Genomic DNA, 288,358 nt, shown 5'->3' on the forward strand with positions numbered 1-288,358 from the left:
TTGGAAAATCCTTCTGTGCAAAGTCACCTTTCGCTAGGAAGGCAAAATGTAATACGAAAACCTGAAGCAGGGCCCCCCACCTCTCCTCACTTTGCTGCAAAGGCGGACCCAAAGTAGGAGAGCTCAAGCCACCCAAAATGCTCTGCTAAACTTTGAATGCGAAAGGTTAGCAGGAATATTACGGCCATAATAATAAATAAGAATAACGTTTTTTAAATAAGTACTTGATTACAGAGTTTTTGCCATTTCACAATGAGGTAAATTATTTGTGACTGAATGAGGCCTGGTGTGATGTGAAACACAAAGATATGCTTACGCTTCTGCGCTGTAACCCTCCAGCAGTTGTGAACAGTGTTCAAAAACATATTTTAATCTTTAAAAATATCTTTAAAATCAAAATAAATCACAGACCCGTATTTATTTTCTCTGAATTATGCTGCCAGTAAAGTATTTTGTGGCTGAATGCTGTCTTTTTAAATCAATAGAGATTAATATTTTCTTTACACATTTTTCTTCAGTTTAAAAACACGCCATCAATACTGTGCCTAGATTTGTGTGTCTCACAGATCCATCGAGAGCGGAATCCAAAACCCTATGTTCTGCGCTGTAGGACTAAGAAAAAGGCATTAACAAAAGTAACCTTTATATGTCTCAGCATACCAAATAACGCACCTGTCTACTTTGCTAAAGATATCTTGGGACTTTCAAACAGTTGACCTAGGAATGCATTCCGTTTGTTAATTACCATTGGCTTCGTGGTTTGTAACTCACACCTTTTGGCTTTCCATTTCCTGGCTTTATTTGCTTTCGGCTCTCCAGGTTCAGTTTGTCTCAGCTGTTGCCGAAAGTGTTTTCTGTATTGTTCACAAACTCGCTTTCTGTTAATGGGCCTACATTTTGTTCTTATTGCGTTACATTTTCTGTGCATTCAAAGACTGTGGCCAAATTTCAGGTGGTATCTTCCAAGGTCCATTTGTTTACTTTTCTTTCTCTGACTTCAGAGTGAGATGATTAATGTGACAGTTTTGATGGCTACTGGGGGTAGAATAGAGTTTGTTTTCTAGAACACAATAAAAATTTAAATGAACTGTGTAAGTATTTTAGAATATATCAGAATTATAAGCGCACAAATGAAGCACATTTGTTGTTATTTCTGAAGTGTGGGGTGCAGAGTCGCGTGTCTCATGTATTACATGTGATAACCTCCAAAGATTCATATGGGTTCCCCTCCCTGGAATGAATCCACATTGATCATCCTGCACTAGATGGGTTAGAACTCGCTGTATGCGAGTTGCCAGTACTTTTGCAAGTATTTTTGCATCGACTTTGAGCAAAGACAATGGCCTATAGGAGCCAGGGTCCACTGGATCCTTCCTCGGTTTCGGTATCATAACTATAAATGCTTCCCTCATGTGTGTTGGCAGCGAGCCTTCTTTCCGGCCCTCGCAGAATGTTTCCAATAATTGGGGAGAACCTTTGCAGAATATGTATGGTAAAACTCAACTGGTATACCATCGGGTCTGGGTGTTTTACCATGCGTCATGGCCCCCAAGGCATCCTGTAACTCCTCTAGCATTACATCTCCCTCTAGCTCCTCAGTCTGTGCCTCAACAAGCCAGGGAATTTTGAGCCCATCTAGATACCGGCGCATTTGACAGCCATCCTCTCGCTTCGGCAAAGTGTATATGTGTTTCAGGTGATCCCGCAAGAGTAGATTCACATGTGCTTGCCCTAAATACCTTTCCCCAGATGGTCCATGGAGGGCCATGATTATTGGTAGAGGCCATTTGCTCTTAAGTAGCCAAGCTAGCATGCACCCGGAGTGGTCTCCCTCATGGTACAGCCGATGTTTGAAGTCCCTATGGACATAACTATCCAGCCTATTTCAAATGGCCGCTATTCTTTTGTGCACCTCGCAGCAGTCTGCCTCACATACATCTCCGCTGGCTACTCTGCTCTGGAGAGCAGCCTTAATGCCATCCTGCTGCACAAGCTCCCGCTCCAGTTTTTTTCCTAATACCATAGGATTTACCAAGGCTTACTCCTCGTATGATGACCTTTAGGGCCTCCCATTCTATGACACGTGTCCCTTGTCGTAGACCAGTTCACGCAAAAATATCCATTTAGCGCTGCCTGCATGTCTCCCTTATATTCGGGGTCCCCAAGTAGGCCGCATTTGCCACAGGGGGATCGCTGGCTTGGATGCGTGTATATCGCATTCTAATAACAGAGGGGCATGATCAGATATGAATCTCACCTGATAGGCAGCATGACGAACCTCCAGCGTGCCATCGTTTGGTAACAGAAATCTATCCAATCTGCTATATGTATCTGCATGTAATAGGAATATACTTTGGAGGTAGGGTGTAGTTCCCTCCATATATCCATGAAGTGCAGGCTATTCATGACTTCGCGAAGTTCGGCTGTCATGTAAGGCTTAGTGCCCAGTTTCGGTGAGCTCCTAGCTAAAGCACCATCCAGGACACAATTAAAGTCCCCCGCCCAGATGATGGGCATTCCCATGTAGGGTACTCATTCTTGTTGCAGTGTTTTAAAGAACTCCGCATCAACTGAGTTTGGGGCGTATATATTCAGGATGTAGAGTTCGTGCCCATCAAATTCTCCATGTAAGAATATATAGCGGCCTTGTACGTGTGCTGTTAAAAATTTTAATTGGAAAGGTACCCCAGGGGCAACCCAGACAGAAACCCCCCTAGCATAGGAGGAATATGTCACTGAATACAACTGTCCCCACCACTTTTTCTGTAGTTTTTGCGCTTCACTATCCATCAAGTGTGTCTCCTGCAGGAGGGCAATGTGGGCATCTATTCATCTAAGGTAGGTGTGCACCCCTTAGCGCATTACAAAATAATTCAGTCCCTTACTTTCCACGTAACAATCCGCATTACAGAACTCATCCTGAGCTGTGCCATTCAACAGTCACAGCTTCACCCCTGACCACTCCACCCCACCCCGTCCGTGTCCGCCCCAACCGTGTACTCCGGTCCAGCCCGCACTCAGTAGTGTAACTCCATGTCCTCTCTTCCTCACAATGCATACAGTACACCAAGTGTATAAAACAGACCTCCAACTCTGAACCACATTCAACACCCTCATCCCTCCCCGGGTAGACACATCCCACAACTAGTGTCTGCCCAATCCATGTGTACGCCCGCTATCCACTCTAGAATCCAGAGGAGAGGGTGAGCGAATCACTGCCCCCACTTGATAGCAAGGAACTTTTCAAGATGGTGCAGTCAATGCGCAAGTAGTTCTCCAAGGCCCTCACACAACCATCCAAACAACGCACACACTATACCCAAATATAGTAACTTATCACTGCAAAAGATCATAAACAACAACAAGATACGCATCACTTAGAAAAAGACAAGATAGAATGGCGAGGTTAGCCGTGGCCAAAACAAGAGAGCGTGTTTGTTAGGTCGCCCCCACCCCTGCATTGTAGCCATCCTAAGGCTCCCCCTCCCCCAGCACCAGTAGGAAGCACAGTAGGAAAGAGGGGGGGAGAGTAAGAGGGAGGAGAGCAGGAAGAAGGGGTCAATTATTTCCAAGCCTGGTATGAGTCCAGTTCCAGTATTCCATCTCGGCGACTCTGTGACGGCTCTCAGGTATCTGCATTGTCTGAGTCTGGGGTCAGGCCATCCTTGCCGCGCAGCAATCCGGCGCATAATGATGCCTCTGAAGTGACGGATTTCACTAATAGTCTGGCCTCCTCATGCTCCTGTCTCTTCTGTTCCAGATTCAGGGTGCCATCCTGGCGCACCGTTACCCTGTCTCCTCGGCTGGTGTGGGGGCGCCTGTTATTCGCTAGTGGTCTGCAAATCGCCTGCCCTCCGGTCCACCCTGCGACTCCCTCTGTGTGGGGGTTTCCGGGGGCCTCTCTCCGCCTCTCAGTTCCAACCTGTCCCAGATTGCTTCAGGCGCCTGGAAAACAATGCGAGTGGCCCGCATGGAGGACCTTCAACTTGGCTGGGTATAGCAGCATACAGGTGTAGCCCAATTCTTCAATTTTTGTTTGACACCAATGTATGATTGTATTTGAAGCTGTACCGCTCTAGTGTAGTCAGGAAAGACGCGTATAGTGTGATTCTCGTAGGTAGAGTCGCCATGTTTGCGCACTTCCTGTAAAATAATTTCTCTGTCCCTACAGTTGAGAATCTTGGCAATAATTGTTCTAGAGGGAGCTCCTATGGCGGAAGGGGGGCTAGGTCTCTGTGTTCCCGCTCAATCACGAACACTGCTGATAGGGGAACAGCTGGGTGTTCCACTCTGCTCCCTCTGGGAAGCCCACTACTCGTAAGTTGCATTGCCTCGCGCTCTCCTCCGCTTCTTCAGCCCTCAACTCCAGTTTGCGTGTTTTAGCTTCAAGGGTGGCCACTGTGGCCTTCAGAGTATCTATGTCCATCTGCATTCAAGTCACTTGCTGCTCAGTGGCCACCGAACGTTCTGCCACCACTCTCAAATCCGCTCTCAATAAGTTAACGTCTACCATCATAGCAGCAATTTGCATTGCACCGCCTGACCGGATGCCTCGATGGCTGCCAGGATCTGTGCTCAGGTGGGCTCCCCCCCCCCCTTATCCATGGGTCCATATGAGTCTTTCTGCAAGCTCCCTCCTGCACTTTGAGCTGTATATTGGTCAATCCTGGTTTGCTGTGTGCCTTTGTTCAATCTGGCTTTGCCCATATTGCTGAAGGTCCCCAGCACCGGCCTCTGCCAATCCCACAGAGCACTGGTAGTCGTGCTTCACCGTGCCACAGCCTGCGAGGATGCAATTCCGCCGTAGCAGTGACATAACGCGTATCCTGCGCAGCCCACTCCGGGGGTCCTGTCTCTGTCACCTCTCCAGGTGCTTTCCTGTTCAGTCGGCCAGCTTGACGCTCAGCTGGCCATCCACCGGTGCTTAGGCAGTCGGAGGAAATGGAGGGTGACCGCGTCCAATGCAACTGGCCCAATTACAGGGCCTCAGTCACCTCCCAGAGTCCCCCGGTTCACCCTCCTAGCTCAGTGCGATGCCTCACCAGACCATGGTATGCCCCTCGGGGCCAAACTCCAGATCAGGTGCCCTTCACTTCCACAGCCGTGCTGCTCTCCGCACCTCTGTCTCTCCGCTGGGCCTCCACAGCCCCCGCTACACCGCTCACTGTTGTCCACTAGGCCTCACCAGGTGGTCTTCCAGGCCCAGGTGTCCACAGCCTGAGTAGTTACCACAGCGCACAGTGGGGCAAAAAACAAAGCGGGTCGCTCCCCTTGCATCAGGTTTCCCCCGCCGGACTCCTCCAAACTAGGGCACTCAGGTCGGGTCCGGGACCTTAAACGATGTTGGCCCAGCCCGCAGCCACAGTCGCGGCCACCATGTTGGAGTCAGGCACTCACCACGAGGGCGGCTCTGAGGCCACATCACCGCAGTCCCATAATCCCTGTCCATCGGACCGCTGGGTCTGCGGGGCCTTGGGACGGTAGGATGGTGCAAGATTTAGAAGCCGGGGCAGGGAGCACTCGCCTAGTGCATCTGGTCGGCCATCTTGTTGGCCCCCTGCACCAGACTTTAAACAGCATTGACAGGTTCCTGCCAGTGCTTGAAAAATGACTGCCCCGCCAGCTTGGTGGTTATTTTTAGGCCTAGGCTCGACAGGAGCATGAACTGTCTCTTTGAGACTATTGTAATCTTACAGTGGGCTTAGAGCCCACCCGTGCTTTCCATTTGTTAGTTTGTGTGGCATTTTTCTTTACAGTCTCTTAATTGTTCACTACAGGCCTAGTATAATTTTCATTCCTGTCTGTGGAGCAGGGACCAACCACTGATTGATTCAACTTAATCAGTGCCCATCCGCTGCTGCTGTCGTGATTGAGGTACTTGTGTTTAACTTCTAGGGCCCTGCAAACAGAACGTGTGTTACTGGCAAGAACATGCCCAGCAGGACAAACAAAATTGCAAAGTTTTTATTTTCTGTAGTTAACTTATTTCTTTTATTTTGCCAAGTCTTTTTTTCTCACTTTGCACTTTTTCTTTCTTATGTTTAATTTCCAAAACTATGCTTTAAAACATAGGCCCTCATTACAACCCTGGCGGTCAAAGACCGCCAGGGCTGTTTTGTCGATTGCACCGCCAACAGGCTGGCAGTGCAATCTTGGGTATTAGGGCCGCGGTCGCACCGCCGGGACTGGCGGTTTTCCGCCACCGTGGTCCCGGCGGATTTAATCCTCCAGGGCAGCGCTGCTTGAGGCGCTGCCCAGGGAATTACGAGTCCCCCGAAAGGGGAGTCGCGGGGCCCCCTGGCACAACCCCATGGAGCTTTTCAGTGTCTGCATAGCAGACAGTGAAAAGTGTGACGGGTGCAACTGCACCCGTCGCACCGCTGCAACACTGCCGGCTCAATTTGGAGCCGGCTCCAGTGTTGCGGCCGACATCCCCACTGGGCCGGCGGGCGGAAAGTCGGTTTCCCCCCGCCGGCCCAGCGGGGATGTCGTAATGGCCACCGCGGAAGTGTGGCCACATTGGCGGCCATGTAGCGGTTACAACTTGGCGGGCGGCGATTGCCACCCGCCAATGTTGTAATGAGGGCCATAGCGTGCAGTACATCCCCAATCCAACCCACTCCAATCCAGTCTGCCTCACTCCACTCCACGCCAATCTACCCCACTCAGTCCAATCCAGCCCACTCAATCCAATCACCCCAGACCAATATAATCCACCCCACTAAATCCACCACACTCCAATTCTCCCAAACTATCCCACTCATCTGGCCTATTTGCCCTACTCCAGCCTGCCCCATTCCAATCCAAACAATCTGCCCCACTCCTGTCCAGTACAATTTGCCCTATTCCAATCCCAAACAATCTGCTTCACTGCAGTCTACCCCAATTCAAAATAATCTGGCCCACTCCAGTCTGCCCCACTACAATCCCAAACAATCTGCCCCTCTCCAGTCTGCCCCTTCCAATCAAAAACTTTCTACCCCACTACAATCAAAATCAATCTGCCCCAGTTGAATTCACAACTGTCTGTCCCACTTGAATTCAAAACAGTCTGCCCCACTGCAGTCCAAAATATATGCCACACTCCAGTCTGCCCCACTACAATCTTCCCCACTCCAATGCAAAGCAATCTGCCCCACTCCATTCCGCCCCACTCAGTCCAAATCAATCTGACCCACTAGAGTGTGCCCCCTTCCAATCTGTTCCACTCCAACCCAAAACAGTGTGCCCCATGCCAGTCTGCCATACTCCAACCCCAAACAGTCTGCCCCACTCCAATCCAAAACAATCCGCCCCACTTCAATCTAAAACAGTTTGCCTTACTCCAATCTGCCCCACCCCATTCTAAAACAGGCTTCCGCACTCTAATCTGCCCCACTCCAATCCAAAACAATCTGCCCTACTCCAATCTGTCCCACTCCAACTCAAAACAATCTGTCCCACTCCAATCTGCCCCACTCCAGTTCAAAGCAATTTGCCCTACTCCAAACGCAAACTCTCTGCTCCACTCCAGTCTGTCCTATGCCAATCCAAAACAATCTGCCCCACTCCTGTCCAGTACAATTTGCCCTATTCCAATCCCAAACAATCTGCTTCACTGCAGTCTACCCCAATTCAAAATAATCTGGCCCACTCCAGTCTGCCCCACTACAATCCCAAACAATCTGCCCCTCTCCAGTCTGCCCCTTCCAATCAAAAACTTTCTACACCACTACAATCAAAATCAATCTGCCCCAGTTGAATTCACAACTGTCTGTCCCACTTGAATTCAAAACAGTCTGCCCCACTGCAGTCCAAAATATATGCCACACTCCAGTCTGCCCCACTACAATCTTCCCCACTCCAATGCAAAGCAATCTGCCCCACTCCATTCCGCCCCACTCAGTCCAAATCAATCTGACCCACTAGAGTGTGCCCCCTTCCAATCTGTTCCACTCCAACCCAAAACAGTGTGCCCCATGCCAGTCTGCCATACTCCAACCCCAAACAGTCTGCCCCACTCCAATCCAAAACAATCCGCCCCACTTCAATCTAAAACAGTTTGCCTTACTCCAATCTGCCCCACCCCATTCTAAAACAGGCTTCCGCACTCTAATCTGCCCCACTCCAATCCAAAACAATCTGCCCTACTCCAATCTGTCCCACTCCAACTCAAAACAATCTGTCCCACTCCAATCTGCCCCACTCCAGTTCAAAGCAATTTGCCCTACTCCAAACGCAAACTCTCTGCTCCACTCCAGTCTGTCCTATGCCAATCCAAAACAATCTGCCCCACTCCAGTCTGCCCCACTGAAATGTAAAACAATCTGCCCCACTCAATCCCCCCTATCCAACCCCAAATAATCTGCCCCACCTCAATCCAAAACAATCTGACCCACTCCAGTCTGAAAAATCTGCCCTACTCCAATCCAAACAATCTGCATCACTCCAATCCAAAAACAACCTGGCCCTCTCCAATACTCAACATTCTGCCCCACTCCAATGTGTCCCACACAATTGAAAACAATCTGCCATACACCAATCTAAAGCAATCAGCCCCACTTCAATCCAAATCAGTGTGCCCCACTCCAGTCTGCCATACTCCAATCTCCAACAATCTGTCACACTCCAATCCACCTCACTCTAATCCAAAACAATCTGCCCTACTCCAATCCAAAACAATCAGCCACACTTCAATCCGTAACAATCCGTCCGATTCCAAACTGCCCCACTGCAATCTAAAATACTGTGCCCCCTCCAATCTGAAACAATCAGCCCCACTGCAATCTGCGACATTCCAGCCTGTCCCACTCCAATCCAAAACAGTGTTCCCCAATCCAGTCTGCCCCACTCCATCCCCAAACAATCTGCCTCACTTCAACCCAAAGCAATCTGCCCCACTCAATCCAAAACAATCCGCCCACTCCAATCCAATACAATCTGCCCGCTCCTATCTGCCACACTCCAATTGGTTTTATTCCAATCTGCCCCACTCTAATCAGCCCCATGCCAGTCTAAAACAATCTGCCCAATTCAAGTCCTCTCCACTCCAGTCTGCCACACTTGAATCCAAATCAATCTGCCCCACTTCAGTCTTCCTCACTCCAATCCAAAACCATCTGCCCCACCGCAATCCACCTCACTCTCATCCACTCCAGTCCAATTTAATCCACACTACCCCACTCCAATTCAATCAACCGCAATCCCCTTCACTCCAATCCAAACAATCTGCCACACTCCAGTATACCCCACTCAAATCCAAAACAATCTGCTCCACTCCATTCCAAAACATTCTGTCCCACTGGAATTCAAAAACAATCTGCCACACTCCAATCCAAAACAATCTTCCTCACTCCAATCTGCCCCACTCCAGTCCAAAACAATCTACTCCACTCCAGTCTGCCCCACTGCAATCCAAAACCATCTGCCCCACTCCAATCCAAAGCAATCTACTCCACTTCAATCTACCCCACTCCGATCTGCCCCACTGTGATCTGCCCCACTCCAATCTGCCCTACTCCAATCTGCTCCCTTCCAATGTGCCTCACTCCAAACCAATCCACCTCACCCCAGTCGAGTCCACCCCAATCATCCAATTCCACCCCACTCCAATCCACCACAATCCACCCCACTCCAGTCTAGCCACACCAATCCAGTACAGCCCAATCCAATTTACTCCATTCCAATCCAATTCACCTCACACCAATCCAATCTATCCCTCCCCAATCCAACCCACCCCATTCCGTTCCAATCCACCCAACTCCAGTCCATTTCACCCCACTCCAGTCCAATCTACCCCCCACCAATCCAACCCAATCCAGTGCAGCCCAACCCAATCAAATCTATTCCACCTCATTCCAATCCAATCCACTCTACTCCAATACAGTCCACCAAAACCCAATACACCCCACTCTGTCCAGTTCACCTTAACCCACCCAACTTCAGTCCAACCCAGTCCACATTAATCCACCCCACCCCAATCAAATTCACATCACTCAAAACCACCTTAATCCACCCCACTCTAGTCCAATACACCCCACTTCAATCCAGTCTACCCCACACCAGTCTAATTCACCCTACTCCAATCCACCCCACTCCACAAATCTAGCCCACTCCAAGAAGGCCACCCCCCACCAATCCAGCCCACCTTACTCCAGTCGAATCCACCACACTCCAATCAACCCCACTCTAATTCAATCCAATCCACCCCACACCAATCCAAACCACCACACACCAATCCAGTCCACCTCATTCCAATTTACCCGATTCCACTCCAGTCCAATCCACCATATTCCACCCCACTGAGATCCTGTCCTCTCAAATCCAGTCCACTCCTGCAGTCCAATCCACCCCACTCCAGTCCACCCACTCCAAACCACACCGCTCCAAAAATCTATGCCACTCTAATCCACCCCACTGCAATCCAACCCCCTCCGATCCACCTCACTCCACTCTACACCACTCCAATCCAGTCTAATTCAGTCCACCCCACTCTACACAAATCCAGTCTCCCCAACTCCAGTTCAGTCTGCCCCACTCCAATCCAGTTCATCCAGCCCACCTCACTCCACTCTAATCCAGTCCATCCCACTCTGATCCAATAAATCCAATCCACCCCACTCTAGTACACCCCACTCCAGTCCAATCTACACCACTCCAGTCCATTGTAATGCACCCCACTCCAATTCATCCCACTCCAAACCACCCTATTCCGGTCCAGTCCACTTCGCCCTAATCCTGCCCACCCCACCCCAGTCACTCCAGTTCAATCCACCCACTCCAATCCATCTCAGTCCAATAAACCTCTCCCCATTTCAATCCACCCCATACAGTCCACCCACTCCAACCAATCCACCCCACTCTACCCCAGTCCACCTAACCCCTCTCTACTCCAATCCAGTCGACTAGACTACCTCTATCCACTCCAACCCACTCCACCCGATTCAACACCACTCCACACCACTCCATTCTACAACACTGCACTCTACAACACTCTCTGCTACTGAGCAACTGAACTCTACTCCCTCTCTGCCACTGAACTACTGAACTCTACTCAACTCTGACATTCCTCTCCTCCTTCTCCACTCTACGGCACTCTACTCCAACAAATCCACTCTACTACACTACTCCCCTCCACTCTATGACACTTCGTGGCACTAGCTCGGCCATGCTGACAGTGGGCGGCCACACTGGTGTACAACATGAAAAAAACACATTGGCAAGCCAATAAGGCGAGAGCTTTTGGCTTTGTCAATGCTTGTTGTTATTCTATTTTATTTCTTATCTGTACTTGTTACAAAGTAAGGCATGTTTTAACCTATTTGTAAACCCTTTTATTGGTATTTCAATAAATACAATTAAATAACAAAACGTGATATTTTCCAAATCTTCACATTCTGATTCAGTGAGCATGCACATGGCCGAGTTAAGCATCTCGTATTTAAGCAAATTAATTCTCCCAAACATAACATCGGAGAGGCCAAAATAAACCATCCACAGGTCCCAGAGTTCTGATGGTTCTAGAAGTAACTGTGGACAGAACATACAGGTTCTTCTAGTACTGGATGGCAGTCCCTGCCTACCCCCCATTTGCTGAGGAATGAGATCGCGCATGCTCTCCAGCTATGTCTCTCACCTATAGGCATGCCTGCATTTGGGGAAGAGGTTTTGTGTCTGGTAGTCCCTAATTTCTCGATTATACTTAAAAGAGATGGGTTTACTCCAATGATCGTGAATTCGCACCTGTGACTGGTATGTATGCACATCTTTCATAATGGAAGTTTGTTCTTTACTTAGGCTGTGAACATGGTTTGTTCATCCACCCTCACAACCTCGAGTCACATTTTGCTCATAATACATCTTCGACAGCCATCAGCATAATCATTTTTCATTCATCAATGTTAAATACGTAGACACTATATTAAAATATTAGTCTGGACATTAGTAGGTTGCCTCTGCTAGTTCCTGTAAATCTACACCGACTAACCTATGTCCGAACTCCGAAGGATTTTTGCGAGACCTTAAGTAAACTATGATGTAGCTGAAAATACACACTAATTTAGAAGGTGATATTGGTTAGCGAGTTACAAAGTGAGGAAAGTGCTAGTTCCTCCCAAATGGCCATTTCATATCTGGGACTGAAGCTTCATTAAAGCTTATCTGTTTCTCTAGATGATGTATGACTGTTGTCCAATAAACATTACACAAGGACTTGGCCTGGCCAGCTACGCCAAAAATTACTCATAGATCTGAATGTAACCGATGTTCACAACTACGGTCACTTTAATGGCTCCTTCAGAGAGCTACTAAATTGTATCTGTATATAATTTGATTGTCGAATCAAACCAACTATTTAAATACTGACAAATAAGAAAAGACAGCTCTACAGATTAGGTATAATGCGAACATTTGAACGTTAATTATCTAATTTCAACCGAACTTTCTCTATCACACCAAACGCACATTATTCTATGCAAAGTATGCTACTATTGCATACGTTAGACACACAGAGAATCCTGCTTGATCTCTAGAGTAGGGCTGTCTGTAAAGTGAGCAGAGAAGATGCAGCGCAAATGTTGCTTCACCTAGCAGGCACTTCTCATACATATCTGTGCAACTAAGTTACACCATACGGATCTGGCGAATGTAGTAATCCTTATGTTGATGCCATTTCTAAAGTTTTCAGTTTGCTATCAGTTTGGATTTACGGGCTATAGGCTGTCTGTGGGTGCCACAGAATGCGATTCTGCGGTTTGCTTGTGGTTTGGTTATAGTGCATGATTTTGTGTTGCAGACATTTGCTGCGAGGCTTATATCATCTCTTACAAGAGTAATGTGTCTTTTGTCCACCCCTCTCAGGTAGTCAAGGCCTCTCTTGCTGCTGTGGCACCCATAAGAGCTGTGCGCGAGATTCTTTGTTTGATATGCTTCAGTGGAAGGTGGGTCATTATGCCCAAGTGCTCTTGAGAGCCATCAAAAAAGCGAACTCAGCCGTGGTGTTCTGGCCCAGGTGCCGTATTGCCTGTATTTGGAGAATAGGAAAAGTGCTCCCGACACTGCATTCTGTGTAGAGATGTGTAGGAAATGTCATTTATGGGAAATATTGTAAGGATAAACCATTCTTTGTGATTGGATATGACTACCACGTATGGTAAGGGAAATGATGCATAATCCGTTCCCCCCAGGATATATATGTTAAAAGCTAGATTTATCTGATATTCTTATATACATTATATACATTACCTGGACCATGAGATAATAGGCCTGTTCACAAAGAGCTTGGAATAGCATACACTCAAAAGTGTATGGAGCAGTTTAACCAGCATATAATTACAGCTATTAAAGAGCACAAAAAAGAAGAGCCAAAATCAACTCAGTCAACCTAAACACGCCCTGTTGAAAACAGTGTGTATCAGGATGGATAACTATAGATTTTTAAACAAAATGGGCTTTGAAGAACTTTCTGAAGGAGAGAAGGCACAGTTATTTTCTTAAATTAGGAGCTTGGGAGTTCCAGGCAATACTCATCCATCGGAGAAGAAATGTTTTAGGGCAGAAGTTGTCCTGAATTTGGGGATCTTGTAGTAATGAATTCTAACTTGAGTGATGTCTCTTGTCATCAGAAACGGAAAGTTATGTTCGGCAGTTTGGAATAATTTCAGTGATTTATGGCTTTGCATTCCAAGCAGCACAATGGGGGTGATGTATCTAAGTTTTCCAGAGTGGTGTCAAGTCTTGCAGCTTAATGAAGCACCAGTCTGAGGAATGCATTGGAGGCCTGCCCCCCCCCCCCCACATCCCCGTCCCCCCCAGTGTGGCATTATCAACTTCCTCTAGGGGATAACTAGACATACACTGTAGTGTTTATCTTATTGGATAAGAATAGGCCACGGATATTTTTTAGCGCATGAAAGTGTAACCACGTTGGTAATGTTTAGGAGTAAGGGTCAGATATGAAACCAAGTGATTTACTTGGGATGATAGGTGAGACTATCCAGTTGTAATGAGATCATGATTGTGGGGTCAATTCTGTTCTTGTGAGGGGAGAATAAGAGGAATTTAGTGTAATGGGGGTGGTTTAGGATGAGAATATTCTCAATTGTGGATTTCTTTTAATAACGATCTTTTTTATTCATTTTCAAAAGTAACATACACAGTTGATTAATTTTTCACCAAAATACAATAGGCAGTTAATCAGTGTTTGCGTAATGCTGTGATTTTTCACCTAGCCTGTGATATTCCCACCACTTGCCCCAGATCTTTTTGTGGACATCCCCGTGCCTCATAGATAGGTTGCTCCACACCAGTCTGCACCTCTTCTCCATTTCACCAATAAAGGAGGATCCTGTGGTTTCCACTTACAGGCAAAGTCCCTCTTGGCCACTAACGTGGTTACCCCTACAAATGTCCTTTCCATTCTCTGTCTCACAACATCCCCCAATAAGCTCAACAGCACAACTCTGGGAGTGAGTTCCACCAAGCACCCTAAGATGATCCTGGATAACTGCCTTCCTACGCCCTCCCAAAAGGGGGGTCAGTGCAGGGCAAGCCCAGACCTTGTGGAAACAACTGGTTTCAACCAGTGAGCATTTAGTGCAACGAGCTTGGGGTGCCCTACCAATTCGATGCAAGTGCTGGGGGAGTTAAGCAGGTGTCATGTAAGTAGTTAAGCTGAACCATATGTAGTCATGTGGGGATAGCCAACACTTGTGGCCATCCAAGCTTCACACCAGTCGTCATCATCCAGGTCTCTCACTCAGGGGGTTGAAAGTCTGAGAGTTGTGTATCTACGGAAATATGTTCCAATAGTGCGTGAAGTAGTTGAAGTCAGCAATACAATTCTATAGGGGAGACTCGGTAATGGTTTTACATGTCCTGAAACGACATCAAGGCATTGCCTCGCCAGACATCTTCTGAGCGGCTGATCCCTATTCTGTCTCATCGGTTAAAACCTTGTAAACTAGCTACGTGATGCAACTAGGTTCCTTGCAATTGTGCTTGTTTTAAAAACAATTAAGTGTCACCGGCATTGATCCAGTCCACCTCGTAAAATAATTGCTACGTCAAAGATGCCTCACATATTTCTTGCAGTGGTTTAAAAATTAGGTTTCTCATTATTTACATGTTTATTTCACCAGATAAAGCTTTATGTTAATAGACCAAGTTTTTTCCCTAGAAATATTTGTATTTTTTTCTGGTTTTCCTATTACATTTCATTACCAGTAACTCTGTTAGCTTGAAAAAACATGGACTGACTTTATAAACATCTTCTTTTAACAGCAATATGGAATTGTAAATATAGGTTCTGCCCTTTTTAGGGGAGAGGGAGAAAAATTTCTTTGCACTCTGTTTTGATGGGTTAAAGATTCATGAGTTTGTGTTTTTTTTTTCTTATTTCACTTTATCGTTTTGACATTTATTTATAACAAAAACTGTATAACATTCCAACCATAGACATACCTGAAGGTTTAAATGAAATCTAAAACCAATGTTTCCTTATACACTGTCTCTAACAATCCTCCCCGCCTGGACTGTTGCAGGCTTTGGTATGGGTACTAAAAATACAGCTGAATCTAAATGAAATCTATATAAGGTATTACATAGTAGGAAGACCACTTTGCACCTTCAAGGCCAGGGCCACTAGAATTATGCGATTTTGCGGTCGTGGTGTTTTTTGCATAATTATGGATCTACTGCATTTGCCACATAATCTATCATCTGCTGCATAATCTGCAGAGGTTAAATAAACTTTTCTAACTCAAACGGTTCCAAAGTTACTAAAACGCAGCAACACGTGTTTCCAGGCAGTGGAAGGCCCTTTGGAAAGGTTGACAGGTCACGTTTCTCTTGCTTATTGCTTTGCTTCGGTGTTAAACTGGTAATAATGAGGTGCAACCAATGTCCAGACGGTACTGTCAGGTGTATGAATGACAAAATAATAAAGCAATAATATCAGAAAATGTGTTGAATTATGCTGCATAATTTGCCTCTTTTTGCTGCATAATTTGGTCCTCTGCATAATTCCAGTGGCCGTGACTAAGGCCCTTATTCTGAGTTGCAGGTGTAGTAATTCCACATTTTTTGTGAAAGTACAACTCTGAACCATTACAAGTTTTGCACTGTATAGAAATGTCCCAGTAAGATTGTGTCCCGATTTCAGCTGTTTATTTGAAATGTATTGGTATTTAATCACCTACTGTGCAATTCTGGATTGACATTTTGTTTTGTTTAGGCTACAGTCCCATTGAGCATGTGTGTACGTTTACCTCCGATTGCCTGCTAAGTGGCCTCACTATCTTTGAGAGGTGAAAGCACTGGTTATTTGCTTAGCAGAATCAATCAACTCCTTATTCAGTACTAAGGAGCTAAAGGTTACCAAAAGATTTTGTGGCAAATAGTTGAGTGGTTTATGGGGATCCCTGATAACAAGAAATGATCAAGTGAGTGTGAGGATTTGTGTATTTCTTCAAGGACAAGAGGCTTGGCAGTGGCCTGAACCTTTGTTTGTAAACTAATCTAGTGAGATAGGAAAACCATATGATCTCAGGTGGACAAAAAGACTTCATAAAATCAACATGGCACCGACTATCCATATATTATAATAAATAGCCTTTTATCACTTACAAATGTAGAACAATTGCAGTTAAACATTAATCTGTGAATTTCCAGACCGATGTAGGCAGAATGGAAGGATTGAAATCACTACAGGAACGACATTACCTGGAATCAGTTCTTAAAGCATTTTCCCAAATAACAAAGGTCTGAGACCTAGATTTTTGAACGTTATTGGCTTGATGTCACTGATGCACTCTTTGACAAATAAATAGCGAGAGGATTTAAAGAAAAGTCAGAAAAGAGATCACTGTAATTCTTTGAATTAAACCACCAAGGAAAATCAAGACTCAAGTAAGACAAATTAAAATTCAAACTGTTACCAACCTGAATTCTGGAGCGTATTGCCTAAATACTCTATACAGAGGGCAAGAGAGGAACGGTACTGCTTATCTCAACCCTAATGTTGCTACTTGGATGGTGAGGGACATATGTGTTATGATATTAAGAGCACCTCTTCATTAGACATCAAACATAGCAGTCACTCATGACAAAACGTCTCAAAAAGTCCGGTTGCCCATTTATAGTGTTGAAACTAACATGTTTTATTTTCAGTTTCATTGTCCTCCATTCTTTGATAATTCCCTTGGATGGGAATTCCAGGGACCTTTTGCTTGAAGTGTGAAATGCTTCCCCTGCAAATATCTTTCATACCTCAGGGTCACCAGAAAGCTGGCAATAAGGAGCCAGACTCTCACTGATGAAAGAAGGATTCATGTCATGATTGGCTTGTCACCTAATAGACATGTTTGTAAAATTGATTCTCTGAGCAATGGGAACCCAATGGAGGGAAGCAATTGTGAATGATAAAAGGTCATTGGTGCTGAGTCTCAGAAATAGTTTTATATCCACTGCAGTGAGCAATTTGTTTTTTGGGAAGCCTGAATAAATGTTACTTGCATAATCCATGTGTTAGCTGTACCCTTCACCAATATGGGTTGTAATATTACGGAAGTTATGACTTTGGCGTAGCTCTATAAGGTGTGCTTTCCCGCCCACGGGTGGCACAGGTGAACTGTGTTAAATGCACCAGTGTAAACGTGAAAGACAAGTTACTGTAGCCCCACAAAACATTATTCAATATGTAATTGACAGAGCTCTTGCTTTTGGGTTACTAATAATCTCATAAAAGGATAAGGGGCACCAGGTAAACAACATCAACCATTACTTTGTTATTCACAGTATCACACAAACTACTAAGAAGAATGAACACTTTTATGTTAAAAGTATTATTACAGGTACAATCTGTCTCTCAGTACATCTAAAACAACTACACAGAATATTATAAAAAACAGCAGGAAGACGTGTTATAATTAACAAGAAAAAAATGAACATTTTCAGCATTGCTAAAATGTAATTTAAAATATTATCTTGAACCTAACATCATAATGCCTACTTCTATGCAATTTACTATGAAAGCATGAAAGGCAGAACAACTTGCAGCCTACAGCTTCTTATGGAGAAGAGACCCACTGCATACCTTGTTGACAGCAAAGGCTGTCTTTATCAGCGGAGGTGTGAAAACAGTGTCCCATGCAAAGGGGAAACGCCCAATTTGGTAGCAATCAGGCAGCTTCCTCCGGGACTTGGTTTTATCAGCCTTAGGCTTCAGGCATGATGTATCATCTACAAAGTATGAAGTGCACTGGCAGTAGGTGAGACCGTCTCTTTCAGAATCTTGGGTGATAATCTGGGAGAAGCGCTCTCTTGACAAATGGTCATGTGACAGTCCTTATACACTAAATCTTATTAGAGATTGGAATTTCTGATGATAGTTTAGGAATGTCTCACACGGATTACGTGCATCAAGGTTGGGGTTTCAGACGTCTCTTTATGGGCATATAAGGCAGAAGGACATCTATTCAGTCTAAATTATTTTGGTTATATGTCTGTATGTATTCTTACTTAACCTTGACATGGTGAGAAATAGACACCTGACCCAGACTAATGTCTCCTGAGATCTTGCATCTATGTGGTTAATTGAAGAACTTGACAATATCACAGTTCCTTGAAAGATAAGGTCTGGTGACAGCTACGTTGAAAGGCAGACATGACAATGATTCTGCATATGTCAGGGAATATGGCAGAGTCCTTTGTCTAAGCCGAGAAAGATGGTGGCCTTCATGAGCTAAGGTGGAGTTGGACGTTAGGGACTTAGCATCAATAATTTGGGGAAAAGTGAGATCGTGCCCGCTATACCTTAACAGTTTAATGTGCTAGGAATGTTGTGTTGCACCGAATTCAATATTGTCTATAAAATTACTTATGTTTTAACATATTTACAGTTCAGGATATCACTTGTTTCATTCACAAGTATCCCATATTATTTCATCTGGCATGAAACAAACAGTTCTGTGTGGCACATCCACCAACTCACAAGTTTCAAGCAGTAAAAAAAAATCCTTTCTCAAGGGGTTACTGTTGGGGTATTGTTTTATATGTTCCTAACATTAGACCAGATCGAATAAGACTTGTGTAGGAAGTTTAATTCCTGCACTGTAATGTCTCCCTTGACTGTATTCAGTTTTTAGTTTTTGTGGGCCTTCATTGTGAAAAATCATCCACATTAGTTGCACTAGCCGAGCTCGCTCCTTTTAATGAGAAGAGAAAACAGCGTGATTGCTTGCAAGATTTCATGCAGACTGGAGAGACCCCCGACCCGACTCAATAGTATTGATATCCATTGGCAAATCAATTAAAGGACAAATTAAGACAGCACCTAAAATTGGGGGTCACTGAAAGGTGACAAGTATTACTTGCTACCTGCTAGTTACTCAGAATCCTGACCTGACCTGCTTCTCTCTATCCCTTCCACATGTGCACAGTTGCTTGGCTATTCATACAGAAAATGTGATGGAGCACCAGACCTCCTGGCAATCACAGATCTTTGTCATGAAAATCAAAGAAAATAATTGATCTAAACAGCCTCTAGCTTGCTGGGAGACCAATTTATCACAAGGTAATAGTCATACATATTACCACAAGTCTGGGAAACTTGTGTTATAGTACTTACATGAACCATTGAATGCATCTCTAAACTTCAAGGCATCACAGGGTTTGTTTTTATTTGTGAGTTAAAGTCCTTGTCTGCACTCCAAGTTAATTATTTATTCATGTTAGTTCCATTAGGCAACTCTGACTCATGCCACTGAAATCTGCACACACTTTCACTAATTGCTCATAGCCTGTAAGGAATTAATTCTTGCACCTCTAATTTTTACATATTCAAGTCATTGCTTTATTCAATTAGTTAAATCACTAATCCATTTTAAATACCAATTTAAAATATGTTTTAATCAAACATTTCGTTGGTATGGCCAGCATTTGTGCAATATAGCTACAATATATGCTTTTCAGAATCACACTAATATGCTGCATGGCAGTTCCTTAGAGAGGGGAATTCTGCTGATGGGATCTCTTTGAATTAATGCCAGATATTTGCCTATTTAAACCACCTCAAAAAAGAATGACCAGCGTCTATTTATTTAGGCAATATATGAAATTTATCACAAAGGGAACATTACAACATTCTATGTTCATACCTTGACCTATTTGCTTACAGTCAAACCACAATTAAGAACTCTGATAAAAAAGCAAGTTGATATTTTGATGCTAATGTCAAGAAAATCCATAATAAACTCAGTCAGCTGGAAAGAATTTGGACAAAGGTAAAATCAAATTATCTCAATTTGAAAACCTGTGCCTTGGGTATCATCAACAGTAGGTAAGGATGAATTATTTAATGATTTGAAAAAGGGTGGTGACAAACAAAATGAAAAAGCAATTTAGATCTTTAAAAAAATTGTAGATTTGATAAACCCCCCATCTCAAACACCAGAATCAGAAGAGTGGTGTTGGGAGTCTTTGGAGTTCTCCATGGATCCTCTCCCTCGCACCACCTTTTAAAATGGATGTACAGCTGATGTTTTAACTTGCTAAGTAACATAGATTTCTTGTTCCACAATTACGCTGATGGCACTCAAGTGTTTATCCTATCACTAAGAAAATAAACTCAATGTTGATCTTAAATTGGGGTGAGGCATCAAAGGTGTGGATTTCTTATAGCCCGACACTCGGGCATATTCTTTGGGGTCAAGGACAACAAGTTTTCATGTTTACTTTGTCCATGGGTCAAGTGGGCCCAATCAACTGGATCCCAAACCCTTTGTCTGCTAGTTTACAAGGAAGGAAACTCTCTGCAGTTAAGGTAATATTTGTTTCTGTAGATTAAAGCTATTCAAAATTATATTTATGGTTCATTAATGCAAAGCCCTTATTATTAAGGTGAGCACACTTATTAAACGTTGTAAGGTCACACACTGCACTACTGACAGTGGTTCCAGTAAAAAAATGTGTGCACACACCTTTGAAAGTTTAACAAAATGAGGCTATGTGTAATGCTCCCAGAAAGAGCTCTGATTTGATGCAGATGATTGCAGAAGCATGTAAGCAAGATTTTTGATTCTTTGCTTTCAACATAAAATGTTCAGAAAAAAATGCAAGTGGGAAAAAACGTTTAGCTAAATAACTGTGAAATATTAGGTACTACTTCTTTGAAGCATCATTTAGTAAAATGTGTTCATGCTAGTATTTTCAAAAAAATATTTATAATGGAAAATCAGTGTAACCATTTTCAACGAGATTATGGGAAACATGAAAATAAACAAGCACTGGCAAAGCCAACCATTCATACACAGTGGTCAGTCTTTTGTTTTTTTCAATACATGTCTTGTTTTGATATGGCTTTTGTACTACTTTATTGTTGTGGGAGCTTCCAGGCCCTGGCCATTGTAATGAACATTGGCCAAAAGCAAAAATAAAATTTTGGTCTCAAAAGGACACATTGCCACAGTGCTTCCTGGCACTGAACAAAACTACTTTGTGTGCCAACATGCTCCTTGTAGAAGAGCAGAAAGCTATCACTCAAGAAAAGCCAGCAGATAGATGGATAGAAATCGAATTTTAATAAAGACAGAATATCCTGGTTAACACCAGACCTTATTAGGGGTCCAATCCTTAAAGAAAGTCTTAAAGAAAGTCACAAAAGTGCACCCATAGTGTATGTTTTTTGCATTAGTGGCTTTCATGATGCACAAGAATTTACAGACGTAGACCAGGAAATTGTACTCCTAGAAAATATTTTGAACTGTATTTTAGCAAAAGCAAATAGGCATGTGTAAGTTTGCTCATGCGAAAATCTTTTGAGCGTTTACAAGTTCACTTTCCCTCCAATCACTTTTTTCCCAACAACTTCTACTTCTGCCCTTGTCAGGAGTACATTTTGGACCTTTCTCAGTAGGGGGAAAGATTAGAGAAGAGCTGGTGAAAATCTTTAAAACATGCACCTTAGTAGGTTTGCACATACTAAAGGGCATTCCAGCCCTGGAACTATTGCTTTCTGCTTCCTCCAGCCTCAGTATGTAGATCTACGGAAAGGTGGCAAAATAAAGAAATTGCTATAGTAGTGCTTGAAATTGCTAGTATTCAAGCCCTACTACAGTATTAATTAGGTCTGGCATAATCAGAGAGGCTATTGTCAGAGTGCTTACATAATGAGATTGCTGCCATAATTTGTCGCTGCACTGTATGGTACCAAAGTTTTTTTCATAGGACAAGTAGATTTATGAAGCAACCTGTCCCATAGACAAGTAGATATTTTGTTAAATTCCACACCCCTCGACATGTGTGCATAAATAACAGGATAAATAGACAAAAGTGGGCTAAGACTTAATGAAGACACAATGGAATTCTGGATCATGAGCACTCTAAAAATTCCCCTTTACCAGTTTTATGAGGACTTGGGCAAATGCCGTAGTTGCAGCCTCCGATTTCCATTTAAAGCTAATAAGGAGGGATAGACCCTTACTGAAAGACACTGATTGTGTGGTCATTGCCAGTGCATTGCTGGACTTCAATCTACTCTGTTGCAGCTCGTTGTTGGCAGGGCAAAGACCCTATTAACAAACTACAGGTTATTCAGAATAAGGTCACAAAAGCCGAGACTAACGTTCCTAAAAGGAAGCATGGCTCTCCTACACTCAAAAGACTTGATTGGCTTTCAATTGAGGTATGAGTGAAATTGTAGACTTTTTCAGTTGCCAACAAAAGATATAGCTTCATCAATCACGGAGATCTCTGGCCTAGGTGTAAAACCCGATAGCAGTGCCAAAACCAAGGAGCATGTGACAAAAAAGGGTGGTTTTTCCCATTTCCATGATTGTGTACAGTTTTGAATGAAGTTCCCTTTCCAACAGTGGAGTTTCCGCTCTCTGTTTTGATGGTTAATTGGTTAACCATTTTACCACTAGTGCGTTTGATAGTTTGGCTATAACGTTCATTGCATCCAGCAGGGCACTGAGGGCTTTCGGGCTTGTAGCGCTCTACAAAAGACCTTAATTGATTGACCGGCATGTAAGCAATTTCTCTGGCCAGTTAAGGTGATGCGGTTTAGTGAACAATATCTGCCCTTGGAACTGTGAGCTGTAGGAAGTGGATTCCATTACTGGTTTCTGCTCTTGGCCAATATTATACAATAATGGACAAATCACTCTTTCTTCATGAGACTCTGTTCCCTGCTCTGTCAACATAGGAACAGCTAAGAAGCCGGTGGATTACCAGAATAAAGTTCTACCTCACATATAGCAGATTGCATTCAGTCTAACTTGATTCATTTCATGTTATCGTTATCTACCAGTATACTTTTCTCTCTGGCAAATGCCGAAGTGGTTGACTACTTTTTCCTTTTTAAGTTGCTTATCAAGGCAAAATGAATCACTGTGAAAACAGCTCATGTTACATGAATTCTTCACCAGCGCATAGAGCCTCACACTGCTTTAGCAAATCGTAGCAATCCCAAACTTCAAGAGAATTTGAATAAAGTTGTCCGAAAAAAACAGCTAGTGCCAACAACAGGGACAGCAGAATAAACAAGAGTGCATTTACTTTGAAACCGAAGCAGAGTAGTTCAAATATGTCTTTTTGCGCTGCAAAGGTTAAAATGCTGGAATTCTGCATTGTGTGTGCAATGCATGCTTGAAAATACACAAGTATTAACTGGTAGGAGGTCTATTGGTCAAAGTAAAACAATATCTACATTATGGGGGTTATTCCAACTTTGGAGGAGGTGGTAATCCGTCCCAAATGTGACGGATTTACCACCAGCCGTATTACGAGTTCCATAGGATATAATGGACTCGTAATACGGCTGGTGGTATATCCGTCACTTTACAGTCACTTTTGGGACGGATTACCACTTCCTCCAAAGTTGGAATAACCCCCTAGGTCTTAAAAACGTTGAGGTTTAAATTGCAAAGTGCCTACTATTTTCTGCACTAGAACCACGCTTTAGTACTACAGAAGGGTATTAAGGCCTTTTGTTTGAAACTGAATGGGCCAGCTAAGTTTCGCCGGTGGTACATTGAAGTAATTTCTCTACAGTACCAAATACCTAAACTGCGAGAGGAGGAATTGAGGTTAGAGTCCCCACAAGTGGTGGTGCAGCCCACCTCGAGGTAACCATCAGTTACTTCCATACGCCCTGCAAGGCTTAGCACACCAGTATGTGGTTATTCTTTTTTCATTATTATTTATTTATATATTTTAATAAATTCAAATTGAAAATAGTACGCTGCCATGCAGCATGGGTATTGTAGTGTCCTCTCCAGCCTCAGTACATGTAAATGAGTACCCCACACACTGAGCTTGGTAATACACTTTTTTATTCCTCAGCATGTAGCAACTAACTCCACATGCTAAATCACGAACACTATTAACCACAGCTGAACACTAACGTCACAGATCTACGGAGTCTGTCAGGAACCAAAAGGGCCCGTCTTCTCTAACTCACAAGACACTACAGGTACTAGTACATTACAATGGCATGACATTTTACATTCATTGGCATGTAGCAAAAGGCCACTCAGGTAATGATGATTAGCATGTAGAGTCCATCATTTGAACTGGGGCGTTAGGGAGTTCCCTAGTATGATGTTGTTGGGCACCAGCATCGTGAGCACACGTCCACAAAGAGCTACTACCAGAATGCATTGCGAGTAGTGGACTGGCTTAGTTGGTAATGAGTGTGTTCCACATCTACGAAATGATATAGAGTTTTTTTTCTGAGAAAGATAGTGAATTCGACAGCCAATTAAATTGCACCTCTGTTTTGATTGATACTTTACTGCAGCTGTCAAGACCCACCTTCTAAGCAGCTCCAAATGAGGTAATACTCTTTTTGAAAAATAGCAAGAACCAAAAAATATGGGTCATGTGATTTCCAACACTGGCTGTGGTTTTACTTGATTGCTGAAACAATTTTAGTTGAACAAAGCGAACTGTTTCACTGCATCCACCAGAATAGATTGCAAGTTTTGGGAGGACTGGTGCAACAGGATTGCAATGTGCTCCAGACTGGTGAAACACTGAGAAGATGTGTGTGCCTGCGCTCCTGCACGAGTTACCTTAATCCTAGTCGATCAGAAGGTTATGGTTTGTGACAGGTGCATGAGTATTAAACATACACAGGAAAGCTCTAGAGAGGGCACACCATCGGTAATGTACCCATAAGTTTAACAAAAATATCACAGATCTGCTGCAAAATAGGCAAGTTTTACATTTGAGTCTTCCACCTCCTTCATCGGTCTCTAGTCAGTAGAACCTTAGAGCAGTTCAGAGCTGCTCTGTGACTATTTGTTCTCCTAATTTGAAAATTCAAGCAAAATGCTTTCCCGTGGAGCCACTTCTCTTTCCTCCCCGGCCACTTCCTCCGTTCTGTTCTGCATTTACATTATCTACAGTGCAGGTTACCGGAAGAGCAAATCAATTGGCTTTGTGGTTGGAAACGGATTTCCCTTTTGAAGATTCTGCTCATTAACATTCTCCCGCAGATCTGCTTGCAGTAACTTCTTAGTCCTATGGTTATCTTTGCAAGTCCTATCTTCTTTGCTAAATTTAATTAATATTGATACCTCATGAACAGGTGTTTCTTTATTTTAACAAGAGTTTGTTGAAGTTTTTCCTTGATAAGCTCATTGAATGCATGAGCCTGTTCTCTCTAAATCTGAACCCCTCAAAAAATGATCTCCTCATTCTGCACTGTAAGGACCTCACAATCCCCTCGAAAAATTCCTTTAAATTCTCTCTGCCCTTGTCTTCTCACCTGCACTGGCCCCCTCCCCCAAACCTCTAATCTTCATTATATTCCCCAAAATAACTGTGATACCACATAATACAAATGTGGAAAAACTGCCACATTCCAAATACACCTCAGAAAAAATGAATCATCCTTTAGCTCTCTAACTTTAGATCTGCAGTGCAAGCACGTGGTCTAGCACATATGGCAGAAGTGCACCTCTAGCTGGACTCCCAAAATCCACTTAAGTCCTCTTTCAAAGCTATTTTCTGTTTTGCATCATGACATGTAAAATGTGCCAAGAAATCTGACCACATCCCCCTAGCTTAGCCAGTGAGTCATGGACCCTAGTAGAAGGAAAGGAGCCCACTCACTGCCGTTTCAATGATAAAATACGGCAATAATCAGAGTTCAGTGGACCCCTCAGGCCCCTGGGTCACGGTGCCACTGTACCCGCTGAACCAATAGAAGTTACACCCTGCACATCATATTTATTTTCAAAGATCTCCAATGTCTTCTTCTTAAAGGCAGAATAAACTTGGGAACCGTTGTGCTGTACACAAAGCTGCTCATCTTGGTTTGCCCTGCTATCTCTGAAGGACAAATGTCAAATCACAGAAAGAGAAATAAACATCAGCAATAAATCAGGCCTCCTACTATAAATTCCAAAATGCTGACTCAGGCCTTCTTGTTAAGTGCCAAAACTATGGAACAATCTACCTGAGGATCTCAGACCCAACCCTAGGTTGCTCACTTTTCTGATGGACTAAGAATTAATATATTTAGATTCCTCAAAGAATATTTCCCTCTGACCTTACTAATCTTTGCTTTAGTTAACTTGTGTTTCCTGTTCCATGTGAAACACTCCACTGACGGTGTGGCTAGGTCTTCTTTATATAAAACATTTTAATAAATAATACATGTCATGGTATTAAGATCGCAATGAATGATTTATTCACCAGCTGTTTCCTCAACTAGTTTGCAACTGAACTTTGGTTTCTCTGAAAACTTCAGTGTTTTCCCCTTTTGGGAAATAAATATTTCTGTGGTATTCTGCCGTGTCTTCTAACCGGTTGTGTCTTCTAATCTTGCCTGGTGTAGAATGTTGAGTCATATGAATTATGTTTTGTCATTAGGTTGGATTGTTCGAACCCTGTCAATTGAAGTTGATGGCTGCTGCTGGAGGCTGAGCATGTTACATCGTAGCTCCTGCTGGGGCTCCCGTAATTATGGCTTGTTCTTGGCGTGTTCTTAGCTTGTTCTCTAATGGAGCACCAAACCTGTTCTTGCCTCCTTTCTGAGTCTCCTTACCAACCTTCAACATCAAATGTAACAATTTCCTGTAGCTGATCTGGCCTTAGCACTGGAAATTAGAGTTTTATTTTTCACTAAAGGAAGATGTCTCCGTGACATCACTGGAGATACCAAAAGTGGGGGGCGAGTACAAAGGAAGAAAAAATAATTAAAAAAAGGATAAATATAAAACTCACAATGCTTCTCACCTTCCAATATGTATTCTGTCCTAGAAAAAAGCGTGTTGCTACTCTGTGCACACATTTCTTTTTGTTATATAGGTTCCGGAAACGATTTTGTTTTTTAATGTAGATGAGTTTGCCCAAAAAATTTAAATATATTATTCTAAGAATGAAATTAAAAGTGATCTCTGGACAGACATTCAGAGAAACCATATTTATCAAAGCAGTAAGGAGTTTGCACAGCTTAAAATGTGATCTGTATATTAAAAACACATGTTCACACTTTGTAAACCAGGACGTTACAGCTTCGTCTGTGGTCTACCTTTAGTAAGTAGTGGTTACTTCTTGTTAGTACACTTACTCCTATCCATAGATCCGATTCACAAAGCATAGCTTCGAAAAATTGGAATTCTGATTTACTGAGATGTCACAAAAGTTTCATGAGTGCTCCTTGAAATCCATGGCAGGTGGCAGTAGCGGCCCTTCATTAACGGCAAAAGTGCACATCCTCCCTCCTTTTGCAAAGCATGATGGGTGTCTGTCCGGCTCAGCAAAGGTCAGTCTGACAGTCAGTCACAATGTTAGGGTCAGACAACCAGGTGCTTTACATGTGCAAAATGTACAAGCACCTGCAGTCTCAACTGAGTTTAGCCAGTCTGAAGATTTCCCACCCCTGTATTTTGAGAGCCTCCCTTTGATGATTTGGGGGGAGGGGTCGTCAATGAGAATTTCAGGTTTAAGCACTGAAGTGCCCAGGGCTGACTTCTATCATGACAGATTGTCACAGAGTGGGGCAGTTCAGCAACTCTCACTGACCTCAACCCACTCTGTGAGGAGGCAGTGGAATGTTCCTGCAGTGTCTTCCTTTCCAGAAGCCTCGCTGAACTATCAAGGCCTTTCGTCCTTTCTGTTTCTGCCCCTTCCCACCCAGTTCTGCCACCACCGCTGGTAAACCCTTGTTGAAGGTTGGATGCATGTGTGTAGTTATGAGTGTGTGTACCTGTTGTGAATGGCTGAGTGCGTGTGGATGTGTGTGTGAATCGTGGGTGCATGTGTGCACTTGTGAATGAGTGGGTGTGAGTGAGTGAGTGTGCATGTGGCTGAGAAGTGTGCTTTTGTGGAAAAGAATGTGTGTATGCCCACTCTACCGCTGCTGCACATTATGGGCCACCACTGGCAGCAGGAGATTTCCAGTAGTACTCCAACTTGGCAAAATGTACTCTGCATTAGTAATCATGTGGAAATGGGTGTTTGCTAGCATAACCTGTTTACTTTATGACAGTGGTTCCCAACCTTTTGACTTCAGTGAACCCCCACTTTATCATTACTGGGACCGGGGACCCCCATTGAAACATTATTGGAATCCGGGGACCCCCGCATCCCCCCCCCCACTGAGTAATTACTCAAAGCTGGGGACCTAATCTGTTAATATTATTTAATATTCCGGTATGTTATAGTTCTCCATGTTGAGAAACCATTTCTATTACACAACTGTGAAATGACAGGTGTTGAACTTTCCTTTTGACACTGACATGGCACCCGTTGCTACCTTTCACAGTCATATTTGGAGGGTGCTAGCCTATACAAAACGATTGTAAATACCCAGAAACATATAACTTTTTGTTTTGGCTGTTTACTTTATTTGTCAGAGGGAACCAACATGTATCACCCAAAACCATATATGTACGAAGTTATAATGGGCAGTTTTTCACTTTTTTAGTGTAATTGAAAAATGTAATCCAATTGCTTTGAATTTCGATGTGGAATTCAGTAGTTTAGTTGCATAATTTTTGCACATGTAAGTCCTATATAGATGTGAAAACACTTTGTGAATAGAAGCAATTCGTGTCTGTAGAGGTGACACGTGAAAATAATTATTCTACTGTTTATGGATGCGGATCTAACTGGTTAGGTGCACCTTCCTATGCGCTAGACATCAAAACTCGTGTTGTAGCAAATGGGAGGAGGATATCAATTCTCTCACCAATGTGAAGATCAGCGGCCTGATCTCGTTGAAACAAATTAAAGCAAATAAGTCTGGCGTTGACAGACAACAATTTGGCTTTGTTATTGCTTCTTTTGTCATAGTTGTGCACAACTTTATTTTTGGAACACTGCTAGGCCCTCCTCAACAGCAGTGTCTAAAAGCAAAATATATGTTTTGGGCTCAAAATGCAGATATTGCTATAGCAGTGTCTGGCACTGAAGTGAACTGCTTGATGTGTAGACGTGCTCACTATGGAAGAACATGCTACCACCACTCATACTGAAGTTAGCAATGGCTGAAGTGTACTGACCCATTGCCCCATCCTATTTGCTGCTGTAGTTGTGAAATTTGTAAATGATACAATAACAGCCCAGTGGATGAAGAGGGCTTGCTGAAACCCCCTATAGCTAAGTTTATTATATGTATACTTTTAGTAAACTCAAAAGGACTAGGCTAAGAAACGACCTAACAACTCTTAACACCAGTGTAGCCGAACAGGAAGGATATTACTAATTCTGATGTGTCTTTGATCATGGGTTTGGACCACCATAGTGACCCGCTTTTACATACCCACAGTTTATATTGCTTAGTGCCTCCACTCATAGTTTATATCGGAATGATTAATGTCATTTCCATTTTCTTTCACAACCCACTTACATCCAGTCACAGAAAAAAATTCTGAATTTAGATTATGTATGGCTGGTCGACTGCATTGTACCTAGTTAACAACGTTTACAGCAAAAACACTTTTCATTTATAAAGATCCTTTCGAGGACCTGTTCGCTCTATTGGGAACCTGAAAGGAAATGAATCACATAATTTACTTCATACAATGTAGCATTATCTTATTGCAGCATGAGACTCTTCTTGTCTTAATTTTACATTTTGTACCTTTACTTAAATCTGCTTCTGCACAGACCCTGGCACAGACAGCGCTCTGCAGCAGTGTCTCTAATAGTAAGATATCCTTCCTTTAAAGCCTTGAGCCATGAAAGAGGTCTTATACCTCCGCGCTGCTTGCTCAGTAAATAAGGTTTTGGCATACTCTTTCTGGGCACTGCTGCAAAGAATCTTCCCCCAGCATAACCCATATCATTTCTTCAGTCAGACATTCTTCTTCTTGAACCAATTCTAAGCATGGTAGGCCGTGACTCTTGACAGATTCTTTGCCCAACATTAGCCTCTGACTCTAGACCAGTAAGAGTCACACCTGCTCTGAAACCACCCCATGTGTTATGTGAATCAGTGGTTTCCCTTTATATTTGCCTCATAATATATATTTAGACCCATTGGGGTCTCCATATATTCGCCGAATCACAAAATAACGTATTTACGTGTAAGGGGGTTGCTTTGCTTTACTCTCCCTCCATATTTTCACGAGGAGTTTGTGCTGTAAGCATGACATCGGATTTGCCATTGTGTCCGCTGGCAAATAGGATGTGATACTATCTTGCTGGTGGTTTACATTTCAGAGTTGCAGGCACCGTTTCTGTGAGAGACACCATCCTGTAGTGCAGGATTTATGCATGTCAATCTGTAGGTGGCACCTGATGTTCTATGTGGCACTGTGGTTCCCTGATACTTTCTGAGAGCATTCTAAAAGCATCCATTTACTGAACAATATGTCCTACCCACACCTAGTAGACATTCAGCAACAGGTTCTCATTGAACAGCAACAGCTGTGCTTACATGGGTCCTGTTAATTCAACTAAAATCCGAAGATTATAGGGGCTGCCTCTTATCTCACTTGTTCAATGTTCTAAGCCAGTTCAGATATGGTACCCTCTTCTATGCTGATCATGAGAGAGGTCCTTGGTGCACTTTAAAACAAAAATCTCCCTTGGATGATAACTGAAGGAAAGCCTCTACAGGTAATCTAACAAGACAGGAATCAAATCCTCTGCTCCCGACGTCTTTCCTTCCTAGGCTAAAACTCCAACCAGACCTTGCTTTCACTTAAAACAGTTTTAAGATTCTTTTATAATATAACATGCCCTGGCGTGTGTGGCTGGGTAACACCATCAACTGAGACTGTATCCCATGATTCTAACATTCATACAGCCATACCCCCCATAAAAAAGAAAATGTTTTAGGTATACACTGAGTGGCACCCTAAGTAACACACTCCTTGGCCAAATATAACCTGTTAGTCAGGTCCTCACTTTTGTAGGTGAGACTATTAGTATGACATACTGTGTTTGCACTATAGCAGCGATGAAGGATGACAAATATACATGTTCTACTTCCAATGATCTTATGCTGAACGAACATTTTAACTCGATTTGAATCAAATCCCCCCTTATGTCTGCCAGTACAGAGGGGGCTAGGTGAGCTAATTTATACAACCAGAGCGACTAGTATTTTCGGTTTATGTAAACGTGTAGCAAAAAATGTAGGTGGCTAACATTCTATTCAAACCATCCCTGATGAGGGACTGTATTTGCGAACATAAACATCTCTTAAAAAATGGTGCAAATGTTCTTTTTAGTTGCTGCTATTAGTTGTTCGTCTGGCATGCTTGCCTAATTTTATGTGATCAACCAAAAAAAGAGATGCTATGGCTTCACCTACATGTTGATATCCCTGAGTCCAGCATTTGATTTGGCAGAAGTTGCCTGCCTCCACAGAAGTAGAGTGGTGATGGAAAAGGTTTTGATCATTACAGCAGGACTGATTTGTTCATGGTGCCAATTCAGTTATTAAGGATATGGGCCTAAACCTTTTATTTATTGTAAATTATGACAGAACCCCCATGCCTGACATATTTACTGCAAGAAGCATGTGTTAAAGCTAGTAGGTCTTTATGGCTGTATGATTATCATTGTTTGGGTCATAGCTTGTAGTGAGATTTTGTTGCATGGAATTCTACAGATTACTGTAGTAGGAAAGTTTTTTGGTTTTGGATAACTTGTTTGTACGGGGTTGAAGATTTTTACCGTGCAAATCCTTGTTAAATCTTCTTAGGAGGTGTTGTGTTTTATTGTGCCATCTAAAATTTTCTATATTTGTGATTTTATGACTGTATGTCTGATAGTTGGCTAGAGGGAAAGCATATTCTCAATACAATGGGCGTGAGCTGGTTAATGGGGCAAACCAGTGATACAGACTGTAGACCTCGTTGGTTCAGTGGAAAACATTGTGTACAGTGCTGTAGATTTAATATGTTTATTTTAAAAAGTTATGATGAAAAGAGCAGGTGTGGCCTTTTTACAGCGCAAAGTATATGTTTAAACCTGTGGGTCTTCAAGGTGGCATTGTTATTACCCTGCGTTAAAGGTTATGATAATATTTGTTAGGCCCTTTTGAGAGAGGTTGCATGTTGCATATTGTTTAACCAACAGTACATTTTGTACATATTTATATTTTTACGTCTGTATGCTTGATGGTTGCCGTGTTGTGCACAATACATTAGGCCTAACCAGCTTGTGGTGACAAGCTAATGATGAAGGGTGAATGATTAATTGGTTTACTGGGAAATGATACATCTGATGCTTGGTGTTTGTTATGAAAAGTTATGTCAACCGACTTATTTAGGTGAGAAGCATTTATTAAAGTCAGTTGGTCTTTGGGTGGGTTGATATGACACTGTGTGAAAGATTGTAGATATTTTGTTACATGGAAAGTCATAGATCACCATGCAAGAGAAGGATGCTGGTTTTGGTTACAGCCCTTAATAACCCCAGGGGCTGGAGGGGAGAGAAGATTTGCACTGTTAGAATGAACTTTAGGCCCCCGAAAGCGCAGTTGTATATTGTTTTGACAGTTGTAATTTGTACATATTTATATTTTAAGACTCTATATCCAATGGTTGCCTTGTGGGAAAGATTATGCTCAATGTAGCAGACTGGATTTGAATATAGTAACAAGTTAAGGTATTACGAAAGAGATTTAGGCCTGATTGGTTCATGGTTAAAGTTATGTCAGATGCCATAGGTTTGATCTGTTATGAAACGTTATGACAAATACTGTAGGTCTGACTTAACCATTGTGAAAAACATATGTTAAAGACAATGGGCCAGATTTACGACCCTTTGGTATTGTGACTCGCAATTTGCAAATCTTTGCGATTCGCAAAATGCGAGTAGCAGTACTGAATGCACAACAGTGTAACTCGCACTGTTTGCAATTCCCAATGGGGTCACAAATGACCTACCTCATTAATATTCATGAGATAGGTCACAATTTGTGACCCCATTGGGAATGGCCACATTCACAGGAATGGTGGCCTTCTTGAGACAGAAGACCACCATGTATGTGACTGCTTTTAAATAAAGTGTATACATTTTTTTTTTTTAATGCAGCACAATTTCCTAAAAGGAAACCGGGATGCATTTCAAAAACAAAAATGAAAAGTTTTCTTTTTCTTTTTTTTTTAGAGCAGGTAGACATCCGTGGGACGACTGACTGCCTGCACTGGAAAAATATTTTTGCATCCAATCATAAAAGGGAAGGGGTCCCATGGGAACCCCTTCCCGTTTGCGGATGGGTTAGCACCAATTTGAAATTGGTGCTAACTGCGATTGGTTTATGACCGTATTCACAGTCACAAAACAATCATACATAGCACTGTGACTCACAGTTAGGAAGGGAACGCCTCTTCCTAATTGCAACTCACAAACTCTTTTTGCGGTTTGGTAAATAGATTACCAAATCACAAAATTGGGTCTGTGCATCGGAAAATGTGTTCTTCTTGTCGCAATGGCCTGATTCTGCGAATCGGACCGTTTGCAACAAGGAAAAGAACTTCGTACATCTGGCCCAATAAGCCTTAAAGGTGAATTATTGTTACATTCTGTAAAGAGGTATTTTCTATCTCACACATTACCTTAGTGTACAAGTTTATGTGTGTCGATTTCCCCCTTCGACAAAACCTAGGAGGAATATTTGTACTGTTATGATCCTTGCTAAACCCTCTTAGGAGGAACCTTAAGTTTTAGTTGTCTGCCAGGCTTTTGCCATCTCCCAACATTGATCTGTTCAAGTGTTATTCTCACTCTGCCTCCGTGTGTGACAGCATACAGCATGGAGCAATTGGTCAACTTGTGTCAGCCATTTTCCCATGGGTTGCGGCATTTTGCCTGATCACGTGTACGTATGCCTGAAAATGAGTGTACCTTAGTGCCATGACCGGTGGATGATTTCTTTACCTTTCTATTTTCCCTTTTTATAAGTTGTTGCTCATTTCTTTGTTTCTGATTTTTTATTTATTTTTTTAGAGTGTAATGCTGCTCCCCAGACAGTGCTAATGGCCCCCTCGCTTGCTGTTCATTTCATCTGCAATGTGCGACTTCCCAGTCAGCCACTGCTTTTAAACTGGGCAGCCATCTTGGAAAGGTATTGTCCATATTGTGCCATTAGTTATCATTCTCAGCTGGCCAACATGTTTCTAAATGTGGCAGCCATGTTGAAACTTTAAAACAATAATAGAGTGTGTACAACATCATTGCAAGATGACCATTCACTGCTATGTTTAGTTCTATTTTTTATTGGAAGCATAAAACATAGACATATTTTGTTTGTTCCACTTTCGTTCTTCTAATTTGTCCTGCATGTGTTTGATGAGCCTTTGTGTATGTTTTATTGTGGATGGGTGAGTAGGCCAGTCCTTCTAAGTGTCACTCATTGAGGGCTAGATTAATGCATTTTCATTCTTGTCCCTGCATCACCGCTCATAAATGTTATGACGCACAATTCAAAGCTCCTCTCTGAGTGTTTCACAACGCTCTCGCGAAGCAGAACCGGATAGTGTATTATCACCAAAGGATGAGATGGGACTGTTTTCAAACCCATATCTGCTTCCTGGTGCACAGGCAGAGCCGAGGGTCACCAAGGTGAAGAAGTGGTACTCATAGGTTTTTGCGTTGCCATGCTACTGATGTGGCTGAGGAATGTGGAGAGCTTTTCAACATTTATATGCTGCATGCCGATGGAGCAAGGTCAAAATACGTTGTTAGCAAGCTACAGCTGAGGCACTGAAGGCAGCTTGTGTGACTGTCTCTAAGCATGAGAAAGGCGAAATGCTCACTGAGTTAACCCTCTAACTAGGACCTCAGATTGCAGGAGGCGAGATGGTCTTGCTAAGATAGACAAGACTAAGCTTTGTCAGTACCTCAGTGAATGAAGTGTGGGACAGCACAGCGAATGACAATGTCTAAATAAAACTCTTTCAGAAAACTTATGTGCCTGCTAGAAACAACATAAATATTTTAATAGGTGCTGCTGGTATGATAGCTAGCACCTGCTGTGAGACGCGTGGATTGTGTTATAGCATTTGCAGGAATCAATGCTCTCCTTGGTGGATGAATCGTTAGACCTAGTAAGTTGTTTGGTAGAACTATCAACAGAATTTCAATACAACCCCACAAAATTTAAACACCAAGACAAATGTGGCCATGGAAAGAAAGCTCCAATTCAGGAAATAAAATTAAAAGTTGATTACAAACACCAGCTCAAAGTCAAGTAGACATTGAGCAAAACCAAGTTATAAAGATACGTAATCCCCAAGGGTTGCCCAAGGCTTTAAAATAAATTTAGGTGGACTAACATCAATAAAACTAAGCATTCAAGAAAAGTAATGCATATCATCAACAAAAATATCGCAGCTACGGAGATAATAAGTTGCTCGGAGTTAACAATCATGAGTCAATTCAAATTAACAGAGTCAAAAATCTTAGGCTGTGTACAGGTCAACCCTACAACTAACCAAATCAGGGAAATACATGTGTGGGGGGATACATGCGGGCAAAATACAAAAACATAAAAAGTTCAAAAATAATTTGGAAAAAGATAATTTCAGACTGTAGGTCACTAAGCAAGACAAAAAAATGAGGGAAAAGTGAAAGCATCAGCATATCAGAAGCTCCGTCAAGAATCTTCTGAAGGGGAAAATCAGTAGGATTTCTAAGTCTAACAGGGGCATGTCAAGTGTAATGGCAGAGAGGAAGATACCTTTTCAAGGGTACAGCATTCAGGGAATCTTGATCAACTAAGCATCAGGACCAGCAAGCATCAGCAGAGCATCTGGAGACTGGAAGAATCTGTCAGGGATTGTTCGGGACTGCTCCAGTGTTTAAAATGTCCATCAGTATTTTAGAATTCACAAAGCTTTCTGATTTATCAAAGATATCAGTTCATGTCACGTTGAAGAAGCATCTTCCAATAGCAGTCAATCACCAGAACAAGTTAAAACATTCCAGATCTTGCCCACATATTTCAGATATTTCACATATTTATCTGTGTGACTCCACGCACATTTGAAACAATGTATACAACAGCGGTTCCCAGTCTGTGGTCTGCAGATCTCCAGAGGTCGATGGCATGTTCCCAGGGGGTCCGCAGGCCTGGGCAGGCAGGAAGGCAGTTCTCCAGCTCAGGCCTTTTGACAGAAACATATGCGTGTTTTCATAATTATTACTTCATTTGTGCAGCAGTTTTGAAAGCACCTCAAAGTTCCTTGTACGTCTGGCAGCTTTTGGGCAAAAACAAAAGTGTCAGGGTAACTCTGGTGATTAATGTATCTGCTGGAGAGAGATGGAATTTTGTATAGTGGGAGTTTTGAGTCATCTGAGGTAGCGCAGATGGTTAATATGCCTGCTGCAAAGAATGTTTATCATACAAAGAACAGTATTTTTTGTGCATAAAACAGTGGGCTATTGAATTTGTCACAGAGATTTTTTCATTACTGTGCAGTTCATAAATTACAATCTTAATTTAGCACAGGGAGCTATGAACCTTCATCAAAGAGCTGCATGAAAACTGCAAGGCACAAATTAGAAAGTTATGTTTATTCCCATTCGTTCATTGTCCTTATGCTGCTAAAAAAGGTTTCATTGTGTAGAAATACATTCTTATTATTAAAGTCAATGCTAACCACTGTGTTATGTTCTGAATCCTGAGTTTGTGGTTCTCCAGGTCAAGCACTCTCAGAAAATGCTTACCGGTGTGGTTGGCATGTGAATCCTACACCTTGGGGGTCTCTGTAAAGTGCTCTGACAACCTACACCGATAAGAGAGGTGCTAAAAAACATATTAAACATGTGACAGTGAGACATGGAGAGATGAGGCACTTATGGTTTTACTTCCTTTCCCCACCATATTTATGTGAAAAAGCTTTCTCAGATCTTATGTACCCAAAAAATAAAAACATAAATCACTTGGGAAATGTAGAATCTGACCTGAGGATTCAGCTTTCCTAAATAAAAGAAAATATTGAAAAGTTAGTCCCTGAGATGCAGCGCCAACCCTCCCATTAAAATCTTTCAATTTTTGCATATTTTTAAAAAATAAAATCATTATATCTTTCGTAATTGAATTATTAGCTGGTGTGTACTTGTTTGTGTATTTTTTCCGAATTACTGTTTTCATGTTTGAAATTTAAATCGTAAAAATTGCTTGGAGGTCCCTGGGTTCCAGTAGTGATTCAGTGGAGGTCCTCAGGAGTCAAAAGGTTGGGAGCCACTGGTATACAATACCAGACCATGTTCACTATGTTCTTCCTTCAAGGACACTACGCAACATTCTCTCTATACTTAAACAATAGAGTCAATCCCCAACCAGCAAAGCTTCTCATGAGAACATATCCAAAAGAAAGTTCACATTAAAAACAACCATTTGCACTGCAATAGGTATTGCATCTGCTTGAGTTAAAGCAGTTGGCATTGTAAATGCATAGCTGGACTTTTCTTGCCACATACATTGGTCAACCCTGCCACACAATTTGGTCCTCTCTGCAACATAATTTCAGTGGTCCTGCATATAACCAAAGCACTTCCACTTACCGTCTTCCTCTACCTCCAGCAAAAATGAAAATATTGCCATTATTTATTATATTTTTTAATATTATTATTTTGGAGTCCTCCAGTATTTTGACTGTAATGCTCAGAACAGCCCCTAGAGGTCACCACTATAAAAATCACATTTATAGGAAACGTGTTCATGTAACCACCTATATAACCCCTAGAGGGCATAGTGCTTTACACATTTTCAGGCCTAGCAGGCCTGCTGCAATACTATTATGAACAAGGCCCTTAAAATACAAACTACTCCCAGCTGTCAAAACAAAAGTTCCAGCTGTGAGAGAGCTTAAAAAGACATTGAATGATGGGAGAGGGTACTGTTTTGGTGTCCTGCCCAACCTAATGTGGGGGCCCATAAATGACCTAGTTGCGCTGAACGGTTTGGTGGTGGACCCACTGTAGTAGGACCACTACAGGCTGAGTTATGGGCAAACATGTTTGAAAAAAGAAATGCCCCACAAAGCATTATGGGGCGAGTTTCCCAAGTGCAGTGAATATTGTAGTATTGGCTCTCCCGCTGTGCCGGGAGAGCCACTTTGAGGATTTCTGTGTTAATTGCTCTAGTTTGTAAATTTTTCAACTGCGGGACGCGCTTTTGGGCTGCGAGGAAGGCGTCATCAGTATCCAAGGGGGCAGGAGCCCTTTAAATTGAACTCGGCGCTCCCGCTTTTGCGGGATGCGCTTTTGGGCTGCGAGGAAGGCGTCATCAGTATCCAAGGGGGCAGGAGCCCTTTAAATTGAACTCGGCGCTCCCGCTTTCACGGGACGCGCTTTTGGGCTGCGAGGAAGGCGTCATCAGTATCCAAGGGGGCAGGAGCCCTTTAAATTGAACTCAGCGCTCCCGCTTTCTGCGCCCGTCATCGCCCGAAAGAGGCTGGGCTGGGCCCCCCCTCTTTCGCTCACAGTAAGGAGTGACTGCTTAAATCTATTCAAAGTCCCAGTGCGTAACTTGGAGTTTCTTTTGCTTTTAGTAGGCTTTTTTAGTATTGTCTTGCTTGTTGCCACGCTGCTGCATTGTTCTCCCTATTGCTAAAATGGGTAGGAAAAGAGGAGCATTATCTGGGCCTCTGGGGGGAGGGGTGTAGGCAGCAGCAGACAGGGTTGTGGCACCACCACATTAGACTCCTTTCTTGCAAGAGCTGTTGGGGTTGTTATAAAAGAAATTGATTTGGCAGAGAGGAGGTTATCTATGGAATTGGAAGATTGGCACCAGGCCCCAAAAGATAATGGTCCTCGTGAGGCCGCAGATGTGGAGGTGGATTATCTGGGGGGGGGGGGGGGTCAAGGCGCTGGTATGGCTGATGCTGAGCCTGTCCAGGCTGAGCCAACAGAGTCAATAGAGGATTCTGGGGGCCACGGCCCCTCTAGAAGAAGCAAAAGACTTTTACTATCTTCTCCCCAGGCCTGTCCCGTGGATAAATGTAGCCCTCCCCCGAGGAAAAAAAAAGCCTTAAAAAAACTGATACCAAAGACAAAAACACCTCTCCTGGAGCTCCCTAAGGATGCGAGCAGTGACCTTGCACCTTGTCAGCACTTGGGGTATGACACAACTAATATACTGACTAAATTTCGGGAGATTATTCAGGAGATTTTGTCTCCCGTGGTGGCGAAACTATCTGCCATAGAAAAAACAGTATCCCTGATTTGTGCGCAAGGAAGTCAAGGAAGGCATGGTGTAGGTACTTGTGTGGCTTCAACTAGGCATCGCTGTGCCAGTGAGGAGTTGTCCCTTCCAGAGGTAGCCACAGGGCCCTTGGGACCCATGGGAAAATCATCTTACCTACTGGTGAATCCTGTAAACCCTGGGGGTCAGGGTGTCTGTGTTGAAACTGCTCCGACTGCACCAACCTCTTCATTGAGGATAGAGAGGACAGCCAATATGTTTAGCTGCAGTAGGCAGCCTGATGCGGATTCTGTGGCAGCCGGGGGGAAAGGGGGCGGCCAACTGCTGTCTGGAAACGATAATTTTAACCCGCCAACGGCCAGGCCCTCCCTGGCCTGTTTAGATCTCCCCCCTGCGTGTGCCCCCTATGTGGTAGTGCTGACGAATGTGCCTGCTCTTGTTCCTGGGGCAACTGAGTCTACAAACCAACTCATAAATAAGGTTGGCCATTGGCTGAGTAACAACTGTGATTTTTCATGTAAGGACTTCAAGGATATCTTGTTTGCCAGAAGAATTGGTTGGGTCGGTCCTAAAAATAAGGTGGGGAAGGACGACTGTATTATTATAAATGTCAGATATCCCGCCCTGACTAAAAGGCTTCTTTTTAGCCATTGTTCCCCTGTCCCTAGTGCAGGTTCTATGGGTATGTTTCCTTTGGGCTATTTTTATGATCACATGCGATTGAGTACTGGGGTGTCTCTTGGCTCTGGTAGGAATCTCCCCTTGGGTCAGATCAGCCTGCAGGTAAATAGTAGAAGAACCAACAGCAACCGATCCTTGGAAGGGGTGGACTGACAATGCGCCAAGGCGCCGGCTATACAAGAAGAGGTGCCCCCACAGTGTAATTTTATCTCATGGAACATTGCGGGCTATGATGCTAAGTTATCTGATCAAGCATGGGTTGGGTGTGTGGCTAACTATGATGTTATCATGCTTCAGGAAACTTGGTCGGAGGGGCTGTCTGTGTGGGATGGGTATGACAGATATGCAATTCCAGCTGTGCAGTCTCTTGGTGGTCGCTCGAAAGGTGGCCTGGTTACTCTAATTCGCCTCTCTAAGATAGTGGGTGCTTTTCAAATTAACTGTAACCATCAAGGTATATTGCTGGTATGGGTACTCTTCTCCAATCATTTTAATATATTATTGGTCAACTTTTATAATGCTGTGTGGGATGTGGGGTGCCAAATTGGGGCCCTGTTCGCCGTTCTCAAGATTATGAAATATAGAATGGAGAAGGTGGGACTGGAATTCTGTGCCATCATCTCTGGGGACTTTAATGCCAAGTTGGGCAGGTCCAGCACTGTGGTGAATCCTTTCATCCGTGACTGCGAGGACTACTCAGCGCTTGGTCCGCAGGACTCTAGAGGCAGGGATCTACTAAAGGAACTCAGGGAGATGGGCCTCTTGAATTTTTATGATATTGAAGCAGTAGGCACTCACCAACTTCCAACCTATGTGGGAAGAGGGTCTAGATCCACCATCGACTATATTTTTGTGTCTCCTCCTATGAGAGACTTGGTGATTGGGGGTAAAGTGTTAGGCGAGTGCTTTAGCGATCATAATCCCCTTATACTGTCCCTTAAACTCCCTGGGGCCTTACGCTTATTAGGACGAGGCAAGCCTGTAACGGTGGTGACAAAGGACCAGGGTAGGCGGCTTGGGTGGAAGCAAGTAGACCCCCAAAAAGTTGTAGGAAGGGTTGTGGGGGATAACTTACAGCTATTTATGGAAATACTCCTGACAGAAGCACCAAATCCCACGATTGTTATGAACGCGATAACAGTAGTAAATGCAGCAGTCAGAGACTGCCTCTTTTCAGTAGGCAGCCACCTTAGTAAACGCAAATGTGGCTGGTACGACAAAGCCTGCTATGATGCAAGAGCAAATTTAAAGATGGCCACCAAGATTCACCCTAGAGATTGGGTTCTTGTAAAAGAAGCTAGAACAAGGTATAAAAGGGCTCTGAGGGACAGTAAGCTAAAATATAAGGATAAAGCCTGGGAAGAGCTAGAGCGTGCTACATCTCTGAAGGACCCTGGCCTGTTCTGGAAGGTGGTAAACAGAGGTTCCTTTGAAACAGAAACTTCTGAGGGCCTTGGTTGTAACATCGCCCCGGAGGCCTGGGTAACTCATTTCTGTAGAATCTTTGAAGGTACCCCCCTAAGAAATATTCAGGAGAGCGTGTATGATGTGGCTCCTAACCTAGCAATCAGGTTTTCACTCCAGGAGGTTATCGAGGCGATACAGAGTAGCGCGTGTAATAAAGCTCCGGGCCCGGACTCGATCCCCATGGACTTGTATAAAGCTAACCCTCAGCTATGGGCACCCATTCTCCTAAATGTCCTCAATGCAGTAGTCACTCTGGGCATTCCTGCCTCTTGGAGACTGACATGAATAGTCCCAGTGTTTAAAAAGGGTGATCGCAATGATCCTAAGTCTTATCGCCCTATATCACTCCTGGATTCCTCTGCGAAGATTCTGGGACGGATTATCCTAAGGCGTCTGGAGGCCTGGATGACAGGAAATGCTATTTTAAGCCGGGAACAGTATGGCTTTAGGGAAGGCCTTGGCACACAAGAACAATGTCTCAATTTACTGATGATGATCGGTAAATACACGCAGGCAAGGAAAGGTACCCTTTATCTTGCATTCATGGACCTTAGCTGTGCTTTTGATAAAGTGAACCGGTCTTTATTATGGAAGAGGCTAATTCAGTCAGGGTTGGATCCTAATATTGTAGAGCTTCTCCGATATCTCCATTTTGGGACAGTTGCAAATGTGAGGGTGGGCCCAAATGGGGAATGCTCTGAGGCTTTTAAGCTTTCAAGGGGCGTGCGCCAGGGGTGTGTCTTGGCCCCTACCTTGTTCCTTCTATACACAAATGGACTGTCTGATTTTCTGATGGAACATTGTAGGGATGTCCCGAAGGTGAAGGGTATTGATATCCCTGTGCTGACGTATGCGGATGACGCAGTTCTCATGGCCCGCACGATGAATGGTCTCCGAGAAATAGTTAGAGCCTATGTTATCTTTATGACAGCTTTGGGTTTGGAGGTCAATTTCAAGAAATCACATTTTATGGTTTGCGGAAAACCCATGAGCAGGGTGGAGGAGTTAAGGGTGGAGGATCAAGTTATCAGCAGAGTCCATGAGTTCCCATACTTAGGGGTCATTTTTGATGATAAAGGATCTTGGAAACCCTGTATTTCTAGAAGGGTTGTGCTTTTTCATGCAACAGTCGGTGCAACCTTTGACTTCGCGGCTAGGGTAGGCAGTAAACCTATCAAACCCCTGCTTGAAATTTATAGGCGGAAATGCCTACCTGTCCTTCTGTATGGTTCGGCACTCTGGGGGTTTAGGGATACCCGAGCCCTTATGGTGGAAGAAAACCGTTTTTGCAGAAGACTTCTGGGAGTCGGACAAAATATCTCTGGTTTTTGCCTTCACCTGGAACTTGAGCTTGAGTATATACAGGACATTATTCAATTGGCTTCCCTTCTGTTATGGATCTCAGTTTGGAGAAATGAACACGCCACTCTCAATAGGGATATCTTAAGGGACTGTCTGGCTTGCGATAATGCAAAGCATATTCCCTGGTTGTCGCACATAAGGAAGATGGCACATGACTTGGGGCGGCCTGAATTGTTCGACTGCCCCGAGGACCTGACTAGCTACGATAAGAAATGGGTTAAGGAAAATTTTCTGAGAATCCAGGAGACCAAGAGGGAGGGGGAGGTTCTAGGGAAAAAATCGATCAGGGATTTTATTATGCTAAAGATGTGGGTGGGTCCTGAGCGTTATCTCTTAGAAATTAAGGATGTGAGGGAAAGGACTCTCATAACTCGATTTCGCTTGGGAATCATTAGAAGCAATTTGTGCTTCCCTTTAGGTCAGTATCGGGAAAAATGTATTAGACCCTGCCCCTGTGATGGGGTGTCCCATCAGACCTTGATCCATTTTACATTGTTCTGTGTCTTTTATGCACCATTTAGAACTCGATTTTTATTACCGCTTTTAAGGTCCAAGGGTTTTGTGCAATATCGTCCTGCTTTTATGTGGTTGCAAATGGCCTTAGATGCATTGGTATGGAAGGGCCTGGGATCTTTCCTGAAGGGAGCTACTACTTGGCGTAAAAATGTAGAATTTTTAGAATGATTTCTTCTATTTAACTGTTTTTATGAATGAGGTTTTTATTTCTCTTTTCTTTTCTTTTTATCTCTTATATATATGTATACATTTCTATTTATGATGGGTATTTTTAATTATATATGGTATTTATTGGTATATTAATAATGTATTGGTGATTATTTGTTGTAATGGATGAATTTTTTCATACCAAATAAAGTTTTCAAGTTCAACTGGTACTCATGTGAAGTGCTCCTGAGATCGAGGTTGGAAAAATTTGTAAATAAATTAAAAGGAACCTCCAGCTTGCAGCCTTTGTGCACAGACACCACAAAGAAACAGTGGCATGCCCAAAACAAGGAAAAGGAAGAAACAAAATATGTCCATGCAGAGCAAAGCGGCGAGGCAAAAGAAAAAAGTAGTGTGCCACACTAAGGTATATGGCTGATAGTGCAGTAATCTGTGTAACAGTGTCAGCCTCCAGGGCGGTAACAAAGCAGCCTCAAGGTTGGACAGACGTAAAGCATTTACCTACGAAATCAAGGGAATTTGGAAAGGCAGGCCAAGGAACAATTTAAAGTGATGGACTTGAGATGGGCATGTTGCAAGCCCACAGATGTAGATTACAACATGTCCAGAGACAGCGCCGCCGTGCTGCCTAGGCTTGACCTAAAGAATCAATCAGTATTTCTGAAACTTTCACAAATTACAAGCTTCAACAGGCCTCACTCATGCCAACAGAAGAGAATCATAATACTGCATTTAATTAATACGTCTTAATGAAACACATATTTGCAATCGTACAATTAAGCATTAATAATATTTAAGTAAATGAATAGTACATTTTGTTTCAGATGTGAAAGCTTTGTTACTGCATTTCATTAGGTAAAACAGAAATTTGCATTTCCTTCACTTTCCACATATTTTTAAACTCATTAATCAATTACTAATCATAGGAAATCCAATATTGTTTCTAAATGTGCTATTAGTCTAGAGTCTAAATTACATTATAACATCAATTTTATCCCTCTAACATGTAATTAAATCCAATGCCTCCTAAGTCAAACTCTGAAATGCAAGCAAGTGCATATTTAAAATGCCTGTCAATGCATCTTTCTAGGTTTAACCATTGAAACTATGGTTAACATAAAACATAAACTGTCACATTCTGGTGACTTTTCGTGACACAAGGGGCTCTACTAAAGGTAAGCTTCATCAATTGATATGATTACTCAAGAGAATTACACATTTTCAGTTTACTCCATGGAAACTCACTTTTAAAGCTGGCACCAAGCAACGCAGCTCCGTTTTTTACTGCACCTAATGATCTGTTCACTTAATAGGGAAAATTGTGGTTGACTACATTTTGCTAATTCACCTCCAAGGAGGAGCGAGGGCAGATTACCTTTAAGTACAAAGTAGTTTAAGGTTAGAAATTAGAAAATATACCAATTTTCTCTACAAATGGGGAGAAGGCATACAATGTTTGTTGGACAGAGAAAGGTCACAAGATATGTGTGGAGATACTTATGGCTAGTAAGTAGGTGAGGGGTTTCTGCACCTGAAGAGGTGTGTCATGGGTGTTTAAAGTTGGTAGAGTTAGATGTTGGGACAGGCATCGCTGTATGAAGTGGTCTACGGCATACAGTACAGGTGCTGGCAAGGCAATAATGTGTAGTGCGTCAAGATCTCTGCTAAGAAGGAGAAACTGTGTTAGAGCATCTGTGTAAAGGCAATGTCAAAGGGTGATCAAGGGCAGGTGTGCTTGGAGGTCTTTTGACAAATGACGTCTGTGCTGTCCTTATGACACCATATGTTTCAGGGCTATACAGTTAGAAGCATGATATAGGTGAGGGAGTGGTGCACCAGTTTTAAGACCCTCTCTAGAAAATTATGTTTAACAAAAGGGACGCATTTATGAAACTAAGCCTGTGACATAGATACAACTGCTATATTCCACATGATTGATTGAGGATCAAAGTGTCACACATAAGGTATTGATATTTCACTTATAGCCACTATGCAGAAATGAAAATGTCACACATAAGGGAACTGAAAACTTGCCAGCAAATGGGAGTGAGCGCAACAATGAGTCAGTGAGGGGGTGAATGAATGCATGAGTGCAAGGATAGGTTCAGAGCACATTTATGATGATGTATTGAGTGTCTAAACTCTCCAGTGACTGAAAAGGCACTTTCATTTTTTTTTTTTTTAACATTGCATTCCATGACCAAATAGCTAAAGTATTCTTGTGCATTGGAACCTATCTCTCTTCTCTGTTTTCAGTGTTGTAGAAAAATAACTTACTTTTAGAATTTTAGGTTTTGCAGCTTGAATCTTTTTTGGATTCAGATGCTGTGCATTTTTCCGCCATCTAGTGGTTGGGTCCGGAGTTGCTCCAAAAACTTTTGTCCTTTCTTTGTTTTTGTGTTTTGTTGCTGTTGGGCTTTGACGTACCTCCATTTGGTGTCTCTTGTGACGTCATCGCATTTCCTTTGGAAGTTTTCTCCTTTGGTCGCCATCTTCATATTCTTTTTTCCCACCATTGGGTCTGAACGCTTGTCGAAGGATCTCCAACAATTGGAAGAAAATATCACGAAAATTGCAGAGAGCATCACCGAAAGGTTGAAAGAAGATACAGTGGAACAACAGGTGCTCGCACAGAAGATCAAGGCAGAGATATTTCTTTGAGTTTTTCGGAGAATGCCTGTGCAGGGGGCTCCCTGGACGGCTTAATGGAGAACACGCCTTTCCAGTTCTGTAAGAATTGCCACCACAAGTACTTTCAGAAGGACAATAGTCATGTCTATACTCTGTGCTTGTCGGTGGACTATTGAAGTGTGGACTGCAATGCCTGTGCCACATTCACACAGGAGACACTAAGGCTAAGAGAAAGACAGAGGCTGGCGCATCACACCATGCAAGGTCAACATACAGCCCTTTTTCGTCGAGAGTTGGGACTGGAGAGTGATGAGGAGGAAAACGTTGCTGAAGGAGTAGTGAGAGAAGCAGCGGAAGTCGACTTGGAAACCACCAATGTAGAAGCCCAATGGGTCAAAGACTCACGTAGACAGTAGGTGAGAGAACCACCCACCTCAAAAAACAGGTGCGTAAAACCGACTTGAGAGCTTTAAAGGGAGCCTCAGCCTCAAAGAAAACGAAGGGTGCAGCCGCAACTTGAAATAAGGATTACCTCGGAAGCCATGATCAGAAAACTGCAGGTGGGGAAAATCTCTGAAAAATCGGAGTCGAAAGATGGGCAGGAAGAAAAGGCCTCGACACCCAAACACGAAAGATCACAACTAAAACAGCGAAGCTCAACTACAGCTTTGTCGATAAAACACTCTTCAAGAGAAAGCTTGAGGCCGAAATGGTGGTTCTTTTACAGAATTGCAAAGAATTCCATGAAAGTCCAAGGGAATTTAGAATTCCAAAAGTATCCTTGACGAGAGTTAAGCATCGAAGAAATCAAGGCACCTTTAACACCAAACCCACAATCAGAGGAGGAAGAAGAACTCTCTGAAGTGGAAGGATAGCATCTTTCTGGTCTGTATCAAGGTTCTGAGAGTTCTGAATACTCAGAGACTCACTGGCAGGATTTGGAAACAGAATCAACGAGAAAGGAGTGGAGAGTTACCCTCACAAACCATCACCACCAGATGACATAGGCGCGTAAAACCAGGCGACAAAGATAGCAGCTGATAAACATGCGGTCCAATTAGAGGAGGAGAAACCACAGGCATGTTTCTTATTAGAGACACCTTTACCCATTACATTCATTAATCCGTATCTGCTCTTGCTCCTAAGTGTGTTAGACTAGGGAAGGGAGTCCTTCAAAGAACCAGCTTCATTCAGAGCAATCAGTAAGAGGGCAGAAAAGAAATATAAGTCCTCATCCAAAGATCTTACGTATATAAAGGGTTCGGTTCCAGCTAATTCTATTATTATAACCAGGAAAAGGGCCAACATCCCATCAACCTCAGGCCCTCATCCAGACAAGGAGAGCAAGCGGATGGATCTCATGGGCTGGAATTTCGAAAAATGCCCTGTGAATCAATGGTGCATTGCTAATTCAAATCCTGTGTTTAACCGGTATGCATACCAAAACTGGGATAAGGTGGCAGAGTAAAATAAACATCTACCAGAGCAATACCGGAAGAGGGCAGCACACAATGCCAACACCTTCCTAAAGTCTGCACTAGATGCAGCAGACACATCCAGCTCACAGATGATGACAGCTATTGCACTACTTCATCACTTGCGGCTTAGAATATTGGGGTTCAAACCAGAGGTACAGGCGAACAATCTGAATGCTTCATTCAGTGGTGAAGAGCTATTTGGAAATGCAGTTGAAGAGACTCTACATCAACTGAAAAAGTATAATGAGACTGTCAGGTCCATGAGAGCGCTCCAGTCCAGAGGGAGCATGTGAAGAGGTACAGCTCCTTTAAGAAACCCAACAGGAAGGGGTAACTTCCAATCAAGCACTTCGCACAAGTCATTTCAAGAAGGCAGCCAATCGACACAAACGCAACAAAGTTAGCAGTACAATCAGGGTAGGCAGCCTTTTCAAGGGGGGCAACACCCTCAGTTAAGTGACTTGCCAGCACTTCAAACACTCCCTTAAATAAACTCACTGAGAAAGGAAAGCAAAGCCTCTCCTACACAGAATTCTGGTAGGAGGAAGAATAAACAACTTTCTTCAGGAGTGGAAAAAGATCACAAGTGGATTCTAAACTTAAACAGCTTGAGGAATTTTCTGGATTCACAAGCGGCCCACCCACCTCTGCAAAGAAGATGAAAAAGAAAAAAAATTGAAGATGGCGACCAAAGGTGAGAGCTTCCAGAGGAAGTGCGACGATGTCACAGGGTACATCAACTGGAGTTAACATTGATGCCCAACAACAGCAAAACAGAGAAACAAAAAAAGGACAAAAAGGTTTTGGAGACAATTCCAAACCAAGCCACTAGATGGCGGAATAATACACAACATGTGAATCTAGAAAATTCTTCAAGCTGCAAAATTACACCGACTGGTAAGAAACTTTATGTGTCCTCTTATCCCACTAAAAAAGGCATTTATAGTTGCTTGAATTTACAGACGTTTATCAGATGAAAGGTGTCAGATAACCAAATAATTGAGCTATCAAATTAAAAAACTCTCATTAGAGGTGAAAGTAAAGCCAGGTGAGTGGATGACTGGCCACATAACTTGAGAGCTGGCAGTCAAACTTTTTCAAAGGATTCTATTTTTTTTTTTTAAACCTCCTAAAGTGGGAGTTGGTTTTTGAAAAATAAAAAATGAATCATCCCTCACCATGAGAGTTACATCTCATGGCCTGAGGTAATTTCTTTTTTACTGTCCCTCACCACTAGGACATACCTGGGGGTAACGGACAGTTAAATAAAAGCCAGCCCCTCGCCCACTCTAAATACAGTGGACAGCTGGATGGCTTACCTCTGACGGCCCCTACTTAATCTGGCTGTTGGAGTAAGTTTTACATCAACAAAGTAAATGTTTCTCTGGGTAACACTTGTAGACCTCCCTACTCAAAATCAGACAGGAGAACCTTAAGTTTGGCAGAGTTACATATAGTTAACATATGTATAGTTGATAGTTAAGCTTGAGTCAGCGAGTTTGATTACTCAGTACTTAGGATAAGTAAATCTTTGTCATGGCTGCCCCAGGTCCAGAAGAGCAGTTTGAATTTACCTAATTATTCTGCTGCTATTTTAAGTTGTTATAAGTTCCTTCCGAAATAGAAGCATCTCTTGTGCGCTCAAGGCCTATAGGGCCAAGGCTGAGGGTAGTGGTCTATGCGGGGATGAACTGTGGGGCAACTCAAACATGGCCATGCTTGGGGTGGCTGAGAATGCATTCCTGGGATCTTTAAGTAACTTCTCAAAGAATACCCTGCTTGTACCCTTAAGATGGGATGTGGGCATTGACTCAGAGATACACAAGGCCCAACTTAGACCGCTTCTATATTGGCTGAAATATTACCAAGACATAGAGGCGTGGAGGTGTGGAGCTTTGGAGGATGTGGTTTCCTTGGTTAGCTCTGGTAAAATCATGTGGCTGTCCCAGGTGAAAAAGCTTTTAATCCAGCTTGGTTTCTGGGACTATTGGTCCTACGATGTACCTGTCTAGGGCTATCCTCATGTATGCATTTTGGGCTTACATATACATCAGGGAAATGAGTAATGTGTCTGAAGCGCCTCTTACCTCCGCCTTTTTAGATTTTAAACCTGAACCTGCATTTTGAGCCCTTTGTTGATTATATTACCATACCAGCTGCAAAACATCTTTATTTGAAATTCCGCTTTTGCACTTTACTCCCATTATCTTTACTATTAAAGTGGAACCCCCAAATTTTCATTAGCTCCACTTGTCCATCTTGTCAGCAGGCAGAGGAAACCTTGGCTCATTTTATCTCTTTATGTCCTGCCTCTGAGCGCCTCCGGAAAGCTTGGATGATACCATTGTGTGGACACCTTTAGGTTACAATACGAGTCCTTCGCACTGAAATCTGCATAAGGTTGTGTGTGCAGTGTCTACATGTCTTCATTGGAGCTAGGCCAATAGATGTAAAATGATGGAATGATCTTTCGAGGCTGTTTTGTAATGTCTTCTTTTATGGCAATTTTATGAGTCAGGGTTCTTGCCCATATTATATGCATGTCTTTTTAGTATATATTTGTATCTACTTTGGGTCTTATTCTGTTTATACCATGCCAGTATTCACTTTTTTCACACCTTTTTAAGATATTTATGACACAAATATATATCCCTTAGGGGTTTTGGAAGGCCCTTTGTACAAATGTACCTTTTACTTATACAAAGTCTACTTTGTATTTTAACTGTGTGGCTTATTTATGGATACTGAATTCTCTTATCTCGCCTTTTTTGTGATATATGTGAATTGCATTGTTTTTGTAGATTTATGGTTGGGTATACCGAATAAAGTTATTGATGATGGTTAAGTTAAATGAATGCTTTTGATTAGAGAACAGGGGTGAAGTGAGAGAGGAGTGATAGCAAGCTATTGTCCGCTCACTTTCCAGTTCAGCCCTTAGCTATCTAGGTGCTGCAACAACTGAAAGAGAAACATTAGATTTCTAGAATGCCAGCTCACTCCGTGTCGACCGATAGTAACAGAAAGGGGACTAATATCCCCGGAAGAAAAATAACATCTGAACCACGCATGTCTGAAAGGAGCTAGCAAATCAGCACACATCATTCCTCTTTAGCAGAGGTGAAAATTAGGCTAGGCAAAATTCAGTAGTTATGTAATTGATGTAAATGAATTTGGTATGCGGTGTAATCTAATAAGGAAATTGAATTAAACACAAGTAGATAAAACAAAAAACACTGTTTCTGAACTAGGCGTACGAGCTCTGCAGATGTCTGTGCAATTGTAAGTGGTTTCTGTTCTTTAGTACCTGAGCAACACAAAAGACCCACGCAGGGTGCAAATGGGGAGGTGATCACGTTTTGGAGATATAGGGTATATAAATAATGTTATTTCAGCATAATAAGCACTTTGCATAAATATGATCGTATCTGCTTATTCAGCCTCCTGCTGGTGCTGGTACTTCTGCGCCTGTCTCGCGATCCTTCCTTCCGTTGACTCACGCTTCTCTGGCTTCCTGCTCCCGCTGCCCCGCTGTTCCTCTTCTTCGACAAAGACAGTAGGAGTGTAGATAATAACTCAGCTCATTGTGGCAACACACGTAGAGCAAATGCCAATGCTTCTACATTGGTTAACGTGGGATAACAGGAAATGTATGCTGCCTCCAAAGTGCTGTCTTCTCTCCATCTCCTCAAACCTTTGCACCCCTCTTTCATTCTTTATTAAAACGTCTACTCCTGCCTTTATCTCCTGGAACCACCCATGCACTGGAGTAGCTAGCATTAGTGTAGTAGGCACAGTATCAAAGCCCAGCGCGAAGGGCCTATGGCACTTCAAGTATGGCTGTCTTTCTACCCAACTGGGAGGATATGAGACCATGTTCCTAGTTTGCATGCCACTGTGCTTCTATTTTCTCCTTGGACGATAATCGATTAGTCTTAATGTTAACGCCTTCTATTGCACTTTAAACTTGGCTTGGCTCTGTAGAGTGTGGCCCTTTCTCGACTCTTGTTTCTGCCATCCTGCCATTCCCATTGGCTCTATGGTACACTGTTATTCTTCATTATTTGTTGCTCTGAGGGGCTTTCTTTGCTTATTCTCCTCCACACTCCTCTGAAACTTCCTGTATTCTGGCCATACTCTGGCGTGATGATTTCTATTTCAAAACATTTTATTTTTTTATTTTGTACTTTATATAGCTATTCTTCATCCTTGAAATTGGTGTTAGTGTGCTTTATAGAACAACTGCCACAAAAGCACAAATTCTCTTTATAGTGAAATTATTACGCAACATTGAACGGGACCGGGGGGGGCGGGGGGGGCGAGTAGGAGACGAAATAAGATGAAATTTTAGGTGAGAAAACGTGAGAGAAACAGCTAGACTAACTGGCATTTGAAGTGGCTAAATAGATGCAATGCCCAGAGCGGACAGCAGGAAGGGGCGAAGGGAATGTTCCAGCAGAGTAAAGAGATGAGGGAGGGAGGAGTGGTATGGATGGGGCCTATACTTTGTTAGGCAGGTAGTGGTAGAACAGGTTTGCTTTCTTTGCTTCTTAACACCTGCAGTATTGAGGAGCCAAGCCTTAAACCAAAAGCGATGCAGACATTACAAAGGGAATTTCCTTGTTTTAAGACTTAATTTGTCTTTGCATCTGGCGTTTGACAATAGACTCCAGTTCTTACGTACTTACTGTCCTATAATGGAAACTGTTTCCCCATTTCCTGTGATATTTCTGACTATAAATATATATTCACGTTGTTTTCTTCCCATCTGTGTCTTCCTGCACTCTCTTCTTATTCTTTTGGTGGCTCCTGATTCCTTCTGTTCTTTTGCTCTTGTAACTGCAATATATATGCTATTATTGTTGTAAAAAAAAAAAATGGCTTCATTTCTTACACAATATTAAAAATTATAACGAGGTTTCCCTTTGTAGTCGGTGGAAAGTAGGTTACCCTTTCCTTTATTGTTACCATATAATGTACTGCACAGAGAAGTTACATTTAAATTCATTTTTTATACTGCGCAGTTTAAAAACATTCCCATGCTGCTGCTTATGAAACCCTTCTGTCCATCAATTGCATGCCCTTTTTTCATGTTCATCCGTCTATTCTTTCACGGGAAAACTTTCATCTGACTGGTGGGTTTCTCGTTTCAGTTCTTACATATATGCATTTATTAATTTAATCTGAGTTTATAATAAAACAGGTCCGTTAAGTCCATTGCGTCTTCAGGTGTCTGTATTTACTGGATGGCCTGGTGACTAAGCATAGTTTATGAGTTTATCCTGCCACTCCCAAAGCTTTTGCTGAGAGTTGTAAGCCATGAACATTTTGAAGTCATGTTTGTTTCCTCCCTTTAATTTTACTCACATTATGTGGTTGATCATGAATTGTGCAGAGTGGTATTACCAGTTTACTGGGTGGGGAATTACACCCGGTATGTAGACCTTAATTTCTGCTCATAAATTCCAGTTGGTTAAAGCTTGTAGATTTTGTGAGCAGAAACGGGCCTGCAATTGTTTAAAAAACATAAAGAAAAGGGTTCAGTATTCAACGATTTGCAAGGTTTTTCCCTCTACGGGCTGGAATGATGTATTCCATCCGCAACCCGCAATTCCAGACCATTATTTCCTTGCCCCACTATCTAGCAACTCCAGAATCTAATCCTTTTATGCTGACATATGACTTCTTATCTCAAGAATGGCAATAATATTATTTCAGCTTCTCTAAAGCTGTTTCAGAAAGGTGTTACTGTGTAAGTATAATCACCTTTCTGGGACAATACTGATTCCATAAAAAGAAAACATCCACATGCAAGCCATGACCTGCCCTAAGGCTCAGGCCAAAATGAAGTTGGTACAAGTAGCCTTCTGAAAGGCAAGCTTCCCTTTTCTGGGGATCTCCTTTTTTAGGTTGAGCCTAGCAGTGTGCAAGCATAGCTTTTTGACCTGTTGTAATCCATTCTGTGGGCCTCAACCACGCCCATTTCGCGCCCATCACTTTCATTCATTCCTGGGCCTGCCTATCAAAAATCCCTGGATGTTGTTGGAAAATGCTTTACGTTTGTCCTGCCTTGAGGCTGTTTTGTTACCGCCTTGGAGACTGACCCTGTTACATGGATTATTTCATGATTGGGAAGGTACCTTGATGTGGCACACAATTTTTTCTTTTGCCTTCCCACCTCACTCATGGCGGTATGTTGTTTCTTCATCTTCCTTGGTTTCGGTCATCTTGCTGTTTCTTTGCGATGTCTGCGCAAGCTTTTTTATGTATGTATTTTTTTGCAGTTTTATTTTGTGTGAACTTGACACAAAGGTATTGGAGCACTTTATTTTTTTTTTATATAGCGCAAACTCAATACAAAGATATTACAGTGCTTTACATGAGTGCCGGTTACATTACGCAAGAACACATACATTTTTGGTAGCAAGGGGATATTAAGCGATTTGCCCAGAATCACAGGAAGTTGACCCGGTGCCGAAACCTGAACAGTGTTCCCCAGCTCCTAAGTCTGCAGCTCTGGCCCTCACACCACATCCTCTCCCCTAGGGTTCTTTGTCTGGTGCGTGTTGGGGCAGTCTGGGAATAACTCATTTTTTTATATAGCGCTTGGTAATACAAGGTCTACTATTTCATAGCGCTGCAAAGTAGGAGCCATTCTTAACAAAAATCACTGTAATTCATTTGCATTGACCTTGCAGAAATGAAGAGGTGAAAAAGGTATATCAGGATTGTAATCTGTGACATTCTCGTTCTGTGAATACCTCTGCAGTGGGTGCATTAACCAACTGACTTGAGTAGAGCTTAACACTAGGCGATAGCACGTGCTCTTGATAACCTCCGGAGGGTCATCATCCAAGCACATAGGTTAGTTCTAGGCAAGAAGATGTTAAAAGGTGTTGTCTGCAAAATGGCAGAAAAGGATTCCTGACTCCAGACCCAAACACTTCACTGCCTCAAGCTTGATAGCAAAAAACATCTAGCCTTTAGATGTAAATTACACCTCTTCAAATAGAGCTCAGATGGCGCGAACTCAATACAAAGTTATTACACCGCTTTAGATTTGCTGAGAATCACAGGATGTTGAGCTGGCAATGAGACTCGAGCCATGTTCCCCAGCTCCAAGGTCAGCAGCTCTGGCCCTTACGCCACATTCTCTCCCCTAGGGTTCTTTGTCTGGTGCATGTTGGGGCAGTCTGGGAATAACTTTTCTTTTTTTATACAGTGCTTCATAATACAGGTTCTGCCACTTCATAGACCTGCAAAGCAGGTGCCATTCTTAACAAAATCGATATAAATCATTTTCAGTTGAGCTGCCTCTTCTGTTATTCTTTTTGTATACAATCAATGTTTTCAAAAGTTAGGCTGGTATTGCCAATGTAGAGGAATAATTCTTTCAAAAGTTTAACTCACAGAAATATATGGCTGTCCCCATTTCTAGGCTCCTAACTCGTTTGACCCCTCATTCTCCGGGTTAAATGCCACAAGCTGCCTCTTTGTGGCTTGTTTGGTGCTATAAAAGTTTAGGAAACACACTAGAAAGGATTGCATCTCTAGGGTATCATAGCCAGTCTGTAGGAATGAGGCAAGAACACTCCCAAGATGGCGGCCTTGTTGTGTCCTCTCTCCTGCAGCAACAGGCCTGGGAGAGTTGCTGTGGCACCTGGCAAACATCCACTACATTCCAAACCAAAACACAAATGCAAGACCTATTTCATTGCAAATGCTCGTTTAGGTAGAAGACCACCGGACAGCACAGCTGTCTGGCTTGGTAATGACTTCTTGTGGTCATTCTGAAAGCATCTCTCTCAATGCATTATGCCCATTGGTGGACATTGGCTTTCTGTTTTGGAACTCACATTTGCATGCTTTCTACAGGGAGTGCAGAATTATTAGGCAAATGAGTATTTTGACCACATCATCCTCTTTATGCATGTTGTCTTACTCCAAGCTGTATAGGCTCGAAAGCCTACTACCAATTAAGCATATTAGGTGATGTGCATCTCTGTAATGAGAAGGGGTGTGGTCTAATGACATCAACACCCTATATCAGGTGTGCATAATTATTAGGCAACTTCCTTTCCTTTGGCAAAATGGGTCAAAAGAAGGACTTGACAGGCTCAGAACAGTAAAAAATAGTGAGATATCTTGCAGAGGGATGCAGCACTCTTAAAATTGCAAAGCTTCTGAAGCGTGATCATCGAACAATCAAGCGTTTCATTCAAAATAGTCAACAGGGTCGCAAGAAGCGTGTAGAAAAACCAAGGCGCAAAATAACTGCCCATGAACTGAGAAAAGTCAAGCGTGCAGCTGCCACGATGCCACTTGCCACCAGTTTGGCCATATTTCAGAGCTGCAACATCACTGGAGTGCCCAAAAGCACAAGGTGTGTAATACTCAGAGACATGGCCAAGGTAAGAAAGGCTGAAAGACGACCACCACTGAACAAGACACACAAGCTGAAACGTCAAGACTGGGCCAAGAAATATCTCAAGACTGATTTTTCTAAGGTTTTATGGACTGATGAAATGAGAGTGAGTCTTGATGGGCCAGATGGATGGGCCCGTGGCTGGATTGGTAAAGGGCAGAGAGCTCCAGTCCGACTCAGACGCCAGCAAGGTGGAGGTGGAGTACTGGTTTGGGCTGGTATCATCAAAGATGAGCTTGTGGGGACTTTTCGGGTTGAGGATGGAGTCAAGCTCAACTCCCAGTCCTACTGCCAGTTCCTGGAAGACACCTTCTTCAAGCAGTGGTACAGGAAGAAGTCTGCATCCTTCAAGAAAAACATGATTTTCATGCAGGACAATGCTCCATCACACGCGTCCAAGTACTCCACAGCGTGGCTGGCAAGAAAGGGTATAAAAGAAGGAAATCTAATGACATGGCCTCCTTGTTCACCTGATCTGAACCCCATTGAGAACCTGTGGTCCATCATCAAATGTGAGATTTACAAGGAGGGAAAACAGTACACCTCTCTGAACAGTGTCTGGGAGGCTGTGGTTGCTGCTGCACGCAATGTTGATGGTGAACAGATCAAAACACTGACAGAATCCATGGATGGCAGGCTTTTGAGTGTCCTTGCAAAGAAAGGTGGCTATATTGGTCACTGATTTGTTTTTGTTTTGTTTTTGAATGTCAGAAATGTATATTTGTGAATGTTGAGATGTTATATTGGTTTCACTGCTAATAATAAATAATTGAAATGGGTATATATTTTTTTTTTGTTAAGTTGCCTAATAATTATGCACAGTAATAGTCACCTGCACACACAGATATCCCCCTAACATAGCTAAAACTAAAAACAAACTAAAAACTACTTCCAAAAATATTCAGCTTTGATATTAATGAGTTTTTTGGGTTCATTGAGAACATGGTTGTTTTTCAATAATAAAATTAATCCTCAAAAATACAACTTGCCTAATAATTCTGCACTCCCTGTATTTGCTGGCGCTATTTGTTTTCGGCTGTTCAACTTGAGGTTTTCTGTCCCGTGGAGCAGTCCTTGGTTACTGGATCCATCCGAGTGGTTGTTTTCTGTAAACAGGCCTTTAAATCTTGCTCTTACCGTGTCACATTTGCTGTGCATTCAAGACAGAGGTCAGTCTCTGCCGTCTGAGGGAGCCTGTTTTCATTTCTTTCTCTGATTTCAAAGTGAGAGAGTTTATGTGACAATCTTGCTGTGAAACAAGAGGGTTTTTTACTAGTAAAGAAGAAAAATTAACTCTGCTGATATTTCACAATATATTAGAATTAGGGAAGTACAAATTTAATTATTTTTTTTGTAATTCCCTAAGTGAGGTGGAAAGAAATATTTGAATACGATCAAAACACACCAATACAAATGGTGATGACATTTTCACACAAAAACGTTTGTGCACAGTAAAAGTATATGTCTGTGCACCTGTCATGGTCACCTCAATTGAAAATGTGTTGCCTGTTATGGCAGTGCACTACCACACCATGCATACTCAACACTTTGCCACTGCACTCTACAGCACTCCACTCTACAAAACTCTATTCCACTCTATACCCCTCCACTCTACACCACACCATTCCTTTCTACCTATGACACTCCACGTCACTCCACTCCATGACACGCCACTTTACACCTATCCACTCTGAGACGCTCTACTACATGCCACTCCACTCTATGCCACCCCACACCACTCTACCGCACTCTATTCCCCCTCCACACCACTTGCCCCACTCCACTCCAGTCTACCCCACCCAACTCAACTCCAGTGTACACCTCTCCAGTATATATCACTTCACTCAAGTCTCTCCCAAACTACTCCAGGCTGACCCAATCCACTCTACTCCAATTTGCCCCAGTGACCCCACACCACCCCGGTCTGCCCCACTGTGCTCCAATCTACCACACTCCACGGTACCCTAATCTACCCCACTTCACTGCCCTCCACTCCAGTATACTCCACCCCACTCCAGTTTACCCCACTCACTCAGTTTACACCACTACAGTCTAATCTATCCCCCCAATTTACACTACTCCACTCTGCCCTAATCTACTCCAATCTACCCCAGTTCTCTCTTATCTATGCAACTCTGCTTGCCTACAATCTACCCCAGTCCTCTCCAGTCTACCCCACTATGCTTCCCCACAATCTACCGACTCTACTCCAATCTACCTGACTCCAATCCAATCAACCCAACTCAGATCTATCCCAATGTACCCCACAGCACTCCAATCTACTCCACTCCATTCAAATTTACCGCATTCCAGTCTACCCCAATCTACCACACTCCACTCTACCCCAATCTACTGCACTTTAACCCACCCCAATCCAGTCTACCCCACTTCACTACACGCCAATCTACCAATCTACCCCCACTCCAATCCAGTCTACCTCACTCCACTCAAATCTACACCAACCTATACTAATATACCCCAATCTAATCTACCTCACCCTACCCCACTAGAGCCTACCCCACCCCATTCCTGCCTACCCACTCCACTCCAGCCTACCTCAACCTTCCCTACTCCACTCCAATCTCCCCCACTCCACCCCAATCTACCCCACTGCAAACTACCGCACTTCACCGTACTCGCCACTTCAGTGTACCCTACCTCACTCCAATTTACCCTACTCTACCCCACTCCAATTTACCCTACTCTACCCCAATCTGCCCCACTCTACTACATTACAATCTACCCCACTCCATTGTGCCCCAGTCTACTCCATTCCACTCTACCCAAATCTTTCCCACTAAACCCCCAAGCTACCCCATTCCAATCTACCTCACACTACCCCACTAACTTTTAGCCATGCTGAGCAGCAGCCACACTTGTGTTCATCATGATCAAAACACATTGCCAAAGCCAATAGCTCTCGTTCAGGTGAAACCTATTGGCTTTGCCAGTGCTTGTGCAAGAGACCTAGTGGTGATTGGAGCACGCACACATTTATTTTTCTTGAATTTCTGGTGTAGCTTAATCCTGGCGCTGTTATATAATGCCATATTTGAAATAATCACATTGCCAGTATGCAGTTGCAATTTACCAGCTCCTGCAATTAGAAGGTTGGGCCTCAGAATTCAGACTGTCATTTGCCTCATTCTTGTAGTCGAGGCTGCAGCTTATTTATTAAATTCCTCTTTTGTGTTGGTTTATGTGCGGCATCTTTTTCACACCTTTAGAACATTGGGACCCACATGTCTGTCAATTTCTCAGTAAGTGTAAAATCCTAGTACTTGTGGTCTAAATGTACAAAAGGCTTTGCTTTTTAAACTCGCTACAGTTCTGGCACAAGCCATTGTTTGATTCTTGAGGTAAATAACATTGCCTATGTTTATAGAAACAAATCAAGGTTCAGGAATTCTCAAACACGACTCGCTTTCTTTCATAAAGGGCTTCTGCCGATAGGGCTCTTGCCTCCTGCAGGGACAATAAAATAATGTATTTTATATTTCCATATTGGCAGGCTTCCTACAGTGCTGGCTATGTCTCTACCAACATCAGAGCACTTTACAATTCGTTATTATATTTACTCAGTAGTGATTGAATAGTGCTGTACAAAAAATCAGCAGTCAATTACAAAAAAGCAGTGCTCTTCGTCGTGCTGAATAGACAGGCAAGATATATACTGGCAACATTTCTTTCAGGGTTCTTTCAATAAATGCCTTCTCTTAAAACAATGCTCATTGTGTCCTTTAATGTATATAGTATTAGTATTTGTGGAGCGCCAATCTAGCTAAAAACATCAGAGCGTTGAATAAAGGGTAAGGGCCCTGAGCTATAAGTCTGGATCATTTACAGTGAAACAGGATGTTTGTTGGCGGTGATTTCTATCCTGTGGTGATTTAGTGTTATCTGAAGAGGAGGATTTTGTAGGAGGTGGGCTCAATTTATGGTGTACACCTACGGTGTGGCACCCTATACTGAGTCCAGGCAGCCCTTAGTGATAGTGTTTAGGTGTCTAGGTAGCAAAAGCTCTCTAGGGGTAGCAGTGGTGAGCAGCTAAAGCATATCCAGGAGGAGTGTAAAGCACTTACAATACCACAATATTCAGTCAGTGAATGTCAGAAAAGAAAGAGCCATACCAGGTGTTAAAAAGAAAGTGTTCTTTATTATAACACTCAGACTATGCTAAGGTTGGCCCATCTCCACTGGGAGATATCTACATACAAAATACACACTAACAAGCAGGAAAAGCATAGAAATACACTGAGCCAGGTGGGGGAGGGCAATCATATACTACGAAAGTAGTGTAAGAATGGAGGTGTCCAACCAAGGTAAGTGTGTTAGGATGCCAGGGGCTAGAGGAGTAGGAAATTACCAGAGGCAAGTTCTAGAAATTCCACAGACGGCCTGGTGCACAGTTGTTATCGAGCTGGGGGTCTCATAGCCTAACACAGGACCGTTGTGGTTGGATTGTTATGGATTCAGGACCCTTTCCAGTGGACACCAAGGAAACCAGTTGACACAAAGAAGGTTGGATAGTATCCCCGCCCATGGATACCCAAAAGGCCGGAGTACCTACACCAGGGAGCCCAGGTGAATAGGGGTGAAGTGACATTGGAAACCTTCGTTGGAGTCAATGGAAGCCTTGATTGTCCAGCTGCTGTTGAGATCCGTAGACCAGGTCGGTGGAACCCAGGGGTGGATTCCAGATGAGTAGAACCTGAAAAAGTAGGGGACATTGTCCAGACCACTAGTGATGTCCAGGCGATGCAGGTAGGCAATGCCCTGCCTCTTAGAGGTGAAGTTCCAAAGGACGGTGAAGGAAGAAGTCCAGCTGCAGAGTCCAGAGGATACAGGAGATCCTTAAAGTCACCCATGAGCTGTCTCATCTGTTGAGGGATTGCAGGAGGATCAGTGGTCAACAGGACCACCAACAAGCCTTAGCAAATGCAAATAGTTGTTGTAAGGAAGATTGTAGGGGACCAGCAAGGTCCTAGTGACTCGACTCTTGGAGGAGAGTTAGGTCAGGTCTTTACCAGTAAAAAAAACAAGCTGGATTCGGAGAAGCCCCCATGAGAGACCAATTGACAGCAGGCAAAGGGAGTAAAGGGGAGGCCTCAGCAGCACAACAAAACGGAAGTCCCATGTTGCAGGAGCTGCAGAGTAGAAAATAATCTTTGAGTTGCAGAGTGCTGGAGGTTGGGTCTTCTTAGAACTTGAGGGTCTTTTGGTGGAAGAGCCAACAAGCCTTGGCAAGAGCAACAGTTGCGATGCACAGCGTTTTCATTCCAGTGGTTGCAGCAAGGCTCCACCATCTCCCAAGTTTGTCAGAAGACAAGTTGAACCCAGAGAGGACCACAGAACCATCACCTGTGAGCAGAGCCTTTTCATTTTCTACCAATGTCTACCAATTGTCTATCAGAATCTACCAGACGTTCATTGTCTTGAGGTGCCTGCGAATGCATGGAAGTGACTCATTTTCTCCATCCACTGTGCTATCAGATTTTCTGTAGTCCCAAAAGGATTTCAAAATAAGCCACTTTTTATGTATTCACTTGCCATTTTTGAATGTAGATAAAGAAATTACTTCCATTCACGTCAGACTGCATTGTTCTCACCGGTATTATGGGATGGCATTCTACCGTAAAAAGTAGCATAACATCTCACACTGATGATCAGCATCAAGTTGTTACATAGTGATCACCAATGTGTACATCAACCCGCAGTGAGAGTGTTATTCACCTTAAATAAAAATTCTCAGTGCATCAATACTCACTTTCTGGCACCACAACCGACAACTCAAACTGACACTAATATATGGGCTAATACCAGTGCTCAATTTGTGACAGTATTTGCTGGTACTCACCGCTAGTACCTATTTCTATATACCTACAATTATTTAATCAGAGTATACCACATGGTGGTGCTGTCTATCCTATTTTTTTAGCAGCGCACATCAGTTGCACACTAAACATATCAATATACTTTTAAAGCTAAGACAGAATTAGCACATCTGGCCACCCATACTGATAGAGCTGACCTGGACTAATCCAAAATGCCACTCCTTGTAAGAGTGTGGTGGATGAAAACCTTATGCTGCCCGTGGCAATCTGCAGCAGGAGCTATGGGTAGTGCCAATTTCAGTGGTCTCCTGCAAAATACCTTGGGCCCTGGCACCTAAATTTTTACAAATTACGCACAGGTTAATACCCTACTGTGTGGTATGGTACTGGAATATCATTTTTTTAGCAACCAAATTTGATTGTTTTACAAGAACAAATACAAACAAGTGGACCACTCCCCCCATATCATGCTGAATCCCAGAGTTGAACAACACCAAATGAGGATCATTCGCTCACCCCAAGAAAGCAACAACACTGAGTTTAGAATAAGTCCACCACGACCCCATATCTTGGCCTGCTTATTGCGAGCAGCCTCGGGCCTGGCAAATGGGCTCCTCCAGCATGGAGAACCAGTCCATCGCCAAGTGCCAGGTCACAAGTTTGGGAGGGTGTGCTGCCCTCAAGTGGCGTGCTGTGCATCGTTTAGCGAGCAACATTTCCATGCCCACCAGTTTGCACTCTCCCCTGGGATCCCGAAGGTCATCCAATATCCTTAGCATCACCAGTCTGTGAGAAAGTTCCTCTGATCCCTCCAAAACCTCTGTCAAAACCCCACCAAAAGAAGTAGTGTTGTGCAATAACGGAGCATGACCACTCCACATGGTAAAAGTCTGCCTTCAGGGCCTCACAATGGTTATATTGTGAAGTAGACCTTTTACACTCCCTAGAGATGCAGCGGTGTTAGGTGGCATGCAAATAGTGAAATTGGATGAGGCGCAGCCTTTAGAAGATAGTCAGCACCCTAGGGGCCATAAAATCCCTCCCTTCCCTAGGGGGCCCTGGATTAGTCTAGTCTCAAGCGGGTTGTACTCAAGGGGTTATGCAGGCCATCTCAATAATAGTACAGGGAGTGCTGCAATTGCAAATACTTGTGGAACTGTGTGGTGAAAAGTGAGAGCTGCATTTTCAAGACTTGAAATGGGATAATTAACTCTCCCTTCAACACATCACCCAAATGGGTAATACCAATGTCTTCCCATTTCCTAAACCTCTCGAAGCATGATACCTGTGCAAATCATCGCCCCCTCCACATTGTGGCCTGTTGTGTGATTAATTCCACCTCCAGATGCCTTAGCGCTATGCGCCAACTGGAGAACACCGCCTTATTGAGCTAAGGGAAGGAACGGGGGAGCGGCCCTCCGTGTCGTATGTGAAGGATGCTGTCCAAACCCATTAGGGAGAGTTCCATTGCACAGGCCAGGTCTCTCCATCAGTTTGTTAATAACCAACAGTTGCGAGGCCCAGTAATACAGCTGAACATTGGCCATGGCCGTGCGTCCATCGAAAGGCAACTGCCACATTTGTCCCAGGCAATACAGTAGGGGGGCTCTCTGCCCAAATGAAGGACCTAACAGGGACTTTGAGGTCCCAGAACCATGCTACCAGGATAAAGATTGAGAAGTTCTTCAGGACATACAAAAATCTCGGTAGAACAGTCATTTTGAAGAAGGCCACCTTGTCAACGATCTGAAGCAGGAGAGATTCCCAGGACTTAAAAGTTGTGCTTCATTTTGGACAGGAGTGGAGGAAGGGTAAGGTACCAAGTCAGAGCCGGTTTCACAGAGACATGAACGCCGAGTCATTTGACAGGATCTGTGTCTAAAGGAGAATATGATGTTCATACAGCACAATCCTATCCTTCCCTCCCCCACACCATTGCCTGGCCAGGGCTTCAATCACCAGCACAAGGGGGCAAGGGACATCCATGTCTCATCCCCCTGTGGACGGGGAAAGGATCCGAGAGAGTCCTGTTGACTCACACCTGCCCTTACAGCAAGCAAACATAGCACAGAAAGCATAGACCAAAGCCCATGCGCAACATTACCTGGTCTAAGAATACCCACTCTATCAAATCAAAGGCCTTTTCAAAGTCAATAAGAACAAGCATTTGCAATGCACTGGGTCTCGCATTTGCTCGAGTTAGAACTATTAGATTTGTAAACTCCTAACTGGACTTTTCTTTCCACATAAAGTAAAACCAAAAAAACGAGCGCATTTGTGCTATGTAAAACCCAGCACGATGACGCTGCATGGAAAATAAATAAAGTAGTGCAGATACCAGGCTGAAAACATGGAACCTCGTATGTTTTCAGGAGTTGACCAGTGCGCTCGATGAGGGCTAAACACCAGAAAAGGCATGAAGTATGCACGCCTTTCACTAATGAAATCAAGCAGATTTAAAAAGGCAAGCCCTCAAACCAATGAAAGTGACAGGCATGATATGGGTGTGGTTAAAAGCCCAAGGAGAGATTACAACAGGGACTGAGCGCTTGTGAGCTCGACCCTAAAAAGGGCATGAGATTCCTGATTTTTGGTAAGCTGGGCAGGGCGATATGGAACCGTCTAATGCAGTGCTTCCTAGTGCATCGAGGTATAAAACTGCATTGATCAGAATGGACCAGGCTGGGCAGGACACAGAAGTCTACAGGCCAGCACTTTGGCAAAAACCTTAAGCTCATTATTATTAGCGAGTTTGGCCTATAGGAGGCACAGCATTCAGGAGGACCCCAAGGTTTTGTAACAATTACTATAGTGGCAAGATCCAACTCCTGGGGGAAGTGTCCTTTAGATGCAACTTACAAATAGAGATCCAACAACTGGGAAACAAAGGTGTTGCAGTACTTATGATAGTATTCCAGCGGGAAGCAATCTGGGCCAGAGTCTTGCAATATTTCATCTCAGTCAATGCTTTCCCCACCTCCTCCAGCATCAAGGGGCATCTAGGTCTGCCTGCGGCAAGTGCTAGATCCATTGTAGGGGATATTCACCAAGATCGAGGAGGGAGGAGTGGTCTGGGACAATGCAGTTGGTGCATACAAGCCACAGTAGTAGTCTTTGAAAGTGGTGGTGATCGCCATTGATGTGTAGTGGGTTGCATCACGCATATTCACAATCACAGGCAATCTCCTGGGTGGCCTGTCACTAGTTGCCAGATCCACAAACTCATATATGGAGACATTGGCAGACCTCCTCCAGAACAAGCTGATGCAGAGACAACTTGGCAAACTTCAGCTGTCAATAATAAGGGCCTGATTTAGAACTTGCTGGAGGGATACTCTGTCACAAATCTGACTTATATCCCATCTGCCGTATTAAGATCACATTATGTCCTATGGGGATCATAATATAGCAGACCGGATCATCCGGCACGTTCTTAATCAGGCCCTAAGTGCTGTGGTGGATCTGTTATTGTAGGAGGTTGCCCTGGCTTGTAGTGGGTGCCAATGGCACTTACACCTTGTGCCAGGTCCAGTTACCCCTTATTAGTAGAGTAGTAGTGTTCTAGCAGCTTAGGCTGATAGAGGTAGCAATAGCAGGGCAGCTTAGGCTGAACTACGAGACATGCAAAGCTCCTACTATACCACTTATATCATATTGGTACTATATCATAAGAAACTCAATACTCAGGGTTACTAAAAATAAAGGTACTTTATTTTAGTGACAATGTGCCAAAAATATCTTAGGAGGTAAGTAAAATACACAAAATATACACACAAACCAAAATCAGGTGAGTAAAACAGTCAGAAAGTAGTGCAAACACTGTAGAATAAAATAGGATGCAATAGGCTTAGGGGCAACACAAACCATATACTAAGAAAGTGGAATGTGAACCACAAATGTACCCCTAGGCTAGTGTAGTGTGTAGAGGATCGCTGGGAGTGTAAGAAAACACTAAGGGTGTCCAAGATACCGCACCCCAAGACCCTGGAAAGTAGGAGTAAATTATTACTATTTCCCCAGAACCACGCTAGAGTCGTGATAGAGGATTTGGCAAAGACAACAACAGACTGCAAAGCACTGAAGACGGATTCCTGGACCTGAGGCCCTGCAAAGGAAGGGGACCAAGTACAAGAGTTGCGAAAGTGTCCGGGGGGGCAGGAGCCCACTAAACCCCAGATGAAAGTGCAAAATGGCTGCCTCCGGATGGATGAAGTTGAAGATTCTGCAACAACGAATGGTGCTAGGAACTTCGCCTTCGTGCAGAAGATGTCCCACGGAGCGCTGGAGGATACAGAGTTGTTTCCCTGGCAAAATACTGCAAATAAGCCTTGCTAGCTGCAAGAGTTGCGGTTGAAGAAAAAGGGTGCTGTCTGGGCCCAGGAAGGACCAGGATGTCACTGCTTGGGAGAGGAGACAGAGGGGGCCCTCAGCAATGTAGAGAGCCCACACACAAGAAGGTAACACCTGCAGAAGTCCTTGAACATGGGTTCAAGAAGTCTGAACACAGCGGTCTTCTCAACACTGCAAAAGAGGGTCCCACGAAGCCAGAGATCAACTCGGGGAGCTGAGCATCACAAAACAGAGTGCTGGGGACCTAGGCTTGGCTGTGCCTGAAGGATTTTGTGGAAATGTGCACAGAAGCCCTTGTAGCTGCAGTTCACGCAGTGCACAGGTTTACTGTCTGGAGAGGAGAGGCAAGGACTTATCTCCTCCAAATGTGGACAGTTGGACCACTGGACAGACTGGGTCACTTGGGTCCACCACCTGTGTTCCAGGGGCCATGCTCGTCAGGATGAGAGGGGTCCCAGAGTACGGGTGACGCTGAAGTTTGGTGCCTTCTGAAGCAGGGGGAAGATTCTGTCGACCCACAGGAGATTTCTCAGTGGCTTCCAGTGCAGGATGAAAGCAGGCAGCCCCCAAAGCATGCACCACCAGGAAACAGTTGAGAAAGCCATGAGGATGAGGCGCTACAATGTCACTGGTAGTCTTCTTGCTACTTTGTTGCAGTTTTGCAGGCGTCCTGGTGCAGTCAGCGATCGATCCTTGGCAGAAATCAAAGAGAGAGGTGCAGAGGAACTCTGGTGAATTCTTGCACATCGTTATCCAAGGAAAAGCCCACTGGAGAGACCCTAAATAACCATCAGAGAAAGATTGGCCACCTAGTCAGGTAAGCACCTACCAGGAGGGGTGTCTGATGTCACCTGCTGGCACTGGCCACTCAGAGGCCTCCAGAGTGCCCTCACACCTCTGGATCCAAGATGGCAGAGGTCTTGGACACACTGGAGGAGCTCTGGGCACCACCCTTGGGGTGTTGATGGACAGGGGAGTGGTCACTCCCCTTTCCGTTTGTCCAGTTTCGCGCCAGAGCAGGGACTGGGGGTTCCCTAAACCGGTGTAGATTGGCTTATGCAAGGAGGGCACAATCTGTGCCCTTCAAAGCATTTCCAGAGGCTGGGGGAGGCTACCCCTCCCCAGCCTTTAACACATATTTCCAAAGGGAGAGGGTGTAACACCCTCTCTCGGAGGAAATTGTTTGTTCTGCCTTCCTGGGACTGGGCCCAGGCCCCAGGAGGGCAGAACCCTGTCTATGGGGTGGCAGCAGTGGTAGCTGCAGAGAAAACCCCAGAGAACTGGTTTGGCAGTACCCGGGGTCCATAGTGGAGCACCAGGGATGCATGGGATTGACACCCCAATACCAGGTTTGGCATGGGGGACAATTCCATGATCTTAGACATGTTACATGGCCATATTCAGAGTTACCATTGTGAAGCTACATATAGGTATAGTAGTAGTATATGTAGTGCACGCGTGTAATGGTGTCCCCACACTCACAAAGTCTGGGGAAATGTCCCTGAACTATGTGGGGGCACCTTTGCTAGTGCAAGGGTGCCCTCACACTTAGTAACTTTGCACCTAACCTTCAGCAAGTGAAGGTTAGACATATAGGTGACTTATAAGTTACTTAAGTGCAGTGAAAATGGCGGTGAAATAACATGTGTGTTATTTCACTCAGGCTGCAGTGGCAGTCCTGTGTAAAGGTTTGTTTGAGCTCCCTATGGGTGGCAAAAGAAATGATGCAGCCCATAGGGATCTCTTGGAACCCCAATACCCTGGTTACCTAGGTACCATATACTAGGGAATTATAAGGGTGTTCCAGTATGCCAATTGAAATTGGTAAAAGTGGTCACTAGCCCATGGTGACCAAATTAAAGGCAGAGAGAGCATAAGCACTGAGGTTCTGATTAGCAGAGCCTCAGTGACACAGTTAGGCACTACACAGGTACACATTCAGGCCACAAACTATGAGCACTGGGGTCCTGGCTAGTAGGGTCCCAGTGAGACAGATAAAACACACTGACAAATAGTGTTTTCATTATGAGCACTGGGGTCCTGGCTAGCAGGATCCCAGTTAGACAGTAAAAACACACTGACATATACTCACAGACAGGCTAAAAGTGGGGGTAACAATGCTAGAAAGAGGCTACCTTCTCACAGTTATGCAGCATTGTTTAACCTGCAGGATTTGATATTCTAAGTCTGCGAAACGCTGGAGCAGGAATTTAGCCCATCCAGCGATCTGCCAGCCTCCTACAATGTACCAGTGGAGGACACCTACCAGTGCAACATTTGTTTTTATTTAGTATGGATGTTGGTTCCTCTGGTTTTATAGGAATGTCGCCAATGACAGGAAAATGAGCAGATTGGTGAGTAACAGCCAGTTAGCTCAGGGTGGTTGCTTACATGAGGCACTTCATAATCATATATTTTCTTTACATTTTTCAAACATTCTGTCTAGTAACAGGATTGATGTGAATGTCCCTGGTCAGTAGACCTGGTCAAAGCATCACACACAGGCATAGGGGTTGTCTCTAGACAGGCTCTGCGACAGGACCCTCCCTTAACAAGTCTACGCTGATTACGGATGCTCTACAAATGAGAAATAGAGTGTGCTTGATCTATCAAGCGCATTGTTGAAATAGAGTCTGGTTCATCCATACCTTTTTGCTTTTTCTCTTTTTCTTATCTTTCTCTTCCTCCTGATTTCTCTTTTTTCTGCCTTTCTCTGTCTTAACCAAAGTCCAGTGGCGAAAGATAATTTGTGGTCTTCAAAAATGAGTGAGTGCCTGTGCAACAACCGGCACAAATTAAACACTGAGTAAGAGTTAAGAAAAGTTGCCCTGTTACTTCTGTTTAAACATAGCCTGTTTTACAATCTGACAAAAATGTAGAAAAAATGTCAATGGTTCATGGTGCTGGACTATTTTTGTGCAAGAAAAGCACTGCTCTTGCACAAATCAGCGATCTCCTGATGCAGGAGTGAACATCCAGAAAATAAAATAGAACATTGAAAAATTACTGCTAAATTTTGGGAAAAGCTTATTTTAATATTAACAAAAAGTATGTAAAAGAATTACTTTTTAGGTGAAGTCATCATCATCATATAAACATTATTCAGTTTTTGAATAAAAATCATAAAATTATCCATCCGCACACCGTTCAAAGACAGCAATAAAATACTTCATAAATGTGCAATAATACAAAATCCAGTGTGTGAGACAATCAATGAGATAAATAGAAAATGGAACATTGCAGCATGATGAGAGCATACACTACAAAAAGTATTTCAAAAGAGTATAAAAAACATGTACAAGAAGTAATCCGATATTACATATCCATAAAGACATAATGGTGCCACAAGCATACAGGGGTCTTATTATCCTGAACTTTAAAAAACTCATAAAATTAGGTGAAGTCTCTGAGAAAGTGTGACTTCCTTTATGTCAACAACTAACAGGCCACTTCCCAGCTTAAAGTGTTGGTAAACGAGAGATCTCACGGAAATACTGATAGGAGGTTGGGAAGTCTTCAATGGCCTCCTGTCAGTCTCATTACTGTTGTGACCTTGTGTGATAATTAACCAGTCGAAAAGTTTGCATGCTTAAACTACCATCTATCTCTATCTCTCACATAGACAGGTACAGCGATGCTCTGATTTGTTTAGGTTGTAGCTTAGCAGACAGTGCAGCTGGTTTGCTAAAGACATCTTGGGGACATTCAGAAAGTTGACCTAGGAATGCATTCTGACCATTGCTTGCATTTGGCATTGTGGTTTGTAACTCACATATTCTTACTTTCCATTTGCTAGCTATATTTGTTTTAGGCTGTCTAGCTTGAATTCAGTCCTTCCCTTGCCAAAACCTTATTTACATTATCCTTCCAAGATCTCCATTTCTGTAAACAGGCCTGTAAATCTTGTTCTCATTTGCTGTGCATTCAGAGACCGAGGTCAAATGGCGGGTGCTGTCTTCCGAGGGTACTTGTTTACTTTATGGGTCTCGGCTAGACAGCTCATGTACTGTCTCTTAGAGATGTATTGTTAGCTTATAGTGGGCATAGTGCCCACCTATTACTTACCATTGGTTGGCGCCATTCTCACTCTCATTTCTTTATTTATTAGTGGTTTGCTGCCGTAGGCGTCCCTCCTGCTATGTTCATTCTTGGCCCTAGAGCATGGATGCATTAGTTGTATACCTCTGCTACTAATTTTTTTAGGTTTTACTTTTTTCTTTGCATGGAAGTACTCTACCAGAGTGAGTCTTATTCAGCAAACTCCCTTGTGTAGTTCCCCCACCTGCCACCCAGCTAAACTTGTCTGTGGTGTTGCCATTTCACACTCCCCCACCCTCTGTCCCTTCCCATTGACCTTGGTGTTACCCCTTCATAGTCACACATCTTCCCTTAAGGGACAATCGTGCTATTTTGGTCTGCCTCCACCACCCCATCACATGCTTACCATTATTTAATTTTTTTATTTTCGTTTTTGCTGATTTAAACAGCTCGAACTCGACCCAAAGTATTGCAGCGCTTGAACTGAGCACCAGTTGAATCATTATACAAGGACACATTTATTTTGTGGACATGCAGAGATTCTGATTTGCCCAGAATCACAGGCTGTTGTGCTGACACCAAGGCTCAAACCTGGTTCCACAGCTCCAGGGTCGGCAGATCTGCCAGTTGCGCCACCTCCTCTTATCCGTAGCATAACTGGTATGCCCCAGGGACTTGTAGTAATTTGTCATTCTACAGCGTTTTACTTCTTGTGCACAGAGGCAGGCTTAATGCAGCTCTAGAGTGTGGCAGACAACCCCGTGCTACACAGAGAGCTGGATCCTCGCTGTACAGGGATCTCTAGTAGTGGCCTGTGATACTGCACCCTTGAACACCTAGGACTTCTGCCAAACTTCATGGACCTCTTTCTGCCCTTCATTTTTGTGTGGATCTGAGTGTCACTAGTAGCATACTGCAACACTGGCGCAGTATAACAATGAGCACCGGTGTCACACTTCGATATCCACCAGTGGGTCTTACTACTCCACTCTTTCAAATCCAGTAAATTGACAGGTGAAGGGGATCGCTAGTAGCAGCTTCTGGTGTTGCAGTCTTTTACACAGCAGTGAAGCCGGCGATGGGGACTGATCGTAACAGAGTATGGTGACTGGGGCCTCTAGGAGCTGTGTATACTGTGATTCTGGGTAAATCACTTAGGGCCTCATTACGACCCTGGCGGTAATGCCCGCCCACCGCCATGCTGGCGTGTGCCAATTGACCATTGGTGGCGGCGGCGGCGGCAACCATACCGCTGTATTATGACTACAAAAGCACACAAACCACCAGGGCGAATGACTGTTGAAAATCGGCGGTCAGCAAAACAAACCACCACGCCAGAAATACTCTGCCCACCTAAATATGACCCACAAGTCAGCACAGCGGTTTGTCGACGGCGGAAACACCTCAGCGGTGTGGGGTGGCCTATTCACAACATAGGGATCCCTGCAGGGGTGACGTCCGACCCCCGAGGAAGGTAGGGTAAAAATGTAATCAATGGGTGTGTGCAGGTATCCCTGTGTGTGCCCTGTGTGTTTGGGGTGTCTGTGTGTGTGTGTAACTGTGTTGTCTGGGTGCGTGAATGTGGTCCATGACGACAATTAATGTATGTGTGTTTTTCTGTGTAAACGTGTGTGGGGGCATGCTGGTAGGGGCGTGGGGACATGTATGTGTTTTGGTGGTGTTGTGTATGTGTGCATGGGATTCGTATCTGGTGTTCTGCGTGGATTCCCTCTATACCCATAAAGGGGACTGCCAGGCTTTTTGCAACGGTGTTACCGCCGCTGAAAGCGTGGCGGTGCTCCGAGTCGTAATGACTGCGGCAGTATATGGCCCCAAAACTAGCTGAAAATGCCTACCGCCGCCACTGGTGGTCGCTAAACATTGGCGGTACAGGCGGTGGAGTGGATGTTTTACTCGCAGTTCACCGCCGAGGTCATATTGCGGCGGTCCGCACCGCCAGCCTGTCGGTGGTGTTACCGCCAGTTTTGCGCCCACCGCCGGGTTCATAATGAGGGCCATAATCTCCCCACGCTTACAGAGAATTAATATGCCCTTGTGTAATGTAACTGGTGCTCATGTAAGGCACTTAAATACCTTTGGGTCGAGTTCCCTCTATACAAAACTGCTTCAGTAGTACTGACTACTAGAAGTTCCTAAAGCCTGTCCCTGTTAATGAGGGCAAACGTTTTAAACATGTTACTGGTAAATGCTGGATTAACACACCAGTGCTGTGTTTCAAAATCCCTGGAGTCTAGCACCAGCCTTGGCTGTACAAGACTGTAGTAACGCAGGCTGTTACTGGAGGTCCCTAGAGCTAGGTTGTGCCCTTAGTGTTTAGATGTGCAGTGCCACAGGTTGTACATGTCTGGAGTAGTCAAGCAGTTACACGGCAGCGTGTTGTCTGGCTGGCGCCAGAACCAGTGACTTTTAAAACAAGCATTTTCAATGCAACGGGTCTCGCATTTGTTCGAGTTAGAGCTATTAGCGTTGTAAAGCAAAAAAAAACGCAGCTCGGTCGCTCTATGTAAAATGCAGCGCGATCACCCTGTGTGGAAAATAAACAGATAAAGTAGTCCGGACTCCAGGCTGAAAACATCGAGCCTCGTATGTTTTTGGTACTTTACCGGTGCTGTGTAGGTGGACTAGACACTGGAAAAGGCATGACGTATGCATGCCTTTCAAAAATGAAAGCAAGCGGATTTTAAAAGTCAAGCCCACGAACCAATGTAAGTGACTGACGTGGCATGGGCGTGGTTTCAAGCCCAAAGAGAGATTACAGAATGGACGGAGCACTTTGTGCTCGCCCATAAAAATTAGTTATATTTCCAAATTTCTGATTCCTAGTGCGCCATGCAGCAGATCACTCAGCGTCAGGCACTTCACCATTGGTTATATGACCTCTTTAAATACAAAACTGCATCCTAATTCTGTGTGACTCGTGTTCTCTTCCTCTGCTGTCTTTTACCAAGTTGAATCTGATATATGTAGAGGAGACAATTAAAATCATGATACCGTTAAGTCTATTTCTCTCAATGAACCATGCCCGACCCATATTTTCCACCTTCAGATTAGCGAGTCTCTTACTTTTCACCTAGATCTTTCCCAGCGGACTTAAAAAAAACAAACATGTGTGCTGCTTCTTTAAAAGAAGCCATCCCTGGACCCTCCTGTCTTTAGTATCTACCATTCTCCTAGCCTTCTGTGCAAAACGTACAAAGAGAGTGCTTAATTTCAGCAAAACAAAGTTTGTCAGTTCTGTTTCTCTTTTTAATACAGGTACACTCAGGGTTTCACCCCAACTCATGGTACTGGGGTAGTGTTTGTCACTGTTCAAAATGAATTGCACTTGACTTGCTGCCTTCATCCTTTTCGGACCTTTCTGCAGTTTTCAACACAGTGTCACGTCATACTTCTTGACAGGCTGGGAGGGGTAGGAGTGGGTTCAGACTCACATCTGGATTCAGTGATTTCTAACTGACTTCAGCCAGAGAATGTTTTACTCACTTTCAGATTCCCTGTCAACCTAGTGATTTGTGGAGTCAAGCAGGGTTAAGCTCTTAACCCTGTGCCTAGCTGGAGTCATTATTGAGGTTAATCTTTCTTGAATATGTTATACTGATGACATGCAAATAATTCTCAGGCAAGATGCTAATAACAATGCAGTCCGCCATAACTTTTATTCTGGAATGAACATTCCTGCTGGCTGGATGGTGAGGCATTGTCTTGAGCTGTTTTCTGACAGAGCAGTGGTGATGCTGCTATGTGACCATCCGACCACATGGGCCTTAAGCTGATGACCTGATTTCTTGAGTATGGGTCCAGTGCCTGTGAAAAAGTAGGAGAATCTGCTGGTGGAGTATAGCAATCAACTCTCCTTTAAAACTCAGATGGCCAAGGTCTCTTCGTTTTGGTTTTATCAACTAAAGATTTTGCACATGATTCTTCTTTATTTATCAGATACAACTCACTATCCCAGTCTACAGGCTGTGCTGGTCTCAGTTATGTAATGCTGATGCCTTGTACTTAGGACTTCAAGCCTACACTATTCACTTGCAGCAGCTGCTGCAGAATGCAGTAGCACTATTTAAGCTCAAATTTAACAGGATAGAGCCTATTTCTCAACGTATGTGTGACGAAGTAAATCCAAGGATCCGGAAGTCGTATGGTAAGTCTTTATTAATACAGCATCCACATCAGTGCCTGCTGCTTCTTGCTTCTTCCTTCACTCCCAACCGTCTTCCCACAGAATCCCCTGAACATCTCCATTCTATTCTCTGACATCATTGATCCAATGATGTCAGAGACCTCCCAAGATCACAACACATCTCCTCCCCATAGAAACATAAAAATAACTTAACTTCGTTATATATATAATAACACTACAACACAGTGATAAAAGGAATACAAAGAAAGAACAGAAAATCAATGCAATGCAACACATAACAGGGAAAAAAAAATGATGGCTCATTGTCAAAAACGTATCTTTAGCTAAGGCAACTAAAATGAAAATAGAATAACCATAAATGATCAGCACATGAACAATATGCAATTACACACACACAATGTTACTGACATAACTTCCTTAATGTGTAAAATCTTCTAAGTATCTGGGAGTTGTTTTATTCCTTACACTCCTTCTAATCTTCTCTCCAGGATCAGGATCAGATCCACCAACATTTTCCTCCCTGTACCTTCCCTCAGTCATTGGTCTGTCATTCGCACATTTGGCTAAGCACGACATGCTCCACACATCACCCCCTTCCCGAACAACAACATTCTTCCTCACTTGCAAAATTTTCTTCGGTCCCATAAACTTAAACGCCCCTTTCTTTGACCAGAAAGGTTTCTTAACGTACACCATGTCACCTACATGCCACCATCTTTGATGAGCACCATGTTTTACATCAAATGCTTCCTTATATTTTGCTTGATTCGCAACAACTCTGTGTCGTATAGCATCTTTACCATTTGGTGAAACCTTAACCTCCTTATCAGCCAACAACCACAAGGGATTAAGTTTAGAACCCGCCATTCTACCTCTCAATATTCTAAAAGGAGACATACCCAAAACAGCATTAGGAGCATTTCTGTGGGCCCATAATTTCTCCCTGAGGAAATTTTTTAAAGGTATACAATTGTCCATGGCAGTCTGTGCACTAGCTACCACCAACTGGTTCATCTTTTCAACCAATCCATTGGCTTGGGGGGAATATAAGGCAGTGCGAAAGTGAGAGATAGCTAGATTGTTGAGAAAATTCTTCATTTCCAATTAAGTAAATTGTACACCATTATCAGTGACTATCACCTTTGGAATACCCTCACATGCAAAAACATCAGTTAGGAACTCTATAACAACTTTAGTGGTGATGGCACTCACACAACTTGCAGTGACCCATTTGGACATATAATCAACTAACACAATTGCAAATCTCTCATTATGAGGTAAAGCTTCAAACGGTCCCACAATACCTAAACCAAGTTTGCACCATGGTTCATCAGGAACACGGATCGGGGATAAAGGAGCAGTTCTTACACTTTTGGATTTATCACTCCTTGCACAATACATAAGTTTTTTTACAACTGCCTCAAAATGTCTATCAAGGCCTGGCCACCAATAGCATTCTCTAACACTAGCCTTGGTTAAATTCCTGCCTAAATGTCCCTCATGAGCTAAATTGATCAGCCTCTCATACAACCCAACTGGAGGAACCAACCTATCACATCTGTACAGATCATTTCCAACAATACTCAATTCATCTTTGACATTCCAAAATGCTTTAACATCATCTGGACAGTTGCATAAATCAGGCCAACCCCTCACAACATATTCTGAAACCAGCATGCAAACTGTGTCTCGTTCACATTCTAACTCCCAACTTTCCTTATCAATAGCTGGTTCTTTAATCCACAAAACTGGAATTTGATCATCCGTAGTGTGGTCCGCCAAAGGTAATCTAGAAAGGAAATCAGCCGGAATGTTATCTTTCCCTGGTAGGTACTCCACATGGAAATTATATTCCAATAGACCTTCAACCCAACGCTTGATGCGTGGAGTTGTGTTTTCAATATTACGGCATGAAAATATCTGCACTAAAGGTCTGTGATCACTTCTAATTACAAACGGCAACCCCCAAAGGTAGTACTTGAAATGGTTAACAGCCCAATTGCATGCCAAAGCTTCACGCTCTATTACTGAATAGCGGACTTCTGCCTCTCTAAGAGAACGAGAGGCAAAGGCCACTACTTTCTCTTCACCATCAACTAATTGTAAAATAACCGCACCTAAACCCTTCAGGCTAGCATCCGTGGACAAAAAAGTTTTCCTCCTAGTATCAAAATGGCCCAGTGTAGGCATTTCACCAATTCTGGATTTAACAATGTTAAAAGCCTCTTCACACTCTGAGGACCACACAAAAACCACACCTTTCTTTAGCATGGCTCTTAAAGGTTGCACTACACTCGCAAAACTTCTAATAAACTTTGAGTGATATTCTGCTAGACCAAGAAATGAGCGCACTTGATCTCTATCCGAAGGAGTGGGCATTGATATGATAGATTTGGCCAATGACACTTTAGGTTTAATACCATCACCAGAAATAGTGTGTCCTAAATAAGAAACTTGCACTTTTCTTTCTTTAAGGTCAATCCTTTTTCTTTTAATCTCCTCAGAACTGCTCTGAGTGCAATATTATGCTCCTCTTCATTTTCACTATAAATTAACATATCATCTTGAAAGAATAGGACAGAACTCAAACCCTTAAGCACTTCTTTCATTATTCTTTGGAAACACGCAGCTGCTGACGCTAAACCAAATGGCATTCTAATAAATCTAAAAGCTCCCAAAGGCGTAACAAAAGAAGTTAAGTGTCTTGAGTCCTCATGAAGTAAAATTTGATGATAAGCCGCAGATAAATCTAACACACTAAATACCTTGGCTTGTGAGAGCATGGTTAAGGTTTCATTGATATTTGGCAAAGGTTGGCGATCTACCCATATGCACTGGTTTAGACCTCTCAAATCTACACACATTCTAATTTTAGAACCATTGTCCTTGGGAACTAGAACAATGGGAGCCAACCATTCCGAAGCTTCAATCTCTTCTATAACTCCCAAACTCTGTAATCTATTAAGCTCACCCTGCAATGGAGATAACATCAAATGAGGTACTTTCCTTACTTTATGTACTACAGGTTTAGCAGAAGATTTAAAAATGATTTTATGCTTGAAATCTGCCAATAGTCCTAATCTGTCACCGAACACCTCAGGAAATTCATTCACAATTGAAGCATCACCTCCTATAGGAGATATGGAAAGAACTTGTTCGGGCGAATTTGGGTTGAGAATAATGCCCAGATCTTTTTGATGTCTCCACCCCAACAAGTTATCTCCTCGTTTGGCCACATAAATTTTCCCTACAGTTTCACGCCCCTTGAATTTAATTGTCATCAATGAATAGCCAAATAAATCAATTCGCTGTCCACCATAGCCTATGGGGTTAATATCAGGAGGGAAAAGTTCAATGTGATCATTACCAAAAATTGTCTCCCAGTTTTTATCACCTATTAAGGTAAAAGGAGAGCCCGAATCTGCAAGAACAGGAACGATTTTACCATCAATCTCTATATCACATTTTGGCATGACTAACTTGGTATCACTACTTATAGAGAAATTCTGAGTATCAGGACACTTCACATTTAAGATCAACTGTTGACTCGATATTGTTTCATCTATCATATTTATCTTCTGATTTTTGCACACTTTTGCTAAATGTCCTTTCTTCCCACAATTCCTGCAGTTGACATTCCTAGCAAAACATCTTGGATTATTTGCCAAATGTCCAGAACTCCCACATTTGTAACATTTAAACTTGGACTCTTTGAGCATCTCGCTGCCCCCTCTCAGATAACTTGCCGCTGATTTCTTCTCCTGTAACCCTTCTTGAGTGGAAACTCTAGCTACTGCCGGATTAGCAGAGGGGTCAGTAAAACAGTTCGCAGTCGTGTTTTTCATTTCTTTAACCCAGGAAGCGGCATGCTCCAAACTCTCCACAATAGCAACAGCTTCTTCTAGAGAGGGATTTTTTGCTAATAGCTTTTCTTGCACACTTGGATTATTGGTACATCTTACCAGTTGATCTCTGATAAGAGAATCAGTTAAACCAGAAAATGTACAGGTCTGTGCAAGTGTTTTAAGAGAGGCAATATAATTTCCCACTCTTTCATCTCTAGCTTGTGTTCTCATAAAGAATTTATGTCTTTCCATGACTACATTTATTCGAGTATCAAAATGTTTCTTCAACATCATAACTGACATATCATACACATCCCTAGGATCACCATCTGCAGTACCAATCGTAATAGGATCAAGACTGTCATAGATATTCCTCCCTTCAATACCTAAATTATGCAGAAGAATTCCTTGTTTCCTAGCTGGCGAAAATGTTTCTCCGCCAATGCCAATCAGATAAGATTCAAAAAGATTCATCCATTTTTTCCACGGTAGAATAGGTTCCCCACGTTCAGATAAAAATTGTGGTGGTTGAGACAAACTGAGAGTAGCCATATGAGACATAGTGTAGGAAATATGCTCTGAAATGTAAAAAATCCTCAAAATACTTAAATCAAGAACAGTATACAGACAGTATGTTGTCTAACTCTCCATTTCAATAAAATATAACATTTCCAAGAACAACATATGAGTACATGTGTTCTTTGTGCCAAGAAAAAAAATGAGTTAGCAGACTAGACACCATAAAACTGTAACCACGCGAGATCCGCCGTTCGTGTCAATCTCGTAATGTATCAAGGTTGAAGACAACTGTTGGGAAGACTCGCGCCGTGTTCTGTTGGTCCTGAAGATGGTCTCCTCAGAACAAAGTCTTATGGAATGCTGCTACAACCACACGCGCACATCCGCACGAGCGTTTTGAAATGCGCACGTTCGCACGGGGCTTGAAAATGCGCACGTGGCTTGAAAATGCGCGCGTGTAAGGTATCCCCTTAGTTCTTCTTTTCCCTTTTCTTCTCTCCCTTAAAATAGCGCACAAACTTCAAACACGCGCTTAAACTACTGCTGCAAGAACGGCTCGAAACATTCCCAAAAGAAAAGACGTGCCGCCAAATACCTTCTCTCACCGGGAGCTCAGCCACAGTTCAGCAATTTCAATGAACACAGCGTGACTCGACACGCAGCACTCAGCACTTCAGATTACGGAGTAGTATTTGAATATCAGCTCCTACATTACAATGGTGGAGTACTTCCACGTCATCACAGCGCTCCTTCTCGCTACAGCGCTAATAAAAAGTCCAGCCGTCAGTATATCACACGCCAGGTTCGGTGGATGCTGTAGGCTCTCGTCGCCACTGTTACGAAGTAAATCCAAGGATCCGGAAGTCGTATGGTAAGTCTTTATTAATACAGCATCCACAACAGTGCCTGCTGCTTCTTGCTTCTTCCTTCACTCCCAACCGTCTTCCCACAGAATCCCCTGAACATCTCCATTCTATTCTCTGACATCATTGATCCAATGATGTCAGAGACCTCCCAAGATCACAACAGTATGTCTGTGTTTTACTAGCTTCCCCTTCATAAACACATACTGTTTAAGAGTTTATGTATGTGCTTGAAGGTCGTGCACTACTCTGTTCCATCATTCATCACCAATTGTTTTCCTGGTGCATTCCAAAAAATTAGATCCTTCTCCCACGTCCGTCTTCAAATGCCAGGCATTGAAAAATGTGCCAAGGAGGCAGAGTCTTCTTGCTAGCAAATGCCCGGAACTCACTTCTGCTGGAACAGAGATGTATGTTGAACTACCTGACTTTCTGAAACAATTAAAAATCTGACTGCTTAAACAGTAAGGCGCCTCTTTACCTGTATTAAATTACTAGTTTCTCTCGAGCGCCAGGGCACCTTGTGGTAACTTGAGCTCTACGAGAATTAAGAATAATTAAACAAGATGTGCTTTGTAATTTTACAAGGGAGAATCAAGTCAGCTGATGATACAACTGTAGTTCATCAAGGAAACGGGTTGGGTCCCCAAGCTGAACTTCGTGGTTCTTTCCTGGTGTATGTAGGTTGAGTAGATAAGCTATTCCTATCAGTTATCTGGGGAAATAATTAACGACAATTTTAGATGCAGATTTTTTTTTACCACTTGATACTTAACAGTCAGTTACTGACATGTTTCTAGAGACCTGTGTTGAGCCTGGCAGAAGCACTCTGTATTCAACCCAGTTCAATAATGCAATGTTGTCAAAGCAAACCTAATATTTATTAGTGGGTCTTCCGTTTTTATTCAGAGAGAGACGTCAGGAAGTGCTGGTCTATACTATGAATAGAGTTTATCTTTTTGTTTTAGAGTCTCCCATGTATCCACAATTGTTTGCAAGTCTTTCTAACCACTGTAGTTTTGTTTCAGCACAGGTTCCACCATATGTGTTTTTAAGTGTGCATCTCAGATCGGATTACTTTCAATGGACTGAAGCTAGTGTGTCGAAGCCTATTGCTAGACTTCCCCCTACTACCTGCAAAAGGCTTTGGACAAATTACCTGCATCTGAAAATAAACGTAGATTTTAGGGCATAAATGCATGTTGTCCTTTCCTGGAGTTTTTCAGAAAGATAAATATTCATTTTGCTCTGTTTCTTTTTTATGAGCACACACTCCAGTTCTTTTTGTGATACTTACAATTTATCGTGAGCCTTTTGTAGGTGACAAGTAATAAGACATCAACGTAAAATAGGCTGTCCCTCTTTGTATTAGCTAGGAGCATCCCCGGGGTGAATAGCGAGGTTGTTCGGGTATAAGTTAAAAAGATGAGTGCCTAGACTTCTGCTTCAAGCCGTTGTCTCATGTGAAATGATATATTTCGTTGGTGGTCACTTTTACACAGCATTTGTTATTAGTGTACATTTCCTTGGTTACATCATATATCTCATATTATTCACTGTGCTGAATTGAATGAGCTTTAGTAAGAACTCATTCCTAAAGCTTGTCAGACAATTTTCTCGAAAACCAGCACAAGTATCTTACCCTGTAGATTGTTTATGTAGAAAGGTTTATTCTGTATAGGGTGTATATGGTGTTTGGCAAGCAACGTATTTGAGAATATTTTTCTTCTAAAGGGATATTCAGTATTACGTAGCAGCTGCCTTTTGTGCTACCTACAGACAGCACAGTAGTTTCGTAATTGAAACTGTTGCTGGTCTATGAAGACATCTGCTCACGTGGTGCAGATACATCCATTTGTAAGCTTTTAGTTAGTAGTTTGCTAATGTTTCTTGTAGTTTAGCTGTGCCATTATCAATCACCTCTCTTTGTTTTGTATCAGCGTATACACTTTTATTTAAGTGTTATTTTTGGGTGCTTATTTTCTGTGACCTGTTGCAGTGTTTGGCAATGCAATGCAAATGCAGTACGTTTTGTTTACCTATAAAATTGCAAATATTGTTTAAGTTGATTGTTACATATTGATTATATAATTACAAGAGATATGGCATACGTTAAGAAGGGTAATATTTGCGTACGTCCTAGAGCAGTGTTCTAAGGACTGGCCAGAGACAATATATCATGTTTTGGATTTTGTTGCAGTCATATGCAGCCAGATATTCTCTAATTTCACCTTGGAAGATTAACTTGAAATTTTTAATTGCTGAGTGTTAGAATAACTGAGGTATTCATTGCCAACTTTATCAAGTAATGTTCACTGTTTTCTACGTGCAGTGGTTGAGTTAGAGCATGTCATCTTCAGTGAGGTCCATGATGCGCAGCTCTACTCTGAACTCCATGCCACTACACTCTATACCCCTTGACTCTACTCTACAGGCTTTCCATACAGGAATACATGGAAATGGCCACAAGCCCATACTACAGCCAAACATTCCTTTTTTGACTGTGAGTGAGCATGTTCTATTTGAGATAAACTTCTACTAGCATAGACTACAATGTCGTCTTGCATATGGACGTCCACTATGCTGTGCAAGTATAGCGCAGGGCTAGTGTCAATTACAATCTTGGTATTGAGCTTTGGATTGAAGTGTGTCATTTCTGTAGTATTTTTTATGGCATGTTTGATTCTCTTGAAATTCTTTTCACATTCCCCTGACCATTTAAAAGAAACATTGTTCTTGGTTAACTCTCATAATGGAGCACTGACAGTGGCAAGCTCCTTTATGCATTGTACACAGTAACTGGCCATTCCAAGAAAAGAATGTACCACCATTATGGGGGGTTCAGCATTCATTTTTGCACTTGTGCAGGATCAGGCATCATGCACCCATTAAAAAATATGTGACTGAAGAATTTAAATTTTGTTTTATTGAACTCACACTTGTCTGTGTTTACCTGCATCATTGAATAATTGACATACATGTTTGAGTGCTCTATCGTACGCCTTCTGTGTAGCTTCAAAAACCAGTATGTCATTGCTATAGTTAAATGCATTCACATCAGATTGCATGATGTGTCATCTGATGTCTCGGAAAGGTTCTGCAGCCAATGACACATCAAAACTATGGCCCACATTCTAACATTGGCGGTAAAAACCACCTACCGCCGCGGCAACGGACAACAAAAGACCATCACCCCGGCTACCAGCCGTCCGTCATAATATGACCACAGACGGATTTCCGCCACAAGAATGGCAGAAATCCGGCTGTGGCCATACTGGCAGATGGCGGTAAGGTGGCGCTGCTACCACCAGCAGCGCCACGCCAGTAGACCGCCGCCAGCCGTAAGTATGAGAAATAATATGGCCTGGCGGTGTTCTGCTGGCGGGTGCTGCTGGCGGTAGCAGCGCACCGTTCCGCCTCCTGATGAAGGACCCCCTGGATCCAGGTAAGTCAGGTCTCCAACAGGGGAGGGAGGTGCGGGGTGTTGTGTGTGTGGTGGTGTGTGAATGTATGTGTGCGCATGAATGCGGGTGTGTGTTGAGTGTTGAATGCGTGTGTGCATGTACGGACATGTGAGTGCGTGTATGTTGTGAAATGTGTATGTGTGTATGTTTGAAAGTGTGTGCGGATGTGTCTGTGATTGGATGTATGCATGTGTGTGTTTGTGTGAATGAGTGTGTGTATGTGTGTGTGTGTGTGAAGGGGGTGTGGATGTGTGGCATATGGGGGGGTATCTGGAGAGAGGGGGGAGAGGACCCCTCTCAGTGACAGGGAAGGAATTCCCTGTCATTGATATGGCCTACCGCCATAGTTTAACGCCACGAAAACCAAGGCGGTAGGCGGGGTCATAATCCCGCAGGCGGCACAATGGTGGCTGCCGAACTGGAGATGGATATCTCCAGCCCGGTGGCTGTTACCGCCGTGGCGGTCGGAGTGGTACATTGGCGGGTTGGCTCCAGCCAACCCGCCAATGTCATAATGTGGCTGTAAGTACCGCCAGCCTGGTGGCGGTACTACCGCCACATTATCGACAGCAGCCGAGGTCGTAATGACCCCCTATGTCTCTTGTATCTAAACAAACCAAAATGTATAACAAAGGTTGTAATATATCTTCAGTTTTCTTCTAGATCTAACTGATGATAACCTTTATTCAGATCAAGTTGAGAAAAGATCTTGGCACCATTTAATTGCTTAATCATGTCTGTAATGTGCGCCCCTGGATGTCGCTCTCGTTCAATTTCTTTGTTCGCTTGGCACATGTCAAAGCATATGTGCACAGCTTTATCATGGTCCTTTTTTAGGTGCAACCACTATGTAAGAAACCCATGACATTCGATCAGTGGAACGTTCAATAATGGCGTGCTTAAGCAATGATTTAACTTTGTTTTCAACAGCTTCTTGAAAATGAAAATCAACTGATGTGTGTCTCTGCACAATAGGAAGGACATCCTCATTAATATGCAGTTTTGCCTTTTTAGTCGTTAACTTTCCCAAAGCTTGAAACAATGAAGCAAATTGACTTATCATTTTGTGATGAGTGTTCCTGTTGTAATACACTGAAATCAGTCACATGTCAGCAGCCATGTTTAAATTGAGGAAGCAGGCACTTGCTGCTGCACCTTGAAGTACATGGATTGGTGCGTGGACTTTTATTTTATTATGTTTCATTATCGTCATAAATTAACCTTTACTCTTCATGGTTGTCAATGGAGCGTAAGTGTATTCTTTGGTCTTTGATGTCATGAGCTGCGGTACTGGAGACAGTTCATTGTACTTTTCTATAGGCATTATATGTATTCAAGCACCGCTGTCAGTAATGAAAAGCATTGAAAAACCATTTATTTCAGTGTAATCTTTGGACAGTGATTGTGTGATTTTGTTATTTTGACATGTCAACTTTTCTTTGACTGACATTTCTCCTAACAGCAACCAGTCTGACATGCATGTTTTTCTGAGGTAAGCATTGACATGGTACAATCACTTTCTTCACTTTTACTTATTATTGAGGCTGAAGAACTGTTTGACGATGATTTAAATGATGATTGACTTTTTTTAGTATCTGTTTGCCTCAACTGATGTTGTTGCTTGGCCTTGTGAGTGAGTGTCAAATGTTGCTTCTGGAAGGTTTCTGCCAGCCATTTTATCTTTGCGCTGTGACACACTTACTTTTTCTTTCAGTATACATATTGTCACAAAATGGTTCTCTTTATCATAGCCTCCTCATATCTGATCAATGCTGGGATACTTTCCTTCATGTGGAAACATAAATTCACGCTTGAAACACAACTTCATTTGGCCTGTAGACATCACTTTGTCTCCTTCAAACTTTTGTCTTGAATTATTTTTTACACTAATGACTGACTCATTCTGGGCACCTCTGTCTCCATGTTGGCAGGCTGTCTTTTTTTTTTTATAAATACATTTTTATTGGTTTTGCAAGAAAATAAAACAATGATACATACATATAACTAGGTGCCAACGGGCACCAAACAGTGGTCAAACCCAAGGTCCCAGACAACACATTGGAAGAGTAGGTTATATATCTCCCTGTTGGAGTGCCTTGTGAATGTCTCTTCTCATTGGGGGGGGGGGAGTGGTGCACCCCGGCCCTCCCTGGTGCAGTGCCGATCGGTAATGTAGGGAGGATACTTGTTGTGGCCTCCCACTTCCCCCACACCTTATTATATTTGTTCGGGCATCCTCTAGCCTCATATACGAGTTTTTCACGTTGTGCACACCAGTCCACGCCTCGTCTCCATTTAGTCAAAGCCGGTGCGCTTTTGGCTTTCCAGTCCGTCATTATATCTCTTTTGACCACTAGGCAAGCCACCCCTAGGAAGGTTTGTTCCGCTCTCCTCAATCCAGTATCTCCCATGATCCCCAGCAGGAGCGGCAGTGGTGTCATCCCTATGTCTACCTGCAAGGCCCCAGAGATCTCCCGTATGACCGCCCCCCAGTAGGTTGCTATAGCTGGACATGTCCATACCATGTGGAAGAAATCAGTATCCGGATTCATACAACGGGGGCAGTCAGCTGTGGATCGGAGACCCGCTCTGTGCAGTTTGGTGGGTGTAAGGTAGGCTGTGTGGAGATAATAGGTCTGTATTAATCGGAGGCGAGTCGTCATCGTTAAGGTGTGTGGGGCCGTTAGTGCCTCGTTCCAGTCCACCTCTTCCATAGGGCCCACCCATCCCTCCCATCTCTGACGAAGCCCTTCCAGGGAACAGGCGGTGTTGGCGATTAATGTGCGATATATCTGGGAAACGCCTCCCCTACCCATATTCCCCATCAGTGCCTTCGTCTCCATTGGGCTATATTCTGGTATGTTGTCCCCTGCCTGGACATGCGTTAGTAGGGCGTGGCGGACTTGGAGAATTTATGGAATTGTGTCTAGTTTAGTGAGAAGAGGTTCTGGAGGTCTTCAAAGGATCGCATGTGTGAGCCGCCCCATACGTCGCCCAGTGTAGAAATACCTATGTTGTCCCATTTTTTAAATCCCTCCAGACCCACCACTTCTCTTAAGTGCGTCCCATGCCATAGTGGGGTCTGCTGGGTGAGGCGCCCCCACCATCTCGACACCTTCTGGGCCATCCGCCATCCCAGCAGTACCACCCCAGTCACATCTGGGACATCTCGTGAGACCGGGCCGCCAAACAGGGTATCAAAGATCCGTGGGTAGCTCAGTGTCTGGAGTTCCAGTCGGAACGCCGGGTCTGTCCATCCGCCCCCCATCCAGTCATTGATCACGAGTATGTGCATTGCAAGGTGGTAATAATGGATGTTGGACATTCCCAACCCCCCCTCGTAGACATCTCTCTGGCAGGTTTTGAGCGCCAGTCGGGGACGGGTGCCATTCCATAAGAATTGGCGTGATAGCGAGTCCATCTCCCTGAACCATCTCATGGGGATAGGGTGCCGGAAATTCTGTAGGAGGTAGAGAAGTCTGGGGAGAATCATCATCTTGTAAAGTGCGATTCTTCCAAGTAGGTTAAGGGGGAGGGCCCTCCAACGCTGGAGATCATTTTTGATTCTTCTAGCTAATGGTGTGATGTTGAGTTCCCATGTTAATTTAGGGAGCATTGAAACGTGTACTCCCAAGTATTTAAAGCTATTCCTCCGCACTGGGATGTTTTGTTGCCAGTCCACACAATCCCTAGATTGATGGAGGGCGACCAATAAAGATTTACTAGGATTTAGAGTCAGTCCTGAGGCCTCCGAGAAGAGACCTAGAATTTGTAGAATGCGGGGGCCCCTCTTGGCCGGGTTAGAAATGTACAACAGGACATCGTCCGCGTACAGTGCCACACGGTCTTCTGGGCAAACAGGCCAGGACCAACCCTCTATCAGAGCGTCCTCTCGCAGCATCTTCGCCAGGAGCTCTATTGTCAGTGCAAAGAGCAGAGGGGATAGTGGGCACTCCTGTCGGGTGCCACGGCCAATGAGGAATGGGTCGGAGACCACCCCGTTTACTTGGACACGGGCCGTCGGGTTAGAGTAGAGTAGCCTCTCCAGGTCGCGGAATTTGGGTCCAAATCCGTTTCTTTGTAGAACGTGTTCAAGGTAGGACCAGTCTACCGTATCAAAGGCTTTCTCGAAATTGAGCAAAAGCAAAGCCAAGGGGGTGTGAGACAGGGTCTTGTAGTGCGCCAAGGCAAGATGTAACCGCCTAGTGCAGTGCCTAGTGCTACGGTCTGGCATGAAGCCACATTGGTAAGGGTGTACCAATGTGGGCATTACCTCTCTTAGGGGGTGATTCTGACCCCGGCGGTTCACTACCGCCGGTTTTCCGCTGCCCTGGGAATCCCCCATGGCGGCGCAGCTTGCTGCGCCGCCATGGGGGATTCTGACAACCCATGCTGCCATCCTGTTCCTGGCGGTTCTCCCACCAGGAACAGGATGGCGGTATGGGTTGTCGTGGTGCCCCACTGCAGGGGCCCCCGTAAGAGGGCCCCACATTGTATTTCAGTGTCTGCATTGCAGACACTGAAATACGCGACGGGTGCCACTGCACCCGTGGCACCTTCCCACTCCGCCGGCTCAATTCTGAGCCGGCGTCCTCGTGGGAAGGCTCTTTTGCACTGGGTGGCGGGCGGCCTTTTGGTGGCCGCCCGCCAGCCCAGTGCAAAAGCCAGAATCACCGCAGCGGTCTTATGACCGCGGAGCGGTGTTCTGGAGGGGGGTACTCTGGCGGGCGGCCTCCGACGCCCGTCAGGGTCAGAATGACCCCCTTAGTCTGGAGGCGAGGATGGAGGCTAGCACTTTGATCTCAGTATTCAGAAGTGAAATGGGCCGGTATGCCGAGCAATGTTGCGACGGGGGTTGGGTCTTGGGGATCACTACAATTGTAGCTAGGTCGATCCCAGGAGGGAAGTGGCCCTTCTGTTTAGCCTCCTCATACATACTAAGCAGGTGTGGAGCCAGAATATCACTGCACTTCCTGTATAGCTCTGCCGGGAACCCATCTGGCCCTGGGGTCTTGCCCGATGCCAGGCTGGCGACCGCGTTGGCAATTTCCGTGAGGCTGATAGCCTCATCCATCCTATTCCTAGCCGCTTGGGAAACTCTAGAGAGAGTTATGTCATTTAGGAAGGGGGATTCCCTTTCAATAGTGGGCCGGGGGTGCTCTGCGTATAGGCATGTGTAGTAGGAGGCAAAGCTTTGTGCAATTTCGATGGGTGTTTTAGAAAGAGAACCAGAGTCATCCTTCATTTCAGGTACGATTCTATTAGCTAGAGGGCGGGTGGCCAGCCAGTGTAGAAGCTTCCCGTTCTTGTCCCCCCATCCATACACTCGGGCGGCTGATGCCCTCCATAGATGTTTCGCTGATTCTAGCACTAGGTGCTTAATTTCATCTCGGACAATAGTGAGTTGCCTCTGATTAGAGGCCGAGGATGAGGTCGTTTGCTGGCGCTCCAGGTTTAACGCCTTAGCCTCCAACTCAGACACTCGTGAGTCTCGAGCACATTCACGCGAGCGAAGGAGACACTTAGCATGTCCTCTTAGGGTGACTTTGCAAGCGGCCCATATTGTACCTGGAGACCGGACCGATCCCAGATTCAGCTCAAAATACTGAGCAAGGTGGTCCCTAATTTCAAGGGTGTAGTCGTTATCTTGTAAGTACCATGCGTTCAAGCGCCACACTGGGCGCCTGGCGGGGTCTGCCCCACCCAGCCGGACTCGCACTGGTGAGTGATCTGAGACCCCCCGAGGCAGTATCTCCGCCCCGTGACACCAGTGATATCTAGAGCAGGCATAAATACTAGGTCGATTCTGGAGTGTGTCCAGTGGGCGGCCGATGTGTGTGTGTGTGTATTGACGTTTCTTAGGGTGCCAAGTTCTCCACACCTCGCATAGGCCAAGGCTCTCAGCCCAGCCATTAAGACTCGAGGCCAGGCAGGACCTACTAGCAGTAATATCACCGGATACATCCAGTCTGGGGTCCAGAACAGCATTGAAGTCCCCTCCTACTAGAGTGGTTCCCTAGGGGAGTCCTGCTACTACCTGGCGGAGTGAGAGTAAAAAGGCATCAAGTACCGCTGGGGGGGCATTTGCGCATACAAGGTTCAGCAGTGAACCGTGAAGTAACCCCGTAGCAACTACGAATCTGCCCTGCGGGTCGGATAGCGTGGATGTAATCACCATAGGTAGTGAGTGGTGGAGTAGGATGGCCACCCCTCTAGAGCCCCTGGAGAAGCCCGTGTGATAAACCCTATCAAATCCTCCTCGTGCAAGCATAGGGCATTTAGTTCCAAGGAGGTGGGTTTCCTGCAGTAGGACCACCGAGGGGGAATATCTACGGAGAGTATTGAATACTGCGGATCTCTTGATCTTGTCCAACAGCCCATTCACGTTCCAGGAGATTAATTGTGTCAGTGAGGACCAGGCGTGGGCTGCGTGGGTGTCGTATATTGTCGAGTGTCTGTCAGTGGACACAGGGATGACCGTTTGAAACGTAACAGTGGAATACTAAAATCACAAGAAACGATTGTCAACATGTTGCTATCTAACCCCAACTCAAACTTCTCACCCCCCAACCACCCCCCGCCCCATACTCCCACCCAGGAAGCATCTGTCGCCCAAGTACCCAACCAGAACAGAACAGCCAGAGAGACTGTCATAGGAGTGGAGTGATGGACCCCTCCATTCAGTCGGATCGATTGCAATCAGCAGCAAGAAGTCTGGCCGTAGTTGGCAAACATTATAGAGATACCGGGCCACCGGTGGAGCCCCCCCAAGGGCCCTTAGGGGCGACCCGGATGCTCCGGCCACTCCCACGCACCCTGGCGGGAGCCCCGTGCATCATATCAGCCGAGTACCAGGGACTGGCTCAGGCGGCCGCCGTCCCTGGTCCGTGCCGAGTCCTGCGCCCCCGGGGACCCAACGGCGGTCCCTTCTATCTGGGAACCAGGTTCTCCAGCGGTCTCTCCGTCTATGGGAATGTCTGGGTCCCTTCGTCTCCCTTTCCGAGATCTGGTGCGTCTCTGGCCCCTCCGGGGTCCCCCCTATGGGGGGGGCTGTCACGGGAGGGCTCCCCCCCCTTGTTTCAGGGGTCCCTTTCAGGCTCCGATGCCCTCCTCGGTCAGCCATTCCCATGCCTCCTCCGGAGACTCAAAGAAATGTGCCTTTCCAGCCATAATGACCTTGAGTCGTGCAGGAAAGAGGAGCATGTACGAGAGTTGCATTGCTCTAAGTTTTTGTTTGACTTGCTCATATGACCAGCGACGGGTCTGGACCTCACGGGTGTAGTCTGGGAATATTAAGATCCTATGGTTCTCCCATTGAAGATCTTCAGAGCGTCTAGCTTCCTTAAGGATATTGTTTCGATCTTTGAAGTTAAGAAAGCGTGCGATCATCAGGCGCTTTGGGCCGCCCTGTGGGGGGCACGGAGCAATGGCCCTGTGGGCGCGTTCAACTGCGAACCAGGGTGAAAGAGTCTGGTCTGGCATCCAAGTCCTGATCCAACGCTCCAAGAATTCCGAAGCTTTATCTTCCTCTGCGCCTTCCGGGAACCTGACAAAGCGTAAGTTGTTGCGTCTTCCGCACAGAAGTGTAACTCGTTCGTTCGAGTTTGCAGCTGGGCCACTTTGGTTCTAAGATCAGCTAATTCATCCTCAGTCTGGGAGACCCGGCCTTCCACTTCGGTGATTCGGCTCACTGCATTTCTGAGGTCTTGCCTAATAAGGCCCATGTCCTCTCGCACTTCCCCAATTCTGGTTTCCACGGCTGACTGCAATGATTGGATTACTTGGAGGATGGCACTCACTCCGTCGAGCGCCGGGCCTCTGCTAGTCGCCTCCCCGTCCCCCCTGGGGCCCGCCGGCGTCATGAACTGATCGATCTTTTGCTGGCTGGGGATTGTTTGTTCGCTCTGTCATTCTCCATCTCGTCCTAGGGAGTTGGGAGCGGCTTATATTGACTCCTATAGCCACCCCGTCTAGGTTCCAGCATCCGAAGCGCCCTCACATGGGGGGGCGTCTGTGCTGCTTTACTCTTCAGAATATCAAAACTATGCACTTCAGGATATTTTAAGGCACAATGTAAAGCAATCACTCTCAAACACCTTCGTAAGTAGAATAATCAAGTTTATTTAAGGGGCAAGTTCTCAGCTAGCAAAACTAAACCACACTAATATATATATATATACATCAGGAGAATAACATGAGAATAATGATAAAGATATAAGCACTCTGTGAATAATTGCAAGAGTAAGTGCATATAATACGAGCACACACAATATACCTCAATGCTCAATAGCATGAAAATGACTGCAAGAGTAAGTGCATATTACGCGCGCACACACAATATACTTCAATGCTCAATAGCATGAAAATGACTGCAAGAGTAAGTACACATTACGCGCGCACACACAATACACTTAATAAATTGAAAAGCTTCACCGAAAAGAGCGTCTGCATCCCTCCGCCGTACACAAAGCTGGGGAACCCAAATCAGCTGACACAGGGAGCCTCTGTTCGGGACAATCAGTCCTCCTGGCGTTGCGTCCAACCCAGGAGAGAGTTCCTAAACCAGCCCATCCAGGCCCCCAACTTTTATAGTATTTACTAACGCCCAGGAGTCTTTTCTAGAAAAAGACCCCCTCCTTTACAAATTGTGCAATCGGCGGTACCTTGTTCACCCTTCGAGACGTCTCCTCAGAACGGGCCAAGTTCCCAGGAGAGGACTCCAAGGTGAAGCTTGCATTCCTCCTTGTGTACAGGCGCATCCCCCTGTTGTTCTAACTGATAGCTCGTGGAATGTAAATAGCGCCCTTCGTACCAGGCAGATGGAGCGAAGTTGAGCAGAAAAACACCCCACCCTTCAGCTTGCCGAAGCTTGTGGAAAAACACAGAACAGTGCCTTACGCACCGGACCAGACTCGACAAAATGGAGTTGTGAACCAAAATGGAAGCGAAGGCCCATGAAAGCAGAGGCCAATGGTCCACACTCTGCACCACTGTTTACCTTGCACGTAGTGCTGCCGCATGCACGTAGTGCATGTAGCAATACAGCGTCCCAGAGGAGGACCACCAGCGGGGTCCCGACAGTACAGGTGGGTTCACACTGTCTCAACCTCTTACTTGGAGTCTGGCAGCCGCGAGTCCACTCCTGTCCAGCCGGGCTGCGCTGTCAAGCGGAGGGAGGAGGCCCCAGAGACCGCCCGGTACCGGGCAAGGCTCCGTCCGGCGCCACCAGATCGGGATCACCCGGAGATTGCAGTTTCTCTTTGCTCTCCCCCGTCAGGTCCGCACTCACCCCCGTCAGGTCATTGGTCTCCTCGGCCGGGGTTTGATGGTGCGCATTGTCTGCATTGCAGCTTTGAGATGTGGCGGGAGCTCGGAGAGGTCTCTCCCCGCCCGCCAAGATTATAGATACTTCCTTGCTAGGGGCTCAGTCGCGGTGGCACCCAGCGGTTGGCCCCCCCATCCAGGGAGCCCGGGGCGGCCCGGGTTGCCAGGCCTACTATTTCGTTTGAATCTTTTCTTGGGTGTCTTTTGGCTTAACTTCCTCTTTTCCTCTCCCCTTCTCCCTGGGAGGCTTTCCTTCCCCGACACCGTGCCGCTCCGCTCCTCACCTGCCGTGCCGGGACTCGCGCCGTAGCCCCAGCGCCGATCTCGGCAGTCCGGGTCGCCCTCCCAGGAGCTCCCACGACTCTAGGGCCCGGTGTTCCTCCGGTGGGCCGCCCGCCCCGATCCAGGCGTCCGGAGCCAGCGAGTGCGAGCGCTCTGCGCGGCCGTCCCACTGCTCAAATCAACTTGAAGAGTCCTCTCCTCATTGCGGCTTGACTCTCCCTCTTCCCGGACCTCCGCGTACCTGCTCGGTGGGGTCCGGGCCGCCGGGAGTCCTTCTTCGACGGTCAGTTTTGGGCTGTCACACCGGCCCACGGGGGTCCACACCCCAGGGCGCAGCTCCGGCTCCTCCTGAGTCGTCCACGTCGTCCCTATTTCGGGGCGGCCGCACCAATGGGCCAGCGCTCAGCTCCTGGCTCGACGAGGCGCTCCAGTCTCAGCCGCCATATTGGTTTCTTTGCCGATCGGGTTGGGGCAGGCGCCCGAGGCTTAGATCTTGCCACTGCTCATCTCAACAGGATCCCCAACGATCTGGGAGCCTGTGGGAACCATTAGGATAACGCCTTCAAGCTGGATAATGGCAGCTTCTTTGGGTGGATGACGGAGGGGTCCAGAGCACTCTCAGAGTGCGACCGCCATCTTGACGCCCGAAGTCACGCCTCCGGAAGCCTGTCTTTTAGCACACTCCTCAGCTTTGGCAGGCAACACTTGCCCCAGATTAAGAATTTCTCTCAGCATTTGTTGTCTGAATGAATCGGATAAGCATTCATCGAGCACTTTAAGACACATTGCTTCTTCATCATTAAATTAATTTAACTTATAGTGTTTGAGTGTGTCAAGTCTTTCCACAAATTATTCAATTGTTTCACCAAGTCTTTGACTTTCTTGACTTAAAACATATTGTTCAAAGTCGACATTGGGTACTGGATTAAATTTGAGATTAAGCGCATTCTTAATCTGACGGTATGTGACTTCTTCGTCAGTTCATGTCATTTTCTTTATGACTTATTCACACCATCACCAGCAAGATTTTTGATATGTTTGATAATATTCTGTTATCAGTCTCTTCAAGTGCATCAATGAAATCTTCAAATGCCTCTATCCAAGCAGTCCATCTATCGTCAAAATTTTGCTTCTTGGCAGTGTCGAATGTCGGTGCTTGTCTGAGGAAGGCAGCATCTTTGTAAACCATTGTGGAACATACTAATATTGACAGAAGCACTTTCCCTGGCCTCTCTGAAATTCGGGATCTGTTCCATTCATGCCCTGGCCCTATGATGGGCTGGCCTTGGGGACGTCCTTGATGGGCTGTATCAGCAGGACGGCTTCCAGCCAGGTTTCTGACCACAGTAAATATGGACCACTCCTTTAGCACAACTCTTGAGCTTCTTCTTGGGCCCAGTGTTGGCTGTGATTCAGCGATTCTCTTTAGCAAGCTCGGTAAGTCCTTTACCTTATTCTTTTTATACTTTAGTCTGTATTGGTTAACACATGGTTGATCTGCCTTTATCGCTATTTGATATTTGATAGCTGTCTTTAATTGCACTTTGTGAATCTGGTTGAATCCTCCTTTAGCTTTAATGCTCCGTATGTTGTATAACTTTATTTTGTGTGGCAGCTTAGTACCTTTGTGTAGAATCTTGGTCATATTTCTTGACCAACAATGCATAGACTTTTCCGGGAAGCTCTTTTTCTGTTTACACGATTTACACTGACTGGAGTTACACTTTGACTCCAAATATGCCAATCATCAACTCAGCACTTCGACAAAGGCACACGTGGCACTTACACAAGCAGTTTGCTTGGACCACAGCAAACTCTCCAAGAGAGCACTTTCTTCTTAGGTTACCTATCCCCTATTTCATCGCCAGTTGTAGCACCTTCCCCAGCCTGGTGCCCGCTGAAAGGCTATGCCACACAAGGAGCTGTAAATCACGTCTGTTCCTCTATGTGTACTCGCGAACTCCAACATTTTAAAGCTCTCAAGCATTTTCTCCTAGTGATTATGTCACACACTGAAGTCTTTGAGCAGCCAGAAAAGTTCCATTCTAAATCATGCAAGACACTACACCACCCACCCCATCCCAGTTTCTTCTTAACCTTCCCACCCACCAGTTTTTTCTCCTCCTCTACCAACAGACAGAAGGGGAAAAAAAGTGCTATGAAAAGGCCTTCATAGCGTTTTTTTCCCGTTATCTTCCCTGCTAATGGACTTTAATGCCAAACCAAGGACACTTTCAGTGGCCAAGGTGAATGCTTCTTAAAATGTTAACCCCTTGGGTGCCCAGGACGCAACGGTTACGTCCTCGTTTGCACCGCTTGGGTGCTTAGGACGTAACCGTTTTGTTGTGCTATGGGCCATTGGGGGGAGCGCTAGCATTCCCCCTGATGGCCAAGCACCCCTTCCCACCGGCAGGAATGGAAGGGGGATCGCTTCCCCTTCCATCCCGCCCCCCGATCCTCCCCTGTGGCGTCTGATGATGCTTTAGCATTTCTCTTACAATCGTGTGGAGGGGACGAGAGAGGCATCAAAGGAAAGGAAAGGCCTTTCCTTTCCTTTTTTGACTCTCTCAGCATTTCTGCTGTGCAATCACGATGCGATCGAGCAGCAGAAATACCCACTAGACACCAGTGAGTTTTTTTTTTCAATATATGCATAAGGGGAGAGGCCCCTTGGGCAAGGGCCGCTCCCCAGGGGGGCAAATTATTTTTAGGCCTTTTCTGAACCGAACCCCCACCACCCCAAGCGCAAATTGGCCTGTTCTAATAAGGGGGGCAGAAACCGCTAGACACCAGGGAATATGTTATTTGTGTTGTTTTATTTTCTTATATGAGGGGAGCGACCGCTTAGGCAACGGTCGCTCCCCTGGGGGGGGGGCAAATTTGTTTTAGGACATTTCCGCCCCAAGGGGGGGCAGAAACCTCTAGGCACCAGGGATCATTAATTTTCTGTCTTTGTTTTATTATTTTAGTCGTGGAGAGCGACCCCGCAGGCAAGGGTCGCTCCCCGGGGGGGGGAAATATTTTTAGCCCATTTGGGGGCAGATCGGCCTATTTTTATTGGGCCAATCGAAACCACTAGACACCAGGGATTTTTATTTCTTGCATCAGGTTCACGCAAGGAGAGTAAACCCTTAGGCAAGGGTCATTCACCTGGCGGGGGCAAATTTATTTTAGGCCATTTCTGCCCCTCCTTGGGGGCAGAAACCACTAGGCACCAGGGATTTATTTTTGCGCCAATTTCACGCAAGGGAAGCGACTCCTTATGCAAGGGTCACTCCCCTGTGGGGGGAAATTTATTTTAGGACATTTCTGCCCCCATTGAGGGCAGATCGGCCTATTTTTATTAGGCCAATTGACACCAGGGATTGGTGTGTGTGTTTTGTTTGGGGGGGAGCAGCCCCTTGGGCAAGGGTCGCTCCCCATGGGGGCACATTACTGTTGGCCATATCTTCCCCCCTTGGGAACAGATCAGCCTATTTTTGGCAGGCTCGTCTGCCCCCAAGGGGGGCAGAAAGCCCACCAGAGACCAGGAAAGATGTATTTTTTTTTTTTTTTTAAAGGGGGTGGGCGTACGGCCAAACCCCCACCCCAAATAAATGGGGCCAAATTGTTCTGCCCACCTATGGGTAGATGGGGCAGTTACCCCCGATCCCGTCCCCGGGGACTGGCATAAAGCCTACTAGATGCCAGGGAATTGAAAAAAATAAAAAATAGTGGGGCTGGGGGTACCAGCCAGTATGGGAATGGTTAGGCCCCCACCCCAACTTAATGGGGTAACAGTCTTTCAGCTCTTCCCCGCACACTAAAACATCTTATCCCACCGCAAGCAAGAGGACATTTAATTTTTTTGGGTTTTGGTTTTACATTTGGGCCATGAGAGTTTGTCTAGCTCTCAAAATCATCTCACTTAAAATGGTAAGGGCTGCACTTTTTGTACTTTGGGACCCTGCCATGTGGAAAAATCCACAGGACCTAGACACATCTGAAAACTAAACATCTGGGTGAGTCCAGTGTGGTGTGCTTCATATGCACCCGCACCATTTTCTTACCTACAATGCCCTGCAAACCTCCAACTTTGCTGGAAATCACACATTTTCCCTACTTTTTGTGATGGAACATTCCACAATCTGCAGGAATCCACAAAATTCCTACCATCCAGCATTGTTGTATCTATAAAGATAAAGAATCTGCCACACTTTTTTCCAAACTGCCCTTTTGGACCCATTTTGGTTGCTCCTCATTTTTTACATGTTTTTGGCTCTTCCCTGTCACATGCACTAGGCCTACCTACACAAGTGAGGTATAATGTTTACCGGGAGACTGAGGAAAACATTGGGTGGTAGGAAATTTGTGCTGTGATCCCACACAGAAAAGTGGGAAAATGTCATTTGTTAAGCTAAATTTGAGGTTTGCTAAGGATTCCTGGTAAGAAAACACTAGGGAATCTACCCAAGTCACACCTCCCTGGATTCCCTCAGGTGTCTAGTTTTCAGAAATGTTTGGGTTTGGTAGGTTTCCCTAGATGGCTGCTGAGCCCAGGACCAAAATCGCAGGAGCCCCCCCGCAAAAACAGGTAATTTTGTATTTGATAATTTTGATGTGTCCACATAGTGTTTTGGGGCATTTCCTGTTGCAGGCACTATGCCTACCAACAGAAGTGAGGTACCATTTTTATCGGGAGACTTGGGGGAACGCTGGGTGGAAGGAAATTTGTGGCTCCTCTCAGATTCCAGAACTTTCTGTCACCAAAATGTGAGATAAAATTGTTTTGTTTGTCAAATGTTGAGGTTTGCAAAGGATTCTGGGTAACAGAACCTGGTGAGAGACCCACAAGTCACCCCATCTTGGATTCCCCTAGGTGTCTAGTTTAAAAAAACGCTCCGGTTTAGTAGGTTTCCCTAGGTGCCGGCTGAGCTACAGGCCAAAATCCACAGCTAGGCACTTTGCAAAAAACAGCTCTCTTTTCTTTGGGAAACACATCCAGTTTCAATGTAAAAATTTGATATATCCTTGTTGCGTTTCCTGTTGCGGGTATTAGGCCTACCCATGCAAGTGAGGTATCATTTGTATTGGGAGACTTGGGGGAACACAGAATAGAAGAACAAGTGTTATTGCCCCTTTTCTTTCTCTACATTTTTGCCTTCCAAATGTAAGACATTGTGTACAAAAGATGTCTATTTGAGAAATGCACTGTAATTCACATGCTAGTATGGGGACCCCGGAATTCAGATATGTGCAAATAACCACTGCTTCTCAACACCTTATCTTATGGAAATAAAAAGGTTTCCTTAATACCTATTTTTCACTCTTTATAATTCAGCAAATGAATTGCCGTATACCCGGTATACAATGAAAACCCATAACAAGGTGCAGCTCATTTATTGGCTCTGGGTACCTAGGGTTTTTGATGAACCCACAAGCTCTGTATATCCCTGCAACCAGAAGAGTCCAGCAGACGTAACGGTATATTGCTTTCAAACTGACTTTGCAGGAAAAAGTTACAGTGTAAAACGTGGAGAGAAATGGCTGTTTTTTTCACCTCAATTTCTATATTTTTTATTTTAGCTGTTATTTTCTGTAGGAAAACCTAGTAGGATCTCCACAAATGACCCCTTGGTGAATCCAGAATTTTGTCTACTTTCAGAAATCATTAGCTTTCCAGGATCCAGCATTGGTTTCACACCCATTTCTGTCACTAACTGGAAGGAGGCTAAAAGCACAAAATATAGTAAAAATTGGGTATGTCCCAGTAAAATGCCAAAATTGTGTTGAAAAATGTGGTTTTCTGATTCGAGTCTGCCTGTTCCTGAAAGCTAGGAAGGTGGTGATTTTAGCACCGCAAACCCTTTGTTGATGCCATTTTCAGGGAAAAAACAAAAGCCTTCTTCTGCAGCCCTTTTTCCCCATGTTATTTTTAAAAACTAACTTTTCGCTGTGTTTTGGCTAATTTCTTGGTCTCCTTCAGGGCAAACTGTGGGTACCTCTAAAATCCCTCGGATGTTGGAAAAAAAAGGACGTAAATTTGGCATGGGTAGCTTATGTGGACAAAAAGTTATGAGGGCCTAAGCGCGAATGCCAAAAATAGCCAAAAAAAGGCTTGGCACCTGAGGGGGAAACGGCCTGGCAACGAAAGGGTTAATATTATTGCACACAGTAAATAATTGCACTGAAATAGAACATTCTTGGGAAAACAGGCCCTTTGCAAACCAGGCCTCTTGTAAGTAATATGAATTCAGTTGGATATGCGATTCCGATTTCCTGCTAACTTTATTTTTCGTCTTTTTGTGCTGATAAAATAAGTATTGCTGAGTTTGGAGCAGTTCGCACCCAGAGGCAGCTAAATTTGTCCCCTCAGTGGCAAATATTAAAGGTTGTTGTGGCTTTGTACAGGCGGGCCTCTATACCCACAGTCTGAGCACTGGGCAGATGGATGCCATGGCATGGAAGCCACCAATTTCAAATTATTGATCCTCAAGGAGGCAGAGGTTCTGGCCATGCAGAGTTGGAGACTGCCCACTGAGCAGCTGGGGACGGTGACGGTCACGGTCACCGTTCAGGTATGCCTGGCTGCAGACGTAAGGGAACAATACATCAGGGCTTGTAGTGTGCTCCCCCACCGCAGTCGCTATGTTTAGCTGCTGCCCTTTCCCACACACTGTAGTGGACACTGACGCACTCTTCCCGCACCACACTGTGTAAGCTCCATGCGGGCACATGCCTAAAGTGAGGGCACTATCTATACCACAGTTCTACCCTTCAGCCCTTCAGAGTTTGTAATGAGTGTTGCATCCATTTTTATGCACAACCAGTTCCTAACACATTATGGGGGTCATTATGAGTGCCGCCCGCCGAACTCATTGTTGCCACTTAACCACCAGGTGAAGCCCCTGCCGGCCCTATAGGGTCGGCAGGAGTAAACAGTGTTTCCGCCTGCCGGCCCAGCGGGAAACAGGGCCTTTACATTGATGCCGGCTCCTAATGGAGCAGGCGCCAATGTGGCGGTGCTGCAGGTGCAGCAGCATCCGTCGCGCATTTCACTGCCCGTAATTCGGGCAGTGAAATGCACGACGGGACTGTGCATGGGAGCCGCTGCACTGCCCATACCAAGTTCATGGGCAGTGCAGGGGGACCCCAGGAGGGCCTGAGTCACCCATTCCTCCATCCTTTCCCTGGCAGTGTAAACCGCCCAGAAAAGGCTGGCGGAATGGGACTCATAATCCTGTCGGGTTTGAAGCACCACAGTGGCAGCGTTTCCACTGTGGCGTCTCCGCCACAGTCATAATATGGTGGGCGGACCGCCACTTCTGCGGCTGTCCACCTGCCACCGTGAGTCTGGCAGTCCATGGACTGCCAGACTCCTAATGAGGCCCTAAATTCTGATTTCTCATTGATGTAGCCTTCAACTTCCCTGCACTGTATGCCCTCCTCTATGCAGCCTCCTGCATCCCAACACATTATGCTGCGGTGTTCCTGGTTCTCTTGTGCCAAAAACCTACCACTTTAAAGTTGTCAAAATGAGAAGACGTGCCTGATATCCCTCCTTGCTTGTGCGGCCCACATGGAATGCAAATGGAGCACTTGTTCCATGAACAGAACGGGTGGCTAATCTCCCTGTCACTCTTCAGATTATGTCTGTATGTGGTGGGGAACGTTATGGGTAAATCCGTTATTTAGCCACTTCCACTTGACTGTGAGTTTCAGTCAGTCGGATGCTAAATAGGTGGTCGTGTTTAAGGTAATGGTTAATTTGAGCCGGAGGTTGCAGGTGGCGTCCACCAGCAGTAATTTGTGTGGACTGACACGTATGTTTCCTCATCAGTCTTTCTAGTACAGCAAGAAAGAGGAGAACATAAGTTGGGGGAATTTAAAGCAAAATATGTATGGAAAAGTAGTGATGAATGGAGGAATCAGACATGAAAAAGAACGCACACAAGTAAGATAAAGGTGCAGGGATTGTCTGGGGGTGGATAAATGTGGCATGAGGGGGCGTTTAAGAATGCACATCTTTGATATTCAGTGCCCTTCAATATTCATGGTGTCGGCTTCGGACCTCTGGGTGTAACTTTGGACCCCAGCACTTTTTGTTTCATAAATTAAGCACTGGGATGGGGAATGGATGAACTCAATAAATGTGTCCAGGTTAGATTTTGTAATGGTAGCATCAGATTTTTATAGGATTAGGCGAGTTTGGATACCTCATGTTTTTAGAGCTTTCTGCTGCTTTCCCTAAATAAGGTTTGCTGTCACAGCTAGTATTTATGAACTGAGTTGCTGGTAAATTCCCGTGTTTCTTTTTTTTCTGGGGGCACACAGACACAAAATTTGGCAGGCTGTCACTTTTAAAGCAAGCAAATAAGAGTAACAATATAACAAGCTAGGGGGAAGCAATGGGTTGGCTGTAAATCGTGGTAAGCTTCTGGTAAGTCCCAAGTATGTTGTTATCTGACAGACAGCTGTGGTGTCTAGTAGGCTTAACCTACAAGACATTGACAAACTGAATAAGTGTGCATTGGAATTCAAAAGGCAAGACTTTCTGTTTATGGCCCTATCTCCTCCCCTAAATGTATCTTTATATATACACACACGCGAAAAAATTAAAACATATATCGATATTAAAATGTACATATATTTACCTGGTATGGTGACTGCCGATATAATTGTGCTGAAAATGTACTGGTGATGTCGCGACTCCCGGTGCTGTGTACATATTGCAGGTGGGTACACCTAGTGTTTTCACTTCAGTTCCACCAACTACTGCATTTTGCGGGCACATTCAGAATAAGCAATTTGTCACCATGAAGCCACATGTGATAATTTTTACACTTAGAAACTTAACATGTAATCAAAGTAAACAGTCACGCTGTCTGTAAATCCCTGTAATTTACTTGTTGAAAATTTGCATAGGTCATTAATGTACTAATGGCGTCAGACCGATCAATTATTCGTGCTGTTTACTTGGTCGGAAGGACAAACGTCAACTGAATTGTCCCAGTAGTTATAAAGTAATGTCGGGCGCCGGATGAGGTTTTCTGTCAGCTAAATTCCCAGAAACCAACCAGCGTTTGCGAAATGTATCCAATATTTAATTCATCGTGCGAAACGTTTTCAGTAAAGAAACTCATATGGAAAATAGGCACTTGGCTATAGTGTAGAAGTTTAAAAGGGTTCTGTTTTGTTAGCATTTTCACAAAAACAGTGATATTGGTATGCTAGATTAATTAGTGTTAACCAAGAGAATACTACTCATGTGCAAATACAAGTTCGAAGCAGGCAGGAAATGATATCAGCTCTGCACCAGCTCTCGCAATGGTCCTTACTCTCGATAACAGGAGGGGCCATGGACATTAGTTTCAGGCAGCCGAAGCTAGCGGTTGCTACCCTTGTTTGCCCTTTGCTACCCCTGGTTTCAGGAGCCGTTTAGGGAGAGGCAAGAAGATAATCCAACAGCATTGACAAAGCCAGTTGGCCTGGCGTTGGCTGCCAGCCTTTTAGCTTTGTTAATGCTGGTTTTATTTTTGTATGTTTTAAAAAAAAAAAACATTTTTGTGAGAGCTGTCGGACTCTCGCCAATATTTAAAAAATGGTAAAAAGCAAAAATGTATTTTTTGGTCTCATAAAATGCACTGGAGGAAATTACTGTCTGTGTGGATGCACTCCTTGTAAGAGGGCAGTGGGCCATCACATAAACTGAAGAGGTCCATCACTCAAGCTGAAGTTAGCAAATGGCGTAAAATGGCTGATTCCTTGTTGCATACTATAGTGGGCAGCAGAATAACCCAACCCTGTGCCATACATGGCATTTGGCCGTGCGCAGCGTTTGCCTGCCGCAGGCCCTGGCTTGCCACCAGGCCCTGCATCCAAACCCCTATAACCACCCAAACCCACGGCAAGCACAGTCCTTGGCTGTGCGTGGCAGAGGTTGTCCTCAGGGCCACGCCTTCTGGCAGGACATGCAGCCAATCCCTGTAACCACACCAAGCCCGCGCCGTGCATGGGCTTTGACCATGCGTGGCAGGAGTTGGCCTCATGGCAGGCCTGGGGTCAACCGCCTTTTTGGTCCAAACCCTGCACTGCCAAAGGAGTTTGGAGCTTAAAGAGTGCATATACTGTGCATATCTCGCCATCTAGTGTTGGTCTCAGAGTGTTACAAGTTGTTTTTCTTCGAAGAAGTATTTTTTCAAGTCACGGGATCGAGTGACTCCTCCTCTCGGTGATAGTGCGCATGGGCATTGACTACTTTGTTAGATTGTTTTCTTTCTGTTGTTGGGTTCAGACGTGTTCCCTCTCGCTCCAAGACTTTCGATTCGGAAACTCTATATTCTCTTAAACTTTTCTCATACCGTCGGTATTGTTTCGAACGTGGTTTCTTCTGCGCTCAATCCGATAGTACCTTCGGGATCAAAGAAACACCCTTTCGGGCACCCGCACCGTCTTTTGGCCTGTTCGGGCCTACTACGTCATAGCCTGATGGATTGGACTCCATACCGATTCTGTCCTCAGTGCCACACAAAATATTCTTATACCGACCAGCACTTGGTCTGAAATCTCTGTCTTTCTCCAGAGCATCGTGAAGAAAGCTGTGAGGCATGTCAGTCTTTTCGATTGAAGAAAACATTATGCGATCAAAGGGTACGAAGAATGGAGATGGCGTCCAAGCACACGAAATCCACCACCGACACCTTTGAAGAGGAGCAGGCACAAACGTCAGTTTCGATCCCAGACCCCAACTCCGAACAGGGTTAGGACGATGACAGCCAGCCAATAGCAGCAGCGCAGTCAGTACATGAGTACACCAGCCCCAATACCAGTTTTAAAAAAAATCAGGCAAGACCTTGCGTGCATCACTGCTATCAAGCCATGGCTCCACCCGAAAAAGACTAAACGTCGACCGACCCTTGGGTTTGGCCCTGAAATAGGCCAAAAACACTCCATCAGCAGGTTACCACGCCTGTTTTGGTGTCTGGGTCGAGCCGCAAATCACAAGCCTCAACCTCTGAACTCAGCAGCCACCCAACATTATCGGATCTTAAAAAAAGTACACTTTGCTTTGGAACCGAAACCTCGACCAACAGCTTCAGAGCCGAAACATCTTGGTCCGACTTCGGAGCTGAAAACATCATCTTATATAGAGGAGACAAGACTTTAGGCTTAAATGAGGCAGGTGGCCAGGACATTGACTGAACATTCCTCTAAGGGCACAAAACATACCTCTGAACAGCAAATGGAGGAAGCGGACATTCAACCTATTTTAGAGCCTATGGATAGCAAGCAGAGAAGAATCCAAATCTAAAAAGAGACTGGAAAAATTACTACTTCTCCGCCTCCACAGACTAAAAGAAAGTTAGCGTTTCAGTAGACTCTCGATACTGCCCCACCACCGGCAAACATTTTCAAGCAGAAGGAAAAGCCGAAACCTCTTCGGCTTTCTCCCCCACATTCACTGCAACTTTATTTTTCACTACAACCTATCACTCCACCAACTTCTATCAACAAAAGAGGGATCGGGAGAATTCAAGGTCCAGTGTACATACTCCCAATATATATAGTCAATAATGAAAGTACACTGTTCCTAACTCTAGGGTGAACAGTTAATGTTTAGGAGCTTAAAACCCTCACACACCCGAAAGGATGTCATGCTTCATCATCGGGAAGCTCCTCGTCAGACCGGCTGGTGCAATGTCTGACGTGCTCCCCTTTCGGGGGCTCTTTGCCGGAGATCTTTTTGATGTGGGGTGGCTGCTGTGTATTATGAAGGTCAGACACTCTGAATGGCAGGAGAGTGGTAAAATTAAGATTGATTAGAAACCCCTGAACTTGTTCTGTTTAATATCTATCCAGAGGGGTTACGATCAAGATTAAAAACATAATTAAGTGGAAAATGAGAATAATGCTCAACCACTTTAGAAAGCCTGGAGTACTGGGAAATTGTCACCTGCCCCCTAGGGTCTGGTCAACATGTTTCGCGTAATATTGGTCGTGAAAGATCCTCTAACGCTTCATCAGGACCTATAGCAAACTAGACTTCTCCTGGCTCTATACACAAGAAAACACTATCTAATTACATCTATGAGAGTTAAGTAACAGTCACTTACAGCATTTATGTAAACTGTCTCGTCAATAGTCTGAAACAAAAAAAGGTTCGCCCTAGAAAACAAAAATTATAATACAAACAATTTTGAGAGCACGGTTATATGACCTTCACCCCCAATGTGAATCTGTGCATCAAATGGTGTCAAACACATAAAGAACATATGCTTACCCGCCCTCTGCATTCGGGGGGCCCCTTAGGGAGTAGCACGCTCGAGCCTATAGCTTCTGACAGGGGTAAGATATTGTTAGCACATTGAAAAAATGTTAAAAACTCGAATAGGGGACAGAATATACAATAGAGTGACCCATATAAACAAAAGGTATTGATGCCGAAATCAGTCAACATATTATGCAGCGTTAAAAACCATTGTCATGACATCATCATCTTTGCTAATCTGATATCTGTAAAAATAGCCGTATGTATACAAGCCTCCTTATCTATAACAAAAGTCTGTTAGAGTAACTTTATCGCCAAGTTAATAATAATGATAAATCTTGAATCTTTGTCAATCTGATAACGGTAGAAGTAGCCATATATATAAAAGCCTCCTGTTTTTTAGCAAATGTCTGTTAGAGTAACTTTATCACCAGGATTAATCAAAATGATAAATCTGGAATCGAAGCATATTTTCATCCAACCATCGAAAAAGATAAAGCGGTCCCACTCAATCGGGGTATATTCAGCATTGTGAGAAATTACAGAGCTAATCTCTGCCAAGCACTGTCCATTACGATACAGTTCCCCACACTTACTTGTCTATAGGCGTCCTCAATTCTGGACACCTACCCACGGTCGTGCTAGCCCTGGAGACAGCGAGCCGGTGCTCAATCGGCACTTTTTAAACGCGGTACGGAAGCTACTTCCGCGTTGCGACGACGTGGCATTATAAAAATAGAAAACGGACTAAGCGAAGTCTGAGTATTTTGTAAGTGTCAATTAGTGTCAGCCATCTTAGAAAGGGGTTGGGACGGCTAATCTCTGGTTAAGAATTGGAGAGTACATACGAAAGACGCTTAGAAAAAATATATTCATTGTGTCAATCGTCAGAACGACTTTATTGATGATATATTGCCAGCATATGGGATAATAGCACCAGATAATAAGTGGTGAATCAGACAAGTAATATAAACGAAGGAGATTCATTGCTATTATGGGAAGTTCATAGATATATCCATATTTGAGGGTCTTAAAAAATGATTATAGGAAGATACGCCTCGTTTAGTGCAGAAGCGTCAGTGGTCCATGTTCTTAGCGAGACAGAGATACCCAGGGGATGTCATCATTCAACCCAATGATGTTGGTATGCAATTTAAACACCCAACGTTGTTCAAGTCTGAACAGTGATTGGGAGGAGTCATTGATAAACTCGGGGGATTCCAACACTACCCAGCGCAGATCGTCTGGATGGTGGGGTTTCTCAAGAAAGTGGGCACATAATTTAGTAGTTATTCGGCCACATCTGATGTTACTTCTATGTTCATTAATCCTTATCCTGACAGGTCTGGTGGTCATTCCTATATATCGTAGGTCGCATGGACATGTAATCATGTACACGCAATTCTTTGTATTACAATTAGTATGTTTTCTCAGGTTCCATCGGCCGATGGGTACCAGATCCAGTGTCTTGGTGTGGTATGTCAAAGAACAGACGTTACATTGTCCACATGGATAATGTCCTGATACTGGAGGAAGATTCCAGAGTGTTGTCTGGGTCTGGGTGACATTCTTAGGGCGAGTGTGAATTATCAAGTCTTTGATATTCTGTGATCGTTTAAAAGCAAAGAGTGGCCTAGGAATATTACAGCCACTACTGCTGAGTATTGACCATCTTTTCAAAATAGATCTCTTGATTCTTTTGGACAAAGGGGTGAAAGTGGTCACACATGTCATTGATTGGTTGGTATCCCTAGTATTCGGTTCAAGTAGAGCTTCACGATTATTATTCCTTGCTCTTTTCTGGGCCCGATTAACGATTTCCCGAGGGAAGTTGCGTGCCAATAGTTTGGTTTGAAGGTCCTATAATCATTTTTTAAGACCCTCAAATATGGATATATCTATGAACTTCCCATAATAGCAATGAATCTCCTTTGTTTATATTACTTGTCTGATTCACCACTTATTATCTGGTGCTATTATCCCATATGCTGGCAATATATCATCAATAAAGTCGTTCTGACGATTGACACAATGAATATATTTTTTCTAAGCGTCTTTCGTATGTACTCTCCAATTCTTAACCAGAGATTAGCCGTCCCAACCCCTTTCTAAGATGGCTGACACTAATTGACACTTACAAAATACTCGGACTTCGCTTAATCCGTTTTCTATTTTTATGATGCCACGTCGTCGCAACGCGGAAGTAGCTTCCGTACCGCGTTTAAAAAGTGCCGATTGAGCACCGGCTCGCTGTCTCCAGGGCTAGCTCGACCGTGGGTAGGTGTCCAGAATTGAGGACGCCTATAGACAAGTAAGTGTGGGGAACTGTATCGTAATGGACAGTGCTTGGCAGAGACTAGCTCTGTAATTTCTCACGATGCTGAATATACCCCGATTGAGTGGGACCGCTTTATCTTTTTCGATGGTTGGATGAAAATATGCTTCGATTCCAGATTTATCATTTTGATTAATCCTGGTGATAAAGTTACTCTAACAGACATTTGCTAAAAAACAGGAGGCTTTTATATATATGGCTACTTCTACCATTATCAGATTGACAAAGATTCAAGATTTATCATTATTATTAACTTGGCGATAAAGTTACTCTAACAGACTTTTGTTATAGATAAGGAGGCTTGTATACATACGGCTATTTTTACAGATATCAGATTAGCAAAGATGATGATGTCATGACAATGGTTTTTAACGCTGCATAATATGTTGACTGATTTCGGCATCAATACCTTTTGTTTATATGGGTCACTCTATTGTATATTCTGTCCCCTATTCGAGTTTTTAAATTTTTTTCAATGTGCTAACAATATCTTACCCCTGTCAGAAGCTATAGGCTCGAGCGTGCTACTCCCTAAGGGGCCGCCCGAATGCAGAGGGCGGGTAAGCATATGTTCTTTATGTGTTTGACACCATTTGATGCACAGATTCACATTGGGGGTGAAGGTCATATAACCGTGCTCTCAAAATTGTTTGTATTATAATTTTTGTTTTCTAGGGCGAACCTTTTTTTGTTTCAGACTATTGACGAGACAGTTTACATAAATGCTGTAAGTGACTGTTACTTAACTCTCATAGATGTAATTAGATAGTGTTTTCTTGTGTATAGAGCCAGGAGAAGTCTAGTTTGCTATAGGTCCTGATGAAGCGTTAGAGGATCTTTCACGACCAATATTACGCGAAACATGTTGACCAGACCCTAGGGGGCAGGTGACAATTTCCCAGTACTCCAGGCTTTCTAAAGTGGTTGAGCATTATTCTCATTTTCCACTTAATTATGTTTTTAATCTTGATCGTAACCCCTCTGGATAGATATTAAACAGAACAAGTTCAGGGGTTTCTAATCAATCTTAATTTTACCACTCTCCTGCCATTCAGAGTGTCTGACCTTCATAATACACGGCAGCTACCCCACATCAAAAAGATCTCCGGCAAAGAGCCCCCGAAAGGGGAGCCCGTCAGACATTGCACCAGCCGGTCTGACGAGGAGCTTCCCGATGATGAAGCATGACACCCTTTCGGGTGTGTGAGGGTTTTAAGCTCCTAAACATTAACTGTTCACCCTAGAGTTAGGAACAGTGTACTTTCATTATTGACTCCACCAACTTCACCATCACACTCTCACACTTCTTCACAAGAAGATTAAAGGGGTGATTCCAGTTACACTGTAGACCCATGGGACATGTATGATTCGGATCCTATACCATCTAATGATTCGGATCTCTACCCTACTAGACCATCCCCACCAGATGATAGTACAGCTTATAACCAAGTAAAATCCAGGGCAGCTGCATGCTCTGAGGTACAAATGCATGCAGAACCTTTAGAAGAGGATTTCCTTTTTAATACACTATCTTCAACTCATAAGCAAAACCAGTGTTTACCAATGCTTCCTGGTATGCTTAAGCATACAGAAAAAATATTTAAGGAACCAGTTATAGCTAGGGTTCTAACACTGAGGATTGACAAAAAATATAAGCGTCCACCAACAGACCCGATTTACATCACGCAACAATTACCACCAAATTCTATTGTGGTCAGTGCAGCCAGGAAGCATGCCAATAGTGATTCTTCTGGGGATACCACACCCCCTGACAAAAAAAGCAGAAAATTTGATGCTGCGTGGAAAAGGGTGGCTACACAACCAGTCAACCAATGGCGTATTACCAATTCCCAAGCCCTGTTAGCAAGATACGACAGGGCACACTGGGATGAAATGCAAGAATTCTTGCAATACCTACCCAAGGAACACCAAAAGGGGGTGCAGCAAATTGTGGAAGAGGGTCATGCCATAACATATAATCAGATACGGTCTGCTCTAGATGCAGCTGACACTGCGGCTGTAGGAATTAATACCAGCATCACAATTAGACGACCTGCATGGTTGGGGTCCTCAGGTTTTCAACGAGAAATACAACAGGTGGTCCTTAATATGCTGTTTAACAAACGGCAACTCTTCGTACCAGAGGTGGACACAACCCTTGAGAAACTCAAAAAAGACTCTGAGACAGCAAAAACAATCGGAGCCCTTTTTACTACACCATTTCCGGGGTGCCTTCGGAAACCGCAATTTAGGGGAGGTTTTAAAAACCAGACTGCAGAGGCTTCCACCTCCCATCCAAAGCAAGGACAGCTGTACTACCCAAGGGGGTCATTTAGAGGCTCTAACAGAGGACAGAATTTCAGGACCAGAGGAAAATTTGCAGCCTTAAAGAGTGCTTCCACACCCACTAAACAATGACTTCCCAAACATCCCACAATCCCATAAGTCTCCTGTGGGAGGAAGACTGCAACAATTCCATTCTCACTGGCAAAACATCACCACATATCAATGGGTACTCTCAATTATCCGCAATGGTTTTTGCTTAAAGCTCATCTCCACTCCACCAAATATTCCACCTCGTTCTCACAGACTCTCTCCAGAACACACTACTCTGCTAAAACAAGAGGGTACAATCTCTATTACTCAAGGGGGGGGGGAATAGAAATAGTTACCATCTCACAACAAGGGACAGGACTATACTCCCTATACTCAATCAGCATTAGCCTACACAAATCAAACCAGATATAAGCCTTTCACAACTTCATATCACAAATGCAGATCAAACTTACACAGTAAGATTTGTCATTAAACTATTGAGAATGATGGCATCATGCATAGCGATAGTACCAAATACAAGGCTAAACATGAGACCACTGCAACAGTGTCTCTCACAACAATGGTCTCAGGCACAGGGTCAGTTACAGGATCTAGTGTTGTTAACCACCAAACCTACAAATCTCTACTGTGGTGGAATCACAACAACTAAACAAAGGGGCAGCCATTTCAAGACCCAGTGTCAATGACAGGTTGGAGAGCCCATCTTAACAATCTAACAATAGAGGGGGAATGGGACTCAATACAAAAAGCTTATCACATAAACCACTTAGAATTATTAGCAGTGTTCTTAGCCATCAAAGCATTTCAACCACAGCTCATACACAAATCAGTCTTAATGAGAACAGACAACATGACAACAATGTATTATCTGAAAAAAACAGGGGAGGGGACACACATCCCAATTGTCCCTTCCAGCTCAAACAGTATTGAAATGGGCAATTCACAATCACATTCACCTAGTGGAATACATCCCAGGGATACACAACCAGCTAGCGGACCTTCTAAGCAGGACGCAGCAACAAATATACAAATGGGATGTTCACCCACAAGTAATTCAATATTACTTTCAAATGTGGGGAACACCGAACATAGACCTTTTCTCAACAAGTAAAAACGCAAAATGCCAAAACTTCGCATCCAGAAATCCACACCCTCAGTCCAAGGGCAATGCTCTATGGATCCACTGGTCAGGGATATTTGCTTATGCTTTCCCCCCTCTCCCGCTAATTCAATATCTGGTCAACAAAATGTGTCACACTTCACTCACTATGATACTCATAGCACCCAAGTGGGCACGCCAACACTGGTACACCACACTGCTAGGTCTGTCAGTAGTACCACATCACAAGCTTCCAAACAGACCAGACCTGTAAACTCAGAAGAGAGGTTAAATCAGGCATCCCAATCCCAGTGTGCTCAACTTGGCGATTTGGCTCCTGAAGGCATAGAATTTGGATACCTACAGCTTCCATTAGAATGTATGGATGTTCTAAAACAAGCACGTAAACCAACAACCAGACAGTGCTATGCAAATAAATGGAAACAGTTTGTATACTACTGTCAACCTAAAAATATAGATCCACTTAAAGCATGGGTACAAGATATTGTGTGTTATTTGCTTTATTTACAAAAAGCAAATCTTGCCTATTCCTCTATTAGGATTCATCTTACAGCCATATCAGCCTACCTACAAAACACACTACACAACTCTCTGTTTAGAGTTCCTGTCATAAAAGCATTTATGGAAGGACTTAAAAGCATTATTCCACCCAGAATTCCACCAGCTCCTGCATGGAATCTTAATATTGTACTCACAAGACTTATGGGTCCCCCATTCGAACCCATGCACTCTTGCGCTATTCAGTTTTTAACATGGAAGGTTGCTTGCTTGGTAGCAATTACTTCCTTGAGAAGAGTAAGGGAAATTCAGGCATTTACTCTAGAAGAACCCTTCTTCCAAGTACACAGACACAAAGGAGTACTTAGAACAAATCCAAACGTTTTGTCTAAAGTGGTTTCACCTTTTCACATTAATCAATCAGTGGAATTGCCAGTCTTCTTTCCACAGCCTGACTCTACTGCTGAAAGAGCTATCCACACTCTTGATATCAAAAGAGCTCTAATGTATTATATAGACAGGACAAAGGACTTTAGGAAAACGAAACAACATTTTGTTGTTTTCTAACAATCTCATAAAAGTAATCCCATTTCAAAACAAGGATTAGCTAGATGGATTGTAAAATGTATTCAAACATGCTACTTCAGAGCAAAAAGGCAGCTATTAATCACTCCAAAAGCACATTCCACTAGGAAAAAGGGTTCCTCCATGGCATTCTTAGTACATATACCAATGGCAGGTATATGCAAAGCAGCCACATGGCCTACACCACATACATTCATGAAGCATTACTGCGTGGATGTGTTATCTAGACAACAAGCCAATGTTGGACAAGCAGTGCTAAAAACACTATTTCAAACTACTTCTACTCCTACGGGCTAACCACCGCTTACTTGGGAGAACTGCTTTTTAGTCTATGCATAGCATGTGTATCTGCAGCTACACATGAAATCAAACTGAAAATATCACTTACCTAGTGTACATCTGTTCGTGGCATGTAGTGCTGCGGATTCACATGCGCCCTGCCTCCTCCCCGGGAGCCTGTAGTCATTGTAGTACTTATTTGTACATATGGATATACATTTGCATGGACATCTTATTTACTTTTGATAATCTATAGTTGTACATACACAATCTTTCAGCTCTTACTTCACCCTCCTGTGGGAAAATAATCTAACAAAGGAGTTGATGCCCATGCGCACTATCACTGAGAGGAGGAGTCACTTGATCCTGTGACTCGAAAACAGACTTCTTTGAAGAAAAACAACTTGTAACACTCCTAGCCCAACACTAGCACTACATGCCATGAACAGATGTACACTGGGCATTTTAGCCCTAAACCTAAAAACAATCTTACCACCCAAATCAAATACCCTTACCCGCCCTAAACCCTTAAACACCTTTACCACCGAAATACCCATACAATCCTATAAAGCCTTTGCCACCCAAATACCCTTACCTACCCTAAACTCTAAAAACTCCCTTCCCATTTAAATTACCTTACGCACCCAAACCCTAAGAATACCCTTACCATTCAAATACTTTTGCCCACCCTACACCCTCAAAATACCCTTATCACCCAAATACCCTTAGCCATCCTACACCCTAAAATATCCTTACCACCCAAATGCCCTAACCCACCCTGAACTCTAAAAATGCTCTTACTACCTTAGTGAGCTTACTCACCCTAAACCCTAAAAAAACCCATACCACTCAAATACTGTTACCCACCTTAAACCCTAAAAACACCCTTACCACCCAAATGCCCTTACTCACCCTAAACCAGACTTACTTTCTAAATGCCCTTACCCACCCTAAACCCTACGAAGGCCCATACTACTCAAATACCCTTATGAACCCTAAGCCCTACAAATATCTTTGCCACCCCAGTACCCTAAAAACCCCTATAAATCTAGTGGACCTAGTTTCTATAGAAAAAGTGCTTTTTGACTTTCCTATGTCTTTGGCACCGGTTAATGAATCTCCACAAAATGTTCCCCAAAAAATCGACGCTCACTTAATCTGATGTCTGGAAAGTTTTGCAGTAATCCGTCAAGAGGGGTCAGGAAAAAGGGGGGGGGGGGCATGACTACAGCCTGAACCACTGGAAGGAATTATACTAAATTTGGTTGAAAGGTAGCCCTTGGTTTAGACAGATCCCTTTTTGTTATTTGGCTAATTCCGTTCAGTAGTTTGGGAGATATTAAAGAAAAAACAAATTTGTATATATAGGGACCCGAGGGCTCTGTGAACCCTCCCGATCTCATGCTGAGATCTGATTGACTGCCAACACCTCAGCAAGGAAGTGTTAGCAACCATCGAGTCCTAGAAAAAACATAAAAACAAAAAGAAAAGAGGGCGGGGTAAGGACACCCTGACCCCAGGAACCCTACCAGAGCAAAAAAGTATATCTTTTTTAATTTTCCCCAAAAGTCATGGCAGATCCGGTGACATTTGAAAAAAAAAAAAAGCACAGGCTGCTGTGCTTGTTTTGAATAGAAGCCCTTGGTGGACCAGGTCCCAAGCACATTTTTTTTTTAAATGGAGGGGGCACACGTGGTCCCAGTCATACGGCTCATTGAGCCCTGGGGTCCACCACTTCCCCGGGGTGACCCATGCTCAGAGAAGGAGAGGGGCCGCAAACACCCTGGGCTTCTAAGAAGATCCCCGCAACACCACTACCCCAGGGCTTTGTTTGAAATCAGACAGAGTGGGGCCACTTAACCCCCACCCTCCTGGGGACCGCCAGCTCCTGCTATGTCTCGGGTGCCCACCCTGGCACGTAGCTGTTTGCTCTGGTTTGGCAGGAGCTTTGACAGCTTCTGCCAAGTCAGAGCAAACACAAACTGTGCTCCCAGGAAGCGAGAGCTGTCAAACAGCTGTCACTTAAGCGAGTGGCAAGTTACCTTAGGGCGCAAGTTATACCTATTTAAAATAACTATAACTGCAGAATTTCTATGGTTTTGTGTAAGTAAATTCAGAACCTAACTAAAACGTCCCTGTAACCTTTGTTTTTTTTTATACTTACATATGTGTGGTAGAAGCATAGGTAAAGGAAGTGCATGGTAATGGATGTGTGGTAATGACGCATTGTAATTGACATTTCGTCAGCCAGCTGGTTACCTCTGGTTGGCTATTTTTTTCAATCTCATTAGCTTGCTTCTTACTCAGTGGCTTTCTTTCCTCTTCTTGTGTTTGTCAAGCATATATTCTTTTCCATCCTGTTGAGTGGATGACTTACCTCCTTCCATGGCCAACATCAGATAACTATTATTTCTACGAGTGTTTTCTTCCTCTGCTCTCATGTGATGCTTCCCCCTCACATCCTCGCTCCCACGCTCTCCGTGTTGCTCCCCAACTCTTGGTTATCGTCTCCATAAACACAGCAAGAGCTATAATTTTGCTGTGGTTTGACTAAGGAGTAGACTTTATCAGGTTAGTTTTGTTTTATCTAATACATTCCATATTTTGCATGAAAGCCCGGGTCTTGTAAAACTAATGCACTATTTATGGTGCTGTCGAAGGGGCAAGCTGCTGTACTGAGCTAGGTTTGAGGCAGAAGGTGTTCTTTATGGTAGTAAAGGGAGATATATCCTCCCAGAGGCCCATATATCAGCTTCCTGGACTGCAGCAGACCACAAAATGGCAGGAACATTTGACTCTTGTCAAAAGTAAATTAGGCCTTGTCAAGCGTACCTTTGAATTTTGACACACCCTAATTCACTGCCTCAGACAGCTGCTATGTTCTGTTAAGTACCTGTAACTCGTCCTCCCATGTTGTTTCTTAACTGAATCTTGTGCAATCGGCTTTTTAAATTTTGTGGTTCTTGCATGAAAAAGTATTTGAAAAAATAAACTCTGGCATTTATAACTATTTAAAATATTAAATTTAAGGTACATTTTCGAGATACTTAAAGTAATGCATGTTTTTCCTCCTGCATTTTGAATTTTTCTTCTTTTATTTCTATTCTCTTAACAATGTATTACAAACAAAGCTTTTGGGAAGCCAGTAGCGTGGCACTCATTACAAAGGCGAGCTCCATTGGCCTTGTCAATGCTTATTTTTCTAACATGGAAGTCAGCACTTCATTGCTACTGTCAACGTGAGGTCAATCAGATGTTTGTTACAATAAACCACTCCTAGTAAATTATCATCTCAAATCAGAGAATTTCATTTTCTTCTGGAGTTTTTGCCCCAGTAAATCGTTTGGTAGCTCCAAGATACACAACTTGGTTATATCTTGGGTACAACAAGGGTTATTGCCACCATACCAATGTCACCCTTGCCAGACAGACTCTAAATTGCCTGTCTAATGTTCTCATATCGTGTTCACCAAGGTATTCCGAGTTCATGAGATGAAACTGTATTGAACTCTCTCTACAATGTGTCTGTGCAAGAGATTTTTCAACAACTCACCAATGTTGTAACTACTTGTTGTGTGCAAGAGATTTATCAACAACTCATCAATGTTGTAACTACTTGTTGAGGTCACTTCAGATGTACTTAAGCCTTTTGCCTCAGGACAGGTTTAGGCTGCTATTGTGTATGAATCAGCAGTACTTCTTGAGCACAGATTTAAAACAACTTTTATGTACTTTAGATATTACATTGAGTATTTCCACCAGTGGTGACTGATATATAAATATATGTTTATTTGTTGTTTATACTGCACAAATAGCGCCCAGTTCAATAAATTGCGGTACATTCAGCAATGGACCCAGAGACATTTATAACACCCTTATTGGTTTATCACACTCTAAAGACAAGCACAGCCAGTGGATGTTTTCTGGGGTCATTTTGTTCTACAAATAAATGAGACAAAATATGTTAATGGCATGGTAAATTAAAGGTGCTAAATGTTCAACATTTCCGACTGGACTAAGGCCCTTGGATTTTCAGTGTCAGATTTTGATTAGCGCCACAGGAGTTAAACATGACTTTAGAGATGATGATAATGCAGAGGGCTTCATGTCAACTACAAATAAGTTTCCAGCATTGAGCTACACAAGGTGCATCAGTGCCAGATTTTTAGGGATATGACTATATACAGTGCATCTAGTTGAGCTCGATGGCTAGTGATAGTGGGGTTTGTTTCCAAGTAGTGCATCTTCAAGGGGCTTCTTTCTGTACAAGTGGTAAGTCTAAAAAACTGGCTGGATTTGGCCTTTGTGGGTGAATATTGGACACAATGGTTCAACAGTCGGAAGTAGAATGATTGGAACATTGTTCTTGTTTGTATGTACTGTTTGAGTTTCTGTCTTCTTTTCATCATTGCATGTTTTGCTTCCTTCTAGGTTAGAAGCTGGACCAGAACTAAAGATAAAATCGTGAAAAGGGTAAGCGCATGCCTTTCAGTTAAATAAATATTATATTGCTTATACTACAATTCTAATAGATGCTTCCCTCTACATTTAGACAAGGGGTATCTGACCTTTTCTGTAGCTAGAGCTACTTCTGATCAGTGAAAGTCATTGTGAGCTACCGAAGGCTAAACAACTCGTGCATTATTACCAGACACTACCACGCCAAACTTCCTTGACTTTAAGCTTAACGTTCCCATAGCAAGACACTATGGTTTGAACAAAATACTTTGATCCGGGGCACTATGACAGGGCTGCCATGTGTGTCAGTGAGAGCGTGGTGTTTGGGGATGTATGAACATGTGTGCATATGAATGGCATATATATGTACGGGTAACTGAGAGCCGCTGTCATATATACTTGTGGCACAGGGCATACCTTTCTCCATATGTGGCACCTTTACAAGTATAACACAACATACAAGCATGTTTTTAAATGGGAGGAATTTAAAATACAAAAATGTTCATAATATAGAACATTTTCTGCACTTTAAATTTCTCCCATTAAAAAATGATTGCATTTTTCAATTATAAATATTTCACAGTGTTCTAATGGCCACTGGGAGAAAGAGCCCTGCTGGTTGTAAATGCAACACTTTGAAAAATAATTTGAGAAATTTAAAATGAAAAGCTAACTTAATTATAAAGTAACTTTTCATTTTTTCAAATTTAAAAAGCTTTGAGAAACATCATTTTGTTCTTACTTCCAGTGCTGAGTTGACAAGGAATTTTATTTAAGAGTTAAAAATCTTAGAGCTTCAATTCTTAACCTATGAGACCTGGGTCATAAATCTGACTCCAGCACTGCTCCCCACATTATGTGAAATGAACACAGCCTTTCCTGAAGACATCAGGATAGTTCCACAGTCTCGCAGTAAAACTTTAGGTCACTATGGTGAGGTATTTTACTGGCTTTTACTTATGTTTATAAATGTTTAATTAAATGACACAAAATAACTTACAATTGTGATAAGATTTCCTCTGAACCTTCACCTCACAAGAATGAGTGTATGACTAGCTTCCATGAGCTTCAGAATACTCCTATATCTGGCATAAGAAGGCTAAGAGTCTTGTAGTAGTGGTTCTATTCACTCATTTTTTCAGGATACTTGTCAAAGTTATTGTCATGCTCCTTGAGACAACAGAAAGTGATGAATGGAAATACTTAAGCCAACTGTTGTTAACCGCAATCCATTGCTTTCGAAGTAGTACCTATACTGTTATTAGCTTTCTCCACCTTTACAAAAATAGATTTTCCATATGCAAGCAAATGAGCCTTGATCCTTAGTCCAGACCAGATTACTAGACATATGCCCTGTGAGGAGGAATACCAAGCAAATATGATTACAATTTCATATAATTGATGGCCTTCTGCAATTATACAAAGCTTTATGTGCTTGGATGCTGCCATCTTGTGTAAGGAAGGCAGCATTCAGCCAGCAAAAGAGCGGTCTTCAAGTGCTTGGGGGATGCTGTCATGAATTTCCAGGATTTTGTGCAACGTGTCTTGGCACTGTCAACCATAGGAGGATTCATCCTCAACTCCCTGATCCCTGATGTTCTCTTTATTTCATATTTTTGAGCTCTGATGTGAGCAGCTAAGAGCTCTGTGCAGGAGTTTGCAATGTAAGTGACTGTGATAGAGAGAAACAAGCTCCTCACATTAGTGTCTCTACCCTCCTCCTATCTTCATGGGCAGGAGGCATTTTGGAGATGTGTGGTTTCCAGTTTAACGCATTAAACAGGGTAAGAAGAGAGAAAATGGGACTCACCTTTCTCTCCCTCAATTTTCTCAGTGCCGCTCCACTATGCTATTTCCTTCTGTTATTTTATTGAGTATTGAATAGCTCGGCATTCTTAAAATACTTGGCCACCTGGGACTTTGTACAGAATATGGGCTATGATTGTGATTTTTCTTACAGTTTTTTCCACTGTGATATTCCTACCTGAATTACAGTTGATATGAAATGGGTACTTTGGAGGGTGTGTTCTAAGACACCATAGTAGAAAGAAGAGTTTATGCCCCATACCCTCACCCCTAAAATTCTGTTTTGAACCGAGGGAATTCCAATCAGTACTTTTTTTTAGAATTCCTTTATTGACCTTGTACCTGATCTACAGTAGGACCTGTGCTGTCATTACCAGGTTTATCACAGGCATATTCACATGCTGTTATTAACTAAAGGTATTCATTTATTAGGGCTTTTGAATAGCAATAAACAAGCTGCCAACTGGCAAGTTAGCCTAGCTTGTTGGTGTTTGTTTGTGACACCTCATTGGGTTTAGATGGCTACTGAAATTTACTGAACTGTGTACATTGACTTCTTGATGCGCCCCATAACTTTCTACATTTTGTTCAAAGAGGTTAATGTAGTAGAAGTGACTTTGAATCAGCTCATTCAATTAAAAAGAAGTTTCGGCTAAGTGTTTTTATTTTAAATTTCTGGACAAGCTGCTGATCATAATTGGCACAGTTCTGCTCTCTTCATGCGCTGGTGCACGGTGTGCTGCCGTGCGCCATCTCAGGCACCCTTGTGCCATAGTGCAGTGGTTGTCTTCGTTATGGGAAGGATAGATTTTGTACTCTTTGAGGCTTATTTCTCTGTGTGTGTGCTGCACAATGCAGCACACTTGCAAACAGGAAATAATAATAATATATTTCTCTTTGCTACCTAGGCCTCAGATAGGCATTGGATTTTGGTGCAATTCCATGTCTAGATGTCTATGTAGATTTGGTTTTGCTTTAAAGAAAAACATGCGTGGACACATGGAAACCCCCACGCTCCAGTCATGGAATACCTCCCGGGCACAAAGCAATGCAAGGCAGCTCATTACACTGCATTTTTCTTTTTTTTTCACAAAGTGACACAAATTGCCATTTGCATTTATCGACAAATGTTTTGCTTTGGGGATGCATGCAAACATGCAACAACAAAAAACTCATACAAACAAGGTGCAAAATCTTTGTTAGTTTAGCCCTTATTTATGTAAGTAAAATCAAAAGTAGCCCCTATTTCAACACTGGGAAAGTTTTTAATTTTAATAGACAAGCTGTATAAGTGCTCCGTAAAACAACACTAAAACATGCACATTAAGTGGGCCATCTCACACTGGACAAATGGACTAGAGCCATTTTGTCTTCCCCTAGGTGGCGCAATTTTGCCCTCCTTAGGTGCGCAATCGCATCTTACCAGGGTAAAACATTCTGTAAATATTTACACCTTGGTGGGGGGCGTTTAGGGGGTAGCCCTATTTCCCAGGAGGGTGACCTCCCAAAAAAGAAAATTGCAGGCAGCATAAGACAGGTATGACCACTCTAGGGCAAAACATAATTCAAAATAAATTATTATACCCCTGGGGAGATGGCCCATTTGCCAGGGCAGCTGAGCTCCTCAATAAAAAAATAATCCTGGTGTGTAGTGGGGCCTGTTAATGTATTGTGTTGTGTCCACGATCCACAGTCAGGAAACTATTTGAGGGAGGCACTGCTGGAAAGGGGAGACTGTCCTCAGAAAATACATGCATTCTAATGGAGCGCTTAATAAAAAAAGAAAGAAATAGTACTATAAAAGTGAGCAGTAAAAGTCTGCAGCTCGGGCACTGAAAAGAATGGCAAAGAGGCTGTGCTCCAGGGAGGGGCACACATAAAAAAGATTAGGCAAGCCATTGAATAAGATGTGTTAACACGTCCCTTTATGATTAATTTACTCACTTTGGGACTCGTTTTAGGCCAATGAATCTTTTGACCCTGATTGAAGACACCTTAGGACGAGATAGCTAATCAGCATGTCAATCAATATGTCAATAACGTCATCAATATTTATTATTATAACAATGCACCTTTAGTCAATGACGTTTAATGAAACTCAGAAACACCATGACCTTTCAGTTATGAATAACCACACCAGAATAATATGAATTTTGTGATATTTATTCCCTATTGATTACAATTCTACTAGTAAGTTTATTAGTCTCAAAACCAAGAAACACATTAGCATAGTCACAATATGGCAACTCTGTTAAGATTTCATCAAAGCAAGAATCACGAACATTAGAATATAACACAGCGTCAGCATAGGTTATTCTAGCAGAGTATCATCATCACATTATTCAACAAAACATAGATTCGGTCATTTGTCTATTTGCGTCAGTTTAGTGAACCCCTCTCAACTAACCTCTAATTAGCATTGGCATGTTGGGCTTCATGCAAAACAATTTAGTAACACCAATTTGGAAAACATCTAACTATGGGCTTTGTCAAAAGAAGCAGTTGTTACCTAGAAAGGAAAAGCAAACAGACAATCATAATTTCATTGTCATATAGTTACCCTCCATTTGGGGTCAGCACTCCGGTTCGGTCTTCGTCCTCAGGACATCAGTTGATTCGCCATCAGGAATTCAGCAATCGGATAAAAAAAGGGGCACTTCCCTCATAAGGAGGTAAAGTGAAAACAGGCAATCTAAGGGCAAGGATGTTTCTAAGTAAAATTAGCAAGTCACTAAACAAAGTGACAAAGTGTCTGGATCATAGCAAATCGCATCAGCATCTCCCCCTCTCCTAGTCTCCTACTCTCTAGTTCTAATTTACTTCCTGGTGTCAAGGTTTTTTATCCCCTTTCTGTTGTACATTCCCCTAAAATTTGGTTGGACAAGGGGTTGCACCCCACTATCTTTAACCAATTAACTTCACATTAGCTCATCGAATTTGCACCCCATAACAGTTCTCAAGTATTTTATTGGTCCTTATGATTGACGTCTTTAGCAGGTGGAATGTCCGGTATGATTTCATAGTCTTGTGGTCCTTTGCACATCTTCGGTCAGTGGCTCCATTGTCTTTACCGGTTCAGGCGACCTTGTACCTACGACTGGGCTACAGTGTTGCATTCAGCTAAAATGTTTCCACAAGCAAGTCAAATTTCATGAGAACGGATCTACTACAGTTACATTCAGCTTCTTAGGAAAACACATTTAATATGAGAGGCAGGCAGCTAGGCCTCAACTCATGCTAACTGAAGGGTATTGATTTATTAGCAAAACCTTTACATATATTTATTATTATTAGTGTAAAATCATATCATAACATAACATTTCAACATTATTAGTCAGTTTTATTAGTCCCTGTATATATTGGCGGGCACTCCCCGTGGGCACATTTCAAGTGCACGTTTTAGAAAAATACATTAATACAGTTTCTATGCAGCATTATTACACATTAGTACATAAACATTTCATGTTAATATAGAATATATAAGCTACGCTCTCTCAGATGCAAGCATATGAAAGTAATACTAAAACAAAACAATATTAAGCAATAGGTGGCCTCTAAGTCCACTGTACGTTTTTAAATTATTCCACAAAATGCTTTCACATACAGAGATCTAAAAGCTGGTGAGACCTAAAAGAGAATAACTCCAAGGTTATCACGCATTCCTTTACAATTTTTGTAGATTTAATTTTTTTTTTAATGTTCAAAGCTTCCAGGCATGTACCTGGGTAAATATGGACTTTTATAGTTTCCATAGCGTATTCCTGTTAGCACTCACACTACATCTGTAAATAGTCTCAAATCAGTAAGTTGCAACTTTATTATTTTCTGTGTTTTCTGCACATGGAAATAGTGGTTTCATATGAGGAAATCTCTTTCCCTATTCCTCTTGAATCAAGCATAAACAAACCAATTGTTTTGCATTTTGTCTAATGTGTAATAAAAAGATTTTACCAAGCCTTCCTAATGCACACAGCACAGATATAGCATGATAGCAGCAGTACAAGATTCCCTAATACATTGACCAGGTACAACACAAGCAGCAGTACATGCCTCACATACCAGAAGTACTTATAACGAGCAGCTGGGCAAGCTTAAACCACATACACATAACACTTACAGCACAGGCAGCAGCAGTGTATGTTTTATTTTAGATTACTTCAAGTGGATAAGCAAATAGATTACAAAATCATAGGAAAAGGGAGGTGGAACCACAATGCTACAGCATATATATCAGGGATGAGACTTCATCTAGGATACTGTATTTTGTTATCAATGTCTCACCTGAACTAATTGTAATACTTTTAGGTACAACATTTGGCATATTGGGGGTCATTACAACATTGACGGGCGGCAACGGCCGCCCGCCAAGTTGTAACCGCCGTGCGGCCGCCAATGTGGCCGCAATCCCGCAGTGCCCATTATGACATCCCCGCCGGCCCAGCGGGGATGTGGGCCGCAACATGGGAGCCGGCTCCAAATGGAGCCGGCGGTGTTGCGGCCGTGCGACGGGTGCAGTTGCACCCTTTGCGCTTTTCACTGTCTGCAGAGGGCGGGAAACCGACGGCCCCGGCCCTGCCGCAGTCGTAATGACCAGGGGAGCACCGCCAGCATGTTGGCGGTGCTTCCGTCATTTCAGCCCTGGCGGTCCTGTACCGCCAGGGTTGTAATGCCCCCCACTGTCATTTGTTCTGGAGTCCAGTCTGGGAGTATTTTGTCTAGTTCTGAAGTCAGTATCTAGAGTGTTATGTTTAGTTTTAAATTCCATCTCTGGCATATTGTGTTGCGTTCTGTGGGCCTCCACTGACATTATCTGCACAGTTTTGGAGACTATTTTGAAATAATATCTCAGTTTCTGGGATCACGTATAGAGTGCTGTATTTATACGTGGTGCTTTAACTTAGAGTGCTGTGTCCAGTCTCTGAAGACCTATATAGAAGCTCTAATATTCATGTAGTTGTACAATAAAATCACACATATTGTTACTGTTATAGCATTTTTGTAGGAGTTTTTGCATATGTGCAAAAACCAGCCTCCAACGGACCAGCTGCACTATTGTATGTATTCACTGGAAAGTATTTTAAGCCAATTACTAGTCTGGATGGAAACTGTGCAAAATGATCCTACATAAGAGAGCCTGTTTCAGAACTTTGATAATCCCATTTTCCCCCTCTCTCCCCCGGCATGTCATTCATCATTCCATTTGTTGGACTAGAACGGTATTAAGTAAGGCAGCCTATGAAGAAACGTTTATGCAATTCAACACATGTAGAAAAGGCAAATAGCAGGGTGAGCCCATAACACATAACATCCTTACTTTTTAAATGTGAGCTGGCATGGGCATGAGTGCATAAAGTGTGTAGAGCTGACAGCTGAGTTACGAAATAGTGAGGAAGAAGTGAGAAGAGGATGAGGTGAAGTCAAGGGTAAGTCGAGGTGAGGTTGAGTGTGACGAGGCCGAATATGAGTATGAGGTGTTTTGAAGGTCAAGCTAAGATGAGAATGAGGATAGGTTTTTTAATGGCAGGTCAAGTTGAGGTGAAGTTGAGGTGAGTTTTGAGTTGTTTTGCAGAGAGATAGTCATGGGGTAAGGTTTAGAGTGATTTAAGGCTAGGTTGAGGAAAGGCTGAGGGGATGTTAGACTGAGGTGAGTTTAAAGTATGCCCTATATGGGAAGTGTGTTTGTGATGATGTTGTGTGTGATACACACACACGTACTTGTCTCAGAGTGGCATCTATCAATGTAGGAAAGTCAGTCTCACGTGATGTATTGGAGCATACACAAGAACACCCTGGTGAATTATCTGGCATACATATGTACGATGTTTGTACCAGCAGCAAAGCTACCTGTTGTACCTGGCTTTCTAGAAAGGGGAAAGCTGTAGTTAATGAGTGACACTGCTAGGAATGAGTCACAGAGCCCCAAACCTTTACAGAGCAGTAATGTAAGGATGACGTTCCTTATTGTTGGAGCATAAAATTTAATAATGCTTTTAGTAACCAGGCATCAGTATAAGGTGACATTTGTATTCACGTTTTAAAAGCCTAACATAAAAAAAAACGGCACTGACATGTATTTTAAAAGTGCTAACGGTTTATTGTTGTGCTGGACATTGTGCCTGCCAGGGTTGACAGTGTGGAAACAAGATTAAAATAATGTCAAAATATATTTTTAACATTAGAGTAAGTGCTAGTTTTTACATTTCTGGTGATATTCTCATAATGCTGAACTTCTAAGTGTGCATATTATGTGTGTTTTATTAAAAACAATGTTAATTCACTCTGTTTCTTGTGTTAACAATACAAGGCCTGAAGACTTTGTATTTGCAGTCATTTAAAGGGATGAATCATTTCTTTTCCCCTAACATGAATTTTTCCATTAGGGTGTTTCTCATGAAGAGTAAAGAGTCACAGTGATGAATGTATAAGACTTGTTTCCCAATGACTTTGATTCTAGAACACTTGGACCTGGAGACTGAATGCTAAAGTAGTGGATACCTTGAACTGGTTAATTCTCACAAGAAATGTTGAAATCATTTTACTCCATGAGAAAATGCGGATTGCAACAAGTGATGTATAAAATTGTTGTAGTTTACTGGCTTCCCACATAAGGAAGAGACAACGTCGTACCAAACCTGAGAATTTTCTGTCATTTTGCAACCTCGATTTAAGCAAAAATGTTAATTGGACATTGACCCATTTGTGCGATGTGGACTCATCGAACTGACCAATCAAACGGTTTGGAGTATTTTTAACTAGGGATGGACTTTGTAATTTTAAGTCAGTCCCCTTTCGAATCTTGTTCTTTATACTTGCTCCTTGGATGTTTCCTGACTTCTATGTGCAGCCTGTGTTCTGCACTCCCCCCCCGATGGTACTTCTAATGGACTTCGCTGATGATCTACGTGATGTGCTGACAAAACTGAATTGAATGCTAATCCTAATCCTAGGAGAGGTATATTCTATTGCACGTTATTTTCCCATGACCTGAGTTTCTTTAGTAGAAGTTAGCTTGCTCACACCTGCCTATTTTATTTTTCTAGTTAGTTTACTTAGCCAGAGATAAATGCTTTCCAAATTATTTTGCTTTCCTTTTTGACTTTTGCCCGCCTGTGATAGCCCCTTCCCGCACATGCTTGTCCTAATTTGGCTAGAGGTAATGATAACATGTTTAAATTCTGTTTTCTAAATATTTGTGATCTGATTTGGCTAATGTATTCACAGTCTGACGTAAAGTCTATTTCTGGTTCTCAAATTTTGTCTTTAGTATTGTGCATTATTCTTCTTGAATGTCTAATGGTGTTGATGTTGAGTAGATTAAACTTGGTTCATTGATTTGATCAATCCATGGTGTTTATATATCTTTACAATCTTATTTTGCACCAATGTGACATTGGCTTTGTGGTTATAAATTAAATTTCAAAACTTTTTATTGATTTAGAATTTTCACCGGCCACAAGGGTCATCATGTTTAAATTTGTTGTTAGGGTCGAAAGGATTGTTTATGGTTAACCACACTCCACACTGAGTCTAAAGATCCCATAGACTTCAGGGAAGTGTTTTCGAATCCTGCGAAGGATGAGCTATGCTTTAATACTGTCTCATTTGTAGCTTTGTATACATATATCTACACGAAATGACTCACTTTCACACATTAGAAATTCAATAAGCTTGAACAGGCAACGCTTTGTTCCCTTTTATGAGTCCTTCTTCAATGAGATTACAGCTTAGTTTTTGTCGCCACCAATATGCCAAGTACATGCCAAGATTGAATCAGGTTCCGATGTTATTCTAACTGTTATCCATCCTTACCTACTTTGTAAAAAAAATGTGTAGGGGTACTACACTTTTCTTAGGAACCCATAAACTTTACTGCCAAATCCTTAGGTTGTCTAATACTAAGGCTTCCTAGTTTTGTTTCCACCTTCTGCCTCTTTTCCCACCACCCTGCACTTCTTATCTTTGTATCTCACACTTCACGTTCTCTTTCATTTCTGCTTTCTATCTTTGTTTTCTGATTTCCTCCTTTCTTTTCTGCCTTTTATTTTGTGTCAAAATCAAAGGAAGAAGAAAACCAGGTCCATAACGAGTACTGGCACCAAACATGAGCAACCTTCTACACAAATTAAGCTGCAAGCATGTTCACTTTCTATGGTCTAGTATAATTCTTTGCATATTTGAAATCAAATGTGTAATCCGCCCATCACAGCGGAGGTAATGTGAGGGCAGCCACAAAATAAGAGTACTACACCCTCCCAGTTGACTTCCCAGCCCTGGAATAGTGTTTCTCCTCACTCATTGCTATAGATAGTCAAGCTTTTCATAGCTCTAACTGTATGATTTGGGTAATACCCTAGCACCACTTTAGGCACCGTTGGCATTTTCTCACTCTCTGACAACACTTTTCTGCCCTCCTAAGCCATCACACAAGTCAACTTGCTACAACAGTTTCAATTCACAGCACAATACATAGATGCAAATTTGCTACACTACTACCCTCAAGCCCATGCAATATCACCACACACTACTTCACTGCTGTATCCCAGTAAAGCCCTAATGCACCACACTACAGCATTACCACCTCGCACCATCAACCCAGCACTGCCTCTACCATCCATCTGTGCACAGTCATGTCTGTTTAGCACTACCCTTGTGGGGCTACACAACTAATACACTGTACACCTCCACTCCCCTCAATACCACTACCACTCTATACTTGCACTAAAACTGAACAGAGTACTGCAGTCATGTAGATGTGTATTATCAAGTCCCCCACAAGACTTCCAGCTCCACCACCACACTATTCCCTTGCTGTTGCACTAGCTCTTATACCTTTCTCTACTGGCCCACACGCTTGGAAAAAACACCCAAAGATTAGCAAGGTGATAAATAGAATCCTTGAATTGATCTCAGCTACTGGTGACTGATTTGACTGCATTCTAGTCCATCATTTTCACCCACAACACCTCTCTGTAGACAGAGACCCATCATTTGCAAATCAGTATTGACCCGTTCCTCACGGGAACACTTCATCCTGAACTTCCAGCAGAGTGACCCTCCAGAAGTGATTATGATTGGATCACTGCCTAATTGCCAATGGCTGTTAATATAACCACTATTTCAGTCCAGCATTTTGAACCACTGCCATGAAACAACACTTTGTGGCACTTCAGTTCTGTTTCCTGAACTTAGTGCTGGGTGCTGTCAGAGACTTATGCTTCTGAGCCTCTTCTCGACTATCCTGCTTCTACTATTTAAATGTGCTTGTGTGGAAAACACAGATGGACTGACTGAGGATGAGGGTACCAGAAAGCCCTCTCTGATCCTCTCTAGAGTCTTCTGTGGGCACTGAAAGATCAACCTATAAAAATAGATAAACCGGATGATGGCTCTGCCCGGCAGCACAACACTTTTTCTCCTGTTTCACATTTATTTGACCTGCCCTCATTGCCGTTGTCAGCATCCACCAATTTGTATCTGGCATGCTATGTAGCAAAGGCCAATCACCACGTTCAGTTGTCTAGGTGCCATAAGAAGTGTCCCTGAGCCCCAACTATGGGCCGACTGACCCTGTCTGTGTGTGCACAGGTATAGCACTGTGCTGGCCTGTTGGAAGCTTGATTCAAATCTTGAAAACAATATAGCATCCTACTTAGACCTCGTGTGTGCCTAATTCTTATTGAGCCCACAACTCCAGTTTCTGGCAAGCACCAGAACACTATTTGACCTAGCATTATCAATAGCTGTCCTTTGTAAATGTGGAGCCATTCACCCGGTGTTGCTAGTTCTGTTGATTCACGAGGTATACGTTATTTAGTGTGACAATCTTATCATTAAATATGAATCAAAACAGGTTGTCTGGGTAAAAATGTCCTTAATGTAAACACTGAGAACTCTGAGGTTAATTAGTTAATTTCTTGTTAAGGTTCCTCATGGGTATCAGTCATAAGACTGCTTTCTTGCTCTTACTTCTGCTATTAATTGTGACCACAAACAGCACAGATGAAGTCCTTTTTGCAGTGAGATTGGTAGTCAGATTCCCTCATATAGGATAACATTGGTTCAATGTTTCCTAAGAGAAATTGGACCGCGGTCCTTATTGTTGCGAACACCACTGCTCTCCTGGACCCCCGTCAACGACAACGACACCATCGAAATCATGAACACCATCTACTCCGGCTCTCCATCTGACCCCTGTCCTCACCACATCCTCAACAAAACAAGCTCCGTCATCGTACCACAACTACAGGAGATCATCAACAGTTCCCTCCCGGAGAGCTGGAAACACGCCGAGATCAACGCCCTCCTCAAAAAACCCAAGGCGGACCCAAAGGACCTCAAGAACTTCTGGCCTATCTCCCTGCTCCCTTTCCCAGCAAAAGTCATCGAGAAGGCCGTCAACAGACAACTAACCGTTTCCTAGAGGTGAACCACACCGTGGACCCTTCCCAATCCGGATTTCGCAGCATCCACAGCACCAAAACCACCCTCATTGCCGCCACCGACAAAATCAGAACCATAGTGGACATCGGTGAAACCGCAGCCAACATCCTCTTGGCCGCATTCAACACAGTCTGCCACCACACCCTATGCTCAGGGCTGGAATCCGCAACAGAGCCCTGGACTGGGTCACCTCCTTTCTCACCGGCAGAACCCAGAGAGTCCGTCTCCCCCATTCCGCTCGGAGGCCACCAAAATCATCTGCCCCGTACCCCAGGGTTCTTCCCTCAGCCTGTCCCTCTTCAACATCTACATTGCCCCGCTCGCTAACATCGCCCGATCCCACAACCTCAACATCATCTCATACACCAACAACACCCAGCTGATCCTCTCCCTCACCAAGGACTCCGCCAAGACCTACCTCCACGAAGGAATGAAGGCCATCGCTGAACGGATGAAGTGCAGCTGCCTCAAACTTAGTTCAGACAAGACGGAAGTCCTTATCTTCGGCTCCTCCCCCTCCGCATGGGATGACTCCTGGTGGCCTGCCACTCTCTGAACCGCTCCGACTCCCACCGACCAATCACGCAACCTAGGATTCATCTTGGACCTCTCACTATCCATGACCCAGCAAGTCAACGCCATCTCCTCCTCCTACTTCAACACCCTCTGCATGCTCCAGAAAGATCTACAAATGGATACTCACCGAAACCAGGACAGTCACCCAAGCCCTCGTAAGCAGCAAACTGGACTACGGCAATGCCCTCTAGGCAGGCACCACGGCCAAACTCCAGAAGAGGCTGCAACGCACCCAGAACGCCTCTGCATGCCTCATCCTGGACATCCCCCACCACTGCCACATCACAGACCACTTGAAAAACCAGCAGTGGCTCCCAATCAACAAGAGAATCACCTTCAAACTCCTCACCCACCCTCACAAAGCACTGCACAACACCGGACCAGAATACCTCAACAAACAACTCTCCTTCTACACACTGACCCGGCATCTCCGCTCCGCTGACCTCGCATTCGCAACCGTTCACCTGTCCACAGAACTACAACTGGTGGTTGAACATTTTCACACCTCGCGGGCAAAACATGGAACACTCTTTCCACCCATCTGCGCCAGACCAAAGGCCTCCTTACCTTCAGGAAACTTCTCAAGCCCTTTCTGTTCGAGCAGTAGCAGCACCTCCCCCCCACTTTCTCCCCTCCCATCCTCAGCACCTTAAGTCCCTCACAGGTGAGTAGTGCGCTATACAAATCCCTGATTGATTATGAACAGCACTTCAAACTCTATATTTTTATAATGATTTGGGTACCCAGTGTTTCTACCTTGCACTTTCTGGATACTTTGTGTGACGACTTTTCACCATTGATATTGATGTATAATCTCTACAGTTTCCCGGATGTGGAAATAAGCCTGAGAGGTCCCATGATCAGTGTTAACTAACGTGAGAAAAACCTTTGAATGTCTTGTCATATAAAGTTAAAGATGCAGAGTGGAGAGGCCCAGGCAGGACAGTCCATAAACTATCTACCAACATGGTTTAGCTAAGAGTTCCTTATGTTCTCACTTCGTAACCCGCTGTGGTATACTCTTAGAAGGATTGGTGGGTCAAAGGGCATAGCAGTCATGCAAAATAATGTTAAAAACTAATAACGTCTTCAGATGTGTGGTGCTTGAATGGTCAAACCTATTCTTATCTGTGCTTCACCATATCTGGCATAGTGGTGAGTGGCATGTTTGTGTTTTTTTGCTTCCATTTATAAAGGGCCTGTGGGTGCGTACTCCCAGAATAAAAGTACAGTAACTATTCTGTATAGGTCTGACTGGATAGCACATCTGTCCCATGACTAACTGTTACTAAATCATTAACATAGAAATTTCTTGTAACCAAGATTTATTATGTCTAACAAGACAAGGAACACCCATTGTGATACAGATATTGGGGGTCATTACGACCCCGGCGGTCCCGGACCACCACGCCGGCGGTGGCGGTAGTACCACCAACAGGCTGGCGGTATCTACCAGGTGTATTATGACTGTGGCGCATTCGCCAGGGTTATACCGCCGGTACCGGCAGCCTACCGCCAGGCGGTCGTAATCCGCTAGGGCAGCGCTGCCCTGGGGCTTATGAGTCCCCATCCGCCAGCCTGTCCATGGTGGTAAACACCTCCATGGAAAGGCTGGCAGTAAGGGGGACTCGGGTGCCCCTGGGGGCCCCTGCACTGCCCATGCAGTTGGTATGGGCAGTGCAGGGGCCCCCAGGCACAGCCCCATCGCGCATTTCACTGCCTGAATTACAGGCAGTGAAATGCGCGATGGGTGCTGCTACACACGCTGCACTTCAACGTTGCCGCCGGCTCTGTTACAAGCCGGCTTCAATGTTAATGTGACTTTTCCGCTGGGCCAGCGGGCGGAAACTCGATAGTCATAAAAGGGCACCAAGCATACCGCCAGCACTGGCGGGATTGTGGCACCCGCGGCTTCGGCGGTCTTTGTCAAAGATCGCTGAAGTCGTAATGAGGGCCATTATTTTCATAAAAAGTCTTGAGTACAGTATTGAAACTGAATATTCTTCTCAACAACATTTCACTTTCAGCATCCCATGATTTGTTCATCTCATCCCCCATATTTTATCGTGCTTTTGGGGGCACCCCATTTCTCATATATCAGCTTCATTAAAATATGCTTAACCCTTTGGGTGCCACAGACGTAATAATGTCCTGGCACCGGCCCAGGTAGCTCCCCCCATCGGCCTCCCACCCCCCGCCCTGGGCAGGGCTGGAAGGGGAATCACTTCCTCTTCCAGCCCCTCACCCCCTCATACCCCGGTGATGTCTAATGATGTCAGCACGCAATTATGCGCTGACCTCATCAGAGGTCGCCCCCATGAGCTTCCAGCACGATCGGAAGAGAAATGAAAGCATTTCCATTCCGATTGGGGCTGGGGGAAATAGGAGAGATATGAAAGGAAAGGAAAGGCTTTTCTTTTCATTTCTCTATGAGCATTTTTGCAGCCCGATCGTATAGCGATTAGGCTGCAGACATGCCCACTATCCACCAGGGAGTTTATTTTTTTAAACAAATGAACATAAGGGGAGCGGCCCCTTGGGCTAGGGGGCATTTTTTATAAGGCCATGCCTGCCCCCCTTGGGGCAGATAGGCCTATATTAATTAGGCCCATCTGCCCCCAAGGGGGACAGAAACCTCCAGATGCCAGAGATTGTTTCCTTTTTTTTTTTTCTTTTTTTTTTTTACAGGTGGGGAGCAAGGGTGGCTCCCCTGGTAGGGCAAATTTATTTTAGGACATTTCTGCCCCCCTTGGGGGCAGATCGGCCTGTTTTTCTTAGGCCAATCTGCCCCCAAGGGGGGCAGAAACGACTAGACACCAGGGATTTTTTATTTGCGCCAATTTCAAGCAAGGGGAGCGACCCCTTAGGCAAAGGTCGCTCCTCTGTTAGGAAAATTTATTTTAGGGCATTTCCGGCAGAATGGCCTATTTTAATTAGGCTGATCTGCCCCCAAGAGGGGCAGAAACCTTTAGGCACCAGAAATTATTTTTTATTTTTTTTACAGAAGGAAGGGACCCCTTAGGCAAGGGTCACTCCCTTCGGGGAAAATTAAATTTTCGGCCGTTTCTGCCTTCCTTGAGGGCAGATCGGCCTATTTTTATTAGGCCCATCTACCCCAAAGGGGGGCAGAAACCACTTAGGGGAATGTTGGGTGGTAGTGAATTTGATCCCACACAGAAATGTGGGGAAAATGTGATTTATTAGCTACATTTTGAGTTTGCTGAGGATTCTGGGTAGGAAAACACTTGTGAATCCACGCAAGTCACACCTCCCTGGACTCCCTCAGGTTTACAGAAATGACCGGGTTTGGTAGGTTTCCTTAGATGGCTGCTGAGCCCAGGACCAAAAACCAGGTGCCTCCCATCCCAGCAAAAACAGGTAGGTTTGTAATTGATCATTTTTATTTCTTCACATGGTGTTTTGAGCAGAGTCAGCCTAAAAAATTCGAAAAGAAAAAATTGTGCCTATCAACTTGCTGTGCTATACTCTCAATCTCAACACGTTTTCGGCCTTTTCCTGTTGCAGGCACCTGGACCACCCACACAAGTGAGGTATCATTTTTATCGGCAGACAGAGGTGGAACATTGTGTGGTGGTAAATTTGTACAGGCACAGTGTTCCTACAAAGAAAAGTGTGGAAAATGTGATTTCTTTCAGCTATAGTTGAGGTTTGCACAGGAGTCTGGGTAAGAAAATGTTGGGGGATCCATGCAAGCCACACCTCCCTGGACTCCACTGGGTGTCTAGTTTTAAAAAAATGTCTGGGTTTGGTATGTTTCCCTAGATGACTGCTGCACCGCGGACCATAAACGCAGGTGCCCCTCTGCAAAAACAGGTCGTTTTGTAATAGATCATTTTGATGTGTCCATGTTGTGTTTTGTGGCATTTCCTGTCGCGGGCACTAGGCCTCCCCACACAAGTGAGATACCATTTTTATCGGGAGACTTGGGCGAATGCAGGGTGGAAGGAAATTTGTGGCTCCTCTCAGATTCCAGAACTTTCTATTACCGAAATATGAGGAAAAAGTGTTTCTGTGGAAAATTTTGAAGTTTGCAAAGGATTATGGGTAACAGAACCTGGGGAGAGCTCCACAGGTCACCCTATCCTGGATTTCCCTAGGTATCTAGTTTTAACAAAATGCACAGGTTTGGTAGGTTTCCCTAGGTGCCAGCTCTTTCCAAAAAACAAACACGTCAGATTTCAATGTAAGCATGTGATGTGTCGAGGTTACGTTTCCTGTCTCGAGCACTAGGCCTACAAACTCAAGTGAGGTTTCATTTTTATCGGGAGACCTGCGGGAGCACAGAAGAGAACAACAAGTGTTATTGCCCCTTGTCTTTCTCTACATTTTTTCCTTCCAAATGTAGGACTGTGTAAAAAAGAAGTATATTTGAGATGCCCTGTAATTGACATGCTTGTATGGGGACCCCGGAATTCAGAGATGTACAAATAACCACTGCTTCTCCACACCTTATCTTGTGCCCATTTTAGAAATACAAAGGTTTTCTTGATATCGATTTTTCACTCTTTATATTTCAGCAAATGAATTGCTGTATACCCGGTATACAATGAAAACCCATTGCAAGGTGCACCTCATTTATTGGCTCTGGGTACCTAGGGTTCTTGATGAACCTACAAGCCCTATATATCACCACAACCAGACGAGTCCAGCAGACTTAACTGTGTATTGCTTTAAAAAATCTGCCATAGCTGGAAAAAGTTATAGAAAAGGTCATGGACAGAAATAGCTCTTTTTTTCAACTCAATTTCAGTTTTTTTTATTTTAGCTGTTACTTGCTGTAGGAAAAGCTTGAAGGATCTACACAAATGACCCCTTGCTGAATTCAGAATCTTGTCTACTTTTCAGAAAGGTTTAGCTGTCCAGGACCCAGCATTGGTTTCACACCAATTTCTGTCACTAGCTGATGGAGGCTGAAATCACACAAAAATAGTAAAAATGGGATATGTCCCAGTAAAATGCCAAAATTGTGTTGAAAAATGTGGTTTTCTGATTCAAGTCTGCCTGTTGCTGTAAGCCGGAAAGATGATGGTTTTAGCACTGTAAACCCTTTGATGTTGCCTTTTTCTGGGAAAAAACACATGCTTTCTTCTGCAGACCTTTTTACCCATTTATTTGACAAACAAAAACACATTTTAGCTGTATTTTGGCAAATTTCTTGGTCTCTTCCAGGAGAACCCACAAACTCTGGGTACCTTTAGAATCCCTAGGATGTTGGAAAGAAAGGACGCTAATCTGTCCTGGAGAGCATATGTGGACAAAAAGTTATGAGGGCTTAAGTGTAAACTGCCTCAAATAGCCAAAAAAGGCTTGGCACAGAGGGGGAAAGGCCTGGCAGCGAAGGGGTTAAGGCATACTGTTCCCAGATGACTATTTCTCTTTCACCTCATGGGTTTGGCTGTTTGGTGTACCATTCTATTCCTTTTTTTTATTGTAAAAGAAATGACCAAACACACACAATATAACAAAACTCCCCCTTTCCCTGCCACAGTTCAATTATATCTTATGTTGTAAATAAAACATTGGATTAATTTAATCACCACACAGTGTTCATATTTGAATGTCCGATATTTCTTTATTTCCTGGCAGGGAGCTCATGAAAGCCATTCTCAGCTCCTCCCTAAGGAATGGGGAAACTAGTATAGATTTACCATTAGGGTGCCCCATCTAAGTAATTCCAACATTCCAGCCACCTCAAATCTTCTCACATTTCCTTTGGCAACCCCTTTCCCCGGTATAGTTCCTTCTCCATTAGGCTGCACTGGTCCCTTCCTTTTCCCCATTCCCGGTGTCGAGGAATTGTTCCCGAACCCCATTGTTACGCAATATCTAGTTTTTCCACCATGCAGCCTACATTGACAAGGAATTTGTGATACCAGGTACGATCTCCCTATGCTGTCCCGACGCCCTGAGTGTTGCAAGCCTACGCTGACGATCCAATGCCATACCCGTTGCGTCCTCAAATTGTGGCACTTTTTTGGACTAGCGCCACAAACTTTGATGCTAGTCTGGCAAAGCTTGGGAAGGCCCATAGGACATAGCCTAGCATCACTTTAACGCTTGCCTTAAGCAGGTGATAAAAAATGATGCTAGAATGGCGCAGTAAAATCTTATAAATTTCCCTGCACCATTTTTTGGGCCCCCTTGCATGCATTATACCTGGTGCAGGTATAATGTGGCACAAGGATTTACAAAGTGGTGCAATACTAGCAGTACACCACTTTGTAAATATGACGCAGGATGAGGGCCTGTTTAGCACTACAGAAGCGTTAAAAAAAATGATGCTACAGTGGTACTAAAGGGCATAAGGGGCTTGTAAATATGCTCCTAAGCTTTTTCCTTAATGCTCATTTAGCAGTCTCAGTTCTAGCAGCAAATCTTCTTGTGTCTCCTCATGTAAGGGGCATGCTTTATTTAAGAGCAGTTCTCATTCGAGCATATTTTAGCCAATGCACATGCAACCTCTGATATTCAGGTTGTGGATAGGCAAAAGGAACCACCCCATTGGTATCCCATACCTCTGCAACGGACGAAATACCAATATGGTTCCACCTATGGAATCAAGTCAGATTTGCTACCTGTGTGAGCCTAACCCATCCCACAGTGGTGTTCTCTGGGTCAGTCTGTTCCCACACCCCATCTGTTTTGTCAGTTTCTTCCAGACATGCACCACGGTCTCCGTGGCTGGGCGTGCATCAATTCCCAGGTTGTCCCCATACAGCGGGTAAAGGTAGCTTTCGTCCCCCATTGACTATTTATCTAAACAAAACGGACGGTCCTCCCAGTCTGCATATGCCAAATGATTAATCATAGATACCTGCGCCGCGTCATATTTCCTAAGATTCTGCAGGTGCAATTCCTGGTTTATTCTTGGACCACCAGAAGGTTGGTAGGGCCACCCAGGGCTGGCCACCTGCCCACAGCAAATCTTGCATCACCACATGCAACCTGAAGTATCTCAAATATCTTTAACATTAATCCCTTCCCAAGTAATGAAAGCGGCAGCGATTGCCAGTATTTGACATCTTGCTCGAATCTCACCAGCGAAGGAGCCAATTTCGCCACTTAGTGCGGATCCGGGTCTCTGGTAATCCATATCCCCAGGTATTTTAATTTGTCTCTTTTGACTATGAACGGAAAGGCTAACATCTGTCTCTGATACCAATATCCCATTGGAAACAGGAAGAATTTTCCAGCTAATAGCAAATCCGGAAACCTCTCCAAAGAATTCAAAGGTATTTCTAAGCCTGTGAAGTGTCTCAGTCATGTGTGTCAGATATAATAAAATATCACCTGCATAGAGTGATATACGCTCTGGACTTTCCAGGCAGCCAGCCCCAGCTCTATGCATCTAATCTCACCTATTCTGTTGTTGTATAGTTATTTTAGCCATGTTTTACACACGTTTTATGTTAACTAGGCCTGCTGCTGTGCACTTTAACCCTGTTACATCTTATTCGGCATTGCTTTTTTTACTAGCAACAGCAACATTTGCTATGCTGTCTTATTTTTGCCTAGGAAAGCATTACGTTCTTAGTAGGATATTTATTTCACTTTGTGCTTTCTCCAAGGCTACAGTCAGATAGGTTTGCCGACAAACGTGGTATGCTGTGTCTCCAACATTCACAAAAAACACACATTCATACGTGGGGACTATTTCCTAGAATGTCAGCTGTTTTATTATAAAAACACCCCTTTGTCCCAGACACATTACTGGGAGATTCCAGCCAGATGACCACGACTGTATGCTGATTGCTTCGCTGCAGTTACTTTCTTAGACGGCTGGACCCCTGATCCACATGGGGATGGTGTCTCTCTAGACTACAGGCTTTGTCCTCCAGGTATGAGGGATGGTGTACCCCCAGGGCAAAACCCAAGGGCAGATTAGGTTTATTATGCTGTGCTCAGACATAGTTTAGGTAGGAGAAATATATACCTCACTCCTAGTGACAGTATGGTAGGGCTATTCTTGTGTTTTACTCTATTAGTCACCTGCTTGCTTTTATTGTGTTTTATCATCCTAGTTATTGCAATACATGCCTTTTTATCTAAGATGCAGTCACTTCAATAAATTCTTACTGAACTATATTCTGCCTCTGTTGTCTTTGCTTGTATGAGACTTTTTGGTAACTGAGAAAAAGGGATGAGATCTGATCGACCACGATTCCCCCGAGGAGTCTTCTTGTCGTGAACACAGTTGCCACAATCATCTCGGTCAGGGATCAGGTGCTGCTTGTTAGCCGGAGAACACTGATTAGGCCGACAGGTGTCATATAGTGCGGAATCCTACTCAGTAGCCACAATCCATGTGATCCTATCTCCCAAATCCAGTAGCCTCATTAGCATAATAAGAACCTACAATACATGGAGCCACCAACGTTTGGTCAGGCACTAATATTCGGATCCTCCCAAGTATCTCTGTCTCAATTAAGGCAAAAAGACACCTCAATAATATATACCGAGATGTCCGGGGTATTGAGGATTTCCTCCTTTGCTACATAGGTAGTACCTATCTTTAGCTGTAGGTTGTTCAAGCTAGAACCTTAAAAGGACCAATCCCCACTAGGTGTCCTTATCTCTGAACATACATCTACCATTAAAATGGAGAAACCCCAACAGGTAGCAATTGCAGTAAATATGCAACCACCCCTTACTGCACATTTATTGGCAAATGGCCTAATGGCCCAGGGGGGTCCAATTACATTTGTTGTTGAGGCTCATCCAGCCTGTAGAACAGAAATCTTTTATTCAAGGGTCACCTTTCCAGCAGTAAATGGGAACACAAATACATTTCACCACTATACACCTGCAAACATAACTGCACAATACAGAGCTTATGCATATTTAGAAATACCTTTATCTTATCAAGACCATAATAATTGGCTTGAGGGTGCCCTACCACAAATACAATCCCAACTCCAAGCACAAACTCAATATCCTATAAAATATGATGCTAAAGCACCTGTGAGAGAAATCCTCAACCAATTAGAGTACTAGGGAAATATGGTAGTGGAGCAACAAAACCGAGATTCAAAACAATACTTAACAGCTAGAAAATTAGGCACGGGCCATAGCTGGCTTACACACCTATGTGGAGTCCACAGAGCACTTAACAATCTGCCTAGAAGGTCCCTGAGGGGGCGTACATCATACGAATGCCTTTTTGGAACTCAAATGTATGTTCCAGATCTTGATGGTCCTGGCATGAATGCGGCAGGTACACCTTTTGAGATAAATGAACGTGGCACTGTCTTGCAGGACTTTCAACAGTTCCGTGATGACAACGCATCTGCCAATGCTGCCTCCTTTGGAATCAAGGATGTACCAGTAACATCTACCGGCTGGATTCCTAAACTTGGGGATCTAGTGCGTGAAAAGATTGCTGTGAAAAAGGAATTCAGTCCTTCTTATCGTGCACTGGTTCCAGTCTTGGGAATACATGGTACCAGAACTGTGATTCTACCACCGCTGCCTGGTTCTAAAGAAAATTGCTTTGTCTCCATCGACAATGTCAAGCTACACCATGTGGCCGATCCTGCACAGCAGACCTAGAGGACTCCTGAGTAGTGCCCGCATCCCTCCCACTACAGACTAGGATCTTCCCCTACAAGTGTTCAACAGCAATACTGATACCTCTCTGAGCTTGGGGAGGGTCGAAAATGAGTTTTCATTGGTTCCACTTTCAAATACTTCTACAACAAGTAATGAAAATAATGAGCACTTTCTTACAAATTCTACCCCAACGGATTTTGTAATTTATTATGAACCACCAAGGGAGTCCTCAGCAAGTTTTCCTCTTCAAAACACAGCTCCAGTTTTTGCACAAACCTAATCTGGTTATTTTGTCCACTTTGACGAGACCTTCTGCGACTCATCTGCCGCTACTGCCACAGAACTGTCAATAACACGTGAGCTAATACATTGGCTTAAAATTAACTATTTCACTTGGCCATGGATTTATCTATGGCTCTTATAGACTGTGCTTACCTTTCTCCTATGGATTTAGTTTGTTATTGTGTTCTTTCTTCTGATTCATGGCCATTTTCTTCCTGAACACTCTACAGTTGAACCGGTAGATGGGGTCCTAAAGCCATATTTTTCATCGCACAAAATTTGCAGATTTGTCCCTAGTGAATATTGCAGTCATACCAATTCCTGATGGGATTGTTTGGGACAAAGTATTATTTGATATATATGGCCCTACTGAGGTCATTCAGATACCATATGTATTCAAACTTTCCATGACAGTTGTGATCACACCCAGAGTGGTTTCTGATGATTGGGATGTGAAAACTGTTGATGCTATGATGTCTGATCTAAAGTAGTATACAGTATTTGAAAATGAAGATGTGTACCAGTTTAAAGGAAATTATGGTGATATGTTCTGTTATTGTTATTATTATTATTATTATTATTATTAATATGGAAATTATTACATTCACAGAGCAAGTACCCCAAAGACTATTTATAAATATACACAATGGGAACACTGCCCGACTCCACTAGTAGGCAGTTCTAAAACATATACTGAAGAATTTGCATATTTTTCTGGGCACAGTGTCGAGGATGCTGAGTCATATTATTTTAAATTGCCAGAAATGGAAAATCAACATGTTTTATTGACAGATACAAAATTGATTTACTCTGATTCCTTTGTTTCCCAATTGGCTATAGAAGGCTATCAGTACTGGTTAAAGTCAATTGACTTAAGAAGTGCGTGGGGAACAAAAATTGGCAAACAGGAGGAAGATAAGCTTTATTTAGAGCATTTATGATTCCTGTTCAAATTATATCTTTAAACGAAACAGTACAACAAACAAGCTGTTTAGGCTTAGCAAACATTAAGGAACTGAATGTGCGCAGAATTCCTACCCCTGAAAATTTTTACAAATTGCAACAGTATATAAATGTGTCCAAAGATCAGCTCAATTGGGCCCAGAATGGTACATTTAACACCTCATTTTCATGCCCTGGTGGGTGATTAGTGTGGCCTGTAGACACCAATGGGTACCATACGCGTTGTGTTAATCCTTGTTTTTTTTTAGAATGAATAGTACCCTCGGTATATACAAACTAACTCCTATTTAATTATTTCCGGGGATGTAAATTGTACTTTTGAACCCTCTGCGCTTCTTAGTGATTGAACTGTGGAAGAGGACGAATTATGGGGGATTGCACAATTGGATGGTGATAGCCATTGTCCACGCTCTTGTGTTGCAGCACAGCTTGCTACATTATGTTTAAAGTTTGGCCTAAGGGCTTGTAATGGCCGAACTCCTTCTGATCTAAACCTTGCACCTACATTTCAACGAGGTTCCTTGACCAGTGTTATTGACTATTTTTTGGTGGATGTGCGTCATTGGCCGTTGTTGCTAGATATGAGGGTAGATTCAAGGTGCGAGAGCGATCATTTCCCCCAGTTGCTTACCCTTTCAGGGAATATCTTTGGTAGAACCTCGAACACGCAACCAACAATGGTCCCTCCCCCTATCTTGAACAATGCTTATACAAAGGTGAGGTGGCCCAAAGTTATGTTGAACCCCTATTTGCTACGTGAGATTTACCAAATGTTTTTAGATAATTTGTCAGCCTATGAAGATCTTGATTCTGAGTCCATCCCACTTCTTGGTATTCACGAAGATATGATGGTCAAATTTCAAAGTATTTTTTACAAAAAGGCGGCCACGGCAAGCTTGCGACGCGGGGTTTAGACTAACAGTAGATGGTTTAATGATTCATGTATGAGGGCCAAGTCTGGCCTAAAAAAGGCTATTAAGGCCGGGACCCCGGGGGCGATTAAACAAGCAAGATGTATGTATAAAAAGACAATTCTACAATCAAAGAAATCCTGGGAGAATTCTATTTGGCAGGAGTTGTTGGATGCTACAAAAGCAAATAATAATACGCTTTTCTGGGAATTGCTGACTAAGCATGAGAGAGGGGGTAGGTCAAATCTAAGGAACCATATTCAACCCGGAAGCTGGGTGGAGCACTTCACTCTTCTTTATAAGGGAACTCCCTCCACTGGGGTTTCTGACTGTGATAACGTGGGATTAGACCCCCTTATTTTATTAAATGCTAACCTTGCCATTTCTTCACCTGATGGAAGTCTATATGACCCTGAGAGTCATATTTGTTTCTCCTTAGAAGAAACTGCAGATGCTATCAACTCCTTGAAGTCAGGTAAAGCCCCAAGTCCCGATAAAATCCCAGGCTATCTTTATAAATCAGAGCTATCCATATGGACCTGGTATGTCAACCTACTGTCAAATAAAATCACAAAAGGAGGACATATTCCTAAGATGTGGAAGGGAGCAGAAATTATCCCCATCTATAAAAAGGGTAATACAAATCTCCCAACCAACTACAGACCGGTCAGTTTAATTGACAATTTGCAAAAAATCTTTGCCAAACAGCTGCTAGTTAGATTATCGAGCTGGGTTACGGAACAGCAGATTCTTTCACCTCTTCAGGCAGGGTTCCGGCCTAGAATTAGTACGGTTGACCAGGCCTTTAGGCTGGCTGTGCTACATTGGAAATATGTAGTTTTGGCAATGCAAACTTTATATGTTGCTTTTGTTGATTTGCGCTCTGCTTTTGATTTGGTCCCAAGAGAAAAGCTTTGGGGAGTGTTATACAAAATAGGGACACCACCCAATATTATTCATCTATTGAAACGCATGCATGAAGGCACATATGCGCAAGTAAGAGGGGGCAATCAATGTGAATTGACTAACAAATTTCCCATTAAAAGAGGTGTCCGTCAGGGCTGTGTGCTTGCTCCACTTCTGTTTTCTCTATTCATTAATGAGGTGGTCCAAGAACTAATGGCATATCAGAATGATGCTCCTACTCTAGTCAATCAGAAAATCCCTATTCTCCTTGTTGCGGATGATTCCCTATTGATTTCGAAAACCCCTATGGGTTTACAAATTCTCGTGGACAGATTTAATTCATTCTGTTGGAATTCTGGTCTAGAGTTGAACTTGAAGAAAACAAAATTGATGGTGCTTCGCTCTGGCCTCCGGAAGAAATGTACTATTAGGTTAGATGGAGTTATTTTGGACCAGGTTAGCTCCATTGATTATTTGGGTGTGAGGCTCACAGATTCACTCCTTTGGGAGGAACAGGTCGGCAAGAGTGCTGGGCTTTTGCAACATCGGGCAGCATCCATATTGCGCCTTTATAGGAATACGATTGCTAAAGTTGTGTCTCCAGCAGTAAAGATTTATGTGGCTAAGGCACAGGGTGCTGCTGCCTACGGCGCAGAGATTTGGGGCATGTCTGATAGCAGCAGAATAACCAAAATTGAGAATAGCTTTGCATGGGCTTTATGCGCTTGCCCCATTAGCACCCCATTAATTCCCCTATTTCTAGATCTAGGGTTAAAACGAATGGCTGACCTAATTATCTTACGCCCTCTGTTGTATTGGGTGAGGCTATGGATAGTCCCCGAATTGGCCGTATATAAGTCTTCTCTTTTAGAATTGTTAAAATGTCCTAACTCCATCTCCATCCCATGGATCAAACACGTATTCAGTTGGTTTTGTATGTTGGGATTGAGAGACTTTTGGGAGAATCCCCATCAACTTGTGAAGTCCCATGTAAAAGCATTGAAGGAAGCTTACTGGTCCCATATACACAATAACTACATTTCCCACAAATCTAATGGTTGTTTAACTAATTTGTTTATTGATTTTAAATGGTACCCAGAGTTCGAACTATATTTAGATATAATACCTGACCTACTAGGTAAAAGCTTGTATGCCAGATTTCGATTTGGAACATTACATTTGATGGCCTTGACGAGCAGATGGGGATCCAATTCAAGTTCTTATATTTGTCCTGCGTGTGGCATTTCCTCTGAAACAGTAGAACACTTTGTTTTTTTGTCCTGCTTACTCAACCCCAAGGTTTAAATGGATCTGCAAAATTTGTCGGGAATTGAAGTTAAGAAAATATGTTTTAGCTTTGAGAATTTTAAAAAGCCATAATTTAAATGTGATAATTTTTGCTGTAAGCAAGTTTTTAGTAGCTGCATGGCGTATACACAATTTTTATTTACAATGATCTTAACAGTTTTAAGTTGGGCAAACAGGGATTTTATTCCCTTTAAAATTTGGTTATGATATTATCTATGATGTTTATTTATTTTGTATTGTATTGTATTGCTTTGATGGTCCGCTGGCCGAATAAAGCTTATGTGAACACACCCTCGGTATGTGTCCACAGAGCACTTGGGGATAGTAACAACATATGGTGTAGGGAAACTATGACAGCAATGGATGAAGGTCTCCTCACTAGATGCTGTCAAAGAACATCTAAGTTTCCTGTTCAGTAACACAGATTTACAGGATTTCCTGTTAGGCCCCAGAAGACAACGCAGAAAATGCTTCTTATATGCTGCATATAATGAAATAAGGAAACTTTCTCAACAAGAGGCAGCTGCACAGTTAAGGCAAATAGATCAGGAAAACTTACAGAAAGCATTAGCCGTTGTTGATAATGGAAGTAACACCTTGTCCGACCGAATATACACCTTAAATAACATTGTATCCTCTGCAGTAAATATAGTACAGTGAAGTATCATTTTTGCAACATGGACAAAGTCAACTAAGGTCCGTTATGCAGTTAGGTTGGACACTATAAACACTGAAAACAGGTCGCGTTCCCTGGCAACACGTGAGCGCAAGGGAGATTTTTTCCACATTTATTTTAACGCAACAACAAATAATGGCTAAGAAAAAAGCAAAATATGTAATGTTGAATATTGAAAAGTTAGAAAAGTTGCCTTTTACTGTGTCTGAAATACCATCTGTTGAATGACTAATACATGGAGTTATAAATCTGCCCATTTCAACACTTCAATTTATATCTTGTGTGAAACACATTCCAGTGGGCAGATACGAAAGGCTGGGAGATAGTTACATACACGAGGTGTGGGAGCTTCCTTTCTCGTACTAATGCTTCAATGGCATGAAAGAGGTATTTCTTAGCGGTAGTGAATCCAAGACTTCTGTGAGCCATTCAAGGGTTTGTAAATAGCTGTCCTTGCACAGGGTGTGTAATGCCTCCGCTACAAATTTGGCTTGTTATCTGAAGGGAGTCCCAGTCCCCTTGATTAGACATGCTTTCTAGGTACTTTCCAATGGCAGCTATGTGCTCCTTAACAGTGAGAGTTGTTGTGGAATGGGAGCTGGAATAGCTTACGTCACTTTGGTCTTCCAAATTGTTACGTGCTGCGTGAATGTCCTTCTTCGCCCTCACAGTTTCAAGGAGTCGCAGACGTTTTGCCTCATATTTGCAATTCTGAATTTAATTATGACAAGTTGAGCAGACTAAAGGCTTTATTGTTTCAAAAACAGGATTCGAGATTCAGTCCCTTTTAACTAAAAATGTCCGGGACACTTTGTTGAACTTGTGGGACTAATATTTAGTGCATCCAGTACTAATGGAATCGCCCACTTTTTTAAGGCTGTTGATTCTGGTTTTGTTCACACCTTCTCCTCTAGATTCGGTTTAATACCATCAGCCAGACATTCTATATTTTTGAGTGTTGTCCGAGGATTTCCGAATACTTCTGCTATGATAGGTGGCATTTTGCTGCTTCTACTTTTTCTGTGCAGTGGCTGTCCAGTCACAGCAAGGAGTACTGAAAGAGCTACCTCCAGCACAACAGTGTCTTGAACGCATAATGCAGTATTTCAGAGCACCACTCCCGGAACAACTAGAGCTGACTGGTCTTTGTCATTCTGACCGGTTTTGGATTGTGTGAAGCCCGTGTTTCAATGCCTCTGGTGCCTCTTCAAACGTGCACTGAAAGTCTGTCTTTCTACGCAGCACTTACTTTCATTGGACGCTGATCTGTTGATGTTCTCGATGAGGGCTCATTATCATACATGCACGTTGAGGTTGCGTTTGCTATGGGAAGCTGTTTATGAGTTGCCTTTTATGGATGCCGCAACTCTTAACTCTATGGTGGGCATGACACAGAATGCTGCTGCCTCCTCTGGAGCTCCGGATTTGGAACACAAGTGCTCTGTGGCTTTCCTTGGATATGATCAGGATATTTTACCACCTGCGGAAGTAGAACGTCTCCTGGCTTCGTTTGTCCCAGATGTAATTGGCGATTTCCAAAGTGACACTGACTATTGAATTTGGCTTGTTCAAATTGTCCTTTTTCTGCCTTTTTCGACAAACGTGGTATGCTGTGTCTCCAACATTCACAGAAAACACACATTCATACGTTTGGACTAGTTCTTTGAATGTCAGCTGTTTCATTATAAAAACACCCCTTTGTCCCAGACACGTTAGAGGGAGATTCCAGCCAGATGACCACGACTGTATGCTGATTGCTGACTGCTTCGCTGCAGCTACTTGCTTAGACGGCCGAACCCCTGATCCACATGGGGGCGGTGTCTCTCTAGTCTACAGGCTTCGTCCGCCAGGTATGAGGGATGATGTACCGCCAGGGGGAAACCAGAAGGGCAGATTAGGCTTATTACCCTGTGCTCAGCCATAGTTTAGGTACAAGAAATACATACCTCACTCCTAGTAACAGTATGGTAGGGCTATTTTTGTGTTTTATTCTGTTAGTCACCTGCTTGCTTTTATTGTGTTTTATCATTCTAGTTATTGCAATACATGCCTTTTTATCTAAGATGCACTCACTTCAATAAATCCTTATTGAACTATATTCTGCCTCTGTTGTCTTTGCCTGTGTGAGACTTTTTGGTAACTGAGAGAAAAGGATGGGATCTGATCGACCACAATTCACCTGTGGAGTCTTCTTGTCATGTGCCTGGTTGCCACAATCATCTGGGCCAGGGATGAGGTGCTAGTAGTTAGCCGGAAAACCCGGATTATGCCAACAGGTGTCATATGGTGTGGAATCCTACTCAGTAGCCACAATCCTTGGTATCCCGTCTCCCAAATCCAGTAGCCTCACTAGCATAATGAGAACCTATGCGACACTGTCAATCCCTTTATTGCCAGTGCAAACAGCATTGGTGAGAAGGGGCATCCCTGTCTTGTTCCACTTGTAAGTGGAATTCCCTTTAAGAGCAGCCATTGACCCATATGTGTGCTTGTGGCCTGTGATAGTTTAATTGAACACACTGCAGAATTTAGGGCCAAAGCCCATCTTTTCTAGAACTCATAGAAGTATGATCATTCCACTGAATCAAAAGCTTTGTTGATGTCCAGCAAGGTTATCACCTGACCTGCAGGTGAGGCCATCGCCAAGTGGTTTTGGAGTCTGTGTAGATTCAGTGTGGGCCGCCAACCAGGCATAAACCCTTTCTGGGCTGGGTGTACCAGACCAGTTATCCCCCTCCAAAACTATTGGCCATTAATTTAGCCAGGATTTTAATGCCCGCATTTAGTAGGGATATCGGTCTGTAGGATTCGAATCTATCTCTAGGCTTAACTGCTTTCAGGATGAGAATTATTGTCGCTGAATGCATATCTGCCAGATGTTCTCAAGACACCTCCTCAAAGGCTGAGTGCAGCAGAGCAGTGGTCTGCCTACTTAATTTATGGAAGAACTCCATCGGGAGCTCGCTGGGTCTCCCCGATTTAATTTGACCCATGGCCAAAAACACCTCTACCAGTATATCTGCTTCTAGGTCTGTCATATGTTGTTGGTCAATTCAGCTCATGGAGGAACATTATTTAAAGTCGAGAACTTCCTGATCAGTAATTCTTAGTTGTGATTCATAGAAATCTCCAAGTTTCATCACCAATTCTTCCATTACTTCCTGAATGCCACGTAGATGTCGTCCTAAATTCCCTATTAAACATGCCTTCCGTTTCCTTTCTGCCAGTCCATGCAAGTAGTTAACCACCTTTGTTGATAGCTTCATATATTTGTTTTTGTTTCACAAGATATGTTGTCCGGTCCTCATTATAAACCACTAATTGCTATTCATCCTGTTTTTGGTCCATCACTAACCTACTCTCGGGCGGGGGGACTCCGCATAGTCCCTCTCTAGATCTGCCAGTTTGTCCAGTCTCTGTCGTCGCTTCCTACATTCTTCCACTTCTCCGACTATATTAACCCCCCTAATCATAGCCTGGTATGTTTCCCATAATATGGTGTGGCTCTGCACAGAGTCTCGGTTCTTTGCAAAAAAGAGATTGGAGGCCCGGTCCTCTGTCTTATTCAGTAGGTACCATGTCTTTATCCTCCCCCGAGCCCTGGGTGAACTTGAACCCATATCTAACACCACTCTTAAAGGCGACTGGTTACTGATTCCCTGGGCTAAATATTCTGCCCCTCCCTGAATCTAGAGAGGATGTCATTAGTCATAATGAAAAAGTCTATTCTAGAATAGACATCATAATACCCAGAGTAGAAAGAATAGCCCCTCTCTTGTCCATTCAGACCCTTCCATACATCACACATCCCCAGCGCCCTTGTCGCTCTCCCTTCCAATTCAAACTAATCCTATAAGGTGGGTATTGAATACTAAATTAAAATTGTCGCCCACGGGCTTGTGGTGATTTCGCCAGGTGGTCCCCCACTTTCGAAAGCATCACCCTCTGAAGCCTCGGTTGGCGCATAGACATTAACCAATAACAGGGCTTTACCTTTATGTTCACTTAGTACCGCTAAATAGCACCCCCGTGAATCAGCTCAAATGCGAAGTGTATGGAGCGGGAGCGATCAGCACTCCCCGGGATCCAGATGTTAATCCAGCATGTCATATAAACTTTTATTTGCCCCTCTCCATATTTCAGTACTGTGCATCTAACAGTTGTGTCTCTTACAAATATATGATGTCTGATTGGTACCTGTGGAGCGCTTTGTGAACCAACCCACTTTTGACCTTGTTTCCCAGTCCATTTACGTTCCATAACAAAATAGCGACCACTGTCTAGTTTGTGTCATGTCAGGTGTGGTGTACGCTACTAGTGATGTATCATGGCATGCTAAACTACAAAACATTACCCTATAAATAGTCGCCCACTCTACGGTTGTGGGTTTTTAACTGTTTACTCCCCAAACACACTGTATATATGGTCCCCAAACCTAATAACCAAAATACCTGATTGTGACATTGTCACGGGGGCGCAGCCTGCAGCCAACGCCTTCTGACTGTCCTCGTGGTCACTCTTAACTTCTGAGTTCTGTAAGCATATGGAGAAGCCCTTCGTCCGCTGGGGTTCCTTCCCAGAGCTTAAAAAGCGAATTTCTGGGCTGTGTTCCTTGTGGCTCCCCTTAGCCCAGTTGGTTTGCGTCATGGGTGCCATGGCTGCCAGCGTATCCTCCTCTGGCCTCTGTTCCCTTTCTGTGTGGTCTGAGCTGCTCCCTCCTCCCTTTGGGCCTAGAGATCACCACTTGTTGGTGCCCACGGAATTGCTGTTGCTTAATTTCCAGAACTGCCTTAGCCTGTGCCTCTTTTATTTGTGTCTGGGTCGGGGAAGGTTTGTTTTTCTTCCTCATACTCCTGCGCTTGTTTGTCACCTTCTGCCATCTTTTACTGACTCCCTCACCCGTCAGCGATCCGGACCACAAGCCTTGTGTTTCCATCCAGACCTCCTGTGGAGTGCTCATAAAGTGAACAACTTATAGCTTTGCTGGGTAGAAAAACCCATATTTGAGGTCCGGTTGACACAGAACTCCTCTTTGCTTTTGTACCAGGTTAGTGTAGTTAGTGTAGTTGGGATATAGGTTGACCTCCTGACTGTCAGTTGCCATGGCCCATGTTTCCTTTGCTTCCTGAAGGATCACGTCTCTGCCTCTAAAGTTCTTTAAGTGATAGGCCACAGGTTTGTCCCTGGAGGTGGTGGAATCAATGGGACTTTCATGCATTCTCTCCACTGAAAAGAAACAAGTGTATTTACCCTACAAGACTGTGTCTGACAGCCATTCTTCGACAAAGAGTTCCAGAGATGGGCCCTCCACCTTCTCCGGCACTCCCACCAGGCGAAAGCTGTGATAACGGGACCTGCTCTCTGCATCTTCAAGTCTAATTGGCAACTGTTGCACTTCCTTTTCCATGGTCAAAACTTTCTCAGCAACATCTTTTACTTGCAGCACCTTCATCTTTTATGTATCCTCCATCTCCTTACCTGAATTAGCCAGCTTTCCTTGATCTTGTCGCGGAATCCCCATCTCTCCTGCCACAACCACAATTTCTCAAAGGACATTTTAGTGTCTTTAATAGCATCCATAATTGTAGCCATGTGTGAAGCCAGGCAAGTGGATCCTAAGTCTGTGTCTTGAGCATTTTGTCCGGGCAACATCTCGTTGGGGCCCTCCTTGACCAATATTAGTTTAACCATATTGGCGTTCAACAGTGCCTCACAAATTACAATTAGGTTCTGGGACTTGGTTGTCATAGTCCCTCTTCCAGTTGAAATGCACAAGCTGTCTTATGCCCATTTAATGATGATGTTGCTATATCCGTGTGCAGTCTGGAAGTATGCAGAAAAATGAATGAGTGGCCAGTCTGCATCCCAAATGCTAGCCTTTCGCCGTCCCCCGTATTTAGTGGCGTAGACAGGAGTCTCTACACTGCGATGTCCATGCAATGTTAAGAGGGGTATGGGTGGCTCTCAGCCTCAGGACTCTAGTGGGCTCATACTCTTCCATCCTTATGGCCCAGATTTCTTCCAGATTGTTGTCGCCGAACTTCACAGGCTCCCTCTAGTGCCCAGCACCCCACGCACAGCACTGCAGCGCACAGCAGAGGCACAATGAACGCTCCCACTCAGTAGGAAAGAGAGATGGGGTGTGGGACAGGAGAGGACCCCAAGCTCCAATTTACAGCCCAGGCTTGCAATGGTTTGTCAGTTGGGCTGAAAATCACAATCATCGAGGCAGAAGAAAGGGGCCCACCAATGATTATCTTTTAAGAACTCCCCAAGATTTCAAACAGATAAAGGTGCCCAATGTCAGCCCCCATGGAGGCTGCGGTCTGAGTTGGGAGTCCAAGTGTCTCCATCTGTAGCAGCCACAGAAGGTCTTCATGCAGCGTTGCCTTCCAATTTACTCCCCCGGGGCAGGAGTAATTCAGCCGCACCCCATGTGGGTTGTCCAGGCTGTACTTATAAACCTACCTTCACCGCACGTCTCAGGCGGCTGGTTCTGTGAGACTGTTCTGTGAGACTACAACCCCGACTGCCACTTGAGGGTAGGGTACCCCAGCATGCATTGCAGTGCTTGTCCCAGCTGCCGGACGATCAGCGGGCGGGTGCGATCTTGCTCGCTCCTGCACTCCGCCAGTCACAATCCAGCCTGTCACTCAGGGGGCACAGAAGTGTTCAGATCACACAGTCCGATGCTCCAGTGACCCTCAAGTACAGGTGTTGCCAACAAGGATGACTTCACACAACCCCCATCCGGGATATCTTGCTCTGGGGCCTCCGTTGGCTCTGGAGCTTCTGACTAGATGTCTGTCACCATTTCTAGTCATGCCCCCCATTCCATTCCTTATGGAGTACTTATAACAAAACTCGTTATTGACACTTTTGCATCTCAAAAGTAAATTGAATCATACCACACTGAATTCTTTATGTCACAGATGCATAATGTGCATCACTCAGCTAGCTTTTTTAAGTCTCATCTAATTGTGCATGCACTGTCTGTTGCAAGACTTATTGTTCACTTAAATTTGACTTATAGTCAGCCCTTTGCTTACAATTGTTTGGCTTCATTGTCACTGTCATTTTCTTGCTTCATATTTCTTAGCTTGTATGTGCTTTCCTTTCTCTTCTTGTGTTTGTCCATCCCCTGGAATGCAAATCCCTTACTTGTGTACCTCCACTGGTAGTTTTCGGGCTGTACTCCACAAGAGTGCATGCTGTTCAGCTGACTTCCTTGTATGCTTTTCTTACCCACTCCACACTCCATGTTAGTCTTCCTCTCTTGCCTGTATGCTTCTCCCCACCAATTCCCATTGCAGTCCCGCACATTTGCTTTTCATCACCCTCTACACATTGCTCCCTCTCCCAATTTGTTTGCTTCCCTTGCTGCATCCTTCGTGTTGCTTCTACCCACCGTGCATGCTTTCCCCTACCTTAATGTTCCTTCCCCCACCTTCTGTCCTCTGTGTGTGTGTGTGTTTCACATAAGCTTTATTCGGCCAACAGACCATCAAAGCAATACAATACAATACAATATAATATAATAATATAAACCATAATGTCATAGAAAAATTTAAAAAAAGAATGATCCATGTTTGCCCGTCTTAAAACAATTTCAACTCATTGTAAATAAAAAGTGCGTATGCGCCATGCTGTTGCTAAAAACTTACTTACTGCGTAAATTGTCACATTTGAATTGTGGCTTTTTAAGATCCGCAAAGCTAAAAAACATTTCCTTAAATTCAATTCCCTACAGATTTTATATATCCATTTAAACCTTGGGATTGAATAGGCGGGACAAAAAAACATAAAATGTTCTACTGTTTCGGAAGGAATGCCACATACAGGACAGGTATCAGAGCTTGACTTAGGTCCCCATCTGCTCGTTAAGGCCTTCAGGGGTAATGTTCCAAATCGAAATCTGGCATACAAACTTTTGCCTAACAAATCAGGTATTGTATCTAAGTATGGTTCAAACTCAGGGTACCATTTAAAATCAATAAACGAGTTAGTTAAATGACCATTCGATTTCTGAGAAATGTAATTATTACATATGTGGGACCAGTAAGCTCTCTTCAATACTTTTACATGGGGCTTCACAAGTTGCTGGGGATTCTCCCAGAAGTTCCTCAGTCCTAGCATGCAAAACCAACTAGATACGTGTTTGATCCATGGTATGGACATGGAGTTAGAGGTTTTTAACAATTCTAATAGGGAAGACTTATATATAGCCAGTTCAGGAACTACCCAAAGCCTCACCCAATATAGTAGGGGCCGTAAGATAATCAAATCGGCTATACGTTTAAGCCCTAGATCTAAAAAAAGGGGGGTTAATGGGGTGCTAGTGGGACAAGCACATAGAGCCCGAGCAAAGCTATTCTCAATTTTAGTTATCCTACTGCTATCTGTCATGCCCCAAATCTCTGCACCATAAACAGCAGCACCCTGTGCCTTGGCCACATAGATCTTTACTGCTGGAGACACAACTTTAGCGATCGTATTCCTGTAAAGGCGTAATATGGATGCTGCCCGATGTTGCAAAAGCCCGCCACTCTTACCGACTTGTTCGTCCCAGAGGAGTGAGTCTGTAAGCCTCACACCCAAGTAGTCGATAGAGCTAACCTGGTCCAAAATAGCTCCATCTAACCTGATCGTACACTTCTTACGAGAGCCAGAGCGAAGCACCATCAATTTTGTTTTCTTCGAGTTCAGCTCTAAACCAAAATTCCAGCAGAATGATTTAAATCTATCCACAAGAATTTGCAGCCCCATAGGGGTCTTTGAGATCAATAGAGAGTCATCCGCAAAAAGAAGAATTGGGATTTTCTGATTGCCTAAGCTGGGAGCATCATTCTGGCATGTCATGAGTTCTTGGACCACCTCGTTAATGAATAAAGAAAACAAAAGTGGCGCTAGGACACATCCCTGACGAACACCCCTTTTAATGGGAAACTTGTTAGTCAGTTCGCCTTGGTTACCCCATCTTACTTGAGCGTATGTGCCTTCATGCATACGTGTTAATAAATGAATGATATCAGATGGTGCCCCTCTTTTGTGTAGCACTCCCCAAAGCTTGTCTCTAGGGACCAGGTCAAAGGCAGAGCGCAGGTCTACAAAAGTGACATATAGTGTTTGCTTTGCCAAGACTACATATTTCCAGTGTAGCACGGTCAACCTAAATACCTGGTCAACCGTGCTAACTCTAGAGCGGAACCCTGCCTGAAGTGGTGATAGGATCTGCTGCTCCGTCACCCAACTCGTCAGTCTAACTAACAATTGTTTTGCAAAAATGTTTTGTAGGTTGTCAATTAAACTGACCGGTCTGTAGTTAATTGGAAGATTTACGTTGCCCTTTTTATATATTGGAATAATTTCTGCACCCTTCCACGTCTCAGGGATCTGTCCTCCTTTTGCGATTTTGTTTGACAGCATATTAATATACCAGGTCCAGATGGGTAACTCTGATTTATAAAGGTCACCTGGAATTTTATCAGGGCCTGGGGCTTTACCTGTCTTTAGAGATTTAATGGCGTCTGCAGTTTCTTCTAGAGAAAAGCAAATATAGCTTTCAGAGTTAAATAGATTCCCACTGGACGGAGAAGTGGCAAGGTTAGCATTGGGTGAAATTGGGGGGTATAATCCCACTTTCTCACAATCGACAGTCCCAGTGGAGGCAGTTCCTTCGTACAAGAGAGAGAAATGATCCACCCAGGTACCAGGTTGAATATGGTTCCTTTGTATAAACCTACCCCCTCTCTCGTGCTTAGTCAGCAGTTCCCAAAAAAGCGTATTGTTGTTTGTTTTAGTAGCATCTAGCAAGTCCTGCCAAATAGCATCTTCCCAAGCTTTCTTTGATTGTAGGATTATCTTTTTATACGTGAATCTTGCTTGTTTGATTGCCCCCGTATACCCGGCCAGTATAGCCTTCCTTAACTCAGTCTTAGCCCTCATGCATGCATCATTAAGCCAACTGCTGTTAGGTGAACCCCCATATTGCCGGTTTGCCGTGGCTACCTTTTTATAAAAGACACTTTGAAGTTTAACCATCATATCTTCGTGAATATCAAGAAGTGGAATGGCTTCTGGTTCGAAGTCTTCATAGGCTGACAGATTATCTAAGAACACTTGGTAGATCTTACATAGCAAATAGGGGTTTGACATGACTTTTGGCCACCTCACCTTTGTATAAGCATTGTTTAAAATAGGGGGAGGGGCCATTGATGTTTGCATATTCAAGGTTCTACCAAAGATATTCCCAGCAAGGGTGAGCAACAATGGAAAGTGATCACTCTCGCATCTTGAATCTACCCTCATATCTAGCAGCAATGGCCAAAGACGCACATCCACCAGAAAATAATCAATTACGCTGGCCACAGAACCTCATAGGAATGTCGGTGCCAAGTTTAAATCAGAAGGAGTTCGACCATTACAGGCCCTTAGGCCAAACTTTAAGCATAGTGTAGCAAGCTGAGTTGCTACACGAGAGCGTGGAGGATAACTATCACCATCCAATTGTGCAATACCCCATAATTCGTCCTCATCCGCAGTTAAATCACTAAGAAACGCTGAGGGTTCGAAAGTGCAATTTACATCCCCTGCAATAATTAAATAGGAATTAGTTTGTAGCGTGTCTAAAAAGTCAAAGAGTAAAGTTAAAATGTGTGATTCTGTACCACGTGCAACAGAACGGGCGTAAACATTAATTAAGATTATGTTAAAATTTTGATTAAAAGAAATTTGTAAACCCATCAAGTCGGGACAATCAAATTCTAAAACCTTATAGTCACATTGGAGCTTTGAATTTAAAAGGATTAAAAGACCCCCTTTTGCGTGACCAGTTGCTTTCTCTGAAGGCAGTGCAGGGATATTAAATGAAAGAAACCCATCCATGCTTGGTTGGCCCTCGGCCCAAGTTTCTTGAAAGAGACACACATCTTGTGACTTTATATAGGCAACCCAGTCCACATCATCCAATTTCCTAGCAAGGCCCGCAAGATTCCAAGTCATAATGGATAACCCATTAGTTCCCAATGCAGCCCCATGTTTAGGGGATGGAACATCCTTATAGTTCGACTCGATAGCAAGGTACTTCTCTAATTTGTCTATTGAAGGTGCCACTAGATTATCCTGATAGGCGGCTTCCTGGGCAGACAGTCATACATGCCCTGGATGCAGAAAGACGCCTTCTTCCCTAGAGCCTCTCTCATTGGTATTAGCAATTGGGACAAACACAGGAGTCTGTTTTGGGTCAATTAAATTAGCGGCCAGCCTGATGCCTCCTCCTTTTAGCTCTTTGTGTTGTCCCTTGCGTTCAACAGAGTCAATAAGTTGGTCTGCCAAGAATTTATCGTGGAACACAATCATGATTACATCGAGGTTTGACCCAGGGGGACTCCATCTTTCTGTTTTTTGAATGTCCGAACGTATAATTGAAAGGCAACTCTGTCGATTGCGTATCCAGTAAATAACCTTATTAAGTCTAGACTCTTGGTCCTCAACAGACCTGGGTGGCAACTTTGGGACATTGCTTAGGAAAAGAGTGTTGGCTCTGTGTCTGGGACCAATACTATTAGGAGTCCCGCCTAAAGCACTATTTGTTCTTCGAGAAGGAAAAATGCAAGCTGGATCCTTAATTTGATGGTTGTCAAATAACTTCCTATTGGTTGACAGAGGGCTATCCCTATTTATCGGTAAATTGGAAGTAGGATTTTGCCTTGAAGCAGACTGACGGTTCAATGGGGCAAAGAGGCTTCCAATAGGATCTTCCCCGTTCCTTGTCTTGTCTCCGCCGAGGGGGATACTATTGCACCCAGTGAGTATATTTCTAGGGTTCATAATATAGGAAGGTATACTACCTTCAGCGACCCTCCTATGGGATCCAGCTCTCTGGGCGTGATTAATTAGCCCCTCACGTCCTTTAGTATTAAATGTAGCAGAATCAGCTGCCAAAGTCCCACCTGCCCCTTCTGCCTCTGTCTTCTGGCAAATGCATCTGTCCTCTGTGATTCGGCCCCTTCCACATTCAGCATAGTTTCTGACCCCCCTGCTCCATACCCCCTGCTCCATATTGCCATCTCTCATCTGTGTTCCTCCCTTTGTGTTAGATTCCCAGAGAAGCTGAGGATATGACAATCTTCTTCACTTTGTAGCAAATGACTTTTGAATCAACACCACCTGGGAACAAATACTATAATATACATCTAAAGGGGTATGGTGTCACCAAGAATCACAGGGTGTAGAATTACAGCCTGGGGTGTCACAGTGGAGGAAGTCAGGCACTTCACTCTCTTTCAGAGAAGTGCAATACTACCCTGCACCTATATGTACCACCTGTGCTTCTGTCCTCCTAGAGAGGCTGCTGAGTGAGTGCTGCAGAGGACCAAAACAGTCAGTCCTTCTTTCGACTGATCAAGTTTTAGATTTGACCCCAACGACGCCACAGTTTTCACCTGCAGAAGGTTTACTTCTCGCCTATGAAACATCTTTCAGATGTCTTTAGGCAACAGCCTAATGTGGACCCCAGTGCTATAACTCTCAGGTGGCCAGGACGAGCTGGTTTCGCCCTCGGCCACGGCTGCCCCGTGCCGAGGATGAGACCTGCTCATTCTGCTATGGGCCCTCGGGGGAGTGCCAGAGCGCCCTCCAAGGGCCAAGCACCTCCCTCCCCTGGGCAGGTATGGAAGGGGAATCGCTTCCCCTTCCACCTCCCCATCTTCCACCCCTGTGGTGTCTGATGACGTCAGCGTCATCAGAGGCTTCCCCCTCCACCCTGGAAGCTCAGCTTACAGCGTGGAACAGAGGAGAAATGCAAAAGCATTTTTCCTCCGATCACGTGGAGGGGCTGAGAGAGGCATGAAAGGAGAGGAAAGGCCTTTTGTCTCCTTTCATGTCTCTCTCTGCACTTCTGCTGACCAATCGCAATGCGATTTATCAGCAGAAATGCCCATTAGACCAGGGAATGTTTTTTTTTATGTTGTTGAATAAGGGGAGTGGCCCCCTTGGGCAAGGGCCACTCCCCAGGGGGGCAAAATATTTTGAGGCCCTTTCAGATCGTCCTATTATAATTAGGCCAATCTTCGCCCAAGGGGGGCAGAAACCACTAGACACAAGGGATATATTTTTGTTTATGGTAGTTTCACGTGAGGGGAGCACCCCTTTGGCAAGGGTCGCTCCCCGGGAGGGGGGGGAAATTTGTTTTAGGCCATTTCTGCCCCCCTTGGGGGCAGACCGGCCTATTTTAATTAGGCCGTACTGCCCCTGTGGGGCAGAAATCCCTAGAAACCAGGAATCTTTCTTTTTTTGTTTCTTTTATTTTTTCATATGTGGGGAACGACTCCTTAGGCAAGGGTCGCTCCCCTGGAGGGGAAATTACTTTTAGGCCATTTTCAGAACGGCCAATTTTATTTTTTAGGCCGATCTGCCCCAAGGGGGGCAGAAACCACTAGACACCATGGATTTGTATTTGTTTGCGTAAATTTCACGCAAGGGGAGTGACCCCTTAGGCAACGGTCATCCCCCTGGGGGGCAAATTTATTTTGCCCATTTTTGCCCCCCTTGTGGGCAGATCGGCCTATTTTTATTAGGCTGATCTGCCCTCAAAGGGGGGCAGAAACTACTGGGCCCAGGGTATATTGTTTTTGCCCCAATTTCACACAAGGGGAGAGATCCCTTAGGTAAGGGTATCTAACAGGGAGGGGGGGGGGTTATTTTAGGCCATTTCTGCACTCCTTGGGTGCAGATCGGCCTATTTGTATTAGGATGATCTTCCCCCGGCGGCAGAAACCACTTAGGCACCATGGATTGGTGTGTGTGTATCGGCCTATTTTTGGAAGGCCCATCTGCCCCCAACGGGGGTAGAAAGCCCACCAGAGACCAGGGAAGATTTTTTTTTACAAAAAAAGATGGTGGGGGTATGGCCATTGCCCCACCCCAAATAAATGGGGCCAAAGTTGATCTGCCCACCGGTGGGCAGATGGAGAAGTTACCCCTGATTCACTCCCTTGGGGAAGGGGCTGGGGATGGGCAGAAAACCTACTAGATGCCAGGAGATTAAAAACAAAAATAGTCCGGTGGTGGCTATGAACCAGTATGGGCATGGTTATGCCCCCAAACCAACTGAAGGGGGTAAAAGTCTTTCAGCAATCCCCTGCACACTAAAAGATCTTATCCCACTGCAAGCAAGAGGATATATGATTATTTTGGGTTTGGTTTTACATTTGGGCCATGAGAGCTTGGCTAACTTTCAAAATCGTCCCACTTGGAATGGTGAGTGCTGCACGTTTTGGCCTTTGGGACGCTGCCAAGTAGAAAAATCCACAAGACCTACACACATCTGAACACTAAACATCTGGGTGAGTCCAGGGTGTTGTGCTTCACATGCACCTGCACCATTTTCTTACCCACAATGCACTGCAAAGCTCCAACTTTGCTGGAAATCACACATTTTTCCCACATTTTTGTGATGGAACCTTCCGGAATCTGTAAGAATCCACAAAATTCCTTCCACCCAACATTGTCTCATCTATAATGATAAAAATTCTGCCCCACTTGTCAGCCTAAAAATATTTTTTTTTTCAAACTTCCTTTTTGGCTCTTCTTTGTCACAGGCACTTGGCCCACCTACACAAGTGAGGTATCATTTTTACCGGGAGACTGAGGGGAACGTGGGTGGTAGGCAATTTGTTCCGGTGCGGTGATCCAACACAGAAATAGGGGAAAAGTGTGATTTGTTAGCTAAATTTGAGGTTTGCTGAGGATTATGGGTAAGAAAACACTGGGGGATCCACCCAAGTTACACCTCCCAGGACTCCCTCGGGTGCCTAGTTTTCAGAAATGTCTGGGTTTGGTAGGGTTCCCTGTATGGCTGCTGAGCCCAGGACCAAAAACGCAGGGCCCCTCTGCCCGCAAAACAGGTAGTTTTGTATTTGATAATTTTGTTGTGTCCAGATGGTGTTTTGGGGCATTTGCTTTCATGAGCACTAGGCCTACCCACACAAGTGAGGTACCATTTTTATCGGGAGACTTGGGGGGATGCTGGGTGGAAGGAAATTTATGGCTCCTTTCAGATCCCAGAACTTTCTGTCATCGAATTATGAGGAAAAAGTGTTTTTTGGCCGCATTTGGAGGGTTGCAAAGTATTCTGGGTAACAAAACCTGACGAGAGCCCCACAAGTCACCCCATCCTGGATTCCCGTAGGTGTGTAGTTGTAAAAAATGATAGGTTTTCCTAGGTGCTGGCTGAGCTATAGATCAAAATCCACAGCTAGGTACTTTCCAAAAAATGCATCAGTTTTCAGTGTAAAAATGTGATGTGTTTATGTTGCGTTTCCTGCTGCGGGCATGAGGCCGACCCACGCAAGTGAGATACCATATCTATCGGGAGACTTGGAGGAACACAGAATAGCAGAACAAGTGTTATTGCCCCTTGTCTTTCTCCACATTTTTTCCTTTCAAATGTAAGACAGTATGTAAAAAAGACATCTGTTTGAGAAATGCCCTGTAATTCACATGCTAGTATGGGCACTTGGAATTTAGAGATGTGCAAATAACCACTGCTTCCCAACACCTTATCTAGTGCCCATTTTGGAAATACAAAAGGTTTCTTGACACCTATTTTTCACTCTTTATATTTCAGCAAATGAATTGCTGTAAATCCGGTATAGAATGAAAACCCATTGCAAGGTGCAGCTTTGTTATTGGCTCTGGGTATCAAGGGTTCTTGATGAACCTACAAGCCCTATATATCCCTGCAACCAGAAGAGTCCAGCAGATATAACGATATATTGCTTTAAAAAAATCTGACATCACATGAAAAAGTTACAGAGTAAAACGTGGAGAAATATGGCTGTTTTTTCACCTTAATTCCAATTTTTTTTTATTTCAGCTGTTATTTTCTGTAGGAAAACCTTGTAGGATTTACACGAATGACTCCTTGCTGAATTCAGAGTTGTGTCTATTTTTCTGAAATGTTTAGCTTTCCAGGATCCAGCATTGGTTTCACAACCATTCCTGTCACTAACTGAAAGGGGGTGGAAAGCACCAAAAAATAGTAAAAATGGGGTATGTCCCAGTAAAATGACAGTCTTGTATTGAAAACATGTGGTATTGTGATTCAAGTCTGCCTGTTCCTGAAAGCTGGCAAGATGGTGATTTTAGCACCACAAACCCTTTGTTACTGCCACTTTCAGGGGAAAAACCACAAGCCTTCTTCTGCAGTCCTTTTTCCCGTTTTTTTAAAAAACAAAATGGATTTTTCTCTGTATTTTGGTTAATTTCTTGGTCTTCTTCAGAGGAACCCACAAACTATGGGTACCTCTAGAATCCCTAGGATGTTGGGAAAAAAGGACGCAAATTTGGCATGGGTAGGTTATGTGGACAAAAAGTTATGAGGGCCTAAGCGCGGACTGCTCAAAATAGCCAAAAAACGGCCTGCCACCTGAGGGCGAAAAGGCCTGGCAACGAAGGGGTTAAGTGGGATGAAAAAGATGGGGAGGTTCTCTGAGAAAGGTGTGGCCTAAGAAATGGTATGGGTTAGTCCTGTGTGTTATACACCTTTTTGTCTGACCAGCATGTAGGTAACTTTCTGCTATTGCATTCATGCGTATCACTCATGTGCCTAAAACATGCAAGACCTATTAGCTTTGTGAGTGATTTTTAATAGCTTGATATAAATGAGTGACAATAACGATTTTGTTGAAAATAATTAGTATTGGTAATCACAAAGGGTACATTTGTGTACATCACAATGCACACTAGGGAGAGAACAAGAATTGTATGAAGGTATACTTTGAACACTGTTAGGGCACACTGACTCACACTGCCTTCAGCCTCAGCTCCATAGCTCACAATCATGCCCCATTAAAAATTCCCTCCAACAACCAGAACTCAGTCAAGCACCTAAATGTGACTCAACTCAGATGTACCATACAAACATTGGAAAACCCAAAACCTCATGCTTTTCGAGCCAATACCTCATATCTCTGCTAATACATAGCAAAGTGAATTACAATTGCAATGCAGCATTAGGCTAAAGCAAAGAGAGCTTAACAATGCTAATGAAATAAAAATATTAGTCTTTGGTAAAATATACGGTGTATGTACAGTAATATACTGATAAAACTATTGGCAAAGCCAATAGGCCCCAAAGGCAAGACGTATTAGCTTTGTCAATGCTTGTTTAAATAAGAGCTCATAGTGCAAGTTTGACCAATTGGCTTTGCCGACCCTTTTCCCCCTTTGCAGCCAAGTTGCATTTTCTGTGCAGAAGGCTGTTCTATGCTTTTGGAATCTCATATCCAAGAAGTTGTTAAGACCCTGACATTCTTACTTTTGCAGAGAAACCCATCACATGCATTTTTCTCTAGTAGATTTCATATTACACACTTCAGCAAATTAGATTGTGTCAAAAGCAATTTCCTTTAGTTCTCTATGCAGGCAATTGCTGTTGAATGGCATGTGTTTAAAAGTGATGATGATCATTTTGATTTTCTTGCGTTGACTGTATTATATACACTGTGTTGCTGGTTCTCTAGGGGGCAAACTACTGATTTCCTGAGGTGTCACTTTCTTTCAGCTGACACTTAAATTGAGCTAACCTGATGGGCAGCAAGACAATTGGCACATATTAACAATAATTCCAGTTGCCCTACTCCTTCCCTACTTCAAAGTTCCACCCTGCATCCCACTACTTTGCACCACACCCTCACGCCTAATTCATTACCAGTGCAACAAATATTACTCCTGGGTTAACAGAGCAGGTGAGTGCTAAGGAAGTCTGGTGTTTTATGCCAAGGCTTTGATTAGGTTTAGGTTTAGTTATGGCCAGGTTGGTTGGTTAATAGAATGTAGATAATGGACTTGCGGAAAGGATGAGGAAGAAACTTAAGAAAGAAGCTGTGAAAGAAAGGTGACATGTTTCAGGATGGGATGGGATGAGTGGTGGTAGGTATAGGTGAGTAGTGAGCACTGGACAGCACATCTTTTCTTCTTCCCTTAATTTAAATGACTGAGAGGCAGATAAAGAAACATAGGAAACGGATAGCTTAAGAAGGATTAGTCAACACAAGCTGAGCAACCAACTAAAGGACACATTTTTGGCCTATCATTGCATAGACCACTTTCTATGGGGCACAAAACAGCACATGCCCACTGATAATACCTTGTCTGTACATCTTCACAGCCAGTACAGGTCACTAACCTATCAATAGCCTATGAATGAGTGCTTAAAATATATTAATAGGCAATGATTATACTTCTCGTCCGACTATTTAAACTTATTCCTTTAGTGATCCAACTACAAACTCATCTTAAGCCTTGATAAAATCCTGCGAATGCAACACGTTAGCTGTTATCCAGTACCTGGAACAACCGAATGATAAAATAATATAAAGTGCCACAGACTCATGTTGAATCTCTTACTCTCTTTACAGTTGAATACTTGTGCTCCAATACCGTCTTGTATTCTTGGCTTGTAGCAAAACGAAGGTGGACCTGTTGGTAGCAGGGTGTTGGATTTTGTTAGAGCTCTATATGTTGACTGTGATACATACTTAACAAATTACTGAACTGATCATAACTAACCGCACTGTATAAACTGGGGTGTGCAGGAGTTTTATCCACTGCTCCCTTTGTAAAAGTATAGGTTTTTATAGTCTCTGGCCCATCTACCTTTTGGTTTCTGTTGACTGGTCACACTGATTCTTTCAGTGGTGGTAGCCATGTTTTCTCTATTGAATTCTGGGTCTCAACGTTTTGGTTCATGCTAATAAGTAAGCACAGAGCTTAGACTACTGCATTTGTAAGTTAAATGTAATGTTGTAATGGAGTTGTAAATCTTGCAGGTTCCTAAACACCCCATTAATGTACAGTGGTATGTTGCTTCTTAGGTTGATTGACGTTCTCAAGCAAGGTGTCATCTAACTTGACCTTGAGTTCTGTCTTAATGTGATCTGAGAGCTTCTTTTCAAACAGATTAGTGTGTTTCAGTAGGCATTAAATGAGGAGATACCCTATGCTGCATGCTTTAGGAAATCGATATGAGCAGTCCAGATAGCCAATGTGTTTCCCTATCATTTTCGACCTGGTGGCAATAGTGCTGAGATGCAAATAATCTATCTGATTAGTGGTCACTTGGTATACCTAAGTAAGTATCCTTTTAAAATAGTGGCAGGTTATTTAAATTGTAAATTCGAACCTCTGTCTACCTCCAATGAGGATTCTAGTAGTGATAATGACTGTGCCTGGGGCGTTCCTTGCATCACACTTTTTCCTGTGAAAAGGTGTTCTGCTGCTGTACTGCAGCTAAAAGCATTCATGCTCTACAATGGTCTTTGGGCATGCAACAGTAGAACTAAATCGACAGGAAGGGGAGTCACACGTATCATCGTGATTACATCCTCCTGGATATCATGTTGTGGCCAGTTTTAGTTGATACGGCAGTGATTCCAAGGCAAACAAATGATTGCAATGCCTTAGGTCTAACGTTGGCAACCCTGGAGGATTCTCTTCAAAAATCCCCAAATGAGGTTTTAGAGTAAATGCTGGCACCCACTAACAATCGGTGCAGGGTCAAGTGGAGCATGCTGGCCGACTCAAAAGAAACCTTGGAGAAAGTGTTAGATCCTGTGACTTCTAAACTGGATGCTGTGTTAGCTGAAAATGTGTCAAATAAGCGCCCAGACTCCCTGATGAATCTGTGTGCAGTTCATAACTCCATGTTTGATTCCCTCAGGGATTTATTTATGAAAGAATCTAAAGGTACCTTGAAAAGAAAGGAGGCCACATTGTACACCAAATCGTGCAGGGGTGCTTGATGAGTCCGGTCAGGGTCCATTAAAGCATGGTCTAGAGATACTATCCAGGTTGCTAGGTCACTTTATGATGCCAGGATTTGGAAAGCAAAAAGGGATTGGGAATGCAATAAATGGGCCACAATTTTGGATGCCATTAAAGGTAAAGGTAATTGTACCTTCTGGCTAGTAGATGCTGGCGGTGACTCAGGAGTTCATGCCCAGCTTGATAGTAACATTGCTGTGGTTGCATGGATTGAGCATTTTTCCCAACTGTATTCTGAAGATGTAGCCCGGAAACCGCCCAAGCTCACATGGTAGATGCAGCGCAGGATTCCGACTCAGGCTCAGCCTTTTGACCAGGGAATTTAGGTGGAGAATAGTAACAGATTCCTTGTAGCTTCTGTCAAAACCCTTGCAGAGGAACTATCGCAGGCCAAGTTTAGTGGTGAAAGAACTTTGTGGCTGGGCAGTGAACTTTTTGTCATGAAGTTCACTGAGTCCCATATTAACAACCCAGCAGCACAACAGTCACCTCAGATATCTAGTCTAGACATTTCTAAAGCCCTAGAATTGATTACTCCCAACATGGCACCAGGGCTGGATAAAGTGCGTGGCGACGTGTTCAAGTTGTTTAAGGATATATGTAGCCCCTACTTTGCCCTGTTTTTTAAATGCTTTATTGACTGGTGCACCCATGCCCCCTACCTGGGTTGGGGCAGAGATTATTCCAATCTTCAAGAAGGCTGCAGGCCCTCTCTTTCCAATTACAGACCAATTAGCCTCATTGATAGCCCACAAAAATTGTTCAGCTGCATTCATTTTGAATTGGGTGAGCGTGTGGATGAATGATTCAGCTGTTTTGACCCCACTTCAAGCTGGCTTTCTAGATGGTATTGGAACACTTGACTAGGTATTTCGCCTGCAGTTGTAGTATTGGAAGTATGCTTTTCTGAGGGAAGGCAGAGTTTATGTAATTTTTGTGGATCTTCGATCCACTTTTGACCTCGCTCCTAGAAAGTTCTTATGGAGAGTATTGTAGGAGATGGGGGTCCCTGACTACCTCTTAAAAGTTATCAATAGATTACACACTAAGAATTATGCTCAGATTAGATGTGAGGCAAGGGTGCGTGTTAGCTCCAACCCTTTTCTCCTTTACATCAATGACTTAGTATCCCAATTAGAGAAATGTGTGGACGATGCTCCGTCTCGTTCCGGGGTCAAGATTCTAGCCAATGTTTACAGATGATACTCTTTTGCTGTCAAAATCTCCTATTGGCATTCAAAAGCTTTTGGATTGTTTTGGGGTCTTCTGCAGGCAGCAGGGACTGGAGATAAACCTCAGCAAGACCAAATATATGGTATTTAACCCCTGTCCAAGTTCCCACTCTAATCTTACCCTCAATGGTGAAAGCTTGGAACGCGTTCCAGTATTTGATTGCTTGGCTGTTATCCTCACAGAACATTTTGACTGGTCACCTCATGTCCAGAAGTGCAGCCTCAAGTTTGAGCAATATTGTGGGGGTATTTTGAGGGTGCAGCATAGTTCTTCTTTCCTCCCCATCTCCCCTGCTCTTGAGACTTAAAAGTGACAGGCTCTGTGTACAGGGGAGAACTCTGGGGTCAATTAGATACTATGCCCTTGAGCTAGTAGAAATTTGATTTATGAGGAGCCTAATCAACCTCCCAGCTAGTATCCAATTGTGCCCTGTACGTTATATTATGGTCTGAAGGCATGTTAACGTTGTAGTGGTTTTGAGACCATTGTTGTATTGGCAGAGGTTATGGACAGCCTCTGAGGTCATACCCTTCCGTAGGGCCTTAGTAAATGGTAATGGGGCAGGCTGAGGCTAATAAGATCCCTTGGCTTAGGATGGTTAGGGATTGGTTGAGCAAACTGAGCTTGAGAATCTCTTGTCCATACCAGTAGATGCAATATCAGTGCCAAAGCCAAAATTAAAAGGTGCCTTTTGGCATTATTCCGGCCATCTTAAGATCATCTAGGTTGGGTTCCCTTGCTGTTTTATTCCTGGAGTTCAAAGATGATTACAGCTTGGAATTATTTCTAGATCAGGTCAGACACCACCCCCCACCCCCTGCCCCCCTTTGCGAAGTCATTGTACATCAAATATTCCAATTCTGCATGGTAGAAAAGTCAGTGCATGTTGTACTCTTCTGCCCAACCTACCAGAGCTATAGGGAGAAGTGAATTTTACCAGTTTGTCGTAATCTGGGACTTAAGAATTGTAGGATAGCGTATAGAATTCTAAGAAGAGACTCTAGACAATGCATTGTCTTCACTGTCTCAAGGTTCCTGATGTGTACGTGGAGTCTCAGACAGAAGAAGGTTTCCATTTAATGGATTGGGGTTTTTCCCTGCTGCTAGATTTTAACTTCTTTTATATCTGCATTTTAACTTGTTTTACTAGATAAACCTCCATTGTTGGTTTTCTTGTAATTACATGCATTGGCTTGGATTTGCATATGAATTGTCAATTACAACTGATTTCTTGTTAAATTGTTTTTATGTATTATGTTCTTTTATGGACGTTTGAGCCAAAATAAAGATCAAATGTGTTAGAAATGGAGTCTCAGGTTGGCAGAGGTATACATACACCCTTGTCCAAGTAGGGACCACAATCCTAGTCAGGGTAAGTCACACACAATCCAAATTATTCTGTGCCTGCCCTCTGGTAGCTTGGCAGTGAGCAGTTAGGCTTAATTTAGAAGGCAATGCGTTAAGTATTTGTGCATTAAATCATACAGTAACACAGTGAGAACACCACAAAAATACACCACACAAGATTAGAAAAACAGATTATATTTTATCTGAATAAAATAAGGTCAAAGCAACAAAGATTCAATAAGCACAAGTTGAAATATCCCTTTTGCAAATTGTACAATAGTCTTAAATCTTAGAAATCAATAGTCGTCTCTTGGTTACACAAAGTACCTTGTTCGCGTCAAAAACAACACGCACGGAGATTACAGAGGAGGAGATGTGTGGAAAAATAAGATGTGCTTCAAATTTTCTGATGTGGCACAGACATTGCGTTGTTTCTTTCCATGCTGCAAGGGGCTTGCATTGTTTTTCGGCATGCAGTCTTGGTTCCTTACTGCGATGCAGCAATCTTCTTGATGCCCAGGGACGATGCAGGGAAATCCTTGGTGCGCTCGAAGAAGAAGCGGGCGTTGCGTCGATCTGGAGGCGATGCATCAAATTTTCCATCGCAAGGCATGCACTGCGGCAAATTTCCACTCTGGAAGATGGGCTGCGTCTTTCTGGTTCGGCTGTGCAGCGATTTCTCGGTCGCTAGGCAAGCTGTGCATCTTTTGCGGCAGGCTGTGCGTCGACTTTTGGTGCACAAGAAGTTTCCTGAAGAGATTAAGGGGGTCATTACAACATTGGCGGTAAAAGGCGCTTACCGCCGTGCAGAAGACCGCCAATACACCGCGGCGGCGGCGGGAGCCCGCCACAGCTATTATGACACACATCACGGAATCCGCCGAAAGTCAGACACCCACACAATCCCGCCACACCAAAGGTCAGCGATAAACATGCGGAAACAAATCCTCCACCTACACGCCAACAGAAACACACCCATGCCATTATGACCCACGAATCCACGCAGCGGTCTTTCAACCGCGGTATTCCATTGGCGGTACACACCGCCACCCTCAAAATACACACACATCTCCAAAACACCACCACATTGGACAATTACAAATACACACACCTGATACACATACAAACAACACTCCCACACATCTAACACAATATAAAACACACACCCACATCACCCACAAACCCCTACGACCAGAAATTAGAGAGAAGGCCAGATAGAGACAGCACAGAATAGAGAACCCCATCACACAGAGGCACACTACACCATCACCCACACAACACCCACACGCAAAACACCACATACCACTACACTCACCACACTCATCAACACATACACCACCCCACACCTCACACACACCACCCCATGTATCGCCAAAGACACCCCGCTTCTCTGAGGAGGAGCTCAGGGTCATGGTGGAGGAAATCCTACGGGTAGAGCCACAGCTATTTGGCTCACAGGTACAGCACACATCCATAGCCAGGAAGATGGAGCTATGGCAAAGAATAGTCGACAGGGTCAACGCTGTGGGACAGCACCCAAGAAATAGGGAGGACATCAGGAAGAGGTGGAACGACCTACGGGGGAAGGTGCGTTCCACGGTATCCAGGCACCACATCGCGGTACAGCGGACTGGCGGCGGACCCCCACCTCATCCACCACAACTAACAACATGGGAGGAGCAAGTCTTGTCCATCTTGCATCCTGAGGGCCTCGCAGGAGTCGTTGGAGGAACGGACACTGGTAAGTCAAATCTTAACTACCATATCCCCCACCCTACCTGCATGCTATCACACACCCCCACCCTCACACCCTCCCCTATCACCCCAAATCTTCACTAATCTACCCATAACACCAACCACCCATCCCAACCCCAAGACCTGCATGACATTACTAAGCATGGATACCCATCACTAAAGCATGCCCACAGCACAGACCCAGAACACCCCCCAACCATCAGCACACAAGCCCCCACACAGGAATGCCTGCACTGGGGTACACGCACACCCAAACATTGCACACCATGAAACACACACATGCAATAATCATGTACTCATACCCCTGCAGGAACCCGAAGGAACGTCACCACACCAGAGGGTCCAGACAACACCACTCCACCCCCAGAAGAGGCCCACAGTGACGACAGGAGCCCTGCCCTACTGGATCTTGATGACCAGCCCGGACCATCGTGGGCCTCAGGACAGTCGGTTCCCCTTGCCCAGCCACAGCCCAACACCAAATTCCACCCTCTGGGAACACCAGCACAGCACCCACCCAGCGGGCCCATACCTCCCTACCCAGGATAGGTCAATCAGCGGTGTGCCCACCACTACAGGGCACCCAGGCTAACCCACCACCCCAACAACAACAGGGACCTGGGGGCAATGGTAGTGGGCACACGGTCCAGGGTACGGAGGCGCACGAACACAGGGGAACTGGGAGGGCTGCTGTGCGACAGAGGGATGACAGGCCAAGGGAACCCACTCTCAACGAGGCCCTCTCCTCCATCATGGGAGCATACCACCACTCCCAGGAGACGATGGCAACGGTCCTGGCCAAGTTGCAGGAGACCCTGCGTCTGCAGGAGGAGCAGTATTTGGGGTTTAGGGAGGAGCTCAGGGCCATAGGCTCTGCCCTGGGCACCATTGTAGGGGTGCTGACTGACATTCAAAAGACCTTGAGGGACACTGTGGCACTCCAAGGGGCCCCTGACACTAGCCACGACGATGGACTGCCCACCACCTCCGCCGGCGCTAGTGGACAGGACGCCCTGGAAATATTGCTGTATGACTGACTCCCGGTTGTCGTTTTCTTCGTCCTCAGCTTCATCCTCATCACTGTCCACAGGCTCCACAGCTGCTACAACACCGTCATCTGGATCATCCTCCTTCAGAAAAGGCACCTGGCGTCGCAATGCCAAGTTATGGAGCATGGAGCAGGCGATGATGATGTCGCACACCTTCTTCGGTGAGTAGAATAGGGACCCACCTGTCATATGGAGGCACCTGAACCTGGCCTTCAGGAGGCCGAAGGTGCATTCGATCACCCTCCTAGTCTGCCCATGGGGCCTCATTGTACCGTTCCTCTGCCCTGGTCCTGGGATTCCTCACTGGGTTTAGTAGCCACGAAAGGTTGGGGTAACCAGAGTCCCCCAATAGCCATACACGGTGCCTCTGGAGTTGACCCATCATATCAGGGATGCTGCTATTCCGCAGGATGTAGCCATCATGCACTGAGCCAGGGAAGATTGCATTTACCTGAGAGATGTACTGGTCTGCCAAACAGACCATCTGGACATTCATTGAATGAAACTCTTCCTGTTCCTGTACACCTGTTCACTCCTGCAGGGGGGACCAGAGCTACATGGGTCCCATCAATAGCACCTATGACGTTCGGGATATGTCCAAGGGCATAGAAGTCACCTTTCACAGTAGGCAAATTCTCCACCTGAGGGAAAATGATGTATCTCCTTACGTGTTTCAGCAGGGCAGACAACACTCTGGACAAGACGTTGGAAAACATAGGCTGGGACATCCCTGATGCCATGGCCACTGTTGTCTGAAAAGACCCACTTGCTAGGAAATGGAGCACTGACAGCACCTGCACGTCAGGGGGGATTCCAGTCGGATGGCGGATCTGTGTCATCAGGTCTGGCTCCAACTGGGTACATAGTTCCTGGATTGTGGCACGGTCAAACCGGTAGGTCACGATCAAATGTCTTTCTTCCATTGTCAACAGGTCCACCAGCGGTCTGTACACCGGAGGATTCCGCCATCTTCTCAGATGTCCCAGCTGACGGAGTCTAAGAAGGACAACAGCGAAGAAACAGTCACTATTCCTCCAGGTATGTACCCACAGTTACACACAAGACTACACCAGACAAAACCCCTTCCTGTATGTGTGTTGAGTATAGACCTAGCTATGCGTGACGCAGTAGTAAATAAAGCCATGTGGGCCCCTGAAATGGCGGCTGCCTGACCTCTAAACTGGGAGAATGGGATTGTGGTGTAACTGCGCTGGCGTTGCACACCGTTGCGGTAGGCGGTCGTAGACCGCGGCGCAATGCTGCATTGGTTCACATAGGACCCTATGGGTCCCAGGAGCCAATGAACAGGTGCGCTGGCGGTGATGATGCGCACCGCTGCGGACGTCACCGCCGCGGACGTCACCGCCATTTTCTATCTGTTCAATTACTAGATACCTGACCTTCGACAGGAGAGGACCTACACTGCTAGTGCTGCTGTGACCTCGGTCTGGAAGCGACAATGGCTGCTGCATCTGGGGAAAGGGCCCCTGCCTTCACTGCACAGGAGTTGGAGAAACTTGTGGATGGGGTCCTCCCCCAGTACACGCTACTCTACGGTCCTCCAGACCAACAGGTCAGTACACTGGGAGCACGTTGGATGGGCTAGGCCTGGGTGGACAGGGCTGGGTGGGAGAGGGAAGGGGGCAGAGTTCTAAGAGCAGAAATGCATGGGGATGAATGGGCCACATGGGCAGAGTTGGGAGGGGGACACTCACATTGACGGTGCAGTTGGTAATGACTGTTCCTCTTTCCTTGTGCATGTCATGTAGGTCAGCGCCCACCAGAAGAGGGACATTTGGCGTGCCATCGCCAAGGAGGTCCGGACCCTGGGGGCCCACCAGAGACGGGGCACCCACTGCCGTAAGAGATGGGAGGACATTCGCCGTTGCAGCAAGAAGAAGGCAGAGGCTCAGCTGGGGATGGCCTCCCAACGTGGGAGGGGTGCCCGTCGCACCATGACCCCCCTGATGTTCCGGATCCCAGCGGTGGCCTACCCGGAGTTGGATGGGCGCTTAAGGACATCACAGCAGACACAAGGGGGTGAGTACAACCTCATTCTGTGGACTTTGCGCACAGTAGAGGGGTCTGGGTGGGGGAGGTGGGCTGTGGGTGTCCCTAGGCCAGGGCGAGTTAGGTAGGCAAGGCCCCTCCGTAATGTAGGCCATGTGGCACTCTACTCCAGCTCAGAACAGTGGCAAGTTGAGGTATAGTTGCCCCTTTGCCATCCATGTGCGCAGATTTCTACCATTGCCATGTAGGCCATATCCCAGAAATTGCATGTGCAGAGGGCAGGAGCACGGCGTAATGCATGGGGCTGCTGCGTCTGTCTTGTCCGCCAACGGTAGCGGTATGCCATGCACTAAAACTCTCTTTCTTCTGTCTCCCCCCCTTTTTCTGCTCTCCCTGTCCTTTTGCACATCAGCATCATCAGGCGGAGGTACAGTGGCACCGGAGCACGAGGGAGCTGCATCCCACATGGCCATGGAGGGCCATACCACAGACTCTGAATACACCAGTGGGACGGAGGGCGAGGGGAGCTTCACGTCGGCCACAGGATCACCAACCAGCGGCACTGACTCGTCCGCCGATGGGAGCTCCCCTTGTGGTGGCGGCACCATCTGTGCCCCCCACTTCTACAGGTACAGCCGCCACCCCCCTACCAGCACCGCCCTCCCAACAACCCCTCAGCGTTCGCCCCGTGCCCGCTCACCAGGAGGGTGGGCATCACCTTCGTCCCAGGCACCCCAGGCCCTGCCCCAGTCACCCCTGCTGCCCTCAGTGAGGAGGCCATTGACCTCCTCAGGTCACTCACTGTTGGGCAGTCTACCATTTTGAATGCCATCCAGGGTGTAGAAAGGGAGTTGCAACACGGTAATGCATTCCTGGAGCGCATTCATTCTGGTCAGGCTGCCCTTCAGCGAACCCTGCAATCTCTGGCCTCAGCACTGATGGCAGCCATTGTCCCTGTGTCCAGCCTTCCCCCTCCAACCTCCTCCACCCAGACCCAATCCTCTGTACCCCAGCCCATCCCAAGCACACCTACAAACCAGCATGCACACAAGTCAACACCCAAAAGTAGCTCAAGCAAACATAGGCACCACACACACCACAAGTACTCACACAAGCATCACACCCATACAGACACAGCAACATCCACTGCCTCCACTGTGTCCCCCTCCTCCTCTTCTCCCTTCTCCCTCCCTGTGTCCTCTACACACACACCTGCATGCACCACATCTACAGGCACTAGGACTCGCACCAGGACACCCAGCACCACAAGCCACTCACCTGCACTCACCACCTCCACTGCCATTTACACGTCCCCTGTGTCCTCTCCCAGCTTGTCTGTGACGCCCCCTCCCAAAGTACACAAACGCCGGCAATCACTCACCCAACATCCATCCACCTCACGACAGCCTCCAGTACCTGCACCCAAAACACCTAAAGTGACACCTCCTACAACCACCTCCTCTTCCTCCACTTCCAGACCCCCTCCAGCTACCCATCCCAGTGTCCGTCAGAAACTGTCCCTCTGTCAAATTGACCTTTTTGCCCCCCCCCGCCCCCCCTCCAATTCATCAGCTCCGTCGTAGGGCCTCAGCCAAAAAGCCTCCAGTACCAGTGGTGCGTGTTCCAGGTTTTTGGAGTGCACCGTCCACCAGGGCAGGCAGTAGGACCCGGAGCCAAGCCACTGTCAGCCCACCCCCTGTAAAGGCTCTGAAATTGGAGAGTGGACGACGGGACCGTGTCAAGACTTCTGGTGGGACAACAAGTGAAATGGGATCGAAGGCGATTGGTGAGTCAGCTGTAACTCCAAAGAAGGTGGGGAAGGTCCCAAGGAAGTCTCCCCAGCCTGTTGTGAGTGTCACGACGGAGAAGTGCGCCATCATTTCCGGCGGTCCAGACACAACCGCCAGCACCATCGTTACTGGCCAGGAGACCACCGCCAGAGTCAGTGCCCAGGAGGGCCCAAGTATCGTCACTGGTCAGGAGATCACCACCGGAGTCAGTGCCCAGGAGGGCCCAAGTATCGTCACTGGTCAGGAGACCACCGCCGGAGCCAGTGCCCAGGAGGGCCCAAGTATCGTCACTGGTCAGGAGACCACCGCCGGAGTCAGTGCCCAGGAGGGCCCAAGTATCGTCACTGGTCAGGAGACCACCGCCGGAGTCAGTGCCCAGGAAGGCCCAAGTATTGTCACTGGTCCAGAGACCACCGCCAGAGTCAGTGCCCAGGAGGGCCCAAGTATCGTCACTGGTCAGGAGACCACCGCCAGAGTCAGTGCCCAGGAGGGACCAGGATCCCACAGCCCCGCTGGGCGATGATGGAACGTCAAGCCACACACCAATGTCCAGTGTGGAGTTCGTCATCCCACACACCAATGTCCAGTGTGGAGTTCGTCATGCCACACACCAATGTCCAGTGTGGAGTTCGTCATGCCATATAATGAAGCACATGAGAGACAGCCACCGGCGGAGGCCATCTTCAGCCCGGCGCAAAGGCCCTACCTGCCCACCATATAATGAAACACCACACCGCCATCAGTTCTGTCGTGGGAACCACCGCCACACAGAGCTTGGGGAAACGACCCATATAAAGGGAAACATTCATCGGAGGCACACAGAACACGCCAACATGGAGCGAGAGTTGGAAATAGTGCAAGTGCCATATTTCTCCAGGACCGGGACCGCCGTTGAAGACGACGACAGTATGTACTGCAGCCTTGCACACATGGATAGAAAGGGCACAATTACCCATCCACCCACCCCACAAACACGGCAACGCACACCCAACCCCTCCCACCACCCCAAGCCATACATACCCTAACAAAATGTACTCACCAGACACAAGACAAGAAATACCTGCACCTATGCACACGCCAGTGCACACCACACCCCCAAAGTGAAACGCTGCACATTGGGTCAATATAGCACAGGTCTGCCTGGCACTAAAATGTATTTATAAGAAATAATAATAAATGTCCAAACAAGGCCATAGGCCAGTCCATATTAAAGTCCCGGAAGGGCAAATATAGCCCACACTTGGCTCCCACAATGAAAAAAATCCTCCACTGAGAAGGGGCATCAATGAGGCAGCTCAGGGATCAGGGGCAGGGGATGGCAGGGGTGGGGACTCAGGTTTGGAAAGGGGGGTCTTGGGCTTAAGTTCTGGAGGTGGAGAGAGTTTGGGCTTGCCCTTGGAAGGAGGAGAATGAGTGGGCCTGGACCGGGGCGTGGCAGGGGGACCAGGGGCAACGCGGGCCTTCTTCCTTAATGGGGAAGGGGAACGGGAATGGATAGGGTGGACTGGGGAGGACTTTTGAGAAGAAGGAGTGGGCTTGTGGATGCCAAGGAAACGTTTAGGGACAAGACGGGGTGGGCTGGTGGGTTCAAACAGGTCAACACGGGAGAGGGAGGTTTGGGAGTGGAGGTTGAGGGAGTGAGATATGAGGTGTAGGTGTGCTGGACTTGGATGCAGGTGCCTATTTAGTATGCACATGTTTGGTGGATATGTGTGGAGTGGATGAGTGTGAGCGTTTCTGTGTTTTGTGAGTGGGGTGCTGGACACAGTGGTAAGGTGGATGTTGATGTGTCTGCTTTGGTATGTTGGGTGTGTGCCTGCATGTAGTGGGACGTGTGGTGCTTGTGTATCTCTGTGTGCTTCTTGTGTGTTGATTTGGGTGCCTGTCTATCTGTATGTGTGCTTGGGATGGGTGAAGGGAGTGGGGTGCTGCAAGGTGTAGAGGTGGTGGGATGGGGACAGAAAGACCAGGGACACTGGCTGCCATCAAAGAGGAGGCCAGAGCCTGAAAAGATCTCTGTAGGCCAGACATGACACAGTGAATGCATTCCAGGAACACATTGCATTGCTGCATCTCAGATGCCAGCCCCTGGATGGCATTCACAATGGTTGTCTGACCTACAGAGATGTTTCTCAGGAGGTCAATAGCCTCCTCAGTGAGGGCAGCAGGGCTGACTGGGGCAGGAGAAGAGGTGCCTGGGGCGAAGGAGGTGCCCACCCTCCTGGGTGAGCGGGACGGGCAACTCAGTGGGGAGCTACTGGGAGGGCGGTGATGGTATGGAGGGTGGCCGAAGATGGCAAAGAATGGGTAGGGTCTACCACCATCAGGGAGCTACCCTCTTTCACCTACTTTTCCAGGGGATTCTGGCTACCCAAACATGCAATGGCTCCTGACACCTGTGAGAAATCCCAGGACAGATGCAGACATCCATTATAATGAGGCACATGGTCGCACTAGGAGGGTGATTGAGCGGACCACAGGACTCCTGAAGGCAAGATTTTGTTGCTTGCATCTCTCTGAAAGATCCCTGTGCTATGTCCCTGGCAAGGTGTGTCAGATAGTCATGGCCTGCTACATGCTGCACAACTTGGCTGTGAGGAAAGCTATCCCACTTCTGGAAGAGGATGATGCTGTCCAGCCACCCCTGCCACCTCAGAGGATGGATGAGGGTGATGGAGAGGAAGTGGGTGAAGACTTCAACTCCAGAATCCAGCTAATCCGGCCATACTTCCAGTGACTGTCAGGTATACTTTCTATTATGCAAATGGGTTTACTGCATTGTTTCAGGGTGACTTGATGTAGTAAGTGGTGTGATGTCCCTTACTAGTGATGTGGCAACTTTATGAATGAAGAAACAGATGTATGTTACAGCACTGGAATGTACAGTGTGACATACTTCAAACACTACAGTCTGTTAGACCCCCCTCCTGCAATAAAAGCAGCATTATGATGGAAACTGGCTAATACATACACGTTAACATTTAATTGCTTATATTAAACAAGGACAGATATTTTGTGTGTACAAGTGTATTTATTTGACGATAAAACATACATGAGTGATGGGACAGTGGAAGTGAGTGGGCACATGGTGAACAATATACTCCGGTACCTTTCCATAGCTGTTTGTAGCACAGGGGCATAGTCCATGGGGCCATAGGAAGATGGTGAAATGGCAGTGGCATGTCAACAAGATAGTTCAGTGGCACACATGGGAGACAATTCAGGGCGAGGGGGAACCTGGGCTGCAGGGGAAGGGGTGCTGGTGTCCTATGAGTCCTCTAGCAGTGCCACCAGTCCACTAGCTGCTGCAGATGGAGATGGCAGAGCAGTGTCCTGGCTAGTGGAAGGGGTCTGCAGGTGGGTGGAGGAATCAGACTGGATGTAAGTCTGGTGCTGCTGCACCCCTGCAATGGAGGCAATGGAAGCATTGAGCTGTTTCTATTGCTCCATGGCCTCCTGGTGGTGTGCTACCAGCAGCCTCTGATTCTCTTCCAGTGTGTCCAGGATCTGGCCCATCATATCCTGGGAATGGTGGTATGCTCCCAGGACCTCAGCATTGGCCGCCTGGGCAGCAGCATCCCTCCATGTGCCACCCCTCTGGCCCACTGGTACCCTCCCACTGGCCCAAGCCCCCTGTGCATGTGTCCCCTGCACAGGTCTGGCAGTCCCACTTGCACTGGGTCCTTCATCGTCCTGCCTGGTGGTGGGTGGAGACGTGGGCCTCTGTACATGTGGGCAGCCAGTCCGTGGCCTGGAGACACTGGTGTGGGGGCGTTGGGCCACAGCTGATGGTGGTGGCTGAATGGTAGGGGTGTCAGTGGTGTCCTGAAAGGGGCTTCTGGAGGATGACTCTCCAGGACTGCGGGATGGCCCAGGGATTTCCTCTTTCTCCAGACATCCCTCTACACTCTCCTGAGTAGGGCCTTCGTCTTCAGGTGGCGGACTGGCACTCCATGAGGTCTCCATCCGGGTGGCATGGGTGGTGGTGCCTGTGTGTGAGAGAATAGAGATGTGGGTGTCATGCACTTTCTTGTCCCTTGCAGCACTGCCCACCAGTAATTTGTTGTTACATTCCCGTGTAGTAGCATGGAGGGTCCCTTCGTGTTCTTTTTTATTTAGTCAGGGGGTGGTAGTGCATTCTGGGTGTTGTAGTGCTCCTGACATTACATGCATGGGTTGGTGACTGTGCACAGGGGGCTGGATAGTGATTTGTATGGGGGGTTGTGGGCAAGCAGAATAGGAGTGTCTGGGTGCTGTGGGCTTGAGAGGGGATGGGGGCATGGTGGTAGTGAGATGGATGGGGTGATACATGCATTACAGGTGTGGTGACTGTTAGGGTAATGTAGTTGACTTACCCTAGTCCAGTCCTCCAGGGTGTCCAGTGAGGCCCTCCGGTGCAGGATAGCCAAAACCCTCTCCTCCCAGTCAGTGTATTTGGTGGGTGGAGGTGGGGGACCACCGCCAGTCTTCTGTACCGCAATGTTGTGTTGTGATGTCATGGAATGCACTTTCCCCGCAGGTCCTTCCATCTCTTCCTGATCTCATCCCTTGTGCGTGGATGGTTTCCCACAGTGTTGACCTTGTTGACTATCCTCTGCCATAGCTCCATCTTCTTGGCCAACGGCATCTGCTGCACCTGTGCCCCAAATAGCTGTGGCTCGACCCTGAGCATTTCGTACACCATGGTCCTTAGCTCCCTGTCGGTGAAGCGGGGTGACATGGTGTGTGTTGTGGGTGGTGTGTTGTTGGTGAGTTGGTGACAGTGCTGTTGTGTGGTTGGGAGTATGGTTTGTGATGGTGGGTATGCAGTGTTTGAGTTTTGGTGGTGGTTTTGTGTGTGTGACTTGTGTGATGGTTAGTTCAGTGTATGCGTGTTCTGGTGTCAATATCTGTTGTGCTATTGGCATTGCAAAGGATTGTGGGGCATGTATGTGTGTGTTTTATAGTGGTGTGGATGTGTGTCAGGTGTGTACTTTTCAAATTTGCCAATGTGTGCATTTGTTGTTACCGGTTCCCATTGCTGACCGCGGCGGTCGGTACCGCCAATGGTCGTTCGACATTCACTGACCCCTGCGCTGATTTGTGCATCATTATTTGGTTTGCAGAGGGTTTGTATGCGTGGCGGGATGATGTGTACTGCGTTTCTGCTGTCGTTGGCCTTGGCGGTGTGTGGAGGTTGTACATTTTTTGGTGGTATGTCTTTTTGGCATCACTATACGGTGGTGTGCAATCCACTGCCACTGGCAATCTTTTGTTGGCCGTCAGCACGGCGATCGGCGGTGTTGTCGGCCAAGTTCATAATGAGGGCCAGAGTCAATTTATACGAATATCCCACAAAGAGAAAGCATAGAAATAATACTCCAGGCCTTAGAAAAATGACCTGACCTTAAAGCAGTATCCACTGAACTTATAGTGGAGCTTCTAGAGATTGCTCTTACTTCCAACTATTTTGCATAAAATAATAAGTATTTTGAACAGTGCTATGGGACTTCTGTGGCCGACTTGTCAAACTTGCATGTTTAATGTTATGAGAATATGTTTGTACGGACAGACCAAAGTCCCTTAAAGGCCATATACACTTTTGGAGGAGATGATATTTTCATGATTTGGGGACACTCTAGAGTCCTTTGTGTCTTACTTAAACAATAGTCAGAACAATCTTAGATTTACCCATAATAGCGAATGCAACTGCATACTATTCCTCGATGAGCTCATTAAACATAACAATAACAGGCTTGTCAGAATGCTGCATAGGAATCCTGCAGAATGTAACACCCTCTACAGTAAACCAGTTAGCTTTCTTGGGCTCTAAGGAATGGTTTTCCCTATGGCCAGTTCCTGAAGGTCTGCTGGAACTGTACTCCCAAACATGACTTCTTCAGAGAAGCAAACATCTTGTGCACAAAGCTACTTGGTTAACCCCAACATCTAGTTAGGACTTCTGTGAAGTCAGCCTTGTAAAGCCCTAGGGAGGAGATTTTGCAAAAGAAGAGCAAGGATCATACCAAACATTCAGGGCCTAATCATGAGTTTGGCAGTCGATGTGGCGACTGCCAAACTCGAGGGGATGAGACTGCTGTGAACCCAACGACCTCAATCCCATTCCTATTACGATGTTCTCACCAGGCTGACCCACAGAAACATCGTATTATGACGTTCCCGCTGGTCAGCCAAGGCCAATGCCATTACACAGCAGCACCCTCAGAGTGCGCACTGTCTGGAAAGCAGACAGTGCACATTCTGGGGGTTCTGGGCAGGGGGGCCCCTGCTTTGCCCACGATATGGTCATAGGCAGTGCAGGGGTCCCAGCACTTTCTTTCTTCCAACCTTGAAAAGGCTGGCGGGAAGGGGACTCATGATCAGCAATGCGGAGCTAAACTCAGTGGCACCCTGGCTGACCACGAGTCCGACCGCTGTCAGCCTGTCAGGAACCATGTTCCTGGTGTGGATGGCGTTCCCCTGGCTGTCCGACTGCCAGGGTCGTAATGTGGTGGTCAGACCGCAAGGAGTGTGGTGGTCCGACCGCTACAGCGAGGCTGGTGTTCTCAAGACCGCCATCCTCATAATGAGGTCCTTAGTCTGTGTCACTAAATTCTGCCCAGACACAAAGAAAATTGTGAAAATAGTCAAGACACATTGGCCCATTCTTAAGCAAATATACAATAGGTTTGAGCCTCCACTTTTTTCCTATAAAAAGGGTAAGACAGCACATTGCCTACTAAATATAACACCAACATCTTACAGAGCTAGGATCTAGACCCAATTAAGGGCCATTTCAAATGTGGTAACTGTGCAGCCTGCTAGTTCACTTCCAACACTCGTCTTTTTAATCATGGCACTGTCAAAGCTGAACTGAAGCAACATGTGTTGTATTACATTTGGTGCTTCTGTGGCTTGATATATGCTGGGAAGACATCAAAACAGGTGAAACTAAGAAATGGCCAAAACAGGAGTCGCATCAGGTGTAAAGTGGAGAATGTGCCTTTGTTGACACACTTATTGGAACATGACCACAGTGCGAAGGACATCAGGTGACAAGTCATTCAGAAGGTGGTACCTTCTTGACAAACACTCTGCAAACACTCTAGAAACAGAAACAAAACCAACATCCTATGCAACTTTTTTCTCTAGAGTTTCAACATTAATCTTTTATTAATGTAGATTTGAGCAGTATTTTATAACAGATAAGTTAGCAAGTCTGAAGGTTAATACTAGTTGTGGCTGTCACTAAGGGGTTTTCCCTTTGTGTAGCCATCCAGCAATGATCATGCACTATCACAAAACAATGAAAAAAACGTTAATGTGTATATTTTATCCAGCCACCTAGGAAATTGCTCTGTTACTAAGGGTGAGCAATAATAATCGCAACACAGTACCATGTCTATCACATCATAAAAATTGTCACACCGTATGCTATTTATCATTTCTGGGCTTAGAATTTGATAGCCAACTATGCTGTTTGGCAATCACTTTGAGTTCTTCAAGGACGCCTCACCAGATTAAATCATGAATAGGGGCGTGGGGGAGATACTTGATCGCGGCATGTATGAAGGGAAATTTGACCAGGGCTCTCATTCATGGCACATAAGTCTGGATTCTAGGATGAAACGTTCTGCTTGTGCAATTAAAGCATCAGCTAGGAGAATGGCCCTGCTCTTCAGTTCCCTTTGAGGCCCCAATAGTACAAATACCTGTTGCCCTGTTACAACAACCACTCAACCGTAATTAATGTGAACAGTGGATTTACTGGCAAGGCATACATACATTCATGGTATTTTGAATGGGCATTTTGCTTTTTTGTAGGTGAGTGGTGCCTGGACTCCTATCAACATGAGTAGATGGTATGAGTATTGAAAGGTAGGAGCCAATTATTATGGAATGCCCTTCATTGCTGGATCATAGAAAGGAGGTGATCTTCCCACACTGGAAAATTGCAGACCCACATGGTAATTAATATGTGAATTGTGACTTCTTATGCCGATTGAGAGTCCTAGGAGGGAAGGCTGTATTAAAACAGTTAAACATGAATACATTGCCACACATGCTTCTATTAGAGCTGGTGACTGATGTGATAGAACCTTGGATCTTAAAAATGATAATGGCCCTCATTATGACCCTGGCCGACGGGGGAGAAGTGGCGGTAATACCGCCAACAGGCCGGCGAAAAAAAAAATGGAATTATGACCATGGCGGTTACCGCCTTGGTCATCCGCCACTTCTCCACTCCAACCGCCAGGGCGGTGACGAGCGCTGGGCTGGAGACTTTGGTCTCCAGCCCTGCGGCCGTCACCAGACCGCCGGCGGTATCATGACCCTGCGTACCGCCATGGATTTCGGGTGGTTTGGAACTGCCATGAAATCTATGGCGGTAAGCACTATCAGTGCCAGGGAATTCCTTCCCTGGCACTGATAGGGGTCTCCCCCATCCCCATCCCCACCCCGAGTCCTTCCCCACCTCCCTGCCACTCCCCAAAGGTGGCAGGACCCCCTACCCCCAACATTGAAACACACCCCCACCCTACACGCATACAGACACCACCATTACACATACCCATAAACATACCAACAGACACACACACAGTCATACACGCACACATACATACAGACATCCACGCACACATACTCACAGACATACAAACAGACATGCACACATTTTCAAACATACAACACGCCTGCATGCATACATGCACTCACACACCCCTTCTACATACTCATACGCACACCCCCATGCACGCACACAACACACAACAACCCCCTCCCCTAATGGACGATCAACTTACCTTGTCCGTTGATCCTCTGGGAGGGGACGGGATCCAAGGGGGCTGCTCCACCGCCAGCTCCCCGTCACCAGAACACCACCACACCGAATCATGGGACATGATTCGATGGGCGGTGTTCTGATGACAGGGCGGTGGAGGTGGAGCAACCTCCACTTCCCCGCCGACCGCCAGTATGGCTGCTGGCGGCTCTCCATCCAAAAAAGGACGGAGGGCTGCCAGCAGTCATAATACGCCGTGCGGAAAACCGCCTGCACTGGCGGTCTTCAGCACGGCGGTTCGCCGAGGTCGTAATGAGGGCCAATATCACTGAATTTCAATTTGGAATTTAGTTACTTCAAGCTGTATGTGTGCCAACTGGATCCGTATAATTTGGCAATATGATGAAGTTGTGACATGACATAATATCGTAAAAAAGAGAAATTGTAACATCACTTGTAAGTGGTTTTTATATGGTTTTTTTTTAAAACTTGTGATATATTTATATGATTGTTTGTATGTTTGAATGCTGACTGTGTTATTTGGAAAGCTTAAAAATGCTGTATCAACAGTGCAGTGTTAGTTTTTCACCAACCCACTGTCCTATTTTTTTAGGTCGAGCCTAAGCAGCATGCATGTTCTATCTGCAAGACCTGCTGTATTCAGTTAATGGACTTTGATCCCACTTACCATAGGTTGACTCCAGTGTTGCTCTTATTTGGTCAAACTTATCTCCCTGCTCATTCTTTAACTTACACCTTCACTCTCCTTTTCTTATTTCGTTCTTTTTCCGAATCAATCAAGCAATACCGGTTCTCCTTGGTGGAAGCAAATAATGCTTTCATACTGACCCCTGCACACCTGTTTAATGTAAATAAAATGGAATGACTGCGCTACATTTTATCTATCATACCAAAGTCTCAATGTCAGAGCATAAGGAAATATTTAAAACACGCTTTCCAAAAGGCAAGTAACTATATGGTTGGCAAACACATAACTCTGTATATTAACCCGAAAAGATTACACAATAGATCTGTAATACCAAAAGATGGTTTTCCCATTTCACTTTCCCAGCCTTATTTTCCAATTTCTGTTTGGATGTTTACACAATGCAAGGTTGTGCATTCATCTTCTCAAGGGCTTGTGATTTCTGATGTCAGTAGGTGTCAGTGACCACCAATACATGGCGGGAAAAGACTAAATTATGAGACAGGGTTCACCAATTTATGTGGCAAGAAAAATCCAGTTCTGAATTTATATTGCCAATAGCTCTAACTCAAGAAAATGTGAGACCTATTGCATTGCAAATACTTATTTTTTGTTTGCGCTTTCCTTTGACTCGGTATGCTTCCTTTCACTTTTTTTTAGATCTTTCGTCCTTCCTTTCTCTGGTGCTTTGTCTTATCTTCCTCTGTCAATTCACGTTTTACTATAAATTCCTCTTTTTCCCGTCTGTATTTGGAAGCCACAAATTACTTGTCGGGACCCGAAGTGTCAAAGTGGTTTTCTCATTCTGTGTCTGAGGGAAATGTGTCAGTACATACATGTTCTCGTTCTTTCGCTGCTTGTTTCTCTCACCATCTCCCTTTATTTCTCTAATGTTATTTTTTCTCTTTCTTTTCACACTTGTTTCTGTATTTTTCCTTTTTATCTTTCGTTCACTAGCTTCCTTCCCTTTTTTCTTTTGCCTCACATGGTTGTTCTCATTCTTCTCTTAGTTGTGTTTTCATTTTCTTGTTCTTTCTTTCTTGCCCTTCTTTCTTTCATTTCTTTGCATCCGCTTCTTTTTCTTCCTTTTGTCTGTTGTATTCCTTTTGCTTCTCTTTTTCTGCTACATCTGCTTTCCCTCCTGAGGCCTAGTTATCAGTGGAACAACAGGTGTAGTGGCACCATGGCCCAGAGACCTATGGACCTCACTCAACTCTTATCACTGCTGTGTTTTCCTACCGAAATTGCAGTCAACCATTTTCCTTTCTTACTCCAAGGCCCATGACAACGTTCCTATGCCACTTGTCCTTTCCATCATTACGCCTGACTCCCACTTTCCTTTCACTGCCTAATCCATCCCAAATTATATTTTTGTTATGGTGTTTTGAGCATTACACTCTAAGGCCAAAAGTTTCTTTCTGATAAAGGTTTATATGATAATTGCATATGTATTAAGATAGAGGAAGAAGGTTAATGGAAGTGCTTTCGTTAAATGCTGGGCCACTGGAATCATATGGCAGGAAAAGATGAAATTATGAGGCAGGGTTGACCAATTTATGTGGCAAGAAAAGTCCAGTTATAAATTTACAATGCCAATAGCTCTAAATCAAGAAAATGCAAGACCTATTGCATTGCAAATGCTTGTTTAAGTTGCTGTGAAAACAGATCACCAGTGTCCATCCACTTTCAGTGCTGTGGGGAAAACTGTTTAATTTCCTCACAATAAAGCAGCACATGCTGTTTCACAGTCAACTAGCACTCACAAAGAAACAGGAATTAATTATAGGCTGTAGCGGTCCACACAGTGTTTTTCATACCCCCGTAAAATTTTAGTTGAGGTTTTAGTCTCAATGCACAGAATGGTGTAATGCAAATTATGCCCCTTCCTCCACCTCGCAGAATATGAAGAGCCCTTCTGAGTTTCCCATGTCTCACAGATGTTTATTATGTTTTTCTGACATTTTTTGGTGTAAGCAACATGTTTTAAGTTTATTCATTTGTACTCAATAAAAGGCCGCCAGTTTTTGTGATTGTTTCATCATTTTTAAAGTTGGTAACACAATCCACACAAATAAACTCCACACCATGTCACATAAATTCAGTCAGCATAATTTCACTCAACGCACACACTTCAACGCCACACAATTGAACAATAGACATTTAGATCCCACACTACATAATTCAACAACAAACCACATAATTCAGCTCAACAACACAATTACACAACACACCACATATAGCCAACACACACCACAGAATTTCACATCGTGCTGCAAATTTCAACAGCACACCACATAATTAAACTCCACTACATACTAATCCTCAACAAAAAATACCATTTTAGATAATTACACTCCATGACACACAATCCCTCTCAACATAATTCTAATACACTCCAATACCACATAATTACTATCCACATAATTCAGCTGCACACCATGCCACATAATTCCACTACACAAATACACTCTGCACCACACAATTCCACAACAATTCCAATCCAACCCACAAAATTGCACTCCACACCACATTCATCCACTCCACTCCAAACTAAAACACATGGGTAAAAAACATTGCAATTTACAACGCCAATAGCTCTAACTCTCACAAATGCGAGATCTATTGCATTGCAAATGCTTGTCCCAGTCTCCTATTTGATGTTATTCGTGCAGCACAGTTAAATATGTTTCCATTTACTGACTGCTCCCATAAATCTGCCCGGGTTGCAGCTGTTTCACTAATTAAGGTTTCTGCTGATTTACTGATGTGTTTGTACATCAGCGGTTTCCATGGTGAGGACTCAGATTTCCCGAGCAGCTTCTGGAAAGAATGACAGAACTTTGAGCCTGGCGCAGAGAAGGCCACTTTGCCTGCAATACACTATTTGCCCATTTCAACTGACTATATTAAAGACTGCAAACTTTCACCAGCATACCGCTTCTTGAAAAGAGCCTCGGGTCAAACATGACGGGACTAAGCATACCTCTTGAATTTTGATGACAGGTCACTTTATTTCAGGAAGGGCAAAAATCATTATAAAATACATCATTTGACATGAACAATAAAACATTCATCTGCATATTTTTTTGTTTCTAATAACAACCCTAATACCCGTTCTTAACATGTCTAGCTTACAAACCATTCTCCTGTCTGAGACCTTTCCGTACCACACCACCACTACCACGTTACCCATTCACTTTTACCAGCCTATAGGAAATTCCTACACAGTTTTACCTTCACCCGAATGTTTAATGACAAATTATTGCTCTGCAAGCAGATTTCTTGCCACTGCCTCAGCAATAATTACGGGAAAGACATTTTGATTTAACTTAAATTGTATGTAAAATATATGGATTTAAGTGCCCCTGCCATACATTATACGAATATTGGAAGTCACAGAGGAGTTCCGTGTTCATATATAAGAATGATGCTAAAGGCTGAGTTCCTTTGTAAGGTTATGGAACTCTGGGGTGAGTTACAATATCCTTATCCTTTTGCAGCATGGGATACCTTATTTCTCATAATACAAGGTTATTGCTTCACGTTTCCACAAACCACTGTTATACGGTTCCTATAAATATAGCAGGATTGTGTATTAAACCAACACAGACTTCATGGTAAAGGGACTTAGGCCCTGATTTAAAAAAAGTGGTACTGCACCCAGTTCAGCACAGAAATCAATCAATCAATCAATCATGGATTTATAAAGCACGGCTAATCACCCACAGGGTCTCAAGGCACCATTCACTACTTTTCGTGTGCCCCCCTTAGCGCCCCCTGACACTACCCTGTGTGCGATGTATCTAAGATACGATGCACCAGGACAGTAGTTAGGGAAACTAGCATCAAACATTTTGATGCTAGTTCGGAGCTTTGCAGGATTAGTGTAAAAAACATTGATGCTAATCCTGCAAAGCCCATTGAGGCCCATTGAAAACAATGGCCTCCTCTTAACACCTGCTCTGAGCAGACGTTAAAAGTGCCGAATTAAATGATGCAAAGAAATTTTTTTGATTTCTGTGTGCCAGTTTTTTTGGCCCCCCTCTAACGAGGGAACGGCCCCTTTGCATCCATTATGCCTGTGACAGGGATAAGGTACTGCAAAGGGATAAAAAAGTGGTGCAATGTATGCATTGCTCCACTTTAGTAAATTTGGTGAGGCGATTTTGGCCTCGTTGGGCCAGATTAGAGTAAAAAAAAGTACGCTAATGTGGCACAAGGAGGTGCTAGGGGCTCTTAATCAGCCCCTTAGTCCACATATATCATCAGTATGTGTTGATGTGTCTTGGGTAGCTCACAGTGCCACATCTAACCCCTAAACTGACTAGGGTAAAGATGTTGTTGGCAACCTCAAACATGACACACTGATTCCCAAGAATAGTTAACCCTTTTGCCTGGTCAATCTTGCATGCCCAAGGTAAACCCAAGAAAGACACAACAGTGCATGTTCAAACATTTAGTGAAATTATTGTATTCTTGCCTACAAAACATGTGCTGTGATTGTTAGAAAAATGAGACATACTACTGTAATCATTATTAGAACGGTAAGCAATATGAACAATTTAACCATATTAATGGTTGCTCATGTTTGCTTACTCCTATCTGTATCGAATACTATACTAAAGAGAGCATAGCGGGAGTATCCTTCTGCCAGATCAGTTGGGATAGTCTTAACACCCGTACCTTGCTGTTAGGTGTGACGAAGGCAGTACAGGTTATCCTTCTTGGCAGGATGGAGTCAGCAATGCTGTATCTCAGTCACAGTTTACAGAGGTTTTGTGATAGTCCCAGCATAGAAGGGCTCCTCTTAACGAGCTTTAGCACGGAAGCTGTTTATATAATAATAAAGTAGTGTTTCTTATCACACAGTGGCAGTAGTGCAGAACAGCTCATTTGGTTTCGTCTAGCTTAAAATGAAGTATTTCCTAACAAGCACAAGCACGAAAGCAAAACAGTGGCAATGCTTTCTAAATGTTCGACCCTGGAACTAACTGTATAGACTGCAGGGAGTCAGTGTTCATAAAAAATGCACATACAGCAAATTCATGTGTTAGCAAGAAAGTGTGGAAAAGTCACCTTGAGAAATGTATGTCAACCTAAAGAGTTGAATCTAAAACGTGGGCCATGCAACACTACTTAACCGTTGGGCGCCTAGATCTTTCATCTGAAAAAGAGAGCATGCTTGCAAATGTGAAGAATCTCTAGTGCAAAACTGAACACATCAAAAAAGCTGTTAGCTATTTTTTGCCAAATGATATTAGAGTCAGTTTAAACAAGTCATCTTTTTTTAAAAGGCTCAGTAGCTCAAAATGTGAAGAAACAGGCAGAAATATTCAAAGCTTTCTACAATTACCTAAGGAGTGGAAGAATTAAATATGTTGCCATCAATATCTCCTTTCTGCTTGTCATTGTAAATCTAGAAAAACAGAGAAGAAGAAATAAAAGCAATTTTTTGTTTTTGTTCTTTAAACAGCTGCTTTAATTGTGCTCGGTGACTGGGCTCCGACTGCCTTTGTCCTAGGATTCTGGCAGCAAGCATTGTGACATTAGAATTCAATGGTGATACGTTTTTACAGTTAAGCAGCTATGTGATTCATTTATATTAGATTAGTGGGTGCTTGCTTTACAAGTTGTTTATGAAGAATTTAGAGGCAGGTTTTTATACAGGGATTGCAGAATCCCATGAATTATATACTTACTTACAGGTACTTTCGCCCAGCCCTTTTCATTCATTGGTCTGTTGTTGTATCATTCACATTTTTGTGCCACCCACTACAGCATGGGACAATTGGCCTGCCCACTTTAGCCATTGGCTAACTTTGTTGTGAGTGATGGCATCCAGCCCTTTCGCAAGGAGCACATCCACACTCAACGTGGGCCCGTTCCAGGGACTAATATGGAATTTGTGCTTTTTGATGAAAAAATATTTTTGCTTTTAGCTGTTTACACATGACCGCTGACTTACCTCTTAGTTAATTAAACGCATTGTCATCAGGGTGGGGGAAGGAATGTTTCTCAAATCATGTTTAAAAGCAATCACTTTTAATAAATGCATACCTGAATCATGAAGATTTAGCACACTTATTTGTAATCCACAGATTTTCCATTGAAATGGCCTCAACATTCCCCACTGACGTAGTTTCACTGATAAAACTATATAGTGTATAATGTTTGGAAACAGAGTTTCTGCAGATATTTGTCATGTGCACATCACTAAAGTATTCAGATTTGTTTTGCTCTTATGTAAATCTTCATTTGCATCACATTTCTGAATTACAAATTTTTTATTTCGTAGTTCCTGATACATTTTGAACTACTTGTCATATCCATTTACAAGCTGTTTAAATGTTGTGTGTTAGGAACAAAAAACCTGACATCTTACAGCCTTTTGTTTCAAAATGATTGTCAGACAGCTGACTTGACAAAAACCTCTAACTGTAATAAGAGAAAGAAATGTAAATACCATTTTCCAGGATAAGATAAGAAACAGTTAGTAAAAAGACAAACTGACATTTGACCTCTGTCCTAGGAACAGACAGCAAATGTGTTGATTTAAAGGCACCTTTATTGCTTATTCACATTCTGAATTAACAGAACATATTTTCCTTCCAGCTTCGGTTCACTCACTGGAACAGATGAGTATGTGCTAAAGATAGCTTGAGGGCTTGAAGCCTTCCCATTGCTTCCTATTTGTTGGCTTCTTTGTCAGTCTTCTTTGCTGACTCTTAATTGACCGTTGCATGCCAAGCATCACTTCCTATAATTTCTGTGGGACATTCACTAATCATAGATTGTTTCAACGAAATTATTGCCCGTCTACAGCTCGTGCTGAGATTGAGGTACTATTTCTTCTTTCCCCTCCCATGACCCCATTTCTGAAAGATGATTCTTTCTTCTCCCACCCACCCCTTCTCCATGTTGCTGCCCCTCCTCTGGTGTCCCCTCCGTCCTCCACCGCACATCTCTTGTTTTGCTTTCCTAATACCCTTTCCTCCCCAGTTTATTATTGGTTCTCCCTCCATTTCCCCCTTGCCTGCTTCATGTTTCTGTTTATTCCATTTCATTTGTTGAAAGGACCACAAAAACTGTTATGACGAGACGTGGTATTCTCGTAGACTGTAATCGTGTATTTCTGTGTTTTACTCACTGTATATATTCACTTCAACGGACTTCACCTGCAGTGTACCGTCCCATGTTGCATCGTGTTACTTGTTGAAAGTGTCATATGAAGATTCTTGAATATGATTAATCCAATCATCAAATCTGAGTTGTTTTTGCATATTCTTTCACCCTGCATTTCTTGCCCATAGGAACTGTTATACTGCAGGGTAATCAGGCAGTGCCTGATTGGCTGGTCTGACAGTAGTGTGGGGGGCATTTTTTTAAGGAGTTTGAGTACCTGATTTGTGGCTAGATGGCCCATTTTTTACTGTTAATTTCTCATATTAAAACAAACAGTGCTTGCAGCAAACACAAATACCCATAGAATCTGTCTATACAAGCACAAAACTGACCTGATTTGCTAATTGGAGGGGAGATGGGGGTTACTTTTATTTTGGTGTTCAGGTCTACTTTTTACCCAGACAAACCCTGTACAGGCTACTGAACCATTACAGAAAAATCATTGTTTACATCCAGTTCAGTCCTGTGCATCACCCAGCACTGAACAGGGCATCCCTATATCCCTCTGGATTGCCTCTAATGCGTTTCATATCAGAACGTATACAAAGTGACCTCTCATCCTCTCAACACCTCTCCAGCTCCCTTTTTACTCGCCACCACAACACACTAACGCATCATCCTGTGGGACCAGAGTTCCATCCTCAAATATCTTTCATTACTCCTTCGAACATATTCTTCCTTTGCTGTTCCTCTGATCTATATGTTCCACCTCTCGCCTATCCAAAGCACCTTGAGGTGACCTTAGGTGGAATAAAACACTAAACATTTAATCAAAGTAATGTAATATAAGTTGCTGGCTATCACTCTACCATTGCATGGATGTAGGTATGCGTGCTATAGTCAGCACTAATCGTCCCACTAATGTAAATAACACACCACTTGCTCCACCATTGCACAGAATGAAGATGATTCCCAGGCAACCTTTCTGCTGCCTCACAGCAAAGAAAAAAGATCAGTTGTAGACATGCATGTCCCCCCTTAAATGCAAGGACAAAAAACACACAGCCTTGCATACACAGGCCTTTCAGCTCACTGCAAAGGAAACTAACAATTTTTCAGTCCAGCACCCATACTGCATGTAGTGAACAAGTAAAGTGAGCGAGGCTGATCACTGCGAATGGGTTGTAGGGTGGAAGGGGATATTGGAGGGTTAAGATTTTCTTTTAAATAAATTGTAAGTCTGGTGCTTTTTACACATTTGCTACAGAAAGTAGTACAGTTATTGAATGGATGACTGCAGATCGGGCAGCAAATGTACACAATGCACTGACCAAAGGTGAGTCTTCTGGTTTTCAATTTAGCTTCTGTGTGAAAACATCCCCCTTTCCAAACACTGTCATCACCAATCCTTTTGTAGCATGAATAGCCTAGATCAGTGGTTCCCAACCTGTGGGCCGGGGACCCCTGGGGGTCCACGAAGCCTCCTCAGGGGGTCCGCGGCTGCTTAAAAAATTTAATAATATTAGGTCCCAGCTATCAGTAATGACTCCTTGGGGGTCCCCGTGTTCCAATAATGATTCAGTGGGGGTCCCCGGGCTCCAGTATTGATAAAATGGGGGTCCACAGAAGTCAAAAGGTTGGGAACTACTGGCCTAGATGCATTTACCAAAGCGCACTGATTTACCACCTCAAATAAACACACAGCATTAAGGTTTGATCTAAAATGGGAGAGATGTAGAGCTAACTCTGTAGCAGCTCAATTTTACAGTGTGAAACGAGGAAACCTTGCAGCCATATCGGCTTACACTTGACCACATAGTGTGATCCTAGTGGGTGTTTGAATGTTTATAAGTTCATGATTAGAATCTATTACTTCTAACATTTGCCACTCAAAGCAATGGTATAATTTAATGTTCTAACCTGGAATGTGTTGCAAGAGTTACATTATAAAGAAATTACTTTTGCATTTTGAAGAGTCTTTGTCATATATGTACTGGGTTCCTTGAGCCAAACGACAGCAGACCCCTCACCCCTCTTCCTCCCCCATAAAAACCTTGGGAATCGGCTTACTTGTGGTGACCCTGAAGGAGAAACGAACCAACCAAATACAAAAACAAATGTTTTTTAAACAAGCAGGGTCTGACTGGCCACGCTTTAAAACCAATTTTTTGCATTGTTTAATTTTAACGCGCCGAAGGGCTGCAGGCAGGATTTCAAAGACTCAGCTAGACAGTTCGTCTACATTGATGAGGAGAGTGGAAAATGTAAATGTGTTCACGTTCCCTATAAAACACAAATACCAAGCCACTGCTTGCGATCTTGGCAGACACCATTGCCTTTGAAACAGAAAACAGTAGGGTACAAATATGAAATCCATTGAACGAGCATAAAGCCAATGAATGATATGCTTATAAAAACTAGAAAACCCTAATACTGGCCTAAAAAGGGAAATAAGCATGAAAGGGTTTCTTCTACCAAATGGTGACAATTCTGAATGCCTTGGAAAGGACACAATACTTTGGGCATATGCTGTAGACATCTGCTACTATTGCGACCTACATGAAGGCAAAACTGTTAATGTGAAGCTCAAGAAGGCGAAACCAGCATCAAATCAAAACAGCTTGGAAAAAAGAGCAACAATAACAGAGCAAGCTATGACATAACTGGGGCAAACGTAAGATACATCGCTTTAAAACCACCCTAGAAACTATGTTGAGCTATCACACCTCAGTAGCATCTTCTTCTGCCAGTTGCAATGCTTACTATAGTCTATAATAATGTGAGCCACTTTCTCTTTATCAGTTTCTGATACCTGTTGCAGCATAGTCTATGGAAAATTGTGTCAATGCCGTGAGCTGAGCTGGTTATATCTGTCAAAACTTGGCTTTAACATTGAAGCTGTGGATGTACAAAGACGTGGGCAAGGAAATGTAAACTTTTCTATCCTTGACATCATGTCTCTTTAGTTCCAGTCGAGCTTCTGAGTTCAACACACATTTCTTAGACTTTGGCACAAGTCACAAATCCAAATAAGTGTATCCTGTGATGGAAGCAGGAAAGCAATTGTGTAACACAGTGCGGTAAAATTATGCTCCTATTAATATGATCTATATCAGGCATAGTGTGAAATGTAGCAGCCATATTGACAGGAAAAATGGCATCCTCCCACATTACTATATTCAGATCATGATTTGTCCCACCTGACTCCATTCTCCTTTAATTATCATCGTCTCTACCAATCCCCCAATTGCAATTGTCAGCTGAACATTCCTGACAATAAATTAGTTTATCTTGTGAGTCAGCATGGAAGTATTGTAGTGCTGGGAATTTACTGTTTTGGACCCCTGTGTGGATTACACCATCACTAAAAGCATGGATGGTGGGTGAACCAGGACTGGAATGGTGGTGGCATCAAGTAGAAACCTAGTGCCTCCATAGCAAACGCGGCAGACAGTATGCCTGGGCACCGCTATGACATACTTGTTAGCCTTTGTTTTGCAAAAGAATCGTTAATGACAAATTACCTTTCTTGCTTTAATAGTTTTGCTAATCTGAATTTATTGTATCAAAATGAATTTGATTGCTTATGCATCGTAATTGTTCTTATGTAGAGCACTCTAACACCTATTTGGGTCGAATGTGCGCTAGAGAAAATTGCTCAATAAATAATAAGATTTAGATGTTGACACTTTATACAGCTACAGTTCTTTCGTAGGTTATTTGAAATTGTTCACCGTAGTCATTCCCTGGGTGGTCAACATTTTTGGAGACTGTTTAAAGTCCAAACTTTGCTAAGGAATTACTGATAAGGAGTTTGCAGCACTTTAGGATGTAATGCACTTGCGTTAAGGTGAACAGGCAATGAGTCACGTTTGTATCTATCAACCAAAATCTGACTCAGGCTGTATGGCATTAGCTGGCATCTATTTCCTTCAGCAACAACCGAGCTCTATAATCTTCCTATTTGGCTGTGAAGCAGATGCTCATCAGAATATTTTCTAAGAACTATTCCTCATAAGCAAGTGAGGGTGCAAGTTTTCTTGACTTCTTCACATCTAACAATGTTTCTCTAACGAGTCAGCACTGACTGAGTCTTACATTTTTTCATTCGAGTGTCGTACTTGATATGCAATTTGATATTGATATTACTGGCCGAGATGCAAACAGCATCATTAGGACATGTCTCACATACAAAGAAGATGGATTTTGTGGTTTCATGACAGAAACATCTGAAGGTGTGGCAAGCTCCCAAAGAGCTACCTTTTTAGGTCTTTCCTGAAAGAGCGCACATGCGCTGTTGCTTGTAAGAAGTAGCTTTTAGCCCACACATTACTTACCATTGGTTGACTTCACTGTCACTCACTCTTATGATCCTTTTCGTTGGTGTGTGCTCGTCTGTTCATGTGGGCTTCACATCGTGTCTGTGTTTTTGTTTTCTTCCCTGGGCCAAGTAATGACTGATTTCTCGATTAGCGTTTTGCCACACTGCTTGTGCTTGGATTTACCAATACCCACGTCTGAACCCTCAAGTTACCCTCACCTCCCTTTACCTCTGCCCACCGGTGAACCCTCAAATCACCCTTGCCCCCCTTTACCTCTACTCACCACATATCCTCAAGTCAACCTCACCTTCTCTTACCTCTACCCACAGCTGAACCTTGAAGTCACCCTCACCTCCCTTTACATCTACTAACCTCTGAACCTTATAATAACCCTCACATCCCTTTACCGGTATTCAAACCTGAACACTGAAGTCACCCGGGCCTTTCTTTACCTCCACCTTCCCCTGAACACTCAAGCCATCCTCACCTCCCTTTACCGCCATTCACTTCAAACTCTCAAGTCACCTCTACCGCCTTTCACCTCTACTCACTCAAGCCCTCATGTCACCTTCACCTCCCCTTTCCCTCTACCCTTCCCTGAACCCTCAAGTAAACCTTACCTCCCTTTACATATACCAGCCCCTGAGCCTTCATGTCACCATCACCTCCCTCTACTTCTACTCACCCTGAACCCTCAAATCACTCTCACCTCCCTTTACCTCTATACACCCCCCAACCCTTGTCACCCTCACCTCTCTTTACCTCTTCCCACTCCAAACTTTCAAGTCTGACTCACATCCCTTTACTTCTACCCATCACGAGCCCGCAAGTCACCCTCATCTCCTTTTACCTCTGCTCACCCCAGTACTTTGAAGTCACCCTCGACTCCCTTTACCTCTACCCAACCTGAGCCCTGGGACTACCTGCATTACTAAAAGGACTGTGCAAGCTTCTGCAGCCCCTTCTGTAATACTGCTGTACCCCAGGGGGCACAAAACCCGGCACACATGCCTGTTGTGCTCTCATGGCATTTTATTTATTATGGTCCCTGTCGTGCAATGAGACAAAAGAAGCACAATGACACCTCTCCATAGTGCTTTTTTATTCCTAATTATCCTTTGGAAAGAGGGCAGTGGTCGTACCCCGAACAGAACCCTTTTGTGACTGCCACAGGTTTGTTACCTTCTTGATGCATTGGACGTCTACTTGTGACTTGGCATCACAGATTAAATAGTTGGGTCTACTCTATCACGTGCACTGATTTCCTGTAAAGTATTAGGTAATTGTCACCTACCCCGACCAAAAATGGCATTCCATGACTGCTTTGTGTTATTTACTAATGATGACATTTGACGGCTGCATGAACTAGTGAAGGTCAGGTGCAGAACATTCTCCACTTCACCTTCCTGCAGGCCATGGGGCCAAACCCCATTAATAGTCGAACTTCGTAGTTACCCTAAAGCACTTAAAACTTACAGCTGTCCGAAAGCCTACTGTTATTAAAACCAAGAGCCCTAGACACTGGTAGCAAATCCGAACTATACAGTAATTAGGATGGACTTGTTTTTTTTAAGATTTTCTTTTTTTTTTTTTTTAGTTAGGTGGAGTTTTTAAAAAAAAATATTTTTTATATTTTGGGATGTCTTCTTGTATATACATGCTTCGTTCACTGAGTGGTTAAAACACTAACTTTATAAGTATGCAGCCTTTGATATGCCAGAAAAACATAAAGCAATGTTTTCAGTCAGAAGCTGATTGTAATTTCAGGTCAAAGCTTGTCTGAATATAGACAGTGATTGTGCATATTCACACATGCTTTTTTCTGAGCTAGAAGTCTGCTTCGTACTAAGGGCCTGATTTAGATCTCAGCGAATGGAATACGCCATCACAAACATGACGGATATCGCATCCACCGTATTAGGATCTCCATAGGACATAATGGGATCATAATATGGCAGACAGGAAATGAGTTACATTTTTGGCAGAGCAGTCCCCTCGGCCACGATCGAAATCAGGCCTAAGTTTTAAAAATCCTTTGATGATTTTATTGACACATATATGCTTTGGGGAGTGGTTTGATGTCTTAAGGGTCAGTTGTAGCCCTTGCATATGTATAGCGGATGATCAAAGGTTAAAAATCACAGCACAAGACCATCCATGGGCTACAGTAACACCAACTAAAATACAGCTGCTGACATTTCACCAGATCTCCACAAAACAGATTCAGATTGAGATTTGCACTCTCATGATGGTCTAAAATGACCCCTGTAGATCAACAGGCCATGGATCAAGGCTGAAAAACTCACTCTACTTATTAAATGTTTTTGTGTATCAATGACGATCCCCTAGGGCCACTTTAAAAGGCTTTGCACGGAAATAGGAGGGTTAAAGTAAATCGGCTAAGTATCACGACCTCGTAGATATCACAATTATCTGGCAATTTGTGACTTTGAAGTAGCCAGTTTTGATCTTATCCGAAATATAGATATTTTTTCAGGAATTTCCTAAATGTTTGAAAATCTATTTCGCTTGGAAAATGTAGAAGGAATGAGTTCATAGGAAGAAGCTTAGCACTCGGCCTCCTAAACATTTGTATTTCAAGAAATACATGGAGAGTCTTCTTTGCTAAAATGACAGCATACTGGAAAGATGAGAAGCTGTATGGATATAACATGGAGTTTTGAATTTGATTAATTTTGTGTCGGGTAAATAGCTATTGTAGCATGTGATATCTAGATATAGTCAGTACATAAAAAGCCAAGGATAATGCGGTTGGACAGGTTTTGAGCTCTTTGAAGTATGCCCGTCATTTTATCTAGTAATCCTCTGTTGATTATGTTGTACGTTCCTGATGAAGACAGGTGCTATGGCAAGAGTGATCTTTTGATGTTGCAGTAGCACTGTCAAGATCCCCTAAAGGAGACACACATGGTAGAATGCCTTTTGGAGATGTCCGTAGGATCAGAGGCAAATTTAAGTATTGAATAACCCCTCTACTTGTGTACTTTATGAGGAGGATGAGCAAAGTTCCTGAGGAGGGTCGCTGGTTGAATAGAAGTCGACAGCAGCAGAATTTGGACATCGAAGTGTTGGAAAACAGCCAGTTTTGTTGTACTCACCTTTGGACATGTGTCATACTGACTATTCACAATCTTTGTTTATTCCAATACACTTAAATCATTTTCAGCCATCTAAATGTGGCCCCTTCAAAGATTTTTCAATGGTATTTAAAAAAAATATTCTGAGTAAGGTATCTATGTAGAGTGAAATTCTTTTGCTAAGTACCCACAGGCTGTACAGTATGTTTATTGTAGAGTGAAGTACTATGGGAAATGCTATTACAAGCAGGGTTGGAAGTGCACAGCACCTGGCCTCCCGGCATGACTAAATGTCCACCAAAGGAAGTAACTGCAAGGCAAGGCCATAGGCTATAATATGTGAGTCCTGCAGGATGACAATCATAACTTCCAAGTGTTTAAGCAGTGATGGAACAATTTTCAGAGTGGGTGTGCTGCCACAAGTCTTACATCACTGAACTCATAGGGACCATGAAAAATCCAAGTGCCACACAAAGAACAAGTGTAGCAAATGAACCACTCACACTCGGCAAGAGAGTGGAAAGGGTGTAGTACGTAGCTGGTGATGTATTTTCGAGCACTCTGTCGCAAATATATTAATAAAGCATGGTGTGATAGCACCCTGTCATTTACAGACAGCGTATTCTTCTTTGAAACAGCCACTAATTTTGCACAGACATACAGTTTTACTGTATAGCGCATAAACAAAATGTGAAAATCTGGTTTCATAAAATATTTGCCATTTGTGCATTAAAAAGTGCCTTGCTTTGATCCTATCAAAATTTGTTTCTATCACACATCAGAATTACAAAAAGCCTTATTTGTGCTTTTCTAGCTGCTGGTATACTTTGAAAAATTTATACAGTTCACTTGTACATATTTACATTTTGTTTTGCATTAGAAAAATAATGACACCCTACAGTCTTTCCTTTTAACACCAGCAAGATTGTCACATAGTGTCACTGTACAAAATCATCTCAGTTTGTAATCAGAGGAACAAAGTAAACACCAGTCACCATGTTAAAAGAATAAGTAGCAATTTGTCAGAAGACATAGCCTGGCATTTGACCTCTATCTTTGAAGGTACAGCAAATGCAAAAAGATAAAACAAACTTTACCAGCATCTTTATTGCTCATTCAAGTTGGGAACTCCAGCATGGTTATGTTAGGGGTACTGCAGCACCCCCTCACTCTTACCTTTCAACACATTTTAGGTGTTATGAGAAGCCATATATATATATATATATATATATAGAGAGAGAGAGAGAGCCCTACATGTACTGTGGTGAGGGATTTTACGAGCAGGTGCCCTGGGAATAAGGTACGTGCATAGTACCGCAGCTGTGGCCCTGAGGTACTCTAGACAGTGGTACCACACTCAAGGAATTACCCCATGTAAAGAAATTATAGGTTCTGGACTTTACCAGAATGACTTCGGGTTACAGAGACTTATGTACAAAGTAAATGGTTTAATCTCTGGAAGGTAGGTGCCCGACCTCCTTTAACAATGTGGTTTTGAATATTTTTTTAATAAAGCTGATTAGTAAAATAGGTGATTTCACAATTTTGCTCTTCAATTTGAAAAATTATGTAAAATGTGGTAGTTTCTTTCTTTGCCAAACGTTATTGACAAATTAGCCATTCCTTCGCAACTAGATTTGTGCAAAGTAACAACTGTTTTTCTCAACACATTACTTTATTTATACATTTATAGAAGATACCTGTTAACTGCTCCTAAGACTCTAGGATAATATATCCAGATTAGAGGAATTACAATTGAAAAGAGGCAAAAGAATGATAAAAGAGTAGGAAGGGGGAGTATATGTTGAGTGGTGTAAGTGGAATGGAAGAGGGGAGCAAGTGCAAAAGACACTAGATCAAACTAGACACCTCAAATAAATTATTACATAGGAACAAAAGTAAATAATTCGAGTTATTTTCAGCAGTTTCCCATGACCAGCCTACATTGCTGAGATTCCTCAGGACATGAGTTCTAACGTTTGTACCAGTTATTTGTGTTGCTGTGGTTCATAGTCGAGACTCTTCCTCTGCAGCTGAACTCAAGGAAGAAACATAAGGCTGTGTATCTGGCATTGTTACATCTTGCTCATGAGATCCTTCTTGCATGGTTTCAGGTGCAGATATTTGTGGAAAAGAAGGTACCAGCAAAGGCATTTCAAGGGACATATTGACGTGGTTAGGAGGCCTAATGTAATGAAATGATTGTTGGGACCCTGACAGCGGTTGTTGCTGTGGCAGTAGAGTCTGGTATTGCTGTTGACCTGGTGCACGAGAAAGCTGTAGACATCACAGGGTCTGAGGCAGGCAGGCTTTGTGTTTTGTGAAACTTAGACCGTGTGTTGGGGCACTGGTCATAGCTATTGTCTTCACAACACTGGAAGTACTTCTAGCTGTAGAACATATAGTTATGTATAGAACTTGAACATAAACATCTCTCATTTATGTAAACTATTGCTAATAGACTTCTGGGTGACATAATGTTTTGATTCCTATCTTCACAGGCTACTCATTCCTGCAGCATAGTTACTTCCATGACTACTGGATGGGGCATACCTTATCTTGACTACCAAATGTAACCTTATTATTTTAAATATGTACGGATTATAGTATTATGCGCATTATGTATCTGATAAATATCAGTACATACGTACAACTGGGCAGAGGCGGCACACACTCCTTAAGTACAGGTGTCATTTTATATTTTTCAAGATAAACAAGCATTAAAGGAACATACATATAGGTATGAAAAGTGTTTGTTTGACGCTCACCTGGATTCTCAAAACATCAGCTACAGCTGCACCTTCTATTCCCTTAGTACCGATAATACGGATGATGTGATGTACTCATAGGCAATACTGGAATTAAGAAAGATTTTCTTGGCTGGATAACATTTAAAATCCACAGATTAGAAGACACTGTATATCCAACTTTGGCAGCCAAAATTGTCTCACGTGAGGAAAAAGAATCTGCGGTTTTGTGGTGCAGTGGTAATGAAAGTATACATATGTCCTGTTTCCTTTGTCATTTCCTGGAGAAGGGCTGTTCTGTGCATGCATGGGTTTTCTGTACTTTAATAACAGTTGGTATTACCACATGGAAAATCTCTTTGCGACTATCAGGAATGTGGAATTTTCTGATGGCTTGTCAGATGCGCAGGGCAAGAAATAACTCGTTGCAGGTCCACTCAGAAATGATATCCATATCTGTAGATTTATCGCACCGAGATACCACACAACTTGTAATCTGGGCCCTACTGTGCAAATTGTAATATAGTGAGTGTACTGTAGTTGGACAAATGTAGGAGTTTTAAAGATCACACCATGGCCCAAGATCACCCTTTTGGTTCCACCTTCGGTCACATGACCAAGGGCATAAATAAACAGACGGAGCTGCATGTAGGCAGTCCTGCGCCATATCAGGACCTGTGTACATGTGCACTGTGTTAAGTCTGCGCAGAGAGTGGCCTGTGCAGCATGCGCTGTCCACCGACCAACCATACTGGGCACAGAACACAGCAAATGGTGATGAGGGTGGGATCATGCAGCCCTCGACACATCACTCTGCCCAATCTGGTTTGGCAATCTCACCGGCACCCACAATATCGTAAAACTGCGTTGCAGCCCTCCAGCGCAGCCCCGCCCTCTGGCCACACTGATCCTAGTAAACCATAAGACAGCGGCTCCACAGCCTATGGCCTGCCTCCCGCTCTGCGTCCAACTACATTTGCCATACGTGCTTGGCAAGTACAATTTTTGGAAATTGTGGGCCTAGGGAATGGCCCGAGCTCGCGCCACTGTTCCACCCAAGCCCAGTCACCGGTCCCTAGCCATCTGCGACGGCCTTGAGGAGGGAAGAGGCTCAAGTGGAGCACCAAATCCTAAAGAGATTAACGCAGCTCCTGGTCCATCGAGAGAAGTGCTTTGTTGTTTTCTAGTTTGCAGAAAGAAAAGCACTCACACGCCCCTAGGCAAAGACCGGAGTGAGGTGTTGCACATTTTTACTATTTTGGATCATGAACGTCAGGGCCCCGAACAGAAAGTGTGTTTATTTGTGATTTGGTGTATATTTGTTCAATAGTTTCGAAACATTAAGGTTCAGAATGTATTTAAATTTAACACTATAGAGGATCCACAAATCTGACACATCAAAGGAAATTATCTCATTGGCTGCCACCACATTAACAAAGATGTGGCGGCAGACATTTTAGGACTCAGAGACATCGTACCTTGATCTGCACATAAGTGATAAACAATATATAGTGGGGAAAGGATACCCTGCCCCGTTAGGCCTGGTTGGGGGGGGGGTGGGGGGGGAGCGGGCGTCTCAGAGGGAATTCCTCCCCCCCCCTCCTTTGGGCTAAAAAGAGTACATTCTTTTTCGGCACCACATAACTACCGATAATATGTGGTAAAGATGGAAAAAAATGCAGAATCCCATTGTTTTTGAAAATGAATTCGCCGGAGTAAGCAGGGTTCTGTGGCTCCGTGCATTCATATTTTTAGGGGAGGGGGGTGTGGTTCCCCATTCCCTGCAGACATTTTCAGTTAAATTGGAAGGGGGCACGCAGCCCCTCTTTGTGAGCCTGGGTTAGGCCCCCTGGGGCCCCATCACCCAGGACCATTTCAAATTTAGGGGAGGGACCATACGGACTCCATTCCCAAGCCAGAAGCCCTGGAACCTATCCTCTGGGGCCAGATCTTGTGGTTGTGGTGGCATTGGGCCTTCTCCCTGAGCTGTAGACCAGCTCTGGGGACCCTACCCCTAAAACACAATCCAAGCAGTGTCCCAGGGACCCCATCCCATGGGACACTGCTGTGTTCTGTGCACGGGAGAGTGTTGACAGGGAACATAATTATTATCCCTATCCACATCTCCTAAAACATAATCTTTCATTTGGTTTTAGACAGAAAAGCCACACTTTCAGTATGGTGATTTTTGACCTAGTATGGCTGGATTAGCAAACATAAATTCACATAAACCAATTATTATTCAAGTACACAAGATACATAAACAAGATACTTCTAGTTGACACCTACCTTGCTCCATATTAATAAAGAAGTGTGCACAAGAATGAAGGAAATGACATGGTGCTTGTGTAACCAAAACACAGAATAGACGGTTCTGTTAGCGAAAGATCCCTAAAAAAGACTCGAGCAAAGGGTATTGCAGTTAAAAAGACAAAAACATCACGAGCATGGCTTCTTCCTGAGGAAGACAAAATAGTACAATTTCTTAATACAGTAAACAACACCACCAACGGTTTCTATTTTGTTGATTTTCTGGAATGGAACATCACACAGAGAAACGCATGTAAGTGGAGAATGCTCATTCACATAAAATGAAGGTGCGCTTTCTTTCTGCAAATTTGAAATGAGTCATGCGAACTTAACCAAATTTAAATGAATTATTTTTAAATTATTAAAAATGTTTCTACACAAGTTTCGGGCCTATAGTGTGCAACATTAAATAATCACCTGAAGCAGCGATTCTGGAGTCATACATGGACAAACTCTAGTTATGACCAAGTGTCACAACCATTTATCATCACAGAACATTTGCAATGTAGACCACAACAGGCTTTCTTGATGTTATATTTTTCCTCAGTGTCTTCCAGATTCTCTTTGTGACATTAGCTTGAATGTTGAAAATAATATTTCATGCCCACTGAAAGACTGCTGAGAGGCTTATTTTTAAGTTGCTACTAATTTTGTCAAGGGTGCAGATCATCAGAATATAAATACTAGTCCTGATGGCTTTATGAAAGGGTCAGAACATCAGCATAAATAAAGCACATAAAAAAATGCTTAGTGGTGCCCCTAAGCCTTCTAGAAGCACTACCAGGCTGAAAAATATATGTTTTAAAGGCATTTGCCGGGCATTATAGGCTGCTCCTTACAAGCTTTATTTTGACTTTTTATTTATATTTTGATTGTTCCGGTGCCCATTTTATTTTGTTGGGGCTGCAGGGAGAGCCCCAGGACACCTGCAACCCAGCCACCTCCCTTGCAGCAAGCCATCCTGGATGCTGGCAGAAACTGGCAATTATTCATGTATTGATTTCTAATATTGGGGGAGGGTGTGCACAGTCCTCTTTCCCTGAGCCATCACTGGCCCTGTGCACCCTTTCCCCCAGGGCTGATTCTTTATTAAGGGAAGGGGTCACGCAGCCCCCGTCCTCAAGCCAGCACTGACTTCGAGTCCCCAGCCGGGTCAACCATAACACAAACTATTAGGGGCCACGGTGGGGGAGCTCCAGGACCCCTGTGTCCCTGCTGGCTCCCGTGCATGCACCCATCCTTGGTGGAGCAAGAGTCAGGAATTGCTGCCACCTGGGTAGAGCAGTCTCTGTTTCCCTGTCTGCAAGTGTGCCGAGAGGGAGAAAACTGTATGCTGCCACCTGACAGGAGCATTTTTGCAGCTCCTGCTGGGTGTGAGTGCACATTTTTTTCCCTGTCTGCGCTCTCATGGGCAGATAAACTGTGTCCTGGGGTGGGCTCCCTGGGATGCAACGGTGGAGTCAGCCTGAGGATTGGTGTCCCCAGGATCTTTGGGTTTGGGAAGGTGGGATGTGTGCTCCACCTCCCCCATTAAAATAGCAAGATTGGGGGAAGGTGTCCACAGGCCCTTACATGGCTTGGGGAAGAGGGTCGCGCACTCTCTCCAATTTTGGATATTTTCAGGCCCAAAAGATGGGCCCCCTGTTGCCTTAAAAGGCTCAGGGAGAGAGGCTATACACCCCCTCAAATTCATTTTCAAACAAGCCCTGAGGGATAGGGTCCCCAGGCCTCAAAGAGGCTCAAGGAGGGAGCAGGGCATCCCCCTCACCAATAAAACTGTTTGTGATGCCCTCCCATGCCTTTGTACACAGTCTTCTTGCATCACCCTGTACACTACATTACTATAACTCGCCACTGTGCCATGCACTTTGTTCTCAGAAAATTAAGTTATGTGAGATTTGCTGATGACTTCTATGATTTCACATGCAATCTGCATTGCCCCTTCATGCAACTTGCCTTGATGATAATGTAATCTCTTAATGATCTATCAAATACAACTCCTACCTCTCCATATCTAAATATTGTCAATATCCGCCTTTGCACCAAAACCTTACCTACCTTACTAATCTGGCAAATATTTCACCCACTGGAAATACCCAACCAGTTCCTAATAACCTCACAAGTTATGACCCACTCATTCACTTCCCCTAGTTGGGCAAGGGTCTCAAATGAGCAGTTGCACTGCAGGTCCAAATCTACTATAGCAAGCACCATCTACTTTAAACTTATCAGTCAGGTTTCTGCAGTCACTGCAACACTGAGTTCACTATATCACAAAACATCCATGATGACCTCTGGAATGCATATACATGTCAACACCAACCTCTTACTTTTTCTTGTTCTCTGAGCAGCCTTCAAAACCGAGAACAACCAAAGCTTGCATTTGAGAGCAACCAAACCAATAGCATTCACTATTTACATGTATTGAGGGACACTGTATGTTGGACTATGCTCCTGAACACCTTGACATATCCCTGCGTTGAGTTTCTGCCTCTGGGAAAGTATTCACTTCCCATTCCCTATACCAACTCCCATCCCTTTGGGAAATATTCTGAACTTGCCTATCATATATGGTTATGACACAGCCCCCTTTTCCTTCCACTTATTACAATTCCTAGACACCCTTGTTCAATGTTTTTTCTTCACGTCTGAATGACAAGAAGCGTCAAGAAAGGGATAAACTGTGCTTGATAGGAGCTGGTTTGATCACAACTGAGGCATGTGATGATTAGTAAGATTTTTACATGTCTAAATTTCCTTTGGTTGCACCATTTATGGCCTGACCTAGCTCTGTTTGTAGTGCCTTTTTATGTTCTGAGCCTGCTTGTGCAACAGCTGTCCTGGACGATAAGTAGCATATTGCACATGCTGATGACACTGAAGCTTTATTCATTGGTTAGTTTTTTTGCAACCATGAGGACATCAACACATGGCACACCCAAACTTGAAAAGTGTCACGAGGTCTGTTTTTAGTTGTGTAAGCTTTCTGCCACATTGTTGACAGAGGAGAAACATCCTTTACAACAATGCCATTACCACACAATGCCTTTACCACACACGACCCAGTGTACATCTGTTTGTGGCATGTAGTGCTGCAGATTCACATGCTGTGCATATATTGCCACCTAGTGTTGGGCTCGGTGTGGGACAAGTTGTTTTTCTTTGAAGAAAGGTTTTTTGAATCACGAGATCGAGTGACTCCACCTCGCGTTAATAGTGCATATGGACTCCTTTGTTAGACTATTTTCCCACAGGAGGGTGAAGTAAGGAGTGAAGAATTGTATACGTACAAATATATGTAGAAAGTAAAGATGTTCATGCAATGTATATACATATTTACATAATAAAGTACTACAACGGCTACAGGTTTCAGGTTACATTATCATCAAGGGAAGTTGCATGAAGGGGAAATGCTGATTGCAATGCTAGTGGTGAAGAGCAGGAAGGAATGTGAGAGGGGATGTCTGAATTAGGGGAAGGGGCAGGTAACTCAACACATCACCTGGTAGGATCCATTTTATTGTGAATGATTTCAATATATATTGCTGATTGCTTTCTCCATTGAGTGAAGATTGTGAGACGAATTAGTAAATTTGCATAGTCGTTGACTGCTTTGAATATTTGATAGCTCTAATATAGAGTTCAAATTTTGCCTGGTGAGTGGATTGTGTATGGTCAGAGTGTGTGGTCCTGAGGGCAAGGAGATCTTAAAGTGTCCTAGATGTTTGCCTGCTCTTTCCCAACTCTCTGATTGTCCATTTGGAGATCATGCAACATGGAACATTGAGCTTGGCTTCGTTTTATTGCAATGTAGGGATGTGTGGATGTCAATAATGTATCCAAGGTTATATTTCAGTATGACGAGGACAGTGTCGATGTTGTCTGAGATGTCAAAGTAGAGAGCCTAGTTTAACGGCAATCGGCAAAGAAGTTATTGAAATGTCTATATTTTAAGGCAGGGATTTGGGTTACTTTATGATGTTTTGGAGTTGTGAGGAGGAGTTATAAAGCAAACTTAAATTTCCGGTTGAGACGGAGGTGAGGGATCTAATAGTGAATAGTATTAAGTTCAGAGTGTTACTCCGGTTAGGCGTGTATGCTGTGATGTGAAGAGTCAGGTTAGGAAAGGCTGAGAGACTCAGAAGGGAGCCTCTCATGGTCTTAAATTCTGGGTGTAAGGAGGTTGAAATCACCTAGAAATGTTGTCAGTGCTGGAAATGAAGGATGGGGTTATTGGAAATTATTCTATAGAGTGCTTTTTACACTCAGGTATGTGATATCTGAAATGGGAGATTATGTATGATTGGTGAGGAAGAGGCAAGTAGGATAAATTCAAAGTTGGGCAAGGCCAGGAAAGGGGGTTAACATGATGGTGATGGTAAGGACACCAAATGCTTTGTGCTATATAGGAAGGTGAAGGAAATTGTAAATCATGTGGAATGAAGTTAACAAAGACCTAGAAGATGGGTGGTGTAAAACAAATCTCATTGGTGAAGGAAATGACTAGTTTAAAGACGTATATTAGGTTGGGGTGTGAGTTTGCATGCACAACATCTGTGTTGTTTATGACTGGATGCTCAGTGGGCTGCAGAGGCACATTGTGAAAAATAGTTGTAGCAAGGGATACCCTTGTGCATGTAAATTGAGTAGGTATTAATGACTGAGATTGTGTAATTTCTGTGTTTCATGCAGTTCTTAATTATTCTGTGCTAGTCAAGCTTTACTTATTTCTGTTTCTGAGAAATGCTTATCTGTTCACATACCTTTGACTGTCAACTGTTCCTGACACTCAGGAACAGTTGAATAGAGTTATTCTTTCCTGTCTTGTAATAAGTCAAGGTTCAAGGCTTGTCCTTCTGTAAGTGAGGACATCTAAGGACTACAGGAAATTTTGCTGAGTGTTTTTACCCTGGAAAGGTTCTTGTTGAGTCTTTTCTAAAATTGTGTTTGAAACTAATGAAGGAAAGACAAGAAGTCTAAAATTAAGAAGTCCAAAAGTGGTATACCTGCCAGGAACATGTATAGCCACATCCTTTCAAGGATGTGAGCACCCAGGTGATATTTTTTTGTTTCCTGACTCACGTGTTTCAATTATAACCAATGGTGTCTTGAACATGTATATATTTTGTGCATGTTTCATTCAGCAGAGTTGCTGATCTGAAGTGTACCAGGCCCTCTGTAGTGCTTCAACTAAATAAACAAGATTATTTTCCACATCTGCATTCTGTCCTATTTGTGAGCCATGGCATTATTTACACTCTAGCCTGATACACCTAATTCAGCAGAGTTTCATGGAGCACTGTTATATCAGTAGCCCTGGACTGCATTATGTTTTCAGTCTCAAAAAGCAAATGTCTGCACCTGGTTCACTCATAATTCACTCAGGTTGAATGAATATTGCAGAAAGGTGGTATTCTAGCACAGCTTATTCAGTAACAGGCAATAGGCGTTGTACTTAGTGCTTAAAGCAACCCATGTCACTGTAGATTACTCTCACAAACACTAGTCAGATGCACTTCAACTTGTAATCTCTGGTTTGCTAGCTTAAAAGTCTTTGCTTCTCCTTAACACCATCCAGATTTCAATTCTGGTGTTTCCTGGTACCCTGCCACTCGGACCTCCTGCACACTGACCTGCATTCTATTCTCTCTGTCCCATAGTTAATGCTTGCCCTGAAATTTTACTTGTGATTGTTCGAATGTACACATAAGTGATTATCTCTCACCTTCACCTTTTCCCAAATACCCTCAAATGTCAAGGGATTTTGGGAAGCTATTAATTTGTAAATACGTTAATATTTCTGAATGGTGATCTGGTGTCTTAATAACCACATGTCATTTCTCATTCTTACCAATATATGTAATTAGCCAAACTGCCTTTTGTAAATATGTAATCTATAAACTTGGTAAAATTATTCTATTTGAAAGGCGAAACCCTCAAATAAAATAAAACTTCATAATGTCCATTCTCATACAACATACTCTCTCCATGACCTAATACTACTTGTGGTCCTTTGTGAAGGGTGGTAGCCACCTAACTTTGTACATCAGGTTGGAAGAAGCACATTGTGACTTAATTACATCTTCTCTGTGGTAATGGGCCCTGCATTGATTTTGTTCACACTCCTGGAACTACTCTCAGTTAAGGTGTTCACCAGCCTGATGGGGTATAACTGGTTCATCTTCCAACACATCACCTAGGTACAGCACATCCTGGCACTCTCGCCAGTGCCAGAAGTCACTGATAAGAGAGTCATCCTAGCTCATTTGCCAGAATTCACTGATAAAGAAAGTCAATGTACACCTTCTCCGCAAAGGACAGAACATTCCATCTTTGCTAACTCAGCAGGGTGTAATTAATGTAGTAGGAGACAAGACTCATGTTAGAAGCCATTTCAGTCCTGTAAAGATAGCCATTGCCCTATGGTCATAATCAAAACAGTCGCTTCATCGCATGAATTGTCAAGCCCAGCAGCATTGCTTACTCTGGATGCCTCGACTTGGAAGTAGTTGGATGTTTTATTCTCCTGTTCAGATGTTATTAGAGGGAGAAGAACATCAACTGACTTTGTGAAATTTTTAATTCACTAATGAAGCTGTGACAGCTGGACCATTTTTGCATTTCATAAATATGCAAAATCTTTTACCTTTTCACAACTTACCATGGAGGGAGTGTTTTTCTCACAACGATTCTGGAAGGGGTTTCTCCCAAGATAATTTTTGGTGGAAGATTTTTCTAAATAATGCTTTCTTTCCACTCTCAGGGAAAGAAATCTCGCTAACTCTGTAAAGTTTGTGAAATTGAAGAAGTTGGTCAGAAATGGGGTTTCTAGTTGACAGTGGTTTGCACTCTGTTCAATTAGGGACCCTCAAACTATTCAGGATAAGGGAATCACACAGCTAAGATAACCCCTGCTCACCCCCCTGGTAGGTTTGCTGAAGCAGTCAGGGTTATCTCAGAGGCAATGTGTATAAAGTATTTGTACAGACACACAGTAACACAGTGAAAACACCACAAAGTACTCCACACCAGTTTAGAGAAACAGCCAATATTTATCTGATTAAAATGACGAGAAATGACAAAAATCCAACATACACAAGCAAAAATACAAAATGTTAAAGATTAAATATCAGTAAAGTGCTTAGAAACACAATAGCTCCGACTGGGGCTTACGACATCTTGACACAGTCATTTCCAACAGTCTGACACCACTTGCAAGGGAGTGCGGGCCAGTCACGAGGTCGTACGGTGCCCAGGTACAGTACTTTTGGAAAACGAGGAAACAAAGACAATGCATGGAGTCAGGGAGGCAAGGCATCGCTGTATATGTCAGTTCTTTACTGCTACCAGGGAGGTGAGGCGTTGATTCCTAACTGCTAGGCAGGGAAAGTTAGGCATCGGTTCCTTATGGTTGCAGGGAAGGTGATGCAGCGTCGATGGCGAGGCATCGGGTCCTTATGATCCGGCGGAGTCAATGACTCCAGCAGGTCAAGATGTGAGATTTTGACTTTGCGGTGTCGCGATCACACCATGGGGCCACAGGTGCTGCGCTGGAGTTGGGTGTCCCGGATATCGGGGACACAGCACTTGGAATTCATGCTTTGGTGGGACTTCAGAGGCACCGCAGTGGCATCAGACCTGTGGCATCGGTCGGGGTTGTTGCACTTAGCATGGATCATGGCTCCAGTAGAGGTAGCGGTGCGGAGTCAGATAGCAGCACCAGTTCCAAAGTGACTCTAGAGTCGATATGCTTGTTTCTTCTTGTTTTCACCAGAACTCACTCCCAAGGTCCCAGAAACTGGATATGGCACCGCTTGGCAAGTCAGGACTCTCAGCAAGAGAGCCCAAGTGCTGGCAGATTACATCTTTGATGTCCTTGAGACTTTTTAACAGGAGGCAATCTCAGTTCAAGCCCTTGGAGAACCTTTAGAAGCAGGATGTAGAACTCCAAGTCCAGTCCTTTCACTACCCGGAGAGAAGCAGCAAGCAGCAGACCAGCAAGCAAAGCAACTGTCAGAGTGGCAGTCTCTCCTACAGCATCGAGTTCTTCTTCCTGGCAGAATATCCTAAGTCCAAATGTGTTTAAACTTTGTGGGGTCAGAGGACTAGTACTTATACCCTTTTCTGCCTTTGAAGTAAGCAAACTTCAATGGAGTCTTTACAGTGCACAAGAACCAACCTTTCCTGTCATGGCCCTAGACACACTCCAGGGTAGTTGGAGACTGCTTTGTGTAAGGACAGGCACAGCCCTATAGAGATGTAAGCATCAGCTCCTCCCACCACTCTAGCTCAGAAAAACCTATCAGGATATGCAGGGCACACCTCAGCTCTCTCTGTGTGACTGCCTAGAGGAATTCACAAACAGCCCAATTGTCATCCTGACCCAGATGTGCATTCTACAGACAGGCAGAAGCACAGAATGGCTCAGCAGGAAAATGCCCACTTTATATAAGTGGCATCTTCCAACTTACAATTTTTAAAAACCAACTACACCAAAAGATATATTTTTTAATTGTGAGTTCAAAGACCCCAAGCGCTATAGCTCTATCTGTTGCAATGGGAAATTGCACTCACAAATATTTCAAGGCAAATCCCATGTTACCTTATGGGCGAGATGGTACTTGCAATAGTGAACAACGAATTTAGCAGCATTTCGATGCCAGTACATGTAAAAATCCACCAGTACTTGTCCTACCTTTTAAATTCACTGCACCCTCCCCATGGGGCTGCGTTGGTCCTACCTTGGGGTGACTTACATGTAGTAAAAGGGAAAGTTTGGGCATGGCAAGTGGGTGCATTTGCCAGGTCGATATGACAGTTTAAAACTGCACACACAGGCACTGCCATGGCAGACCTGAGGTATGTTTGCAATACTACTCATGTGGGTGGCACAATCAGTGTTGCAAGCCCACTAGTAGCATTTGACTTACAGGCCCTGGACGCACATGGTGCACTATAATAGGGATTTACAAGTGAATCAAATGTGCCAATTAGGGATAAACCAATCACCAATACCATTCAGACAGAGAGCACTTGCACTTAGTGCCCCGAGTCCTAAACCCAACAAGAACAAGTCAGGAAAAATAGGAGGAAGAAGGAGAAACTTTTGGGGAAAAAAACTACAAAAATGGCCCAGTCCAACAAAATTTAAAAAATACATTCACTTAGTAGGAGAAAACCAAATGGGAAAAGTTTGTACTACTTTGTCTTGCAGCCGGCTCCTGCTGCATGAAGGTGAAGAGATGTGCTGCACCTAGATGAGCACATTCTACTCCACCTAAGGAGGATAACGAGCTTAATCTCTTAATACAGTATTGCTTCAGATAGATCCAGTACCGCAATGCCAATTGGGTGCGATATTCAGTCGAGGCTCGCAGAGGACGCAGGACAGCGCGCGGTGGGGGGACACACATTACATAAAAATAAAAAAATTAAATCACTTATCTCCGCTCCTGTACAGTGCCGCTCCTCTGCTCCTTCGTTCCTCTGCCTCACTGCTACTGCCTGCCATGCGGCCAATCCTGACGCTGCTCAGAGCAGTGTCAGGATTGGCTGGGAGCACCCTGCCAGGGTGCTTCCAGGCAGACTGGGAGCCAGTGCAGGCTCTCTCCAGCCAGGCACCTGTGTTGTTGGGCTGGAGAGCCACTTCTGCGCATGTGTGTTTGGCCGGCCCGAGATGGCCGGCCAAACATACATGCGCAGTGAGGGGGAGCTCATTGCTCGTCACCCCCGTGGCCGCCCCTTTTCCACCGAGACGATAATCAACACAGTTTATTATCGTTTTGGGGGAAAAGGTTTGCAGCTGCCGCTGCTGGCGAAGCAACGCTCCTCTACCCTTAGGGAGGAGCTGCCACTGGCGATATTTGTAAGCAGGTGCAGATTCCAGTGAAAATGCCATGTTGACTACCATCCAAAATCCCTACGAAGGACACTACAGTATAAATATGCGCAGCTTAACTTAATTTGTATTTCTTACGTGGTAAATTGAAATTTGCAACCATGAGTGTGCGCCACTGGTTTTAGATTAGTTATGCTAACAATGTTGCTAAAAGATTTGGACACAAAGACCATGATTATGTAATTGGCAGCAGTAACTGTGCCAAGTTAAAGCCCTTCCCCTGCAAACAACTTTTCCTGGCCTCCATGTCAGCCTTCTGTTTCTCCAAGGTGAGAAATTGAGCTTGTGTTGTGTTATCTTGGTTGCTTGCAAACCACTCCCTGTGTTCGTGCCGGCATTTGCACAAGTCCTTCTTGATTAGCTCCATATGATCCTTACTAATTCTAAAGCGCCTGTCACAGAAAATTTTGCTTCATGATTCAAACGTCGTGACAATCAAAGAGCTGCATTTTTTTTAGACTGGGTTTCCTTCCTCATCCGTACGTATTCTGCGCTCCTTGGAAGTTGTTCTTCAGCTTCAGTCACAGTTGTGCTGCATGTTGTATGAGGTATTCTTATGCACAATGCAAGCAACGGGATACAAAGTCAATCAAGGCTTTGTTTCTCTCTTGATGGCGTAGCAGATTGATAACTCTGCCCTTTGGGGCACGCCCATTACGTTTGCTGACAATGAACGTCTTATATTACATTCAATAAAGGCATTGTTTCAGAGAGTGCCACACAGGTGCTGTTTCCACATTCTCATATGCAGGGTTGGCAGTGCTCACAATTTTGCTACAAGGCTTCATCTTAAAGACAAGTCTTTGAAACCCGTTTCTTTTTAAGATGTCTCTGCTTCAGTTTGTAGATGGCATGCGGTCAGCAAGAGAGCTGGGCACAAACTGTGCACAAAATACTCTACTTTGCCACATGGCATATCCTAATTTGCTGCCTTCATTTCAGTACGTCAGTGGGTAGACATCACATTATGGCCCATATTTAAGAAAAAAGTGTCTTATCAGCTATGATGTGCCACTTTTCTTGCGCCCCCCTTACCGGCACCTAACGACTCCATGGTTGCACCATATTTATAATACGGTGCATCATGGCGACCGTTAGCACAATACTGTAAACGTTTTTGACTCTATTGTGCCGCTTTGCTACACTAACGTCAAAAATGTTGATGCAAGTGCAGCAAAGTGCAGAGAGGCCCATAGGTTACTATGAAGCATCATGTTAACGCCTGCTCTGAGCAGATGTTAAAAATGACACCAAAAATGGCACAATGAAATCTTTTAATTTTCACTGCACCATTTTTGCGGGCCTTCTAGTGCTGGAACACCCCCCTTGCATACATTATGCCTGACGCAGGCATAATGTGGCACAAGGGGTAACAAAGTGGCGCAATGCATGCATTGTGCCACTTTGTAAATATGGTGCAGCAGAAAAGCCACTTAAGTGGCACCTTAGCATTAAAAAAATGATGCTATGGCAGCGCTACGGTGGCGCTAGGGGCTCTTAAATATGCCCCTATGTTTTTTAAGTCAAGGGAATTAGATAGCGCATATGCTGTCTGACGTATTGTGGGCATACTGAGAATCAACAGGTGCCTACCCATTGCTTACAATTGGTTTCTCTCCTGTCACTCTTATTTGCTTGTTTCTTATTTGAAGGCTTGCCTTGTCCATCTTGTGTCTGACCTCCTGGAGCATTATGCCTTTACTTGTGCCCTCCCAGTGCTCTGTTTTAAAAACCTACTTTTTCCTTTGCACTTAAGCACTTCACAAGAGTGCCATTGTTTTCCAGTTGTCTTTCTTGTATACGTCTCTGCAACACTGTCCACACACCATGTGCTTCTCCTGCTATTCCCTGGGAAGCACTTGCAATCTTATGCTTCTCCCCCCTAATTGCATTCTCACCCTCGTGCATCTCTCCTATCCGCTTCACGTTTCTCTCTCTCTCCCCATTGCTGCCTTGCACTCCACGTTCCTCTCGCCTGTCCGTTGCTTCTCCTCCCCAACCCTGGTGTCCGTGTTGTTTGCGTCCCCCTGTGTGTTGCTTCCCTCCCACCCTGCCCTAAAAAAAATATATATATATATATATATATATACACACAAACACACATAGAGATATATATGCTTATATTTACATGTTCACTGACACAACCGAAGCTTATGACTTCACTTATTACATAACAACCTTTGACATTTTATAACTAAATCCCAAACCAATAATTGGTTTAAATATTTTGTCATTAAAAATAAATATGTATTATTTTATGTATTTTTAACATTCATTTATATTTTAACAAATTTAAATCATTAAATTTAACATTATTTCCTTTGGGGCTTTATTTTAAGTCCCCACCTCCATTAATTACTATAGTAGGGTGGCATAGTACCACTGATTGGACATGTGTAGAGCTGGACTTACTGCAAAAGTATATGTTAGTGCACAAGTGCAGTTCATGAATACATAAATGTAGTCAACGTACTCAGAAATGCAGTTTGAGAATCAGGTCCAAAGGATTGTAAGTATCTTTTTTTAATAACTATCTAGCTGTTTTTAAAGTAATTTGAGGAGCAGTAGGTTGGATGGTGTCATTGGATGATGTCAGTGATGTCATTTGGAAAAGCATTAATGATATTATCAATGATGTTCTTAAACATGTCATGAGTGATATAATAAGTGAGGTCATAAACAGAGCATAGTTAACTTAATTACCTATAACTGATGAACTCCAATGTTTTTTGTTTTTTAAATGATTGTTTTTGTTTTATTTCAACCCTTAAATATAATGTCACTTTAACCTTTGTCTTTTTTTCAGTGACTAGCTAGGTTTTTTTTTTAAACATAAGCTGAGATTTTGTTACCATACTTAACGTTTTTGATTTACCCTTTGGATTTTCATTGTGAGTTTTTTTTAACGTAAGCTAACATCTTATTATGATACCAAACTATGACACCTTTGTATTTTTCAATGTATTTCAGTTTTTTATCATATCAAGTCAATTCCCTTACTGAGCACAGCTTTCTGCCATGCGCAATGGGAGGGGTTGGAAGCGGGGCCTGAGGTCTGGCCAGTACCTACTTTCAGCCTTGACCCAGGAGGCCAACAGCAGCTAGGCCTCCAGCCTGGCCCTGCACCCAACCCACTGTGGGCGCCAAACCCCTCTGCACACGGCCTTCAGAAAGAGCACATCTACACGCAAAATAGTTATTTTCTGTGTCAAGGATTACTATGGCACTGTGTACTCTGTGAAACCAAAAGTACTTTTGCTTTTAGCCTTTTTAGCCTTTTTTTTTAGATTGGCGAGGACCCTTTACCTTCCCTAATGATAATGTTTTGCAAAAACAATAAGAAAACAAAACAAGCTTTGACTAAGCCAAAGGTCTAGCAGACAGTGCCAGCTCTATTTGCTTTGTTAATGGTTGTTCTAGAAAGGACAAGCTGTCTAGCTTTGGTTGAGTGTCTTGTGGCAGGTTAGTCTGATTGATTGTTAATTCAACATATTTTAGCCTGTGGTATCTTGTTTCTGTAACCGTTTACTTAGAATTGCCTCTGCATGTGTTCTAAAGTGGAATACAGGTAACTTCCAGGCGTAAACGGCAGGCAAGTACCAATTTTAGCAGTAGATTTCTGTCTAGGTGAGTTCAAGCCGAGAAATAGCCATAATTTTTAGATTATGTCATATTATAGGCATTTAAACACTTCCTGGGATTTCTTTATGTGTTCTAATTGACAACAAAAATAAGAATTGTATGTGCTGATTGTATTTGGAATGCTATTCCCTAATAACGATGCTTCAGTTTAGCATTTGACAGTTTTGATTTCCCACTAGTGCTTCTAATTACTTTGAGTTCTTTCGACTATTTTACTGTCATAGTTTCAAATAAGTCTCACATTTCTGTTGAATCTGAGGTTCAAATGCTGAGAATTAAATTCTTAATGTTAAATGTAATTTCTCGAATTCCTATGTTCTAGTTATGTATTGGTTCCATATTCCCAGGGTGATTTGCTGTCATGAGTGGCATCTGCTTGTGAAGAGAGAGGGAGAATGGAGCTCTACTGGTACATGTAAGTACTGTGCATTTGTTTAACAGATGAGTAAATCGGTGGCAATGGTTCCATCATGATTGAAAGATAGTGTGTTAAATGTATTTCTCATTAGCATTTAATAGCAACTTAATTGAAGGAACATAGAATTAGATGATTACTCTCAGAATGACCCAAATACAGTCAGTGGGTGGCCTGTGTGCTTCTCGAGCACAGCCTCCCTTCTCTATGCTGGATGCAAACATAATCCCAACAGCATTGTTTCAATGCATTAACTGTTGGCGTTCTATACATCATCTTGCATCTAACGCAACTGAGGTGTGCCATATATTCTGATTTTGCGGAGCTCAGACAGCCACCAACGTGCACCACACAGAAACAGCTAATAGAATATAATGGACAAAATTTGGTTTAAGATCAAAATGAAACGCAGCACGCTACTATGGCTAACGAGAAAAGCTTTCCAAACAGCACCTAGCACAAGGAGGTGCAAGCAGAAACATCCAGAAAATAACATGTAGAAGAAAACATTCAGCTTATCACATGTGGAAGAAAACGTCATACATTCAACATGCAGTGGTTAATTTGAGCTGTCGGTAGGGGTCATTTTTGTTTTTACTTTGTTTCCTGCTCCTGTCCAGGAAAGCTTCCCTTTTCATTTGCAGAGCATTCTTGCTCTGAGCTTAGCTGTAAACAAGGCTATAAATCAGGCTGTTATCTTGGTCACATTTGGTGTTTATGGGCTCTCTGCACCCTCTCTTAGCTGCCTGGTTCCACCCTTCCTTGGCTTGGACTTTATTGCCAAGTGTGCCTGCCTGGAGGATCACTGGTAATTGCTTATAGCCTAAGCACTTAGCTGTGCCAGGGCTCCCCAATCCTTAGACAGTGCCCACTTCTGCTCCATACTGGGATCCCACTTGCAGCTCCATCAGTGCACCTCAGTTCACACACTCCAAGCCATCAAATGTGCCAATGCCAGAACCCCACACAAGCTATCTGCCAGAGCACCTCAGTTATTGTAATCAGTACACACTGCTGTTCCAGTACTGGGACCTCACACTCAGCTCCATCAGTGCACCTCAGTTCACACGCTCCAAGCCAGCATCCTTGCCAGTGCCAGGAACCCAACACATGCTGTCTGCCAGAGCACCTCAGTTCTTGCAGTTAGTAAACTCTGCTGCTCTAGTACTGGGACCTTGGGAACAGCTCTATCAGTGCACCTCCGTTCACACGCTCCAAGCCCACAGCCGTGCCAGAAACCCCACGCACACTGTCTGACAGAGCACCTCAATTCTTGCAGTCAGTACAATCTGCTGCTCCAGTACTGGGACCTCGGGTGCAGCTCCATCAGTGCTCCTCCATTCACACACTCCAGATCTCAGCCATGCCAGTGCCAGGAACCCCCTGCACGCTGTCTGCAAGAGCACCTCAGGTCTTGCAGTCAGTACATTCTGCTGCTCCAGTACTGGGACCTCGGGCGCAGCACCATTGGTGCACCTCAGTTCTCATGCTCCAAGCCCTCAACCGTGCCAATGCCAGGAACCCCAGGCATGCTGTCTGCAAGAGCACCTCAGTTCTTGCAGTTGGTACACTTTGCTTCTCCAGTACTGGGACCTCGGGCGCAGCACCATCAGTGCACCTCAGTTCGTATGCACCAAGCCCTCAGCTGTGCCAGTGCCTGGAACACCATACACGCTGTCTGCCACAGCACCCCAGCTCTGCTGATCCAGCACTGGGATCTCGGGCGCAACTCCATCAGTGCACCTCAGTTCTACCCCGGTGAGGTCACTTCCTTTCCTATACTGGGACCCTGCTCACATGCAGTTCCATTTCAGCAGTCCAATCCTGATATTCAGTCTTATTGCCAAACCAATACTGGACCTAAAAGCAAAACACATCTCAGCCAGTGCACCTCAAGTCTAGCATCCATCGCCACTATTGATGGGAAGCACCACAGCTCCACTAAAATCCATCAATTCTAACATTCAGTGCACATTTCTTCTCAGTACTAAGGCTCACACACAGGCCCTTCAGGACTCCTCACTTTTGTGGTTCAGAGGCAATGCCACTCCAATGCTGGGCCCCACTGGCAGCTTCACCAGGGCAGCCCCAGGCTAACACTCTGCAACACTGGCACGCCAATACTAGGGTCCACACACAGCTCCATTAACATACCTCACTTCTGACTTTGTGTGCCCATTACTATTCCAGTACTGCAGTCCACATACACCTCTGTCAGTGGATCTCAACCCTCACCTGTAGTGCCCCATTATTCCAATACGAGGAATTACACAGTGCTCCGTTTCTCATTCCTCACACGCTTTCTGTCATTCCAGCACTTGGCGGCGACACAGCTCTGTCTATACCCCTAATCCTGATCTGATGTGCCCCAATATTGCTGTGTTGGGGTTCACATACAACTCTGCTAATGCACCTCTTGCTGTTCTGCAGTGTCCCCTGCTGTTCCACACACTGACTTCTGTTTGAGGACGTGGGTGAGACAATTAAATCTATTCTTGGCTGCCATCTTTAGTTGGGAAGGTCTGTTTCACTTATCTCACTCTGTTTTTCCTTTACTCAGTTTACTCTCAATGTTTTCTTCCTCCCACACTTTTCTCTTTCTAGCTCTTAAAATCCACACAGCTTTTCCTTTCAGCTGTTTATTTCTCCTCTTCTCCCTTTTTTATTTCCCTCTTCCCCTTGCTACCTCCGCTTTCAAACTTGCAAAAATGTGTTTACTTCATTCCTTGTTTCGTTCCTCTATTCACTATTTCGACTCGGTATGCGTTTTTTCACTTTGTTTTTTTATATCTTCCTTCCTCTGGTTTATCTTATCTTTATCTGTCAATTCATTTTTTACTATAAATCCCTCTTTTGCCTGTCTGTATGTGGAAGCCACAAGTTACTTGTCAGGACCTGAATTGTCAAAGTGGTTTTCCCATTCTGTGTCTGTGGGATATGTTTTGTACATACATGCCCTATCTCTTTCGTTGCTTGTTTCTCTCACCATCTCTCTTTTTTCTCTAATGTTAGTTTTTCTCTTTCACACTTCTTTCATTATTTTTTCCTCTTTATCTGTTGTTCACTAGCTTCCTTCCCTTTTTTCTTTTGTCTCACACTTTTTCTCCATTTCTTCTCTTAGTTGTGTGTTCATTTTCTCGTTCTTTCGTTCTATTGCTTCTTTTATTTCTTTGTGACCCCTTCTCTTTCTTTCTTTTGTCTGTTGTATTCCCTTCGTTTCTCTTTTTCTGCCACATCTGTTATATATCCCGAGGCCTAGTTATTAATGGAGCAACAGGTGCAGTGGCACCATAGCCCAGAAACCTACAGACCTCACTCAACTCTAATTACTACTGTATTTTCCTACCAAAATTCCAGTCAACCATTTTCCTTTCTTAAACCAGTGCCCATGACACCGTTACTGCGCCACTTGTCCTCGCCAGCTTTACTCCCTCTTTCCTTTCACCCTCCAATCCCTCCCAAATTATATTTTTGTTACGGCGTTCGGAGCATTACACTCTAATGCCAAAAGTTTATTTCTGATAAAGGTTTATATGATAATTGTATATGTTTTAAGATAGAGGAAATGCTTTAGTTAAATGCTGGGCCACTCAAATTATATGGCACGAAAAGACAAAATTATATGGAAGGGTTGACCAATTTATGTGGCAAGAAAAGTCCAGTTATGAATTTACAATACTAATATCTCTAACTCAAGAAAATGCGAGACCTATTGCATTACAAATGCATGTTGTAATCTCTAATTGTGGCTCCTTGTCAAGTGATTTGTATGTCTCTTAATTTTGTTCTAGGGACCTGCTTTACTGTACAAGCCTTAAGGGCTCTTCAAAGTTTGGTAGCCTATTACTGTAACATAAGGAATCATATCACTCGAGTATATTACATTTCATGACTGCTTTCAGAGTAAGTTATTAGGCCTGATGATTTCTTAACCTGAAGGTACAGTCATGCCCGTTGCGAAGATGCCATAATTTAACCAAGATGTGCACCTTTTTATGTGGCCTTGGTCGTTGTTACGGATGGAGCAATATTACAGTCTATGTAATTACGTACATAAGATGTTTTTGAAGAGCACACATGATGAGGTGATTTATTTAAATTGCTGTGGCATGTGATGCTGAAGGAAAAAGGTGGCACAGAGAAATAATGTATTTGTTTAGGCTCACACAATTGTTGCAGCAGAGAAGCCATGTTTCCTGATTTCTCTTTGTGTATCTTAGCCACTGAATAGGTATCTCTCTCTCGCTCTCTCTCTCTCTCTCTGTTCCCTTTCACAGCAAAGGATTGTGCATTTCGTGTAATTTTTAGAGGATCTACATCATTAGATAAATAATGTATACGTTAGAGTAAAGTAAAATAATGTATTAAATGTTAAATAAGGTTGAAACAGGTAGAAAAAAATACAGTGTTAAAAAACTAGGTAACTCTATTCTAACTATGATATCACCTTCTTCGTCTGGCTCAATGAAGTTAAGAATAGTAGATTTCAGGAGAGGCTCAACTCCCTCACTGGTAACAGTTACATGTATGGATAAAACCAGAGTATGGGAGTGTCCGGATTTCAAGAAAATCCAGAGCAGGGACAAAGCTCACCCCACTCTTTCCACTTTCAGTCAAGTAAGATCTGTAATGAATACGAAAATCTGAAGTGACTGTCGGGGTAAAAAGGAACTCCTTAAGCGTCTCTATCTTCTCAGCTTGGGAGCACAGCTGATGGAAGGCATGTGGCAACAAACCTCGGCTTGCAGTGTACTAACTATTAATCGAACCTATCTGGTGCATAACAGGATACTGTTTCTATTGAGTAACAGTAGAATGACTTACCAGGGGATGGAAAAGGAGAAGCCGTGATTATCCTCCGGATGACCTGGATGCCATTCGGTAACCAGATACGTAGATCCACCTTTAACATAAGAGGCTTTAGGATACCTTGGAGTGTTTCAAGTTGGAACAGGAATTCCAGAAGTGGGATCAAAAATGTTGGAATACATCAAGCAAAGGTTAGTATCTGTGGAATAAAGGGTTAACCTGAGCTTCCCTAACCACCTGAAGAAACAGACGGGAACAAAACAAACAAGCATTTGCAATGCAACGTGTCTTGCGTGTGCTTGCATTAGAGCTATTAGCGTTATAAACTCCTAACTGGACTTTTCTTGCCACATAAGCTAATAATAAAAAATAAAACAGTTTCACATATATGCAAGTCAATGGTCGAAGTGAGTGTGAAGAAGACACAGAAAAGGAAACAGAAGTTCGCTTGCAGTGAAACGTATCAGCAAAAGTGCAATTAACCATGTTACCGCCAAAAGTTCAGTTATCCATGTAACCAGCAAAAGTGCAATTATCCATGTAACAGGGTCGATGTCATGCAAAGTGCTCGACTTCTGCCCAGCAAGATCACCCTGTGCAGGAAATTAAAAGATAAAATAGTCCAGAAACCAGCTGAAAACATGGAGCCTCGTATGTTTTTAGTTGTTTACCAGTGCGCTCGAGGAGGGCTAAACAGTGCGCTCGAGGAGGGCTTAACACTGGAAATGGCATGACATATGCATGCCTTTCACAAATGGAATCAAGCTAATTTTAAGAGGCACACCCACAAACTAATTAAAATGACGGGCATGGCATGGGCGTGGTTAGAAGTCCACAAAGAGATTACAACAGGCAAAGAGTAGTGTACCCTGAAACCGGTCCTAGGATGCTTGTTTCTGGTCCAGGGAGGACCTGCCTTGGCAGTTCAGGCTGGACTGTTCCCAAGAAGAACAGAGTCAAGACTGATTTGCATATGGCTGGGTCCAAACCGGGGTGGTGTGGTGAGCAAAAAAACAATGGATTAAACCCAGATCTGTGTGACTGGGGGTGAATGTTTGCATTGTTCAGCATTCCGTCCATCATCTGTTCATTTTGCATTCAAGTTTTACACAGCACAGAGTTGATCTGCAGTATTGGAGCGCTTTGCATGACTACAGGTTACTTCTCATTGTTAACTTTTTTTAAATTTGCGCTCATGGCAGCCACGCTTTGCATGACTACCGGTTACTTCTCATTGTTTACATTTCCATTCCCTTTCGTAGAGGCCATGTCACTTTTACGTTTTACACAACGCAATGGGCAGTATTAGAGCTCTTTGCCTGACTACAAGTTACTTCTCATTGTTAACTTTTTTTTCATTTGCGTCATGGCAGCCATGCTTTGCATGACTACCAGTTACTTCTCATTGTTTACTTTTTCATTCCCGCTGTTCGAGGCCATGTAGCTTTTATGTTCTACACAGCGCAATGGGCAGTATTAGAGCTCTTTGAATGACTACCAGTTACTTCTCATTGTTTACTTTGTTTTTCATTTGCTCTCACAGCGGCCATAGCGCTTTCAAGTTTTACGCAGTGCAGTGCTCAGTATTGGAGAGCTTTGCATGACTATCAGTTACTTCTCATTGTTTACTCATTCCCACTTATGGCAGCCATGGAGCTTTCACGTTTTACACAGCGCAATGGGCAGTATTGGAGCGCTTTGCATGACTACGAGTTACTTCATATTCTTAGTCATCTCATGCCACAGTTACATAGAGGACAGTTTACACACAGCTTACAAAATGGCAGTGCAAATCTTGTCTCACTATAGTTAAGCACTTTAATTTTCTTTCTAATTGTAAAGTGCTGTAATACCCTATCCTTGACAATTCTTGTTTCACTGTTTCTCATTAAAAGTTCCCTTTTTTCATGCATAGTCTTGCAGAGCTTCTTGCTCAGTGGAATCATGCGGCAGGAAAGGACACAATTATGAGGCAGGGTTGACCAATTTATGTGGCAAAAAAAGTTCAATTATGCATTTACAACGCCAATAGCTTTAACTCTTGTGAGTGCAAGACCCATTGCATTGCAAATGCTTGTTGGTTCGAGAGTCCAAGAGGACTTTCAGCTGAACCAGAGCCTGGCATCTTGCTCAACCCTAGCTCTAGGGATCAGAGGCTTGAACCCATACTCATCATGTGGGGCCAGATGTATCAAAGCTTTTTCCATTCGCAAACGGTGTGAATCGCAAAATTCCACTGTTTGCGAATGCAGAAATGCCTTTCAGAATGTATGAAAGGCATTCGCAATGCAATTTCAAGGAATCGCTAAAATAGTGATTTCCTAAAATTGCGACTCCATTTAGGGAATCACAAATTGCGATTCCCTAAATAGGTAATCGCAAATAGGGACAACCTATTTGCGATTAACAGTGCAGATGTATCATGCATTTCCTAAATGCAAATTTGGGATTTAGGAAATGCAATTACCACGAATTGAAGTTTGGTGGTAAGCATGTGCAATTTTAAAAAATGCATTAAAAATGCATTTTTAAAAATTACATGTAGCGTAGGGCATGTGTGCGCTTTACATGTCCACAAATATTTATTTGGAGTGCATCAGAGGGAGCCTTAGACCCCCAGCATCCTGGGATTTGCATTACCTAATTTGCAAATTCCTAACAGGAATTTGCAAATTCCGCAATGCAAAACAATTCGCACCTATGGCCCTAAAGGCCCATAGGGATGAATGGAGTTCCATTCCCTAATTGCAATTCGCTAATAGCGATTGCGATTTTTAAGAAACCGCTATTACCGAATCGCAATTTTCATACATCCTATTTTGCATTCCTCAAATAGCGATTACTTAAAATTCGCTATTTAAGAAATGCAAACCATGAGCTTGATACATCTGGCCCCTGGTCTTTATTGCTGACCTTGAGGGCAGTAAAATGCGTTGTTTTATCCCCCAAAAAATTCAAAGTTTTCTCAGTAGGACGCACCCCCCCTCTGAAACTTTTATTTGAGAAAGGAGGGCTTATTTGCTTTGCTTCCTTGCTGCATTTCAACTGTGGGCACTGTCCACGCAGTCAGCATGTGGGTCTGGTGTTGGGAGTGGACACAGCAAGTATATGAAGTGGGTGCTGGCAGTGGGAGAAGGGGTAGTGCCTGTGGGAGAAGAAGGCAGAGTTTCCTAAGTAAAGGTTTGGACACATTTTTTAATTTTTTTAATTAAGCACTACCAACACATTACAATGCATGTATTTGGCTATCACAGGACTACCAACAGCCTTACAATCAAGGTACTCAATGCAGAAATGTCATTATAACACACTGGATAGAAGATGTCTCATCCAGCTGTCACAATATGATTTGTATTAAGTTATCACAAGACTTCCATCAGCACTTGCCACCAAGATACACCTTACTCAAACAATTAGCACCAGCCTCTATGAAGACATTAGCTCTGCAAATACTATAACACATTAACAGAGTATCTCACACTCCCACCCCACAAACACTAAGAACATATTTCACAGAACATCACACAAGCATCCAATACAGCTTTAACATACCAGGTATCTAGCAACAACACTCTTGGGCTGGTTTTAAACAAAGGTCACCAAGTAGGTTACCAGCTTAGATATACAGAAGTAAATGTTAAAGCCATCTGTCACATTCAGTTGCTGTCAGTATCATACATCAACAGTTCATTGAATTATAAATTGCCATTCAGCATAGTAATGGAGCAGAACACAACACCCAAACGTATCATCATGATTTTGAGTCTGGTCTGCGATGCTAATCCCAGAAGTGTCTTGAAGACAAGCTTACTGAGAGTGTTACAAGGGCATATTAATGGCACTGGTACACATGGCACTAACATAGATAATAATCAGGTGTTACAAATATAAGTTGTTACGGAGATTAACTATTAGTATAATACAGTTCTAGAGAACTGTGCCGACCTTAAACAGATAGTGGGGAAGCCAACAGACCAGAGGCTCAGTGAGTCTTTGAGTAGTAAGAACCCAATTTAAAATCAAGTTAAATGTTGGAGGGTGGCCTGTTTCTCCGTCCTTCAGGCAGAGTAAATTACTCCATCGCCCTTACAGACATGCTGCCCGCCGAATATATACATGGCTGCCAAGCTGATAGTGATTTGTAGAGCATTGGCAGGAACCACTGTGATGGTTGTTCCTCTCAGGGATTTTCACTGTTTGTTGTAGAACTCCATCAACAGGATAGAGCCTTGCACCATCGAGTTTTCTTTTTGATTTTCAAAAAGAAAAGAAAATACTGAAGTGGGATTTTCTTTTTGAAACTATAATAAAAATAATACCCCACCCTTTCGTGGGAGTCATCTCCCATGGTAATGGGGACATTATTTCTTTTTTTACTTTCCCTTACTGCCAGGGTTTGCCTGGGAATGAGTGACAGTTAAAAAACAGTCATACGTCCACCCATTCTAAATGGGAGGGTGGGCATATAGCAATTCTCTGACGGCCCTTACTCCGTCGGGCCAGCCAAAAAGTTTGACTTCGGCAAAGATGGAGCAGTCACCACTGTAGCCAAACTTATAGTCCTCCCACATCTAAATCGTGCAGACAGACCGTCCTCTGCCAAAATATAAATCCAACCTATAGTGTTGAACTGCGAAATATTTTGAGACATTGGCAGCACCATATTTGGTCTCCTTGACAGTGGCTATTTCGATACAAAATGGTATACATTTCTACAAAATATTCCTGTCTCACTAGAACCATCATAGAGCACTCGGGAAAAAATGGCAGTTTCGTATGGGTTGGTCCTTGGGAAGCTGTTGTAATCAAGTATGCCTCTGAATTGCTTACTCTAATTACCAAAGACTGTCTTGGCATCTAATAAAAGATGTGCCTACGCAAATACATGTATTTGTTGTGGTATGCTAAGAAAATTTGACAAAGTGAGAAATTGTTATAGTTTCAAGGCATTTGTACTTCAAATGGAAGACTTCGGTAATACAACATTGTTAAAGGGTTAGGCAAAGAGCTGTTTGACTTTTCAGTCATTTTTTCTGTATCACAAATACTCAATCTCATAGTAAAATCTTCAAACAGAACCCCCCATTGGCTGTATAAATCTTTGGTTATTGATTTGAAGGGTTAAAAGAGAACTTAAATTGGAAATACATTTCAAATACTGTGAAACCAATGTGGCTTCACAATGACGATAGAGAGGATTGTTTTCAACTACAAAGGCTTATTTGCCAAATAATTATCAATCAACGAAATTGGCAGTGATTTAATAAATATATCAATACAGCAAGTAAACTGTGATGCTCAACTACTCTATATTTAAGTAACATGAAACACAGAATGGCAACAATCAATATGTAACGAATGCAAATTACCCAAATTAGATGTTCCATAAAGAAACTTGCCCTATCTAAATTAAGCAGTGAAAGAGAGTCTGGGATTTCTAAAGGGGAAGGGAAGAAGGTGTCAGCATAATGTGAACTTTAGTAGAAGTTCAGACGAAACGAAAGAATGTCTACCATGAAGATATCCTCTCGGGGAAACCCAGCAAGTGGTCTGCTCACTCCAAAGTCAGGGTAATTAAAAGCACAGTCGAAGATTCCAGAACATCCATATCTGGCTCCCTCAGTCCAGAGCCAACCCCATGAGGGCATTTGCTGGGAAATGATAAAAGCCCTGGCCAATGATAAAACCCCTAACTCCTACAAGCTTTTGGGAATTGATTCCGTAGATCTAAAAGCCATGTGTATTACGTTTAACAGAAGATTATCAATTGTTATTGTTAATGCTTATATACGATCGGTCCCAAATGGCTCCGAGTCCCATACCCTGGCTATTCTGTCTGAATTTGTAGGCAGCCTCCACCCCTCAACTATTCTAATCATAGCTGGAGATTTTAACTGTACCTTCGAGCCTTCTATTCTCACAAGTGGTTTAACTGATGAAGAAGATGAGCAGTGGGGGATCCCACAACTATCTATTACCCAGCCTTGCAAAAAATCTCGGGTGGCCATGCAATTAGCCACATTATGTTTAAATCATGGCCTTAGGGCCTGTAACGGTAGAACTCCATCTGATATGAACAGCGCACCTACTTTTAAAAGGGGCATGTCGACAAGTACTATTGATTATTTCTTGGTAGATGTTAGGTTGTGGCCCCAATTGGTAGATATGAAAATAGAAGTAAGATGTGACAGTGACCATTTCCCCTTGCTCCTTACTCTTTCTGGAGAAACGTTCAGGAGAACACTTAATAACCATGTCACAATCATTCCGCCATCTTGTTGGAACAACAAATTCACCAAGATTACATGGCCAAAAGTGGTGTCCAACCCTCATCATATCAGAGCAATATATCAGATTTTTTTAAATAATTTGGCAGAGTATGAAGACCAGGCAGTGGGGAACATTCCGATTCTCAAAATACATGACAACATGTATACCCAACTACGGTCTTTTTTTTATAAAACAAGGCGGTCAAAGACACATGAAGGGAAAGGGGCAAGCAAGGGATGGTTTGATGAGAGGTGCTCAAAGGCTAAGTCTGGGTTAAGAGTTGCAGTAATGTCTGGTTCCCAGGGGGAAATTAAACAAGCCAGGTCCCTATATAAAGCAACTTTGTCTAATGCCAAAAAGCAGTGGGAGGATTCCCTGTGGCAGGAATTATTAGATGCTTCCAGAGAGAAGAACAATAAGCGTTTCTGGGAGCTTCTGTCTAAAAGAGAAAATGGAGGTAGGAGTTGTCCCAGCAACCATATCCAACCAGAAAGCTGGGTAGAGCATTTTACTACTCTCTATGCCCTACCAGAGGGCCCAATGGACACCAATGTGGCCCACTCTCCAACAGAATTGTTGGAACCAAATTCCCGTATGGCCCCCCAAGTGGAGTCTCAGTGTGTCCCTGAGCGTTGCCTCATTTTTAAAATAGAAGAGACCCTTGAGGCTATAAATAGCCTAAAACCTGGCAAAGCACCTGGACCAGATAAGCTCCCTGGAGATCTTTATAGATCAGAACCACAAATCTGGTCCTGGTATATAAATGCCATTTCAAATAGTATAGCGGCAGGGGGGCAAATTCCAGGTACATGGAAGGGGGCAGAGATCATACCCATTTATAAAAAAGGGAATGCTAATCTCCCAGCCAACTACAGGCCAATTAGCCTTATAGACAACCTACAAAAGATCTTTGCAAAACAAATTTTACAGAGGTTAATCAATTGGGTTGAGGAGTACCAAATCCTTTCCCATCTACAGGCAGGGTTTCGTGCAAAAACAAGCACGATAGACCAGGTTTTTCGATTGGCCATATTGCACTGGAAATATGTACTTGTGGCCAAACAATGCCTGTATGTGGTATTCATAGACCTGCGATCGGCTTTTGATTTGGTCCCAAGAGCCAAACTGTGGGAAGTGCTGGGTAGATTGGGAATCCCAGAGGATCTATTACTCCTGTTAAAACGACTGCATGAGAACACTTATGCCCAAGTGAGGTGGGGTGAACAAGGCGAACTGACAGAACGGATTCCAATCAGAAGAGGAGTTCGCCAAGGCTGCGTGTTAGCCCCCCTACTGTTTACTATATTTATCAACGAAGTAGTAAAGGCTGTGTCCACAGGCCAGAATGATGCCCCTTCCCTGAATACACAAAAAATCCCTATCTTGCTCTTTGCCGATGATTCACTCCTCATTTCTAAGACACCAATGGGGTTGCAGACCCTTGTTGACCGGTTTAACCAATTCTGTAGCGATTATGGGCTGGAGGTTAACATTAACAAAACAAAATTGATGGTCTTATCCAAGGGACCTAGGAAAAGATGTTCCATCCACATTGAGGGAGTACCGCTGAAGGAAGTAAGCTCTATAGATTACTTGGGAGTTAGGTTAACCAGCAAACTACTATGGGAAGAGCAGATTACGAAAAGTGCAGGGCTCCTTCAACATAGAGCCTCATCCATATTGCGTTTTTATCAAAGCTCCTTTACAAAGGTTGTTTCCCCAGCAATAAAAATGTACACGGCTAAGGCTCAAAGTGCAGCCCTGTACGGAGCGGAGGTATGGGGTTACGCTAACTGCAATAAGATCAGTGTGGGGGAAAACAACTTTGCAAGGGCTTTAATTGCATGTCCACGCACTACACCCTTGCTTCCAATATTTCTAGATCTGGGGCTAAGCCGAGTAGCAGATCTAGCTACTCTAAGACCTCTCCTTTATTGGATTAGATTATGGACAACCCCCGAACTAGATATATATAAGACCGCATTACTCGATTTACTGAAATGCCAAAATGCTAATACTCTTCCCTGGATTCGCCATGTGGCCCATTGGCTTAGGCTTTTGGGCTTGGGCGACTATTGGGAAAATCCCCACAAACTAGAGAGACGGCACAAAAATGTTTTAAAGTTAACCTATTGGTTTTATGTTAAGGACAACTACATAATCCATAAATCCCATGGTCGCTTAACTAATTCCTTTACTGATACTAAATGGTCCCCAAAGTTTGAATCCTATTTGGATGTGATACCGGACTTGCAAGGCAAGAGCTTATACGCAAGGTTTCGTTTTGGCTCAGTGCCCCTGATGTCATTGATTCATAGGTGGGGGTCGATTAATCTTCCCGATACATGCCCTGCCTGTGGCAGTATTTTTGAAACCATTGAGCATTTTATGTTCTTCTGCCCAGCCTATGCGATTCCGCGAACAAAATGGATCTGCAAGATTTGCAGGGACATGGGATTCAAGAATTGCTCCTTGGCTCTACGGGTTCTAAAAAGCCATAATTCAGCTGACGTAATTCTTTCAGTAAGTAAGTATTTAGCAACAGCTTGGCGCATACGTTGCCATCTTCAAAAAGTTATTTAAGGTCTTATCTCTATATAGGTAAGATTTAGAGCCATATGTGCAAATCAAGTTATTTTTTTAATATTTTACACCTATTTACAGACATGTATTTATTTATTTACTTAAGAATTATTATATTCTGTTTTATGTGCTTTTATGGTCATTGATGAACTAAGTTGATGATGAAGATGATCTGGATGAAGTGGGTTGGATAGGGCTCGGAATAGATTTTTCAGACATTATGTAGGTAATCATTATGTGTTTCTGCCATTTTAACACTAGTTTTAGCCATAAATAGCTATTTTTTATGCATCTGTCTGGCACTCGTGCCATTTTAACATGAATCCGATAACCATTTTAAGTCAATATATAAGCTTTTTATCACTGTGTCTTAACGACTTGACAGTGCTTAAATTTGCCAAATGATTGTGCCGGTAGTAGGCTCTCTTTGTTTAAGTATGCCATCTAAATTATTAAGGAATTATATTATTATGTAACATCAAATCAGCACTTTAAATTTTTACATCTTGGGTCGGATAGTTTGTATTTATCTTGATGATGATACCATCTGGGAAATATGTATTTTGAAATCACCCCATATTGTTTTAAGAGTTTTAAATATTTGTACTATTTTAACGTTATGAAGTAATTGTCTCAGAAACCCTGGTATCTAAATGTTAAGTTATGTATCGGGATCAATGGTGGATTATAGTAGGCCATTGCCTATAGAAGCTTCTCCTATTCTAAACCTTACTATTTTCAGCCAGTGTAAAAGTATAATGAAGAAAACGTACCTTTTTTGTACAATTTAATATGTAACTTTTATGACCTATGGTCGAATAAAGTATATGATGATGATGAACCCCTAACTCCTAATCTTTACACATATCTGCTTGTTCTTGAGAGTCGAATCTTCCTAGTACGGTCGGTACCATCATCCCTCTGCGTCTGCTGCCGTCTTTTCTTTCTCAGCCCAACTATCAATCTAATACATAACAATAAACCTTTTCTCTAACTGACGAGGAACACGATAATAGACCTGCAGAGGAGAGAAAAGCAGCATACTGGCAAACTTTAAAGTGTGCAGTGCTCAGGTAAGGCTTAATTTCCAGCTAAGTTAACTTGAGAATCAAAATAGAAGCACATTACAATATTATTCATTGTTAGCAATTGAATAATTATTGTTGAAGTATATGTAAGTTCATTCAGTAAATGCAGTTACTTTGATTATTATTCAATTCAGTTGCAACTACATATGAATCTTTACCAAGGTCTAAAGTGAGCACCAAATACAATTTTATTAAGGTTAAACAATTGACAGGCAAAACGTTTTCCGTATTTACTGTACACCCTGGGAGACCAGTAAAGGCAGGGAATTGTGGATGCTCCATGTTTGGGGCAACCAGGGTGTTAGGTCTTCCAATGGGAAACCTTTCAGCCCCAAGCTGCTGCATTATTGGCACATCAATGTCCTCCTCTAAAACAGGCCCTTCATCTGCACTCAGAGTCGCCTCTTCATCAGAAGATTCCTCTAAGACAGAAAACTCACTGCCAGAATCTCTCACTTCCTCCTCTGCTTCGGATGCAGAGTCAGTCTCAGAATCATAGTCAGAAGATGATTCCAAAAGCATGCCAACAACGTGCTAAGCGGTCACTCTGCGGCTAGCCATGAACCTTTCTAAGAATTGTAACTTGACAAATGTGCCAACAACAACCAGCACTGTCTAAAATAAGTACTAAACAAAGTGTGGCTTTATCACAAACAGTTATGTTCTCAAAAACTATACCGCTCACTTGCCTGAAACGGCTAGACTCACCAAGAACTACTCTGTGCAGACACAGCAATCACCAATAATATCCCACTAAAAAGAAAAAAGAAAAGCAAAGTAGACATAAGACAAGACAAATATCATTGTGCACAAATCTAAGGACAATTTCACACACAATCCTTTATTTAGTACACCACCTACAAACATATCATTCATGCATGGCAACAATACTTCTTTGTAGTAAATTGTTTTTACTTACCTAAAACATGCAACTACACAAACACAGGTCAACCATTGCTAAAACCGCAAGGAGCCACAGCAAAGGAAGCAAAAGCTTTGAACTAGAACAAAAATTAAAAATAAACTGTTACAATCACAAATGCAAATACTTCTCCAGTTGACAAACAGCGCACCACCAAGCATTTTTAAATTTTCCCTGGTACCTAAGTGGATTCTGCCCCCCTTGGGGCATATGGGCCTACAGAAAATAAGCCGATCTGCCACCAAGAGGGGGCAGATATGGCCATCAGAAATGTGCCCCCTTTGGGAGGCAACCCTTGCCAAAGGGGTCGCCCCCCACACAAAACACCCACAAGATCCTTGGTGCCTAAGTGGGTTCTGTTCCCCTTGGGGCAGATGGGCCTAAATAAAATAGGCTTGGGCAGAATTAACCAATAGTTCTATGCCCCCTTTGGGGGGCAACACTTGTCACATACAAACACAATAATCCCTGGGGCCTAGTGGGTTTAACATACCCCCTCCCGAGGGCCGGGGGGGGCCAAAACATACAAAAATATCATGCCCCCAGGGCAGCGACCCTTTTCCAAGGGATCGCTCCCCAAAATATTAAAAAATAATGTGATCCCTGGTGTCTAATGGGTTTCGATCCCCCCCCCCCACCCCCGGGGTCAGATTGGCCGAAAAAATGTCTGATCTGGCCCCCAGAGGGGTCGAAACATGGATGCATAATTGCCCCCAGAGGAGCAACCCTTGGCTAAGAGGTCACTCCCCAAAATACACAAAAAACAATCCCTGGTGTCTAGTGGGTAGATTCCTGCTCCATGATCGAGAACCTCGCCCGTGATCGTGGAGCAGGAATCCACTCAAAAAAGGCACAGGGGAAAGAAAAAACTCTTTCCTTACCCCCTGTGTCTGTTTTTCCCCTTAAACACCCCAACCCTGCCCCCCAGGACCCCAGGAGAAAGACTAACCTGAAAAGGGTCCTCTCCAATCAACATGCTGGAAGCAAATGGCTTCCAGCACGTCCCTGGCAGCATTTGATGAGGTTGGCGCGCTGTGAGCGCACCTATGTCATTAGATTGCTGAGGGGAGGGTCGGGGTGGAAGGGGAAGCGTTTCCCCTTCCATCCCTGACAGGGGGATGTGGGTGGCAACCGTGGCCAAGGACGAGACCAGCTCGTACCAGGCACCTGAGGGGTTAAAAAAATATAGAACCTGGCACTTATTCTTTTACAAATTAAGCACTGCCTTTCAGAATACTCTTCTGTTTTTTCGGTTAAAAGAGATAACATGAGCTGGGTAAATAGGGTGGGGAGGCTACCTCTACACAAATAATTTTGAGTGTATTTGACAGACCCAGTCAGTGTTGCACAACAACCCCATTTTCATGTCCTTTTTTCTTTTAGTGGCTGTGTCCTTATACCCTTGCCTAATGCTATTATTTTTTTGTAACAGAAAGTGCGCCTCTAAGGTCCCCACTTCTTTTGCATTTTAATTTTAAAACTGGGCGAGAGTGTGGTGTAAAGGTGGCAAGTTCACTAGTGTTGTGGTACTGGCGGGTTGATAACTGCATCAGGTACATTTTAAGGATTTTGAGGGGCCTGGGCCAAACTTATTTTGGGGGGACCTGCCCAGAATAGCTTTAAATGTATGATCCAGTTGAGTTTCAGACCCTCTTTGTCCACATCACTGACATCGCACAGGCACGTCCAAATTCTAAAGATGTTACTTCTAGTATACAGGAATAGTGAATGTCTTTTAATATTATGATACAGCAGCAGATCTCTAATATTACTGTAAATAATCTGTGTGGCGCCTAAGCTCTTTGACGCCCTCATATATGAGGTCCTCCGTTTTAAAATAAAAGTAAAGTTTTTAGAGATGTTCTATGAAACATAAACACAAGTGATGAGAAGTGATGAAAGGAGAGCTCCTGGACTTAATAGTGAGTGATAGGGTTCAGGAGATCTACATGGGGGAGTTAAGAGACATTGAGGATAGGAAAACAAACTGAAGAGATCAGACGAAAGAAGGAAAGAACTGCACGGGACAAGAGAAACAGGTAAGGTGAGATGATGAAGGGAAAGATGCAGAAAGGGATGAGACATAAATCTGGGATGACCTTGACAATAAGAGAGAGAAGCGAGATTGAAGGAACTGGCTATGGGTGTGTTAACGCGTCCCTTTATGATAATTTATTGCACATGAGGACTCGTTTTAGGCCAATGAAATCTTTTGACCCAGTTGAGAGACACCTTAGGACGAGATAGCTAATCAATATGTCAATCAATATGTCAATAATGTCACCAAAATTTATCACGACAATACATTTCGATTTAGTCAAAGTCATTAATCAATTCAAGACGCTACCATGATCTTTCAGCCATGAATAACCACACCAGTTTAATAGAATTTTATATGTTTTACTACCTATTAATTACAATCTAAAAGCAGATGCGTTAATCTCAGAAACCAAGAAACATAATCACTGATTAGTATTAGCATGTTGGGCTTCATGCAAAACAATTTAGAACACCAATTTGGAAAACATCTAACTATGGTCTCTGTCAAAAGCAAGCAGTTGGTACGTAGAAAGGAAAAGCAAACAGACAAATCACAATTGCATTGTCCTAATTACTCTCCAAAGTTTAGGTCAGCGCAAAGGTTCAGTCTTCATCTTCAGGACATCAGTCAAATCGCCATCAGTCAGAACTCAGCTCCGGGGAAAAAGGGCACTTCCCTCATAAGGAGGTAAAGTGTAAAATGGACAATTCTAAGGGCGTGGATGGTTTTAAGTAAACCAAGTCACCAAACAGAGTGACAGAGTTCCTGGATAAAATCAATAGAATTCCCTAACCCACCTAAATGACTCCCCGTAACATGGTTTTTTTATCCCTTTTCCGTTGTACATTCCCCCAAAATTTTATTGGACATTTGTTATACCCCACTATCTTTAACATATCAGAAAACACATTAGGTCACCTAACTGTTCACCTCATATTATTTTACAAGTCTTTGATTTGTCTCCATAATTGACGTCTTCAGAGGTGGCACGTCCGGTATGATTTCATCTTTCTGTAATTCTTTGCACATCTTTTGGTCAGCAGCTCCATTGTCTTCACCGGTTTGAATGACCTTGTACATTACATTAATCTACACTGTTTCATTTTATTTTAACATTATTCTGCAAGCAAGGAAAAGTTGTGGTACCAGATCTAACATGGTTACATTCATCTTCTAGTTTGAAGAAAAGAACATACGGGGTCATGTCCTTTTGTGAGTCAGCACACTGCAAGATAGAAAAATACATTTAACATGAGAGTCAAGCAGCTAAGCTTCGGCTCGTGCAAACTTAAGGCCTATAAGTATTTTAGCACAGATTCAATAACGCAATCATTAGTACAAACTTATTTGAACATAATATAAACTTTTAGTCATCATTATTAGTCTACGTATAAAATTACTATTACAGTTTCTAATCGGCATTAGCACACATTTCATAAACATTTCATGTTAATATAGATTATATAAGCTGCGCTCTCTCATTCCCTCCTCTGATGACGTTCGTCATCACACAAACCTTTCCCTTTCGACCTTTCACTTAATTTTTCACTTTACGCATAATACGCATTTCAACATCTTGTCCCTTGTGTGAACTCTCCCAAATTTCTTTAAACATTTTCTCCCTTTCATTTTCTTCATTCTTTTTATTCCTCTTTGTCCAATTTCTTTTAATGTATTCATAAATTTTACATGCTCCCCATAAACATAATAGGCAGGCCAGAACAATTAATAGACCCCCTAAAATGTTTGCAAGTACCCCATTCCAAATATTGCAAAACCAGCTCCCTACTCTGGCAATTCCTTTTCCTAATTTCTCCCACCCTCCAGGTTCCTTCAAATCCTTCAAATCTGCACTATCTTTAGTTAGGTTAGTAAGCATACCTCTAATCTTTTTACTATTGTCCGGTATATATGAGCAACAATGACGCTCGTTGAGCATCTTGCAGACTCTGCCGCTTTTTGCTAAAAGAATGTCTAAAGCAAGCCGATTTTGAAGAGTCATAGCTCTTTCCGCAGCAAGTTCAGTATCCATCGGGAGTATGGCCCCTGTAAAATTTGTCAGCATGTTATCCACAATAGTAGACAACTTTCAAATCTTTATGGAGTTTAAAATAACCCCTACTGAAGGAATTATTGCTCCAAATATGTCTCCAGCGACAGCAGCCGCTGTCTCTCGTTTTTGTCTAGCATGTTGATATTCAGACGTTTTAGGTATTTGCTTTAACTCATCAATTTGGTAAATCTTTGGGAAAACTATTCCCAAATAACATGTCCCATACCATCCCTTAGAGAGATGGTAAAATGCATTAAGTCCACAGATATAATAGATCCCAGGGATCGCTGGGTCCTGTACATTTAACATGAATGTCCATTTACTCTGAAACAAAAACACATGCCTGCATTCACTCGTTCCCACAAATAAAGTGTCATGTTCAGATTTCGGCCTATATATACAAAGCCTTCCTACATGTAATGCATCTATAGCTAGTTTGCCTTGCGTCTTTATTGCGGTGTAAGCATAATCATTTGCATATGTGCGTTTCTCTAGCCCTTTATATAATCTCTCTTTCAATGCTTTGTGTCTATCATCAGTGTGATCTAAAAAACTTTTCTCTACAGGTGTCAATAAGCAAGTCAGATTATTGCGGTGTGCATAAGCTGTCCCAAATGTAAGTATTGGTTCAAAGAAATCTCTAACTAATTTTATACTATGCTCCTTAGCTAACTTATTCAGAAACTCAATCACAGGCACAAAAGAAAACACTACATCCAAATTTGAATAGAAGTATTGCACATGCGCTTGATTATAGAATCTGGTTAGTAGCAAACTACAACTTGTCCCGTAAGTTAGTGTCAAGCTATGGTAGGTGACCCCCTCTTGTACTGATGAAGGAATCTTTGTGCACACATAACAGTTTTTCGCATCCATTGTTTCAACATACTCATTCAGCAAGCGATAGAAGACATTAGTGGAAAGTTCCCCCTTTGAGTTAGTTCCCTCATGCAAGTGTCTTGCATCCTGCTCAAACCTTTCCCACGGTGTTAGTGTTGTAGTCTCAGGTTTTGAAGCATTGTTAGTCGCTTTCTTATCCATCCACGGCATTCCCACAATCACACCTACAATTATTATTGCACACACAATACCTAATATAAAACTTAACCAACCACACACCTTACCCTTTTTGTTACTACTTCTATTATAAGCCATGTCTGTAAAGAATCAGGTAGCAAAATAACAATCAGCTGAGGACGATATAAACTCTTTTTTTTTTTTTTTCTTGATGCAAAAGTCTCTTTCTTTCTGCGTGTATTTACAGCGTTTCACTCACTCCAGGACCCTTTTGTCAAATCAAGTTAGCAGCTTGTCATAATCGGGTTTTCAAAGTCAATTCAGGTTATCAGTGTCATATCTGGTAATTTATAAGTCTCTTTCTTTAATTTTCAGCTTTCTATTTTCCTCTTCAAATTTCAGTTTAACACAGTCTCTTTCTTTGAATTGATTTTCAGGTACCGTAGTATTGGCCTGGAACTTCTCGATCAAAACAGAACGCTAAGAATTCTTGTTGCCATTCAGATGTCGTTGCATATGCCCATTCAGGACCTGCGTATCTTTTATTTGCAGTTCTTTTCTTTTTCAATCTGCGTTCGCCTTGCAATTCTCCTTCACTTAGATCCTCTATTCGGGATGTATCAGTTTCTCCTGTTATTGTTTCACCTGGTACGACCTTTTCTTTCGCAGCCTGCTTCTCTGGCCAGTTATCTCCCTTATGCGTCTTTTTCCTGCTTGTCCTTTCAGGACGCTGAACAGCACCTTCCTCTTGTGCTATGGTGTTTTCTCTTGATGGACCTGCAACTGGCTCAGGGGATGCGGTGTACTTTGATCTCTCTCTACTATTTCCCCATCTTCTTCTGGATCTGTAACGGGTTCAAGCTCTAACCCGTATCCGTCTGCTTCTGGGAGAACCTCTCCTTGATTTAGTTCTCCTGCTGCCTCTACTGAGATAGGCACATTGTCACCTCTCTCGAACTCGTTTACTGTTTAAGGGACTAGGCTGTTCTCAGTGTGCTCTCCTGCAGTCTCAGTCCCCTCTTGGCTATTTTCAGGCCCTGAGACTTCCCTCTCTGGAACTGTTGAGTCAGAAACTTCAAGTTCCTCATCAGTTGGACACTTTACCTTCTTTGTGTGACTGGCATGCATCCAGTTCGGAACGTCTGCACATTTCACAGCAGTGGTTGTTGTCAATATTACTTGATATGGCCCCTTCCGGCACAGCTCCAAACACGACTTTCTCACGTGCTTCTTGACAACCACCCAGTCACCGGCTTGCAGGGTGTGACCTGGATCACTGATCGGTGGCAATGTGTTGGCCTCCACCTGGTGGGAAAAAGAGCGAACCACATCAGCCAAACCTTTCCAGTAGTCCAACACCATATCATCCGTGATATTCACAAGAGCATTTGCAGGTACTGCGGGCAGCCTCATAGCTCTACCTATAAGGATCTCATGGGGTGATAGTCCTGTCTTCTTATCAGGAGTATTCCTCATCGACATCAGTACTGAGGGCAATGCATCTGGCCATTTCATATTGGTAGCTGCGCACATCTTCGCCATTCTCGACATCAAGGTACCATTCATTTGTTCTACTAATCCTGATGCTTCAGGGCAGTAGCTACAATGCAGCTTCTGTTCGATGTCTAACGCAGCACACAAGAGCTTAATCACCTCATTGTCAAAGTGTCTGCCCCTATGTGATTCTATAGAGACCGGAAACCTGAACCTAGCTATTAGTTCTCTAAGCAGCAGCTTTGCAACTGTGAGGCTGTCATTTCTACGTGTAGGGTAATCTTCAATCTAGTGACTGAAAACACACACAATCACCAACACGTATTTCAATCCTCCATAAACAGGCATCTCAATGAAATCCATTTGCATCTTGCTAAAATGGACCGCCAGCTCTCCCTATGTGGCTCAGAGTTACCACAGTCCCTTTTCCAGCATTAATCTGTTGACAGATGATGCACCTGTGACAAGTAACCTATGCGACATGTCTAAATTTTGGGTTAAACCAGTCAATCTTGAATGACCTGATCATTGCATCTCTCCCAAGATGTGCCTGTCCATGGTAAAGCCTCACAAATTGTGACAGAAGACTGTTTGGCAAAACCAGTTTCCCTTGCTCTGAGACCCACAAATCATCAGCTCTTTGTACGCATTGCATTCTCTGCCAGGAGCGTTTTTCCTCTTTGCTAGCACGACCCTGTAGTGTTTTTAGCTCATCTAGTGTATCAACCACCCTTAATGCAAGGTTCAAGCATGTGTCATTTTCAGTTTGCGGTAACAATTCCCACTGATCCTTGAACGATATACAGTTCAATGCGCAAAATCTTGCGACTTGATCTGCATAGCCGTTTCCCATGGACACAAAGTCTTGTGACTTAACATGAGCATTGCACTTCACCCCGGCAATTTCAAGAGGTAACTGAAACGCATGTAACAAATCCTTAATTTGTTCACCATTTTTCACAGGAGAACCAGAAGAGGTCATGAAACCTCTCTGTAATCAAATCATGTACAATTCCAAATCTGTATCTGCTGTCAGTATAGATAGTGACGCTCAGATTATCAGCTGCGTGGCATGCCTTAGTAATGGCAATTAATTCAGGAAGCTTCAATTATACCAGCTATGGTACACACTGCGTAACCAGCTCTCAGCTTTCCGACTGAGTCTCTCAAACAGGATCCATCAACAAACATAATGCAGTCATTTTCTTTTAACTGTGTATCTTGAATATCAGGTCGGGGCTTGGTACATAGTTCTGTTACCTCAAGACAATCATGCTCCACTTCCTCTTCATTATTAATCTCGGTACTCTCAACAGGAAGTAGAGTTGCCGGGTTTAATACAGTACATCGCTTCAGTGAAACATTAGGCAACCCCAAATAATTGTCTCATATCTGGTAAGTCGGGCATTTGTCATGTGCTGGGTTTTAGTTCGAGTCAGAAAAATGTCAACTGAATGTGGAACCATTACTGTCAAGGGATGTCCCATCACTATGCCTTCACACTGCATGAGGCTTTGACCAACTGCTACAACTGCGCACAAACAACCCGGTAAGGCTGCTGCGACGGGGTCCAAGGTAGCTGAAAAATATGCTATAGGGCGATTTGCACCTCCATGGACCTGTGTTAAGACAGACAAAGAACAAGCATCACGTTCATGGCAAAACAGTAGAAAAGGTTTCGTGTAATCAGGCATACCCAAAGCTGGTGCCCTGCACATGCACTCTCTCAAGTCCATGAATGACTCAAGCTCCTCTTTGGATAGGGTTATGGTGTACGGTTCATCCTTAATCTCTTTGCCTGTCAGCTTTGTCAATGGTTTTGAGATAATTGAGAAGTTGGGTATCCACTGACGACAGTAGCCCACCATTCCCAAAAACATTCTGACCTCTCTCTATGTTGTCGGGGGGTTCATTTGCAAAATAGCAGTTACCCTTTCCTTCGATATTCTCCTGGACCCTCTCTCAATCAAATGTCCTAAGTATTTCACCTCTTTCTGACAGTATTGCAGCTTCTTTGGCGATACTTTATGTCAGTTCTTACACAAATGATTCAATAAGGCAATTGTGTCATATTTACAGTCATCTTTTGTCCTGGAAGCAATCAGCAAGTCGTCAATGTACTGTACTAGTGTCGAATTGAAAGGCAGTACTAAGGATTCTAAGTCCTTTTTCAATATCTGATTGAAGATGGATGGTGACTCAGAAAACCCTAGAGGAATTCTGCACCAACTGTACACCTTGTCCAGGAATTTGAAACTGAATAAAAACTGGCTGTCCTCATGAAGAGGCACCAAAAAGAAAGCTTGTGACAAATCTACAACAGTGAACCATTCAGCATCGCACGGAACCTGAAACATGATCACTGCTGGATTTGGCACTATGGGGCAACACTTCACCACAATCTTGTTTATTTTTCTCAAGTCCTGCACAATTCGAACCTTCCAACAAGGCTTTTTCAGACCCATTATCGGTGAATTACATGGGCTGCTCAATACCTCCTTCAGGACTCCCTGTTTTACAAAGTCCGCAATTATTTGCGACACCGGAATAAGGACATCTTGTGCCATGTGGTACTGTGGCACCTGGGGAAACACTGCATTTGGCTTTACTTGTACTTTAACTGGTTCTACTCCTTTTATCAGTCCCACTTCCTTTCCTGTCAAATCCCATACTTTCTCTGTCACTGTCCCCTGTAATTCAGTTGGTAAGTCAGTCACTGTAAGCATCGGGAATAATTTTATCAAAGGGTCATCTTCATTCGCGGTTTCTGCTTCTAACTCTGAGAACTGACCATCATCCCCTTCGTCATCACAGTTTGTCGGCACCTCAATTCCATCATTAGAACACGTAATCAAGTATTTTGTCTTACACAGTAAGTCTCTTCCCAGTAGGGATACCGGACTTGAATCGCAGACTACAAACTTATGCAGTCCCTGGAAGTTGCTGATCTCAATTTGCACTGGATCTGTAATCGGATTTGTTAAGTACTGGTTTGCTACTCCGATCACAATTATGGTACGCCCTGAAAGTGGTAATTTTTGAACTTCTGCACTTCTGACTGTAGAGCGTGTAGCTCCGGTATCAACCAAGAATGAAACCTTGTGACCCATTACCTTTCCCTCTACATAGGGTCCCCTCTGATCTACTTCTAGAGACGCTGCAAGCCTGCACTCTTCACTGTCTGAACTGTCATCTGACCATTCCTCATTCATTCCATCTTCACCCCGCAATGGGAATTGCTGTACTGTATTATTTTGGCTCATCACTTGACCTGTAACCTGCTGAGGAAGCATCACCTGTTGCTGTCCCATTGGAGCTAATGGTAATTGCATTTGCTGTCTAGGTACCATGGGAACCTGCTGTTGTACTTTCTGCATTTGCACTGGCTGAACACGCGGCATTTGCATTTGCAGCATGGGCTGTAACCCTTGCATCCGAACCATGTTATTTTGAAAGTTCAGGCTTTGATTTCTCGATTTTGGACCTCTCATATTTACCAACATTAGTGCTTTGTTGAACGACACCATCCTGCACCACATTTGGGCATTCCCGCTTCCAATGACCCACGCCCCGCACGCGTGACATGGAGACATCTTTTTCATCCCTTGCGCATCATTTTGAATCACCACAGTATTCAAGTCTGGACCGATATTTACAAAACCTCGACCTCTTGGTTGTGCCTGAAACACACCATTCCCTTGCGGTTGCTGCTGTATCATCTGCTGAATTCCATTTCCCTGCATTCCTGCCTGCGCAGCCCTTATCTGCATCACCATTTCCTTCAGTTTTCTCTGCTTTAATTCAATCTCGTCACTACAGTACTTTGCGTACTGCAACACCTCATCAATCGGTTTAGCTTGCCAACGGATCAAATGATTCTTAATCATCTGGCTAACCTCTGGTCTCAGCCCTTCAACAAATCTGAACACAAGATGGTTCATGTCTTTCGGCTCAATGGTCTCGGTACCACTGTAATGTTTGAATGCCTTCAATAATCTCTCATAGTAAGCATGTATCAATTCTTTAACTTCCTGTGAGGTCCGGTCGATTTTCTGCCAATCAGTCACTTTCGGTGACACCTTCTGCTTCAAAAACTCAATCACTTTATGATAGTACTTCATCACCTCCTCAGAGGGTGCTCCGGTCACCTTATCTCTTGCCGGCTCCTGCGTCGGCCAGTCTACCCCTCTCTTGCACTCAAGTCATAAGTCGGGCGGAACAATGATCTCAAACAAGGTATTCAGGTCTTCCCAGAGACACTTCGCAAGCTTCACAAACCTGTCTGCTTGCTGATACCACTCGATCGGCTTCTCCCTCAACCTGGGATAATCATTTGTTAAAGATAGGATGTCTCCCCTGGAACACGATACATGAATTAGAACCCCACCAGCCGTTTCTCTCATTGGTAGCATCTTTACTGATTCCGTATCTGGTGAAGCTTTAGCTTTACTCGATCCCGGGCTGTCACCTTTCTCCTTATCGCTTTTCTTTGCCCATCTGCCTTCCCACTTTTCTAAGGCTCCCCAGATCTGAGCACTTTGCAATATTTCCTTCAGATGTGCTTTCATTCCGGCAGACCTCATATGCTCGAAGTCTTTTGAGTCAAAGTCTAACCTGTAGCTTCTTTTCAAATGTTTAGTATTTTCAATATCAATATTGTATTTTTCTGCTAGGTTCGCTAATTTCTGATGTACCTTACCTACTTCATTAGTAATCTTAGGGCACAGATATCTCAATTCTGCTTCGGTGTATGACTCTAATCTGTTTACCCCCATTGTTCCTTCCACTAATTCAGCAGCTTCCACGCCAAGTCTCACAAAGTTCAGGTACTCATCTCTCCCTCTCCTTTCCGGTTCCACTGCAGTTACTGTAGTCTTTTGTGAAGCCTAGGTCTTCTCTAACCACTCATTTAGCTGTTGTACCATAAAACCTTGCATTGAAATATTTCCTGCATGCATCATTGGCGACTGTGAAGCATTCATACTTATTGTCTGTAGGGTTAGCACTCCTAACCCTGCCTGTTCCATTGCTTCCAACGGTGCTTCGACCGGGCTAAGGTCTAGCAATGACCTCGGTTTTCTGACCGATTTGTCTCCTGGGGCCATTAACTGAGGAGTTCCTATGGAGCCTCCTCCTATTACATCTTGAGTCATTGTTCCCTTATCACACATACCAGGCTTACCTTGTGCATACAATGGCACCGGCGGACCAACAGTAATTAGCAATGATATGGCAGCTGGTGTCTGACCTGGTCCCAAACCTCGTGGAGCAGCGACTCCAAAGGTCTGATCCAGGGAAGCCGGGGCAGGTATTAATGGAGGTCCTGCTGCTGGGTTATATCCCGGTATCAGCTGTGGCTGCGGCAGCAATTGTGGAGTTGGTTCAATCTGCACTAACCTCGATTTTGTATATATCGGGTCTGGTGGCACTATCAGATTTGTAGTAGTTTCTAGTACTGGGACGTCTGGATAGATTCTCTGTATCTGAGGTGGAGGTTGCAACTGTATCTGCATGTCTGGCGCAGTGGGTACACTGACACCATTCTGTATCGGACTCGTATCACTAGTCTGTGCGGTATCAGTAACTCCCTTCTCCTGCGTCTGGTTCCCAGGATCCGCACTAGTGCTTGGGACATTGTCACTTACCGCATAAGGTGGCAGGCGATCATGTAATAACAGATTTAAAAATTCTTCGTTATCTGAATCATCTTCTTCTTCCCAAGATCTTTTAGTTTCTTTAGGCTTACTAGAGTCTTTGTCTGTTTTGCATGTGGCTTTCTTCCCCTGTGCCTCATCTCTCTGTGTTATTTCTGGGAACAGTTTTAATCCATCAACTATTCCCTGTCTCCACATTTTGCTCTCATTATCCCTTTTCTGCCCTTTTCATTCCTCTTTGGAACTTCTCTTGTCTCTGTTTAAGAGCCATTAAATCCCAAATTGCTAAAGCCTCATACTGAGCTGGCCTCGGAGGTGGCTTCTGTACACTTAACATCCACCTTAAATTCTCTAGAACTCTCGTATTGAACGTCCTGTGTTCCGGGAACGCCAAACATCCCTATTTTTCTGTCAATTTGTTCCACTGTTTCATCCATAAACAAGGCGCAACACCTTTTTCCTCCATAACTATAAAAGCTGGAGTTCCCTCAGGCGGTGTAGGCTCCCCTTCACTCGCCTTAATGTATACGCTTTGGGAAAATTCGTTTTTGCGTCTTTTTCCCTTGTTGTATTTAATCAGAAAGTGACTTTAATTCCCAGGGCACTCTTCACCCACCTTTCTCAACCTATTGCCTCTCACGGACGGCAGCCAATCCGTGCGCGACCCCTCTCGTCAACTGACCTCTCTCAGCGCAGCACTACTTGACGTCACACTCACACACTGCAGCTGACAAAGTCTTGCGGCTCGTCCGCCCCTCACTGGATGCACACCAAACTAATGCAAAAATTACTGCGAGCACCTTAACAACAACAACACCAATTTGCCGGGTTACTACAGGAAGGGTAACACATTTGCTTCAGAACTTTACAGAGATTTCACTTGAAGCCTCGGCCGCTACTCTCTCCTTCTCAGTTCCCGCATACGCAAGCAGAATTCGACCCACAAATCCTACTCTCGATTTGTCAATAGTTTGTTCTAGTGCACTTTAGAACTTGCCAAATCTCCATCGAAGGTTTCACACATACAATTTGACTCAAACTTGACTTGTCACCACGCCAGATTGACCTAATTAAACCGCACAAATGACAACATAAACCCAAGTGTCTCCTACACTTGTCAATATACTCCGGAGTCTTAGACCACGACGGGTCCGTACATGAACAACCAACCACGTGGATAATTTTGAGCACAAAGCGCCACACTCATATGAAGTACGCCGACTGCCCTACTCTCATACTGCGGAGTACGGCCACTCCTACTAAAACAACATTTACCTGACCTAAATACACACAAACTTAACAAATCACCTGCAAAAAGCATAAGCTGAGAAAGCGCAAATCCTACACCATACATGCTATGACGCCGAGAACATCCCCAACTCACTTAGGCAGGCTCCGAGATCCCGGGAAAGTCATGGTGAATTTAGAAACGCATCATACCTTCAATTTGCATTATCTCAGAAAAACAGTCTAAACAATAATTCTCCGTCCTAGGGCCCCAAAGGGCCAAACCCTCCTCTGCTACCAGAACTTTTAACGCGTCCCTTTATGATAATTTATTACACATCAGGACTCGTTTTAGGCCAATGAAATCGTTTGACCCAGTTGAGAGACACCTTAGGGCGAGATAGCTAATCAATATGTCAATCAATATGTCAATAATGTCACCAATATTTATCACAACAATACATTTCACTTTAGTCAAAGTCATTAATCAATTCAAGATGCTACCATGACCTTTCAGCCATGAATAACCACACCAGTTTAATAGAATTTTATAAGTTTTATTCCCTATTAATTACAATCTAAAAGCAGATGCGTTAATCTCAAAACCAAGAAACATAATAGCACAGTCACGATATGGCAACTTTGATAAGATTTCATTAAAGCGAGAATCACAAACATCAGAACATAACACGGTGTGAACATAGATCAATTTAGCAGAGTGTCAATAATGCGTCAGTTCAACAAAGCATAGATTTGGTCGTTTGTCTATTTGCGTCAGTTTAGTGAACACCTGTCCTAACCACTGATTAGCATTAGCATGTTGGGCTTCATGCAAAACAATTTAGAACACCAATTTGGAAAACATCTAACTATGGTCTCTGTCAAAAGTAAGCAGTTGGTACCTAGAAAGGAAAAGCAAACAGACAAATCACAATTGCATTGTCATAATTACCCTCCAAAGTTTAGGTCAGCGCACAGGTTCAGTCTTCGTCTTTAGGACATCAGTCAAATCGCCATCAGTCAGAACTCAGCTCCGGGGAAAAAGGGCACTTCCCTCATAAGGAGGTAAAGTGTAAAATGGACAATTCTAAGGGAGAGGGTGGTTTTAAGTAAACCAACAAGTCACCAAACAGAGTGACAGAGTTCCTGGATAAAATCAATAGCATTCCCTAACCCACCTAAATGACTCCCCGTGACATGGTTTTTTTTATCCCTTTTCCGTTGTACATTTCCCCAAAATTTTATTGGACATTTGTTATACCCCACTATCTTTAACCTATCAGAAAACACATTAGGTCACCTAACTTTTCACCCCATATTATTTTACAAGTCTTTGATTAGTCACCATAATTGACGTCTTCAGAGGTGGCACGTCCGGTATGATTTCATCTTTATGTAATTCTTTGCACATCTTTTGGTCAGCAGCTCCATTGTCTTCACCGGTTTGAATGACCTTGTACATTACATTAATCTACACTGTTTCATTTTATTTTAACATTATTCTGCTAGCAAGGAAAAGTTGTGGGAACGGATCTAACATGGTTACATTCATCTCCTAGTTTGAAGAAAAGAACATACGGGGTCATGTCCTTTTGTGAGTCAGCACACTGCAAGATAGAAAAATACATTTAATATGAGAGCCAAGCAGCTAAGCTTCGGCTCATGCTAACTTAAGGCCTATAAGGACTTTAGCACAGATTCAATAACGCAATCATTAGTACAAACTTATTTGAACATAATATAAACTTTTAGTCATCATTATTAGTCTACGTATACATTGGCGGCCACTCTCCGTGGTCACATTTCAGGTGCACATTTAAGCAAAATTACTATTACAGTTTCTAGTCGACATTATCACACATTAATTCATAAACATTTCAAGTTAATATAGATTATATAAGCTACGCTCTCTCAGGTGTATTAGTAAAACCTTTAGAAATGTATTAGAAATGTTTACTTTAAAACTGGTAAGGAGGTATTTCTGTTTGACAAGATAAGTTGTAATTTGAGACGTGTAGGATGAGGTTAAGGTCAGTGATGCTGGGGTGGGAATACTGTCAAGTCTTATCATGAGGGAACACCAGGTGGAGGACGGGATCAATTTGGGATTTATTAGGGAAAGGGTTACATTGGTATTCGTGGATAGTCGGGAAGGAGTTCCTTTGAGAAACTTTGTGAGATGTTGCAATTGGAGGCAAAGCTATCGAGGATGGTCTGTAGGGCCAGGCAAGACTATGCAGAATCAAATTAGCCATTCAAACAGAAAACCCCCACCACCTTATCTCCCTGTCAGGCAGAAGAATGTAGTTCGGATTTGTCAATCCAGTTTATTCACCTAGGACAGAAATAACCTTTCCATCGGCCCTCACTATAAACACGTCCCCTGAAGTGTAATCCATTGCAGTGAGCGAGTAACTGCACATTCTTTGCAAAAGGTCACTTGGCAGCTGCCCGCCTGCTGTTAGGCCCCTTTATGACTACAATACATCACCATCGCAGACAGTGACCATTGCTGTTGGATTTTGATAACTGTTCGCTTTTATTTGCCTGTCTAGACATCCCTGTGACTTTCCACTGCCTTTTTCTCTCTCTCATAGGATGGCCTCTTCACCCCATGTGATCATGGACATTGTATCTTTGGTCCTCGGCGTTTTACTAATAATTACTGCGTTTACCATGTATTCAGATTCAGTTCTTTTATTACGGAGTGCACGCTATTTTCTGGTCTATTTTTTAAAACGATAATTGTGGTCCGTCTGACAGAAGGAATCCCTAACTTCATTGGGGCTTGTTGACAATTGTTGAAACATCCGACATGCTGACTAAAGCAACTTTATTTTCAGAAGTATGGGTTAATGTCATTAGAATCAATTACATGGAATGGATAACCATCACAGTCTTGTAAGGGTGGAACAATTCTAGTGGCAATGAGATAGTTCTGCAGGTAAATACCAAAATATTCAAAGTGTGCAAGGAACTAACAGTCTGTGCTCATTTAACATCTGTAAATTCTAAAGAAATAAAAGGGGTTCACATTTTAATCGCCCACAAGAAGTTATCTTATCCCGAAAGGATGATTGTTAGTGGTCAACTGGCCACATATCAGGATGAAGACTTTCAGAAAGTCAGTGCGTTTTCAGCTAACTGCACTAACCATGCTGGGACGTACTACTGGAAGCCAAGGACCCCCAAGCAATTTGTATGATTTAAATTTCAAACAATAAAACCAGGGGCGGCTCCTCCGTTATGGCTGAGGAGCATCCCCCCACTAATGAAAAGGCTCCTAGATGAAAAATAAAATGGTAATAAATATTATTACCATTTTATTTTTCATTAACTCAGCAAACCAGCGTCCCAAGCCATGTTAGAACGGGGCTGGGCCTGCTAAGTTACGTGGCAGCATCATGGAGGACTGGTGGGCTGCCTGTGTACTTGTTTAAAGAGCACATATCTCTTTGGCTGGCTGTCTTGCGATGGCAAGCCAGACATGCACACTTTAAACCTCTCAACCCAGCTGTCTTGGACAGCTGGGTTGCGAGCAAGCGCAGGCTCCCAGTGCCTTTTGGAGCGCTGAGGGAGCCTGCTCCATCCAATCCTATGTGAGCAGTGCCGGGGTTGGTTAGAGGAGTTGGCTGTGCCCAGGCTGGAGGATAGAGCACCGGGACTGGAGCGAGAAGGTGACCAAGGTAAGATATTTTTATTTTCCTTTCTTTCTAAATGTATTTTATTTGGGTTTATATAATTTGTATTCATGCCCTTAATCACCGACATGCCTTACCTTACCTTTTTAAAGTTAAACATTTTAACTTTAAAACAATAATGTCATGCATGTCAGCATGAATGTAGTTAACATAATTTGCCCGCTCCACCACTCTCAAAACCTGGCAGCCACTACTGATTCAAACAGTCATTTGCAAAAAATATACAAGTACACAGCAAAAAAATACTCAAATTACTAAAGAATTTATGTATTTATGTTGAAAAAATATGCAGAAATCGAAAAAATGTAATGGAAAGTTGGTGCTGCATCTCAGCGACCAACTTTTCAATGTTTGTTTTTATTTCGGAAAGATGAATCCTCAGGTCAGATTCTACATTTCCCAACTGATTTCTGTACTTATTTTTTAAGTACATAAGATTGGAGACAGCTTTTTCACACAAATATGTGGTGGGGAAAGGAAGTAAAACCTTAAGTGCCTCTCATCTCTCCATAGCCTCTCTGTCACATGCACTTCATTTGTTTTATAGCACCTCTCATACCAGTGTAGGGTGTCATAGCACTTTAGATCACACACATGCAAAGACAATGAATCATACGTGTGTAAATCAGTGTACAGAAAATGTGCATAAGTAATGGGGGACTACAAGGTGTAGGATTCAGATGTCATCCATACTAGAAGGCATTTTCTAAGAGTGCTTGATCTGGGGAAGCACAAACTCAGAATTCAGCACACAACACAGTGGTAAGCATTGACTTTAAAAAATAAGAATTAATTACTATGCAAATAAATCTTTTTTAGCAGCATCATGGTAAAGAAAGACTAGGAAAACACATAACTTTCTAACTTGTGCCATGCAGTTTGCATGCAACTCTTTGATGACAGTTTATAGCTCACTGTGCTAGATTACAATTGTAACTTACGAACTGCACAGAAACAAAAGAATCACTGTGACAAAAGCAGTAAGCCGCTGTGCTAGGCACATAAAATACTGTTCTTTGATATGCATGAGACATGTTATTTTCAGCAGGGATATTAACCATCTGCGCTACTTTAGATGAGTATTAACTGCCACTAGACAAATTTCTCATCTCTCTCCAGCAGATATTTTAATCACCAGAGTTAGCTTGACACTTTTATTTTGCCCCAAACTACTGGATTACAAGGAACTTTGCAGTACTTTTAAAACTGATGCACAAATGAAGTTACAAATATAAAAACACTCACATGTTTCTGTCGAGAGGCCCCAGCTGAAGAAGTGCCTAGCTGCCAGCCCAGGCCTTGAGATGCCTGTGGGCCCCCTGAGAATGTGTCACAGACCCCAGGGGGTCCTTGGACCACAGGGTGGGGACCATTGTACTAGGCAATACTGATAATGGGAAAATTAAAACTACAAGGTCCAGCCTCTTTAGTGCTGTTAGCTAAAGAACCAAAATGGAGACGTGGGGCATGTTGGCAAGTATGTTATCAGATGTCGGAGAAAAAAGAAATGACAATGGAAATATATAATTTAACATTGTTTTAATAAAACCAGACAAGTAAAGTGAGTGTAATATAATGGAAGGTAGATTTGTAGATCGCTGCTTGTCACCCTTGAGGGTATTCAGGTGCGGATAGGTGATTGTAGGTGTGTGGTGAGGCTGGGCCTGTGCAAAGGCAATCTCAATGGTCTTTCAAGAAGACTAGTGTCTTTAGCTTCTTGCAGAATTCAAGAAGTGAGGAGGAGGCCCTGATGTATTTTGGGGAGGTTGTTCCAGTATTTAGCTGCTTAGTAGGAGAATGATCAATCTCCTGCTCTTCTGTGGATGCGGTGTGTGTGCAACTGAGTGTGATGCTGACCGAAGCTATCTGGTGGTTTGGTGGAAGTGAAGCCGGTGATTGAGGTATGCAGGTCCCGTGTTGTGTAGGAACTTGATTGTGTTGTGTTATTGTGTTAGATTTCTTTAAGTTTAACAGTAAAATGAGTATGCCAAAAATTAAAAAAATATAAATTGAAAGAGATGTACTGTATTTTTCTGAGAAAGACACTTTTAGCAGCGTCTTCCATGTTTCATAAGAGATCAAGAGTAAAATTCCCTTGAAAGTCTGCAGGTGCAATATGTGAATTATGGAGGTTTAATCCAGTCCTTAATATATAGAATAATAAGTAGCAGGACCATTGTCAGGAGGCTGCTGCAACTGTCAAAATACAAAAAGACATAGGTGCAGGAGAGGAGGGAGAGAGGATTGAGAACAGATAGCGGAAGGGGGTGGGAAACAAACACGGGAAATGTGTGAGAAGCAACAGCAAAAGGGGGGCATGAATACAAAAACACGAGGGACGTGTGGGAAGCAACAATGGGGGGAGAAATGCAAAACGATACTCGGAGGTGCAGGGAGGAGGGAGGGAGCAGCTAAAATGGACAACAGGAGGGGATAGGAAACAGACACGAGGGACGTGTGGAAAGCAACAGTGGAAGGGGGTATAAATTCCAAAGGACACATAGACGTGCAGGGGGGGAGGGAGGGAGCAGCGAGTACGGACAGTGGGTGGGGGATGGGAAATAAACTTGAGGGGCATGTGGCAAGCAGCAGTTGGAGGGGGCATAAATACAAAAACACAAGAGATGTGTTGGAAGCAAATAGCAGGAGGGGGGCATTGGCAAAACCAATAGGTCTTGCCTATTGCAAAAGCTATTGGCTTTGGTAATGTGTTTTAGCCATGCTGTACACCAGCGTGGCTGCTGTTCCTCAGGGCCAAATGTTTGTAGAGTAGTGGAGAGTGGCATGGAGTATCATGGAGTGGAATGATGAAGAGTGGAGTAGTGTCATAGAGTGGAGTGGCATAGAGTGAAGTTGCATAGCCTGGCATACCGTGCAGTGGTGCAGAGTACAGTGGACTGGTGTAGATTGCACCAGCGTAAAGTGTTGCAGAGTGAAGTGGCATAGAGTGCAGTGGCACAGAGTGCAGCAGCACAGAATTTAGTGGTGCACAATGCAGTGTCGTAGAATGCAGTGGCATGGATTAGAGTGTTGCATAGTAGAGTTCAGTGGCATGGAGTACAGTGGTGCAGAGTGCAGGGGTGCATAGTAGAGTGGCATACCATGCAGTTGTGTAGAGTGGTGCAGAGTATAGGGGTGTACAGTAGAGTGTAGTGACCTAGAGTGCAGTGGCATAGAGTGGAGTGATGCAGAGCAGAGTGGAGTAGAGTGCCTTCGCAAAGAATTTAGTAGGACATAGTAAAGTGACATAGAGTGTCATGTCGCAGAGTAGGGTGTCATATAGTTCAGTGCTGTAGAGTGGCTAAAGTGCATTGGAGTGGAGTGAGTGGCTTTGAGTAGAGTGGTGCAGAATAGAGTGCAGTGGCGTAGAATAGAGTGGCATAGAGTAGAGGAATGTAGAATGGCGTGCAGTGGCATAGAGCGGGTTACAGTGGAGTAGACTGGAGGGGTGTAATGTAGAGTGGACTGGTGTAGAGTGCATTGGTGTAGATTGTTGCAAAATATAGTAGCGTAGAGTGCTGCAGCAAAGAATTTAGGCCCTCATTACAACCCTGGTGGTAAATCCTGCTTTCTGCCGTACTGAAGACCACCAACATACTGTTGCGGCGGCGGAATTCCGCTACAGGTATTACGACCCACATCTTGGAATCCGCCACAATACAGACACCCACACAAGTCCGCCACACCAAAGGTCAGTGATAAACTGGTGATACCAAAACCCACACCATCACGCCAACAGGAATACGCCCACACTATCACGACCCACGAATCAACAAGGCGGTCTTTCAATCGCAGTAATTCATTGGCGGTACACACCACTGCGCTCAAAATACACACACACTTACAAAACTTTACCACATTGGACAATTCGAAATACACACACCTGATACACATACACACACCACATACACACACTCACACCACTATAAAACACACACCCACATTACCCACAAACCCTTACAATGTAAAAATTCTAAGAAGGCCAGAGAGAGAGATTAGCAAACACAACACCAGCATCCACAGACACACAACACCATCACTTATACAACATCCACGCACCTCAAACAACACACACCAACACATCCCCCCACACATCACAACAGACAGCACCTCACACATCACCCACACCACATCATGGCACCTCAGAGACACCCCAGGTTTTCAGAGGAGGAGCTCAGGGTCACGATGGAGGAAATCGTCCGGGTAGAGCCACAGCTTTTTGGATCACAGGTGCAGCACACCTCCATTGCGAGGAAGATGGAGCTATGGCGTAGAATCGTTGACAGGGTCAACGCAGTGGGACAGCATCCAAGGACACGGGATGACATCAGGAAGAGGTGGAATGACCTACGGGGGAAGATGAGTTCCGTGGTTTCAAGACACCAGATTGCTGTACAGAGGACTGGCGGTGGACCCCGACTTCTTCCCCCACAACTAACAACATGAGAGGAGCAAGTCTTGGCAATATTGCATCCTGAGGGCCTCGCAGGAGTAGAAGGAGGACTGGACTTTGGTAAGTCAAATCTTAACTACCATATCCCCCACACCCCACCTGCATGCCATCACATACCCCCACCCTTACCCTCACTCCCATCACTCCATCATCTCACATATGTCCCACTATTACAACCCACAAATCTCAATACCAAGGCCCTGCATGCAACACCTATGCATAGACCACCGTCACCAAAGCATGTCCAGTACAGATACGCACACAGACCCCCAAACCAACTATCACAAAAGGGCAAACACAATGATCCAAGCACAGGAGTAGAAGGTAACTCACCCAGTGCACAAGATGGCACACACAGATACTAAAACTATGCATTTACACCCCAACAGGACCCATACCCAAAGTCACCGGACAGGAGGTGCCAGACATATCCAGTCCCCCCACAGAAGAGGCCCACAGTGATGACAGCAGCTCTGCACGCCTGGATCAAGATGACCAGCCCGGCCCATCAGGGACCTCGGGACAGTCGGTTCCCCTGACACAGTCCCAAACCACCGCTGAACCTCCCCCCTCAGGAAACACCACCACAGCACCCACCCAGCGGGCCCATCCCTCTGTCCCCCCAGGACACGTCAATCAGCAGTGTGTCCACCACTACAGGGAACCCAGGCAAACCCACCAACCCAAGAAAATCAGGGACCTGGGGTCAGAGGCAGTGGGCACACGGTTCAGGGGACAGAGGCACAGGATAACAGGGAAGCTGGGAGGACTGCTGTGCGATAGGGGGAGGAAAGGCCCAGGGAACCCATTCTCCACAAGGCACTCTCCAACATCATGGGAGCTTACCACCATTCCCAGGAGACCCTGGGCACAGCACTTTATAAGTTTCATGAGACCCAGCAGCTGCAGGAGGAACACTACCTGGGGATCAGGGAGGATTTGAAGTCCATTAACACCACCCTGGTCACCTTTGCAGGGGTTCTGGCAGACTTTGTCAACACCATGAGGGACACAGTGGCACACCAATGGGCCCCTGACACTAGCCTGGACGATGAACAGCCCTCCACCTCTGCCGGCGCTAGTGGAGAGGAGGCACTGCCACAGGACCAACAGGCCACCAGCACCCCACCCCCTACAAAAGGAGAACCACCCCGCAAACATTCCCTGAGATCCAGGAACAAGACAGAGAACATTGCCATGACCCCTGCCAGGAAATAAGACCCTCCTGAATGTCACCCTTCTCTCCCACTTTGTCACCCTGTCCACCTTAAACTGCCATTGCTCAACTTCCTATGCCCCATTGGACAATGCACCTGTGAGACCAAGAGACTGCACTCTGCCATCGACATTCCTCCACCATCACACCAGCCCATTTCACACCCCCTCCACTTATTTGCACAGAAATAAACACCCTTGAATCACCACAAAATCTGGAGTCAGTCTGTGCTTTCACAAATGTGTAATTGCTAAATCTCTGGAATATAGCAATGTCAATGTACTTGTTCACATACCAATGTTACACAGCTGTAGGCCAGGAATAAAAATAGCAGAGGGCACAGATTAGGACCCAGATCTGTGAAATGGAAAGCCAAAGTGACAAGTCAGGGTCCATACACAGATGTAAAAAGGCAGACTTATGCTAGGTCCTACAGTAGTATGAGATGTGGGAAGCAGATCCATCTTCTTACCTGTGTCTCACTGGAAGTATTGCATGATGATGTTGTTTCGTTGCCTACATCTTCTTCTTCTGCCTCCTCTTCTTCACTCTCCACAGGCTCCACATCTGCCACAAGACCAGCATCAGGCCCATCCTCCTGAAGAAAAGGCACCTGCCGTCGCAAAGCCAGGTTGTGCAACATACAGCGGGCCACGATGATCTGGCACATCTTCTTCGGTGAGTAGTAGAGGGACCCACTTGTCAGATGGAGGCACCGGAATCTGGCCTTCAGGAGGCCGAAGGTGCGCTCTATTATCCTCCTAGTTCGCCCATGTGCCTCATTGTAGCATTTGTCTGCCCTTGTCCTGGGATTCCTCTCTGGGGTCAGTAGCCATGACAGGTTGGGGTAACCAGAGTCACCTGCAAATATCGAGGGACAACTGTTAGACATACTCCAAACATTAGTGAATCTCCCATACCCAGGCAGCAAATGAAACTGTGTGGGGACTTTAGGCTCACCTATTAGCCATACACGGTGCCTCTGGAGTTGCTCCATCACATAAGGGATGCTGCTGTTCCTCAAAATGTAAGCGTCATGCACTGAACCAGGATACTTGGCATTCACATGGGAGATGTACTGATCTGCCAAACACACCATCTGCACACTCATAGAATGGTAGCTCTTCCGGTTTCTATACACCTGTTCATTCCTGCAGGAGGGACCAATGCCACATGTGTACCATTAATGGCACCAATGATGTTGGGGATATGTCCCAGGGCATAGAAGTCACCTTTCACTGTGGGCAAATCCTCCACTTGATGTAGCTGCGCATGTGTTTCAGGAGGGCAGCCAACACTCTGGACAAACACGTTGGAGAACATTGGCTGGGACATCCTTGATGCCATGGCTACTGTTGTTTGAAAAGACCCACTGGCCAGGAAATGGAGTACAGACAGGACCTGCACTAGAGGGGGTATTCCTGTGGGATGGCGGATAGCTGACATCAGGTCAGGCTCCAACATGGCACACAGTTCCTGGATTGTTGCATGATCAAGTCTGTAAGTGATAATTATGTGTCTGTTTTCCATTGTCGACAGGTCCACCAGGAGTCTGTACACCGGAGGATGCCGCCATCTCATCATCTGCCCCAGCGGACGTGCTCTATAGAAGAGTACGGTGAGCAGAGGGTCATACAACACTCAGGTATCACAAGGCTGTTTAGCAAAAACGTTACATTTTCTCTATGTGCCTTTGTCTATCTGTATTACTGGCCTAAATAGGTGTGACACAGTTATTTGACCTGCCATGTGGCCCCCTGAAATGGCGGCTGCCTGACCTGTAAGGTGGGACAAGTTGAAATGAGGTAACTGCACTGGCGTTGTACACTGTCACGGTAGGCGGTCGAAGACTGCGGGCAATTCAGCATTGGTTATCATTGGGCCCTATGGGTTCCAGGAGACAATGACGCCGACAGTGTCGGTACGCGCCGCCGCAGACGTGACTGCCATTTTCTATCAGTTCCCTCACTTGATACCTGACCTTCAACAGGAGAGGACCCACACTGCAAGTACTGCTGTGACCTGTGTCTGGAAGCGACAGTGGCTACAGTGTCTGGGGAAAGGGCCCCTGCCTTCCCTTTGGAGGAATTGGAGAAACTAGTGGATGGGGTCCTCCCCCAGTCCATGCAACTGTACGGTCCTCCAGACAAACAGGTGAGTACACTGTGAGCATGGTGGATGGCACATGATTGTATGGAGTGTCATGGATGGAAGAGGAGGGGGGGACAGGCCAGCATGTGAGGATAGTGTGTGTGTACGTATGTCTGGGCCAGGGTGGGAGGTTTGTGGGCAATGTGTGAGAAGAACTGTACGGGAGAGTAACATCCATTCTAACTTCACTTTTCCAAAAGGTCAGCGCCCACCAGAAGAAGAGTATTTGGCGTGACATCGACAAGGGAGTGCGGACCCTGGGGGTCTACCATAGACGGAGCACCCACTGCTGGAAATGACGGGAGGGCCAGCGCCGCTGGAGCAAGAAGACGGCGGAGGCCCAGCTGGGGATGGCCTCCCGACGTGGAAGGGGTACCTGTCGCACCATGACCCCCCTGATGTACCGGATCCTGGCGGTGGTATATCCAGAGTTGGATGGGCGCTTGAGGGCATCACAACAGCCACAAGGGGGTGAGTACACTCTCATTCAGCTGACTCTGCGCGCTGGACGAGGTGTCTGGGTGGGTGTGGTCATCTGGCTAGGCCAGGGCAGACGCGCAAAGTTAGATCCATTGTTTTGCAGGCTCATTCCCACTCCAACCCCAAAGGTGGTATTTGCCCTCTACACTTAGTCACGCTCCCAGGGTTCCAGCTGTGCATGAAATGGGTCTAGACAGAGTTCCCCTTGGGCATGTGCTTTTCCCCTGCACTGTTAGTGCATGGCTTAGTGCATAGGGCTGCTCCCTGTGTGTTGTGTCTGCCAACGATAGTGGTGTTGCATGCATTAACCATGTGTCTCTTCTGTCTCCCCCCCCTTTTTGTTTTGTCACCCTGTTCTTGCGTGCATTAGCAACATCTGGCGGAGGAGCAGTGGCACAGAAGCAGGAGGGAGCTGCATCCCACATGGCCCTGGAGGGTGAAGTAACGGAGTCTGAAGGCACCAGTGGGAGCTCCACAACAGGGACAGGAGCATACACCAGCGACAGCGACTCCCCCTCTGATGGGAGCTCCCTTGCGGTGGCGGGCACCTCTGTGCCCACTGCATCAACAGGTACAGCCGCCACCCCCCCTACCAGCACAGCCCTCCCAGCAGCCCCTCAGCTTGTTTCCCGTCACCCAGGAGGGTGGGCTTCTCCTTCGCCCCAGGCACCTCAGGCCCTGCCCCAGTCAGTCCTGCAGCCCTCAGTGAAGAGGCTATTGACCTCCTGAAATCCCTCACTGTTGGGCAATCTACCATTTTGAATGCCATCCAGGGTGTTGAGAGGCATTTGCAGCAAACAAATGCATACCTGGAGGGCATTCATTCTGGCCAGGCGGCCCAACAGAGGGCATTTCAGGCTCTGGCCTCAGCACTGATGGCAGCCATTGTTCCTGTCTCCAGCCTCTCCCCTCCAACTTCCTCCACCCAGACCCAATCCCCTGTACCTCAGCCTATCCCAAGTACACCATCAGACCAGCATGCACACTCATTAACACACAAGAGTGGACATGGCAAACATAAGCACCCCACATTCCACCGGCACTCACACAAGCACCATCCCCATTCAGACACACCAACATCCACTGCCTCCACTGTGTCCCGCTCCTCCACCCTCCCTGTCTCATCTCCACTCACACCTGCATGCACTACATACTCAGCCACTACCTCTGTCACCAGCACGCCCATCACCACACACCGCTCACGTGCAATTACCACCCCCACTACCATTCACACATCCCCTGTGTCCTCTCCCAGTGAGCCGTCCTCCCAAACTACACAAACCAGGCACACACACACCCAACAGCCATCCACCTCACAACAGCCTCCGGCCGATGCACCTTCACCCAAATTCAGCAAACGTAACCTCCTACATCCACTACAGCTTCCTCCATTCCCAAACCCCATCCATCTTCCCATCCCAGTGTGTCTAAGAAACTCTTCATCGCAAACTTTGACCTCTTCTCTACACCTCCCCCCGTCCTTCCCCTGGGGTCAGGCTGTCCAGGTCCCAGCCCAGCACCTCAGCCACCAAATCCTCAAGCACAGTGGTCCCAGCAACTCCGGTCTCATCGTGGGCGCCACCCACCAGGGCTGCCAGTGTGCCACCTAGCGAGGCCAAGGAGCAGGCCATTCCGCCACCTGCCAAAGTGAAGAAGGTGCCCACATGCCGGAGGGAGAAGCCGCACCTACCAGCAAGCAAGGGCTCCTCCAAGCCAAAAGGGGACAGCGGCAAGGCACCAGCAGCAACATCAAAGGAGGGGAAGGGACACAAGCCAAAGAGCAGGTCAGGACAGGGCACGGTGGCTCCGGATGAGGGACCAGAGTCACCCCTTCTGTCAACCACAACATCAACCTGTACAGCGGTGGACACCGCCACCTGCACGTCTGCTGCCTCAGCAACAGTCCCCAGCATCATCCCCAGTGGGCAGCCATCCGAGGCTGCAGGAGATGTCCTGCTGTGTCCCTCAACAGGTGCAGACACATGCACCACCGCCAGCACCTCTGCCACAGACACCGCCGCAACCACCGCCACCAGCCCCGCGACGTGCTCAGACAGTGCCACCACAGCTGACATGGCAATCATCCCCAGTGGGCAGCCGTCCGAGGCTGCAGGAGACATCCTGGACCCTGCCCAGCGTACATGAGGCATGAATCCCAGCATTGTTTGTACCCGCAGATGGCAGGCGAAGTCGCAGCAGGATGGAGTGTGTCTCTACCTCCATGGCGTATCATGCTACCTGTTCCCAGGTAATCTCGTGGCACACACACCCAGGTGAGGGAATGGGACCTGCCACACTGCATGTGAAGCACTCTGGGCACCAAGCCCCCTCCAGAACCACTGGAGAATCACATCCACTACCTCAGTCCTTGGCAGGATGTAGCACTCTGGGCACAAAGCCCCCTCCAGAACCAGTGGAGAATCACATCCACTACCTCAGTCCTTGGCAGGATGAAGCACTCTGGGCACAGAGCCCAATCCAGAAGCAGTGGAGACTGTTATCCACTTGAGAGACTGTGGCTTTGCACTCCCCAAGATACAGCAGTGGGCAAACTACCCACTGGAAAGACTTGAGAGACTGTGGCTTTGCACTCCCCAGGATACAGCAGTGGGCAATCCACCCACTGGAAAGACTTGAGAGACTGTGGCTTTGCACTCGCCAGGATACAGCAGTGGGCAAACCACCCACTGGAAAGACTTGTGAGACTGTGGCTTTGCACTCCCAGGATACAGCAGTGGGCAAACCACCCACTGGAAAGACTTGAGAGACTGTGGCTTTGCACTCCCCAGGATACAGCAGTGGGCATGGAGCCCCCTCGTGGAGCAGTGGTGTCGTCCATTCATCTGGCTGAGGTGCCCCCCTCCCGTCCCCCTGAGGTGCCTGTTTATTTTCCATCTGCTGCCCTTGCCGTGTTCTCTCCATTTCGAGTCAGTTATCTTGTGTGGGCTTCGCCCATGCATTGTGGGACACTGATCCACAGACAATGATTTAATTTATATCCGGACTTGTGCAGTTGGTGTACATATTTGTATATACTAATTTTTGAATTTGCCCTATCTGATTTTTATTGATTACACTTGTTACAATCATTTCCTTTTGTCCTTGCGTTCTTCCAGGGGGTGACGGGGTGTATATGTAATGTTGCTGCATGTATTTGTGTGTATGGTGTTGTGGGTGAGGGTGGGGGGGTGGGGTTGTTGCGTGTGTGTGTCACTCTCTTTTCCCTCCCCCCTCCCCTGTGTGCTAGGTGCAGTACTCACCGTGGTCGTCGCCGGCGTCTTTCCTGCTCCTGATACACGAGGAGGTAGACCAGCATGGGCAGGACCTGTAGTTCGGGCTCCGTGGCGTCCTGGTTCCTCGTTGGGTGTCGAGAGGTGAGTGATTTCCGTTCCAAGTCCTGTTTCTGCCGTGCTTTTGATAGCTTTGGTACTGCCCCGGAAAAGGTGGCGGATAGGCGTGTTGTAATACAGTGGCGGAACCTTGTGTTCCGCCTGTCTGTTGGCGGTTACCGCCGCGGTGTTTGTTTCTACCGCTGTGGCGGTCGGAGTGTTAAAGTGGTTGTATATGTTGGTGGTTTCTGCAATGGTCATATTCCATTTTCTTTTCTGCCAGCCTGTTGGCAGTATTACCGCTGCTTTAACACCGACTGCCGTGGTTGTAATGAGGGCCTTAGTGGTGTTAACTGCAGTGGCATAGATTAGAGTAGTGCATAAAAGAGTGCAATGGTACAGAGTGAAGTGATGCAGAGTAGAGTGACATAGAGTGCAGTGACATAGAATACAATGGCATACAGTGCGGTGGTGCAGAGTAGAGGGGTGTAGAGCAGAGTGACATAGAGTGCAGAGGCATAGAGTGGTTCAGTGTAGAATGGAATAGAGTGGAGTGCTGCACAGTGCAATGACAGAGTGCAGTAGTGTAGAGTAGAGTGGCATACAGTTCAGTGACAGAGAGTGCAGTATTGCAGAGTAGATGTCAGAGTGCAGTGGCATAGAGAGCAATGGCATAGACTACAGTGGTGCAGAGTAGAGTGCAGTGACTTAGAGTGCAGTGGTATAGAGGAGAGTGCCATAGAATGCAGTGGCATTGAGTGAAGTGACCCAGTGTGCCATAGAGTGCAGTGTCGTTGAGTGCAGTGGTGTAGTGTAGATTGTTTCAGAGTAGAATGAAGTCGCGTGGAGTGGTGCATGGTAGAGTGAGATGGCGTGGATTCGAGTGGTGCAGGGTAGAGTGCAGATGCTTAGAGTAATGGCATTAGGTGGTGTAGAGTGCAGTGGCATAGAGTGCAATTGAGCTGAGTAGATTGCTTCAGAGTAGAATGAAGTGGCGTGGAGTGGTGCAGGGTAGAGTGGGGTGATGTAGATTGGAGTGGTGCAGGGTAGAGTACAGTGACGTAGAGTGGCATAAAGTGAAGTGTTTCAGAGTAACGCAGAGTAGAGTGGAGTTGCCTACACTGGACTGGTGTAGAGTGCAGTGACGAAGAGTGCAATGGTGTAGAGTAGAGCTGTACTGAGTAGAGAGGTGTAGAGTTAAGTGGTATTGAGTGCTGTGGATAGAATGGAGTAGTGCGGAGTGGAATAGAGTGCAGTGGCATGATCTGAAGTGGAGTGATGCAGAGTAGGATACAGCGGCATTGAGTGGTGCAAAGTAGAGCGGAGTAGTGTAGAGTGGAATATAAATGGTATGGTAGTACACTTCCATTATAGACAACACATTTTAATTGAAATCACCATTAAATCTGCACAGACATACATTTTTACTGAAAGTACACTGCACACAAACAACATGTTGAAATGTCATCAGCTATTGTATTGATTTGTTTTGAATGTTTTAAAATATTTGTTTTAAACACACTTTAGAAGTACCAAAAAATTTGCTTCATTTCGGTTTTTCGAATTCTGAAATATCTGCATAGTTCATTTACAGACATTTACATTTTGTGGCGTGCTATAAACAAATAATATCACACTGCCTCCCACAAGCACTCCCTAGAGCCAGCATGATTGTCACAGAAATCCTTTCACTTTGAAGTCAGAGAAAGAGCAGTAAACACCAAGCTCCCTGGAAGAGAGAGCCTGACATTTAACCTTTGTCTTTGAATGCAGCAAATGTGACAAGATGAGAACAAAATCTAAAGGCCTGTTTACAGAAAGCAAGTACTGGTGGACGAATACAGTGAATACGGTTTGGGCAAGGGAAGGGACGGACTCTAGCAGGACAACCTAAAACAAATATACCCAGTAAATAAAAGGCAAGCAAATGTGAGTTAGAAACCACAAAGCCAATGTTAAACAACAGGTGGAATGTATTCTCAGGGAAGCTTTCTGAATGTCCCCAAGATGTTGTTAGCAAACCAGACAGCGTTTGGTAGGCTTTGACCAAAAAAAGACACACATAGGTGCAGGGGAGAAGGGTGGGAGTAGCGAGAATGGACAGTGGGAGAGGGATGGGAAACAAGCATGAGGGACGTGTTGGAAGCAACAGCAGGAGGGGGACCTAAATACAAAAAGGCACATGGAGGTGCGAGGAGCAGCAAGAACGGATAGCAGGAGGGGGTGGGGAAAAACACGAGGGACATGTCGGAAGCATTAGTGAGAGGGGAGAGGTGGTAGGGAGCACTAACAATGGTCAGTGGGAGGAACTATTTGGCAAAACCAAGATGAGGGACCATAACACGACTGCAGAGACATGCACGTCCAGAATTTTTTTTTAAAGTACCAGGAAGAAGTCAGCAGCCAGTGGAAAGATTCTGGCCACAATCATACATGCACAATAGGGATTTGTATATAGAAAGAGTAGTTATGTCTAAAATGAATGCTCTCCTGTGACTTTTTCTTCTCTTGGGTAATGTCATATCCAGTGCTTTCTATATCTGTTACATAATCGATGAGCAGAGTCTTTTTGGGAAGCTGGGGAGTACAGACATGTTAATTTGACAAAGCTACTGTTAGGATGGTTTCCGGCCACAAAACACCAATGAGCACAGGAATTGGTAGGATGAGCATGTTTATTCTTCAAGGATAGAAATATTGAATAAGTATATTCCTTACAAAGTAATAGCCCCGGCTGCACCCGGACCTGCCGCCTCTTCTCCCGTCACCTCCTTCTCAACTGTCCCGAATCCTCCCCAACATTCATTTCGCAACATTCACTCCTCAACATTCTCCTGTTCACCGGCTCGTGCTTATCACGCACGAGCCTATTACATAGAACAAGGATTTTATCTACAATACAATACATCTTCCCCTTCACACTAGATTTTTTTTTTACATATAACAATGTGATCATAAAAATACTACTATATGCCTAAAGCTATAAGAGACTTAAAACATACAATGTTAGAAATATCTTCTTAATAAATCTTATACACATTTCGTAAAAATGCTAATACTAATATAATCTGTAATATTTGATCCAATACCTTTACTGAGACACAGTTACATACATAGTCATCAGGTGTTCCTGGTCTTGTGATCCTCCTGCCACACCTGCTAAGTTTATTCTTCACACCAGTCATGTCGCTGTTCCGTACATTGTCGCCTTTATCCTTCATCTCAGTTCTGCGCTCCTCTTGCGTAGGAATAACGCTGCTTCTACCAGCCTGCGCAGCCTGTGCAACATTGGCACGTTGTGTCGGAACACCAACCACACCTTGCAAACACTTTTTATTCCCAGTATCGTCATACATAAGCCAGTCAGTTCCAACCAAACTTCTCCCCTCATTGCCTCTGTACGGGGAGACTGCTTAGATGCCATACTTTTCCATTCTCAAGTTGTACTGCATTACACAAATTTTTTGTAACCTTCAAAGGAGGATAGAATTTTCCCTTTTCACACTTTTTGAAACCTGGAACCTTCACCCTAACCAAATCACCCACCTGTATTCGTACACGTTTGCATTTATGTTTTGCATCATAGTACTCCTTCGAACGGATTTGTGCTTTTTAAATATTTTTCCTAACAACTTTGCTAGTCCAACTGCTTTTCCTACCATCGATCATCCAACCTACATTGTCTTTCCTCAATGGAACCCTTCCTCTCATTATCTCAAAGGGGCTGTGACCAGTGGAACCACATGGTGTAGTTCTGTATGACCAAACCGTTTTCCAAACTTCCTTTTCCCAATCTAATTTTGCACATTCGGCCAATTGAATACTATTCTTCAATACTCTGTTGAAACGTTCCACAGCACCATTACCAGCTGGATGATAGTTGGAAGTAGTAATGTGTTTAATACCACACCTCATTAAGAAAGCCTTGAATTTGTCAGACGTGAATTGCACCCCGTTGTCCGTAATAATGGTTTTGGGAAGGTCCTCTCTCAAAAAAACGGTATCCAAAAATTCTACAATAGACCAGGAATCCACCTTGGTCACAATTCCAATTTCAGGCCATTTAGAGAAATGATCAAACATCACCACAATATATCTGCACCCATCCTCCACCTGTATCGGTCCAGTAATGTCCAGGCCAATCTTCTCCCAGGGCATGTCTGGACACCACAGGAACTAACGGTGGTTTGAATGTGGATAACGTTTTTTCTGACTCATTGCATAAAACACAATCTCTTACTGTCCTTTCCACAGCTAAATCAATACCTGGCCACCAATAAAATTGTTTAACTTTACTTTTCATTTTTTGATATGCCCAAATGTCCATCATGGCATAAATTCTGAATTTTCTACCTGAGTACTTCTGGGGGAACTACCCTACCATTGCGCAATAACCTGTTGTGTTCAACAGACAACTCTTCCTTGACTTCCCAAAATCCCTTCACACATTCATCAAGATCTTTTTTATCGGGCCACCCCTCACTTAACAAGATTTGAACTTTATTTAACGTCTCGTCTTCACCCATGGCCTTATCCCACTCACTTTCGGAGATGCCCTGAAAGTCTGAGGGTATAACATCAGCTACACAACAGTCCTCCAACTCTTTCACCCCTCTTCAGTATTCGCTAAAGGCCTTCTACTTAAGAAATCAGCAATCTTATTCTTGATCCCTGGTACGTAACGTACTTCATACTTGTAGTCCAAAAGTCTTATAGACAACCGGGCAATACGTGGCGAGGCTTTGAATAAGCCTTTTGTCGTTACCACTTTGGTAAGCGGTTTGTGGTCACTACGCAAGATGACATTCATACCCCATACAAATGATCTGAAATGTTCCAAACCCCACATGCATGCAAGGGCCTCCCTTTCAATAACAGAATATTTTGCTTCAGTATTGGTTATAGAACGAGAAGCGAATGCAATCACACATTCCCTACTATTCGCATCCACTTGCGTAAGAACAGCTCCCAAACCCTTATTTCTGGCACCTGTTGTAACTATACTTTGTAAATTAGGGTCAAAACCTTGTAAGGCGGGTGCTCTAATAATGTCGCTTTTAATCAATTCAGACGCTGTTTCACACTCTTCACACCACCTAAATACACATTTCCCTTTCAATAATTGCCTAATGGGAAACGTTTTATGGGAAAAGTTATGCACAAACTTTGCATACTACTCCTCTAGGCCTAAAAAAACTTTATTAGTAGGTGCAGGTGAATTCCTTATGGCTTCTACAAGGCTAGCTTTTGGTTCAATACCTTTGCCACTAATTTCGTTTCCTAAATAAGTGACACTTTTCTTGGCTATCTTACACTTACTATATTCGGCCGTAAGTCCATTATCTCCTAGCACTTGAAGAACATTCTTGACCTTAGTGTCATGGTCATCTTTCAAATCCCCCTTAATTAAAATATCTTGGAAAAACAATACGTCCCGCATTTTACTAAAAAGCTTATACATCAGCCTTTGGAACATAGCCGCTGCAGAAGCCAACCCAAATGGAACTCTGACAAATTGATAACACCCAAACGGCGTAATAAACGCGGTTAGTCTACGGCTGTCAGGATGCAATGGAACTTGGTGATATGCAGAAGTAAGGTCTATCGTGGTAAACCATTCCTTACCTTTGGTTAGCGCTACGACCTCATTGACCTTGGGCAATGGAAATAGATCCACCAAAATATTTTTATTGAGGTCCCTAAGATCCACACATAACCTCAATTTGCCATTAGAACGTCTAGCTACCATCAGTGGAGAAATCCAATCAGATGACTCAACCTGTTCAATGATACCAGTCTGTAGTAACTTATCCAACTCACTAGAAACCTCATTCCTGATACTAAAGGGAATATTTCTTGCCTTATGAATAACAGGAACAGCATCATCCTTAAGTATTATCCTATGTTGGAATCTTTTGAGCTTGCCCACAGTTCCTGAAAATACTAGAGGATACTTGTCCTTTATAGTTGCATCACACACATCACCTCCCTGAATCACCGATACCGGTTCTGTACCATTTGGGTCTAAAACCATTCCCAGCACTCCCTGGTCCCATCAACTTAAAACTGAGGGCCCAGACTTTGACACATACATCTTACATTCTGCTTTACGATCTTTGAATGCAAATAACAATTTCTTGTAGCTAAGCAGCTGGATTGATTCCCCCGTAAAACTTTTAGGTGAGATATCCGGTGTATCCAAAACCCCACCTACAGTGTGTTTCAATTTTTTTAACCAAACTTGTTCATTAACAATTGTATAAGGTGACCCAGAGTCAGCAGTAATAGTGATGGTAACACCCCCTATAGATATGTCACACTTTGATCTTTTCCGTTGGCACTCCGACATTACAGTTCCCGAATTTCTTACATTAAGCACTCACATATTCTTGTCGTCACTATTCGAGGAGGAAGCTGATTCAGTAGCATCCTCTAACAACTTTATCGCTGTTCCTTTTTTTCTCCTGCAAACCTTAATAAAATGGCCAATAATACCACAACCAGAACATTTCTGATCGCGTGCTGGACAGCTTTTGTCATTCGCGTAGTGACCAAGTAATCCACATCTGAAACATGTAACCTCCGCCTTTGAGGTGTCTCTTTTTGACTTCTTATTTTTACAGGAGTTGGCCTTCCTCGAAAATCCATCTGATCAAGTCAAACATTTCTTTGTCTCTATGGCTCTATTCACCAGTTTATACGACTCTGCTTTAGAATCATTCTCTTTATGATTGTAAGTTCTGCTTTTTTTACTACTTCTATTACTTCTTGTAAGGGCGATTCCCCTTTAGTCCATAAGCAATCCTGTATGTTCTGGTTGGCTTCATGCATAACTATCTGGTCTCTAATGAGCTCGTCATGTAAGGTGCCAAATCTACACGTTAAAGCTAAAATTTTTAAGGCTGACACATATTCTTCTACGGTTTCCTCTTTACCCTGCTTCCTATGAAAAAAATATGTAGCGATCAATCCCTACACAAACCGTGGGAGAATAGTATCTATCCAAATCCTCTAATGCATGAATAAAGACATCTCCTTGCTCTCTGTGTTTTTTTTTAATCCTATTGTAAGTTTTAAGACCGTGCGGCCCTAAACAATGCAGTAAAATCTTCTTCTTTTTTTCTCCTGAAAAATCGTTTTCTTCATCACATGCAGAGATGTAATTTATAAAATATTCTCGCCATTCTTGCCATTTAATTGAGACATCGCTACTTCCAGGAATAAAAGGTTGAGGAGGTGGGAGGTTCAAATTACTAAAAGCCATTGGTATGTGTGAAAGAAAAAAATATTTAAAATTTCATCAACTTCAAATGTTTATAAACATTAATGTCTTTAAATTTGGAATAAAGTGTCAGTTCCCTTGCATCAGTATTATTACTTGCTTTTTCCAGTAAAAAAAACGTTATGGGCGACTTTAGAGGATAAGAAGAGGTTCCGATCCTGTAACATTTGCAGGCCAACGCCCAGTGGTAGGCCAAACGTTGCCAGGAGATGCGTCACAGGCACATTCCCGCACATAGCGTGGAGCATGGAGCGCGAGTGTGCAGCCTCCGCTTCAGCACTTTATGGTGAAAAACAACTACTCACAGCAGTTACGTAGATTGAGGAAAATCGAATTGCGTGGGCGTCGTAGGAGTTCAACTTGACGATCGTAACCTGGAAACCGCATTTCTGGATGCAAACGGGGCTAACAACTCGTCGCCAATTTTGTTAGGATGGTTTCCGGCCCCAAACACCAATGAGCACAGGAATCGGTAGGATGAGCATGTTTATTCTTCAAGGATAGAAATATTGAATAAGTATTTTCCTTACAAAGTAATAGCCCCGGCTGCACCCGGACCTGCTGCCTCTTCTCCCGTCACCTCCTTCTCAACTGTCCGAATCCTCCCCAACATAAATTTCACAACATTCACTCCTCAACATTCTCCTGTTCGCCGGCTCATGCTTATCACGCACGAGCCCATTACATAGAACAAGGATTTTATCTACAATACAACAGCTACCTTATGAGATGATGGACGAGGGGCCATGAACTTAATGGTTTCCTTGTAGCCCAACTACAACTCACAGTTCAAAGACTGCAGCAGGACCAGTTACTTTAATGATTATATCTGTGATACAGCCAAATGCTTTTTTTTAGTACTTGGCTGGGTACAATTTGCTTGGTTAATCACATCGTGTAAGGACTATTAGAAAATAGAGGTGAGAGTCATCAGAACAAAGGTGCAATATATACTGGTTTTGCCTTTCCTAAATTACCTCAAAGGGACAATGGTATTTTTCTGTCCGTTTCATATCTGAGGGTGCGGTTCCAGGTCCGGAGATTCCAAATGTTTATTTCAGAACAATTTGTGACAAGCATATCCCTAGATTGTGAGCATTCTGTGAATGAAGATTGACTAATAAAAGCCCATTAACACACAAGACAGTGTTACAGAAATGCATCCACTATAAATGTCTTAAGGACATATGTTACTTTGAGAGCACTGTACCTGGCCAATCTTAGGAAGTCACTGGTATGTGCCAGACAGTTTACTCCACATGTGATGGAACTGTATAACACTAAGATCTCTTTGGAGGAGAAGTAGTGATTTCTAGCAGGAATTGGCTTGCAAGTCTCTAAACTTAGAGTTGTTATGAGATTGTCAATCAACTCACCGATGACACCGGAATGGAGTCAAGATGTCAATAAATGGACCAGTGTTGGAAGTGACCTGAGCAGTGGCGGCTGGTGAAGTTTGAGAGTGGTGGGGCTGGGTAAGGGTCACGTGAGCAATATGCCACTGAAAAATGAAAAAGCAACCTTTGAGATGTGCCCTCTGGTTATTTAGCAACCTTTGATCCGTTTGACCTGGAAATATTTTTTGGTTAAAATGTGCAAATTACATAGCTCATGGTGGATTATGTGGCAGATGTGACAAATCAATTATGCAAAAAGACATGACAGCCACAAAGTCACATGCTGCCAGAGGCCCTGCATAGTCATCTTCCCCGTCCACACGAGCATGCCGTATTGTGCCGATCCCTCCAACTCTCAAACAATAGAAATGGAAGTCACTGCCTGCCTCTCCAATACCAAAGTCCATTTGGGAAAACAACTCTTTCTCATTTAATTGCCCCGTAGTCCCCAGTGGGAATTTGAGCAATGTTGTTTAAACCATCAACAAGCCAGGTCACTGGTCCTTTACAATCAGTGGGCTTATAAAAAATATATTTTAGCCTATAGTGCAGTAACTGAGGCTAGCACAGTATGCATCAACTGCCTAGTGCTGTGACTTGAAAAAGACAACTTAAAGGCACTTACACATTCATTTTTTTACAGACCAGTAATTACCTACTTCTTAAAGATATAAGTGAGCGCAGAAAGGGTGTTTTGCTGAGGCTCACACACAGTTTGGCCAATGGAAAGCTGTGATATTTGAGGTTGTGGTGTATAGAAATGACAGATCCTTGAGGTGAAGATCTATATATTGATCTATCTCTCTCTCTCTCCATATATGTATAAGATATATATATATATATATATACACACCCACCCACCCAAATAAATAAGTTCAGTGGAGGTCTTGTGATTGATTATTACCCTCTGTGCTTTGCCCGCTTTTATTCTAGATGGCAGAGAGGAGGAGGAAGCTGACTAGGGCCACTCTTTTGCCACCCCCATGTGCATGTGATGTTGGCAATGCGTCCAAAGTGCCACCCTGGAGAGTGAGGCGGGGGCTGAAAAGTCAGGTATCTCACCTTGGGCCAGATGTATCAAAGGGTTTTACCCATTCTGTTTCTATGGGAAAATGCTTTAGTACATATGGCCCCTTGTACCAAGAACGGCAGCAGGTGTAATGTGTACCTTCCCCCTCCAAATTCAAACGGCTATCTCTTCACGAGGATGAGAAAGGAGGCTGTGGTTCGAGCCTAGTGTAACCAGTTAACTACCCTTTGTAAAGAGAAACCACTCCCTGTCCCACACCCAAGCCCCTATGAACCCACTGTTCACAGAACCTTGGGGCCCAGTGGGGGCACACAGTATAGGAGTTTTCCCCATTGGAAAGTGTTTGTGCACCCAAACTCAGCACAGTTCACTACAGCTGAGGTACACAAGGTGGTTGTGATTTGTGCACTCTCTCAACAAGTGTTGGGGGCCTCAAGGGTTAAAACTCAGGCATTTCTCAAGTGCTAATAACCTACTGCACTCAGCACGGATTTCTGCTTTCACTCTACCAGCTCTACCGGAAAGCCTCAACTGTCCATGGAGTGCCCAGATATAAATGTACCAAGGACCTTCACAATGGAGTGTTTAGTCATAATGTACTAAAAACTTTCATCACCAACCCCCTAATGTATGGAAAATGAGTTGAAGAGTTTGACATATGTCAGACTCATTCATGCCATGCCACTTGTGACTGACTCGATCCCACCTCCACAAGCCTTTAGATTTCCTAGGTCTCTCATTGTGTGGCTATGTCAAATTTGAGCTGTAAGAGGTTTATTTAAAAATATATATATAAACAAAACATCCACAAATACTATACTGCATGGCAGGCGGCATACGCCTGTCTCACTTCCCCACGTCCCCCAGTGACTGAAAACCATTGGAACACTGAGAAACTGACTGCCACTCACACAGACACATAGTAATCACACACTTCAACGAACACACACAGAGGCGCTGAGGCACTCCGATATTATCACACCTTGATGAGGCATAGGTACAGAGGCATTCATATTCTTCTACAGACATATATGAATAACACATATGCATTCAGATATCCAAACATCTGTTTGTAAATATGCTTGTTCACTTGAGTTGATTTTCCCTTACTCTGTCTTCATTTTAGTTGTTGAAATAGCTCAGTTGGCTTGGTTCCTCCTGCTTCCAAACATTGTGTAATGTGTGTTACGGTGTCTATGCATGGCCACGAGGTTTAGGTTTCTTACCACAGGGATGCTGACTTTATTCAACACCTCAGTTTGTGGAACCCGGTCCTCTAGCTTTCAAGCCTCCTTGCATGTCCATTTGGTGGCTGGAGAAATAGCTAAAATATTGAATCTGAAGTTAAAAGCGAGTAGCATGAGTTCAGGGGTCGGCATCACAGTCCGGTTTTATGATGGATTCTTACCCATAGAGATTCGATTTGGTGCAGTGCAGCTGGCTGAGAGCGGAATGAAGCCCAGCAGAGCCACTCTGTGCTCATCTCATGTTAGCACTGCATGCAAAATGCAGTGACACCCGCAGTGCCAGGCATCAGGGCTAGTTGGTGGTAGAAGAGTTTGGTATGTCGTCCTGCACCAAGCAAGCCTGCAGGTATAACACGTGTAACATATAATATGTTCCTTTCTCTTCTAAATCCCTCTGCGGTCTAAATACAAATCTATATGCAAATGAATAAAACAAAACTCACTACATGAACATCTATACCGACAACAAATTTCAATTCCTCTTTTGAGGTTGAAAGTTTTCAAGGCCTCCTGCTGTGCTCTGTGACCATGGGTTTGGGCACTTATTGTAAATACATGTTCGATGGCATGTGTAGCTACAGATACACATGCTGTGCACAGTCCGCCGTCTGGTATTGGGCTCTGAGTGTTACAAGTTGTTTTTCTTCGAAGAAGTCTTTTCGAGTCACGAGACCGAGGGACTCCTCCCCTTTCGGTTCCATTGCGCATGGGCGTCGACTCCATCTTAGATTGTTTTTTTTCCGCCATCGGGTTCGGACGTGTTCCTTTTCGCTCCGTGTTTCGGGTCGGAAAGTTAGTTAGAATCTCGGAACGAATCGTCGGTATTGTTTCGTTCGGTATCGGGTTAGTTAGCACAAATCGACACTGAATCTTGAAGAGCTCCGGTGGCCCTTCGGGGTAATTTCGATCCCCCGTCGGGGCCTGGTCGGCCCGACCGCGTGCGACTTCAAGACTGATGGAACGGACCCCGTTCCGCTTCTGTCCTAAATGCCATAGCAAATATCCGTATACGGATCAGCATCTGGTCTGTAACTTGTGCCTGTCCCCGGAGCACAAGGAGGATATGTGTGAAGCCTGTCGAGCGTTTCGGTCGAGGAAGACGCTCAGAGACCGAAGAGCCAGAAGATTGCAAATGGCGTCCACGCCGACAGGACAACATCGGTTCGAGGACGAAGAGGAAGCGTTCTCCATCCACGAGTCGGATTCCGGGGAATCCGACGCCGAAGACATAACAACCGTGAGTAAGACGTCGAAAATTAGGACTCACGAAAAGTCCACAAAAGCCCAGGGGACGCCACTGCCAACAGGCCATGGCTTAACCCAAAAACTAGGTGACCGAGCCAAGGCACCGAAAAAGGGCATGCTGGTGTCGAAGTCATCCGACTCCGGTCGTGATACTGCCACACAGCAACCTCGGAGCCGAGACACCGGCTCCGAGACAATTCGGCGCAGAGACAGCGGCACCGAAGATGTTCGGCACCGAGATACCACGCCGAAATCAAAGAAATCTTCTTCGGAGACTAAAAAGCCTACCGAAACGGTTTTGGTACCGAAAAAAGCCTCGGAACCGAAAATTAGTTCCTATACAGAGGAACAAGGACTAAACACCCAATTGCATAGATTTGGTGAAGAGCTTCAAACTGTAGAAACTGACTACACTCAAAGGAGGCTTCACATCCATGAAGACACAGGGAAGATAACCACTCTTCCCCCAATCAAGATGAAAAGGAAACTTGTTTTCCAACAAGGGGACAAGCAACCACAAGCAAAGGCGGTAAAGAAAGTAACACCACCACCTTCTCCACCACAATCAACACATGCATCACCGGCGCAAACTCCACCACTAATGCACTCACCAGCTCATACCACAATGAGCCAGGATGATCCCGATGCATGGGACCTCTACGACGCCCCAGTGTCTGACAATAGTCCAGACTCATATCCAACTAAACCGTCACCACCTGAGGACAGTACATCATATGCACAGGTGGTCGCAAGGGCAGCCGAATTCCACAATGTCTCACTACATTCGGAACCTATTGAGGATGACTTTCTCTTTAACACCCTGTTCTCCTCCCATAGCCAGTATCAAAGCCTTCCCATGCTCCCAGGAATGCTAAGGCACTCAAAACAAATATTTCAGGAGCCAGTTAAAGGCAGAGCCATAACTCCAAGGGTGGAGAAAAAATATAAGGCACCTCCCACAGACCCAATATTTATTACAACACAACTAACACCGGACTCAGTAGTTGTGGGGGCAGCTCGTAAAAGAGCCAACTCTCATACATCAGGCGACGCACCACCTCCAGACAAGGAGAGCCGCAAATTTGATGCAGCGGGAAAAAGAGTTGCAGCACAAGCAGCAAATCAGTGGCGTATCGCCAACTCGCAAGCACTCTTGGCTAGATACGACAGGGCTCATTGGGATGAAATGCAACATCTCATCGAACACCTTCCCAAGGAGTTCCAAAAAAGAGCGCAACAAGTGGTGGAAGAGGGACAAAGTATCTCGAACAATCAGATACGGTCTTCCATGGATGCAGCGATACAGCTGCAAGGACAATAAACACTGCAGTCACAATACGGAGGCACGCTTGGCTGCGCACTTCCGGGTTCAAACCCGAAATCCAACAGGCTGTGCTCAATATGCCGTTTAATGAACAGCAATTGTTTGGGCTGGAGGTAGACACTGCCATTGAAAAACTAAAAAAGGACACCGATACAGCCAAAGCCATGGGCGCATTCTACTCCCCGCAGAGCAGAGACACATTTCGGAAGACACCTTTTAGGGGAGGGTTTCGGGGTCAACCCACAGAAACCAACACTTCACAGACAAGACCACCTACCTACCAGGGTCAATATCAAAGGGGAGGTTTTCGGGGACAATATAGAGGAGGCCAATTCCCAAGAAGTCAGGGAAAATTTCAAGGTCCCAAAACCCCTCAAAATAAACAGTGACTTACAAGTCACACAACCCCATCACACAACACCAGTGGGGGGAAGACTAAGCCAATTCTACGAATCTTGGGAAGAAATAACAACAGACACTTGGGTCTTAGCAATTATCCAACATGGCTATTGCATAGAATTTCACAAATTCCCTCCAAACGTCCCACCGAAAACACACAATATGTCAAAACAGCATATAGATCTTCTAGGACTAGAAGTTCAAGCATTACTACAAAAGGACGCAATAGAATTAGTACCAAGCCTACAGAAAAACACAGGAGTTTACTCACTGTATTTTCTAATACCAAAGAAGGACAAAACTCTGAGACCAATACTAGATCTCAGAACACTAAATGCCTACATCAAATCAGACTACTTTCACATGGTCACATTACAAGACGGAATCCCACTGCTCAAACAGCAAGACTACATGACAACATTAGACCTAAAGGATGCGTATTTCCACATACCGATACATCCTTCCCACAGGAAATACCTAAGGTTCGTATTCAAAGGAATACATTACCAATTCAAAGTGTTGCCATTCGGAATAACAACTGCGCCAAGAGTCTTTACAAAATGCCTGGCAGTAGTAGCTGCACATATCAGAAGGCAGCAGATACACGTGTTCCCTTACTTAGACGACTGGTTAATCAAGACCAACACGCTAACAAGGTGTTCACGTCACACAAAGTATGTCATACAGACCCTTCACAAGCTGGGTTTCTCCATCAACTATGCAAAGTCACACCTTTTGCCGTGTCAAACACAGCAATACTTAGGAGCGACAATCAACACAACAGAAGGGATAGCCACTCCAAGTCCACAAAGGGTTCAAACATTTCACAAGGTGATACAGGCCATGTATCCAACACAAAAGATACAAGCAAAAAAGGTATTAAAACTCCTAGGCATGATGTCTTCATGCATAGCCATTGTCCCAAATGCAAGATTGCACATGCGGCCCTTACAACATTGCCTAGTATCACAATGGTCACAGGCACAGGGTCAACTTCTAGATCTGGTGTTGATAGACCGCCAAACATACATCTCGCTTCTATGGTGGAACAGTACAAATTTAAACAAAGGGCGGCCTTTCCAAGACCCAGTGCCACAATACGTCATAACAACGGATGCTTCCATGACAGGATGGGGAGCACACCTCAATCAACACAGCATCCAAGGACAATGGGACATACATCAAAGGAAGTTTCACATAAATCACTTAGAACTGTTAGCAGTATTTCTAGCGTTGAAAGCATTTCCACCCATGATAACCCACAAATACATTCTTGTCAAAACAGACAACATGACAACAATGTATTATTTAAACAAACAGGGGGGGGACACTCGACACAGTTGTGTCTCCTAACACAAAAAATATGGCATTGGGCAATCCACAATCACATTCGCCTAGTAGCACAATTTATTCCAGGGATCCAGAACCAGCTAGCAGACAATCTCTCTCGGGATCACCAACAAGTCCACGAATGGGAAATTCACCCCCAAATACTGAACACTTACTTTCAAATTTGGGGAACACCTCAAATAGATCTATTTGCAACAAAAGAAAACGCAAAATGCCCAAACTTCGCATCTAGGTTCCCACACCATCAATCCCAAGGCAATGCTCTATGGATGAATTGGTCAGGGATATTTGCGTACGCTTTTTCCCCTCTCCCTCTCCTTCCATATCTAGTAAACAGATTGAGTCAAAACAAACTCAAACTCATACTAATAGCACCAACATGGGCAAGACAACCTTGGTATACAACACTACTAGACCTGTCAGTAGTACCTCATGTCAAGCTACCCAACAGACCAGATCTGTTAACACAACACAAACAACAGATCAGGCATCCAAACCCAGCATCGCTGAATCTAGCAATTTGGCTCCTGAAATCCTAGAATTTGGACACTTAGACCTCACACAAGAGTGTATGGAGGTCATAAAACAAGCTAGAAAACCTTCCACTGGACACTGCTATGCAAATAAATGGAAAAGATTTGTTTGTTACTGCCATAATAATCAAATTCAACCATTGCACGCATCTCCAAAAGATGTAGTAGGATATTTACTACATTTGCAAAAATCAAATCTGGCTTTCTCTTCCATAAAGATACATCTCACGGCAATATCTGCTTACCTGCAGATTACTCATTCAACTTCCCTATTTAGAATACCTGTCATTAAAGCGTTTATGGAAGGCCTAAAGAGAATTATACCACCAAGGACACCACCTGTTCCTTCATGGAACCTCAACATTGTCTTAACAAGGCTCATGGGTCCACCTTTCGAACCCATGCATTCTTGTGAAATGCAATACTTAACGTGGAAAGTTGCATTTCTCATTGCCATCACATCTCTAAGAAGAGTGAGTGAGATTCAGGCATTTACCATACAAGAACCATTTATTCAAATACACAAGAATAAGGTAGTTCTAAGAACAAATCCAAAATTCTTACCAAAGGTTATCTCACCGTTCCACTTAAATCAAACAGTGGAATTACCAGTGTTCTTCCCACAGCCAGATTCGGTAGCTGAAAGAGCACTACATACATTAGACATCAAGAGAGCACTAATGTACTACATTGACAGAACAAAACAAATTAGGAAGACAAAACAACTATTTATTGCCTTACAAAAACCTCATACAGGAAATCCAATTTCAAAACAAGGCATTGCTAGGTGGATAGTTAAGTGTATTCAAACCTGCTATCTTAAAGCAAAAAGAGAGCTGCCTATTACACCAAAGGCACACTCAACCAGAAAGAAAGGAGCTACCATGGCCTTTCTAGGGAATATTCCAATGAACAAAATATGTAAGTCAGCAACCTGGTCTACGCCTCATACATTTACCAAGCACTACTGTGTAGATGTGTTAACTGCACAACAAGCCACAGTAGGTCAGGCTGTACTAAGAACATTATTTCAAACTACTTCAACTCCTACAGGCTGAACCACCGCTTTTGGGGAGATAACTGCTTACTAGTCTATGCACAGCACGTGTATCTGCAGCTACACATGCCATTGAACGGAAAATGTCACTTACCCAGTGTACATCTGTTCGTGGCATGAGTCGCTGCAGATTCACATGCGCCCACCCGCCTCCCCGGGAGCCTGTAGCCGTTTAGAAGTAGATCTTAAACAATTGTACATTTGTAAATATATTACTTTAACCTTTATTATGTACATACGTATTCATTCCATTGCATGGGCGCACTATTACTAATATACACAACTCCTACCTCACCCTCTGCGGGGAAAACAATCTAAGATGGAGTCGACGCCCATGCGCAATGGAACCGAAAGGGGAGGAGTCCCTCGGTCTCGTGACTCGAAAAGACTTCTTCGAAGAAAAACAACTTGTAACACTCCGAGCCCAACACCAGACGGCGGACTGTGCACAGCATGTGAATCTGCAGCGACTCATGCCACGAACAGATGTACACTGGGTAAGTGACATTTTCCATACTGATATTATGAATAGCGCAATGAAATAAAAGGTAACTGTGCCCAGTAACCCCGGTGGCTTGAAAACGCTGGAGTTTAGACTAGCCTTCTATTAATTAAGAGGCAGCTTCTGTGCAAAGTTCGCTCCATCACACGGACGAACAAAGTTCATTTTATTCATTGGCCGCCCCTTTAAAAAAGTCACCTTCAGACACTCTTCGGCAATGGCAAACATTCTACAACCAAAATTCAGCAGGTTAGCCTTAAATGGGCTGTGTGAGCACTCTCTTCCCCAGCTGATGGTACTGTTTTGTTACTTTGTTTAGTTATTTACTTTGTCCACACATATGGAAACAGAGCTGGGAGCTGCAGGGCACGATCTAGATGGAATTTAGGTCCCTTTCTGGAGCTGAACCCAAATGCAACCTGCAAAGCACACTTTGGCTCCACTAGAGTTGAAATGGTGCACCTCGATCCTGTACTAAATGCAGCATGGGAAGGAGACACCTTGAATCTGCGCAGAGTATCTTTGAAACTCCTGAAGATGAACTGCGCAGACTCCCATCTGCAGCGTCTACCCCACCCTTTTCCAAATCGTCACAGCCTGGGGACACACCGCACCCTGTGAAGAGTTGGGAAATGGTGGGGACACTGCTCCCTGACTGACGTGCAGCCTCAGCGCTGAAGGTTTTCGCCTGAAACGCCCGGGGTTAAATGTATCTTTACATTGCCAGTCGATGGAGATCACTCCTTCAAGCTGTACATTTGTTGAGATAATGACGTCACAGGCATCAGGGCTGTGAGGTTGTTCAGCCCAGCTTATAGGGCAGGTGCCAGGAGTGCAGAGGCAGGCTGCAGAAGACAACAAGCGTGACTGGGGTGAGTGCAGCAACCCTGCCTCCTAGCCAGCAAGACTGACTGTGTGCACATCCATTTTTTTATGAAGCACTGCTGTAGCTTCAAAAATGATTTTATTTTGAGCTGCCCTAGATGGGAGTGGAAAAGGTACATAAAGGGGGCGGAGCCCCAATGCCCTTGAACAGAAACCTGGACCTGAGGCTTGTAGTGGCAATGCCCGAGGCTCTGTCTATACAGTGAGAGGTGAATTCCTGGGTTATATTTGAAGTGGGATCTGGTGTGACTCTAAAACAAAAGTAGCATGTGTGACCTCAGCCCTTATGAGTAATTACAAAGGGTATAAGTGATATCTGTTCTGTGTGATTATTAGCAACCGGGCCGCCACATCTGTACAGAGAGGTGTGGCCTTACAACACGACCAGCAAGTGCCAGTTGAGAGAGCCTGATTGCTGCTGACAGCTGCAATAGTTTGCCCTTTGTGAGGGAAAGGGAGTTTGCGACGAGAAAACAAAAGCCCACGCTGAACATCAACATTTACAAAAGTGTAATGGACAATAGTCAACCTCTTCCTCCTAGACTTTTTGGCGTTCTTCCTTAAGGATTTATTGTAAGAAAGAAAGCATCACTGAGCCTAGTTTTTGGGCGCTTATTTAAACATGTTAGGCATTCCCGCAATGTTTTCACTTCACACTTTTATCGTGATAAAATGAAGAAGGCCACTGATAGGGGGTGTTTGTCCAGGTTTCTTTAAGGAAATGCCCTAAAGCAGTTCTATCCAACCTGTGGTACCGGGACCCCGGGGGGTCCACAAAGCCCACTCAGGGGGTCTGCGATTACCTAGAAAATTTTATATTATTAACTGATTAATAAAGTAAATATTTAAATAAAGAAGGTAAATGTACAATTTCACAGTCTAAAATGTTCTGTAATTGTGAAGAAATTTGAAGTTGGAGGCTAAAAATTAAGTTAGTATCCTCAGATTGAATTGTGAGAGCAATCAAGTGCATCATACAGAAGTAGAGTATGGGCGATGAGTGGCCTCAGTTGAATCTAGGAATGCTCCACCCTCTTATTAAAATTACAGTTTTGATTTTGGGTCTATCTGATTGTGAATTAAATAAATTATTTAATCATTTATGTATTTGTTTGATGAATGCTTGTTTCTGTATTGTTTGTGTATCGTTTAGCGGTTCAGTCATCAGAAATGCTTACCACAGGTAGCCCGGCTTCCATTAATACCTCAGTGGGGGTCCCCAATTGCAATAATATTTCAATGGTGGCCCCCGGTTTCCAGTAATGATTAGGCAGGGGTCCTCCAAAGTAAAAAGGTTAAGAACCACTTCCCCTTAAGTACTACTGCCAAATTAAAGATTACTAACAACATCTAGATCATAATTATGGGAGAATTTTGTGTTTTGGGGTGGGTGGTAAGTTTTAGGTTCTGGAATGGTTAGTTGGTGGTCTTTACTTTACTTTTGTGGGAGGCAGGGGTGTGGGGGGGCAGGGGGTTGAGCCCATGCAGCACTGCTGTCAGTAAAGTTACCTTCATAAAAGCCTGCGGGTGACATATGAGCGCCCACAAAACCTTTAGTAAATAACCCCCTTAATGTTTCGGAACAGAAGAAACTGGATGAAAGCAAGTAAACAAAGAAGAGAAAACAGAAAGCCGTTCACACTGAAATACGTGAGGTTATGGATAGAGGAAAACAAAACTCTCTTTAAAATAGCAATGTGAAATGTGAAAATCAAATAACATACATCAATAATAACACCTCCAAATCCTAACAAAAAATAAATTATCTATACTCACAAAAGTATGTAGTACTCACTCACACAGGACCTACAGTAACCACTTTCAGTTGTTCAGGAATCCAAAAAACAGGATTAACATGAAGAACTGCCTAAAACAAAGTAAGCAAACTAACTGAACTCCTCATGAAAATGAAATCGTGAAATGAAAGAAGTAAGAGGGCCTGTATTTCAAAGTTAACATTTACCATGACAACCGAACAGGCTTCCCACCTGCATTTCCATGCCAAGCTAATATGGTAGTGTTGAAGCAGAATGCTAATTAAGAAAATTATTAATGAGGCATATGTGTTTATTAATGAGAAATGCGTAGAGAAATTAATCATAGAGAAAAAATAATGTGCACACTTGAAAATGTGCCCTTGGGGTGTGATCACCATGTGTACTAATATAACTGAAACTGCATGAAATAATTAAAATATATAAGAAAAATGTAATAATATGTTATAATAAGATGTATAACCTTTGTTTTGCATTAATTTGTAGTGTTAAGTTAGCTGAACTAAAAGCCTAGTCTCCTTAAGCATTGCACACAGATAGCTGAATCACTGAGCACTTTGCAAAGGACTGGAAGCATGCACTGACCGTGACCCGCTTGATGTTAAAATTGCTTTGCTAGAATTTTCTGCAATGTACCGGTAGACAGGAGATGATGAAGACAATTTGATGCAATTATGTGTAGAGCAGGCTAAATGTACTTTCCCAGGACTCGAACAATACAGGCACTGACTGAAGAGGAACACACAACAATTTTGATACCTGAAAAGCCGGATGATGAGGACATTGCCTGGAGAACCAATCCACATCTTGTGAACGAACGCATATGAAAATTAGTAGATTTGGTAGACAAAAACTGTAGGTTAAAGTCATAACTGCTGACTGACTGATCGATTAGAAATTAGGGGGATGGACTGGGAGACCCTAATAAAAAGTCAGGACAAGGGGCTGAAACAGGAGATTCTGGGGAGATTCTGGAGGGGAAATTGATGACGTCAGGAGACGCTGTCCGAGGTGCTAATATTGGGCGCATACTCTGTGAGCCTGATCTGTGACTGACTAATTGATGACCTGAAGACGAAGACTGACTTGTTGCTGATCCATCCTGGATAGATATCTATGAAAATGTGACTGACAAATTTGTGTCTTTTCTTCTAGGTACCAACTGTGCTGATTATAGAATTCTCTCTTAGATAGAGTTTTCCAAATTAATGTTTTCCTAAATTGTTTTCGCATGAAGTCCCACATGCTAATGCTAATCTTGGTTAGGTAGGCTATTATGGGTGACATTGACAGTGACAAATGACTGACGAACTGATTTGCTGAACCTTTCTATTAATGCTGGTATTCTTAGTTTATGGAATTGCAGTTCGCATATGTTCTCTTAAGTGATGACTTTTCTATTAATAAATTGATAATTTGAGTGGATTGAATAAAGATTGAATTAACAGATGACTTAGATTGTAATTAATAGGGAAATAAAAACTGTTAACTCTTTTCTGAGTTGTGTTATTCATGAGTAGTTGATTTTCATGTTGATTATTGATTTCTGATGATTGATTTAGATCTAGTAATCACTGTATGACTAGGAAACTCCATGTGATTAAAAAGGTTCATCGGCCTATACGTGTCACCTTGTAAGTTTATCTACTAAGGACCAGGCACGCTTGCAGTAGCCAAGTAGTTAGTTACCTGCAACTGCTGAATAAAGCCTTGTGCAGATTTAAAGACCCCTGATCGTTTCTAATGCAGCGCTTGTGAACTTCCTTGGTGGACAAATTAAGTACAAGTTTCTTGCTGAATATGCATAATTTACCTCGTTTTAATGCTGTATGGAATAAGTTTTATGTCAAGATCGCTCAAGATTACCTAATTCAATGCGTGCGATTATCCAGGCCAGTGTTTGTTCTCATTCTGGCACTTTTAGTTTGGTAAATGCTATCATGAATACAGGACTTGCTGTAATGAATGCAGAGTAAACTGTCAGATTTGACATTTAACGTACACATGGAATGTCAAAACTGATATCTATATATTGATGAAGATAGCAAATATGAAAAGGTGTGAAAGTCTCGATGTTGAATAACTCATGTCCAGACCTATCATGTTTCCCAAGCCAATGCAAGATTAGGACATCTAGTCCAGATTTTTCTTTTGAACTGTGAAAGTTGTGTGTTAGATCTGGCATCCTTAGGGTGATCTTACCCCAGACTTTTTTGCCTTTACCTAATGTTTTTGTTTCTGTATCTTTTTGTGGGCCTTAGGACTCTGAGCACTTTACCACTGCTAATCAGTGCTAAAGTGTATGTGCTTCCCCCCTAAACATGGTAACATTGGTGTATCCGCAATTGGTACATTCAATTTACAAGTCCCTTGTACAGTGGTGTACCATATACCCAGGGCATGTAAAATGAATACTACTAGTGAGCCTGCAGCGCTCACTGTGCCACTCACTTAAGGTGCCCTGTAAACTTGTCTCAGGCTTGCCACTGCAGATCCTGTGTGTGGAGTTTCACTGCCACCCCGACTTGGCAATTAAAAGCTTTTCCCAAGCCTTACAACTACCCTTTTCTTACATATGTCACCCCTAAGATAGGCCATAGGTAGCCCATAGGGAAGGGCGCCATGTACGCAAAAGGCTGGATATGTAACTATAAGCTTTTCATGCCCTGGTAATGAAACACTCCTAAAGCCATTTTTCATTACTGTGAGGGCTGCCTCTCTCATAGACCAGCATTAGGAATTCCTTATAAGATCTTAAAGGGGAAACATCACTTACAATGCAGTAAATGCAACAAGATGCATTTACCACAATGCCTTTACAACGTATATGCGTTTACCAGGCATGCCTTTACCACGAATATACCTTTACCACACATGCCTTCATAACGAATTTCGTTGTAAAGGCATCAATGGTAAAGGTGTATGTGTGGTAAAGGTTTTAAGGTAAGTATTAAGTGGGTTGAGTGATATCTAGTGTTGGGATCGGAGTGTTACAAGTTGTTTTTCTTTGAAGAAGTCTTTTCGAGTCACGAGACCGAGGGACTCCTCCCTTTCGGCTCCATTGCGCATGGGCGTCGACTCCATCTTAGATTGTTTTCTTTCGGCCATCGGGTTGGGACGTGTTCCTCTTTGCTCTGTATTTCGGTTCGGAAAAGATAGTTATCCATTGGAAAATTCGACGGTATTGTTTGCGCTCGGTACCGGGTTAGTGCTAGCACATCGACACAGAAGAAAGAAGAGCTATGGCGGCCCTTCGGGCTTCCACTCCTCGGCGGTGCCTGGTCGGCCAGACCACGTCCATCTTCAAACCTCATGGACCGGACCCCCTTCCGCTTCTGCCCCAACTGCCACACGAAGTATTCTTATACAGACCAACACTTGGTCTGTAATCTGTGTTTGTCCCCCGAACACAAAGAGGATACTTGCGAGGCCTGTCGGGCATTTCGATCCAAGAAAACACTGCAGGATTGAAGAGCGCGAAGACTTCAGATGGCGTCGACACCGGCCTGTCACACCGACGTTGAAGAAGAGGAGAGATTCTCCATTCGAGATTCGGACTCGGACGAGTCCAAGAGTGAGCAGCCGAAGACGCAGCAAACCGTGAGTAAACCAGCCCCGGCAAAAACTCACTCGAAAATAATTAAGGCCAAGGGGACGCCACCGCCAACAGGCCATGGCTTAACCCGAAAACACGGTTACCAAGCATCGGCACCGAAAAAGGCCTGCCAGCAGCCAAAGACATCTGACTCCAGTCGAGATACCGTGTCCGAACAGACTCGGCACCGCGATACCGGCTCCGACCAGACTCGGCATCGAGAGATCGGCACTCCTAAAGCCAAAAAGGTTTCCTCGGAGCTAAAAAAGACCGCCGAAAAAAGTTTGGTGCCGAAACGTGCAGCCTCGGAGCCGAAACACAGCTCCTATACAGAACAACAAGGCCTTTCCACACAATTACAAGGCCACAGATTTGAACGAGAACTGGGCATGGGAGAGCCAGACCATACCCAGAGTAGGCTCCATATACAAAAAGACACGGGGAAAATCAGAACTCTTCCTCCAATAAAGATAAAGCGGAAGCTCTCATTCCAAGAGGCAGAAATGCAGCCAAAAGCAAAAGTGGCTAAAGAAAAAGCACCACCACAGTTTTCGCCACAGCAATTGCCAGCGCACTCGCCACATCTGTCCCCAGTAGCAACACCCCCAATGATGCAGTCACCAACGCACACAGGGATGAGCCAAGATGACCCGGATGCATGGGATTTGTATGATGCACTTGTCTCAGATAATAGTCCTGATTGCTACCCGGCAAGGCCATCACCACTTGAGGACAGTACTGCTTACATGCAGGTGGTTTCCAGGGCAGCTACTTTTCATCATCAACACATAGCTTTATTCGGTTACTTTCAACCATAAAAGCAAAACAACCAACAATTGAATGAAAAGGAAATAGAAATTGAGTTAAAAAGAGATAAGAATAAAATAGAATAACATAAGTTTCAGCCTTAAAACACATAAAATTACTTTCCTTAAAAATGCACCTAACCCCCTAATACCTATCATTTAGATTAAACATGGGTTTTTCTTTCAGTCTAGGTGTATAGTTAAAATTTGGCAGCTAAAACACTTTAAAAAAAAAAAATGTGTTCCTCATCATCATTTTTCCCCAGAAAATGAATACGTATATGCCAAGCAGCTACAATATACTTGCTAACCGCACAGGATAGAGGGAGAGAAGTATCCCTCGTCATGATCCTTAAGGCAACAATACAGTGTCTTATCCCCATATTCCTGCACACAGGTCGTAACCACTTCCGTTGCGCAATCATATAAGCAGGGCATATAAACATAAAATGTACAATAGATTCTGAAATGTGATTACAACTAGGACAAAGATCAGGTCTTGGAGTCACACTCCGTGTGCTACCATAGGATTTAAGAGGCAGACAACCATATCTGAACTGAATATATAGACTCTTACTTAATGGGTCAAGAATTGTATCCATAAATGGTTCCAGATACGGGTACCATTTAAAATCAAAAAATTGTGAAGTCAATCTGCCGTGTGTTGAGCACAGCAGGTAGTTTCCCCTGACATATATCCAGTAAACAGTTTTCAAATGATTCTTCTGATCCTTCCTTATACTTTCTGGATGACTCCAAAACTCACTAAGACCCAATCTATGAAACCATTTTGAGATGTGGTTAAACCAGGAAATGGTAAGTACATTTGGTCTATCTAGAATGTCTTGAATAGACTCCTTGTATGTGGATAGCTCAGGGGTGGTCCATACACGGACCCAGAAAAGCAATGGTCGTAGGGCAATTACATCTGAGATGCGTGAAAGGCCAAGGTCCCAGAACATTGGCAGCAGTGGGGTATTGCGAGGACAGGCCAAAGTTGACCTTACAAAGTTGTTTTCCCCCACTGCAAGCTTGCCAGTGTTCGAGGACCCCCAAATATCTGCCCCATAGACCGCAGCACTCTGTGCCTTTGCTCGATAAATTTTAATAGTTGGAGTAATCACTCTCTCAGAGGTAGACTTGTGGAAGTGTAGAATGGCCCCAGATCTCTGTGCCAGAAGAGCTAAACTTTTATTGATTTGGGCCCCCCAATGCAGATTGTTGCTAATTCTCACCCCCAAATAATCTATGGAGCTTACCATGCCTAGGGGGGTTCCATTATAGAAAATTGAGTATCTCTTAGTGGGGCCACAGCCCAGGGTCATAAGTTTAGTTTTTCTATGGTTGAGTTCAAGTCCACAGTCACCACAAAACGAACTAAACTTATCCACAAGTACCTGGAGACCCATAGGAGTTCTGGAGATCAGGAGGGAATCGTCAGCAAATAGCAAAATCGGAATTTTATGGTTGTTCAAGGATGGAGCATCATTTTGGCAGTTGGTAACGACTTGCACCACCTCGTTGATAAACAATGTAAATAGCGTTGAGGCAAGAACACAGCCCTGGCGCACTCCTCTCCTAATATCTATTTTGTCGGTGAGTTCCCCCTGATTCCCCCATCTAACTTGTGCAAATGTTTTTTCATGTAATCTTTGAATTAAATGCACTAAGTTTCCTGGGATACCGATTTTGTTTAATACTCCCCATAGTTTCTCTCTTGGGACAAAATTGAATGCAGATCTTAGATCTACAAAAGCAACATAAAGTTTTTGCTTAGATAGGGTGACATACTTCCAAAATAATAGTGACAGCCTGAAGACTTGGTCCATGGTGTTAGTTTTAGGCCGAAAACCGGCTTGTAGGGGGGATAAAATTTGATTGTCTTGGATCCAATCGTTAAGCCTATCTAAGACTTGCTTAGCAAAAGTCTTCTGAAGGATATCGATAAGGCTGATTGGTCTATAATTTACAGGTAAACCTACATCACCCTTTTTGTGAATCGGTATTATTTCTGCGCCACGCCAAGAATCTGGAATAGGGCTACCAGCTGCTATGGCATTAGACAATAAATTGATGTACCATGCCCATATCTTTGGTTCTGATTTAAACAAGTCCCCTGGGATCTTATCTGGACCAGGGGCTTTGGCTGGCCTCAGAGAATTAATTGCAGCTGTTGTTTCGGCTAAGGTAAAAAACAATGCTCTCAGTTGAAGTCTTGGTGACAGCCCAACACTCATCATATCCAGGGTCCTCCAGAGCTTGCGGTGCAGGCAGAGCATAAATTCCAGAAAAATAGGACACCCATCTTTCGGGCTGTATGTACATACCAATGTCATCATTGCCCCTTTTCGAACTAGAAGTCAACAGCCGCCAAAAGGAACTATCATCTTTGTGTTTAACTGCTGCAAGCAGCTTCTGCCATATCTCATTATCCCAGTCTTTTTTTGCTTGTTTCAGGGCATTAGCATACCTACGTCGGGCCTCTTTAATAGCCACTTGGGTAGAGTTTTTTACAGCCTCGTTTAAATTAGATCTTGCTCGCACACAATCCTGATTGTACCAATCCCTACGAGGGGTATCAGCAGGTTTCGGTTTGGAAGGGATTTCCCTATAGAAGATACCCTGTAGGGAATCCACCAATTTATTGTGGATAGCCATAATGGGAATATCAGAGGCTTCTTGTTCCTCATAATCTACAAAGAGTTTTAAAAATGATGAATATATTTCCCCAATCAAGTACGGGTTGGATTCAACCTTTGGCCAACAGACCCGAGAACGTCTATGATTCAGGTAAGGGAGTGGGACGTTAGTGATCGTTGTGTGCTGGACTCTTAAAAATGCATGGTTGGTCAGTACAAGGCACAGAGGATTATGATCGCTATCCAGGCGAGGTAAAATTTCCATGTCCAGTGAACTTGACCATAGCCTAATGTCCACCAGAATAAAATCAATAATACTAAAGGAAAGCCCTCGCTTGAAAGTGATGACCCGCTCTGAATCAGATTTAGTGCGGCCGTTACATTCTCTCAGGCCATATTTCAGACAAAGGGAAGACAACTGAGATGCAACACAGGAAACGGACAAAAACGCCATTTCCTTAGATTGAG

The sequence above is a fragment of the Pleurodeles waltl genome, chromosome 2_2 (genome assembly GCF_031143425.1).
Source record: "Pleurodeles waltl isolate 20211129_DDA chromosome 2_2, aPleWal1.hap1.20221129, whole genome shotgun sequence".
NCBI classification, from domain to species: Eukaryota; Metazoa; Chordata; class Amphibia; order Caudata; family Salamandridae; genus Pleurodeles; species Pleurodeles waltl.